This window comes from Odontesthes bonariensis, chromosome 7, assembly GCF_027942865.1.
Source record: "Odontesthes bonariensis isolate fOdoBon6 chromosome 7, fOdoBon6.hap1, whole genome shotgun sequence".
Classification (NCBI taxonomy): Eukaryota; Metazoa; Chordata; class Actinopteri; order Atheriniformes; family Atherinopsidae; genus Odontesthes; species Odontesthes bonariensis.
The window spans coordinates 9,710,315-9,956,275 of NC_134512.1; the positions used below are offsets into that span (position 1 = coordinate 9,710,315).

General features: G+C 39.5%; 12 protein-coding genes and 1 pseudogene across 18 annotated transcripts; 5 read left to right on the forward strand and 8 right to left on the reverse strand.

Annotated features, from left to right (window-relative positions):
* The first annotated feature begins 3,581 nt into the window (after positions 1-3,581).
* Positions 3,582-10,632, forward strand: slc25a18 (solute carrier family 25 member 18). Its single transcript, XM_075469377.1, has 10 exons — positions 3,582-3,696; positions 4,709-5,088; positions 5,312-5,434; positions 6,924-6,979; positions 7,187-7,277; positions 7,603-7,718; positions 8,015-8,204; positions 8,616-8,788; positions 9,044-9,119; positions 9,233-10,632. Exons 2-10 carry the CDS (start codon positions 5,069-5,071, stop codon positions 9,372-9,374), a joined length of 987 nt encoding a protein of 328 aa, XP_075325492.1. The 5' UTR covers positions 3,582-3,696; positions 4,709-5,068; the 3' UTR covers positions 9,375-10,632.
* Positions 10,633-10,685: 53 nt separating this feature from the next.
* atp6v1e1a (ATPase H+ transporting V1 subunit E1a) lies at positions 10,686-14,215 on the reverse strand. The gene is made up of 9 exons (XM_075469378.1): positions 13,861-14,215; positions 13,447-13,512; positions 13,247-13,356; positions 12,672-12,738; positions 12,323-12,412; positions 12,173-12,241; positions 11,949-12,043; positions 11,724-11,811; positions 10,686-11,212 (listed from the first exon to the last, which is right to left on the reverse strand). Exons 1-9 carry the CDS (start codon positions 13,960-13,962, stop codon positions 11,150-11,152), a joined length of 750 nt encoding a protein of 249 aa, XP_075325493.1. The 5' UTR covers positions 13,963-14,215; the 3' UTR covers positions 10,686-11,149.
* Positions 14,216-14,535: 320 nt separating this feature from the next.
* On the forward strand, positions 14,536-30,377 carry bcl2l13 (BCL2 like 13). The gene is made up of 7 exons (XM_075469379.1): positions 14,536-14,680; positions 15,622-15,826; positions 17,604-17,693; positions 18,308-18,464; positions 20,631-20,703; positions 20,866-20,994; positions 27,408-30,377. Exons 2-7 carry the CDS (start codon positions 15,685-15,687, stop codon positions 28,524-28,526), a joined length of 1,710 nt encoding a protein of 569 aa, XP_075325494.1. The 5' UTR covers positions 14,536-14,680; positions 15,622-15,684; the 3' UTR covers positions 28,527-30,377.
* Positions 30,378-30,389: 12 nt separating this feature from the next.
* On the reverse strand, positions 30,390-33,389 carry bida (BH3 interacting domain death agonist). Of its 2 annotated transcripts, none has more exons than XM_075469381.1 (4): positions 33,285-33,389; positions 32,688-32,915; positions 32,027-32,160; positions 30,390-31,003 (listed from the first exon to the last, which is right to left on the reverse strand). In XM_075469381.1, exons 2-4 carry the CDS (start codon positions 32,902-32,904, stop codon positions 30,806-30,808), a joined length of 549 nt encoding a protein of 182 aa, XP_075325496.1. In that variant the 5' UTR covers positions 32,905-32,915; positions 33,285-33,389; the 3' UTR covers positions 30,390-30,805. The 2 variants fall into 2 exon arrangements, with proteins under 2 accessions (XP_075325496.1, XP_075325495.1); XM_075469380.1 differs by having other exon boundaries at positions 32,688-32,992.
* A 968-nt stretch (positions 33,390-34,357) lies between these two features.
* On the reverse strand, positions 34,358-38,261 carry wee2 (WEE2 oocyte meiosis inhibiting kinase). Its single transcript, XM_075470910.1, has 11 exons — positions 37,992-38,261; positions 37,696-37,904; positions 37,345-37,402; positions 36,761-36,930; positions 36,539-36,660; positions 36,296-36,442; positions 36,093-36,185; positions 35,933-36,018; positions 35,678-35,848; positions 35,377-35,525; positions 34,358-34,715 (listed from the first exon to the last, which is right to left on the reverse strand). Exons 1-11 carry the CDS (start codon positions 38,259-38,261, stop codon positions 34,550-34,552), a joined length of 1,641 nt encoding a protein of 546 aa, XP_075327025.1. The 3' UTR covers positions 34,358-34,549.
* Positions 38,262-39,917: 1,656 nt separating this feature from the next.
* On the forward strand, positions 39,918-46,960 carry dennd11 (DENN domain containing 11). The gene is made up of 9 exons (XM_075469382.1): positions 39,918-40,536; positions 41,120-41,219; positions 41,309-41,467; positions 43,279-43,432; positions 43,535-43,673; positions 43,792-43,923; positions 44,022-44,172; positions 44,619-44,687; positions 44,853-46,960. Exons 1-9 carry the CDS (start codon positions 40,110-40,112, stop codon positions 45,046-45,048), a joined length of 1,527 nt encoding a protein of 508 aa, XP_075325497.1. The 5' UTR covers positions 39,918-40,109; the 3' UTR covers positions 45,049-46,960.
* A 2,077-nt stretch (positions 46,961-49,037) lies between these two features.
* Positions 49,038-52,682, reverse strand: agk (acylglycerol kinase). Its single transcript, XM_075470911.1, has 14 exons — positions 52,445-52,682; positions 52,319-52,358; positions 52,157-52,236; positions 51,992-52,067; positions 51,779-51,904; positions 51,578-51,672; positions 51,421-51,490; positions 51,071-51,150; positions 50,670-50,727; positions 50,411-50,558; positions 50,220-50,317; positions 50,002-50,072; positions 49,816-49,900; positions 49,038-49,735 (listed from the first exon to the last, which is right to left on the reverse strand). Exons 1-14 carry the CDS (start codon positions 52,552-52,554, stop codon positions 49,601-49,603), a joined length of 1,272 nt encoding a protein of 423 aa, XP_075327026.1. The 5' UTR covers positions 52,555-52,682; the 3' UTR covers positions 49,038-49,600.
* A 423-nt stretch (positions 52,683-53,105) lies between these two features.
* nup205 (nucleoporin 205) lies at positions 53,106-70,296 on the forward strand. Its single transcript, XM_075469383.1, has 42 exons — positions 53,106-53,163; positions 54,710-54,852; positions 55,029-55,200; positions 55,430-55,574; positions 55,714-55,873; positions 56,041-56,269; positions 56,428-56,592; positions 56,706-56,881; positions 56,981-57,097; positions 57,323-57,460; positions 57,574-57,724; positions 58,043-58,248; positions 58,378-58,560; positions 59,207-59,257; positions 59,625-59,834; positions 59,953-60,190; positions 60,289-60,478; positions 60,569-60,689; positions 60,811-60,892; positions 61,062-61,226; positions 61,337-61,461; positions 63,176-63,290; positions 63,495-63,644; positions 63,871-63,945; positions 64,107-64,264; positions 64,378-64,458; positions 64,812-65,003; positions 65,177-65,378; positions 65,472-65,570; positions 65,795-65,943; positions 66,101-66,292; positions 66,420-66,541; positions 66,865-66,997; positions 67,231-67,357; positions 67,510-67,583; positions 67,720-67,848; positions 68,068-68,194; positions 68,421-68,593; positions 68,861-68,990; positions 69,219-69,347; positions 69,485-69,561; positions 69,744-70,296. The coding sequence occupies exons 1-42, from the start codon at positions 53,136-53,138 to the stop codon at positions 69,894-69,896; spliced, it is 5,982 nt and encodes a 1,993-aa protein (XP_075325498.1). The 5' UTR covers positions 53,106-53,135; the 3' UTR covers positions 69,897-70,296.
* Positions 70,297-70,676: 380 nt separating this feature from the next.
* On the reverse strand, positions 70,677-130,804 carry fgd4a (FYVE, RhoGEF and PH domain containing 4a). 4 transcript variants are annotated; one of them, XM_075469385.1, is made up of 18 exons: positions 130,475-130,804; positions 91,986-92,069; positions 83,882-84,034; positions 83,205-83,394; positions 80,366-80,774; positions 77,239-77,328; positions 76,981-77,126; positions 76,507-76,663; positions 76,154-76,292; positions 75,979-76,037; positions 75,746-75,892; positions 75,199-75,371; positions 74,943-74,973; positions 74,762-74,842; positions 74,548-74,673; positions 73,466-73,603; positions 73,109-73,249; positions 70,677-73,020 (listed from the first exon to the last, which is right to left on the reverse strand). In XM_075469385.1, exons 1-18 carry the CDS (start codon positions 130,575-130,577, stop codon positions 72,766-72,768), a joined length of 2,622 nt encoding a protein of 873 aa, XP_075325500.1. In that variant the 5' UTR covers positions 130,578-130,804; the 3' UTR covers positions 70,677-72,765. The 4 variants fall into 4 exon arrangements, with proteins under 4 accessions (XP_075325500.1, XP_075325499.1, XP_075325501.1 ...); XM_075469384.1 differs by lacking the exon at positions 130,475-130,804 and adding an exon at positions 122,331-122,797; XM_075469386.1 differs by lacking the exon at positions 130,475-130,804 and adding an exon at positions 96,568-96,758.
* Positions 130,805-131,286: 482 nt separating this feature from the next.
* bicd1a (bicaudal D homolog 1a) lies at positions 131,287-164,436 on the reverse strand. Of its 3 annotated transcripts, none has more exons than XM_075469388.1 (10): positions 164,010-164,436; positions 145,534-145,746; positions 141,890-142,042; positions 140,750-141,241; positions 138,891-139,259; positions 138,016-138,774; positions 137,763-137,914; positions 137,378-137,588; positions 135,760-135,845; positions 131,287-133,360 (listed from the first exon to the last, which is right to left on the reverse strand). In XM_075469388.1, exons 1-10 carry the CDS (start codon positions 164,223-164,225, stop codon positions 133,240-133,242), a joined length of 2,772 nt encoding a protein of 923 aa, XP_075325503.1. In that variant the 5' UTR covers positions 164,226-164,436; the 3' UTR covers positions 131,287-133,239. The 3 variants fall into 3 exon arrangements, with proteins under 3 accessions (XP_075325503.1, XP_075325506.1, XP_075325505.1); XM_075469390.1 differs by having other exon boundaries at positions 133,278-133,360; positions 135,760-135,835; XM_075469391.1 differs by lacking the exon at positions 135,760-135,845 and having other exon boundaries at positions 133,273-133,360; positions 164,010-164,435.
* Positions 159,184-159,335, reverse strand: LOC142384951 (U2 spliceosomal RNA; annotated as a pseudogene).
* Positions 164,437-173,509: 9,073 nt separating the features above from the next.
* Positions 173,510-180,606, forward strand: slc23a4 (solute carrier family 23 member 4). Its single transcript, XM_075470912.1, has 12 exons — positions 173,510-173,557; positions 174,261-174,395; positions 174,757-174,914; positions 176,250-176,409; positions 177,180-177,361; positions 177,649-177,769; positions 177,873-178,029; positions 178,446-178,699; positions 179,614-179,778; positions 179,879-179,987; positions 180,098-180,193; positions 180,371-180,606. Exons 1-12 carry the CDS (start codon positions 173,510-173,512, stop codon positions 180,604-180,606), a joined length of 1,821 nt encoding a protein of 606 aa, XP_075327027.1.
* Positions 180,607-181,998: 1,392 nt separating this feature from the next.
* Positions 181,999-184,752, reverse strand: LOC142384619 (protein FAM180A-like). Its single transcript, XM_075470913.1, has 3 exons — positions 184,674-184,752; positions 182,424-182,521; positions 181,999-182,325 (listed from the first exon to the last, which is right to left on the reverse strand). The coding sequence occupies exons 1-3, from the start codon at positions 184,750-184,752 to the stop codon at positions 181,999-182,001; spliced, it is 504 nt and encodes a 167-aa protein (XP_075327028.1).
* Positions 184,753-245,961: the final 61,209 nt, after the last annotated feature.

Genomic DNA, 245,961 nt, shown 5'->3' on the forward strand with positions numbered 1-245,961 from the left:
TTCGTTATAGTATTAAAGACAAGTGGTGAACCGTACCCCACCATCTTGATAATGCGCCGAGCGTTTAAAGGGAATGTTTGTGAGTACTCTATAAAAAGTTTCACCAGGTATGACATAGGTGACTTATTTTACGTTCCATTAATATTTTCCGTATGTGCGGAGTTACGACTTTATATATTAGTATTTAGCATATTTTTGCCGAGTAATTTCCTCATTGTCAACGTCATATCATTACACATTAATTGTTTACTTATTTCCAACTACTTTTCAAGGACTACCAAGGGGTGCTCAGCATTTCAGTATAACATAGGGCACAAAAACTCCAGTTAGAGGCGAATTTAAGCAAACTGCAGTGGAAGTTCTCCATACACTGCGCAGGCGCTCCCCCTATCGCAATATTGGAAAAGTCCATGCTTTGAGACCGATAGTGTCCAGTGACAGTAAAATTGGCTCCTATTCTCAGTGGAACCAGCGCACACATATCACATACCTAAATTTATCAATATGATTCTATCGATTTTGCTAGTGAGTGAACAAACAATGCCAACTTTTAGCAAGTGCTTTTATCTTACCTGATAGTTGTGCAAATGTTTGTGCAATGTTTGCCCTAAAGGTGGCACTAGAGGAAAGGTCATGGGCTCTGCAAAATGAAGGCTTTCTCGTTTTTGGAAGAATGATTGGGAAGGTTGTCCTGTGGCCAAGCTGAAATGCATCTATCTATGAGTATCTATATCATACAGTATATGCTTATCAAATTTAGTAGCAAACATTTCTTTTTAACACATAAAGCATTCTGAATGTGTATTCTGATCTACTGTGAGCCTTGATGGCTCACCCGTCCGGTCTACCAAAGCTCCTTCTCTATGCTTAAAAAAAAGCACCATAAAACGTTGCAATGCATTGAAACACAATACAAATCAAACACAGCTGCATACATTTTCTTTCTGACAGTGTTTCGTCGAAAAGAACAAATGAATTAACTTTAATTGTTGAACTTTTTGTCGAAACATATTTTGTGGAGTGATAAATTCCTCTAGCCTATATCTTTACTTTTGAAACACTTTCCAGGATGCACTTTTTGAATCTAACAAAGTTACCAACATGTCGTACGTTAAACTAAATTATTAGAGATTAGAGACTGAAAAGAATAACATGACTTACTTTTAATATTTGCATGTTTGTATTTGTATTATTTTCAATCAAATACAGGGCTTAAATGCTTTGAAAATCGTTGCTTTCTCTCATGGTTGTTTTGTGTCTTGCAAAAAAGTTTAAAACCTTCACAAGATAAAGTCAGTTTTTTTGTTGTTATTTACGCTGGTACAGCCTACATGTGAGGGACCAAAAGAAAAAGAAAAGAAGTTAAAAACACATCAAATGCACAATCATGATAAGAAGTCACACCAAGATATCTGACATTTTGAAATACTTGCAGCAGCAAAGTAGAAATGCTCAAAAGTGTCTACGCTGATTAAGAATTGGCTACAACAGCTCAATGCGACCTCAAATAATTTATCATTCCTTTCTATCTACTTCAATGTATGTTAGTTACCAAAGCAAAAAAAAAATTGTAGATTTTGTAGACTCAGGCTGCTTTGGAGACTTTCACACAATTTGCAATTCTTGATCCAAGGTACCATAAGGTGGCAGCAGTTGCCAGTTGGACAATCCATGGTGGTCAGCCAATATTCTGCTGTCAAAGCAATGAAATCGGAAGCATTGCAAAACTAAAAAGAACTGTAAAGTTAAAATACTACAAAGAAGAGTGGCAAATTGAGTATGTATAAGGTCACTATGCCAGACATTCACCACTATAGTTAAACTGATGGTAATGTGCTAACGTCCAGCACATCTGACCTGCACTGCCTGACACTGGAGTGTGAGAGGAATCCAGAGGTACTACAGACAACATTCTCATACAAAATGTTCCGCAATCATATAAACTTTTTTTTTTTTCTTGTAGTTTTGTAGCTCTGGCTCCAGAGAAGTATACCAGTGGTGACCAGTTTCTCAGGCACCTCAAGCAGATATATTTAGTTTTTCTCTAGTTTTTTTTTTACCAGTCTCTTATGAAATAAATTCACGAAGGGTGTCAGCGAGTTATGCTGTCCTGTCCTAATAGGTACAACAAAAGCAACAGAACAGGTGGGGAAACGTGTCAGCATGTACATGTTCGAAGTCCAGAAAGCTGGTGTAAAAGGCAATAGAAGGTGAAATGAATATATGGATGGACTCTCATTATAATTGGCTCCCCCTTAAACAGCTAAAACATGTATTATTTTCTAATCCTAAAATAATTTGTACGTCCTCATCTACTTTCTTCTTTTCGCCCAGTAAAGTAAATGCATAATTTGTCAGGAACATTGTTAATCCTTATAATAAAACACAGGTGTAGGCTGCAAACAAAAAACAACGGATACACAATGCCGTATTTACTTAAGTTTTAAATGACGGTGCGGAAGCGAAGTCGTCTTATACTGTGAAATGCCTGTCACCTCAATTCCTTTATCCGCATGTCTCGTGTTCACCTCCTCTGCAAGTGGCAGGGATGACAACGAGATGAGAAGAGTCGTGGACGTACGAACTGAAAAAGAGGGGAGAGGACGGAATGATAGACTATTTTTTTCAGAGCAGACTGTTTGATTGGCACAGATAGGAAAGCACATGAGTAAATTAACTATGGCTTGTTTCCATTGATTGTCCTAATAAATGCAGTGAGCCAGCAAGCGAGATGACTTTCTCTAAGTGGATTGCAGTCATTAATATAGCGGGGATTTCTCTAAAGTGACAGGTCTGCTGTGAAAAACATCCATTGTAAATAACATATTTGTGAACCAATAAGTGTGAAAAATGCCCTTTGCATGGGTCATGTCTTTTATTATATTTTACTCCTGGCCCATATTATGACTTGTAAACATTTTTATACCTTGCTAAGAATAATTGGGTGTGCTCAGGAAATGTATTATTCTAGAATAAAATAACCAGATTTAAAGCCTTTCTCTGCTGATGAGAAAATTAAATATTTATTAAAAGTAATAGTTTTTCCATTGAGAGGGATCAATTCATCAATCGATGCTTATGAAAAACTAGTTTAAGGACAAAAAACAGTTGGTCTGATGCTCACGTGTTCTTGTTAATATTCTTACATATATATAGTCTTTTGACAACCTTTTCTTTTTGGCATTTTCCCCAGTGTTAAAATACCCCAAACAATGCGAATGACACTGGATATTACTATTAGTAGTAATTGGAAGTCTGTGAACATTTGGGACATTCAGGTTGCCTAGAGGTCTTATGTAATCCCAGGACTGCTGAACAGAGAGCTCATTACTGATGGGCAACTTTTTGTACTTCTGTTTTTGTTGTGTATATATAGATAGAAATACGCAATTAATTCTAATTATCGATATTTGTCACTGCTGTCTGTTGTGTGGAGGTACTGAGCTGGCAGCTCCGCAGGCATGAGTTCATGTCGAGTTGTGTTAGTGTGGAGCCGAGTTGCTGGGGCTGTCACACTGAGAGTCACCACGAGAGGGAGGGACTTAGGCAGCAGGACAATGCTGGTGTTTGTGCAACGGCCCCTGAGTGGCGGCTGGTTCTCTCAGATCGCTCTCGCTTGACTACCACTGCTGCAAGCACTGTTGAAGTGAAAGAAAGTGGACCGCTTGATCCTGCGTGTGGAATGCCTCGACAGAGGTAAGATCCTACTTCCCAACTACTGAGTCTCTGTGATGGATGGAAATTAAGTTTTTGTAAGCGGTCTCATGGGGCTTGTGCCGCGTGACCGGGGAGCTCCAGAGCAGTTTCAGGGGGAAACTGGAGGTTGGCTTGGGGTGAGGCACCCTTGTCTGTGTTTTGGCAGGGTCACTGCTGTGAGTGAATGGAACTGAAAGAAAGTTTCACAGAAAGAGGCTCAGTGAAAGGCATGTGTAGAATGTGACTAGGCTTCAGAGGAAGAGACAGAGCACAGAAGTATAAAAAAAAAAAAAAAAGACAAAAACGCCTTTAAGATGAAATTGGTGAGTTGTTGGGAGACGACCCCGAATGATACAAAGCGCAAAAACCGAGACAGACAGTAGATAAAAAATCTACTGTTTGTAGAATATCCTTGCCCATCTTCTCCACTTAGAGTAATGGAAGCAGTATGATTGAAGGTTTACAAAGGTAAAAATAGAGACAGCATGGAGGTGGCGAGATTAAGAGAGAGATTAATTACAGAGCTGCGAAAAGAGGTAGGTCAGAATGGGAAAAAGCTGAAAAAGCGTGGACAAAAATGACAACATGGTAAAAGAAAGCAAGTGATTAGGTTTCCACTGCATTTGTATGGTCTGTCAAAAACATATTTCTCAAGCAAGACCACATATTATTGAACTTTATGAAAGTAAAATTAAGTCTAAAAAAAACTGTTAGACAATCTTTAAATCTTTCTTCAAATGTCATTTTCAATTTATAGTAAAAACTATTTCAAATGCAGTACAAAGAGAACTGCAGGCCCCTCATTTTTAGTCCCCCCCCTCCCTGTTAGATCAAATCCCTTTTAGCTGACAGATTACAGAGACTCAAGATGTTCTTTCTCTGTGTGGTAGTTCTAGGATATACTGCCATTCAGATTTCTGAATGACTCGCTCTAGGTTTTTTTTCTTTCAAATCTGATATTACAACCATTTGATCCTTATTAACTGCATGTGTTTTGTGTGTGTCCATACAGTGGGCGCGAGATCCGGTTTTGACGTGTACAGTACAAGTACATCAAAGCAGAAAGGCTGGCTGAAGGAAACATATCAAGTGCCTCTTCTTTTTGGCCACAACAGAAAAGAGGGCGTCCACCCATGCAGTACCAGAGAGAAGTAGGAGGCGGTCCTGTTTTACCACATTAAAATAGACCGAGAGCAGCATTTGTGGCGTGGGTGGGCAGGTGAAGGGCTGAGCTGTGGTTACATCTTTGGGCTGTGTGCTGAACTGAGGTACAGAGGGGGGAAAAGGAAGAGGACAAAGACGGGAAGAGTAGGTGAAGAGAACGAAGGTGTGGAGGGAGCCCAAAGCCCAATACAGCCCAAATACAGGCAGGATGGGAGAGAAGAAAGTTAGGTAAGTAGCTATATACTGTAGTTGTTTAGCTCAACCAAGATGCTTCTCTCTTAATGTTGGACTTTTTGATGCTGTGGTGTGTGGCTCCAATCCTGAATGTGTCCAGTTTATCTGCATCTTTGCCCATGAACAATTTTTACATTTTCACAGTTGGTCTTGGTGACTTTGCATAAAAAGGTTTGTTTTTGCTGTATGCGTGTCTCTAATGTTGATCCCTTCCCAGTCTCCCTGCTAAGCTGATTAATGGGGGCGTGGCAGGCCTGGTTGGTGTGACATGTGTATTTCCTATTGACCTGGCAAAGACCCGCCTACAGAACCAGCAAGGCGTCCAAGTCTACAATGGAATGTGAGTGGGGGTTCCCCGGTTCGAGATAATCTGCTCCTGTAATTGATATGTCAAATTTAAAGATAGAGGGTTTAACATAATGCTATTTGTTTTTGCTCTGGTTTCCTCAATTCTATTCACAAACATTTTGTCCTACAACCAAAAACCAATATCAAAGCTTCATCTTCTTAAAGTATCAATATCCTCCTGGAAGTGAATGGTTTTGCATGAGGTTTCTGGTTAAAGCTGCGGTCGGCAACTTTTTTTTTGTCATATTAGCTTGAACTGTCATGGGATTCTGGAAGTAGAATATTAAATAGGCTGTTTAGGAAAAATAACGAAATCTGTAGTTCCCTCTGAAGCCTGTAATCATGCTTGCAAAAATCGAGCGCTCCCGGCTGTTTTTAACCAATCAAGTTAGGGTGGAGGAATCCTACCTGTCAATCACAGCTTGTGCACACGCTGCTGAGCGTGAGTCTGCCCCAGCTTGTGTGCGCTCACACTGGTGTGAACTCACGTGCACAACCTCGTCCACAGAAGGGGAGGGGTTTGGGGGGCGATTCGGAGCTTGTTAGAGGTTGGGGGAGGGACCTGAAAGTTGTATCAGTTCGAATTTTCCGACTTTAGACTCGCAATTTTGAAAACCTGCCGACTGCAGCTTTAACAAAACTCACTAATTTGAGTTACACACACACACACACACACACACACACACACACACACACACACACACACACACACACACACACACACACACACAAAACAGTATAATTTAAATCACATCTCTATGCTATTCCATGGCATGTCCACGGTGGAGCAGTCAAGCAAGATACACTTTTTCTCATATTTCGTTTTCGTTTTACGCAAGTTCATACAAAACTCACTCGTTGTTGTGCGTTTTGATTGGCTGCCATGGTAACGTTAAAGCATTTAATTTAGTTGTTAAACCTATTTAAAACCCTATCAATTTTCAAATAATTGCTTTAATCATATAATCTGAGACAAAATCATGTGATGTTGAGAAGAAGACATACAGACTCTGTGTCCTTAAAAGACCCTGAAATATAAACGGCACACATCTGGTGAGCATCAGTACTGCTGGCTGGTCGGGCGTGGCCATTCTGTTTGTGTTCAGCAGCCTGTGGTTTTCCACTGTGAATCAGACATGGAAAATAGCCTTGATCATTTATTCCTTTCAAGGCACTGTTAAAAAGCTAGTAACGTTTTTATTTTCTCTGAATAAAAATATCTAAATCAACATAACTGATACCACTGTTCTCTTTCTGGTTTGCTATGAAAACAGAAGAGGTACTTATGGGAGATTTGGGTACAAGTCCAGGCATATACTTTGGGAGGATTTGACCTAAATGTCTGTCTGTTAATGGTGGTAATCTGTCTGTTAAAGTTAATGGGGAAAGATATGGATACTTTTAAAATTAACCTTATAAATTCACTATTTTATATGAACAACAATAAAGCATAAGTCATTTTGTTTTTCTTGTATTTAAAGGTTTGACTGTCTGGCTAAGACTGTACGCTCTGAGGGCTACTTTGGATGCTACAGAGGTATTATTTGGATTTCTAACTCATGTGACAAACAGCACTTGTGATTTATAAGTAATCTTACCAGTAATGCAGTTGTTTTTCCTGCAGGATCTAAATCTTTTTATCAAAATAACCGGCAGTTACTGCAATTAGTTTCCGGTCCTAAGCTGTTGTTTAGGTCTGTTCTATTTGTGAACCTTAGTGGAAACTGTTGTTTGTCTCCTCCAGGTGCAGCAGTGAACCTCACACTAGTTACACCAGAAAAAGCAATAAAACTAGCTGCCAACGATGTCTTCAGACAGAAACTATCAAAGGATGGGTAATTTATTTCCCCTTCACTTATAATATAATATGATGCATCCATATTAAACAAGATTGGACAATAGATTTGTCTCAAACAAAGCCTCTAATGTGCTAAACGGGCAACCTCGTAGTACAACATAAATCTAGGATTTTCAAAGGCCTTGGCAAAATAAACCCATTCCTGCATTAACTTAATGGGACAAAACAACCACGACTACTTACACAAAATGCTACATATCTCAAGTTTGTGTGTTTGCTCAAACAAATTTTGGAAGGATTGCATCTTCTTTGTTGGAATGTTTCATTGTATATCCGCTACTGATAATGCTCTGTCTCCAAAGGCATTTGCCCCTGTGGGGGGAGGTACTAGCAGGGTGTGGGGCCGGGACCTGTCAGGTGGTGGTAACCACTCCCATGGAGATGCTCAAAATCCAGCTCCAAGATGCAGGAAGGCTTGGTGAGTTGTATGTGGGATTCAACACTAACGTCGTAGAGCTAATTGAGCTGATACGTATTTTCTTTTTGTCAATTATTATTATATTTACAGTTTGATCGATTTTGCACAAGTTCATATAATGTTTCCAAATAAACAAGTTCCAGTATGGTTGTTCACATTTCGTTCACAGATGTTATTGATTATTCCAAATTAAGACAGCCAAAAACAGAAACAGAAGGCATCTGCGGTGACTGCTGCAGGACTGGATTAACCTCTGTGAGTTTTCTAACCTGAGATGGTTTCTGTTTATCCATTAGCTGCACAAAGGACGGTGCCAACTCCAGCTCAGGCAGCTGCTCCCGGTCCGGCTCCATCATTGGTCGCCCCCCCACCGCAAGCCCAATCAATTCCCCCACACAGGCCCTCAGCCACTGGCATCACTGTGGAGCTCCTGAAGACTCAAGGCCTGGCTGGTCTCTACAGGGGGGCAGGAGCTACGTTGATGAGGTTGACATACAAAGAAAGACACTCACTCTCACCCTCTCCCAGTTATATTACTTTTTTAAAAATTGATCATATAGGCTACTGTAAGTCTGACGTTTACATACACTCGCTGTGGCCATACCCATTAATGCCAGGTCAGAACTTTCTTTCAACCTTCCCTTTTTTTTTTTTGGTAGACTCAGATTTCACCTCACATAAGTCTGGCTGAGTTGATTATATTTCCCAACAGATTTGCCAATCAACATTGATCAATCGTGTCCCGCAGCTATGTCTGGTTGTTATGCCAGAGTTGAACTGGTTCATGTCTTTTGTCCCTTCCCTGACCCCATTCTCTTACAGCTGTGTTTTTTTTTTTTAATTTTCTGATTATCTTCTGCCAACCTAATCCAACCGCTTTTAAATCAATATTTTCAGGGACGTTCCCTTCTCAATGATTTACTTCCCACTCTTTGCCAACCTTAATGCGTTGGGCCGAGAGAGAGGCGACGCCCAGGGTAATCTGCAGGCCAAGGCACCATTCTGGCAGTCCTTTGTGGCAGGCTGCTCCGCTGGCTCAGTGGCAGCTGTGGCTGTTACACCGCTGGATGGTGAGTGGAAGACAGACAGAGACAGCAAAGGCAGGGTGGCAGTCACAAATTGGAGCATTTCCTCTCTACTGTAGGGGAATATTATTTGAAGGAGCAGTGATTTTTAAATATGTCTGATAATCAGGAACTGAATTCAGACAAAGTCATTAGGGTGTAAGTGTAAGTGATCTTACAGCTACCATTAAGCTGAAAATAATACAAAACTATAACTCAAAGCCCCTTTGTCACACATTCTTGTTTTAAATATGCACACAGTGATAAAGACCCGTCTGCAGACCTTGCAAAAGGGTGAGGGAGAAGACACATATAGAGGTATTCTTGACTGCACAAGGTAAGACCTCATCCAAAATATTAGTTTTTTTTTTAGTATTCATTAGTGCTAAGAACCTTGCCGCATATTCTGTCCTTGTCTTTCTAGCATTGTCCAATTTGTGCATTTTGCAGACGCATCATGAGGCGAGAGGGTCCGGCGACCTTCCTGAAGGGTGCGACATGCCGTGCTTTAGTCATCGCTCCTCTTTTTGGCATTGCGCAGGGTGTCTACTTTCTTGGAGTGGGGGAGATGATTCTGGATTTTTTGGGATAAGTGTTGAGCATTTGTGGTGGCAGTTGTGATGTTTCTTAAGGATTAACACGCAGCTTACATCTGCACAGAATGAATGAGAAAACTGAATGAAGAGAGAATACACAGAGAAATACAATTACATTCTGCTAACCAAAGGAAGAGAGATAAATAAGAGATTGTACTCACTAAAAAGTGGACTAGAGGGCTTTGACTAATTACATTTCTTTAAGATTTTACATGTTGTCAACAGGGTTGTGTTGGTTAAACAAGGTCCTGAATGTGTGTGTTGGGTGAGACAAATCTGAGGGTTCAGTCTGTAAACCATGTCTTGGTAACCCTGGGGTGCTGCTTGGTGCAATATAACTGGGGCTGATCCTGTTCCTTTCACCCAAGGGAAATAATCTGTCTGGTTGTTATGAAAGCCCAGCTGCATAATATTTGAGGCTGCTAACTAAAATGCCTACCAATCCGACCATTTTCTTTGGTCTGTGCATCGCTATACATTACTGACTAATTCCACTGTATTTGAATCTAATGTTAAATAATGTCTAATTTCAGAGTGTGAGCTGGGCATTGGCTTGACTTCCAAAGCCAGGCATTTCATTCTTCAGTGTGATGTCTAAAACAGGAGTTCAACATCCTCCTGTCTACTCTGTTATGCATTCCTCCCACTCCATCCTGTAGGTCGGGTTGTAATCTTGGATTTTATCCCTGGACTGGAAGGTACAACCTGTCAGTCTCTAAGTCAGCTGTTAATCTAGTGATAATGCTTTAATCCCTGTATTAGCATACAATATACCTTAACAAACAGCTCACTTCCTGCTCAAAAGCCCACAGGTTAAACGTCTGAATCTCTAGGACCTCCTCCTCACCACAGATTGCAAGAGTTTTAATATAACCCAGGGCGGTTAATTTGCCTGCTTAGTTCTGGTTAAAAATTAGTTGCTTTGAATGATGTGTGCAAAATAACTGCAGAAAATGCAATCGCCTTATCACTGCTATTAGTTTCTAAAGAATCAACACTGTAAGTCTTAAATGAATTAAATGTGACTGGTGGTGTTGAAACATTGTTTTGCTACTTTGGTCCACTTTAGCAAGGACAATTCTAATTGTTAGACCCATTGAGGCAGCGTGGCACCTTGTCTTGCCAACTGCCACTACTCAATCCCAATGAGTGTCACTAAAAGCTGGTTTTTTTTGTACATTTTCAATGAAAGACACATTTTGATGTGGTTAGTGTAACTAGGCTACTACATTCTCTCATTGTAGAGTGAACATAGCCCGAGTTAACTGTTTGTTTACAATTTGTAAATAAAGATAATTCATACATAATGATTTCACTGTCACAAATTTATTTCTTTCGAATTCTGCATTGCGCCACGGCAATGCTAAGCATCTCTTTCCAGACACATACACACACACATACAAAAGCAATCTCTTATCTGTAGTTAACACAAAATGTAGATAAATTAAGTGAAAGTGTCTTTGGTTTGTAGCTTGGTTATTCCATCTGAAACAGCTACAGGCAAAGACTTGCAATGCCATTGCAAAATGAAGTAGTAACATAGTCATCTCCCAGAGAGGTAAGTGCATGTAAAAAGCATTTATGTATGATCATTCAGTTCATTAGGATATTCAAAAAGAAAAAAAAAATACATGAACACACCAATTGCATCACATTAAAGGTTTTCTTTAACCCTGATAATTTGGCAAGTTGTTTGACAAGCTCTTCTACATGGTCAGTGGTCACCTTAAAGATTCCACCTGAGTCCACACGGCTTCCTCCCAATCCACCGTTAATCCATGAATTTACGGTTGGGGTTGGCACCAAACAGGCTCACTCTGATTTCAGGCATCATCTGTGAAGAAGGAGGTCGGCATACAGTTAAGAGAGCATAAGGAAAGACCTGAAAAAAACTAATAAAGCACTTAAGAGGAAAAAGAAAGCATGAATAAATGTAAATTTTTTTCTTTAATTGACAATGAAGCGATAATATGTTTGTTTAATTCTTCTAATGTGGAGGAGGCAGGATACATTTGGTCTTAACATGAATAAACTTTATCACTTCAAAAAGCAACACAATAATGACAAAATTAATTTTTACATCTCACCTTAAAATAGTTTCCCCATTACCTACATGATTACTCAAAGCATTGTCCCATTTTAACACAGTTAATAATAATGTAGCGTAACAGTTTGACTGAATCATCAAATTAATTTTATACTCTCAGCTCTTCAAACTTCAGTCAAATAGGTTCACCGGAAAACACGAAGCGCTGCGTTGCCCTCCATAGACGAACGACAGAAACTGCATTTGCCGCTCATAAATAATGATCTGGATTCACAGCACATAATCAAAGTTACTCAACCTGTTGTGCTATAAGTTCAAGCCTGCACTCCAAAGTGTTGGAAACCTTGATCTTCCCGTTGTCATTGTACACTTCAACTCCCCCACAGCTGTTAAAACAGAGGAAACATTTACTGCACAAGAGAACCATCTCAAGTGTGACTAAAAGCAGAGAAAAATGTAATCAGACAATACATTTAAAATCAAGGGCTTGAAGCTTGGGTTAGCAAATATGAGACAATCTTACATGTCAGGTGGAAGAAAACGATTCTCGTCGATTTTGACAGCGATATTGCTCTTGACTGCTTCTTTGTAAATAGGGATGTTCTTATTAACTGCTGCCTGTCAGGTAACAAAAGAGATAACATCACTTCCATGGTCTATAATGCATGTTAAGTCTGTGCTTTCCTAGATAAATTGTAATAATAATAACAATCACAACATACTAGATGACAGTCAGATCAACCCCACCTGAACCAATTCTACATCCTGCTTTCGGCAGCGAATGGTAACTTTTGGTTCCAGCAGCTGGTAAAATCCCTACAAAAAAAGGACAACAAAGAGAACTAATAGACCTGTTGGTTTAAGAGTGTTTTCCTCAACCTCTGCACTATACTGTACCTGAAGCACCAGGCCCTCCAACAGCTTGGAGTACCTATAAGGGTCCTTGGCAATCTCTGCAAGTCCTCGACGGGCCTGATTTAGCATGTCCTGAGACATGAACGCAGACAGAATTTAGAAAAGTCTTATATTTTGCAAATACATTTGAAATCATCATCAATCATGCTCAAATACAAGGACAAACAAAAGCACACCTGCATGCTACTGTCATCTATAAATCTATTAAAAAAGGTTTTGCAGTTAAGATGATGTATGTATTTCAAAAGCTAAATGCACTCTGGTAAATTTGTGCCAAAAAACTGACAACGGATAAATAAATTTGAGAAAGATGCGAGCTGTGATCTCTCACCGTGATCAGGTCATCTCGGACCTTCAGCACCTTTAGCCTCGCTTGGTTCATCAGATTGGACATCTGGCTGAGGAGAGAGGATTACTGTGATTGATCTTAGCTCCTTTATGCAGCAGAGCTATCCGTGCATGTTTTGGCCCAATGAGCCGTCAAACCTGGCAAATTCCCTAAATATATGCAAGATTAAAAAAAAAAAAACTTAAATCTGTAGGTATTTGGGTGAATTGTGAGATGAACAAGCCCAAAAACTGCCTTGCAGAAACAGACAGAGTAAGTATCACACATGAGCTAAAACAAGGAAAATATGGTTTGCATTTATATGGCAACCTCTTTTGTAAAGGATAACAAAGTGCTTTTCGTCAAGCATTTGCATTTCAATGCAAATACCACCAGGTTTGAAGTGTTTAACCCATTGATGCTTTGATATGTGGAGGAACCAGGGTTCAGCTTTCAAGTTTCTGTATTATGTGCAACTCTTTTTCAGATCATGCTCATGTGTATTGAGTGTAAAGAGGTACATTTTCCTTTGACTGGTTTCATTTGTCCAATCTGCCAACAAATAACCCGAAACTCACATTTTCTTGTGTTGTTCAATCTGCTTTTCCTTCTTTTCATAGTATTCCATGATTTTCACCCGCTGAGTCTGCACCAGACGACCTTTCTCAATGTTGAACTCCTCCTCTGCCTGCAAACAAATATGTGTTCATTATCGGTTCATGTTGGCGTGGGGGGGGGGAAAGGACAATCACAAGACTGACAAACAGGCTTCAATTACCTTAGCATCGATTTCCTCGACTTTCTCACTGGCCTCTTGCTCGATGAAAGCCATCATGTGCTTGATCTGCCACAAGAGATAAAATAGCTCGTTCAAATGCTGATGTCTGAATACGTACAACCTATTTTTTGACTGTCTGGTGGAGACCAAACATGTTTAAATGAGCCTTGTGTGTGCAAAGAGAACTTTTTTTTAATGATTGACAAGAAATGTGAAGTTGTTGACATCACTTTCAATATGCGTGTATGCAACGCGCTTTAATGCAAAAGAGCTATGACAAAAAGAGTGAAATACTAAAACTATCGGTTAAATAAACGCAAAGCAGTTGTTAAACAGCTTCACGTCCACATTTTGCGTCCGTTAGCTGTGTGTTGACAGTTTGTAGTGTTTTGTCGACGCGATGAACCATCTTACCTGTTTCTGAACATCAGCATCGGTGAGCGCCATGTCTATTTTAATGCGTTTTGCTATATGAAGTCTGAAAAAATAATCCAACAACTTCGGAACCACTTTCATAGACAACAGAAACGGGAACGGTCGACGGGACGGACTTTTCTTCTAAGTTTCTAGTCGAGGTTGCTAAACGTGACGGAACTAAACTGATACAAACTTTCAAAATAAAAAGGAAGGTCGAGTACTCAGAACCTCTCGTTTCACATGTCTTATAGTTTATATAGCTAACAGATTTTTTTCTTGTAATCGTACACCTTTAACTATTAGTGGAATAACACAAAACTTTTCTTATTTTGGTCACTGACCATGACTGCAGTGACTCCAGGTAAAGAAAATGCTGAGAGGGCGTCACCTGATGATACTGTCTATTATCTGATTTTATTAAACTTCTCTACTTCCTGTAGAGGAGACGAGCATCATTTAAACGCTTCACGTTGAACCCAACTCGTGCACTCACGGTTGCTAGGATACGCTTGATTAATGCTTCTTTCGCCCTACAAAACTACAGAGGGAAGATTTACGTTACTTTTATCGTTTATATTAGAGCGACCAGTGTTTGTCGGCTAATTTGAGTGTTATTTTGAAGGGTGTCACAGGAACACGGAAGCTTTATTTTCGCTCGCTTATTTTCCATCCAGAGCACATTGTGTACTGTGCTTCTGTGCTATTGCTGCCAACCAGCGGTGATCTGTCGCCTCCAGCTCCTGCTGCAAGAGATTGTGTTGTAAAATTCCCCTCAGATTGTCGTTTGTAAGCACCTGGTTGCCTTCGGACAAGGACGGTAAGAATTAGATAACCGCTGAGCCTGAAATAAGTTGAAATTAAGTTTGGGCATTTCATAATTGTCCTTAAAACGTGTTATGCAAAGCTAGCTAACATGGGATGCATGTGTGCATGGGTGTTCCAGCAACTACTTTTCTGAAAAACGGTGCTTTGAATTGAAGCAGACGCTTGAGCAAATTACCAATTTTGTTAATGAATAAAGACATAGCTATGGCTAATAATTTAGAATAAGCTATATCGTAGTTCATTGAAGCCATGCTTAGATTAAATGAAAATAAGGTTACTGCATTTACTTATATTCTATAAACTGATATGACAACGTATATTAATGATGGATGATTTTGATAACACTGTTTTATTACACCTTATATGATCAACGGCTTTTATTTTGACATATATTACCGGAAGTCTTGTAATAGTATCTGGCTTGACATTTATTAACTTGTGACCCACATGGTGTAACTTCTTCTCAGGAAGGCAATGTGATATGATAAACTATGACATTACAGTGTACCACAGCGAATTTTGAATTTATATTGGACATCTGTGAAGTCAAGATGCTTATAAGAGGGTTATTTTAAAACTTTATACCCACCATGTGTTGTCAGGAAAAAGGAGCAAACTGTACCGTACATCTCTGCCATTTTTCTTCTCTTCTCATTCACCTCCTATGTGGTCCAAAAATTACTTTTATTCAATAAGATTTTAGCTGATTGCCCTTTAAGACATGGGCAGAGTGAAGCTGTCCCCTTGAACAGAGTATGTAGGACACTGAAACTGAGAAGGACATGTGTTTAATGTCATGTACGTAACAGCTGTTCAAGAGTTGAATAACAAATTTCATCGTAAGAAGTCAATCTAGATAAGGATTTGAGTTTAAAAGCCTTGCAACTTGGTATCCGAAACAACTTTTTGTTCTTTTTCTGACTTTTTCCACAGGGAAGACGTCCAGCTTTCACTGTAAGAATTAATGTGCCTGAGAGTCTGACACAAGTCTGTTCAATGGCTGCCTCGGGCTCCACCTCTCGTGCCTCCATCACTGCCACTGTGCCTGAGGGTTTCCATTATGAAACCAAATACATTGTGCTAAACTACCTGGGAATGCTGCCTGTTGATAGATCGCATGCACCGTCTTCAGATCAAGGTGAGAGGAAAGGTATTTGGTCTTTGCATGCACAGAGCACACAAATACATTTGTGTGCACTTGCACACGTGTCTTCAGCATACAGTATTCAGAGTGCGTAAGTGCAAGGCCACCTGTTTACCAGCTCAATTTAGCTCTCTCTGACTTTGGCATGGAAGTGCATTTAGAAGACAAGCGAGCTCACTTTAATGTAGCTGGTGCTTGTGAACAAATTAAAGTCATGTGAGCACCACATAAGCCCAACTACAGTCAATCCAGCGTTCCAATATGGTGTCCATATTGTTTTTCTTTTAAGACGTTTTTGTGGAATCCCTATGATATGACCTCAGGCTTGCATGATTTATTTTTTCATCCTGTCTCCTTTGTGCTTGGGATAGAGAAAATCCAAAGTCTGTGAGTTTGTGAACAGTTCTTGACCTCATGTCTACACAAATGGCCCCTGTCTAACTCTTTCCTTCTGCAAATATACGTCTGCTGTGCAGTGGTTCAGAAATGAAGTGTTCAAGTAAACTGCACCTGCAGGTCATTGTGTTTTCTTTGTGCAAGAAAGATGTGGCTGCACAGTGTTGGTTACGAAATGACTCGCATTAACAAAACACCTAAATTATGATTAAAAATGGGAGAAGCAGTCCTTTTGTTGTAAATGGCAGTTGTGCAGGATGGGAGTTTTAGGCCATGTGTGTCTCTTTCTGAATCATAGTGTATGAATTGAGAAATTTGGAGAAAATGCTCAGGTATTTCGAAAAGGGAAAAGAAGAGACAGGGAAATGTCCTGTCCATTTGTATTCTTGTGTGAGTGATTGAAATGGCCGGAAAGGGGCATTTGAGTGGCTGATCCCTGTTTTCCGCTCGACCCGGTCCACTTTCTGACAGCCTGTCATGTGTAATCACTGTAGGATTACTCGCACACCAATGGACCGAAGCAAAATAGTGGGCTGGCTAGTTGTCTGGTTGAATGCTGAGACAGCACCAAGCTCGGGAAAGAACAACACCGATCCTCAGGGTGTTCATGCACAAGCCGCCGAAACGGGGACAGCAGAGGAAAGGCGAGCACAGAATGTCCTTCTGTTTTTTATTTTTATTTGGGGGAAAAAAATAGTTTCCAGTCATGAAAATGTTACATTGATAAGGGAGGCCTTACCCTCCCTTATCAAAGAACTGCTGAATCTCTCCAAGCTGAATGGCTACTCTGAGTGTGTTTTGTGTGACTTCAAACTTACCTGTGCAGTCTTTGTGGGTTTTTTTTTGTGTTTTTTTTTCACCCCTTGTCACCCCCAGCATTGTAGACTCAATCTTGTTAATAATTTACCTCCACATAAGTTGTTTTGTTGTTGCCTCGTATGCACACAATGATGAAGAATCACAAACAGAGAAGAGTGGGTAATTAAGTGTAATGCGTTTGTTTTAGCTTCAGCTAAACCCGAAAGGTTTGTTCTGCCCTGCAGAAAAATCAGTGTTTACACATGCACAATGCCCTGTTGTCTGTGTTTTTAGTTTTATGTAAAGCATGCAGGCATCGATGACTTGGCGTTATGCAGGAGCCTACAAATGGCCAAGTTTACCCTTTTGATCCTTTAGCAAAAACGATCAAAAGGACACTCAGAAAAATGCAACCAGACATAAACTTCACAAGCAGACAGTCATCACACACTCGCGTACCGACGATACGCACACAATATCCGCTGAAGAAATAAAAACTAGTTATCACTTGGCTGTATTTTATATGGAATCTGAAAAGTAAAGCATCTTCATTTGACGTGTTTTTAATCTCTTTCAGGAGATGCCAGGAATCAGAGAGAGAAGGCCATAATAATAAAGGAGCAGATAGAAGAAGAGCTGAGACAGCTGGAAGATGACATTTCTGCCTGTAAGTTGTTACAAGCGCAGACGCACACAAAACCACGTTCTCTCCCAGTAACAGTAACTGGTGTTGAACAAAATATTCAACCTAGTTCTCTTGTCATTAGTTTTTAGTTAACTATCAAGAAGTCAGTTTTCCTGTATGGTGCAGTTAACATGATTTGCTTGAATAGTCCAAAGCTGTTGGATAGTGTAATACTCATAAGTAACACATAACATAAAGTCCGTTTTAACATTTTTTTTAAGTGTTAATGCTCCCAGATTTTTCATTCAGTTTGTTTGTCTGGACAAAGGAATTCTGAAGTCAATTATTTGTCAGTGCATAAATATGAAACGTATGCTCCAGCAGAGGACTTTGGTTTCTGGACATAAGCACAGCTCTCTGTAGCATGAGTGCTTGTACAGACCACCTCCTTGCTCACTCTGGGTGAGCAAGGAGGTGCTCACTCTGGGTGAGCTTAATGAATGACATCTCTCACTACTCGCAACCAAAAATGTACAAACAATTAAAACTTCCATCTCTCCTATAAATATCAAGGAGCTACTGGTTCATTGCGGCATGTAAATAATTCCTATAAATGATTAGACCTCCCTCTGTCCTGTGCTCTGTGCTGGTTTCAGCCTTTTCTATCACAGGTTTTGACCGCCACACATCGCCTGTGTTCAGTCCAGCCAACCCAGAGAGCTCAATTGAAGACTGCCTTGCTGTGATTGGAGACAAAGTGGCTCAAGATCTTGACACATACCTACCAGAAGCCGTGCAAACACTCCTCACAGGGTGAGTTTGCAGAGCTGTGACTATAGGCCCTCTCAGACGGGCGCTGCTCTCGATTAATCAGAGCTGAACGTGTTGCTGGCTTGTTCGAATGAGCTCTGTGGTGCTCGTCTATAATTCAATTCATTTTTATTTATATAGCGCCAAATACAACAAATGTCATCTCAAGGCACTTAAATAATAAAGTCCAATTCAAGCCAATTGGAATTCAATTAATTGTAATTATAATTATTTATAAAATAATCCAATTTGTTCATATAGAGCCAATTCAAAAACAATTTCCTAGCTAAGGAAACCAACAGATTCCACTGAAAACTTTTTGTTTTTCGGTCCAATCTCCCGGCCTGAGCGTGCCTGAGGCGACTGTGGAGAGAAACGACTCCCTTTTAACAGGAAGAAACCTCTGGCAGAACCAGACTCAGGAAGGGTGGCCATCCGCCTCGACCAGCTGGAGTTTGAAAAGACAGAAAGGGGGGGGACCACTGTAACACCATTCAAAGGATATCTGTTGGAACAGGGAAACACGAGTTAATGACCACAATAAAGTCACATGTACATAAAGAGAGTAAAGTGAGGAAAGGTGTGACAGATGAGGCCCCCCAGCAGTCTGGGCCTATAGCAGCTTAACTATGGGATGTTTCAGGATCACCTGAGCCATCCCGAACTATAAGCTTTATCAAAAAGGAAAGCTTTAAGCCTGGTCTTAAGGTGGAAAGGGTGTCTGCTTCCCGGACATTTACTGGCAGCTTATTCCACAATAGAGGGGCCTGATAACTGAAGGCTCTGCCTCCCATTCTACTTTTAGAAACTCTGGGAACCTCAAGTAAACCTGCAGTTTGGGAACGAAGTGTTCTGTTAGGAAAATATCTTACAATGAGATCTGTAAGATACGATGGAGCTCAGTCATTAAGAGCTTTATATGTAAGGAGAAGAATCTTAGAATCAATTTGCAACCGTAGTGTAAGTCTGAACTCCAACGCTCATATTAACTCACAGGCACACAAAGCAGAGGTGGGTTAATTAATCTGACATTTAACCATGTGTTCACAATCAGCTGTATTTTTTTTTTGTGTTAAGGTTTCGTGCTGTAGGCACACAGACAACTGACTACTCAAAAAAAACAAATCCAGTAAATCGCTGCATAAATCTTAAGAATGTTAGTTATTCCAGTTATATATACCTTTATTCCCCTGGAATGTAAGACTTCACACAGATTTCTTTTTAAAGTGCAGCCATATTATTTTGGATTTAGATGAAACAAAAGTACTTAGAATCTAACCGATTGATCAATGAACAACACCAAACAGTGCGATGAGACTTATCGGATGCCTTCTCACATCATGTGTGACCCGGAAAGTTCTCCCACACCACTCCCCTTCTCCGCTCTCTACACCGGCTCCCTGTGGCTGCTCGCATCCAGTTTAAGACTCTGGTGCTAGCCTACAGGGCAGTGGAAGGAACAGCTCCTTCATACCTCCAGGCTATGGTCAAGCCCTACACCCCTGCCCGACACCTTCGCTCTGCGGCCACCAGGCGCCTGGCTGCCCCCTCACTCAGGGGTCCCTGCGCACGATCGACACGGTCACGGCTTTTCTCTGTTCTGGCACCCCGATGGTGGAACGATCTCCCGACTGATATCAGGACAGCTGAGTCGCCGCCCATCTTTCGCCGCAGGCTGAAAACCCACCTCTTCAGGAAACACTACCCTGATCCGCCCTCTTAGGACATCACCTGCTTCGTCCTAGTTCCTTACGCACTTATTTGTTTCCTGAATTGTCTTTGTTTTCTAAATTGTCTTCCCATCTGTCTAGGTACCTAACTTATAGCACTAGTTTTGCTCTTAGCTGTTTGGTTTTGGAAGGAAATGCACTTATGATTTCTTGTGACCTGAAGTTCTTTTGCCTACCGATGTTGACACGCACTTATTGTAAGTCGCTTTGGATAAAAGCGTCTGCAAAATGACCGTAATGTAAAGAACAAGAACTGGCCAACTCAGTCGTAAGAAATGTAGTTCTTAACCAGAGTGGATGCCATTAAGAGTCTACCATGTTTTACATGGATAAGATTTGCATATTGCGACTGAAATCTTTCTGAGATTTCAGCTGAACTGTTGTTTGAGCGGTGCAAGGATTTGATAATGAGTGTTCAATGATTTCTTTTGTGTTTCAGACATCTGGACTACAATAAATTTAGAAGCACAACATTGGATCTTTCAGCACACACACAGGAAGGCTGGAGCAAGGTGAGTCAGCCATGACTTGTATCGATAGTGCTGTGATTTAAAAAAACAAAACAAAGCCAAGATGTTTCAAATTTGTAATTTGTTTTATTTTTTTGTATGATTTTTGTTTGAGACACCACTGTCTCTCTAATGTATTTTCTTGTCCCTCACGACCATTACCAGGTGCTAGTGCCTCTGGTGCTGCTCCAGGCTCTACAGAGCGAAGGCCAGCCTTTGACAACTCTGTTGCATCTGGGGCTTCGCTGCCTGGAGGAAGACGAGGCTGACAACATCATCCAGCAAGGAGGATGGGTACGTTTTTTAACTGTGTGACAGACAGAAGGCATAGCCAAAGAAATAAGGGGAAAACACTGTACTACACCAATGTACTTTTTGGCTGTAGTCTTATGTAAATCTAAAGTTATATACATGTTTTCATTGCACATCATTTTACATCCCACTCACATTTATGTCCTTGTCGCTGCTTCTCATTAAAGAGACTGTTCGAGTTCATTACAGCATCTAAATTGTAAAAAAAAAGAGTGTGCCCATATTCCCATCATTACAGTAATGAATAAGCACAAGCCCTACCTTGCTTCTGTTTGATGCTGGAACAGATATCTTGAGGTTGCTGATTTTTCACTGGGCGTTGTCATGAAACATAGTTGCTCACTGGGTCAAAAAATGCACATTGTTGTTACTCATTACCTCATTATGACCTGACACGCATAGGTGTGCTTTTACCTCAGAGGCCTGCAGCAGTGCACATGTTGCAACAAGACACAAAAACTGTCAGAACTTTAACAAATATATCAATAAACATTACATTTACATTACTAGTTTCTTCAAAGGCTGTGAAATATATATATATACATTTTTTGTTTTTTTGTTAGTTTTGAATTATCGAGAAAACCTTTAGGGTTTAAGAAGGGCTTTTAAAACAAGCCCTCGGGTCATAATGAGTTGACAGGGAGAGGCAGATGTTACGTTTCAAATGTGTGATAAAGGGAGGGATTAAATAGTAAAAGACGACATTACTGTTTTCCTTACTGTAGAACTACAAAATGAATACACAAATGGGTCTCTAAATAAACTAGGGCTTGGGTGGCATTCTAAAGTATTAACATTGTGTTGGAAACACTAAAATTTGAAGTGTTGTAAAATTGTTTTACCAGATATGTTTTGTTGTTTATTTATTTTTTGCATTTACAATTGTTTTACTACCTTTTTGGCAGCTGTGATAGCAGTGGTAAAAGTACTATTTTAGTATAATGCATATCTTAAATTGCTCAGTGCTCCCGCCAGGTCCATGATGGATTGTTGTGCAAAGACAACAAAGTGAAAAGTGTTTTCCACATTTAGAACGATATGCAGTGTTCTACAATGGCCACTTGGGGGCAGCAGTGAGCTTCAACAACCACGTTAACTATATATTTAGCTTGTTTTCTTTTTTGTTGTTCTTTTGCAACACCAAAATATGATTTTTAAATATCAGCGGCACCTGACAAGCTTCCAGGTGATAGGTTTGGTTTTTCATAAGAAAATCTGTTACTTGCATGTTAAATGATGATAACACAGTTATGTTTTTTGTTATTTATTTTTCTATTCTATTTCTATGTAGATATTATTCGACAGGAAATCTGCTCAGATGAACTACGTGGGGAACTGATCACACATTCCTTAGTTTGTGTGTATCTACCTTAATTGAAACTTGATTTTTGCAAGAAATTAGCTGTACGGTGTTGTAATAAGTAGAGCGCTGCCTGAAGTGTCTCCCTATGAATGAGGTCAAACTGGTGAGTCACGTGACTTTCAATGTTAGCCGTTGCTCCCCTTGCCATTACCTTGCAGTGTTCTGCGTGGTACCATGCAATGTAATGTGGACATAGTGCACTGGCTCTAAACAAAGCCACATTCTTGTGCAGGGTTATGTCACAGGGGATGAACAGATGATGTGTTCGGACAGGATCAGCAATGGAGGGATGAAGAGAAAGGAGGAGGGAGAGAATGTCCATGAGGAGCCTGATGGGGAAGGGAGGGAATCCAAACGAGGGGAGGGGTGAGAGATGAGAGGGCGTTAAAGGACGTGTGCGATATCTAGTGAGAGCAAAGTGAAATCTCTTTTAATTTAACAGCTGCCTGCATGTTACCTTTCCTCAAACTGGCTTCCTACCTCTACTCCATCTCGACGGCTTGCCTGTCTTTTGTGGCTCCCTTTAGTTTTGTGCATTCAAGTGTAAACCACGGACTTCGAGACTTTGCATTGAGGTAGGATGTTTTACTTTGGAACTGCTTGAACAGTGACCTCATTAGTCTTGATGTGTGCATGATTTCTGTGGAACAGTAACTATGTAGAAGTGACAAATTCTCATATGCTGAGTAGGTGTTTCCATAATTGCAATATGGCCACCTCTTGTTTTTTTTTTTTTTTTCTGCAGTTGCACAGCGATGTAGCCTATTAATGTTGCATTAGTTTTTTACTGCACAGACATCAGTCAAATCAAGGCAAAATGCTCATTGGTACTGAATAAGGAACATAATATTTCATTTTTCAATTGTTTTCTGCCTTTTTTTATAATCTATTTAGAATAGTTTTGGTCAATAAATGTAGAAAAATAAAAGTATCACTAATCCGGCTAGGTTTTTTTTAATGTTAAACGTTTTTTCAGGACATTGATGTGACACGCCATGTTGTGTCTGGATGGCTCTTAACAATGCCTGTCAGTTACAGCAGAAATGAGGAAGGATTATTATGACCTTAATGTGGCTTACACTTCATTTGGCTGGAACAAAACCACTCAGACAGTACACAGCCGGAGCTGGGTAGGAGGACCGTGTGATTTGGGAGGGGCAGAAAAAATGGCCTTCATGGTGGAAGAGCACGTCTGGCTACAGTATATTGTGATCTCATTGGCCTGTCATCCTGAAGGGTCACACAGCTGTCCTTCTGACTGAGAAAACTGCTGACCTGAGTGTTAACATCAGTCATTTCATACTGCAGCTCTTGTAAGTTTGATGTAATATGAAGCCTAAAATTTGAAGGTGACACGCTGCCATCTGCACCTGACCTTTGGAGAGGAGAGAGGGAGATAACGAACATGCACATTATTCTTACTGCAGCTTACTTGATAGTTATTTGAAAGTCAAAGCAGCATATCTTCAATGGCAGTCAAATATTTTTTTTATTATCTCTTGTTATGGCATAGAAGCAGGGCTGCTGCAGTGATGATATTTTAAGAACAAGGTTGCTCCAGCCTGGACCCTGTCAGAGCACATCACATTGCATTTTGTACAGTGCAACACTGGTCCCCGCGTTATGCAAGCGCTCGCTCGCCAGCTCCAGGGGGAAAGATGCACATCACTGCGCTACTGAATCAGCATCAAGAGTGGACAAGAGAGGAGGGCATGTGTAAGCTTATGGAGCTCCCAAAATAACTATAATAATCTTCCAAAAACATCATCACCAGGGCCTTCACTGACCCACTTGTAGCTTGCACTAAAACATTGACTGACTGCTGATGTTTAAGAGAGGCAGGCCTCCTTATCTGTGATTCTAGCTGCCACCACAACCCTGTTAATGATCCCTGGCCCAAAAAAATTTGATTTATTACTCTGGTTTTGTCACTGCACGCAACAGCCGATTTTGAGTCAGTGGAAGGAGGGGGGAGAAAAGTTGAGTGCTTAGTGCTTCCTCAAAGTTATCTGTTTCTTTGAATACACTGAAATCTAAAGTTGTCAGAACACCATTCTGGTGTAACCGTTTTGTTGTTGCCTCTGGTTTACACTGTAGTGCTACTAAAAGTCAGGCAGGAGTTTTATGATTGTGAATAATAAGGGAAAGCTCGCAAAACACCACAAAAGAAGCTGCTGATATTCAGAAATGTGAAAAATGGAAATTCCATATATCAAACGTAAACTTTGTTGTGCATGTATTTGTGAATGTGAAAGAAGCCTGGGTTGCCATTTTGTGTGATAATGACTTGATATTTGAAAAAATCCAACTGATATTCCAAGTTATCAAACTGAACATTAATGGCCTTTAATGGTACAGTGGTAAAGTCTCTCGGACTCTCTCAGCACCGTGTTTTAGTCATTTCAGTCAGTTGTTTGATGACCTTTTGAAATCCCTGACCATTAGGAACCGTGATTACATAATCCTCATGAATGTTTAGTGCATATGAGCCAGTGAAACTTACATAGATAAAATAATCCCCCCATTGGAATGTCAGTATATAGAATATTTTGGCATTTTAATGATCACAGTCAAGTGCTGATATAATATAGCAAGTATTTTTAAAATGTCATAGATTTGACTTTTGTTGTCTAATCCTCAAAGACCTTTGTAGTGGAGTAGCAGAGTTTGCCTTTAATATCTGACCAGTGTGATGTTTTAAAGAAGCATCGTCCCAGCTCAGTGAGAGGGAAAAGGCAAAGCAAAGTTAGGTAGGCTGTAAACCTTTGACTCTACAACAAGATGGTGCGCTGCTTTTATGTGAATTGCATCAGCCCTGGGGCGAGGGCGGAGAACAGAACCTGGCGGCTTGACAGAACCTGGCGTTAGTGTGTTTCCCAGCTTTAGCACTGCTGAGGGACAGCACTGAACGTTAAAGAAGGCGAGCTTCAGGGGTAATTATTTGTATTTATATCACTTCTTGCATTTAAGTTATTTGCTTGAGTTGTTGCTTATTATCTTAACTGTAAAATGTAACTGCATGCATGGTCTGATAATTGGTTTGTTCTCTAGAATTCACACTTCCAGCGGTTTTTATATAGCCACAACCTTTAAGATGCATACAAATTCATAAATGGTCCATAGAATGATGCTATAAATGTTAAGAAACCTAGTTTGTGTAGCTCAATGTCACACTCAGTCTGTCTCCTATGAGGCTAAATGTTAGTGTGGATTTTAGATTAGAAAAGACTTCATAGCAGTATACAATCGAAACGGTGGAAGACCACAATTGTAAATCCATGCTATGACTTTTATGACATGGCAACCCTGTCCTGTTGTGTCAAGCTAATGGAGAAGCTGTGTCCTGAGGGTGGATGATTTTGTGAAATACTCCTGCTCCTCCGCATGCAAATCAGCTTATGGAGAATACGAATGTTGGATAACGGTGGAACACTCTGAGATTTAATCTCTTTCCTGCTTCCAGGATACAGCTGCCATGTACCGCACCGAGTGTCCTTGAAAGCTTAAAGGTTATTAAAGAAATAATGTTGATCTAGATCAATACTAGTTCACATACTCGGGTGTGAGATACGATGTGAAGAGCATAATGATTTTAAATGAGTGTGTTGCAGTGGTAGCTGATCTCTGCTGTCAGAATCTGTTTGGCAGTCACTAAAACTTCCTGTTAGACAAACACCTCTGTGCATTGTGTCTGTTTGAATCTCGTCTGTTCAGGTCACACCTATGTGACATTAAGCGTAACAGACAGCAAATCTGCGACTACAGCTGTGCGACAGTGTTTTCTATGTGTGGCATTGTTGCTCTGGTCAATCAAACCTCGCTCTAGGATCTGAAATGTCTCAGCTTGTTGACATTCATGAGTCCTCTGGGGGCTTCAGGGATCTCTATAGTTCCCTTGTGATCACCTTAATGTTGGCGCGTCTTTGTGTTAAATCTCACATCAAACGCTTACTGGAATACAATCTCATTTGTTACACACATCTATGGTCCCCTCAGAATGAACTGTATTGTGTTAGCATGGCAATGTGGAATAATAGACATTTGACAGCTGTTCGATCTGAATTTTTGTGTGTTCTGCCGTGCATCTCACTGCAAGAGACGATCTGGATAGTGCTGAGGAGAAATGCTAATGTGCAACAAGTCCAAAGTTTTTATTGGCTGTGAACCCAGGGCTGTTGCCAGGTTCAATTCTGTTTTGAAACAGAAATTTGGACTGTCATAATATCGGATGTTTATTAGACTATTGCCGTGGCCAAAAACTTTCATGATATCACCATCGCAATAACGACATTTTGGATTCTGCATCACATCACTGCTTGTTCAATAAAATGGAACTATATAGCTGTTAGGAATACTCAGTCATGTTAAATATGTTCTGAGTTCAAATGTGCATCCGGCAGTCCTTGTCATTCTATAAATTTACTTGTACATATTTTGCCCCAGCTGCTCTCTTCTGTCTTATTCCCGTCCACATGATTCTATGACATACCTGTTATATCTTAAGAGATCACTCATTGGCCGAGAAGGCTGACTTAAAACGGTGCAGCTTATATTTTTAGACTGTTGTTCTGCAGAGATTTCAACTTAAAAGTTAAATCTCACTCAGTGTTTGCAACATTAACAAATAAGAAAGATTCTTTTGGTATCTCGTGGTCAATTTATTTTATTACATTGTTACCCTGCCTAATGACAATAAATCTGTCCTGATGACATGACATTTTCTTATCTTTCTACATGTCAGCACGCACTTTGCAGTTCTGTATGTGATCGTACTCTGCCATTTAAAGCTTATTTCTTACTGTTGTGCTCAGTGTTGTGGGTTTCTTACTGTAGTGAAGCGTCACTAATAAGTCACTTTGGATAAAAGTGTCTGCTAAAGGACTAATCGTAAATGTCTTCCATTTAATGAGCAAGTGTATGATAAAATACAGCTGCTGTGACTTTAATTTGATGTCACCTCTGCATTGTTAATTCTCCTGTAATGGCATCCGCACTTATGTACATCATCTTTGTTCCTGTCTGTGTACCACAGGGTGAAATATACAGCTTTGTGTCAGAGGAAGAGCGTGGCGTAACCATTGCCGAAGACAGCAACGACATTTACATCCTCTCAGGGGAGCAGCATCGTGACCAGCTTAGCCCTCCCTCGTTGCTGCTCTGCACAGGAAACGACAGCAGTGAACAGAGCTCCTGGCAGACAGAAAGCTTACCTGTGTCTCTGGCTGGCCACGAGTCTTGGGCACAGGTTAGTGCAATGGACCCCGAAGATGTCAAGAGCCTGGACAGCAATGAGGGCGTGGCTCTGGCTGAGGAGCGCAGTGAGAACAACTCCTCAAACTCAGACATTGTCCACGTTGAGCGCGAGGAGGCTGAGCTGCTGGAGGAGGGCAGTGAAGTTGGACTGATAGAAGACAGCATGATGAGTGTTTTAGGCACAGAGAGTGACCTGGCTGCACTCAGGGCGGAATTTGGCGACCAGACTACAATTGTTCCAGTGTCAGCCAGGGCAGACTCCACCCCACCTGCATCTCTGATTTCATTAGAGGAGCCAGTTGTGATAGAGACCCCTGCAAGCTTGTCTGCAGAGCCTTCCTTCATCTCCTCAGAACCAGAGCTGCTTCCTCCTGTACCAGAACCTGCTGCTCCCCCTGAACCCGCTGCACCTTCGCCTGTTCCTGCAGTAAAACGAGAGCATGAGCCAGAACCAGCTGTTGCCACTTCCCGAGTGCCTGCAGAGGTGGCAACCCCATCTCTTGCCAAGGAAATCACTACAGCACCGGCAGAGCCTGAAGCTACATCAGAACCAGTCTCTGCACCTGAGCCTGTCACAGTGCCTCACCAGCCAGAACCAGAGGCTGCAGCACAGCCAGAAACCACAGCGACTGCACCTCCAGCCGAAGAACCTTCAGTGGCCCGTGTGGAAGCCCCAGTTGCGGAGGCTGCAGTGATCCCTATTGAAGCCCCAGCTGTGGAGGCACCTGTGGAATCCCCAGTTGAAGAGGTACCAGTGGCCCCTGTGAAAACCCCCACAGAGGAGGCCCCAGTGCAGCCTGAGCCAGCGGCAGAGCTGTCGATGCTGCTTTATGGAGGTGCTGTGCTGGTGCTCCTTGCTGCTGTGGCATACGGTATCATACGCTTCAAGAGGAGATAGAAAAGGAAAATGTTGCACTGAAGGGAGGAGCATGCAGCATGAAAAGATACTTAGATAGAAATAAATGTATTAATATGCACATGATGGGACTCTCCTTTCTGATTGTACCAGATTTGTTTTTGTAATTTTGAAGGCTTAAACTTTGAAAGTGCCCCTCAGCCAACCAAAATTTCATCTCATCTACAACATTACTGCTGGAAGTCATGGCTGCTTAATTCCACGCAGTGCAAATGCAGACAGGAACTCAGTACACTCAGTATCTACTTTACTTATAATTCTAGTTTTTCTGTCTGGGTTCAGTTAGAGGTTTGTCTCTGAATTCTTTTTAACTCCAACCTTATATTACTTGTAGGAATTTGTGTATGTGTGTGTTCATCTTCTGCCAGTTCTGTTTTTCTTATGTAAGATTTGCAGACTGTCTCATAGATAAAGTAAACCTCAAGGTCACTTAACGTTGCTCTGACTTAGTTTTTGTTTTTTTTAGCTACTCCCTCTTTCTATGCAACAAAGTGGAATTTAGATTTTCCTTATAAACTGTGAAGAGTAATTCTTAAATCAAGTGTATGGTGTGGAAATGTAATGAATCATTTTGTGTAATTGTGAAATCACTTCAGACACAGTCCAGGTCTGTTGGACTAATCTTTCCACGTTACACAAGGGACTTTTTTTTGTGAATGAATACATTAAAGGTTTTGCTCAAGGATGGATTTAAACATTTATGTGTTCAAAGGTATGCTGCTATGGCGACATTCATTAGAAATGATTCATCAAACATTGTGTTATACCTCCAAGATGCTGAGTCATTCTTCTGACATCATTAGTATGTACAACTTAAAGTACTCTTAAGATTACTTTTAAATTTAATAGAGTAGGTAAGTAACTTATTGCTGAACAGTTTCCCCTGTTTCCATCATGCTTACAGTACTTTATATTTCTTAAAAATATCTGGTCTTTTTAAACAGCTCTACCTTATGTTTGCTATTCAAGAGTATCTCAACTTTATCCATCATTTCTGAATATTAGAGCAGTAATTAGTCTGGAAAAGGAAAACAGCAGGAACATGACTACATGAATTCAGTCTTATCTTTTGAAGAATAAGTATTTTATAGTCTGAATTATTGGCTGAGCAACTCGTTTCTCAATCGAGCACCATCTGTTTAGTCCTCCTGGTAGCTTAGTTCTGCTAAGTACATGTACATGCTATCTATACCAGCGACAGTATATTGTAGCCATACCTTACCGTAGGAAATTAGTCTTCAGGCAACTGTGCAGCCTTGAGAGCCAACATGGATTCTTTAGTTGACTAATAAAACAGCATCCATCAGTTGATGTGATTCCACATATTCTATTAGAATGTCAATATTTGGTTTCAAAGTAAATTGTTAGAAAAGACTGAAACTTTAACTCTTTTGGGTTATACTTAAGTTAGTTTTTGATTATCACAAAGCTATCAAAATGTCAGTTAATGTTTAAGAAATAGTTTCTAAATGTATGTGAACCTGTCTGAAGTTTGTTTCCCACTCAGACAAAACCAAAAAAATAAGGTCACATTTCATCTGCACTTGATAATTTCAGTAGTTGTCTTTTAGGTTTGGGGGATATTTTGGTTCCATCAGTCAGTAGAAAACAATAAATCAGCCTTTGCTTCTTTAACATGTTCCATTTTGACTTTATTTGATTCAGAAATGATGTTTTCATGTCTGTCTTAGAATTACTGATTAATGTTGATCAGCTCAAACTATGCTGCTGTCAAAGGGAAACTTAAAGTGTAGAGGATTTGTGTTAAAAAGGCTCCCAAACATGGCACTTTGTACCTTGAGTTTCCAAGAATAAAAAGACCAAACAACCCAAGAGTCCTTACGTGCACTTTATTATTTACATTCATTAATATAAAATATAAACGCAAAGTATTTTAGGATGGAAATCAAACAAACTTAAAGTTACACAATGTAATAAATTTACATGTACTGTTCATACCAAAACAATACAAAAAGGACTATAACGAAAGTGAACTAAATACACATAGGTAAGCAGTTTCAAATGATGTAAAGTAATGAAAACAATTCAAGTATCAAACTTTCAATTCCCCATTTTCAAAAGAGGGATGTAAACCTTAGTAATTCCCCAATTTCCCCTCAGTAAAGTGTTTTCTATCGTTGTTGTATCAACACAGCTCATTTTACAGTTGGCTAGTTCTGTGGAGGAGATGCTCGTTTGAAATTTGACTATCCTCCAGCACACATGTGGTGGTTACTTCCTCTGAGCCGGCAACTCAAAAGTCACCTGGCCCTTGCATGGCAGATGAAGCACAGTGCTGTCTCAAAGAGGCTGCTCAGCAGCTGCGGAGCCTGCTTGCACACTCTTTCCACCAGGGTGAGAGTGAGGGCCACCATGACTCGCTCCTGGGGCAGATTCTCAAATCCCACTCCTTGCTTCATCGCCTTCTCCACCTCATATGCAAGGTGATACTCCCATTGCTGGAGAGCAGAGACAGAAACAGGGTCACCCAATAAACATCTAATTATTAAAACTGTAAAGTCACATCTGTTAGTTTTCTTCCCCCACTTAAACTGCTGCTTAAAGGGATAGTTTGCCTCTTGACATGAAGCTGTATGACATCCCATATTAGCAACATCATTTATGAACATTGACTTACCCCCCGCTGCGTCGTGTGAGCCGAGTTTTGGCGAGGTCAGACCTCACAATCGCTTGGCGCTACTTCTCTCTTCCTTCATATCACTACGGGCTGTGTAAACTGTGCAGACCGAAGTGCAGACCGAGCAGTAAACACCGTAACAGGTGCGGCTATCGCACTGAGTATTACTCTTTTGAACGCATATTGTTTTGAGAAGCAAGACGCTTTATTTTCGGGACCCTAGCAAACTAGCCGGACTACCTTCATCAACGCCAAAACTCGGCTGGAACTCGGCTCACAGGACGCAGCAGGGGGTAAGTCAATGTTCATAAATGATATTGCTAATATGGGATGTCATACAGCTTCATGTTAAATGAGGCGAACTATCCCTAAGGTGGGGTCTGAGATCTTGGAAAAACGGTTCCTGCAAGCTATATTTTTGAAATACACAACCTTGCCTCTCCCTTCAGCCCACCCCTCGAAACCACGCCTTCAAAACACATGAACGAGTCACGAGTCTGTGAACGCGCAGGGGGGAGGGGTGAGGGGGGCTGATGGTTGATTGGCGTGTCAGAATCCAATAGACGTAACTCTCATCATTACTTCTATTGGTCAGACATTTCCTCTTGCTACACCCTCTACAATGGACTAAAAGATTTCGGTTTTTTTCCAAACATTCTATTTTAGTGGGTGCAATGGGGTCGTGAGGAGGTTTTGAGACAATATGATAAAAAATGCTCCAGAAAACATCACAGACCCCACCTTTAAGTCGTAAAATTAGTTTGCGAAGCATGTAATAATCTAATTCTAAATATAAACATTTTGAGATCACTAACAATCAAACAATCCTTCAAAGCAGACTTACTTCAGATTGACAGGTTCTTATGTTCCTGCTCAGGTTTTGGGTAGCTCGAACCACAACATTGTGTTCAATCTGGGCTGCAATCTCCCTCAGCTCTTCTGCAACCGCATGGAGGGCTCCTGCGTCTCCATGGCCTCCTACAGGAAAATACGATTGCCAAAAATTCTGTTCAGTTAAGCCCAGGCAGTGTGTTTACAGACTGTTTAAGACTAGTGTCCTTCCTTTACGTAAAGGAAAGACACTAAAAGTACATAACTTTAGAAGTAAGCCTTCATCAAATCTATCTCGAATTGGCAGACTTTGAAATAGCACATTTCAACTCAAAAAGTGAGAGAAAGAGTTTCAACAGAAAAGACGCCCTGCCTACGTCATAGATTTGAGAGGATTACTTCCTGTTGAGTTAAAAGATGGATTGTTCATGTAGTGTATTTAGTGTTTTTTGGACAGTGACACAGTGGGATGGCACCATACTGCCGTGGGTAAACAGACGGGTTAAACTACGAAATAACTCCACCTTGTAACTTCACAAATGTTACGTTGTTCATACATTTGATTAAAAAAAAAAAAAAAAAAAAAAAAAACACGGCCATGGTGATTAAAGTGAAACAGTACATCTCGAGTGTCAATTTAACTGTAGTGTACTGGTACCAATTGAGTTACTCACTGGGCCACTGAAGTTCTGCTTGGGGTCGATTGCTGCTTTGTAGGTTACCATCAGTTTCGATGTCCCCATCGAGCCCGCTCTCCCGGGGAAGATTTAAATTCTTGCCCAGAGAACGAAGCTCATTTTCGTAATATGGGTCTCTACAGTCTGCTTGAAGGAAGGCGAAAATGACAACAGCGGCTCTTCGTTCACTTGCCAGGTATCCCGAGTTGTCCATGGATGATCACTCTGGGTTTGTTTATTTTAAACACCAACAATTAGAAGTTAGTCCCAAAAGCTTGTCGTGAGTCAACAATTTGAGACGCCTGTTGAAAACAAACACCGCCAAACAGGTAGAAACACTATTTTACCAAGTTATAACAATATATTGATTTAACAGCGACATCTAAAAGCCAGGGGAGGTAAGACAACTTAACAAAGCGCGAATAATCATTTATTTCTCACGTTCGGCTGTCAAATGGGGCAAAACAAAGCTAAGCTAAAGCTAATTGTAATCAACTTCACTTGTTAGCTTTCGATAGTCAAAACTGAACACAATATTCAAGACTCACTAAAGCTACCATGAAATTTCCTTCAACAAAACAACTATTTACTCACGGAGGTCTCACGCGTTTTCTTCATTAACTTTTGAGTTCGTATAAACTCAGGTAACGGTGGTCCATGGAGCGCGAGCCGCTGTGGCACAAACAACTACTGCTCTTTAACAGGGTGCTGAGAGATGCCTTTACGAGCGTCGGAATTTCCTGAAATAAAACGCAACACTAGAACCATGGTGTCTTCAAGGTAGCTGTAAACCAGCATGTCCAATTCCAGGAATCCACACTGTTCAACATCTATACTAAAACGAACAAGGTAATGTAAAATGACTTTACTTGAAGTAAAGGCATTGTATGACAAAACAAAAAAAAAAAAGTATTCAAAGGAACATATAAAGTAAAAAGTTCAGTTACATAAGAAAATAATAATAATAATAAAAAAAAAAAAAATACTGTTGTGGCCCTGCTCCAGCAGGATTAACTAGTTCAATGAGAGTTGTTGTATGATAAATGGAAGTGTGAATTAAAACAAAAATGCACCATTTTTCAGTTTTAGCAGTGAAGTAGTTAACACATGACAACACAGCTCTCTTTCCAAAATAACAGGAATAACTGTAAAGGTTGGAAACTACCGATGTGATCTTTAAGTGTGGTTAAATTGTCCATTGAGTAAATTCTTTATCTACAATGCAACTACATCTAGTATAAGTGTAGAAATGAAATAGCATGTTTGATTTATCACATAGTTTTAGTCAGTCACTTTTGGACTGTGTGATCTGCTGTGAAACTTTTAAAACTATTGCCCGGGCAAACAAGCACCATGTTGATAAGGATTGCAGTATAGCATATGACCTGCAAGGAAAAAAACAAAAAAAAAAACAAAAAAAAAAAAAAAAACAATACTTCCTTCAAAATGCATTCAGATCACTGCAGCTATAGATAAGAGCAACACTTTTCGTGGAAAGTCCCTGTACTTTTTTCTTTTTCAACCAACCAACTGGAAAAATTACAAGCACACAACTTCCAAAGAAGATATGTATGCACACAAACACATCTGATAAAAACGTTTATTTACAGTTTAAAAAAAAATAAAACAACATATTGGACTAATGCAGTTACAAGATCACTTGAAATGTTTGCCTGAGTTAATTCGTCCATTAAAATCAGCTCCGTCCAAAGATGGTCAGTCTTTCATTTACACCAGGTCACTCAGAAGACAACATTTTGCAGTCCTTGTGTCAAGAGTCGTGTCATAAAGCCTTGTGGTATGCTTTAAACCACAGACCTGCTCCAGAGCTAGTTGCTCATTTCACAGGAAATCCCCCATTAGACACCGTAACCCGGGCAGCCAAAGCTCATGGATCGTCCGTTCTTCCTACCAACAAGCCTCCTCCCAGTTTTGGGTAGAGACCCCATTTTAGCAGTAGGTTTCAGTCCTGGAGAGAGATTCCGCTTTGGTGACAAAGCTGCCTGTCGGGCCTCAAGGAGCTCTCTGTGAAGAAAAAAAGAAAAGAAAGAGGAATTGGAATGCCTTTTAACTGTCATTTATAGATGCATAAGTCTGAAGTACCAGAGGTCATGACGTTGGTCTGTTTTCAATAACATGAAAACAGCACCACCTGCTGGCCCTATTCATACAGTACCGTGCATTCAGGAAAGTCATGGAAAATTCAAATTCACGTGCAGCTCTACAATGTACACAGTGGGAGAAGGTCTGCAAACTCTGGTGAGATCATCATTACACAGCTATATTTGCATAGAATCCAAGATTTAAACTATTAATTTCCCCTTTAAAAATCAATTGACAACTTGTGAAACAGGTCTTTTAAAATGCCACATGTGCAGAAAAGAATCCAGAGGATATATCCCTGTGGGTCACAACCCCCATCGGGCATCATCTCTCCTCTAAATTGGTGTGCTATAATGATCTATATGAAACAAGCAGTACAATGACAGATGCCATGTGGCACAAAATGGAAAAATGAGAAGAGCCGAAAAATGTCCCTTACACGTGACTTTTTAGTTTCAATAACTCATGTTTTAGAGGTGGAGGTACTTCATAATAGAAGTATTTCAGAACTATGGAAAATGCTTAAAAGCTTGTTTAAGGAGCCAAGCTGCCATCATGACGAACTTTTAACACCCACTCTTACTTTTCAAGCATAGCTGTCCTGAACTTCTCTACATTGAGCTCTCTACGTAGCTGAGCAGCCAGCCTCTCAGTCCTCTTTTCCCTCAAGACTGGGTGTTTGCAAAGCTCCCTGGCAGATGGCCGCCTCGTCGGTTCTGGATCCAGCAATGACTGAAGGAAAAAGATAAATCTTGATAAATTATGCCAAAGAAACAAAACATAAAAAGTGTCATTTAGAAAAGGTGGCAGCTCAAACTCCAATTTCCTTAATTAGGAGAAATTCTACATCTAAACTGAACACATCAACGCAGAAACAGGAATACCTGAAGTAAGCCACTGAAAGGAGGCGAGAGATCCTGTGGCAGCTCTGGGAGTTGCCCCTCTCTAAGACTGTGCCACTGATCTCCATTTTGTGGCAGAGGAGGGGCACCAGCTGCCAGCAGCACAGTAAGGCCAAGAGCAAATATGTCAGCTTTGGGGAGGTGGCTGTAATCCTGGAGAGCAGAGAGACGTCTGAGATGAGAAATGACTTCTAGAAAACAAAAGAAAAAACAGTGAGGTGTTCACAACATTTTTACCTCATGCAGAACCTCACTAGCCAGAAAGCGGCTGTCCCCTTCCTCGACTTGAGGACTACTGGTTGAAGTCACATGGCCTAAATCCCCTGCAGAAAAAAGACAATTTTTCATGACACACACAAAAAAAAGACAGTGATTTGTCCAAAATCATATTCAATACCAATTTTGTAGATGACTCCGGCTGAAGGGCCATCATCATCTTCCTCCTCACTTGCTGCATATGTGCTGGTATTCTGGCAAATGAATATATTGCCTTGAAAGAGTAGGAACAACATTTTTAAAACTTTTTTTATTTCCTAAATGTTACATGTTAATAGTTCAATGAATGCATTTTCGAAACAAGAGGTGGTCACAGAGACGTACTTGGTTTGATATCCAGGTGGACAAGGCCTGAGCTGTGGATGTATTTTAGACCCATCGACACTTGTAAAAGCAGATCTCTCAGTTCAGCCTCTTTAAGCTGTCCACCCTGTGCTTCCTTCTTCACAATGACATCACTGAGGCTTCCACCTTGACATGTAAAGTGACATACTTCAGTGTCTTACATCCCAATATCAATATCTAGTCAAGAATTGATGCGTCTCTTGATGTTATGATGAAACCCACCGTCACAGTATTCATTCTGAATAATCATATGATCATCCTCTGCCCATGCCGAATAATAACGAACAACGTGTGGGTGGTGCCCAAGAACAGCATGTGCATACACTTCCTTGAGGGCTAGCTGCCTGAGGGGACAAAGCAACATCACCAATAAATCTTATCAAGATAAAAAAAAAAAAGTGGATTGATCCGCCTTTGGCAGACAGCTTTATAATGCTGACTCACTCATTGGCAGAGCCTGCCAAGGGTCGCCGAGAGCGTTTTATGGCATACAGGCAGCCGTCCAGCCTCTTCACACACTTATAAACTGCCCCAAACTCGCCCACACCAATGCATTCAAGCTCCAGGAACTCACTCTCATAGCGTGACAGCATGAAGGCTTGGACAGCTCGTCTCTGCCAAATAAACAGACGGAGGGCATAATGGTAAAACCAAAAATATTTGTAAAGAAGGAGCTGACGTCACACAGCTCGGTCTAAGAGTTCGACTGCAGTGACGACAACCAGGTTTTTTTCCCTCCCGTTCTTCGATTCATCACCAGATATGGTAAGACTTCCTGAAGGAAAGTGTTCTGTGAAGATTCTGACAGCAGTGAGGCTTTTTTTTTTTTTTTTTTTAGCTGGAGATTCCTTAGAGAAATCCCGGAAGCAGAATTGGCAGCATGTAATTTTGGACAAAATAAGAAGCAAGTAGGCAGCTGAAGATGACAAGGCCTGATGATGAAATTATATCAACAGAATCTGTGAGGGAGGATTATATTCACTGTGGGCATTGCTAAAAATAAATAAATAAATAAGAAATTGTAGCACCTTTGGTGGGAGAAAGGCCTCATCGTCCTCTTCAGATGATGTGAGGCTGTGTTTCAACCTGAAAGAGTGAAACAGTATTTAGACCTTTTTCTACTTTGAAAAGATCAGCAAAAGCCACGACTATATGCAAGGGTACAATCAAGGGAATACTGCAGAACTACTCTCATTGCATTTTAAATCAACCCCATAATACAACCAACATGGAATCATTTCTCTGTAATCTGAGATGCACTAAATTACAAATTCTACAAACATCAGTGCCTCACCTTTGAATAAAAACCCTTAAAGGCCAAACTGTTGCCACTCATAACCTTCCAGGTCTACTTTATGAAAAACAAAAGGTGTAGTTACCTGTGCCCATAATCATCATCGTCATCACTCCTACAACTGTCCTTCCACTGCCGCTCGCTGTTCCTGCGTACTGTTTCCGGGGTAAAAGGATTCACATTTACAGAAGGTGCCTGAATAAGGTTCTTAGCAACCGAGGCAAAACGCAGGCTCCTCTGATGGCGACTTATCTTAATGCCAGAGGGAGGGTGGGACGACTTAGACAACAAACTCTACGAGTGGAAAAAGAAAAGACAAAATTCATCCAACAGAGCCACAAAGGGGCTCACAAAAGACATTCAATTCTAGTCATGCTCCACCTTGGGTGTGCTGGGAGAGTCACACAGCCTCAGCTTCCTCCAGGAAGCATAAGGTATGGGGCTAGTGCACTGTAAAGGGGAAGAGAAGGCGTTGCATCTGCCGTGCTGGCGTTGCACTCTGGGTGTTCTGCAAGCCAAGCTGGGACTGCGAAACCTGGGGCTGTGGAGCCGAGAGACGCTATCATCCGAAGTGTTGTCACTGCTGCCTCCCTCCTCTCCGCAGCTGGAAAAGTCCAGCTGCTGGTTGATCCCATCAAATAACGTCGCCATGCCTGGGGCCTGAGTTGTGGGAAAGGTTTCCTTTATAATGCTAGATCCTAAACCTGACAGCACAAATTCTGTAGTGTTTTAATGTGAGCATTGATGCTATATTGGATTATGAGGCCTGTATTAAAAGCTGTTTGGGAAGATTATGGATGCAACAGGTCTCCCAACATCTCAGCTAGTGGGTCTACATGTGTACACTGTGAGAAACCAGAACTTATTCTTCCCATAGGCTTCCAAAAACCAGAATGTGAAACTAGTTATTAGTCAATATATATTTTTTTTTAATCAATTTATGTTCTGATATTTAAGTACATTATTGCAGCAGCAGACAGTGCAGATAAAAAGTAACAAACCAGCCCAGTTGTGCCATTTTCAGACGCAGCTGGATGCTCAAAATTGGTTTTACACAAAGTACTGTTCAAAAGTCTTGAGCCACCACTCATTCATTAATGTTTACACTGTCCAGTAAACAAAGAATGAATGAGCTTGAAATTCAGTATTTCATATAACCAACTTTTGAACCTTCTCAAACAAGCTTTTTTCTCGTAATTTCATTAAGTGGTCTTCAGGAATAGTTCTTTGGGCTTCTTGAAGGACATTTTAAAGCTCGTCTTTGGATGTTGGCTGGATTCACCCCTGCATAAGACCTGTTGGCACTGATTGTCAGTCCAGTCCTTGTGTCATTTGGCATACCTCAGCATTTTCTCCCCGTTTCCCTTCCTTAATAATGGCTTCTTGACAGCCACCTTTCTATGGAGACCTTATAAGGCTTCGGCCAACAGTAGTTGGATCAACTGAAGGGATAGTTTTGGTGCAAAAATACAAGTTTATGGGTGTCAGACTGTTACCTTTGGCGTTTTTTCATAGATTCAACTAAATGTATGGGAACAAAACTGTCTCTAAAAACAGGCTGCTTGTAGTGTCTGGAAAAACTATTTTCAAAAGGTTACACGCAAAGTTGTCTCTGTGGACACAAGACTGGGGGTCGTCATCCCTTACAGTAGATGCCTTAAACAAAAGAAACTGGGCTGAAAATAAGAGTAAAAGCAGCCATGTCACATGAAAATATATTGAATGACCTTCAGAAAGCCTGGACAAATATTACCCAAGACCACTTTAAAAGACATCAAAAAAAGTGTGGCTCCTTTGAAGAAAATATAAAGAAAGATTGGCACAAAACGTTTACAGTGTACTGTAAATTTAATCTACACGTTTACTCACGAACAGGTCTCCGTACGCATCACCACCACTAACACGCTTGAATTTCGCGCCATATATGTAAAAGACTTCCTGTTTAAATAAATGACACCACCGGGTCAGGAAGTCTCGGCCTCTGATTGGTCGACTTGCTCCGTAAAGTCGTTTCCAATTGGATAAAACAGCTTGTACCGGGCTTCAGCATAGAGACACGGACTATAAAATATGTATGAAAAGTGATGGATTCGTACAAAAGAGGTGCAAATTAACATTTAAAGTGGTTTTGAAGAACATTGAAGCAATGTCAAAGTACTACATTAGAGTCACATTTGAGACAAACATGGAGTGTAAACTCAGTTATACGTGATCTTAAAATGCAAAATAAACTGCCCCTGACGAAATTAGGTCACTATATAAAATAGTAATATAGACACGTGGGCGGAAGTCAGCTACGTCATCACAACAGTGAGACAGGAGGAGGAAAAGGAGTCCGTCAGTGGATGTGACACGCTTACAAATACGTAGAAAACAACCCCGCCAGCAGCAGGAAAGCATGATCCGGCTCCAGCGGCGTGTTTAGCTCGCTCAAAACTATTGCACACCGGAGCTTCGTGTCATTTATCTCCCCTCTGTGTCGTCGGAGGCTGCAGCACCATGGTGGAGCAATCGGATCGAGCTCCGCTTTTGGACTGGGAGGAGATCCCACCGCCCGATCCGAACCAAGCGGCCCAGACACCGCCTCGAGATGAAGGCACCGTGGTGGAGAAAAGTTCGCAGTCGGCTGGGAAGCGTCCACAGACAGACACTGCGGCTGGTACTGGGTGGAGCAGCAGCACCGTCGCCACCAACATCCCCACCGCTATCACCTGCAGCCCGACTCGGAGCGTAACAGCTGTCGTTGCAAGCGGGGACAGAAGCCCAAGCCGCCCGCGAACGGAGTTCTCAGGGCACGGGTGTGATCGCCCGGAGCCTCTCGGTTCAGATCGTATCGTTCCCTTCCCCGGCATCACAGGGAGGGATCAATGGGAAGAAAAAGATCAGATCGTAGCTGTGTTTGTGGTTACTTTTGATACAAGATCAGGTGAGGAAGCTGACTGCAGCGATGATCTTATCTTCCTTTTCTCTCATGTTCACATTCCTCTGCATGAACTAGTAATGATTAACATGTGATGTCTTCTAACTTCTATGCGCTATAATCCATTATATTGAGCAGACTTATCATGCTTGAACTAGTAATGATTAACATGTGATGTCTTCTAACTTCTATGCGCTATAATCCATTCTATTGAGCAGATTTATCATAGATTTCCAATATTAAAACCGAAGTGGAATGATAATCTGCACTCATTAATGACTGTTTGCCAAAAGAAAGAAAAAAAACAACAACATTTGAACTATCCAAGATTTTCCTAACTAAACCCTGGTTGCCTTAAGGTGAATTCATCCTATTAAAGGTCATTTAAGATTCAGCTGAAATGTCTATAGTTTTAAAACAAACCAGATATAAAGATCAAGGGGTAGTTACAGAGGCTGAGTCAGTCCCTGACCTCTTGCTAGTACATGAGTAACATCCAGAATTTGAGGAAGTAGCTAGGATGAAAGTAGTGTAAGTATGGGGGAAGTGACTTCCTGGTTTATTTTGTGTGTATTTGTCTGAATTGTAGGGAACATGGTAGAGTGGTGCCTACCTCATGACATCAACCTAGACGGAGTTGAATTCAAGTCAATGGCCAGCGGTTCCCATCGGATCACTAATGACTTCATGTACGTACTCCTGTGAGTCTACTCTCTGTCCCCGTCAGAAATCCAGTGTCTCTGTATTTATTCTTGGTGTTTGCTTTGCCTCTGGATAGCTATTTCCGTAAAGGCAGTTACTTCGGGCTGGCCTGTTTTGCTAACATGCCTGTGGAGAGTGAGCTGGAGCGAGGAGCGAGGATGAAGTCTGTTGGAATTCTGTCTCCTTCCTACACTCTGCTTTACCGTTACATGCACTTTCTGGAGAATCAAGTCAGGTAAGGCAAGCTGCGTGTGTTGTTGCATTTTATTTTGAGCCTCGAGATTTCCATTTATACACCAGCCTGTTTGAATTTGCTGTTTGTGTCTCACCCACCTCTCTTTGCACGTTTCTTTGTTATGTGCCTACTTCCTATCCTTGCTTCTTTGTCTAAATTGTTCTCATCCATTAAACATGAACTCAGAGTCCCAGTTAGTTGCAGTTTTTGTCACAAGAACCCACTGACATGCAGATTTTTTTTTTTTTATGGAGTCCAAACAAAGAGCTTGAAGAAATCTTGAGTCTCTCTTCTATAGGCTTGTTCCTCTGCTTCAGTCATTTCATAACAACCTTTAACTCTCACTGACTAGATATCGATATGACAAAGCTCTAGTTGCAAGTTACAAAAACAACTAAAGAATGCCTCAATCTTAGTAGTTTACAGTCTAGTTTACAGTTTGAGAGCTGTTCGGATCAGTGGCAAACGGACACCTAAAAAGTGGGAGGAATCGGTTGGGTCAGTGTTGAATGATTGAGTTCAAACAGAAAATGATTATTTCTGTGATACATCAGACCTCAAACTCCAGGATGCATTTTAAGGACAAGTGAGAGTTACTAGCCAAGAACAATCTGAAATTAATTTAATAATGATTGATGATGCTGAATACACAATGAAAACTCCACGCAGGCCCACTGCCAGACAAATGAACAGGCTTACAGAGTAAAGGCACAGGGGCCACAAAGATAAAGTATTTCCCAGAAAGAGACATAAAACAGCCAAATCAAGATGCAAAAAAAATGTAAATGAAGAATTGTAAAATGATGAGGGACAAATGACAGACGATATAGAATTATCATAATTTTACATGCAATGGCCTAAAGGAGATGCAGAAAGGCTACAAGAAAAATAGAAAATAACCAGAAATGTGTGACAAAACGTGAACTTAAAATGCAAAATAATCAGAAAAAGACATGAAATGGCTACAAAAAATACAAATGTACTTAAATGAGACATAGAACTAGCATAAACTGATTCAGAGAGACACACATGAGCCACAAAATGGCACAAAACAAGCAGACTCAACTACTAAAATTGGGCTACAAATGAAAGCAATCTTTAAATCATATGAAAAAGAAACAACCACAAAAACATGCAACGTAACCTCAAAGAGACAGACATACGATAGTGGTTACAAAAGATGCCAAATGGATATGAATAGATGTTAAGGGGCCAATATGTGAGTCAAACTGAGCTAAATGAAAAGAAATGGCCACAAATACACGCACTGAGTCAACAAAAGAAGGAAAATGACAAAAATGAAGTATAAACAAAAAGATGCGACACAAAGTGAGCAGAGATGCAAAACAACCATGAGGAGATGTGAAATATGCAGAATGGAACAAATTACCATTAACGTATGCAAAATATCTACCAAATGCACAGATACACAGTACAAGTGACATCTGCATGATTTCTAGTTGAATTGCTTTCCTTTTGGTCTGAGTGTCTCAGTCCACAGTAGGATAAGTGGAGGGCTTTTCTTACATCTGTGATCAAAGGTCTGTTGTTTTACTACCCATCCATGTGTATAATATAGAGTGTTTCAGTTAATAATTTGAGATGCAAGCTACAGCAGTTTACCTTTGAAAAAACACTTAGCAGGATGTGCCTTCATCGGTGAGCAATATGGAGAGATGTTGAATCTGTAGAAAGCTCAAAACTGAATTAGACATATTTTATAAAAGCAAGATTAGTCTGTTCAGTAATGCAAAGGTACAAGACTTGAACGACTCACAACTGCTTGTGTTGTTTATTTCCTTGTCTTGTAGGCACCAGCTGCAGTGTCCTGGCCAGTATTCTCCACTAGAAGCTTTTTACGAGGATAAGAAGGCTGTTCTCCCCCCAACGGGAAACGGTCTGGTCACCGCTTGTCCGACTTGGAGTGTCACCAATATAAACCGCTGCATGCACCCAGAAATGAAGGTCAGAAAGCACCAGAGCCCAGTCATATCACTGACAGTTGTGAGTGCTGTGAAACAACGCTAACAACAAAAGACCACATTTGTCACCGCTTCATCCCTGCAGATCACACACCCGGCTGGCTGCATGTCTCAGTTCATCCAGTTTTTCGGGGAGCAGATTATGGTGCTGTGGAAGTTTGCGTTGCTTCGGAAACGTCTCCTCATCTTCTCCCCTCCGCCTGTTGGTGTGGTCTGCTACAGGGGTGAGCAGCTTCAGCTTGTATACTCCAGCTTCCACCCTTTTCATTGATATTAGTGTGCAGGACGTAGCAGTCTACTCCATGCAGACATTTTATTCAATATTTTCCTCTGTTCCCTCAGTGTACTGCTGTTGCTGCCTGGCTAATGTTTCTATACCTGGTATTGGGGTTTCTGTGCCTGAACTACGGCCTTTCTTCTACGTCAACATAGCGGACATCAGTGCCCTGGAAACAGAGCTGTCATACGTTGCTTGTGAGTGACGCTTCACTGGACCATGAATGGTTCATTTACTTTTATTTAACAATAGAAATGATATAAGTATATATGAACATGCTCTCATGTTTTTTAAGGTACCACAGAGAAGATTTTTGAGGAGAAGAAGAAGCTGTATGACGTCTACATTGATAATCAGAACGTGAAGACTCACAGAAGCCATTTGCAGCCTTTGCTCAGACTCAATGCAGCAGATAAGGAGAAGTACAGAAAACTGAGTGAACAGAGGTACATTAACGGTCCGAATTCCATTCTCAACACCACACAGTCAATTTGTGTATTAAGTGAATAAACGGTGGAATATATCCTTTCAAAATTTCAATTCCCCACTCGTGTTTTCAGTTTCAATTCAGTTAAGTTTCATTCATACAGTGGCAAAAGTCATCTCACGGCACTGTAAAGTTACTGTTCAATTCAATAATGTTATATATATACATGGAGAGAAAAGAGAGCAGAGTGAGAAAAGATAATCAAGATTCCTCTTCACTGTAAAATAAACAGAGCCTGATTTTAGAATTGGGATGCCTTAGCGATTGCATTGACTTACGAATCAGAAATGAAAAGAATGAAACCTTTTTTTGTGTGTGTACTGAGCTGGAAATGACTCTAGGAATTACATTTAATCAGCTAATAGTTTTTATTTAGATGAAATAATGACTTTTTTTTCCTCCCAGGCAAATGCTTCTGTACTCTCAGGAGGTGGATGAAGACTGCACGTCAAATGAAGAGGATCTCTTCATTCTGTGAGTCCTTGACTAACTGGAAATTTACTTTGAGTCATCCTCACACATTACAGTGTGTTAAAGAAGAACAATACTATTGTCAGTTCTGCTTGATTTTATTCTTCATGATGATTTCAGCAGTTATTTTAATGTATACTGCTGCTTTTGTCTTGAATGTTGTCCTAGGTTCTTCATGGAGCTTAATAATCGCATCTTTCAGACCCTGTCTGAGGTGGCAGGTAGCACTGATCCCATCCTCACCGCTGAGCATGTGAGGGCCATGGGGCTGGATCCCCAGGGTGACCGCTCCTTTCTTCTCGACCTGCTGGAGGTGTATGGCATCGATGTCACAATCGTCATTGACAATCTTTGCTGTCCCTGAGCTCTCGTGCTCTGGGGAAACGTGGAAGACACAGGATTATTTGTGCTACAAGGCCCACACACAAAGACACTGAAGACACTGCCTCCATCATGGATCCTCATCGATGTCCGCTGTCCCCCCTTGGGTGTCCCTTTCCCCTTTGTGTGTCTCCTTTACTTGTGGAGACACCCCACAGCGCACTGGGTCCCAGTGGCTGATAAACAGCTGGTTATCAGACAGTGCTGCGGAGCATCAGTGAGTTCTTACAGACATTCACATTTTCACCCACTGAGTACTGTTTTTGTCAGAAATATTGTGTTTGACTTTACCTCTGGCTAATGTTGTCAGGGCTGCAGCACTAGATAAAAATATAAAAAGTCTTCGCAATAGGATGATTGATTGACTGACACTTTCACACTCAAGCAGCTTTAGTGTTGTGAGAATAATAGCTATATTTGGAAAGGCTCTACCACAGGAAACAAATGTGTGTGCTCCAATGACCTTTTACTGGAAAATCAGACGCACTCAAAACTTCTGCCGTAACCCCGTACTTGTATGTTTTTCCTTGCTCTGGTAAATCTACTCCTAAGAAATGGTAAAATGAAAGCTTTTTGACCACTTAATTTGCCTTTAAAAAAAAAAAAAAGGAAGCAATATGAGGGATGTGTTGAAGGTATCATTTTTATCTTATAAGAGTATGTTCAGCCTCACACAGTTCAGTTTGTACTGTTTCTTTTATAAAGTTAAGCAAGAGTTGAGGTAAAACTAAATGCTGGGTGGGTCACCTTTTTCTTATATTATTATTAATATAAACTAATATGAAACTGAACAAGAGGGGGAAGCCTGTTTTAAACGCTAAGCTTTATGCACTTTCAACATAAGCTAGATCTCATCTTTTTTCTCTGCATTTCTCAAAATATGGGCAATGGGGGCATTCTTATATGTTCTGGCTTTTCATTTGGTGAAGGACATATTTTAGTGAATGTGATTCTGTAACACTTATCATGAATGCTGCACCCTGTCCGCCACAGAACTATTTTCCGATGCACACAGTCATGCTTTACTGTAACTTTTTACATGCTGTGTTTATGATTTACTGTGAGCCAAGTGGTATTTACGGTGCGGAGACAGGCTGTCGGTGTTTACGGAGCCTAATCCTTTTTAATGAAGAGTCCTCGATGGAGCTGTTTGTAGCTGATCAACAAGGAGGCTACAAAAAGATCCGCTTTGCTTGTCTGTGTGGACAAAGACCTTTTTGTTTTATTTATTCCTTTTTTTTTTTATGAGATCTGTTGATGTCCTTACAAGAGCTGAAGCAGAAGCTCTAACTCCTCCTCTAAGGGCAGGTTGAGTGAAAAGACCCCATCTGTTCCAGCTGAAGGTTTCCCTCAGGCCTTTCATCACAGTCTCATTGAGTAAATCCTGCTTTAGAAATGGGCCAACAGTGTCTGATGAATGCTGCTGGCAGAGTGCTTTTAGTTCATCCATCATGTTGCCAATCACATTGATAATTCCATGCTGGAACACATGAGGCTGATTTTCCTTCTTTCTTTCTTTCTTTCTTTTTTTTGCCTGGCCTTCAGTAAATTTGAAGAAGTTTTTCTCAGCTTTAACATGCCCCACTCCTTACAAAACAAGCTCAAAGTATTTTTCTAAACATGCTTTCTCAATTCAATCGTCAATATTTAGTATCCATAACGATGTTTTTTTACATTGTCGTATTCCAAAAACAGTGATGTGGGGCAAATCCCCAGGTTGAAAACTACTGATTTAGGGACTGTTATACAATGTGTACAGATGTACAATATGCACAGATCAAGCTGTTTATAGCTTGATCTGTGTTTGGATGTGACCCTCCATGACACTTTCTTGGTTTGTTAAAAGGAAAAAACAAATGTATGAATAAAATGCACTAAGTGTTATACATATATATATATATATATATATATATGAAAAAAAGGGGCAGTTAAGCTTTATTCTTACAATGGGGCCTTAAAAAATGGGACTTTCTCAAACTTACAGCAAAGAAACATGTATCCTTTCTGTTTTTAGGTCAGCTTTATCTGCTAAAAGATTAATGATGTTGTCCTTCACACTTCTGTATGATCTTAATGTTTGTGTGGACCTTCTCAGTTAACTTGTCCACGGATGTAATCTCTTTCCTCTAACAGCGTTTGCTTTACAGGTGTTTGTTAAATGTGAAAGGGAATGTACACACGCCACTGTATAAAATGCCTTCTTTGTGGAAACCTTCACAAATGTGTACCAGCATTCGCTAAACTAATTGTTTGTACAGCGTCACTCTACTGAATGTCAAAGACAGCTAAAGTATTGCACACGTGCCGCAACTCTTCTAAGTGGTGTTAGTTTTCTTCTTGATTGTATTGTAAATCAGGAGTATACACAAAATAGCAGACAAGTCTTCACCTCTACCAATGTGAAACACTGTAAGTGATGTCAGTTATGTACACAACCCAATTGCATGAGCAACTGTCAGTTTCACTGTACTGCCATTGTAAAACAATAAAATGTTTATCCTGTTTAAGTGTTACCTAATCCCCTGCTGCTCTCTGAACACTTTTTTTTTTTTTTTTTTTTTTAAACTGCGAAACAGCTTTCAGGACCATCTGGATGCAGCAGAATTGCCATGCACATCTGGCACCTTTAAGTATTCATGAAATAAAATTCTATATATACATATATATATATTTTCTTTTTTTTCTTTTCTTTTTTTGCAATCACGCCGTGCACTTTAGGTCATCTTAATGTCAAATCCAACGAAACAATTTAAAAAATGTTGATGACTCATCTTGTAGCCAGTGGTGCACGTTAACTCTGCGTGCAATGAGTTGAGAATTTCTTGATCTTCAAATCCCAGCAAAGCCGATGTGGACTGCTTACAAAAATGTAAGAGCCTGCATGGTCGTGACATCAAAAGACAATATTTAAAACCACCTCCTGTATGATAAGAATGCTCTAATGTAAAGTCACATACTGTCTATTATGTTAGAGCCGAAACTTGATGTGTAAGTGGCATTTAACTGATATAGCTGGTATGTTTGTTTGAACTTTTTTACAAGGGTGACTGACTTTGAAGGCTTAGATCCCTAATCAAGACCAATAGAACTCTGCCTGTGAACAGCTGTATTGATTAAATCAGTGGCTTGATTTAATCCTAACCCTAACCCTTTTTTAAAGTCCGTAAAATGAACCCTAATGATTATCAGGGCTTAAGTATGATGTTCCAAATTCAAGAGTGTTTGAGGAAAGTTAATACTCAGGGAGGAACGTAGGGAAGTTAAGATACCTCCCAGCTGCTTTGTGGGAACTTCTCTGAGTCCTCCCGCATTATAGAAATAAATGACTAATTCACATCTCTTTAACACAGCACAATCACAGATAATGGGAATAGAGTGGGTTTTAGAATGATGGGCAGATATTATCAATATTGCCCCATAACAAGTTCTGGTCATACCAGTTGACAAGTGCCGGCGTTTCGGTGTGTTCTGGAGTTTATCTTGTGCCCGTGAGGGTTTTCTCTTCCACCCAAAGTCCAAACACATGGATGTTCTGGTAAATTTTCAATTATAACTGGCCTCGAACATAAGATGGTTGTCTTTCTATCAAGTTTAGAGAACAACACAAGTGGAGTTTAAGAATATACAGACAAATATACGACAAATCATATGCTGTAACTGCTAAACTCAGCTGTTGAATAAATATAACTTTAAACTCACATTCCACCCCTGAAATGAACTCTGTTGATATTTCCAGCATACATTTTCCACCAAATGATCAAACAAAATCAGCACCTTGAGCATCCATTAGTGCTTTCCGAAGCAGCCAAATATGATAAGGGGCCTGCAGCATTGCCACCAGCTTAATCCTTCAGATTTGCTGTCCACACCATCTGTCAGATCAGACGCAGCCTTGCCAAGCAGTGAGCCAAAAATCCTGATCCAAGCTGCTGGAACACGTTCAGATTGCATCCTTTTTATTTTACTTTTAATTAATTGATCAACATACACCTAAACCTTAAACACTCATGTCTCCTTTAATGCCCCTTCTGTCAGTGAGCACAACTTCTAATCATTTTTGAATAAGTTTAAAAAAGGCTTCATCTTTTACTGTCATTTCTCTTTTACTCATCATCTAAACTAGCCATCTGTTTAATGCTTTCATAAATGCCACACTAGTTCAATGAGGGTTGCATTCAACTGGACAGACATTACCTTTATTGACCAAGTTCAAATGTGATGACAATAAGTAAACCGTTCAGTAAACTTAACACCCGTCTGTAAGACATCCTGCAAATGGGTTACATTCTTAGAAAAGCATCCTTGGTCCTCTAATATACAAGAATATTTAATGTAATTCTCTTTGCACTTGATTAAAATAACTCCAACTTAATATTACATGTTTACACATAGTAAAAAAACCTGCTTAAACCAACTGCTGGGGAAGTAAAATCCCCTCTTAAGATGAATTCTGGGCTTGATTGCTTCAGATGTTTTTCTCAAAATCAGTTTTTGCCCTGTTGCTCTTGTCTTCTTTCTGGCTTTTCGTTTATCCATCACTGTGGCTCTGAGAGGAGCTGCTCTCTGCGCTCTGCACTGATGAAGAAGCGTAGTTTCCTTGGCAACAGCCTTATCTCTACAGGCATGGCCTCAAACTCCTCATTGTCGATGTTGTAGAAGCCAGAGGTACCCTGCAGGAAAAAGTCAAGACAAAACTGATCTGCTGCCATTCAGAGAATTTAAATCAAAAATCATTAAAAGGACTTCTTACCTCTGGCAGCTTTAATTGACACGCACTAGCTTCAAGTTTTGTGGAGTTTTTAGTGAACAATGCTGGGTCCTCTTCTTTTTTACTCCTAAGATGAAGAACGTTTATAATAATTACTTCAATTCATGTAAATTTCAAATAATTTATCATTCTTTGTAAAAAAGTCTAACAAAAGCTGCAAATACAAACCCAACAGTGATGAACTCGCTCACAGTGAAGTCGTCAGGCTCTGCACAGATCATCAGCGAGTCATTCAAGCGCTGAAAAAATTAAATGAAAAGAGGGCAAAAATCAGAAAATAAGATGCATGAACCCCAAATGGAGAGCGTCATGAATTTATAAGAACAGTGACAGAGTTTTACAATATAAAAATAAGGTTACAAATATCCAATAACTCCTGAACTGACCCTCTCCACTGGGTTTTTGTTGTGCGTTTGAATGTAGAGCTCTAATGATGTCAGCTGCTGCTCCACCCATTTCTCTGGCTCCTCCACTTTTGGAGGCTCTAAGCAAACACACACCCAAAATAGGATTAAAAACAATACTGTGTGTTGTTATTCTCCAAACTTCAAGCACCAATACAGTTACATTCACTCACCTTCAACTGGTGGATTCCAGTGGTTCTTGAGTCTGCGGATGATGCGGTAGAGCAGGTTTGGCCTGGGGGGCTTCTGAGGGGGCAGGTCAGGTGGCCGAAGGCTGGGAGCCAAGTATGATACTGAGATGTCCCGGACCAGAGGCCACTCCTAGAAAAATATGCACAACAGTACATTTAAGTACATTAGCATCAAATAATATACAGCCTAAAGATACGTTGCTATGTCACCATCGTGTTTAAGGAAGACGACAAACCTTACCCTCAGAGTGCTAAACCAATGTGCTGCATTCGTCTTCAGTGGTCCAAGGTACCAAAATCTGTGTGGAAATTGTATGGTTAACTCTTATCGTTTACTATTAGAGCTGCACAATATCAGCCTGTGATATCATAGTTGATTATTTTGATATACTTCTATGTAAACAAACACTTCAGGATATGATGATAATCTCACTTGTTGCACCTCAACTTGTTGGTTAGTTGTATAACATGAACAAAAGCAGAACTTCTTCTAAGGGGAATGCAGCCCACATTACAGTACCTGTGCAGTATTTCGAGTCATAATTTCTTGACAATATTGTCCTTACAATGAATGTTCTATATTTTGTGCAGCCCTATTTACTGCTAATCCTGTAGTTATTATTACAGTGTGAGTAATCTTACTTGCTGATGGTTGCTGCCACATCTCTAAAAGCACCCCAACGCAGTCCCATCAGAGCAAAGACCGGCTGCTCCGTTTCTCCCTACAAGAACCAAACCCACAGATACACTTCAAGTTAAATTGATTTCCAAGACTTAAAACCCAAATGATCAGCTTGATGTAAAAGCATAGCAATAATCTTCAAGGAGAGTTTATTTTACCGTTCATTTTGATGAGGAAAGTAGTAAGCGTAAATTTAGTGAAAGCAAACAGTGAAAGAAGAAGCTAACTGTAAATATGACCGATAAATCAGAGACAGTCATGCTGTTGATGTCTATCGGGCTATGTGGAGCAAACCAAACCAGTTTCTCACTTTGATTTGTAGCACATCCAGAGGGACAGTCTCTCCTTTCAGAATGGAGAGTGTGGCAGATGTAATGTCTCTGAAAAATACATTTACCATATTAAACAGTGCTGCTTATCGTGGGATTCTCTGTGAGGTTCAGGTATGATATTCACAAGTAACTTACTTGACCTTGTTGTCACTGTTGAGGTGAAGACTTGGACTCAAGGAATTATGAGAACCAAGCGGAATGAATCCAATCGGAGTATTACTGAAGGTGCCCTGTTATCAGAAAACTTACTTGTACTCTCATCTTACACTTACTGATAAACTAAATACCAGCAATGTCAATCAATGAATGAAAAAAACACTCCTGTATTAAACCTACTTGATCTGGCCTTCGAAGTAAACCTGTGATGACTTCCTGCAACGTGCCATCTCCTCCAGCCACGATCAACATGTCTGTTTGTTCCATAAACTCCATAAATTTTTTTGCCTGGCCTTCATATTCTGTCTGTGGAGGAACACATGAACCTGTCATGTTTTATGAACCCCCTCAGAGAAACTAAGAAAACGAATACAATAAATTTGTTAACAATACCTTAACAACTGTAATCTCCACACCAGCCAGATGTAAAATAGGAGCAGCATTCTTTTCAAATAAGTTGTTGGCTTTCCTATGGAAACGTGAAACGGAAAAGTGTGTTCATTAGTTTTTGAGAAAGATATGTTATATGTTCCAGTAACAGCTTTGACTTCTTCTTACCCACTGCAAGCTGCAGGGTTCAATATCACGGTTGCTTTCTTCAGCAACTCCTGTGGTGCAATCTGATGACGTCCAAATTCCTAACAGAGTAATGATGGTTAGGACGACATTCCATTAAAAACGTGTTCGTCTTTGGTTGACAATGTGTGAAGAAAATCTTACCCTGGCCAACTCGCAAGCCTCCCTGCGCAGAATATTGTCACTAATGAAGTACAAGAAACAAAATCTAAGACATACGAACAGACCTTCATTCTTCCAATGGTCATTTCTAACAGCTGAGAAACCTACCAGTGTTTCCCGTACAGCCAGTATCCTCCGTAGGACAGGACGCACACTGCAAATGTGGACTTCTTCCAGTGATTCCGAAGAGTCCGAAACACTTTCACAACCCGAGCCATGACTATAACACCCCCAGCCCCTCTATTTTAGTGCTGTGTCACATTTACAGCCATAAAGGCAATTTAAAGTCATGAATGACAGATTTATATCACAGCGGTCACAGAATCACCACTGCATGTTTTGTGGTGTAACATTAAATCAGTACGGACCAAAACAAGACTGAACCGATGTTAGTACCGCCTCCGTTGGACTGACACATTTTAAAGCTACATGAATATTGATCATAACTCAATTGACAAATAAAACAAACAAACAACAAACAGAGAATTTATCAAATTTTTTCAAATTCTATCAAATACTAAATTTCTTAAACTAATCTCGTAGACTGATAAACTACAATTCGCATCAGGTTCCCATCATGCAAGGGCTCGTGTACAGTCTGAGGACCTCGCCTGAAAACATTTTTACAAATATATATATGAATGTTTAAGATATCAGTCTGATTTATCAGCTAAGTATTAATTTCGTATTTTCAGTAACTTTTTAGTTGAAAAATGACCAAAGCCTTAGGGTATATCACATTTCAAATTTCAGACCGGCACACATCCGAAACCTGCTGTCCAAATTTTCTGAGTGTATCATGGCGGCGCAGATGGCGGTAAATTCGGGTAACAACGCTTTTTCTCACGTTGCAACTTAGTTTATTCTGTTTCCTTGAGTAGATTATTATCAATGTTACCTCCTTAATCACAGACGTTGCGTGTTTATTGGTAGTTTGTCTGTTATCGCATGTTTTGAGCATATGGGTTTGGCTTGAAGGGGGACGGGCTGTTGGGCTACTTTAGCCTAGCTTTGCCGGTGGCAAACAAACGTTAGATTAGCATGTGTTGGTCGGCAAACTCATTTCCTACCCAGCTCATTTCCACAATAAAACATAGTTTTAAATTAGTCCTTTTTGATGTGCTGAATTCTCCTTCTACAGTGCAGCACCTGACAGATGCCCCAGTTGACGTGCTGACTTATTTGGAAGTAAAACTGAAACTACCCAGAAGTAGCTTTGTATTTCTATTATGGTGCTACTTTTCAGTGAGAGGTTCCTATAGCAGTAAAGTCCCAGGCTCAAACTAGTCTCAATCTTGTTATCCTCCCGTTCCTGTGCAACAAATTGATGCAATTGTTTTCTTGTAATCAGCTTTGGCTCCTGAAGCCTTTCGTAGACGCTAATGCGATTGCAAGTAAATACATGTAAATGGGCAAACTTAAACTTAACTTACACAGAGACTCAGTTCAGACTGTGTGTAATTCTACATTAAGTATATAAGTACTCTGTTGTCTACTACAAAATCCACATGGTCGTCTGTCATCCGTTTATATGTATATGTCTCTATATCCCAAGTAGTAGTTATATTTTAACTGTCCAGGCCAAGACAGTTGGATAATACTGGATTATTTATCACATCAAGGATTAAATGTAGTGTATTGCCAAAACTCCACTGACTTGTGCAACAGCGTAATCTAGGTAAACATGCAAATAGGATTCAGCAATCACAACTTTAGCCCTTGGTCAGATTGCATGTCAGTATTCGTCCATGGTATACCCGAATGGGATTTTAGACAGCCTGGAAGGCCAGAGAAACACGTGGAATGTGCTTTGTACAAAACCTATCCAGTCCGAACACATTTGAGGTGGTTGATAATGCGATTTTAATCAGATGTCTACAGATGTGTTTGAATCTGGATGCTCGGTGGCTCAGACTGGATTTTAAGATGTATTTTGTGACACAACCAGCACATAATGCTAGTCAATAAATGTAGGACAATGGAAGCGCTGAGCAGATTTCATGCTGTTACCTGTTATCTGTAGAGTGCTGTGGGAGAGCACAGGAAAATCACTTAATCAGTGTTGACACATTGTTCATGACATCTGTCATTCCCACAGCCGCCTTTGCGAATAGATTAAAAATGTTCAGACACAAATCTGATCTGATTTGTAGGTAAATACAAGACAAACAATCTGTTTTGAAAAGTAGATTAAAAAGGCAAATGATTTCCCTGCTGTCTGAACAACACCTTCCTTACACTTGTACTTGTTGGTATTGGTAATGTAATGAAATGATTGCACAGAACACATGAAGGAAGTCAGAAAAGAGATCTTATGAAAGCCTTTTTTTTTTTTTTTTTTTTTTTTTTTTTTTTTTTTTTAAACTACCTCAGGAGCCAGTCTGTGGGGGCCACTGAAAGAGCTATGGGAGACAGTAGATGGAGCTGTGTTGAGGAGACAGCCGGAGAGTGTTCACCTAGTGGACCTGCAACTGAAGAAACACAAACCACACTTTCTCTCACTCTTCAAGAACCCGGTGAGATAACTTGCTACGAACTTTTCTGTTGTAAACACTGTTTTATATATGAATGATCGAGGCATTTCGTCCTACATTGTGTTACCTATATTTCCCAGTGTCTGCAGACAGATGCATTGTTACGTAGGTTGTCTTCTGAGGCTCTCTCAAATGTATGATCTTCTCCTAACTTGTAGCCAAAGAGTGCAGAGCAGAGAGAGAAAGTACGCAGAGCCAGCACAGAAGGCATCGCCATCCAAGGTCAGCAGGGTTCACGGCTCCTTCCAGAACAGCTTCTGACAGAGGCCTTCATCCTCAGTGATCTATTTGACATCGGGGAGTTGGCAGCGCTGGAACTCCTTTTGGCAGGTAGAGTAGAGATATTAAAAAAAAAAAAAAAAAGACTTGACCTGAGAGCAAATTTATAAAGAAAGGTTTATGCATTATATTATATACAGCTGCCCGATTTTAATGATGGATGTTTTGTTTTTCTTGATCAAATTCACGATTTGGAGGCAAAGCCTTGTGGGACATTCAGCAGCACAGTCATTTACATATAACACAATGAACAACACTGAATGCGCCTGTTTTTCCCCAGGTGAACAACAGCAGCCCCATTTTCCAGGCCTGACACGAGGTCTGGTGGCTATATTACTCTACTGGGATGGAAAGCTTTGTGTAGCTAACTCTCTGCGCACACTCATCCAGTCGCGCCATGGCAAGACCTTCACCTTGGATTTAAGGTAATGATTCTAGTAGTTAATTGGACAATGACAAGTGCTTTGGAAGGCTGCCATGATGAGGTTGTTATTGTCAAGAGGAAATATCTCATATATGGAGAAATATTTTGATTAAAATTCATTGTCTCGTTCTCTCTGTCAGTGGAGAGCTGGTGGCTCTGACAACACGTTTTACAGATGAGTTGATGAGCCAAGGACTGACCAAACGCATCCTGACCTTGGTGTCAGAAATAAGTGTGACACGAGAGTTCGAACGGCTGCAGAAGGAGCGTGGTCTGGGAAATGAAAAGCACAGGAAAGAGGTGGGAGCAAATCTCTTGTATTGATTGGAAACAAAATAGTTATCAGCAGAATACATTTGTTTTCACTGTTCCATTAAGTTTCAGCTTGCAGATGAAGTAAAACTATTGATTGAAGAGATAGACCGAGGGGAATTTAGGCCTGATTTTCTTTCCACCTCTGTCGCCAGGTCTCTGACCTCATCAAAGAATGCAGACAGGCACTGGCAGACAGCCTGTTTTCATGGACCTGCCAATCACCGTTGACTAAAGATGACACCCTGGCTCTCATTGGCCATCTGGAGACAGTGACAGCTCAAGCTGATGGCTCATTGGATAGTGTGAATCTTGCTCTGGTTATGGCGCTGCTCTACTGCTTGGACGTCAGCTTCATAGAGCAGGGAACTGAAGATAGAGAAGGTTAATGGATGGTTAATGGATGTTTATTAGTTTTTCATTTGTTTAAGTTGCTTTTTATGTCCTTTAAAAACAAACTACTTATGGCTCTTAGTTTGATAGTTGCCGCTCTTTTGTTTTTACAGATATAAAGTAATTGTTTTTATGTTGTTTTCTTGCAGATCTTCTCCAAGCACTGCCGTTGCTGACGGAAAGGCAGTATGTGTCTGCAGTACACAACCGTCTAATGGACGGCCAACCATGGAAGCTTCCAGGGTTGCAGGCTGTGTGTCGCCTGGCGTGGGCTCTGTCCCTGAGAGTGCTTTCCCAGCTACCGCAGGGCTCAGGTAACTTGTATTTGTTGGATGTGCATTAAAAATGCCTTGCTGCTGTTTAAAGGTCAGTCCACAAAGATCGTAACCATTTAATTTAGATTTATGTGTTTGTGTGTGTTGTGCAGCCCTTGTTGAGTTCACTGAAGCAGATGAGGCCCTGGCTGACCAGGCGCTTCTGGGAGATGTCTTCCTGTTCATGAAGGAGGGAATATTGGGATGTGAGAGTTTTCCCCAGGAGGAATTTTTCATCCGGCGCCTCCATTCGCTCATCACAGACTTCCTTGCACTCATGCCAATGAAGGTTCGTGTTCACTTTTAATTGATTAAAGAGTTGACTCGTGAATATACTGTGGTGTCGACTTATAGAAATCAGGCAAAGTTAAAACATGTTTTTCTACAGGTGAAGCAGCTCCGTAACCGCGCTGACGAGGATGCCCGGCTGGTGCACATGTCTCTACAGATGGACAGCGAGCTTCCATCGTCTTTGAGGAAGGACTTGGATCATCTCATGGTCCTTGTAAGTCTTTTTAACATATTTGTTAAAATCCTCATCAGTGACCATCATCCTTTAAGGCTATAAATACTAAAAGTTACACACAAAGCCAGCTGCTGATTGCAGGACTGAAATAGGTTTTAGTTCTTCAATGAACAGCATTAAAGCAAAGGGTAGCAAAAGTACTGAAGCAAAATGCCGCAGTGGCCTCTCATTTTAACATTGTCACACCATTGATTTGTGTTTTAGATTGGGGAGTTTTACAGTAAGGACCCATTTGGGCTGGAGCTGGGTCTGGAGTTCTGGTGTCCAACAGAATCTCTCCAACACACCTCACTGCAGGGATCCTACCTGGGAATGAACCTGCAGAGGCCTCCTCACAAACAGGTTCCGTCCCTATTTTTCTGGAGCCACGTTTCCGACGAGCAATTTGATTGTGCCGACGTCAAGAATTTGAGAAAGATGCTGTGAATGTTTTTTTTGCTTGTTCTGTGATGCAGGTGGTTCTGTCAAAGTTTGTGCGTCAGATGGGAGACCTTCTGCCCTCCACCCTTTACATTCCTTATCTCCGCATGCTAAAAGGCCTCGCCAATGGTCCACAGTGTGCTCACTACTGCTTCAGTCTGCTTAAAACAAATGGAGCTACACACAGTAAGATCATACCATTACCCTCACATGAACAATTTCATAAATACATTTTCTAACATAGAGAAAAAAACTATTTTTCACATTCATGAAAGAAATTATTATTCAATTATTTGATGCTGAAATTGCACTTTTGGCATAAAGAAATTGATTATGTTGTGGGGCAAATTCATACAATTACATTGTCAAGTATTTTGTTGAATTATTTTTCAAATGGAGTGTTATAATAAAAAGAGATTAAGTAACAACAATATAAAGTGAAAAAGCTTGTGGTGAAATACGTATCTAAATGAATAACGGATAACTTCTTGTACACGTGTGCAGGTGACAGCATCCAGGGAGTCTCAGGCAGTCCTGTGTCATGGGAACATTTTTTTCACTCCCTCATGCTCTACCATGAGAACCTGCGACGAGACCTCCCCAATCCAGACGCAGCTCACTACCGCCACCCACCACTTAGGGGCATCACCCAAAGAGAGCTGGATGGGCTAACTTCATTTTTGCAGTTACTCACCACCATCATTACATGGGTATGGCACAACATGCAGCAAGGATAATGGCCACATTTAATTTTGTGCTTATATTACCGTAGTCTTGGTGTATAAGAACAATACAGAGTTATCAGTTTATTTATACATTTCTTTTCTTTTTCCTTTTAGAGTGAGAATGCTCGGCTGGCACTGTGCGAGCATCCTCAGTGGACCCCAGTTGTAGTGATGTTGGGGTTGCTGCAGTGCAGCATTCCACCCATCCTGAAGGCTGAGTTCCTGCACTGCCTGGCAGCCTTTGGGAAATCACCAGAGATCGCTGCTTCCCTCTGGCAGTCGCTTGAGTACACACAGGTAGGACTAAACGGTGTTGGTTGATTTTTATTCAGGGTGAAAAATGTGCCCTTTTTGATCAGTTGACCTGAAATACTTGAATATGGAAAACTTGCGTTGAGTGTGCAAGCGAGACCAACATAAATGACTTTTTTTTACTGATTATAAGACGTACTCTTCTTGTGAGAATTCCTTTGTGAGGATATAAAACACTTAAAAGAGTTGTTTTGGGGAAAAAACACACGTAGATCCCATTAATCTAAAAAGGATGACTTCATTTTCTTAATGCACTTCTTCTATTTTGTCCTTTTTCTTTTAACTTAAAACAGCACATTAGTCTTTGCCAGTAAATGCTAATCCATGTATGGAGTGATTTGAAGTAACTGATTGAAAGACATTCTCGATGTTTTTGCTTTTGTTTATGATTTGATTGGTGTTAATGAATTTCATGCTTCTTAATTAGACTGAAAATAAATGAGAAACTTAATTAGATTAAACTAATGATGAAACATTAAACATGTTTAGTGTAGATTCAGACTTGAAAACCCTCCCCCTCAAAGATGCCTTTATACTAGTTCTAAAATACTTGAATGTTTTATGCTTGACGGTCCTGTCGGGTATTTCGTGTCCAAATGACGTCTTTGTAACTCCTTTTCCTGAACCACAGGTCCTTCAGACAGTTCGTGTCCCTGGACAGAGGCAATCTGCTGGAATTGAAGTGAGTCTTTCTTCTGAAAGTGATGCTAGATTGTCAATATCCAACCGAGTTGAAAGTTCTAATTTTTCAGTCTCTCAGTGTTTCCTCTCACCCAACCTTTTTATGACTTTTTCCAGTTGCCTCAATCATTGTTTGTTCATTATGACTAAAACAGAATTATTGTGGATCCAAATGAGAGTGATGTTTAAGTGGGCATTAAGTGCTATTTTGTGGGAAAGTGAGTGCTTAGCATAATTCACTTTTTTTTTTAAGGATTGCATAAATGAAAGAAACTGACTTCCGGCTGTGATAATCATCTTGTTGAGGCGCATGACCTGCAAGGAGGAGAACATTTGACAAACTTTGATTTGTTTTTCTTGGTTTTCAGGTCGAGCTGAATGAGATTGAGTCAAGCAGTGAGGAATACCCACTGACACGAGGCTTCTGTCACCTCATCAGCACGTTGGTTGAGAGCAGCCAGCCCGTTAATTTGGGGGCAGGGCTTCGCGTGCCGGGCTTTCAGCCCTACCTGAACTTCTTGCGCGACTCTGTATTCCTCTCTTTCCCCACCAGAGCATATCGTCGTGCAGCTGAGAAGGTAAACCTCTGTTCTTTTTTCAAAGTGTCAGCATGTAGCTTAAACATGCATATATTCGCTTTTACCTTCATGAATACCTGTTCATTTACGTCCCCTTGATTTGTTTGCCATCTCTCAGTGGGAGGTTGCTGATTCCGTGCTTGAAGTGTTCCACAAGCTGCTGCGGGACTACGAGCCCCAGCCATCAGACTTCATTCAGGAGATGTTGGAGCTGCAGGGTGAGCAGATCCCGGCGCACAAACCCCCCGGGCACAGCATCATGTTCCACCTGCTTAATGACTCGCCCATGCTGGCACTCTGCCTGAGCCTACTGGAGGAGGGTGTACGCCAGCTGGATGCTTATGCATCCTTCCCTGGTGAGAGAACATATTCTGCTGCTGTCAGAGTAATACAGAAGGTTAAATATGTGTGTGCAGTTTTTCTGACAGCGCAGTCCATCACTCTTCCCCTACAGGTAAAAAGCACTTGGAGTCAGCAGTGTTACACTGCCTGTGTCTTCTGGACTTGGCTCTGCAGAAGGAAGTTGTGTTCATGGACCTCCTCAGGGAGAGCCAGGCCTCCATGCTGGTGTCTCCCCTGGAGCAGCTCCTCCAGGGGGTCAGCCCTCAAACCAGAAGAGCCGATCACATCGTTAATATTGCCAGGTATGAGCATCCCATATAAGGAGGAATTAGGGTACATATTTTTGTTGAGTCAGTCCTGTCTTAATGGTGAACCTGATTTGTCTCTGGCAGGTATCTTTACCACAGTAGCTCAAATCCAGAGGCTGCTTTTCAGAGTGCCAAGATTCTGCGTCGCATTGCCAAATACCCCAACATTCAGATCAGGCTGGTGGGAGATTTCACACACGACCAGGTATGTGAACTTCTACCGAGTTTCAAAGCTACCGGTATGAGTTGGTAGCAGATTTCAGGCATTTTGAAGGTATGTTGTACAGTCTGTAAGAAGCAGAAATCCATTTTTGTTCGTCCTTCAGGCTGTGAGTGACAAGCTTATGGCTGGCTTTGTGGAGTGTCTGGATAATGAAGAGGCAGAGGAAGGAACAGAGAAAGGAGATGGTGAGACAGTTATTCCTCATTTATTGCTTGTTATAATATCTTAAGCCCTACCATCTACTGCATTTGACCTAATTTGATTCCTGCCATTTTAATTCTGTAAAGTTTTGTATCTAAACTGTGACACTCAAACTCACCTTCCTCATTTTGAACAATCTTGTTCAAACTTTAGACTTAGATCAGCAAAAGAAAGTGTCAAGAATCCGACATGAGACCCAGATCCACATCTTGAACCTACTCATCACCTCCTTGGAGCTGAAGACTCCCAATCTGGCCCTTTACCTTTTGGGGTATGAAGTCAAGAAGCCTGTGTCTTCAACTAACCTCCAGGACCCGGGTGAGGGTTTCATTTTTATGTTGTTTCCAATGGTTGTTGGGTTAACTGAATAAGGAAACAAATCGTGAGAACATTGTGTCTTAGGTAACACTGTGTCCTGTCTGTTCCAGGTGTGTTGGGATGTCCGCGTAGCTGCCTGCATGCCATCCTTAGTCTGCTTCAGAGAGGCACTGAGAAGCGATCAGGGCCTGTACTCACACAGCAGGCTCCACACCTGGCTGAGCTCTGCTACCAGGTAATAATGGAATAAGGTGCTTTGATGTGGAAATCACTATATTTACACATGAAGCATAGTAGCAGTTTTTTTTTTTTTAAATCTATAGAATTATTGGGCCTCATGCAAGAACATTTTCGTATTTTTATTCTAAATTTCTCTTATTTTTTTCGTATGAAGGTCTCATACGAACGCGCCACATCAGATTAAACAAACGCTCTTAAAGGTAGGGTAGGAGATCCTGGATTTTGAGTCCAGCGAAGCTGCATTTTGAAAATACACAGGTAAAAAGTCCCAACCCTTTTCTTCACTTTCCCCCCGAAGGCACGCCTCTAGAGTACATAAACGTGCACGAGCGCTGTTCTGACAGCAAGCATCGATCGTTGCCGTATTTAGTATTTAGTATATGATAACTTTATGTTTACCGGTATAATGCTAGGTGCTAGCCAAGCTGGCTCTAGTTTAGCTTCCTGCCAAGCTTCTGGACGCGTAATTCGTTTACGGAGTAGGGTACGCGCACAGGGGGAAGGAGGGGGAGGGAGGAAAAGATTGCAGTTTGATAGACGGCATCAGAATCCTATCATTGTGAACGGTCCGTTCACAATGATTGGATACTGTTTTTCCTAGATTGTACGTTCTAGAGGCCACTAAAACTTTTCATATTTGTGTCAAAACTTTTAATTAATTGGTTGCAATGGGGGTGTGAAGAGTATTTCAAGCAATATGTAAAAAAATGTTCCAGAAAAAGATCCCCTACCCCGCCTTTAACTTTGGAAAAAGTGTGTAAACGACCTGCGTAAATGATGAATCCCACCCGTGCGTATTTAAGGGGCACGTGCACGAGGGTGGTAAATTTGCATACTCCACGCCCAAAATAATACCATATAAGGCTGTGCTTCCTCGCTCCTGTGCCAGGAAGTGTTGAGTGTTGAGTCATGAGAATGACATCAAGGCGCAAAAAGAACAACTTTACGGGCTCTGAGACTGAAGTTCTGCTTTCAGAGATCCAAAAAGGAAAATCTGTCATTTTTACCAGTGTCAGCAGTGGAATTATGGGACCTGCTAAGGCGAAGAAATGGGAAGCAATTACGAGTGCTGTTAATTCGTTGTCACCTGTAGTTCGTAATGTCACCGAAATAAATTAAAAAAAAGAAATGGTGTAATATGAAAATAGCTTTAAAAAAAAAAAAACATGTCGCCATGGGCAGGCGGTCAATGACTGCAACTAAAGCCGTGCAATCAGTTGTTGCCTCATCATGATGGCACTTTGATGGGACGGTCCATGAGGGGGGTCTGCTGCCACCACACCTTCTGGTCTGCCTGGGCTGGTTCAGGTTGTAGGAGACCCTCATTCTTGGCAATATTGTGCAAATCTGGCATGCCTTCTCTGGGCTATAGAGCAGAATAATGTCAGCATCATTATGGGGTATAATTTATATATTTATTTATGTTTGCTTCAAAGTAATTAAATATACAATCCATTAGTCAAGCAAACTTGATTGGAATAACAGCGGACTATTTTACGAATCGACAGGTCTGGATCACTTGTAAATTCTGTTCGTACCTGAAAGAAAACGTAAAATACGAAAAGATTGGTGAATGCTCAAATTCTCTTAAATCACTCGTACGTAGGATTTAAGAACAAATCTGTGCGTACGAACGGTTCTTGCATGAGGCCCAATGTGTTTATAGTTCAGTGTGTGGACTTTATCTGACACTTTTCCTCCCCTATCAGGTGATCTACCAGCTGTGTGCTTGCCCAGACACATCTGGACCCACCATGCGCTATTTGAGGACCAGCCAGGACTTCCTGTTCTCTCACTTGCAGCACTTACCCTTCATCCTACCAAGTGAGTGCAAAATCCGTGCTGAAATAATACAAACATTTCAGCAACAGTGAATGAAAAGGTTAAAACAAAAGAGGCCAAAAAAAGCACCTTTTGATGCTATTCTTGGTGAGAGTATATGATTAGTGGGGGGAGAATGCATCCTAAACTCCGAAGTGACAGTAATTGTCCTGTCATTACGTTCTGTATGCTCTATTATCTCCTCAGGTAACCAGATTGCTGCCCTATCCCAGATGTCTTGGCTCATGAAAACGGCTGCAATCGAGCTGAGGGTGACTTCTCTAAACCGGCAGCGTTCACATACACAACGCCTCGTCAACCTCCTGCTGGATGACCAGCCACACACTCAGCATGCGGGTACGGTATTGTCAAAGTTAGGTTTATCAGAACTCCAACGATAAATGATGAACATTTTTTTTTTATTTTTTTATTATGAAATTAAGTTTGGACTTGATTTAATGCTCAAAGGAAACCTAAGTTTGAAATGTGCCAAAACGCCTGACATTTGCATCCAAAATCACTATCACTACGCAGCAAAAGTGTGTGAATGTGTGGACCTAAAGAGCTTCATTTTTTTGTCTAGCTGATGGAGAATCGGGCATGGAAGAAGAGACCAGATCAGTCAGTGGTTTCCTGCATTTTGACACAGTCTCTAAAGGTTTGTAGCACTTTAGTCCACATTGATTTCAAACAGGACAGTACAGTTAACACTGAGCACCTCTTTGGACACCCGATAACTTTCTCATTCGTGTAAGCTGTCATTTAAAGGTGTGTTATTTTAAGAATTTGACCATGTTGTCTTTGACTTCACACCATCAGTGCGCAGGAAGTTGCTGAGTGTGCTTGATGCAATTGAGTTCAGTCAGGATATGCCTGAGCTGCTGCAGCTGGATTTCTTTGAGCGCACTCAAATAGAGCAGGTGATTTCCAACTGCGAGCACGTCAATGAACAAGGACACACCGTGTGCAACGTTAAGGTGGGTTTCTGGACAGAAAGTGTCAATTTCCTTTCTCTGCCACGTTGTTTCAAAAACTGTTTTTGAGTTTTTTATCTTCTGCTGATTCCTTTTTCTTCTAATTTTCCCCCCAGTTGCTTCACAGAGTGTTGGTCGCTGAGGTCAATGCTCTGCAAGGAATGGCAGCAATTGGACAGAGGCCCCTGTTAATGGAAGTGAGTGAGCTATAGCTAATGGGATGTTTTGTAGTTTAATGGGCTAAGATTTTAAGATCTTAAATTGGATCCATAGGCTTAAACTCAACTCTTATTTACTTCCGGTCAGTAAACGCATTGGGCTGCACAATGTTAGGAAAACATGCAGTATGGTTGGTTAGCTGTGAAACATGCACAAAAGCAAAGCTTGCTCTAAATGAAATGCCCTCATTAATACACTTGTGCTTGTCCTATCTCGAGTGAAATATCTTTGCGATGTTGATATTGCCGATCGTGATATTGCGCATGTTTATGTTACGATAACAAAATGTTTTTTCTATTAGCAATTTTCATCCTTTGGTATATTCTTGTAGGAGGTGAACTCGATCCTGCAACAGGTGGTTGAACGTAACCGCGTCCGTCGGAGTCTCAGTGCAAAGCGACATGCGCTGCAGTCCTGGAGGAGCCTCGTGGAGACGCTGCTGACCGCCTGCCCAGCTGATCTTATACCTGCTGATGATAGGCAGCTCATTATCAGAGACTTACTTCTGGATCTGCACGATAAGGTTGGTGATGATTTTTGAACCAGGAATGTACCCGAGTGTAGCAATAATAACCAAATAGACATTCTATTGTTTTTTTCAGATAATGACAATAAAAAGAAACTGTTTTGTATTAGCTGTTATTTTGTGCTTTTTATATATATATATTGAACCAGTGAAATTGTAACCAACTCTAGGTATTATCGGAGGAAGCAGCAGGAGAGTTGATGCCCATTGTTGCTGGTGCAGTCTTCACCCTGACAGCCCACCTCAGCCAATCAGTGCTGTCTGAGCAGCAGCAGGGGATGGGGTCAGAAACATCTTCAGGCTTCGCCTCCATTGCCAACTCAGCCCTTCACCTGATCCTCCGCAAGCTGCTGGACTTTATCCTTTGCACTGGTTGGTGATTACTTAAAGTCCCTTTGACTCATGAATCCATGTTTTCTTATCCGACATATTGAAAGGAAATATTATGTCTTTAACACCCATTAGGAGGTGGATACCAGCGTCTGCGTGCTCACCTGTACGGCTCTCTGCTGTACTACCTGCAAATCGCTCAGAAACCTGAAGAACCAGACACTCTGCAGATGGGTAAAACACACAAAGACACATATCTCTTATTCTAAAGTTTATGTTATCAACTTTGTATCCATAGTGTGGACTTCTTGTTATAGTACAATTTGAATATTGCTGGTATTTTCTGACAAACATTGACGGAATAATATTCTTCCTGCAAGATTCCTTGGAAATTCCAAAAAAAAGTGTACAGATTTTTTTTTTTTTCTGGTTGGGTTAAATGAGTGAATCTCTTGCAGCAGGAAAAGCTATGTGGGAGCGTCTCACAGCCCCTGAAGATGGATTCTCCAAACTGCAGAGAGAAAACCTTGCGATTATTGAAAGTTATGGCAAGGCTCTCATGGAGGTTGTGTGTAGGGATGCCTGTGATGGCCATGAAATAAGCAGGGTAAGATCCAAATGCTTCCTGAAAGAAGGCGTGTTTATTCTGCTTCTTTCAGTCCCATACTAATATTTTTATAATGTTTTTTTTTTTTTTCCTGGAATATTGTTTATATCACATAATCCTGACTCTTTCCTTTATTCCTTGTCTTTATGTCTGTCAGATGCTGGCTCTGGCCGTGCTGGACCGTATCCTGTCAATAGATCGCCAGAGTCAGTGGCTGGTTTATGTATGCAACAGCGGCTACCTGCGCTCGTTGGTGGAGAGTCTGAGACAGGATGATGCTGCCCTGCAGAGCTTGCTGACACCTCAGGCGCCACTCCTCAAACCACTTTACATCTATGAGAGCAAGATGGTGAGGAATTCATGAAATAGACACAGTTATGCGTATATTTTTTCCAGAAGCTCCAAAGGACCAGTAATGTCTGTCTTCTTCTTCAGTTCCGTATTATAGAGACACTAACTTTCCATTGTGTCTTCAGGCTCTTCTGACTCGTGTGGCTAAGACTGGTCAGGGAGCTGTAGAGCTGCTGCGCTGTGGGCTGGTGGCACAGCTGATTGAGTGTCAGGTGTTTGACATGGTACCCGATAGCGATTCACACAGGTAAGGATGAGAAACATTTTAGTGTTTTTGTGGAATTGGTCATTTAGAGAAAGGAAAGACATTTCCAACAAGTTCACCCTCAGGCCTGAATTCTGAATTCACATTTTTCACAAACAGAGAGGTTTTTTGCTGTGTTTTGTGATTTATAATTCTGCTCTAAAGCAACTAAATTAAAAGAAATGAAATCTTAATTGTGGACTGTAAATTCAGCCAACCGCCTTTTCCTCAATATTTAAATTTTTTTTTAATTTAATTGATTCCTCTCTTCCACGTGTACATTTCTGTGAAACTTTTCCTTGTGTGTCGTCCCATGTGGACTGCAGGGTGATGAGGGACCCATCAGGCTTCATCCCTACTCCTATGGACCGCTACCGGCAAATTCTTTTACCAACCTTGAGGCTCCTTCAGGTGATACTGACGTCCACCTCCATGAATCACCAGCAGGGGGCAGCACAGGTAAGCAAAAGATCTGTAAGATGCCTATCTTTTTGGGATTATTAGTTTTCCTGTGCATAGTTTAAATGTTAAGATGCTTTAGAGATTTTGTTTTGTGAGAAAGTGCTTTCTGTAACTGTAAAAGCCTTACTGATCCATGCCACATTTAATGGCTCATCGTCTGTTATGTGTTGGCTCACAAAAGCATATTAGGAATGAATGTGACTGTAGTTTACAAGTGTGCATCTGTGTAGGTTCTCCAGTGGCTGATAGTCCATGCAGACACCATTCAGTCCCTGCTGCGCTGTCAGGAGCTCAGTATGGGAGCTTTGCAGGAGCTCTCATTGTTGACTGGAATCATCAGTAAGACGGCTCTGCCAGGTATGGAGATAACGAATCGCATCACACTGAAAGCAACTCGCTTTTTAAAAAAATTCTCTTTGCTATAATCTTTAATTTTCAAGTCACCGAACCACATATTCCACAATTCAGTGACTCGGTTAGTGGTGTTCATTTTCTGCTCTGTCTCGTAGGTGTTCTTGAGATGGGTGGAGATATCAACAGTGGCGCTCTGATGGAGTTTCAGGGCCACATTACCAGATTCCAGGTCAGACAGTGCTCCCTGTTTGTATTTGAGGATCTTTCATTTTGTCCAACACCCAATCCTACATCTAATTTGCTACTAATATGTCCACTTTATAGTGTGGAAACTTCTCAGTTGATGAAAATCTCTTCTTTTGTAGCGTCTGTGTCTGTCCCTTCTTGGCCGTCTGGCGGGAAGTGAACGGGAGAGGTTGTTAAAGCAAGCTGAGATCTCTGCTCCCGGAGACTCAGCAGAACAGCGAGAAGAGATGGAAGTGGCCATGCAACAGGTTTGAAAAAAAATAGACTTATACTTATAAGATGTACTTATCACACATGCTGCCTGGTCTCTCTTTAAACACAAGGAGGTTACCAAGTAGTCAGCAGTGAAATGAATAGTGGCTAATAAAGGGAAAAACAAATTCAAAAAGATTTGTACCTTTTTAATCCTGATCAATCAACAGTTTTGAGCCAGTATTGTCCTTACTCATGATCTTCTCTGTCCCTAGGTGTGTGCTAACATCATGGAGTACTGCCACACCCTCCTGCTGCAGAGCTCAGCCCAGGCTCAGTTCAGCATCTGCCTCTTCAGCCCGTCAGGCAGCGAGCCAGCAGGCAGAGACGGAGGACGCGCCGGTCAGACATATTCTGTCTATATTTACATAAAAATGACATGACTCTTGTCCTCTTTCTTCGAAACAAGTCCTGCTTTCTACCTTTTAGGGATACTGTCCTCTTTTTGTTTTTCTTACTTTTAATTGCAGTGTTTACAAAATAGATCAGTTTAGAAATCGATAATCTTTTGTCACCCTTGTTTCTTTCTGTTTTAATCCACTCCTACTTGTTTTTTTGTTCTTTAAAGATCTCTCATCCACTCTGCCATCAATGGCTTACTCTCGGGTCCCTAGCCTGGGTTTAGTTCTGTATCTGCTGAAGAACAGTGCTGCAGATTTCTTCCGGTTCCACCAAAGTCACAGACAGAGCTTGGGCAAGCTTCAGAGCCTTGATCAGCTTCCTCCAGAGGAGCTCAAGGAGGTAACGATGGACTCTAATACTCAAATTATCACCACTCTTACAGTCATTACACAGAACTAGAAATTGAGTGCCTTCCACACATTCAAAGATACTCTAAACGTCTTTACCACCTCATATTCTTTACATGCATTGTCTACACTGAACCTCAAACCATTTGTAGGAAAAAGAAGAAAAGCATTTTTGACTTGAGAGTACATTAAACATTCTTGAGTTATGCACCTCACTGTTCTTTGTCTTCGGTTCCAAACACGTATTTTTTCTGTGTAGTTGTGCCAAGGCCTAGTGTCGGGCCCAGGAGGGGTGGAAAAAATCTCATCAGTCCAGAGGAGCTTGCTGGCCAAGAGACGATTGGTCCAACTTATCAACAACAGAGCCAAGCTCCTGGCCTTGAGCTCCTGTATCCTTTGGCCCTTCCAGGCTTAACTGTTTTCACAGGGCTAAAGGCATTAAATGTTTTAGTGACTTTTCATCTACCATAAGTTAGAAATCCACTTCCTTGCTCTTTTTCCATTGTTTGCCTCCAGTCTGCACTTTGTTAGCTGTATATTGTATGACTGTATGAGGGGCATACAGAGCTGCCATATCACAAGGTGCAGTGAGACCCCTTAACCCGCCTCTTCCTCAGATGTTATTGAGACCTGCTTATTTGTGTTGTGGCGCCACCTGGAGTACTACCTGTTGCACTGTACCCCCACTGACCCTAAGGATTCCCTATTGGCTGGAGCCAGTTTATTCAGATCCCGTCACACAGATGGTAAGAAAACATTTATCAAATGCAGACATGAGCCAGGAACGGGATCAATTTGCTGATAAAAGCAGACCTGACATAGCGAGCAGTTTGTAGACCTGGTGAAGACTGTCATGCCAACATTAACAATTTATTTTCCTCAGAGTCATTTGGCGGATTGCAGGGTAGTGGAAGTCGAGGACTTGGTCTGTCCCGAATCAGTCAACAAGACCTGGACCTGGTAAGCAATGGCTGGAAATGGCTTTAGCTAAATGTGCATCTTGCATACTTGGTGTGATACTTTTTTACGAAACGATTGCAACCTCAGATAAGTAAATCGTATTTTGTCAGTAACTGTTGCACCTCTACACCTACATTATTTCTGATCCATCGGTCTTGTGTTCTGGTTTTTTTTATGTTCAGCTGAAGAGCGACATGGCTGCAGGATTTGGGGAGGCTCTGCAGAGGAAGCTGGTGGACGTGGAGGGATTGTACAGCCAGGTCCGCTCTCGCTACACCTTTATCCAGGCCCTAGTTCGCAGGATCCGTGGCTTGCTCCGGCAGAACAAAAGCTGAAACAGACGCACGAATGCAAAGACTGGCCAAGACCCACATTTTCTAATTCTGAATGAATTGAAGCCTCTGCCATGTTCAAAACCAGAAAACAGAAGCTGAGTTCCATGTCTTCCGGCAACATCACTGGTTTTGTACCGACCGGCTCACTTCTTGACACATTTTGTGTTACCAATTCTAATTATGTCTACTAAATCTGTGGAAGCGGAGTTCTTTAAAGAAGTGAGAACATGCAGACTTGCTTGACACGTGTGATATTTTTACTTGCCAAGAAGAATTTGATATTCTTTAGTTTGGTCTGATGTCTTTTTCTTTTTTCTTTTTGTGAAAATAAATATTTTCTAAATCTCTGAAATTGTGTAGTTTAAGCATTTGGCACAATAAATAAAATACCCAAACAACACTGTTACTTAGCTGTGTTGTTCATAATGGAAGTCCCGGTCTGCTGACATTGACCTAGTGGAGGTTAGATTCTATCCATGTAGATTTAAATTTTTCTGGGTTTCCTTTTCACGTACTTTCTCAGTAATGTTGACCTTTTCTTACAAATAGCAAATGCGGACTTAACTTTACTGGCACGTCCTCTGGGCTGACTCATTGTGAAATTGTTTTCTTATCAGCAGAAGCAAAACAAGGAACCAAAACAAGACACCATTTGTGAAAGTAGCACCACGGTGTCTAAAAGTAGTGACCAGAGATACGAGTGGTTTGACATGCTGTTAAATACATTTTAGACAAAGTCTTTCTTGCACCAAACAAACCGCCTTCACAAATAATACTGAATCTCATTTCATTTTTTTATTTTTCGAAGGTACACTTTTTAGACTGTAAAGTGCGTATATTCTCAAACCTTTGGGGCGGGGATGAGAGGAGACATAAAAATCTGGATTTACATTCAGATCTAACAAGTTTTGTGCTCTCTTTTTAATTTATTTGAATACTGAGAAGAGGAAAGTTCAGGGAGATGAGGCTGAAGTGAGCAGAGGGATGAAGACGCTCACTGTGGAAAATATAGGCACATTTCTCCTCAGTCTATCCAGCACTGTTGGTAATCGCTGTTACAAAGGAAAGAAAAATAGGATGCACTTCTTAGTTAACAGGGAATGAGCAAATTTGTGCTATGCTCAACAATTCATGCTTGCCTTACTATATAAATTACTTTAAATAAAATTAGTTACAGCATTAAAAACATTTACATTTGTTGCACCAGCTTGCTATGTTTGATTGTGTTGCATTTGCATCTGAAGAAGAAAAAGTCCATCACATGAAGATAATGATGATCTTCGCTCATCTCTGTTCACGTGAGGTTTGACTGTCCTCGAGCAAACATCATCAGTTATGTCACATTTTAGAATACGTGATTGCCATTTCAATGCAAACAGCACTATACCAGGCAAATGGATTGGATAAAGAACAAAACAATAAATAAACACTTTGGATTTTGCAATATTGTTAACTACACCTTTAACCTTTCAGCATCACTTTGAGAGAGAGTAAAAAAAAAAGTGCCATTAAAAGGTGTATGAATATTATTTCCCAGATTCTAAAGTTAAATATTTTAATAAACTTAGACATTGATCATATCTACCAAATATTAATTCATTTTCAGGATTATTATCCCTTTTGAAGAGAAATTCAACCTATCTAAAAAATTGTTCTTATGCGTATTGCTCACCCTAATCAATTGTATCATGTTTTCTGTCTTTGTGGTGAGTTTCTTAATGTCTAAGAAACAAAAGGGTCATCGTGACGCACTAATCTATTATAGTAAAATGGGTAATGGACTTGATGATGGCGGGATAAAACTTGTAAGGAAACTGCAATATCTTAATTGTTGAGAGTCGCTGTCACATTTGGAAACGGACACATTTGCCTGCTGTTGTGGGTAAAGTTAAAAATCAAGGAGCCAAACTGATGTGCAATCACATTTGTCAGATTAACGTAAGAAAACTGATCAGATATGCGATTTACTACATGAGCCAACAACACATTCATATTTGGTTGTATGTTAAACTCGCACAGCATATTGCCACTAAGGCAATTTTAGCCTCCACGCACTTTCAGACAGACAATCTTTTTCTTCAGAAAAGACCTTTTATCTTTATGTGCCAAAGCTGGTTTGATGGAAAAATAGTTCCTTTAGCTTACAAGAACACTCAATTTAACAGATTTTGCCAATATGCATCCCCAGCCTGTTTCTACTGTAGATTATAGAGGAGAGATAAGACCATCATTATAAAAGCATGTGATCGTTACTACAGCTTTGGAACCATCAGTTTAACCAAATAAAATGAAGAATACTGTAAATGCTTTACATCATACTTAGATTTTTTTGCTTTTTATAAAAACAAAGCACATGACTAATTTCTGTACATAAAACACAGAGGCTCCTTTAAAAAAAAAAGAAAGAAGTATACTGTACAAATACACAGAATTACAGCACCAGCAGACTTAGCTTGGGTTGCTTTTGTGTTTCGATTCACATCCTCAACAGGGCACTGCGTAAATCTGTGGTATTCCATGGGCACGAGCTCCATAAAGACTTCAGTTTGGGCTGTCTTTTTAGTGCCTGTTTAAGGGTAGGTGATGTATCCTGAGGAACCTCTGCTCTAGTGTTGATTGTACCAGAAATGTCTGTTAGAAATCCAGCACAGCTCTAGCAGAAGAAATTCAGGAAACAGCTAAGATAAAAGAGGGGGGCTTATCCAGCACTAATTGTTCCAATTGTCTTTAAGACTCAAGGGCAGAATGGAAAGTATGTTTGTATTTTGTGCATGCAGCACACATCTGCACATCCAATTTATCTTGAACAATCGAACAGCAGTTTGGATGCTGAAAAGTCTCACAGCAGTTTGTGTGTAGAAAACACTGCTTATGTGCTGTCAGAATTGGCTTCTTGTGTGTTGTTGTTGTCCAACATGTGGCTGCCATCAATCTGAGGCTGTTCTGGCATTTCTCCCTTCACGGCCAGTCGAATCACTTGAAGCCAGCGCTGCTTAAGCTCCTCATTGTCAGCAGTGAAGTTGTGGACAGACTTGGACTGGGAGAGGCGGAAGCTGGAACCCTGAAGGTCTGTGTCATCCACAGAATAACCCAGTAGGGGGATGGTACACAGGGCCTTCACATCCTGAGAGAAAGGGTGGAGAAGATAATGTCAAGACTGAAAAAATCATTTTACAGAAGCATATTTGGCATATACATTTCTGTTGCTTTACCTGTGGGGCTCCGTAGAGATAGAGCACCAGACATTCCTTCTCAGGGATGACACACCAAACCTTCTGCGAAAGTTTGCTTTTCTCAGAGTGCTGCAGGAAGCCACACACGATGCTGCTGTCTGTGAACTGACCTGCTTCGATCTGCAGAGAGAAAGACAGACACAAATCAGAGAAAAGGGTGTTATTCTGTTATATTTCTGATCATTTTCTCTTTTTCCACATCGAAAAAACCCAAAGTACGCTTAGCTAAAACTTATGCAGACTAACACAACATTCCTGCCTTCATGTGATGTTCAGCTTACATTTAAACTGTTTTACACTGAGACACTACATATACGTTACGTATCTAAGCATCACCTCAAGAATGCCTTTCTTCTTGCCCTCAGCGACCCCTTCTCCTGTCAGGAGGGAGAAACAGTCTCTGCAGACTTTGTTCACCTTGTTTCCATCATATTCAAGTGGCACCTTGTTGTCTGAGCATTTCCAGCACACCACCTGTAAGATTAAGTAAAGATTTCAATCAGTCACCCAGATATTATTTAGCAGGGCTGAGGGAGGTATTCATATTTTTTAGCTAAGTGAAAATACAACACCACCCTAATCTATTTTCAAATGGAACGCCACAGGAACGCCACAGAAGTCATTCCTGCCTTTGGCCATCAAACTGTACAATTCCAGTGTCTGACATTACTTCACCATGTGCAATAACCCGGTCATGTGCAATAACAATAATAATTAGCTACTGAGTAGCATTGTAAATACTGTTTATTGTATTTTTGTACATATCGATATTTTTATTTTTATTTTTTCCCCATCTTATTCTTATTAATCTTTTCTTTTTCCTGTAATGAGAGCACTGCAACAAAAGAATTTCCCGCAAGGGATTAATAAAGTTATTCTGATTCTGATTCTGATCTCAGTACACTAATATTGCTAATCTGTCATTGTTTTTTTTTTCCATAGCATTTTATTGTATTTGTGTCTCTTCGATTTTTCATCATTTTAATTGATGAATTAACTAAGCCATCTCAATGTGAACAGTAGAGGTTACAAAAAAGTGAAATCAGGAGGACGTTTATTTTTCTATCAAATATCAAAAACATTCCCCCACCCAAAAATTATGTGGATTAGAGAAACTTCCTTGTATTGTGCAGTCTTGAACAGTAAAATTGAAACGGTTTCTGCTAACACTGCAGTTTGTGTTAAAAAAAAAAAAAAAAAAAAAAAAAAAAGGGAGTCACACTTTCTTCAATGGAAGCAACCATAACAGTCAAAATTATCATTCAATCTCGTGGATGCGAAGATAAAACTCAGAAAGTAAAAGGAAATATGCATTAAACATACACATTTTCTTTGTGTATATTTGTACTCATGAGCCTAAACCTCCCTGTCACCCTCTGCTGATACACAAGGCATCACTCAGCCTCAGGATGACTTACATAGCCGCAGGCTCTGCAGTGGTGTCTCCGCCGTGTCAGCGCATTGAAAGGCTCCTGACACTTCATGCACATCGTCACTTCATTGTCGCGGATCCAACGAGGGGCCCGTTTCCCCAGCTCAGCTTTCTGCATCGAAGTAAATACACCCTTAATATGACAATGCACACGTGTGCTGACAGTATTTAACTGTGTAGAGTTTTGATGTGACACCGACCGACACTTCCTCCACGTCCTTCTGAGCATTCTTGAATGACTCATTCTTTTGCTGGAAGATCTCTATGGTCTCCCGGAAAGCCTAAGAAAGAATAAGAACAGCATCAAAAGTGAGTGTCTTTGACTTAGCTTCAAACACAAAAAAATAAACAAGGGATATTACAGGATTGTACGGCGAGTACCTTGATCCAGCCTGCCTTGTCTTGCTCTGAGCTGAAGATGAAGAAAAGACAGAAAAAGCTTTAAAAACAGCGAAAAAAGCAGAATAACATTCACTGTTCCTTTGCAAACAATAAGAGAAACCAAGGCAGCACAGCTCCCAGCACCTATTTAAAGATTTACATGATTTCAAAACACATTAATGTGGAATAAGATGAGATGTTTTGCAATTAAACCTCGTGAAATTTCACGATATCTGTCAAACCTATAATAGAATACCTGGCCTGGAGTTCCAATGTCCTCTCCTTGCCTGACACTTGGAAAGTGTGAGGGTAGTCATCATTGGTCGTTTCCAGGACCTTCATGCCGTCGATCCCTATTCGCCTCCTCACTGTATACTTAGGTCCGCCCAGGCTGAATTTTGGGACGCAGTATAACAGCATGTTGTTGAACTGGCAGAAACAGAAACATGCAAAACTAAGTGAGATGAATGGATCAGCATAATTGTAGTCCAATCTCCGACATTTCTTCCTCCCAAAGGCTGCATTAAACTCTGCAGGTAACATCAATTACACAGATGGGAAACATTCTGCGTGCAGCTAATAAAGAACAACCCAAACATAATCACATCATGAGGCAATGTCAGTAATTGAGAGACTCCTGCATGTGACCCACTTGCATCCTCACACAGAGGTGTTCCCAGCCTGAAATAATTCACTTGTTTCCACTGACTGGTGCACACAAAGTCTCTCCCTCCTCACCACATTTCCCTGCAGTGCCCTTCATTAAATGGGGGGATGTTTGCAAGCTTGACAGTTTTTCTCACCAGGAAAAGGTATCTCTCCATCGCCGAGGTGTTCCTGGCAGCCAGCTTCAGAATGTGGCCCTCTTTGATGAACTCATTAGAGGGATTAACAATGTCCTCCTCTTCGCCCAGCATCTCGTATATCTCCATCAATTTCTTGAGATTCTCCTAGATGAGTTAGGGAGATTTTTTTCTTAGATAGATGTGAGAATGTTGTAGAGATTCTGTAACAGGGAATTAGCATCTCTACTTACAGATTTTCTTATGGCACTGTTGGAGTGAGTAGCTGCTGTAGCAATAATTTCTAATGATTCTGTAAAAAAGAAAGATTTTTACAGTTAAATAAAACAAAAAAAAAACAGACAGTACCCATTAAAACATAACTTAAGGGGAATAAAAATTCCACCTCACGGTATTATTTTCACTTACTTTCTGCATCTCTTCGGTCAGAGTCGTCCTGAGGCAGCTTCTTCAGGTAGTCTTTGAGCAGCATCTCGTATCGAGGGACTCTCTGCACCGGCTCCAACATGTGATGCTGAAGCGTCAGAGAGCCACAGACCTCTTGACTCTGGCAGGATATAAACAGAAAGCTTAACTTTTTCCTTTAACACTAAAGCTGTTCATACCATATCATATCATATGTCTTTGAATCCTATTTCTAATCTTAAGCTCAGAGAGACATGCTCATGTCCACTCTCCATCCAACAAGATAGCTTACAAACAACAGCAGTGCTTATAGTACAAGGCCTTTTCTAGGCCAGATTCTACTTCACAGTTTGTACCTGTATCTCCTGGATTAACGCCTTGAACTGAGGAGAACGGTCTGTCCACTGTTTGAGCAGCTCCATGGCCTTGTCGAAATTCTTCACATACTCAGCGTACATTTTGAGGAAAGGTGTGAGTTTCTGCAGGATGTCACCGATGCGAGGTGTGGACGCCCTGTAGGAAAGAAAAGATTATGACCGATTATTGATGGATCAAGTGACAAGGAAACCTTAATATAATCACTTATACATGTGAGTATAGCCTCTGTTTTCAGGCAAAAAAAGCTTTTAATGTTTACACTTGATGTACAGTTTATTTTTATTGTACTTAAACATGCACATTTGTGTCTGTGCTTTTGTTCTTGCAGGTCCAAAATTGATCATTTGAACCTAATTAATCAGCAACAGTTACAGCAGCCTTGGCAGCATACGTCTGAGCGGGGTAAGTTTGTTGAAGAATCCTACAACATTTATGTTTCAGCTGAAGCTCACCATTCCCCCATTCGTTTCTCCAGATCTGGAAGCAGAAACTGGCTGTGAAAGGCGTTGATGGATGAGATGTTGGAGAAGATGTTCTTCACCACATCAACAGGGAAAGTTCCTTTATTGGCCTCCTCCATTAGTTTAGCACAGAATACCTGGAAAGCCGTGTGCATTTTTGGTGAATTTAGGTTTTCTTACCGTGAGGTGTAAAATGCACATTGATTAGTCAGAAAACAGAAGTGAGATAAATTTTACTTAGTTCCTCACCTGGTCCAGCAGGTTAAGTCGAGTTACATAGGCCTTCTCTGTGTGCAAGAGCTCACTGGCGATTTTAAACAGCTTCTGCTCATTTGTCTCCTGAAAAGAGAGGTGACAGTAATGGGAATATTTACATGGGTTTTGGGGCAAAAACTTTAGTAACCTCTCAATAACGCAGTAAGGTCTTGACCCTATGTGAATAAAAAAAATAAATGAAAATCAACTGAATCATTTCTGATAACTGCATTAGTGAAGTGTGATAGTGATCTTATTCTGCTACACAAAACAATCAGATACAGCTGCACAGTTTGTAGGCAGCTTTATGATGGTTTCAGTCTGATACTCCTCTTTAAATGGTATTGTTTTATCTGGGTTAAAGGGGCCTCATTATGCATTTAATGGAGAAGTGAGGAAATGTTGAGCACCATTGCCGTACAACTCTATTTTCACATCTTTGTCATTGGAAAATGCAACTTCCAAGTTCCTGTTTGACTGAAATCTAACTACAAAACATTTTCTTGCAAAGACTTGCTGCATTGATGTTAGTTCAACTCCTCAGTGACTCATCAGCTGTTTGAGGTCAGTCTTGTGTTAAATGTAGCTATGCACAACATCGTGTCGTGTAACCCTGGAGTGTGTTATTTACACTAGACTGAGAGTGGGTTGGGCTGCGGTGAAGTGGGGGCGGGAGCTCTCAGAACAGGAAATGAAAATATGGAAGAAGGGAAATTACACCAAGATCTACAAAGACACAGCCCTGTAAAAGCAAGCTTCAGGTGAAAAGCCATTTATGTTGCATGTGTGTGTTGCATACTGTGACATTTTACAAGCACGTGACCATTAAAGTGCAGTATTTCCTGCTTTGCATGGGCACAATGAAGCGTTATCGTCCTCTTAAGTACTAGTCTGAGTGACCTGAGAGCAATCAGCCTATAACTTCCTCATAATTCATTCGTCAATACAATCAGAATGTTGATAATCCTCTGGTGAGTTGAACATGACTTTTCACATGCTAGCCTCCACATTTTGTATGTTAGAAGAACTTTAAGAAAACAACAAGACTGCAACTAAATTTGTTTTGAAATGAGCACTGTTGAACAGAGAACGTCTTGGATTAACAGCAATGGAAAGAAGTACATTTACTCAAGTTTTGCTTAAGCAGTCATCTGGGGTAGTTTGCATGAGTATTTCAGTTTTAAGGTACATACATCTTTGAGGTACATATTACATTTCAGTACTTTTCTTTAGTTCTCTTAGTTCTTACTTTTTACTTTTCAGATTAGGATTTTACACACAAAAATATCCATATGCTTATTAAATACAGTGTGCTACTTAAATACTTTAAGCAGTATTTACAAACCTTTCTGATTTGTGTTTATTTGTGACTTGACACGATTATAAAGATCTTTTAGGATCAAGCAGTATTATGGTATATATTTCACCTATAATAATAACAATAATTGTATATATAATTGTATGTAATTTTATATAATATTGTACATATTGTTGTCAGAATATTGTTCTTTTTTCTTTCCAAATCCCTGAAATGTGACATGAACGCTCACATTTCAGCTGTGACCCAATGAACAAGAGGTGACCTCATGACTGGGTCACACAGGACTAAAATACTCTCTAAAATAAAAATAGCCTCTTTGTCACAGTCACTTTTCTACACATTTCTACCCAAAAGAAAGAGACTGGTGCACGGCTCCAAAAATATATTTTTTTAACCACTGATACCAGTGGCTATGGCAGTGCCTGCCACATGAAATTCCCCTCAGATTCATTAGTAAGATGCTCAACTACACGCAGCAGCATTCTCCTGAAGTAGTTTAAACCAGCTCCATCTCAAACAGACTTTACAGTAAAATGCTGCTTACATAACTTATCAATGCATGAATATTAATCGTCATGTTGTATATAATCTGACAATTCTTGGAGACCATTTGCTCGAAGAGCACATTTTATTCTTTAAAGTGGAGACACTTTGGCCTGTCACACTATGAAAAGTGCATGAAGAATTAATAATAACAGTCTTATTAAGTATCTCAGTGAGCCCTGAAGGTAAAGCAGCATCAGCAATAGCTGAACCTGATTGTCATCATTGATATGTTAGAACAGTCTATTTTTGCAGACTTCTGTAGCTATGTTAGCAGCTTCTATTAAAACTGACCAAGAGATAGTTTCATCTGAAAGTAGAACGCTGTGTTGTTACTGGTGGTTGTGTAATGCACTTGTATACTTTTCGTTGTTATGTTTTATTGGTGTTGTGGTTTTCTTGGTGCTTTTATCTAAATGATTCAAGCTTTACAAAGGGAGACATGGTGTACTTAAGAAGTTGTTTGTACCACGATACAGAAAAGAGGAGCTGCATTGTATTGAATGTTAGCTTAAGGTCATTTTAAACCTACAAACGTGATCTGCTTATAAATCCAGGTAGTTGAAAGAGAGCCACTCAAAGTTAATCATTATGAATCAATGAAATACCTTACTAGATGATGCTTCTAGATTCTACAAAAGGAAATGTAATATCTCTAAGCCCAAAGAAGAATAGCTCATCACCAAAGTTATTTTCAGACATAACGTGGTCTTCAAAAATACAACCCTAAAAATGCTATGTATTCACTGTGGGGCTTGAAAAGGTACATTTTTGGAGCACTACAATCTCTGGCTTTACTTTAGGCTTTTCCTCTTTCATACCATTGACTGCAGAGTTGCTGCAGAGTTTTTTTTCGTCCCTGACAAAACAGAGACGGATCTCAACCTGAAATATTTTTAATCTGTAGACAACAGCCGGCACCATGGTTTCTCATGGGGGTTTGTTGCTAGGGCACAAACTCAGCTGCTCAAATGTTCGACATCTGTTCAGGCTTAACACAAAATAACCCGTGTGAGACACACACAAACTTCTTCTGTGTCACTCGATCCTAACAATGTAAGTTTGAGTATTTAATTGTACTGAAAGCTGAGAAAAATCAATAAACACATGTTGTTAGTCTAACAGAAACCAAAGAGTCAGAGCCAAAACCAGCTCTATTTGCTCTGATTATGTCAAATGTGAGGAAAAAAATACATTGCAAGTGGGTGCAGGGAAACAATATGAATGTGAAAAATCAATCAGTAGTGATGTCCATACCTTATTGTCTGTGCTCCCTTCTTCACTCCTTTGCTCGCTTTCTGTTTTAGTCCCACTGTCCTCATTCTCAATGTTGCTCTCTGAATCAGTTCTGTCTGCATTTGAAGGTGAATGATCATCATTCTGTTCTGCACTTCCCATATCTCCATTCACCAGGTCGCCAGTCTCTTTCCTCGTACTGTCAAGAGATTTCTTCTCACTCTCCTCCTTCTCTTTGCTCTGCTCCATCTGCACTAGCACCCCGTTAGCTGCTGGTTTCTGGGCATCCTGTGTTGGGGCAGCTACAGAGGAGTGGTTCTCCTGAGTTCTGCTGACCTCCATTTTCTGGAAGGCACGCTGAACCGGGCTGCAGTTGGGAGCCTTGTTGATATGTCTGAGCGGCGAGTTGTCTCTCTTGTTCTCTGAGTTGCTGGAGGAAGAGAGGAAAAGGCAAAGGAGGAAGTCTGTCAGCTCAGCAAGAGCACAGAAAGAGCTAACTAAGACCGTTCCCCTTAAACAAAACTTAAAAGAAAAAGAGTAGAAGAAACAAAGATTACAGGAGGCTGTTCTCTAGCTACTCAAGATGGCATGTTGTCAGAGAGCGTGGGGCACAGCGGTGAGCAGAGCAGAGGATTTTTCCATGCAAGTGTGAGAGTTAAAAATAAAGCAGAGGAGATGCACAAACTTCTTGTCATCCTGTGACGCTGCTGTAACAGAAGGTGTGAGCAAAGAATGGAGGAAAAGTGATGAAGAGGACAGGAGGAAAATTAGTACTCCCAAGAGGTACATGCTGTCCTACTTTAACACACAGAGAGCTTGCTTTATATAGGCCGCATTGTAGGTTCTCTTTCTCTTTGCTGTGACATGAATGAAATACTTAAACAGTTTGCATGAAACAATTTAAAACACAGCCAAAGAATAGAAGCCAGATAAACACAAAAACAAGCACATTAGCACGCACAATATCACAATTCAGCTGCCCTACATCCTGTACCAGCATTCGGTGTAGCTGTTTCCCCCTGTGAGTGACTCTCCGGACCTCCTGTATTAGTAACAAGCAGCAACTGAAGCCACTGTATGTCATTTCAGTTTAGCTGAAATCCGCTCTGTTGAAAAACTGGCAGCAAATACAATCGACTGCACTTATATTCGAAGTGCATGTCTAGCTACTTCTTTATCTGTTTTCAAACCTTTACTGATACAAGAGACGTTCTCTGTTGCAATGAGCTCAACTGCCCAGAAGAAACAGGAAGTGTATATAAATAGAGGAACAACAGTCTGGTGAAGCTCTCTGCTGATGAATCAGTTCTGGGCTGTTAGCCACCTGAATTGTATATTATAGTTTGAATGAATTGTATAATATAACAATATATTTTCACCTCTCAGCGGAAGACCGACTGATACTGTTATTAGCCAATGAGAGACACAAATCTATAATCAGAAAAGCACACACTTTGCAGGAGCACAAACTCGTTCCTCTTTGCACACAAGTAGGTGTTCCAGTGCATGACCGCATTCAAAAACAAGCTGAACTAGATAAGAATATGGAGCAGCTTCCCTTCTATCACGGCTATGTAGGTGCCTTAAAGGCAGCCAAGTGCCATGTGAATCAGATTAGTATATTAGTAGGCTAATTCTTCTCTCAGAAGCTGTGGGTCTTTCCCTTCGTTCTGTTCCAGCGCCACTAGAGTTGTAATTCCCACAGCCCAGCAGAGTCTGAATGAGAAAGATGCATCAGATTGCAGAGATTAACCTCATTTCACACTTGAAAATTACATGAAAGGTGTGGAGAAAGCTTGGAATTTTTCTTAGATTTTGCAATTCTGTTTTCAGACATCCAATGCAGAGAGGAGCTGGAAATGCGACGGCCACAGAATTAAGACAACATGTGAAATATTAGTGGACTGCTGCTTTTGCAGTTTGAGCAACTGTACGAGTAGTTGGGACAAGGGCACCATTGTTGTGCCTCTCAACACTTTTAATGTGGGCCTCTTTAAAAGAGACTTGGCTCCAGCTATAATCTAAACTTCCATAAGTTGTGACAAAACACAATGCCCAAGTAAGGAGGATATACTCAGGTTAGCTTAGGTAAGCTGTGCATAATCGTCATTTTATGCCACATAAGAAGTAGAAAAGCTGCCATTCACTTTAAAAACCAACAGAAAACTTGAGCCACCATGTAACACTGAGGGAACAATATCAAAGCCAGAAAATTTCATTTGTGAAGTGACTCAGAGAGATCCTACCTCACTCTCCTGGGTTTCATCTCCCACCAGTGAGTCCTGTCCCACAACTGAATGAGGAACTGTGTTTCCCCTCGCCTGTACAAATCTTCTTTCATCCCCTTGCTGACGCTTGGCTTGTCAGGCACTGACTAATCTCCACCGGCTCTCTTTCAAGCTCTCACGAATAAGGTACAATCAACAAGTCAGGGCTGAGGACTTTAATCGAGATACTTCTGCTTTTCATCGAAGATATAGCCAGTACACAATGTTAGGAAAGCAGATCTTTTCCGTCACTTTGATTACAACAGCCTCATTGAGGATGTTTTATGACAAAAGCCCTGAAGTGATGGAAGATGGAATTATTCAACCACAACCGCTTAGTCATGAGAGAAATTACTGTGTCAGCCACAGACTGTGATAAAATTTTCAATCAGCTGAATATCCAAAAATGATTGCAAAAAAAAAAAAAAAACCTTGCTAATTCCTGCAGAAATCATTCAGTCACATCATAACTCAGAACTAATTATTTCTTAACACCATATACTTTCCATTCATTTTCATTATTTCTTTGGACACAAGAGAAGAAAAAAAAAAAGCACACCACCAGAGATAATTCCATAGCCTAAAGCCAGTACCTGTTCTCCTCAAAGCGGCTGATCAGGTCTGACACTTTGGAGTTTTTTTCCCTGTTTCTCTCTCGGGTCACAGCCCCCATTTTTCCTCCTCTGTCCTCCATGCCGGGTCTGAGTGGTGATTTCTGGATGAGGCCCAGTGGGGATGAGATTGGTGTCACTGGACTGTGGAGGTGCACTGGCTTTGGAGGCACTGAAGAGAAGACAGATGGAGAGCAAATATCTTTGAATTCCGATGAAAGCCTTGTTGAGTTTCATATGGAGATATATGTCACCGCAGCTTCAATTTGGAGCTGAAGGGGGCAGCATAAGCTATCTCAAGTGACACCACTGTTAAGAACCTTTAACATCCAATATGCAAAAAACAACAAGCCAAACTCAGTATGGAGTAACTGAGATGTTTACTTCTTTTTCCACATATCACAAGTTAGTGATTGAATTTCCTGTTTGACTTAGAGCAGCAGAGAGAATGGGGCACTGTGATCATTCTTATCTGTGTACAATGATTAACTCAGCTGAAATAAAAGAGGTTCACTGATCTTCCGGTTTACTGATTCCAAGACAGCTTACATGAACACAGAAATATAGGGGACTATAAATCCTTAGGCACTGCTCACCTATTTAGCATATAATCTTTTTCGAAAGGTTTAGGCTGTATCCCAGGACCTGTTATTACGTACCTTGAGGTTTACTTTGCAGCCAAGACCTGCCGCCAGGTACTCTTCCATTGACCCCTCCCCTGCTCTTGTCAGCTGTCCCTCCGACTGCCCGAGTCAGACACTCCTGCACAGTGGGTGTGTTGCTGTGTTTGCCCGCTGGGCTGCTGCCTAGAGCTGAAGGACACAGAGAGAAAGCGGAAAAGTATGCCTATTAGTACGAGATCCATAAAAAAATCTAAATCTATTAATTTTTCTCACACATAGATTTGAGAGTGAAGAAACAGATGGTTACAGATTACACACTGTCAACATTATATAGGTATTTTAGCATTATTGTTACCAATGACCTTCACAGTAGCACATAATACGATACATTATGAATATCTTTGCAGTGGCTGCTCAGAGACAATGAGACATGGGTGAAGCTTTTATCTTTTATCAAAAAATGAGAGATTGTTCTGATTCCTGACAGTTCAATCTTTTTACCACATTGTGGCATATTGAACATGGCGACTGTTCTGCTTGTAGTGTTACAAAGCAATTGATTTCTGGTCATTTTTTTTGCACAACTCATGCATTTGCACCTCACCGAAGGACTACTATCATAAGTACTGCTAAAAGTAAATGTTCAGAAGAGTATAGTGCAAGTGCACATCTGAAGCCCATACAAATAATCTACAGTTTTTTCACACAGATTATTTTAGAACATTCCAATCCATGCTATTGTGCAGCCATGTTGAAATGTGCTGACCAACGATAATTGGGTTTATTACATTGTAAATTCATAATGCAAATTAAAGAATGTTTACACAAGTTGAAGATGTTAAATTAGCAAATTCATTCTATTCAAGATTATATAGTCTTTTTTTTTTTAAGGTTACACACTAGGCTGGCACAGTAGTGAGGTGGTTTGCACCGAAACCTCACAGCAAGAAGGTTCATGGTTCTGAACATTTCTATGCTGGAAGTTGCATGTTCTCATTGTATCAGTTTCTTTTTTTTCACAACCCTACAATATACTGGCAACTTATCCAAGGTGTGCCCTGCTTCTCACAAAATGTCAGCAAATGGCTTCAGCCCCAACGATCCACAACAGGCTAAAACAGGTAAATGAAACAAATACATTACACATTTTTCAAAAACCATTATGCCTCTTCTTTTACATTACTAAAAATTTCAGCAAGTCACTATTTTTTGTAAAGAAAAACCTGAGTGTGTCCCATGCAGCGGGCAATTATTTCTGCCACGTGGCCATGGCTGTGAATAAGATTATGATAAACAGCTGAAGACTAAATATCAGCCAGTGTAAGACACTTCGGTTGATTATCCTGCTAATGATCCAATTGATGACGAGCACCAGTGAGACTTTTTCCCACCCAGCTGGTCACAGATGGCACAGCATAAGTGTTTAGATTGAGCATGCAGACAGATTTAATGGAGCAACTGACACAGTGTTTACAGTAGCCTAAATCCACCTCTCTCTGACCTCATAGCACATGCAAACACACACACAGACACACACACACCCACAAGCCTGTATGGAGCAGCCTAGTAAGGCTAATGCCCTTATATGGATTTACTTTGCCAAAGTGTGTGTATGCGCTGTTGTTATCCAACCAAGTATTAGTAAGTGGACTGGTTTCAATTTAAGGTGTGTGTTATACAACAAAAGGCACTGATCAATAGGCTGGATGCAGAAATCAATGCACTTGGCTAATATTTATGAATAAAAAAGTAGGCAGTGGAAGAGTGCAATCTAAACCTGAAGTTGTCTGGAACATAAAGTATAAAGGCTTACACTTTTATATAAAAATATTTTATGTCCATTCTGTTTTCAGTCATTAAGGCTGTGTGGTGAAGAGAGTTTAATATGGTCTTCATCTGTTTGGCACTCAGTAAAAACATTTTTTTCCATCCTTGTATCATAAATTACTGAGAAGAGATCTTAACTTCTTGGTGTCTCTTCTTCTTCTTCTGTCTAAAAATAGATCAACCATCTGAACTTTCAGAACATCATGCACACTAACCACACTATTTCGGATAAATAATATTAAGAGAACAAATCTGCAACTAATTTGACAAGTAATGATTTATCAAAGTAATTTTTTAAGCTATAGAACATTAATGAACATTGATGATTTGGACAGCTGAATGACTATCTGAAGATTTCTGCTAACAAGATGCATTTATACTGTTTTCTTGCAATTTTGGTAATTGTTAGTAATAAACAAAAATATATGATAAGAATAAAATAATGGTTACTTGCGACCCACGACTGGCATTAGAGAAAAAAATGTATGCATGAGACATGTACAGCGTGCCCCACAAGACGCATTTTGTTTACGAAAAATTGTTACTATGTGCCAAAATGGTGCTTGGAACCCCATGTTTATTTTTCCCAAAGAGATCTTTATCTCACCAGTCCTGAAACAAAAAGAGAAAGAAACGACCACAGAATCATACAGTCACGGTTTCTATTTTTACAGACTGACCGTAATTAAAGACAACAGCTCGAGCAACTGTCTGCCTGGATATGGTCCCACGCTATGTTTTGGAGAGCCAACTTTCTAGACATGGCCTCAAAATAACCAATTAATTATGAAGGCTACCTCAGGAATTACTCTTGATTAGGTGGTTGTCTTCCCTTTGCAGCCACATTAAGGGGTTATAAGAAAACAACCAGCAATAAGTTGTGTATTACATTATACATATATGGCCCAAAATAAAGTCTTTGCATGTAAATTGCACATTACATGTAGTATTTATCCTGGAAGATTGTAGGAGCTCTGCTCTCCTCAGCCTGGCTCTGTCTCCTACGGTTGTGAGAAACTGTGCCCAAGCTGTAAATCAGCTCTACGCTGTGGGTTTTTCAATTGAAGTGACTTATCTGTACAGGTATGCTAATTAATGCCGTTCAAGATAAGAGAGATGTAAACAGAGATGCAAGTGTATCTCTGCAAGCTTCTAATTCCTCTGACGATTGTTAGAAAAAGATCTTAAGATCAGATCAATAATCTTAAAGCTGCTATCTGAATCATTAGGGCAATGAAGCGCAGCTAAAGCTGTTACAGTAAAAATAGGATGAACTTTAAAAAAAAAAGTTTTATCATTAAAACTGTTGAAATAAGTGGGAGACCGCTGCATACAGTAAATTAGAGGCAGGCAGCCACTGTGCTGAAGAAACACTTTGATTCTCCATCTCCATCTGTGTGACAGAAAGGGAGCCCTGCTCTCTGAAGCTGATACATGCACATTGCAGAAGAAAGCAGCAGAGGGGCCTCTAAAGGAGAACTTTAAGGGAAAAAAAACTGAGAAACTTTCAGTGTGATCTAGGAAGTGAGAAACTGCGACTTGATTTTTGTTTCAGTATGATGAGACTTGGAAACACAGCAACTGCCCCCTCTTTTTATTTGAAGCTTAATTTGATTTCACTACAAGCTCCACTGAGTTCGAAGGCACCTGCATCTATCTTAGAAAATTCAAAGTTGCACAGCTGGCCTGAGACATGTGAGATGCTTTTGTAAAGGTCAAGTATCAGAAGCAGTGCGGTTGGGAAGCAGTGACTGCAACAGCTGATAAGCAACCAGCAACCCTCTGCTTTCACAGAAACAATCCAAATTTATCGACAACATGAGACACTTTTTCTTAGTGGGTGAGCTACAGAGCTATAATCATATGAGTGCAGCATATGTATGTATGTATGTATGTATGTATGTATGTATGTATGTATGTATGTATGTGTGTCTGTGGACAGTGTATGGTACAATAGCATTCAAGTCGGCACCCCAACCCCTTTCCAAAAAACAAAAGTCCTAATTCTCAGACAACAACAGTGCATCAAAGTTTACTGCATGCCTGTAAGGCAAGCTAAAGGAATGCACCAGTCCAGCACAAATATCTTTCTCTGCAACAATAAAACAAGCAATGTCCGAAAATAGTGAATATTACAAACTTGAGCCTAAAATAGCCTGGTTTGGTTCCAAGCACAGTAACTTGTCCCAGTTTGTTCTTCAGATACTTCAGTAAGTTTTAAATTTGACTGCCATAAAATTTTGCGCAATCCTGGTGAATCTTAATGACTTTCTGAAATCATTTTAATGTGATTTTGAGGTTTTTTTTGAGTGGTTTAAGAAATGTGAGGCATCAAATTACTTCTTTGTGTACATAAATGATAACAAATTGACCTCCTTAAAATCAAACAGACTGCAGTGAGGCTTCTGGCTCTGTGGGGATGTACCACACACTTCTGAGCCATATGTTCAGCATGCACAATGTTTGACTGACTCGGAGGACTTCTTCTTCTTTATAGAGAGCACAATTTCACTCGCATGAGTTTATTTTTAAATGAATTAATTCTGGCAACAAATGTAGTGAAAACAAGCAGACCAAAATGGTTTTAATACTTGTGCCAACCTATATCCACCTTCCATCTCCACCCTCTTCTATGTGTGCAAGGGATTGTGGATGTTTTGAGAGCATCGAGGATACACTGATAGGTCATTCAAAGGTTCCATCATAGCAGTACTTTGGCAAGATTTTATGATGTGGAATCATAACAACATGTCCTTTCTCATGAGCAACACAAATTATGTGAATGTCTTTGCTTTTGCAGGTTACACGCTAAAATACTAGACAAATTAGAATATTGATAAGAAAATGGCACAGGGTGAAAAAACAACTGATAACCAAAGTTCTTAGATCCTAATCAATAATAGGTACATGTAAGTCTGTGAAAACTTTTATGGAAAAATTCATCCAATGAACGACAGGACGCTTAACTAAAAAAACCCATAAATTGTCACCTTTGCCGTAACTGTCTTTTATGAGTCTGACTTTTGCTGCCCCGCCTCCCTTCCTTATTTGGCAAAATGTGCTCTGATACTTTCGCATGGAAGTGCCAGGTGAAAAAACAAAAGGCACACCTGTCTGAGTGGTGCAGTGTGTCCCCACCCTGCCAGCAGCTCAGCCCCAGGCAGAGGAGTATCGGCTTGAAACGACTCTGCCTTCTCGCCTTGTGGCCCCACAGACTAGCGGGCGAGACTCTCAGATCACAAGGAATGTCTGAGAGGACTCTTTACAAATTCTCCTTCTTCATAATAAATGCAGACATATCGAAGAATGTGTGGGTGGCACTTTCACAGTCACAGCATGTGGGATTATGAGCCAGTGGATAGCTAAAGTGAGCCACTGGCCACATTAAAATGTATCAAATACAGGCTCAAAGATTTTTGAAAGTTAAACAGTGAAACACTGACCAACAGATAAAGAGAAGGCCGACACAAGACCATGTGAGATTGTTCTATCCTTTCTCAAAGCACGATCAGGTGGTGTGTTTTGGATGATTTATAAATAAAAAAAACAAGTAGATACAATGAAAGCGAGATACAGCATCCTAACGAAAAACAATGGTGGTTTTAAACATTGAGCTAATTCAGGAAGGAACTCACCCGGTGTTTGAGACAGACAGGAACACAGATGTATAGCCAGTCTCCACCGAAGGACAGTGCTGGGATTTTAAGAGTGAGTGGCTCCCAGAAGAGAACTAAGTTTAGGTTTCATGCAGTCTTCCCAGGGAGTGCTGCTGTGAGAGAATCAGCTCAGCAAGGAGATTTACAGAACAGCAGGACTCCTCCCTCACTCTCACTCCCCCTTTTTTAAGTGGCTTTTAAAAAGTAAAGAGCCCCACTACATTATACTACTCTGCAACTCTGACCTGAGAAGACCTGCGGATTTCTAATTTAAAAAGCAACAAATCTACAATCAGCACATGTGAGAGAGCAAAGTGTCACTCCTGGAAGAACAATATTTCTCTGTTACATGTTTAAATTAACAGTAATAAAACAGCAAATGTGAAGATGTGATTTATACCACAATAAATTCAACTGTATGTGCCCGTCGCTTGCAAGTACAAAATGAATAAAGTGTTCTCAGGCCTCCTCTCATTCATAATCTCATTTGTTTTAATACGACCATAAATTAAGCAACAAACACAGCAGAAGTTTGGTGTGAAACATGGCCACAAGTAGAGAACTGCACTTCTTATTCTGTCTGTCCCTTTTATCAGTCAGCCAGATAAATGATCAGCACAGTAAAGCTGCCCGAGGCACGTCACAGCAGTTCTTTTTCTACAAAATAAAAGTCTAAATGAAGCTCGACAGGATCTTATCTACTTTTCATCTAATTATCTTCCTGTTATATTTGTGAAAATATCTAAAGCAACCAAAAAGAAAAGCCAGAAAAACAATAACAAAAAAATAAACAATAAATGAATGCAATAATGCAAAATGGTTGTTCTGTAAAAACCCGAAACATCAAGCAAAAAAAAAGCAAAATCAAGCTACATGAAAACGAAAGAATGAAGTTAGTTCTGATCATTAACAAGATGTACCTTTAGCAGAAGTCAGCATAGGGAACTGCAACTCTTGCCTCTGCATGGTGCCTGTGATAGTCATGTCCTATGGTGCCCACCTTTTGAGTAACTGCCGACCTACACTGATATATAGCAACTTTGAGCTATCACTTGGTTAAAAAAATAAAAATAAGAACCCACACTGACAGGAAACCTTAATTCTGACTGTGATATGTCAAAAAGAGCTATGCAAACCTCATTGGTCTGAGTGAAAAAAATGGAAGGCGTGTGCTGATCTTACACATAGTCATTCACACGCACAAGCGCACAGTTAACAGATTGTTTGTCACCTTCAAGTTCAGCGTCATATGTTATGCCCTAGCGGAATAGGGTTTGAAGGAATGACAAGCGCTATCTTGCTCCTCGAGTAAACCAGTTGGACCAGCATGAATTCCATTCCCTAATTTAACCTCCAAAATTGCCTTTACTGACAGGCAAGTGCTGTGAGGGATATTTGACCTCAGTGGGATCTACAGTTGAATTCAGAATTCTGGATTCTTTAGCAAACACAATCAGGCTGCTGCAGAAGGACAACCTGGTTACTTAAAAGATGTACTTTCTTGTTTATTTGATAGTTTACATTTTCAAAGATAATAAGTATTTTTCTTAATATAGGTCAAAGTTAATATGCAGAGACTAAGTGCTACTTTTTCCCCACTCAGTCTGCATGCAAACACACATTTACAAATTGTAGCTGCAGTCCATGTCTGGCTTTACTCTGGTATACGAGGCATACATTGCGCCGATCTTGCACTATGGGTGAGGCAGTTTGAATGTCACCGGCACGCATTGTGGATTAGCCATTTCCGTTCAACTGCCCAGACTTTCTTCAGATTAACCCTGCCTCATTCTCTAATCCAAGGTCCCAGTGTGAGATTAGAACCCCAGTCTGCTTTGGATCTGAGAGCACGGCTGACCGGACAACGTGATAAAAGGGAAACAAAAGTGACATAACTATAGATGATGAGATGATGGCAAAAGAAGGAGACCAAAAAAGAATTAAACCAGCAGGAAAAATTAACCAAAATGACGAGCAGCTGGACTAAGAGAAGAAATACAGGTAAAAAGCCAGATGGATGAGTGAGATGGTATACGGCTTACAGGAGAGAATTCAATGACAGAGAAAAGAAAGTGGGAAAAATTCAAGAGACAAGGAACCAGAGGAAACCATCCATTTATCAAATACAAGCAGAGCTCCAGCCACACAGATCTACACACGTTTGTTATAAAAATAGAACAGAAACCAGAAGTTTTTTTTAACACCTCTCCATAGGAGAAGCCACAGGGAAGATTTTTATTTTGTACTTTTCAGAGCATCATCCTGCATATTTTCTGTCCATATCAACTTTGCCCTACAAGCTTACTTTAGGGTGAAAGATTTCCTAAGTAACTTGAGCATTTTGCAATATTTGCTCATATCTAGAAAATACTAAAATACTTTGGTATAATTCAACATGATTGTGATTTTAAATGCTAATTTGTGTAATCCTCCTGCTGTGAATCAGAAGGTGACTGACTGGTAATAAAGCTTTGCATCTTATTAGACTCAGATGGCTGCGTTATACCACACCTCACAAGAGATAAAGATCAAAAGAAAATCACTAGAATGACAACCAAAAACTACAAAACAATGAACAACCTTATCAGAACACGCGAGTATGATATGAACACAAAAACAAGGGAAACAGTTAGGCGAGTAGAGGTCAGCCTTCATACCTTTCGACTGTTCGATTTTCACCGCCACACAGGCCTCGTCATCAGCACTTTTGGTCTGGCAACAGACAGTTTTGACTCTCCTCTCTGCAAAAACAAAAGACAACAATTGAAGAAAACTGGAGAAATTGAGAATACTCCAATAGTCAACCTACATATGAGGCAGGAGCTCTGAGCACTTTATGTATGAGGAGCACCAACAGAGGAGTTCAAATGAGGATGAAGGGATGAGAGAGAAACACAAGTGCGCTGCATTTATCATGAGCTAGAGTAGACTTTGTGTTTGTTTAAGAAAATGAGAAGAAATATACCTCCCCTTGGAGACAGAAACTCTAATTAGCCTGTCTGTGAAATGTAGGGCATCATCTGTGGGGAGAGCCAACACTCTTTCAACACAGCCATTTAATATGCACATAAAAGATTAAAGAGAAAATAGTAACGATTACAAAAACAATGACGGGCTCATGAGTATTACACAGCCCCCAAACACACACACACACACACACACACACACACACACACACACACACACACACACACACACACACACACACACACACACACACACATATAACTTGATAATATCACAAGCATTACAGCACACAGACAGTCTGATCAAATGTACGGGTTGAATAAGTGCACGTCTAAGTCTAACAATATAACAGCTGTCCAACAGTTAGCACGTTTCTAGCTTGACTTGTGACCTGCGTAAACTGTGTCGCTCAAACCTAAATCCACTCAGTAGAGATTAAAACTGATCTGACCTCATTTTTTCCCCAAGTGTTGGCAATGTGGTGACAGTGACAGACACCAATCTCCCAAGCCTGATGACAAGAAGACAAGAAGCTGTAAACTGCCAATTGTACAGTCTATTTACAGTCTATATGACTGATGAATGTTATCTCTAAAATACTGGCATCAGCTTCCAGCGTAGGAAAAGAAAAAGAAATCTCATAGAAAACTACAAAACTCACTGTTTAGAGCTTGTCAAAATTCAAGTTGTTCAAAAATTCAACAAGAATGTTGATTTGTGGATCAGTAATTGTAGTTCTTAAACAATTCTAATGTCATGTTCTTCATTTTATGTTTTTGTCACATGTTCTGTGTTTCTGTCTCGACTTCAGTTTTGCCATGTCCTCACCTTTTTCCTCAGTTCCCTCTGCTCTGCCATCAGCTTCACTCCCTTCACCTGTGTTCATTATCATCAGCTGAACCATGTCACCAATCACTCTCCCCACAGTATTTAGTCTCCCGGTTGTTCATAGTCATTTGTCAGATTCTTTCTGTCAAGTCAGGTTTGTCACCGGCACGTTGCTGATCATAGTCTACTAAAGTCATTGTTGTTCATGTCAAGTCAGGTTTGTTTGTTCCTTGTTTTTCTAAAAATGTATTTTAAGTGGTAGGTTTTTATTGGACCCAACTCTAAGCAGTAATTTATTATAAAATTTTGCTTGAGATGCTAATTTTCACTTAGCATCTAGTGCTCTGAACTGCAAGAGTGGGTGCTGCCCCAAAATAATTTCAGAAGCATACGTTTACTGCTCTCTTCGGGTCGGGAATGAGATCCTTCCCCAAGTGGAGGAGTTCAAGTATCTCGGGGTCTTGTTCACGAGTGAGGGACGAATGAAACAGGAGATTGACAGACGGATCGGTGCGGCGTCTGCAGTGATGTGGGCTCTGCACCGGCCCGTCGTGGTGAAGAAGGAGCTGAGCCAGAAGGCGAAGCTCTCGATTTACCGGTCAATCTATGTTCCTACCCTCACCTATGGTCACGAGCTGTGGGTAGTGACCGAAAGAACGAGATCGCGAATACAAGCGGCCGAAATGAGTTTCCTCCGCAGGGTGTCTGGGCTCTCCCTTAGAGATAGGGTGAGAAGCTCGGTCATCCGGGAGGGGCTCGGAGTAGAACCGCTGCTCCTCCGCATCGAGAGGAGTCAGATGAGGTGGCTCGGGCATCTGGTGAGAATGCCTCCTGGACGCCTCCCCGGTGAGGTGTTCCGGGCCCGTCCCACTGGGAAGAGGCCCCGGGGAAGAACCAGGACACGTTGGAGAGACTATGTTTCTCAGCTGGCCTGGGAACGCCTCGGGGTCCCCCCAGAAGAGCTGGAGGAAGTGGCCGGGGACAGGGACGTCTGGGTCTCTCTGCTCAAGCTGCTGCCCCCGCGACCCGACCCCCGGACCAGCGGAAGATAATAGATGGATGGATGGATGGATGGATGGATGGATGGATGGACGTTTACTGATGGAAATGTATCACACAATGGCCCTAACTGACGAGCACAACTTTTTTTTTTTTTTTTCAATAAAAAAAAAAAAAAAAGCTCTGACTCTGGACTGGCTGTTTAGGGTTGACATTTACAGTCACATTTAATTTCAAATGGTCAAACAGAACTAGTAAATGTTAAAATTACTTCCAATAAGTCGCCTGAAATACTAGAAGATGGACTGTCATAAAATTTCATGAAGACATTTCTGAATTTGACTTTCATGACCTTTATGACAATTTTTTTTTCTTGTCTTCTTTACTTTAAATATTGGAATTGAAATCGAAGGCAAATATCAATCATTCCCACAAGAACGTTTTACGCATTACTTGCCTTTTGAACCAACAACACAATAGTGCTGAAATGAGACGACATAATGGATCGTGGATAATGACACTTAAAGGAAAAGTGGACTCTCTCAGAGGGAGGCCGTGCAACTGTCAGGAGGAAGTACAGATGACGTTGTGATCGTGTGTGTGTGTGAAGGGGGAATAATATTCTGGCTAAGGGATTAAAGGAGGGCTTTCTCCACCCACCATCTGGACTCCTCATGACAGGCCTGCCTGCTGTTCACACATGCACAGTGCACACACAATCCACGCACACACACCAATTTATGGGACAATACATAATTTGAAGCTAAAGTTAAAAATATAAAACACTTAAGCAGCTTATCAGTGGGATTATGTTCACATCAGACACTTCACTACAGAGACAGCCTGCCAGCTTCGCTCCTCCTGCTGACTTTCATGTGATGTCACACACCTATTGTTTCCAAAGTGGGGGATGTGTCACTACTGAAAACACACACACAAAGCAGAGAATGCCACACACTATGCAAGGACCTTTCTACATGGGACAAAAAGGTGTGATAAGCAAGTTTCCAAGTGAGGGGTTTGGGAGAAACAACTGAGGAGAGTCTGCTGGCCTGACCCTAAGACTTTCTGTTCCTGTCTGTTAACTTCCTGTTTTTTTATTATATAATCTTCATGTCTGCAGAAAAAGAAATTTCCCAGAAATAACATGCACATATATGCACATGCAGAGTGAACACTGGGTATTGGTAAGCTAGATGTTGAGAAGTAAAGGGTGATGGTAGGTTTGAACAGCTTCTAAGAATGAAACAGAAACCATTTTTTCCTATTGACATTTCAATGACAAGTTTGTGGAAGCACCAATAAGATACTGCAGAGAAAAAAAACAATTCTTGTAATTTAGGGTAACAAGAAAAACATCTTTTCGAAGTACTGAATGAGGAACTGAAAAAGCTAAGAGGATCTTCTTTAATTCACTGCAAGAACGGGTGAATATGAACCGTCCAGGTGAGGAACGTGCATGATTCATAAGACACAACCTGTGAACTGGTTAAAAGAAATCATTTTAAGAATATCTTGTGTGTCTTTGATGATCTGTCTGCTTCATAACAAATTAAACACCCATCAAAGTAGGTGAGGGAAAAGCAAATTCGTCACAGTCAAGGAAGAGAAAAGATGTGTTCTTGTCACCTGAAAACATTTTCAACCTCTGTGGCAATCAATAGCTTGTTATGAAAAAAGACACATCTGTGATCCCAGCAGTGGCTTGTATTTGAATCAGGGAGGATCAAAAGCATGTCGGTCTGCTTCCCTTACATTTTTCAAATTGCACTTTTCAAGGGGTGGTTCAGAACTGATGCACAGATCTCATTTTGACAGCTAAAAAAATGATTCCTGACTAAAAGAGCTTTGCGAACCAGAAATGTGTGTATGTGTCCAAACCATCTCATGATCAAAACGTTGTGTAAACTGACCCTTAATCTTTAAAAACAATCTCCTCGCAGTTGCGATTTACATTTACCTGAGGTTATAGATTTATTTTCACTGGAAATGCTGTCTCGAACAAAGCCCACGATGTAAAAACAAATCTATGCATTATCACACATTACACTAAAACGCACAAACTATCTAAACACTAACATTCATTTAAAGACAAAGCCTGCGATATTTAGTTTTTTCCTTCTATTAAACTGAGTCAGTGAGAAGAACAGATCAACCAATTGCCAGTTCTGCCAGTTACCTTGTACTAAAAAAAACTAGGAATAAACAGACAAGCCTCATGTTTAGAATATTTTAAAGGTGACTACACTCATACTGCTCTCATCTGGCAACACCTGTGTGTGGGTTTCTGTTAAAAATGCTTCTCCAAGAGTACTTTTTTTTTTTTCCCCCTTTCTCAGTGGTTCACCAACATTTGTCACCTCTACATCCTTTTACTCAAACCAAAACAACCATTTTCTCATGATGTCTGTCAGGTTACAAAAATTGTAAACATTTCTGCAGTACCTGTGAGCACTCCTCTCGAGAACAGCTGGGTTTTCTCCTTCCTGTCAGTCAAACAGTGTTTGTCCATTTCATGACCCCTTTTTAACTCCATAATTCAAGCATCTAAAAGGAAATCACAATCTTTCTACAGGCATGAGTTTCCCTGTTGGCTGGTTTGTTCACGTCTGTCTTTCCCCCTCAGACACTCAGTGTACCTGCCCATGTTACTGCACGAACCGGTTCCTTGGAAACCGAAGTCACCAGGTGAGGGAGAGAATAGCAGGAAGGGAGGAGGGACAACTTCGTCCTTCACGATGTTGATTCACAGTCACATTTAAACACTGCCCTAATAATGATTGGAGGGTTAGCCAGCATTCAAGGACACAGTTACTCTGAAGCGGGAGGAGAGAACAGAAAGAAGAATGAAAAGAAAGGAGGGGGTGAAAGCGTGGTAATTCAATGGTGAGGAGTGAGGGGGAAGGTGCAGTGGGAAGCAGAAGTGAAAAAGATTCGAATTAACAATCCGTTGCAGTTAATAGTTTTTAAAAAAACGTTTTTGCTTCTTGGAATATTAACCAATTACTCTTCACGTGTCTAATATGATGCACCGAGTTCTCTATGTGGCCAGTTTTCTGCCTCTGTGTCAATACAACCTAAGTGTATTTTCTCATAACTACATTACTAAAATCTGACAGCACAAATCCCTTTGAGGCCCAATTTGAATCTAGTCTCAACCCTGATATACTGCATCTGAAATGCAGACTCTAAAATTCAAGAAACAAAATTACAGAGGAGACTGTGCACGCAACTACCCATAATGATGAGAAATAGATGTAATTACATATCAAAATAACGACTGCATCTGACCATAAGGACATAAAAATGCTAAGTGACCTCAGTTTCATTTGCATGACGGTCCTAGATTGAGATAACTACTATTCAAATGGAACTCATAAATAATGGAGAGGAGAGAATATATTAACATGCTAAGTCACACCCCTTTAATCATACTGATGTTCATGCTGCTGATAATATGTGTGATGCCGTGCGTGTGTGTGAGCGCATGTCATGCCTGACACATAATTTTGGCTACTCAAAGAGGCCAGATGTATCTGTCTCCTTTCACTCCAGTCCTTTCATATTACCAAAGAGCAATGGCTTTCTGTCACAAACATAATAGAGTGAAAATTAAAAGGCCTTGTAAAGACCTTATGTGGTCTGGACAGCCAGATGAGACCCCCTTTCTTCTGCTAGCGATGCAAACAAAAAATATGATATAGTATACTCCTCATATAACTATTCAGTACTCTAGTTCAAATAAAAGGCTAATTAGAAAATAATTTACAGCCAGGCCCATCAAAAGGGGTAAAACAAAATGAGAACAATGGAGCAAACAACACCACTGGGTTGACTATTAAAGCAATCTGATGAACAACAACAACAACAAAAAAATAGATGCAGGGATCACATTCTCTCATTCGTAGTGCTAAACGATGGACATCTCTAAGGCCAGACTTCACACCATTTTCTTATTTTCTTTACAGTAACTATAGATTCATGTTAGGCTAAATCATACATTTTAACAATGTTTTTGCTGTTTCTGACTAAGCTAATTGATTTACTCTTAGCTATAGACTACTAGCTATCAAATAGCCCTCGTTGACAATGGCAAGATATCATCAAACTGATGCTAACTCATACAAAACAATAGTATACTCTCCTCTTTCAAAATCCATTTTGGGCCTTGGTACAGCAGGATTTCAAGGAGAGTGCTTGGCATCACTCATTGGGTCTACATGGTGAGATTAATTTGATTATAGCTATAGTTGGGCTATGCTCCTTATTTAAGCAAGGGTAATTATCCTTGGATATATAACGTTGAATGATTCGAATCATTGGCACAAAGCATGTCATACCCCGGTACGATAGGTGGCGCTGTACCCATTTCAACTATTGCTAATAGTTGACTTACGGTTGACCGCTTCACCACCAACATGACCCCGGGAAAAAATCTCGAGCATGCGCAGAAAGCAAAGTCCAACTCACCACGTGCTTCACCGTCTACAAGCACGTTTAGTGTGACTTTCAACCGAGTTATCTCGGGGTCTTAATCCGATCGCAAGTAACCCGATCCGATTCAATTTCTTGTCAGATTAAGGCGTCTACATGAACTTAATATCAGTCTTATTGTAATTTAGCCCTTAATCCGATTTTTACAGTGCCATGTAACCCCACTGACTGTTTACAGAACATTATCCCTCAGAAGTGTGAACATTCACTGTGTTATTGTTACAGGAACTGTTGTGGTGTGGATGACCCTAAACTCAAACAAAAGAAACATCCTCATTCCCGCTTGTGATGCATTAAGTCTCCATTTGTCTTTCGAGTGCATGCACTGCTGTCTGAACTGTACTTCAGTCCCCCTCCTCAGATTGACCTGCAGCTCAGACGTAGGTGAGAGAAGAAAATAGCTGTTTTTTCACATGTCAGTGAAATAATTTGTCTTGTCTTTGTGGAACTTCAGTGGAGATTCAGGCAACCACAAACCCTCTTGTTTCCTTGAAAAAAATTCTCAATGGTTAAAAGCATTTTAGGCAGATATTATTGGCTGCAACTGAAAATGAATAGTCGAATGTAGTAAAATTAAGCTGTTCCTTCACAAATGCCAACAAGATTACACAAGAAATATTTGCAGCCAGCTACAAAATTACACTTCCTTCCTCTTTACTCCCTCCTCACATTCCACTTACTTTTGTGCCTCATAAATTATGTACATAATGTGCCAATGCCATGCATTTCCCCTATGTTTCCCAGTATGCTCCTTTCACATCCCCAGCATGAGAAAATAAGCTCTTAGCATGATCTGAACATGTTCTCTGGCCCATGTCTAATGATGGCAAGCCAACCGGGTGACTGTGGTGAATGGGTGTGCTGTGATCCTGAACGTGCTCAGGTTCAGGACCACACTTTGTCTTGAGACCTCAGGGAACATACTGTATAATGACAGAAAGACATGGAAACCATGTTTCTCCGTTATCACTGCAGAAATGATCATCCCCCAAAGAGAGATGACCATAACTGAATATCTTAACATGCTATAGTATAGTTGCATAGAGAAAGAGGGTTGCAATCAAACATCTGTGTAGACTTGTAGCCTATTATCACTCTGCACTGAGAAAAAAGACTGACTGATAACAGCGATACGCCACTGACCCAACCCCCTTACTATGTATCTTTTCTTTCAACCACCGGCCCCTTGTCTCTTCCTCTATCACCATCTTTTCCGTCCCCTCCACCCCCTATGACCTGCTCATTCACCTAGGAAAACAGATCGCAGCTGCTGGATGGGAGCTCCCATATGTGTCAATCAATATCCTGTCTGCCCAATTACCACATGTGACTGAGTCCCAGCAGACCGGTGTGTTCATAAATGAACAACAATGCTTACTTGCGGCAGGCTTTTTTTTATGTTAACTGCAAATCAAGTATCCCTAAAAGGCCTTACAGATTGAGAGCAGATATGTGAAAGTGACCTATCTTCAGCACAATGAAATCAAATATAGAGAGAGAGGCCATCAAAGAGGCATAACGTGAACTGCAGCACACCAGCTGCAGTCACATACAACGATTGTGTTAATTCAATGAATTTGTGCTTTGTTGAGGCATCCATAAAGGATATGTCTTCCTATATTGAAGCTGTTTTAAGTTAGTGTCCTTGCACAACGTTCATTTCATTTTCCATCAGCTCAGCAAAAGTAAAGTACTTCCTGACTCAGAAAAATAGCTTCAGCTCCATAAATAACCCCATGTGAAATTCCCACAAACTAATAGTGGAGAATGAATTGTTATTACTCATCTGAGACTTGCTACATATTCATGATGATCAAAACATTGAGTTGCACATAGTGATATTGTAATGCACAGAGTAAAAGCCAGCACACAACTGAATTCTGCACACAAAAAGTGACAGAACATGACATTTCCGAAAGGTCGTGGATGACAGAGGTTTTTTCTTAGTTGCTGTATTCTGACAGCGCAATGACAGGCTGAGGAAGCTTGTGGCTGTAAAAAGATGGTTGTTGCGGTGTGAGGAGCAGATCTATATAGGGAGTATAGGGAATTACTCACTGAGTCTGGTCCTTTATTTTATTATTTATTTTTTCGTTAGCACAAGTTTCTTGTGTTTACCTTGAATAGGGATGGCTCAGGTAATCCTGAAACATCCCATAGTTAAGCTGCTATAGGCCTAGACTGCTGGGGGGCCTCATCTGTCACACCTTTCCTCACTTTACTCTCTTTATGTATATGTGATATTATTGTGGTCATTAACTCGTGTTTCCCTGTTCCAACAGATATCCTTTGAATGGTGTTACAGTGCCGCCGCCGCCGCTGCGGCCCTCCCCCCTCCCCCCTTTCTGTCTTCTCAAACCCCAGCTGGTCAAGGCGGATGGCCACCCTTCCTGAGTCTGGTTCTGCCAGAGGTTTCTTCCTGTTAAAAGGGAGTCGTTTCTCTCCACAGTCGCCTCAGGCACGCTCAGGCCGGGAGATTGGACCGAAAAACAAAAAGTTTTCAGTGCAATCTGTTGGTTTTCTTAGCTAGGAAATTGGTTTGAATTGGCTCTATATGAACGAATTGGATTATTTTATGAATTATGATTATTATTAATTAATTGAATTCCAATTGGCTTGAATTGGACTTACTATCTAAGTGCCTTGAGATTACATTTGTTGTATTTGGCGCTATATAAATAAAAATGAATTGAATTGAATTGAATGAATAGAATAACTTTTCAACCCTTTCCAAAACTAAAGTTATACAGGAAACAGAAAAGCTAAAGAAACTGAGCAATCAGGATATTTATCATTATAAGCTGCAAATATCCTGCTAGCTTCATATATGAACATATGTGCTGAAGCTGGAGACAAAGTTTTTTTTCCCCCCTTGTGTGGTTAAAGGAAACACGAAAATACGCTAATTTCATGTTGGCACATCCATGTAGTATTTCTCCATTGTTTGGTTAGGTGCAGGCTAATATTAGGAACTTCAGCAATACCACCATTGACCTTTGTTTTTGGAGAACATCATCTGCTCCTTAAGTTACTGTTACATTTGACAAAAACAATGGCAAACTGCCATCACCCTAAAAGCCTTGGTTACTGTTGAAATTCAAACATGTTATGAAAACAAAAAAATCTGCTAACCCAGTGAGCTAAATTCATCTTCAGCTTGGAAATTCCTCCAACAAAGTTTACTTGCCATCGAAAAAACAAGTGGCTTATTGTCTGATGTCAGTATTTTCACATGCACAGTTGAGCCAAGCTACGGTTTCACCTGGCCATTTAATTGTATCTCTGTCCTTATTCCACAATGTAAAGAAAGTTTGTCTTTAATTTACAGATTTGACCTTTATTCTTTAAATCTGTAAAATATAAATTAAATATCTTGTGACTTTACATTTCTATAGTATGAATAACCAGTTTCCAATTTTCCAAGACAAACTTGAGTTTTACTTGACATAAAGTGACATTAAAATACATTTGCAGTGGTGGGTACTTTGACTTAAGTCGGTTTCATGTTGGTTAGTCTAAAGACTGATGAGAGGGTTAAATTCAAGTCCAAAAAGTTAATCTGTCAGGGAAGTGTGACTCAGCTTAGTTGCAATTGAATTTTGTTGTGGTTTTCAATGTTTGAATGGCTGAGAACAGTGTTACATTTAACAAAGAAATGCTCATCAAATTCTATGAGAAACAATAGAATTCTGTCAGTGTGTGTTTGTTTCTGTAAACTACATCTGAGTAAGTAGAGCTTACTTGGCGATTAGTGGTATGCAAAAATGATGTAGTGTGAGTTCGTCAGTTAAAATCCACTTATTACAAGCCTGATTACTTCAATTGTACCAGTATTATAAGCAATTTAGCTGTCATTGGATGCTTAAATGTCCTTCATTGAACATTAAAAAATATACACAAGATCTCATGAAAAATTAAAGTTAAAAACTGTATTTAGAAAATTAATGAATTATTTAATTGCCTTAATTATCTTCTGGTATTTTTTCCAGCAGCTGGGATGCCAGAAAAATATAATTATCTTACAGGGTTCTTTTATTACAGTGCAGAATACGCGCACAGGAGGGGAATCAAGTTAATCAACTCAAGGAGGCAATATGCCCTCTTTCAGCTGGTTAGGACCAGGCCTCTTCTAGTTGACCATTGTAATGGACCAAAACAACTGAAACTATTTACCTGGTGGCAAATTTTTACCAAGTGGAGCTGTGAATTGGACATCATTAAAGCTACACACATTTCATAAGTGCTCTTTACGGTTTTTACAAAAAGATGCATGTCCTTATTGTTATTTTTTTTATATTATTCTGACTGTGTGTTATTTCCAGAACAAGGTCCAGGCTTGGATCTGTCTAGCATGCACAGAATGTCTAGGCTAATATGAGTTTGTTTGAGTGAATATACATGCAGAAGTAATTTAACCCCATACTGCATTATCTGGGTGTTAATCAGGCTTTGCAAGCTTCAAAACATTACATTTAAACTTAAAACCCTCCTAATATATAATCTAATTTCAATCTATGTTACATGTCTCTTTGTCTGTCCTGTTGATTTGACTAAATAGCGAAAAAAAGAGAGATTCATTAATGCAGCACAAATCTGAATCAGTGCATTATGGACAAAATAAAAAGATACTGAATATAATGCCAATCAAACAGCATGGGCGAGGACTTGTTTCTCAAACAGCATCTTTGTGCTCAGCATGAATGAGCCTCTCTGACTGGAAGAACTGGAGCCCATATTCTCTGCACAGAGCTGGAATGCACAGAAAACCCCTGCAATCCTAAAAGCATGCATGCTGATAGGTCTGTAGCCAAGACTGGAGTACCAATGAGGCAGAAAGAGAAAGACAGAAAGCAACAATTAACATTTAGCATGACACATGTTTCTTCTACAGCTAAAAATATTTGCTTGAACCTACATCGTATATGCAGTCATTTCTGTTTTCTGCACCCAATCTTACATTGAGGAATAAAGTGACAAACAGCATTAGGATTTCTGGTCGCTGTCATGGGAAAGTCAGCAGAGCATAGAGGACAAAATGACAAGCTGCCAAAACCTGGAGCAGCTATGTCTTTGCAGGACAATGATGCAGCATTTTTGCTGTAGACAAGAACTGATGGAGTCAAATGACGCAACCAAGGCGAGGAGGATGAAACCCATGAGGATCAAGCTGCAGCTGATGGCAAATCATATCACTGGATTTGTAAACAGAGAGGGATAAATGTACCATGAATAAATTAAGCCTCCACAGTTTCTTGGAACAAGTTGCAGTGTTTTTCTTTCTGTCTTGTATGCATATCAGTTTTGTGGTGACAAGGCTGTGTGCATAGCTTCCTCCTTTTAACTTCTCTTTAAATAATTACAAGCTATTAGCTTTTTGGTCCTGTTACTGGTCACATTACGTTTCTGGTCCCTGCAATCTTTTTAGCAGGATGGCTTAACCCAAAGTAAAAATGACTAAAATCTCCATTTTTTATGATATCATGTGGAGGAGGGTAATAGATCAAGAAAAGCTAAGGTGATTAACAAGTTGTGTTGTCATCAGACCTACAAATCAGCTTTTTTTATATCTGCTGCATCACCAGAACATTCACCAATCTTTTAAACGTTTACTTTTCTTCAAGAACAACTGCAATTCTGGCACACTGCAAATAGTTATACCTTCGGATGAAGACTATTACTGTGACATATGACAGATCAATCAAGAGCAATGAGATAATTTGTCTTGGGGTTGCAGACCCAAACACTTCACTGTAAAATGTTTCCGCCTACAACTTTACAAGTAATTCACTTAAAACAGTTACTGGCTTGTACTGTATGGGAGCCACAAAGTCCTCTCTTCTTGTAAATAGGAAGCTCCCTTTGTTTTCACACAACTGCTTGTTGCTAGGACTTTTTTGAGCTTGGAGGAAACCCTTTATGTGTTATAGCAAAATCAGTTAAGAGCCTTGTTAGCCTACATTTAGCTCAATGGTTGCCCATATTGCAACAAAAGCAGCAGCACCAGATATTTTCCCTGCCACTGCCTGACTGTATAAGAAGCCAGGCTTTCAGAGGAAAAGATAAATGATACAGCAGCTAAATTAAGTTAATGTTTATCTGTAGTGATAGACATCCAAATGAGTGCATAAAGCAAAGAGTTGAAAAAGTGAGGCTGACCCCAAAGAGGAAAAAGCTATTTGGTTTTTATATGTTTTATGTTGGAGAATAGAAAGAAATCCTTGCAACAATTTTATTTCATTATAAAAATATTTACTGAGCCATTTTCTATAAGTAAGAATCAGAAGACATGTAGTGAGAAAATGAATCATTATGAAGACATATTGCAGTTGTGATGGCAAGATTACTTCAAAATCGTAGTTTAGTTTGTACAAGGTTCAACATGAGCAAGCCACAGCCTATATACACATGCACAGCCACATGCAAGCAGTCACACATACCTCTCAGACACAACCTTACATATTTTCCAACAGCTCAGGCCAGCTGAGGCTGATTACACCAATCATGGCAAACAGAGGTAAATAAAATCAACAACTTCTATGTGCACAGACGTGTGGGCATGTGTGGGTTGCAACATATCTTTAGACCGGCTGCAGCTGAGAGGCTCAGTCAACATTGCCTCAAAGAAAATTAATAGCCCCCTCCAGTCAATACAGATTCAACTGCTTAGAGTAGCCACGAAGCAGCCACACATACGCACACACAACCAACATTGCCACACTCAGCTGCAAAACCTGCAAGAAGGAACATCCTGTGGTAAAAACTACAATTTTTTCTTTGTGAACCATCATCCCCAGGAGGCGATGCATTTCTGTGTTGTTTTTACCGTCTCTATGGCCATTAACCACACACATTCTGACTACCAAGGCTGCATTGTGCACTCGTTGAAAGCAGCGTACCAGTGCTTATTGCTAAACCAGTTAAAAAAACCAGACAGAGGCACTGACCTGAGTGGAGGTTGTGTCCAGTGAGTGTAGGGATGAGAAACTGAAATCCACTGTTTGACTGAAGGGAAGAGACCTCTCCCTCCTCTCCCTCAGCGCTCTGCCGCTTACACCGGCAGGTTCAGGCTCATGTTAAACTGCTGCCTCACTGCATTGGTTGCATCCTCCCTTCCCTTCCCTCCCCTCTCCCCCACCTCTCTCGCTCTCTCTCCCTCTCTCTCTCTCTCTCTCTCCCACACACACACACACACACACAGACTTTAACACTCAGTGACAGAGTGACTCGCCCGTAAGCACAGCTTCTCGATGCCTTCCTTCTTTTTCTACCTTGTCCTCATTGCTGCCTTCCTCTCTATCGCGAGTGAAAATAATCACATTCCAGTGGAGACTGGGCATATGGCGACGAAGCGACACTCAACCCCAGAGTAAAGCGTCCTCTGTGTGCGAGTGTGGGTGCTCATATGCCTGTGTGTGTGTGTCGCATGGACAAGTAGACCCATTGTGTCGGACGAGGGGAGGGCCAGTGAGAGGGGAAGAGGCTAATGGCCAGACTCATCTGCTGTCCCTGCTGCTTCTGCTGCATGCTATAGCAAATATGGGTGCTGAGTGTGACACAAAACAACCACCCCCATTTGAGGAAGAAAGATGGGGAGGGGAACACAAGAAAGAGAAGGCCTCTGGGCAGATATAATGTTAGAGAGTATAGGCTGCTTATCATTTGTCTTTTTCAGCTGTTCTCAGAGGCGAGGGATGTCTTCTGAACTCTTCATAAAAGGAAAAACAAAATGTAGGTTTTAGGTAGTTGAGGTAAAGGCCACCTACTTCTCTCATGTGACAACCAAATCATTGGCTGTGCACTCTAAAGAGGAGGCCCGCTGAGAGGTTTTAACAAAAAAATTTGAAACGTTTTATATAATTTTGTTACAAAGTCATAAATAGCATTTAGACAAGAAAAAACCCACACAAAAATGCCAAAAAGACAGCTTGAATCCAGAGTTGTCAATAGAAGGCTTTTAGGACCAGTCATTCCAGATAAATCTGAGTTAAGTCTCAAATCTTATTATTTAAACTCAAGTCACAAGTTCTTCAGAATAAGTTCTAATTGCATTGCCAACATATAATATTCAGAGGAATGTATTGGCAGAAATACAATGTTATATTGGTCTCATAACAGTAAATCACGTGAAAAAAAGTTATCTTTTAGTTTCCTTGAAATGAGACATTTATATCTGCAGACAACATGAGTCCTCTTCCCATAACATGCCATGTTGCACTGCCCCATTTTTAAAAGCCAAACCAGCGATGACGGCAGTGCTGGCCTTTCACGCTTTTCACTTTCTTTTGGCTTGCACCACTGTCTCTCAAACATGCTTGAAGGGGGAGTGTGAGGTGAAGAAATTTACTTTCATGATCCCACAACTCTTCTTTTAGTGTTATCATAATGTTGACATTTGAATCTGTCAGTCAAATTTCATTCCCATGGGCCTCAGCTGCACTTATTGGTCAGTGCTAAGTTGCAACTGTTGGACTGGTACCATGCTAAGCTAACATGACTAAGTAGGAAAACATTGTCCTGAAGAAAGAAAGTCCAAATAATGTCACTAAGTGTGATTCATGCACAGATTTTGTTCCACATATTAATATCGTTTGTGGAAAGGATTTACGTTTACTGTTGACTGAGTTCTATAAAAAAAACAAAAAACGTACAAATACAGCAAAAATCAAGACACAAAACCTGCATGCTGCAACAATTACTCCTCTACAGTCAACGCCCTGTTTTTCAATATTAAATGTGTGAACATAATGGCTACCGTTCTTAATCCTTCACCAGGTTTAATAAAAATTAATTTTTTTTGTTTTGCTTGCATAATCTTTCTCAGAAAAATAAAATGTATTTATCACATGTTACGTCATCTTCTTCTACAACAGTTTCATGGCCAGTAAATCTGCACTAGCAGCTAATTGCAATACAACAATTAAATAACTGTAGTGGTGTAATACCACATTTGTGAATTTTTTTTTTATACTGCAGATTAAGATCGAGCATGTTGTCGTGTCAGTATTAGCACTAAAGTCAAGGTAATGTTACAACGTTAATATGTAGAAAACCTGGAATAGTGGAAAGGATGAGCAAAACATCTCAAAGGTTGGCTATAGACTCAGTCTTATTGGTGGTCTAGAACTTAACCAGGTCCTTCAATTAGGTCAAAGCTAATTTTAATTCAAGCCTCAAACTTGCCCTCAGACGAAAAAGACCCTAACCCTAACACTTCTTGTTTTTTCTTCTTGTTTTTAATAACTAACAATGTTTTTATGAGTTCTGAGGTGATTGTCCGATGTTGCCATGAAACCACACAGATCCATCACAATACTGTCTGAAATAAGAATAACATCTTCATGTAAAAACCATTGCAGAGGTGCAAATGTCCTCTCGTAAATAAACGTGCTGTTATTTGTGTTGTTTTTTTTTTCACTCAAGGCAACAGTTACTTACAACAGTGCTCAACAGACAAAACTACAAAGCAGAGACAGTGCTGTTGCGGTTGACTTGGCGTTGACATCGTGAGACAGAGCACGCAGTGGTTCACAAATTGTCAAACTGATGAGTGTTACAGTGTCACAAAAAGGGAAGGGCTGCTTTCACAAGTCTTGTGAGGAAATATAGTGTTGACTACTGACTGTAATGAACACACAAATGTACAAGAATGCACACAATTGGCTCCAGGCTAAAAAGAAAATGCCTTTAAGTCAAGGAGCTTTGTTTTCTAAGTTCGATTGGTGGCCACCACAATCCTGAACTCCTTTCTACTCTTCCTTCTTCATGCATACACATCTCCTCATACTACCTCCTTCTTCTTTGGCAGTTCTTCCTTGCTGATATTTTATCTCCCTTTTCTTTCCTGTTCTTAATCATTAATCTTGTACTACAGCAGGAAATTCAACACAAAACCAGTGATACCTTCTATAAACATTCAAAACCCTTCCTTTGTTAAGCCATTTAAGTCGAATATTTCGCAGGAGCTCCATAAAGGATTGGCTAACCCTCTACATCTTACTCCCACCTTAAAACATGATGTTAGTCCAGCCAGACCTTAATACACCGAACAGTAATTAGTGAGTGGTTTAGAGAACAATAACTATGTCCAGATCTCAGCACTGCAGCACTGGTGCAGCACTTCTTGCATATGATGGGCTCTCTATGTGCATGTGTGTGTGTGCATGTGTGAGTCACATGCAGGAAATCATGATGCCTAAAAATAAATATATGCTTTGCAACAAATCTTCTACCAAAAATGGAAGTGTAAATTCAGAAAAAAAACTTAACAGTTGCTGCAATTACACATTTAATTTCAGAAAACATGTATCTGTTTGGCTTTCCAGAGAGCAGGGACATAAAATACAATATTTGTAACTTTGCTGGTCCGTATTTGGCTAGCTTTACAAATAATTTGTTGATTAAATCTATTATTTCTTTATTGTTAAAGTCTTTTTTTGGCACCGGTGGTCTTTATTTGACATTGGGTAGACAGGAAAGGGAGCAGGGAGACTGGGGGAAGACATGCAGCAAAGGGCTGCGAGCCAGGACACGAACTACACGGCACCTCATTTAATCTATTACTCAAGCTCAAAGGCAAACACAGCCCAAAGTCAGTAGGCCTTTCCTGACTTTTCCTGTCTAATGTTGGTTTAGTGGCACAATGATTTGACTTAGACTGTTAAGGGATGCTTAAATACCATTATGAAATAAAATGAATTAAAGATATTTGAGTATTTCATTTATGCTAAACGTTTATAATAATAAATAAATACTGTTTAGTAATCTATCTTTAATTATCTATTCTAGCAATGTTAAGAAAATTTAGAACCACATGTTCCAATTAGAAAGTTCACCAAGCACTCCATTTGATGTATGTTGGCAAGAAAGCCTTAGATGCCCAGTTTAAGATACCGTTTATGTAATAACACTGGAACAGTGTTCAGCATAGATCTACAAAATAATGTCTCTGAAAATATCTACACCGCTGATCTTATTTTCAGCAACATAATCGTAGTGTTTCTATTACTAAAGTAAGCTGAAACACAATGAGATGCATGTGAACTCAAACTGGATCAAAACAAAAACCAAAATTACATGCATAAACTCTTTGTGGCTACAGACGTTACAATAGTGCTCTCAAAGAAAACTCAAAGTGCTACAGCTCTCATGAGTATTATAATCTACAATAAAATACAATTAATATTAATATTATTAATAATATGGGAACAATTTATGTATTCTAATTCTATCAATTGTAAACCTGCATATCAATGGTTGTCGAGGAAGAAAGAATAAGAATCCAAAACTGAAAGAAGTCAAATGTGGTCATTTTTTGCCTCCAAGGCTGACAGAGTGATTTAAAACTGCAGTTAATGTCCTAACCCAAAGTGACAGGTGAGGTTTATTAAAAGAGACCCTCATTGAAAGAAACAACACATTGCAACAATTTGCAGTTTGCACCTTCTGGAGTCATTTTTGATGAATATGCTACACGCAGGATTTGTATAAATATGTTAGTAAGACCCAATGTGACCTCAATGTTACACCTTTTTGGAAAAATAAAGAAAATATGATCTGAAATAATGCTGAGATATAGATAAAACTTTACGCAACTCATCAGTGTCACATCTATGGTTTTGTCATTAGCAGTGAAGAGCTGAGCACTATTTTCAAAATGAATCATCTATCAGAAATACGCCAGGCATCCTGGAAGGGGAGAACATTTGAAAATAAGGGAAGCAAATCAAATGTCTTATGAGCAAACACATTTGTTGATTATCATCTGAGGGATGGCCTCTTGTTTCCGTGGTGACACCCACCCCCCACCCCAGACAGTGAGTAATGGATCCGTTTTGGTATTCACTGTACAAGCTGCTGGGTGATGTGAGTGCACAGGCACATATGCAGGGATCACTGTCATGCAGGTGCATGCATCCATTGATCTTATTTACACTTGCTGAGTTCGAATCGTTCACTCATTTGCTTACGATATAGCGTTCACTATAGAGACGACACAATAGTGGGTGGGCTAGACAGCTGCTGATGTATTTTGGACTCTACTTGAATTCAGTGGTGCTTCATAATTATGCGCTGTTCATTCAAAGTTGCAGGGTGTGTAAACAAATGCCAATGTGTTACGTACACGACAGGTCTGCAATAAAGGACAGTACCATGTGCTGTTTTTTGATGAGAACATATTCTAATCAACATATTTCTACATAACAATCCCATAAAGGCTAATCTGTTTCCTGTGTTTGCTTCAAAACCGTTTTGTTATCTGTTAACTACTGAGCTACTATTTTTCCTGGCATCCACACCTGGTTGTTATCAGTCATTACTTACTCTGCACATACATACTCCCAAGTTCCTGTTCTCTGCCACTTTGTTTAAGTTCCTTGTGACTAGCATTCTAGCACCTATTTCTCATGTTATTCTTGATAGGTGTCTGACACCAGCTTGTTCCCAGTTTCTGTTTCTTGTCTCGCCCATGTTAGTTTAAGTTGTCTCTGTTGTTTTGACTCATGTTAGGTTTTTAGATGATCTTTTAACAAGTCACAAAGTCCCCCCACTCTCCACACATTGATTTCATTTTGTCACTTTATGCATCTTGGATGGCTTACCTGTCCTCACCAGAAAACCTTTTCTTTGCTCCTACTGCCAGATTCACAATGGTTGCATATAAAAAAAAAAAAATCTGATATTTTGAACTGCCTTTCCTCTGTCCATTTTATGCTGATATCCTAATTGCCTGTTATTAAGATGAATGTGTTGACATAATCAGTTACAAGAAATGCAGAATCTTTCATTCAAACAGTACACCTTATATGGTGTGTTGGTTATTTATGAAGCGACAAAACAGAGCCCTCTCCTCTTCTTCCTATTGTGAAAAATATGACTGGCTTCACCAATTGGGCTTGATAGAAATCACTAACCAAACCATATCTATGCTGTGTATGCAGCAAATGATCATGAATAATGAAGTCAGAGCACACTTGCCTGGGCACTGGTCTTAATAATGCCTTCGTGAGGGACTTTCTCCTCCTGTCTGGATCTACAGAATAAAGAATTTTGTAAATCCAATAAGTAAAATGTGCTAAGATCCTTTTAGTTTATGACACTGTTGTTAAAAAAGGAAAATCAATAATAATTAAAATAATTTTAAAGGACACATATTTGGTTGATTTTATTGGCCTTTAACTTCAAATATGGATTGAATTTTTCTTTTTATGTTCATAATCTTACTTTCAGGCATGGAACAGCTGAATGTTGCATATCTCATTTTATGTTTTACTGTCTTGACACCTCGCTATCTTCCGCCCACTCATCTTTCACAGAAGCACACAGGCTACCTCACACTTTTCTCTACCTTCTTACAGCTGCAGCTCCCCCATTTACCATCTAGCTGGCCTTTTTCTTTCCTCTCATCATCTCCCCCATCTATCACATCCACCTACTGTACCTCTCTGTTACAGCAGTCTACCCCTCCTCCATCATTCACCTCTTTCTTCTTTCTGTGGCCTGAGGAGAGGAGACTAGAGGAGAGCAGCTTGGCTCCAGCCTGTTAACCATCACATCTTTAACTGCACATCCCTCCCACACACACACACACACACACCATTAATTAAATCCACATCACTTAAAATGCATGCACATGTACACGTTTGCCAGCTCGCACATTCACATTTTGGCATGCACACACTGCACTAGAGCCCTTGCTGTTTTCATTGACTATCTCCTCCTCATGCCACACCACACACATAAAGAAGGTCAAAAATGAATGATGGTCATTGTTTGCAGACACATACATGTTAAAGCTGCGGTCGGCAACTTTTTTTTAGTCATATTAGCTTGAACTGTCATGGGATTCTGGAAGTAGAATATTAAATAGGCTGTTTAGGAAAAATAACGAAATCTGTAGCTCCCTCTGAAGCCTGTAATCATGTTTGCAAAAACCGAGCGCTCCCGGCTGTTTTTAACCAATCAAGTTAGGGTGGAGGAATCCTACCTGTCAATCACAGCTTGTGCACACGCTGCTGAGCGTGAGTCTGCCCCAGCTTGTGTGCGCTCACACTGGTGTGAACTCACGTGCACAACCTCGTCCACAGAGGGGGAGGGGTTTGGGGGGCGATTCGGAGCTTGTTAGAGGTTGGGGGAGGGACCTGAAAGTTGTATCAGTTCGAATTTTCCGACTTTAGACTCGGAAGTTTGAAAACCTGCCGACTGCAGCTTTAATGAATGGGCACATGGAAGATCATAAGCTAAAAGAGCACAACAAACAAGGTACAGAGTCTAGGTACAATGTGAACCTCAGTCTCTACAGAACATTTGTCATCAAAACACAACAGGCTTTTATGACAAAGGGTCAGCATCTCTCCCAGAGACACAGCAACTATGCAAAGTGAATTGGTTCACATAATTAGCCTGGTACACACACCATCCCTGCTACTGAAGTGCCCAACAACCTGCTAAAATCAATGTTCAGTGTGAAGTGATGCTATTGAAAAGCACTTCATGAGGGAAAACAAAAGGAGTGGATCTAGACAGCAATTTGATTAAACAACCAGTTTAGAGGGGTGAGAAAACCACCCCAGTGCAGGAAACTCTTTGATGCTTTCATTACCCTCCTCATCTTCCTTATCTTACCTCAGAGTGAACAAAGAGAATAAATCCCCCTATAATCCAGCCTGAATTAACTATATGAGGTTATGCGGATCACAGAGGCTGATAAGTAGTTAATTATTTTCATGTTTGTGAGAACAGCAGTAACAGTACGTGTGTGTGTGAATGTGTAAATAATTCACAAAAATATTTGTCAGTCTTATAAAAGTCCAGTTCACTAAGTAAACTGCTACTTTGATTGTGTATTATTGATTCACCAATCTTTAGAAGAAAAAAGGAAAAAAGACCCACATGTAAAACAAAGAAAGTAATGTGTGAAAATACCACATATAGCTCCTGTAGAATGCACCCACTGACTTCTTCTGCCTGCGTGAATCACTATTCTGTCAATGCTTCGAAATCAATGTCCTGGCTAACAGGGCTGACTGCATTCCCTCTTACATCGTTTAACACTCGAAAAGGGCAACCGTTTTTAAATGAACAGGCGTCCAGCTTCAACAGATGACAGTTAATGTGCTCTGTGAACCATTCAAAGCTGGTTTTTGTCACAAAAGTTATAGATGTAGTAAAGTGCAAAATAGTTGAACCGCCCTTCATTACTTTATATTTTGCCACCCAGACTTTCTTGTAATATCTTGAAGTAAGTGCTTTCTGAGTCCCTGTACCTTAGTATTTTCAGTGGAAATCTTGTTTTTTATTGTTGTTGTTTGTTTGTTCTCTTTTATCTTGGGGCACTTTACGTAGCAGCCTGTCACAAAGACACATAAGAAAAGAAAAAATAAAATAAAATCCAGCAAAGACCTAGGACAGGACCTGAAAGATGTATCTGACCCTTCAATTGAACCATTAGCTGTTCGCTGAAGCCTCATCACAGTCAAGAATCGGAAAGGAAATGGAAAAAAGGCTGACGCATGCCAAATATCTCTTGAACTGGACTTGAAATCAGTGGCAGCAGGTCTTATAAAGTGATGAATACCCCAGAGCCCAGACCTAAACATTATTGGAGCACTGTGCAATCATCTTGACAAAATAGAACAAAAAGCAGCTAAAATTCAAGGAGGAGCTTTGGAATGTCCTTCAAGAAGCCCAGAGGATTTTTCTTGAAGTCTACTTGAAGACATTGCAAGGAAGCTCTTTGCGAGAGGTTCAAGCCGTGTTGAAGAATTAAATTGAATATACCAAATATTGACTTTCAAGGTCATTTGAATTGTGCAAACTCATGTTTTCCCTTATCTACTGTATTTCCATTAATGTTTGTACATGTTTTAATCAATCTCTATACCCATTTATTGTTATCCTGTCAATAAACAAAGAAATAAGGGATGGTTTGAGACTTCAGATAAGTTTCAGTTAGCTTCTTCATTTTCACAATTCTGGTGTTGTGCATTCTGGCTAACTGTCACACTTTTATGGTAAACAAGGCCACTTGAATCAAACAATACTAATATCACTGGTCTGCCTTATCTGCAATGAATCTTGCACATAGGCTCATTTAGAATGAAAAAACTTTATTGATCCTGGAGGAAATCTCTCTTTAAAGGCAGGTCAGTTTCTAAACTGCACACAACCCACTCTGTCAGGCTTGTTTAGGAGCGAGACACGAGAAGGACATTTAAGTAAATCAATTTTTTTTTTTTTTATTAGACTTCAAGAAAAAACTTTTATTTTGTTTGCAAGTACTGTGTGAGCAAGTTTCAGTGAAAAACAGTTTCTTGAAACACTATATTCAGCTCCAACTCACTAAAGAAATATCAAGCTGACAGCAACCCTCACTGATCATTAGGGTTGGAGGAAGTGGGTATGCTCTGGTGACTTGTCTCTGTCACGCTCAAGCAAAGGTCATCAGAAAAACAGCAACTGTCATACTTGAGGATTTTATGTTTGTATGGGTGCACATAGGAGGGTTTTTCTTGTAGAAAAATCTATTTATGTATGATTTCTGAACCCTATGTATTTCATAAAAAATTCTTTCATTTTTCACCAATATATGTCTCAGGTTAATCTTTTGTTGTTTAATCACAGATCTCCTATAACATGGCACATAACAACCTGAGTGTGATGCGCAGCGAGAACTTTGGCATGCCAGGGGGAATGGTGATCAGTGGGTAGAGACAAAGTGGTAGATGGATGGAAAAAAAAAGAAGCCTGTGGGAAGATGGTTTAAATAGCCACAGAAGAAGAAAAAACAAAATTATGACAGACAATATGAAGAAAAAAGCGGAAAAAACATGTCAGCACATAAGTTAGATCTTGACATTATAACCGTACTATGGTTATGCGACAAGACCTGAAAACCCAACCCTATCCAGTTAAAACAAACAGACAGATCAATAAAGTGTTTATCTATCTATCGATCTAGATCTACAAATGTTAAGCTTGGAATACCTTAGTGAAGCAAAAAAGGGGGAAATAATAGCAATGAATGGTTGACCATCCTAACAATAGACAGTAAAGCCTACAAATCCTACAGCATTCATTACATGATACAATCCTAAAATGGTGGATGGAAGCATGTGCGGTCTTACAAGAAAATTACTTTAAAAGATAGCCACCTTAAGGTCCCCATGGCGGATACTATGGGATATAAATTTCACCTTCTGCAGCAGCTGAAGGCCGTGGACCCTCGTGGGATTTTGTGATCGTGTGAGCTGTGCTTTTTGCAAGCATGCTGATGACTCCTGTGCTTGGATCAACCTCCAATTCCAAAAATGTTGCCGCAAACGCACCAGAAAAATAACATGATGAGTTAAAGAAGTAGAACAGCATGGACGCTTGTTTTGAGGAGAGACTGTGCGAGGAGATCCACTGTCATCAACTTATCAGTATGCAGTGGAAAGCTGTGGGGTGATTAATGCACATGAACACTTGGACACTCCTTACAAAAAAAACCCAATATGAAAAAAACCTGGTCTGATGAGGAGAGACGGCATCCATCCCACTTTGGAAGGAGCAGCTCTCATTTCTAGAAATATGGAAGAATTTATTTGCCACCCTAAAACATGACAACCCAGGGCTCAGACCAGGATGCAGAGTTGTAGTCTTACACACTTCTCTGCAGCTTCCCACCTGCTGCTACCCACCCAATCGATTAACACAAAAGGAGCAAATCCTCTTGTGCAAAAAGAAATTATTAAAACTAAAACTTTAACTGAACAAAAACATCAAACTATTAAATGTGGTTTGCTGAATATCAGATCTCTCCTTTCGAAGTCTCTGTTAGTGAATGAGTTGATTTGTGATCATCATATTGATATATTTTGTCTTACAGAAACCTGGCTGCAGCAGGAGGATCATGTTAGCATTAATGAAGCAACTCCCTCTGACTGTTTAAATGTTCACGTTCCTCGAACCACAGGCAGAGGAGGAGGAGTGGCAGCTATTTTCAGATCAGGGTTACTAATCAGTCCCAGACCCAAGATTAGTTTGAGCTCTTTTGAATCTCTGATTCTCAGTTTTTCCCACGCAAAGTGGAAATCCCAGAAACCTCTTGTGTTTGTTGTTGTGTATCGTCCACCTGGCCCTTATTCTGAGTTTCTGTCTGAATTCTCAGAGTTTTTATCCCAGTTAGTGCTGAGTACAGATAAAGTCATTGTAGTGGGTGACTTTAATATTCATGTAGATGTTGAAAATGATAGCCTGAATATGAACTTTAATTCTATATTGGACTCTATTGGATTTTCTCAGAGTGTTCACAGAGCGACTCACTGCCTTAATCACACCCTTGATCTTGTGCTGACTTATGGCATTGAGAGTGAACAGTTAACAGTGTTCCCTCATAACCCTGTCTTATCTGACCATTTTCTGATAACCTTTGAGTTTACATTACTTGACTATACAGTTTCTGAGAAGAAATTTACGTATAGAAGGTGTCTATCAGAGGATGCTGTAACCAGATTTAAAGAATTAATTCCATCATCCTTTTCTTCACTGCCATGTGCAGATATGACAGAGGACAACTACCTAAACTTTACTCCAGCAGCACTTGACTCTCTTGTTGACAGCACTATAGTTTCAATGCGTACAGCACTGGACAATGTTGCCCCTCTGAAAAGGAAGGTAATCAGTCAGAAGAGGTTGGCTCCTTGGTACAATTCACAGCTGCGTGCTTTAAAGCAGACTGCAAGAAAGCTGGAGAGACAGTGGCGTTCCTCTAATTTAGAAGAGTCTCAGTTAGTCTGGAAAGATAGTTTAACAATGTATAAGAAAGCCCTTCGTAAAGCTAGAACTGCTTATTATTCATCATTGATAGAAGAGAATAAGAATAATCCCAGGTTTCTTTTCAGCACTGTAGCCAGTCTGACTAAGAGTCCGAGCTCTGCTGAGCCAGTTATTCCTTTAACTCTCAGCAGTGATGATTTCATGAGCTTCTTTATTAATAAAATTGTTTCTATCAGAGAGAAGATTGATGGAGTCCTTCCCACTATTATCAGTGATGTATCATCAAGTACAGCAGCTTTAGAAGTATCTTTAGAACCTGATTTGTATTTAGACGGCTTCTGTCCAGTTGATCTCTCTGAACTAACAACAGCAATAGTCTCTTCTAAACCATCAACTTGTGTTTTAGACCCAATCCCAACCAGACTGTTCAAGGAGGTTTTCCCATTAATTGACACTCCCATATTGGATTTGATCAATCTGTCTTTGTTGACAGGATATGTACCTCAGACTTGTAAGGTTGCTGTAATTAAACCTTTACTTAAAAAACCTACTCTTGATTCAGAAGTGTTGGCTCATTATAGACCTATATCCAATCTCCCTTTTATGTCTAAAGTTCTTGAAAAAATAGTTGCAGCTCAGCTTTGTGATCACTTACACAGAAATAATCTGTTTGAAGAGTTTCAGTCAGGATTCAGAGTGCATCATAGCACAGAAACTGCACTGCTGAAAGTTACCAATGATCTCCTCTTAGCCTCTGATAGCGGACTTGTGTCTGTGCTTGTTCTGTTGGATCTCAGTGCTGCATTTGATACGGTCGATCACAGTATCTTATTACAGAGACTTGAACATGTTATTGGGATTAAAGGAACTGCATTAGGCTGGTTTAAGTCATATTTATCTGATAGATTTCAGTTTGTTCTTGTAAATGAAGAATCTTCCTCACACACCAGAGTAAGTCATGGAGTTCCTCAGGGTTCTGTGCTTGGACCGATTCTTTTCACTTTATACATGCTTCCATTAGGTAACATTATTAGACAGCATGGCATAAATTTCCATTGCTATGCTGATGATACTCAGCTGTACTTATCTATAAAACCAGATGAACCCAATAGGTTGGTCAGACTACAAGCATGTCTTAAAGACATAAAGACCTGGATGACTCAGAACTGTCTGCTTCTAAATTCAGACAAAACTGAAGTCGTTATCTTTGGACCTGAGCGCTTCAGGGAGAAATTGTCTAGCTATATAGTTACTCTAGATGGTATTTCCTTGGCTTCTAGTTCTACAGTGAGGAATCTTGGAGTTATTTTTGACCAGAACTTATCATTTGACTCGCATATAAAACAGGTTTCTAGGACTGCCTTCTTTCATCTTCGTAATATTGTTAAAATCAGGAACATCTTGTCTCAGAGTGATGCAGAAAAACTAATTCATGCATTTGTTACTTCAAGATTGGACTACTGTAATTCTTTATTATTGGGCTGTCCCACATATTCTCTGAAAAGCCTTCAGTTGATCCAAAATGCTGCAGCCAGAGTTTTGATGAGAACTAACAGGAGAGATCATATTTCTCCAGTTTTAGCTTCTCTTCATTGGCTCCATGTTAAATTCAGAATAGAATTTAAGATTCTTCTCCTTACATATAAAGCTCTTAATGACCGAGCTCCATCATATCTTAAAGATCTCATTGTAAGATATTTTCCTAACAGAGCACTTCGTTCCCAAACTGCAGGTTTACTTGAGGTTCCCAGAGTTTCTAAAAGTAGAATGGGAGGCAGAGCCTTCAGTTATCAGGCCCCTCTATTGTGGAATAAGCTGCCAGTAAATGTCCGGGAAGCAGACACCCTTTCCACTTTTAAGACCAGGCTTAAAACTTTCCTTTTTTATAAAGCTTATAGTTAGGTCTGTTGAATCTGATAGTGTGTCTGCTAGTGTGTCTTGTCCTGCCTCCACCTCTGGCACCCTCTATACTTTCATTACCCCCTACCCGAACTAGGGTTTGAATCCCATTCCCGCTTATCTTACCTATTTTATTTCTCCCCCTACCCGAACCAGGGTTTGCATCCCCACCCCGCTGTGACTGGTGTGCAGTTGGTGAGAGTGAGTTGTATGGCTTTGTTTTTGCTGGTATTTTTAGTGATTATAGGACTGTTTAGGTGAGTTTGTCTGCTGAATCTGCTAGTGTGTCTTGTTCTGCCTCCACCTCTGGCACCCTCTATACTTTCATTACCCCCTACCCGAACCAGGGTTTGAATCCCATTCCCGCTTATCTTACCTCTTTTATTTCTCCCCCTACCCGAACCAGGGTTTGCATCCCCACCCTGCTGTGACTGGTGTGCAGTTGGTGAGAGGCTGAGGTAGCTTGTGGCTGTAAAAAGATGGTTGTTGCGGTGTGAGGAGCAGATCTATATAGGGAGTATAGGGAATTACTCACTGAGTCTGGTCCTTTATTTTATTATTTATTTTTTCGTTAGCACAAGTTTCTTGTGTTTACCTTGAATAGGGATGGCTCAGGTAATCCTGACACATCCCATAGTTAAGCTGCTATAGGCCTAGACTGCTGGGGGGCCTCATCTCTCACACCTTTCCTCACTTTACTCTCTTTATGTATATGTGATATTATTGTGGTCATTAACTCGTGTTTCCCTGTTCCAACAGATATCCTTTGAATGCAATCTGTTGGTTTTCTTAGCGAGGAAATTGTTTTTGAATTGGCTCTATATGAACGAATTGGATTATTTTATGAATTATGATTATTATTAATTAATTGAATTCCAATTGGCTTGAATTGGACTTACTATCTAAGTGCCTTGAGATGACATTTGTTGTATTTGGCGCTATATAAATAAAAATGAATTGAATTGAATTGAATTGAATGGAACTTTCACAAGTAAAAAAAACATGAAGATCAGCTCTTTGGTCATGGCCACCTTTGTGGTTTGAAACCACTGCTGACGAGCCGAGGGTGAATTCGACTAAGCGCTATGCGTGTCTCTGCATGAGTTAGTGACGTATCAATCACAAAGTAGCCAGGCTCTAAAGCATAACCTTTTATTCTAAAAGGGACTCTTTACAAATCATGCTGGATTTTAGAAGAATTGAAAGTAGTAACAGAGACTATAAACTCACAAGGAAAAATCTTACTGATGTAACAAATCAAGTGAATAAAAGGTCATTTTCTTAGAAACCTATATCCTATCAAGCTTCTTTTTGCAACCAGAGGAGCCACTCCCAGCTGGCCATTGGAAAGAGAGCAGGTTTATGGTATTTCTTCACGAGATTTACTCTTTAGTTTGACACTCAGCGTCCATCCTCAATACACAAAATGTACCTAAGACAAGTGCTAGCTTCAATTTAATACATAGATCCACTTCAGAGTATGAAGATAGACAATGAGAAATATTTCATAAACAGTTTGTGTTAATTTCAGCCAAAATGCATAAATCTCATGAAATATCCAATTGGAAAGAGTTTATCTCCTTTCACGCACCGATTATTTGTTGGTGAATAATAGGTCTAAACAAATTAGGCAAAGTAGTAATTTGAAACACTTACAATGCCTTAACTATTTTAAGAACATGCATATCCCCGAAAAAAATAACAGGCAATCATTTGTGTCTGTCTGTACAAAAAGACGAAGGTCCTAAAGATTAACTGACCGGCACAGTCATCTTTAGGTTGGCTGTCATTCTGCTGAGGGCACATTCTTCATTGAATTGGTAGATATTCAGCTGCTGGATAGTCATCAACACATGGCCATCAGTAAAAGAACTCAGCAGGCAGAACAAAGAACCCCCAAAAACCGGTGTTACTATCATCCATTTATGGATGAAAGATTTTAATTAATTGTAATAAACGTACGAGTAAACTCTTGTACCAGAATTAAAAAAGTTCTGTATTACATGTATGTTCTGTATACATTTCTGTACTAATACATTCTCACACTTATATTAATCACAGTTCTATAATTAGATAAATGTTGACATGATTAGTTTTATTATCATAATATTATTGTAATAATAAAATGAAGGACCTAAAATGACATCTGTACCCACATTACCAATGACAAAATCTCTCAGATAAGCTAAGAGATCCATCTTAAGGGAAATCAGAGCTATCTACAGGGGCTCCGGTATAGATACAAAATGAATCTGAGTAAACTGAATAAACTGATACTAAAGACCTTTCTGCCTCTGACACCTTCTCTCACATTGAAACAATGAGCGTGGTGAAAGGACCTAGGCATGCTGGTGTTCCCAGCCTATTTCCTTCCTGTCTATGAGAACGAAGCAGAAAGCCTCGCAGTGTTTCCTCTACTCAACTATTAAACAAGGGCGACTCAACCCTGTTCACCAACAATACACAGCGACTTGAGAGAGGTGTACAGATGAGGGGTTACAATACAACAACAATAATTTCCAGTGCACTAGGACATGAACACAGTTGAGTAATGGGCCATCAGGGACAGTGCCAAAAGGCCAAAGTGGTTGGAAGAGGGTCTTAAGAGGGGGAAATGGTTCCCAGGCCTCTGAGAACAAAACAGTCTTTTTTTTCCTGCATGGTGAATTTAAATGCCTCCTCTCATGCTGCTACACAGCAGCAGGCTGGTTCACATGGAGACGAACACAGCAACTTGGTAAATCAACACTCAAAAGTACACTCAGTGTACATGAAAAATGACACTCCGTGTGCATCTACCAAACATGCATGTTAAACCAGTAACTAAACACAGTGTCTATCTAAAATGGCTAAACTGGAGATGATAACATCAGAATCCTGATAATGCTCACTAGCAGAAAACAGAGAAAAGCTAAATGCTCATGATGAGGATGACAGAGCAGCTGGGAAAGAAACCAGGGAAATCCTACGGTGATGAGTTTTGTGAAAGTGTGGGCACAAAAAATAAAAACTCAGCTAAACATTTTTTAAAATCCAAATGAAGAGTTTTCAAATCTTACCATAACAGCAGAGCAGACACATCTTTGAGTTTTTACCTTTGCGGCTCCAAAACCAGTACTTGCGGCGTCGTTTCATTATCAGTCCAATCAAGATCTCTTTGTAACATATATTATCAACTAACGAGAGCATTCATCCTCATCGTCTTGTCCTCGCCTGTAAGGATGACCTACCAGAAGCAACTTGTCTTAGATGGGACTTCCAATAACCACAGGATAACTAGTCCATGCTGTGTCCATGTAGAAAGGCAAATTCAAGTGCATGAAAACGTTATGTCAAAGTGTTACCAAAAGAAACAAAATGTTCATATCCTCTGTGGAAATGAAGTCCTAAAATACACTTCTGTTTGATACTTTCTTGCCTTCCTTCCTCTACCTCAGAGCACAATGAAGTAGAGGAGACTCACATATAAGGTCTATGCTCTACAATACTCTGCAACTCAAGTGAGGAAAGACAGTACAGTAGTTAAAGATGAACCGTCTTTTAAATGTCCTAAATTTCGCAAAGGTGAGTGATGAAAAAGCAAAAAAAAAAAAAAAAAAAAAAAAAGGATTACACAATTTGTTAAAATCTTCCACTCTGTGAAAACAGTTCCTTAAAGTCTGATTTGATTCCTCAGTGTCCAGCAGGCTGATATGGCAACTCTGAATTCTCAATAAGTTTTTAGCTCAAACTGAGCTCAGAAGGCAACAAAGTACAGTAGCACTCTGGAAAAAGCCTCTCTGGCTAACAATGCCAGTCAGGAGGAGGAAACAACACACATCACAGTCAGGAAGCTCTGGCTGGTCCATGGAAAGAAAAACATGGTCTCTTGGCTGAAACATGGCAGAAAATTCAATTTCTATTGACTGCACCTATCAGGATTCAGGATGAAAAACACTAACAGCATTTCATATTTCTTCTTGACTTAGTGTAATAATATGTTTTAATCATTAAATAAGAATAAAGACTGAAATTAATTGGACACTCCATTAAAGACCACACAGGCCTTAAATGCTATTGGTTATATCTCTATAGCTAATTGTTTTTACTGCACCTGTCTCATCAGAAGCTATGAAAAGTTGTGCCATTGAGTGTGTTTGTTAAGGCCACTTGATGACTTTATGTATTATTAGAGATTGAAAATTAAAATGTGAAAAAAACAACTGCATCACAATCTTCTTATAAAAAGGGCCTCTTGATTTTCTATGTAAAAATGAAAGCAACAGGATTTCCAACAGTACCTTGATTGTTTTGGAAGCAGCTGCACAGTGTCACACCTGGCTGTAATGTAATTTAAGACAGTAAAATTTCTCTGCAAAGGGTCTACATCACATGGTGAACACCAATCAACCATTTCCCAACTAATAGCGGATGTGAAAGACATTTCTGAGCATTTATCTCCACCTACTGGAACATCTGCAAACTGCAGCACTGCAAACATGACAATATGTGTGGGGGCAACTGTTGAGTTTGACTGTATGACACAAGCACACGTATTAGTCATTTCCTGCAATGTGCAGCTCACGCCCACTGCGATTGTCAACTGAACACATAAACTACCTCCTCCTAAAATCTCCCACTGTAGGACAGAAGTACCCTTGTATTCCTTCATGCCATAAAGAGTTATGCATAAACACGGATCAATAATTAATCAAGCTGGTGATTTCTTTTACAGACTTTACTGGTTTATGTATGTCGAGATAAATAACACTTTGAGAACTAGTAAAAAGATATAAAGAAAATGTATATATACATTTTTATAATTATGCAGAGGACATCAGCTAACAATAACACTCAATACTGGTTATAGATCTTGAGGATTTCCTTCTCACAGAACAGGTAGAGAGCAAAGTGGATATTGAAGGAGACCATAGGTAACGAGATCTATGGAAAACACGTAATGAAAGCACAGCCTTTGAAAATGCCATTACTTATCATGAGAGCAATTTTAGTTTGAATTGGTCTGCCTGACAGACAAACTCAAATCGAATGTGTCTCGTCCTTTTGCTCCTTCACTCGCAAACCAAAGCCAAGAACACTGAGTATATGTGATAATTAGTTATACTGCGGCTCAATAATGAAGCACTATCTCTTTTGCTTCTGGCTACACAAATTGACTCTGAGAGCTCAGCCTCAATCAGACTGCTAATTGTAAAACGCTAAGGGATTTTAAAACAATAGCTTCTATTCAATTTTGAGATACTGTAGACTGATTAAGTCTTTTTTTCATTTAAATTCAATATCTGAATGTATTTTAACTTACAAATTTACAGAACAACATGGTGGAAGAACAATTCTTGCAAGCTGTAGTCATTTTGTTGTGGGTCCATTCTTCTGTCTACTTCCAGGGTCTGTTTTAATTCTCATAAACTTTTCATGTAATTGTCTTTTAACTTTTACTTAGGTGCTAAAGGCTCCTCTACACAGTATGGTCCTGCTATAGTGAGTTAGGTTTTCCAATGTACATGCATGTGACTTTTTGACAGAACATTGTTGTCTCATAATGAGGCATAGTGAGAGTTGGAAGACATTTATGCTATTGGCTGTAAAACCAGTACTGGTTCTAAACCCTACAGTACTAAACCCTTAAAATTAGCTGCCATCAAGCCACTCCTAAAAAAGACAACATTGGATGCTTCCATTTTAACCAACTACAGACCCATCTCAAATCTTCCTTTTATAGCCAAGATTGTTGAGAAAGTGGTTTTTAATCAACTCAGTAACTTCTTGAACTCCAGTGGACTCCTTGACAAATTTCAGTCAGGCTTCCGACCTCACCACAGTACAGAAACGGCTCTTATTAAAGTGTTAAATGACATAAGGTTGAACACTGACTCAGGCAAGGTGTCAGTTCTGGTCCTGTTGGATCTTAGTGCTGCATTTGACACTGTGTATCACAGTATACTGCTGAACAGGTTGGAAACCTGGGCAGGACTCAGCGGGACAGTCCTAGAATGGTTCAGGTCCTACTTGGAGGAGCGGAGTTATTTTGTGACCATTGGAAGTAATCAATCTGATCGAGTGGCTATGACATGTGGAGTTCCTCAGGGGTCAGTTCTTGGACCCCTTCTGTTCACCCTATACATGCTGCCTCTGGGTCAAATTCTGAAGAACTCTAAAGTCAACTACCACAGCTATGCAGATGACACACAGATATATCTCGCACTGTCTCCAGATGACTGCAGTCCTATAGAGTCATTGTGCGACTGCTGAGAGCAAGTCAAAAAGTGGATGAACCAAAATTTCCTTCAGTTAAATCAAGAAAAAACTGAGGTCATTGTGTTTGGCAACAAAGAGAAGAGGTTTGCTGTCAGTAAACATCTTGAGTCACTGTCTCTAGAAACTAAAGACCAATTCCGGAACCTCAGCGTGCTGATAGACTCAGACCTGACCTTCAACAACCATATCAAATCAGTCACCAAATCAGCCTTTTATCAACTTAAGAACATATCCAGAATTAAGGGTTTCATGTCCCAAACAGATCAGGAGAAGCTGATTCATGCTTTCATCTCCAGCAGACTTGACTACTGTAACGGTCTTCTGACTGGACTCCCCCAAAAGAGTCTCAAACAGCTGCAGCTCATTCAGAACGCTGCAGCCCGAGTTTTAACCAGAACAAAGAGATCACATCACATCACCCCAGTTCTCAAGTCTTTACATTGGCTCCCGGTCAGATCCAGAATAGATTTTAAAGTTCTGCTGCTCGTCTACAAATCACGGAATGGTTTAGGTCCAGAATACATGAATGACATGCTAGCAGAGTATAAACCCAGCAGAGCTCTGAGATCTACTGACTCAGGTCAGATAGTGGAGCCCAGAGTTCAAACTAGACATGGTGAAGCAGCTTTTAGCTGTTATGCTGCACACAACTGGAACAAACTACCAGCAGAACTGAAATCAGCCCCAACTGTAAGCACTTTTAAATCCAGGTTAAAAACATTTCTCTTTCGGTGTGCTTATGGTTGAGTTTATATTTTTCTTTTTCCCCTCTTCTTTGATTGCTTTAATTTTTATTCTATTTTTTATTTTTTTCTTTAAATTGCTTGTTTTTATGCTGCTTTATGCTGTTCTTTTAAATGCCTTGTCTTTATATAAAGCACATTGAGTTGCCTGTGGTATGAAATGCGCTGTATAAATAAAGATGCCTTGCCTTGCCTTACTGGTTAGTGCTGGTGTGATGACAATATAATTTATTTTATAAATCATTTCAGTTACTATCTTGTGTTTTCTATAATAATGACTTTTGTTGTGTAAATTCTTCATCCTCTCAACATGATTTCCATTCAAACAGGTTACAATAATCCATTTAAGGGCGTAACTGCTTTATAATTTTCAAACTTTTTCCAAAAAGATTGGCAAAAAATTTTCACAAGTTCAAAAGGGCATAAAAAACCTAATCAAAAAGGGCAAAAATGTTATACATGGATATTGATCGAAGATGACGTATCTGTGAGGGGCAGAAGTATGTGAGCTTCAAAGATTAGCACTGAATTTGAAGTGAAAACAGTCTAACAGTGCAGCGGTCCCAAAGGACTCAGGAGCAACTTCTAAGCAACACAACGGTATTATAGAAGTTTATAGGAAATGAATACAGGAGGAACATAAAAGAAAAATGTGTCTCTCTTCCGTTCAGTTTTCAAAGGAAAAACTGCATATGATAGATATGAAAGATATGACACAAGATGGCAAAAAAAAGGACATAAGCTCTATCAGTCAGTCACTTCTATCAAATGGTGAATATCAATATGAAAACAACACATTTCTCTCAGTTTCCCTCAGTTATTGTCATAGAGGTGAGCAAAGGCGATTATGATGATTATACAGACATGATAACAATTATCTCAAATAACTGTATTTAGGAGATCCCTAGTCATCAATTATGTAAATAACAACCATTCTCCCAAAGAATGATTAAACAAAGATTAAAGATTAAACAAAATTTTCAACCTTTTCGACTTGCTAACTCAAAGTCCTGAACGTTATCCAATACAAAAACTGTGGAAAGACCTGCAGTGAACAGCACATGTAAGGAAACCCAGCAGCATCCCAGAATTGAGGACGTTCTATACAGAGAAACGGCCTAAAATTCCGCAGCTGTGCAGGTTTAATAACATTGCCACTCATATATGTTTAACAGTGGATCATTTTCCTCAATAAAAAACAACTAAAGAATATATTTTGTCTCCTTGTGGGACCTGTGTAAAATTGTGGTGATGCTTTACATCATATACATGCACACAAATTCCAAGCATCACTTCACAAGACTGCATATTTGGTGTAGCCATGGAGAAAGGTTAAAGGGAAATCTAGTTGCAAATATTTCCAAAAAACATGCATATCCACACGATGAGTTCAAGCCGCTAAACAGAATTATGTGTATCATTGACAGAAAAATAAAGTCTGATGCACCCAGGAAAAATTACATAATTATAATCAAGTTCAGTGAGCAGAAAATTATGTTTAAAATGTCACTGTGATGTGGTGATTCAATTCAGTATGCTTGGGAGCATGCAAACACTGTATTATTTCATTTATACTTATTTCCGTCAGCCATGGCAATTTGTGGTTAGGTGACAGTTTAAGATTTCATTTTTGTGGTTCCTTTTTATGGTCAGGGCCTAAAAAATTTAAAGGATTTGTAAATTGATGGTCAAAAAGATTTAAACACAGATGTTTATAAGATATAAAAACAGATGTAAACACACTTTTGGACTGAGTACTGTTAAAAATATCACAAAATCCTAATTGTTTCTGTTGTAGCTCAGTGAAGCAGAACATGAGGCCTTTTTATTTAACAGAGGTCAAACACAAGAGTGGTGCATTTCTAAACTCCGAGTACACTCGAACTGACCAATAAGAAATACTAAATTCCATTTATACATAAAGTTGTGCCTCTTTCTATCCAAAGCTCAAACTGATGTGGAGCTTCTATTGGTGTGGTACAGCAAACCATGTTGTACAAAAAACAATCAGAGAACCAATAGTAAAGTGAGTTACAGCCAATATTGGACAGTAAAAGGGTTCAGATCAGAATGAATGACCATCAGTTCAGGAAAAACAATGCCAGCAACAGCAGGCGAGCAGGCAACACTGATTCTGATTCATACAGTCCCACTGCTTCTTTCTGAGCAGACAAAAAAAACAAACAGCTCCATTGTTGGAGACTGGTACAGCTCTTTTCACAGAAACATCAATATAAAACTACAAGTTCCAAAGCTATCTGAACCCAGTATTAAACACATATCACCATACATGTACTGTAGATATTTGTGCACAGGGACCAAGGACACTGCAATCATAATTAAAGACAGCAGACTACTTAATGCAAACCTTACTATACACAGAGGGAAAAAGATAAATTTACACTTCCTTTGAGGTGAATGATGGTTTCCAAAAAGAACAAAGCTTTGTGATGTTGTCAGCTCTGGTATGCCAGCAAGACAAGGTAAGAGTTGATAAGATAACAAAGCTATTTACATTCAAATGCAAAGCCACTGTAAGAGAACAACAAACTTGCAGCCATAATGGCTCAATGCCAAATCATTAGTCTGGGAAGAAGGACAGAAGACAGACATAAATAATGACAAACCATTTTCCCAGCATAAAATAATAGCCTAAAAACCAATTTAATAAAACTCCAGTGAACGTTTTAAATCTGTCCCAAGTGTATGCGGGCAGAGCATAGAAATATAGTTCATTAAAAGTAGAAAACCCAGTCTCTTGGAATTCAGACAACTGAGTGTTTATGTCTGTGGTCTAAGGAAAGAAGGATCAGCCAGGCATGATAAAAATCATATTGCACCAGGTCAAATGGAAGAAATATTTCAACTACAGCAGAAGTAGTGGCAATTAGTTTCAGTCAGTACTTTAACTTTCGAAAATCCTACACAGCTCATGTACAGGTTTGTTTATATATTTACAGAAGCAACACCGATGCTTTGGTTACAGTAACTTGTAGTTAACATATAGGGGGGGGGGGGGGGGGGGGGGGGGCATGGTGAACTGACCAAGAAACATGTCTTTTTGAGCAGTAATAATGACAAAAACTGTTCATTGTTGATTGAAGCCAAAATTATAATGAATAATTTACTAGTTTAAAAATGTACAGTTTACAAAAATCCACACGACGCTCCCAGAGTTTCAGAGAGGCCTTAGCTCTCTGATTTAGTACTGCATACGTCTTGGCCAAATAGGATAAATATTCAGGTATGTGTGAAATACAAAACTCTCAGCTTACTCCGGTAACATGGGCAATACAGGAGTCAGTTATATGATGATACATACAACCTATATGAAGCGGACTCTTGCACTGCTCTCACAGGATGATTCAATGGCAAATCTATGGGTATTCTACTACTATTAACCACGGCACAAAATTCACATTGAACTGCAAGTACAGAGAAGTATCCTCAGCTGCATGCTTATACAAGTAGGAGTTGCAAGATAAGATTAAATCAGGCCAGCTCCTCCTGCCTCAGTGGGTCATGTCCAGACAGAGTGTACAGATCAAAAACTGATAAGTGTTTGGAACCTTCAACCTTGTTTTGTGAGAGTTAAAGTCAGCCAATTTGGACCAAAGCTTGGACACACTTTCAGTTAGAGCTGCTAGTCTGAAGATCTGTAAAAACCCATCTCCAAGTCTGCATGGAGAAAGTTTTTACAACACATTTGAAAACTAAAACTGAAATATAACAGAACGGATAGTTCATTCCATGCTCATAGGACAGGCATTTTTGGCAGACAAAGTTGTAGGACCTATAATGAGGTGGTGTTCTTCAGGATTTAAGAAAATGTGCCCTCCAGCCTGCAGATACAGCAGGTTTAAACTTGCCTTTGAAAATCCTCATACCAGCCAAATGTGGTGTGTACACAAGGCCTGTAGGTGTGTTAATGTATTACACTAAAGCTATTCCATGCTTTCCCAATCAGACTGACTTAAACACATGATGGCTGACAGGTCGTATAATCCCTATTAAGTCATAAAAAATGAGTCAAAGCACACAAAACTGCACATTGGAGTTCACACGGTACTTTTCTGAAGACTTATAAATATGCAGCAGGTTATAAAAACAGCAAAAAAGTAGGGTAAAACAAAATGAAAAAATAAGACCGGTTGAGAAATGAATTTACTCAAACATCTCGCCAATATTCCATTTATACTCACCGACTGCTTGTCGCTCCGCAGTATCCAGACTTCGCCGTTTCTTCCGAAAAGCGACTCTGTTAAAGCTGTCCATATTTTTTTGAGACACCGACCTCTCGACCATTAAGATTGGATAGGCTACCAATAAGACAGATGTTCAAAGTCTAATAGGTCGGAGGAAAAAAGCACGTCGTTTAAGAAACGCACTTGTTCTTTTCGCAAGTCAGATCCAGCTGCGCAGCGGCAGCCCATATACGCGCCTGTGAGTAATCTGAAGTCTGTCCGAGTCAATAACCATGGAAGACGCAACAGACTGAGTTAAGTTCCGTAAACAGCTGTATTGAGTGGGCAACTGAATCAATCTTTCTCCAATGACACCTTGTTGGGGGTGTTTCCCCGAGCTCCGCCTGCCTTTCTTCGCAGTGTGTTGTGGTGGTGCAGACTATTATCCTCAATATGGGCCCAATCAGAAGAAAAACCTTTTAGTCATAGATTAGAGTATTTTAACCAATCAGCTGATTATAAAGAAATGTACACTCTTATTTTCATATGAATGCTCGTACTATGACTTGCAAAAGTGTGAAATACTGTTAAAAGAGAAGGACCTTCTATCAGATGCTGTGATATAGAGTATTATTTCTCTCCAACCTTATGTCTCTCTTGGGATAGTGGCTCAAACCACCATCCTTGTGTTGTGCAACATTTATGATTTATGCCTTTAATTTAAGTGGAGTTAAAGCAAAAAAGAAGATTGTTGTCAAATGTTTTTGAACACATACCTGCTGTCCTGCACACAGATGTATTGTCTCTGTAGTTCATTAAACAGAAAAAGGGACAAAGGACTTCTTTTTTTATTTGCTTGTGAAACCAATTCATCACTGTAAAACCAACTGAAGTACAGCATACAGCTAGCATTCTTTTTCAAACTTTTTTCTTTTAGTCTCTCTCCATCCACAGCTATGTTGTGCAAATAAACCAAGAGCGTTAATGAGCCTGCATGAATTCAGAGGCTACTTTTGGACCACAAATGTTTTCATCATTCTGTAGTTGCAATGGACACTGTTATCATAGACAGATGCGCACACACAGAGAACAAGAAGTCACCTCCTGATTGTCAAAGAAATGCTATCATGATAAGACTAATACTGGCTTTGTAGTTTAAGGTTTAATATCTTTGTGGTAAAAGAATCAGTGCAGTGAGGTGAAATTTATCTTTAGAGATACAAGTGTTTAAGAAAAAAATGGGACGATGAGACTTAAATTATCCCACAAATGTCTTTACTTATGTCCATCTCAGTGCTTCAAAAAGAAACAATATCTAGATTTTGTCAAATGACATCGACAGCAGCGCTATGACTGTGTCCCTCTTTTATCTGTAACGTTTCGGGCACACCTGCGGTCTTATCTTTCGTGACAGCCTGCTGGTTAGATCATGATGACAGAAATCGTTAAAAGATTAGTGTGACTGTCATGCTGATCAGTCGATGACCAGTGCTAGTGTATTGCTCTAATGCTTAGTGCATAATTGTGCTTGTACTGTGCTACATTCTGTTTGGAAGAAGCACACGGAGACAGCTAAACAAGAAGATGTGATAACAGATAAGTGTAGCTCGGGATACAGAAAATGTCAGCTTGAATGACTTTATATGTTCACGGCATGATAAGGGAAACTAATTGTGATAATGAATTTTTTTCTGGGAAGCGATGGCAAATCCTGTTTGTAAACTACTGTTAAAAAGGGATGTCAATTCACTCTGTGGTTACTTAAACATGTGCAATTCAAAAGAAAGAAAACTAAACAAAACAAAACACAAAAACCCTAGGCCAATAGCCCAATCCTGGTCTCAAACACTCATCTCATATATCCCAATCTTTGATGATATCTGAACTACATAACAGATACAAACACATCACCAGTCCAGTCTGCTATAAAAAAATATACAAACAAAAAGAGGTATAAAACAGTCTTTATGAAATGACTTTGCACAAAAAAATCTGTGTAAAAAAAGCATCCTAAGAAAGACTAATGAAAGAAAGGCAGTTGAAAAGCCATCCATCACCATCACCACGAAAAAAAAGAAGAAAAGAAAACGTTGTCTTTAATTAAATGCTTACCTTCGTCAGTCAGCCGGCAATGCCAAACTCAATGTACTCTAACACTCCTATGTAAAAATTGGCATATATATTTTATTTTTGGATTTTTATACTGACAAAATCTATTATTTTTAATGCTGTGTAGGATGGCTATGTAAGATTTAAAAATAACACTGTAAATAGAGACGTTCTTCTTTTGATCACTTTTTTCGTGAAATAAAACATGTTGTGAATGTGATAAACAGTGAGTGATCACTTAAGTCTTCACCACAGCAGGAAAACAAGTCTTGATTTCAATCTTGCAGAATGACCGAAGACAAACAAAAACATACAAATAATAAGAAATCTCATAAATAAATAATAAACAGAGTAAATAAATTATTAATTGGTAACAGTTTAAATCAGGGGAAAGTCTCCAGTGCTTGAGCACTGGCATTTCCGCCTCAGTTCAATCGTCTGTTTTCTGTTTCCATGGCAGGAAGACACATCCAAAGAAGGTGAGAGCGTCCTGCTCCTCTTCTATGACCCAGGTAACCAGGAGGCCTGCCAGAGCCTGGCCATGTTGTCCTTGGGGAGGTGACAGAGTCCAGTGAGCACTGGGTTGGACAGCTGGGTTGAGGGGAGAGGAAACACCCATTCAGGGTGTCTGCCTCTGCCAGACCGAGGCCAGGGTCCGGGCTGGAACAGCGAACTTAGGTGCCGGGAGGGTGGGGTTGGTGGGCCAAACAGCTACTAGGGTCGCAAGGGGAGAGAGCGTTTCGGCTACTGGACAGGACTGCTTGATGTTCCAGGAGGTCTGCCGCAAATTTATGACTGGTAAAAAGGCAGAAACAAAGAATAAAGGAATAAATGGGAGTTTGTGTAAACAGGTCATTTATGGTTTAAAGAGAGAAAATATTGCTGGAAGAATAGGGTTATGCCAAATATACAAACAAAAATGCAACACGTGACAAAGCAGAAAGTCTGATGAGGCAAACCCTTTCAATTTCTGAGCTGCTCCACAGAGAATAAGAGTTGCATATGTTTATAAATCTGATGAAAACCTACTGTTGGTTAGATTTGCTTACCCAGAGCCTGGAAACAGGAAAAAGCTAATCTAGCTCTCTATAAGTGTAACTATTTGGCTTTTTAGAAGCAAAATAAACAAACAAAACTCAAACTGTTGAGAAGTGAGCTTTTGAGGTGCCTGGAAGTTGTTTGGATTTTGATGCAGCCATGCAAGCTGTCTGCTTCCTGTTTCCAATCTGTGCCAAGCTAACAGACAAATGGCAGCTTCATATTCAGTGTTTTCACACATGAGAGTAGTGTCAACCCTTAAAAATACATTTTGAAAACCAAAAGAAAAAGTGTAATTCAAAATGTCAAACTATACCTTTAAACAATGTCAAAAGACAAGGGAAAAGCTTCTTATAAATCAGGACAAAGTATCTCGTGATAACATGGATGGATCAAAACAGGATTGAAAAGAAAGCCAGGTTGCACAACAACAGAGCCAAAAAACCCATCAGATTTGTCAGCAGTTGCCTTGGATTACACCATAAGTGAAGAGGGACATCTTTATTAGTTAACTCTCCACTGGCCTATAGCTACACTGACTATACAGTAAAACCAAACTTACAGTGAACATTGTTTCTTGTCAAGCACAAGAGTTAATCATGATTCATGTTGCATATATTGCCGTACAGTTGGATCAGAAAGATGAGCATATGCAAAGTCACAGGGTTCAGCTGTTGTAAATAGCTAAGTGAGCATAAAATGACTGGATTTCCAGAAGTCACACAATTAAAATTGACAAATGTATTTACAAATTTATATCAGTTCTGGTTGGGGGATGTTTAGCTGGTTCCTCTTTCCTCTTTTCTACAGATTTTTAGCATGTTGTATATGCAATGCTTTATTGCTGCCTATCCAAAGATTTGGACTTTTGCGTTGGGATAATGTGAGAGCTAAGAAAAAAAAGAAATTCAGTTTGTGCCTTTTTAAGATTATATTATTACATAAATCAACTGTGGATTTTGAGGTGAATTATAGATTGTGATCCTGTTGTATAAGCCATCCTCTTATTTATCTTCAGCTGTTTTACAGATGGTCTGGCATTGGCTTTCAGAATTTGCTGGTATCTAATTCAATCCTTTTTTTTTTTCCATCAGTGAAACATTCTTGGTGCCACTGGCTGCAACACAAGTCCAAAACATGATTGATGCAGCCATGTGTGTACCAGTTTGAGAGTTGTGGTTTTCATGAACTTCTCTATATATTTTTTTCTCCAAACATGCCTTGATTATTGTGGCAAAAGTAGTTTTATTTTAAATTCATCAGTCAACAGAACTTGTTTCCATTAAGAATCTGTTAAGTCTTGTTAATCTTTTGCAGTGAAACAGGGATTAGCCGTGCAATAAATCCTATGAACAATTCTCTAAGGAATTTTGAGGATTTTTCAGATCTTAACTTGTTTATTCGCCTTTCTAATTAACTGTTGTTTAGTTACATGAGTTAGCATGGAATTAGTTACATTTAGTATCATGAATTTGCCCAAACGTTTGCTGCAATCATTTTCTTTGACACTTGTTCTTTTCCTACTTGTTTGTCTTGAAAGAAGCCAGAGAGGCAAATCATAGCAGCAGCATTCTTATAGGTGCCCCTTCTTTTTGTGAGTGTTACACGAAACATAACATCTGTTTTGATTTGAAATACCTTCTGTGCATGCAAATTATTTTGTTTGATTTAAATACATAACAGACGGACACAGAAATTAAACATGCTTTCTGGGTTAAAAACATTCATTTAACCACCTACTTGTCTCAAAATGGAGACACTCCTGTCTGGCATAGATTTATCATATTTTTTTTAATATATGAAAATCATGGAACATTTGTGTCGTCTGATATTATATTATCATTTTTATAATTAAAAGTCCATGTTGATAAATGTGGTAATTACATTAAATATAGAAGGTTCTATAGAAAACTGCCATGCAAAACTTTACATGCCAGGTGAAAATAATACCTTCACTCTTTCATCCAGTAAGAAGTGGTGATTATTTCTGCAATATATCACTATGCAATGTTCCACTATTCAATCATTACATGACATAAATGTGAATTCTGAGAACATGCAGGACCAATAATTTAGATAAAGGAGTGCTACTTTAAGAAATGTGAAAAAAAAAAATAGCTCTTTACATACTAGCAGGTTTTACGGGTTATGGTTACCTGCGAGCTAGGGAGGCTCTCCCTCGCCTTAGTTGTGGGGAGAGTAACGGTACTGAGGCAGCAGGCTGCTGACAATCTACAAGAAACTGATAAATTAGACAAATATACACAGTGGTGACACTCGAGGTTAGACAACAGAATAGAGAAAACAGGGTGGACAAGACAGGGGAAGGCCTTGTCCAAGGCAAAGAGACTGAACAAGGCAGGAATGGTTATTTCATACAGAAGCACAGAACTGATCCTGGTCCATTTATGTTCATGACAATGCTTGCACATGGCTGGTGATGCTCATCATGTGCACTGGTCTTATCTGACCACATTCACTGGATCAGTCACTGCACAGCTAAACAATTAGCACTAGAGGTAGACACAGACATGGACACATTTAGACACATACATGACAATCCAATAATGAATTAATTTCCAAAATCAGACAAATAAAGGGACAAAAGAAAAAGAGGACATCCTCCGCACTTTAGTCCTGCTAAACTGAAAAAACAAAACAACAACTCATCAGTCTTTTGTCAATAATTAACTTACTAAGTTAATACACGACCGCTGGGATAAGCTCCAGCCCCCCCGCGACCCGACCAACGGATTAAGCGGGTATAGAAAATGGATGGATGGATGGAAGTTAATACAAAATCATTTAGATTATGCAAAGCCAAAAAAGCAGCCTGACTGAGAAGTGAAGATGCAAAAATGTAATCAAACTTTGCCATCTAGTGGTAAGAACTGGTGACACTGCAATAGATTTTTCTACTGGAACTTTAAAGTGCATTCTTAACCCATGTGGGAGTGGACGGGTTTGTCATTAATAATAAGAGAAAGTCAAAGAGAGGTTTGAGTGGCTTACATACTGCTCTGAACCGATTAGCCTTGTTATACACTTTAATCCTTTCAATTGCTTTTTGGTTGAATGCTTTTACAACAAAATAGGGAATGTATTTATGATATCAAAATTAAATAAATCTAAGATGTAATTCTACTTACTCTTCCACATGGAGGTGCTGTAGGTCACTAAAAGTGGTGCAGAGACAGCATCCATTTTTACTCTGATATCACTTTTAAGAACTTCTTGCACTCAGAGAGGAAAATATGTCACACATTAGTGTTGCAGCAATTTAAATGGGGAAAAATTTGCCTGATGTCATTTATTGTAAAAAATCTCATTCGCCGAACTTCTTGTGAAGATCGATGTTCAATGCTGTTGTGTGGATGCTTTCAGGATAGAGAGTTGTGTCAGCAGCTCCTCCTTCCTGAGTGATGCTGCATGTTCAAGCCAAAGACACATGAAACCATTTTTTTCTGTCTCCCCCTTATCTCATTTCACACAATGTACATCCTCTCCTTGAATCCACTCTTCATAATGTCACCCCGCCCCATCAGAGATGAAAGATTAGGAATTTGGAACAGGGTAAATCAGACCAGATACGAATGACCCAGGTTTTATTGGTTTCTCCAGATTGTTTCAGGAACTGGATCTAATATCCTCCAAAAGTGGAAAGAAAATATTTTGCTTATGCTACTGATGTTCAGGGAGTTGCTGAAGGTGTGGGTGGTGACAATGGAGCCTCACAAGGCTTGAGAGAGCTGTGAAGGTACCTCTGTGACTTACTTTAGGTGGACTGCTTTTTATCTTGGGCACTTTAGCACCTCGGCCACGGTAAGTCTGCTCGTGGTCAAACTCCAGATCCTCTAGGCGTTGGGTCAAGGCTAGTTTCTGCTGGATAGCCATTCGGAGGAGGGAATTCAGTGTCTTCTTCTCATCCTCCGCTGCCGCAAGCTGCCTCTGCATCTCATCCAGCTGAGTGACATACTCATCACATCTAAAGAGAGACAAAAGATTTAGCAGGATATTTATTTAGCCACAATTTAATACTCACGTTACCATAACCAACGTCTATGCTTTTCAAAAACGATTTTTATTTAATTTTTTACTAAAGGAAAAGCACTTTTACTTTAACATCTTAGTGGTTTTACTTTTCCAGATTTTTCCTCACCTTGTGGCAAACATGGCCCTGAGTGAGGAGAAGGTGGCGGCGTCTTCTTTCAGAGCTTTCAGCTCGTTTCTCAACTTCATCATGGTCTCTGTCACCATTGTCTTTTCATTCTCATACTTACTCTTCAGGTTAGCCAGGGCATTTTCTGCTGTCTGCAAATTTGGATGTTTAAACAGTTTTAATAAGTTTTCATGAAATTATATCAAATGGCTTTTTTTTGTGAGAAAACACACAGAAAAAAATCACTTTTCACCTGCTTATTAGCCTTGAGCACCAGCCTGAGTGTGGCTATCTGTTCCCTCTTGGTACTAAGCAGGGACTTGAGTTTGAGTAACTCCTCCATGCATGACTCCTTATCTTTGTCAAGCATAGGTGCCAGCTCTCTGGCTGCAGCTCTCTGTCTGGAGAGTTGCAATGAACGGTCAACAGCCCTCTGGAGGTGTTTGATCTGGTCTCTGATGATGGCATTCAGGTTATAGATATTCATTGGCTCCTTCCGCAGATCCCCGCCTGCATCTGAGGGCACTGGAGATGGACATGGGGAGATGCTAATGACAGGGGAGCCAGTGTGGTTGCGTTTGGGGCTGCCATGGCATGATTGAGAGTCTGCTGAGTTTGATGTTGTCTCACTATGGTGGATGTCTTTGCATGGGGAGTCCATGGGACTACGTGGGGAATCAGAGGAGCAGGCTGCAGATGCTGCAGCAAGGCGTCGTGCCAAGCGAGGAGAGAGCAAAGCCCGAGGATCGTCGGAGCCTTTGAGGCTGCCGCTGCGTGTGGTTCGGCTCTGGCGATAATAGTCCAGCATGACGCGGTTTGGTGTCTCATTATTGCAGAGACAGACATGGTGGTAGAGCTGTGCCAATTCCTCACTGAAAGTTACTAGCTCGTCCTGTGCTGCATTCAGCATTCCCTGGCTCTCTGTTGCAGTGTTTGAGGCTGCCCGGAGCTCTGCCTCCAGGCTTGCCACTCTTTCCCGGCTGTCCCGGCAGCTCCGCTCCAAATGGGATATCTGATCAGAAGAAATCATTCAGTTCAATTTCAATATTGTCCAATAGGAAAGAAATATTGTTGCCAAACTGAGCTGAGTAAGCAATGAAAAACATCAATATGCTGCATATAACAAACCTGTTCACTCAGTGCCTGGACTGAATGACTGTCATCATTGTGGCTGTCTCCCTGCCCTTCTACTGCCTGGTTGTACTTTTTTTTCAGGGCCTTGAGCTCTGCCTTTAGGTCGATAACTTCAGTCACAGCCACCTTATATTTACACTCCAGAATCTCAAACCCATGGATGTCTGGATCATGGTGGCTGTTGGCTGAGGGGGATAAAGGGCCTCCGTCAGGTTTCTCAGTCTCTTGCGGGTCGTCAAGCTCCTTGTCTTCATTGAGATGTTTCATAGCATTGACGTGCTCGGTCAGGGCACTCTGTGTATGCTGTAACTGGGTCTGAGACTCCTGCAGGTTCATGAGTAACGCGGCCTTCTCACATTCCACCTGCAAGATGAAAACACAAAACAAGATGTCATTTCTATTTATTTTACATTTCACTTTCTGTCTGCAAAGTTAAGTCATATAATCAGATCAAAACCTATGGCCTTCAAGTTCTGAGAACAAACTATAAGAGGTCTGATTACATCTACTGATGCACTTAGTTACACAAATTTACAATCACTATGACCTGCCAGAACTTCACAACATTAAGAAGCTAATAAAGATAAGGAACAATTACTACGTAATAAGGACTAACAATGTGCCATTGTCAACTGACAATGGCACATCCTGACTAAACAAAGATATGTTATGACACATGATTCAGCTTCATTTTCTCAAAACCTGTTGGAAAAGAACATTGTTATGGTGTTGCTTTCTGATCAGTCATCTCTTCAGGGGACTGAGCAGTCTGTGCTAAAAGAGAGAAACTGTATTGATCCAACTATGAGGCACACCAGAAATAAACAGGAGAATGACGTAAACGATCCAAGATGGACAAACTAATCGATACAAATTTGGAATAATTCGTCACATAAAACATTCCTTACAAACAAACTCCTCACAGACAAATTCAAAATTGATTTATTTTTATATTCCACAAGCAGCTAAAAGGCTAATGCTGCTGATGTTGACATCCTCCCAAGGCTTATCAACTCAAAAGAGAAAATTGATAAGGGGGTAATTGTGTTAACAGAGAATGGAACACTGCTAATATGGAAAGCACTAATCTAATTTAGTATTTTCCACTGGACCTCAGTGGAGAGGAAAAGTACAGTAATAACTTTATTTGATTTTAGCACAACTCTGATCTATGGCTGTGATGGTGTCATGCATTTTATTTATATATCTTTATATAGATATATATATAGAAATATATCTTTATATACACTTGAATAAAATACATGTCCATAAGCATGACCTGTCCAGGGTGTACCCTGCCTTTCGCACGATGGCAGCTGGGATAGGTTCCAGCCCCGTCACAACTCTAAATTGGATTAAGCAGATATAGAAAATGAATGGATGGACATCAATAAGCATGATGTATCAAATATACAGATACAAACATTTCTCTTATATCTGAACTGGTAGGCTGCGTTGATTCCAAAAAACTATCATCATTGTGGATTTCAGTAGACTTAGACTATATGCTTTCATAATCCCTATTAAAGCCTAAACTCTTTTGGTTTTCTTCTGTTGTCAGCAATTTGTAATTTTCTTGTCCTAACTCAAACAGTGCGGAAAATGTTCACAGTACTGCTGTCGGACCCCCTCGGCCTTTACATTAAGATTTGAAATATGATGTGGGAGCATGGATCAATAAAACAGTCAAATGTGCTGGGCATGGCTGTTTCATCCCACTTAGCGGTATAAATTTCTGTGGCAGCTGCTTTAAACACTGTGACATTCTTGAGTCTGAACAAAGAAAGTTATTGTGATATTTTGATTTACTCTGGGATTTAGTCATCCTGCTATAAGGCATTTTTATGACCCACCTGCAGCAGCTGCTGTTTGAGCTTCTGCATCTCAGACAGATTAAGCTCACTGAAGAGGTCCGGCACAAGGCTTTCTCCTTTTCGACTTGCTCGGTAGTCCCCGGTCATCTTAGCTAACCCAGTGCTGGTGTGGAGGTGACCATTGCAATGGTTGCTGTCCTCAATGTTGCCATTAGCAGCAGGCATGACACCGTTGTTGGTGCCGTTTGTTCCGTTGGTATCCTCTGGGAACTTGAGACCCTCAACACCAGTGACAGTGAGTGCCAGATGGGCCCCTGCTCCATAGACGCTGTCACTCAGGCTAATGTGGTGGGCTAGTTCCTTCCTTAGATTGTTCTTCTGCTCACGTTCACTCTTGAGAGCATCCAGGGCTTCTTCTAACTGACCCTCAGAGATATCTTTTAAGCGCAATGCATCTTCAAGCTGGCTGTTAAGAAGGACAGTCTCCTCTTCCAGCACCTTGATTTCATGTTTCAATCCCTCATACTCCACCTGGTGGGAGGCAGAAAGGACATGGGAAATGAAAAGTTTAATCAAAAAAAGAGAAAAGATTAATTACTTATCTGCATTAGCTGTTTAATAAGGACGAGGTGGCCCGATTCCAGGTCAAAAAAGAAAACAGGATTTCTCCTTTAAAATAAACTTTTTTTCATACTTGTGTTAAATGGTCATGTGAAGTTAATTAGGGGTAGATGATAATTTTTATAGCCAAGCAGGTTGATTAACTCTTTTTTAATTAATGTTAAATTTAAAATGATTAAAAGACAGAGTGTAAGCCCGATTAAAATAACTATATCTTAGTGCATTACAATGACTTCATACTGATAGCTGAACCAGCATTACTTCATCTCTGCTCAGATACTAAATAGTGTGTCTATGATTAACACTGTATGACCTCAGTATATTGGACAGGGAACAGTGTATGTCTTTGTGGCAAATAAAAGTGTGATGATAAAAGCAATGAAGGACATGCTTCCTGGAACTGATGCTTCAAATAAAGGAGCCCACAGTTAAAAGTGTGATTCATTAAACTTAATTAAGACGAAGCAATGACAAATCTATACAGGAGGAGACTTTTCTTGTGAGTGGTAAAGTAAGAATTACATTAAACTCAAAAGCTGTTAGGCTCTTTGTACCAACCTGGCTTTGTTTGAGTGTAGACACCAGCTTCTGCAGTGTGATGTTCTCTTCTTCGAGCTCTGTGTAGTCTTGAAGCAACCTGGTCTCTCTAAACTTGTACTCCTTGATCTCTTCTCTCATCCTGCTCCGCTGTTGCTCCAGGATCTCGTTATTCTGTAGTAGGGGTAGAAACAGACCAGCAGGGGGAGAGATGGGTATTAAGAGAAGAGAGAGGGTAAAGAAAAAAAAGAGTCAAACTGCGTACATCTTGTAAATTTAATTTCAAGACAATATCTAATACTATCATAATGCTCCATGTAGGCAAACTGACATGGGTTTGCATACTGACAAAGCGTTTTCTTCTACACTTCTCCATGTTCAGATAACTATACTGTTCATACCTCTGCTCTCTAATAGCATCAAGATGAGAGAGTTTATAGACTGTTGAAATCATCTTAAACAGAATGACTCAGCATCCTCATGCACACAAAACATCACTAGTTCAGCTAACCTGCTTTACAGAGATAGCATGTGCATATTCTTGAGGAGATAAATAGTCGATGCAATAAAGAAGAATAGGAAGATGTTCATTTTGCTTATATATACTTTCTGCAATCATCTTCAAACAATAAACAATTACTACTTACTTGTTACTTATAAGGGTGCTTACCTTTTGATGGCAGCAATATGAGAGAGGTAATTTATATGCTCTTAGTTTGTCGAACTACCTTGGTTTATTTTTACACTTGTTAGCAGACAACTAGATCACAAATGAAAAGCAGGATGGGGATGATGCACCTATTTCTGTGTGAATATATGACAAAAAATGTACACAAGTATTGGGCAGAGGGCTTATAAGAAGGAAGAGAGAAACAACAAAATAAGGAAATATTTACAGTATATATACGCATGTGTGTGTGCTATTCTTGCTGCAGAGCTGCCTGCAGCTCCCTGCAGCTCTCTGTACATACCATATGGCAGAAATGCTGACCCAGAGACTGTGTCAGGAATGGGTGCGTACGCACACTGGGAGGGAGAAACTTATAGAGCCGAGACGCATATTAAACCCCCCAAACCCCTGTGTAGACTGAGAGTACAGAATCTTCTGAGTTGTTCAGTGGCTGACAGCAGCTTCAATAATCTTGAAGCTAATAAAGCAAAATGCAGTGACCATATAGGCACAGCAGACCATTTGGCAAATTATGACAACGATGCTTTGAACTGTTGAGCAACTGAAATCAAGCAAGAATGGGAAATCAACAGAGCGACAACAACTTAAAAGGCTTATGGAAATACGATTTTTCAAAAACCTGAGGCTGGCATCCTATGCAAATAGAGTATATATTAAAAAAATAAAAACATAATTTAATAGTTTTAATATTCCAGATATTCTATTGGTGCTTGAATTCAAATCTTTTTTATTTACTCACAGTACAGCACCTCAATTATATATATTATATATATAATATTTGAAATTAGAATATAGATTGCTATACACTTCCCGTGCTATGTGTTGTTGATTACGTTTTTACAACAACACAGGAATTTACACTGAAATTTCACAGCGTATGAAGTACACAGGATTAGTGGCCAATTATCCATCACTGACAGTCTATAGAGGGATATCCAATCAGGGGTTACCACAGCCGGGGTCAGGGACAGTGTGGCACACAGCATTGGCACTGAGCCTGCAGAGCTGGCTGGGCTGGTCAACCGAACCTCTGACCTGGCGTTCCCAGCACAGTGTGACTCTGAAAGCTTTCATAGATTTGGGATACAACATAAGCAACAGTGCTATCTTGTTTTAATTCATCACAGATATCCCTGAAGCCGTAGTAAAGGGGACTAGGGTTAGCCTAACCCTGCACCGAAGTCTTTTAAAAATGTTTTATTTATCCATTTTTCCTGAGCTTATGCATCGTTTGTGGCAAACATTCAAATATACAGTGTTATAGAATACTGAAAAACAGACCAGCCTTTATAAGCTGAGATCATCCTCACTCTAAGGCCAACAATAAACCTTTAAAGAGCTACACAGAAAGAGCTGGGGTTCTGTGAATTAACATATTTTGGCAACTATTTGAAATTTGTACGTCGTGATTTTTTGAAAGCATTACTAGTTCTAATGCGTCGACTTACAAATGCTGACAAATGATTTTTTTTCCAGCTCAACTTATCCCATTTGTACTTTAAAATCTGTCTATGTTAATTGTGTTTATAAATGCTGCATGAAATATCCAAAAACTTTTTCATTCAAATGTGAATTTTTCATTCAAATGAAGCCTAATGTGGGGCTGCAACATGTGCTGCCCATGATAAAAACGGTTATTTATCCTCATTAATGGGCATCATATGTGTGAAGGAGGATTTCAAAGAGAAGCAGAAGGTACCTCATAAACATGTCATCAAAGGTAAGGTTCAAACAGGTAACAGATGGGCCTCATACATTGACAACCAGCTAATTAGATTCTTAATTAAGAAATTGAATTTGTTCAAAGGGCTCCAACATGTGAAATATTTTGATTTATGGACCTATTGTGAACTCATTACTTTGCATGCTTCCACATCAGACCAAAATTACAGTGTTAAAATTCAAACACAACACTCCCTGTTAAATTTAGTGAATGAGAGTGTGTGTCCCATGGTGGATGTGTGATGAGAGCAACTAGGCTCACACTGTCTCTGCACATGTGCCGAGCTCAGGGCATTTCACTTATTCCACAGCTTAGCACCGGATTTGCCCCCCACAATGGGCCGTAGTGTCTGACCCCAGCGCGAACTCCTGCGCTTCCTGACACAGTGGCTGCAGACATGTGTGCTTGTATGAATATGCAATTTGCACGTATGCACAGCCATACAGTTTGTATGAAGTTTGACCCCTCCATCAGTCACAGTAAGCTCTTGGCCTTTATTAGAAACAAAAATGTCATGTAAGTTTTTACAAGCAGGTGGGAAAAAGTCTCCTTTACAATTAAGATATCAAAATGAATTACTTTTCAAGAAATGTTTTCACAGGTTATTTTATCTTTTTATACTCCTGAGAGGGTTGCATGGTGGTTAGCACTGTTGCCTAACAGCAAGTGGGTTCTCCCTATGTGTGCATAGGTTCTCTCCGGGTACTCCCACCATCCAAAAATATGTTTGTCAGGTTAATTGTTGACTCTAAATTGCCGCTACCAGTGAGTGTGAACGTGTATGGTTGTTGGTCTCTATGTGACCCTGTGATGGACTTGTGACCTGCCTACAGTGTACTCCGCCTCTCACCCAATGGCAGCTAAGATAGGCTCCAGCCACCCTGCCACCCTGAATTGGATTAAGTGGGTATGGAAAATTGATGGATGGATTATGTTCTAGATGTTTTTCTGTGGATTTTTTTTTTTTTTTTTTCAGAAGACAGAATGCAGGTTTTGATACAAGAACCACCTGGATGAAACAAATTCTGAGGCTAAAATAACGACAGTTGAATAATTGTACACTTCTAATAATTTACCTCCAAATTTACAGTTTTATTTACATGACAACATCTTAACAAATGACAGTGCAAATTAAATGCTGTTGTTTTAAATCAAAATCAATTTATGTCCAAATACATGAATCTTCCTTTGTTTACCTTGTGTAGCAAGCTATAAGTCATCTTTCCACACTATGAGTGTTGACAAACTCACCTCCCGTAGCTCCTGAGCAAGTGCGTTGAGCCTCTCATTCTCTGACTGAGCATTGGATGCCACAGAACGGCTAAGCGTCACATCTGTCTGCAGCTCCAACAGACGACCCACGTAGTAGGCCTCCTTAGAGGCTGACTCCTGCAGCAACGTCTCCTCATTGCTCTCCCCATCCTCAGCCACCTTACGCTGGTTGGTGTAGGCTTGGCCAAATGCCTGGGGAGGTTTGCAAAGAAAGGAGTTATAGTCAGAAGGAGCGGGAACCATTGCTACTGTAAAATTAAAGTGACACTTTTAACATCAACATCCTAAGCAATGTGAGGGATTTGAAGCAAGTGCCATGAAAATGAAACACATCTGTCATACTTGAGGCTGCAAGGCATGCTTCTGCTGCACTTTTGACCACTGACAGCGCAAACTGCTCACTTGCAGGGCTTGTCCCTCACTTCGTATATACCTGCTGTCTGTTCATGTGGGGTGATGTTTCACTGTGATCAATAGACACAGTGTTCCCATTTTCCTGACACAGGTTTTCACAGCACTGAGAGCTGACTTGTCATGATAAAGGCGCTGAGGCTTGATTGAGAAAATCAAAGCAGGCATAAACAGAATAAACAAGCTAATCACAATGGAGCTACTGTATCAAACGAGTGCTGCGATAAATGCACAAAAGCCCTGTGATTCTGTTGTATGACGCAACGGTTCTGACACATTTTCCTGAGGTTTTCTAAACGTGAACAGAATTTTACACACACTCCATGACATCCATGCTGCTGCCACTGAAGTGGTTCGATAAATACATCTTTCACTTTCTTGGCACATCAGCAGGAAAGAAGGATATGGAGCCTGCAGTGGCCTCTGTAAGAGACATTGGATCAATACAGGATTGTCTGGAAAATATTTTATGGTTTACAACTGCCACATGAAACTGTAAACAATGCACTAGGCAATAGTTACCAGCTTTCAGGATGCAGCTCCAGCTACTCGAGAAAACAGACCATACAGCCGGGTAAATATATTTTAATTCACACACAGGCTTCAAATTCCAAACTCAAAGTAAAGACAAACCGTTTTCTCTTTTTGTTATGAATCATTTACGAGGTACAAACATCCATTATGTTCCAGAAGTCATGAGCCCAGTGTGCAGCTGTTTTTACCTCCCACCAAAGAAGTCATTTTATTTAATTCTGATGAATGAGCTGACCAGTAAAAGAGGCAGTAATAGATTTATTAAGTCTTTCAAGAATTTTTTACAGACCAGAGCTTGTTTTGTGCACCTCTATTTTGATGATAAGTTGTGAGCCCACACCAATGTTTTACATCTAATTCCAATTGTGTGTTTAGTTACATGAAAGTGAATCAAAGGAGCTGATTTATCTCTAGAGAGATGTGAATGCCATCAAATTAACTTTATTGATCACCTGCCTCAGTCACGTTTGACCTGCTGGATTACTAATCATCAGGGAACCAACGGATTAACAACAATGATTGGTTAAACAAAAGACCCAGTCAACACTGTCCTGTCATATTGCTTGCAGTTAATGGTTAAATTAATAAACCTGATAGATGCTAATTTCCATTCTGTCAATACAAACTCATATATCTTCTGCATGCTGTCCATAGACATTATTCAGATTCAATAGAACCTCTTGTTACTTTTAATTACAAAGTAACAGTTACAGTTAAATAGGAATAAATGCAAGAAATAGTTAGTCAAGTAAAACGCTTATAAATACACTGAACATTTAGCCAGTCAAGCAAAAACACTGTCCTCAGGGGCTTGCTTTGTAATGACTAAAAACACTCACACTAAAGAAAATAAATAAATAACAGACTGTATCATACTTTCTGATTTATTTTTCACTCTCTTTCAACCTCCCTTGTTTGGCCTCCATGGAGCCCTTTTTACTCTCCAGGGAGGCACAGTTTTATTGTGGTGAATGATAAAGAGGAACTGCCTCTGGAACAAAACAGCTGATTAATTCTGGGCACAGTGTGACTGAATGAGCTTACATTCTTGTTTCAGATGAGAAACCGTTGATGTCCGGGTAAGCCTCACGAGGAAACAGCTGAGGCGTGCAGGAGGGAAAATGAAAATCTGGCCTTCAAAAAGTGAGGGGAGAAACTGACAATTTGAAGTGCTATCTGGTTTCCTGGCTCTAAGTCTGTTGTCACTGTGAGATTGCCAGGCAACCAATGAAGACCTCACAAGGAGATGTAATAAGTTAATCACTGAAGTAAATGGGATGCCTTCAGACAAAGCTAGGTATTTTTCCCCCTACTGTTTTACTTGAAAGGAAACAGACGGAAATTTAATTTGACAGAAGTATATGTAAAAGGCTGATAAGCACTCATTCACTCACCTATATTTTTTTTAACTTTACTGGACAGATTTTGTTTTTCACTCAACCATATTGATAAGCAGGCTGTAAAGGCAGGACCACACATCAAAACATAAACAGAGAGATAGATTCTGTCCCAATTGCAGGCAATGAGTCAGCAGCTACTCATCCACAGAGAAGCTGAGCTTCCTGGATGCATAATGAGAGGCAGATGGTTTTATAACAGCCCTCCTCCATGGGATGAATGAACCACACTCCTCCAAGTACTCTCTCTCCATCTGTGCGCTACTCCTCTTCTTAGAGGAAACCACAGAGAATAACACTGATGACCATGGCTCAATGTTCACACATATCAGAGCGCAGTCTGATCTAGCCATTCTGTTGCACTTTTTAGCTTTTAGTGGCTAAAAGAAACGTATTGTACTGTATTTTTCTTTTAAATTACACGAGCAGCACTGGCAGTACCGAATGCTGTATAGTGATAGACCTACAAAGCCATTGTGTATGTGTCCTGTTTGGCAGCCTAGAACAGTGGAAAAGATTAAAGTTTAATACCATTTCCTTGGGACGACATTAATATTCAGTGACTCATTGACAGCCTGTTTGGATCCATGCGCCGAAAACCAAATAATGTATTCAGTCTTGAGGCTACTTTGCCCATGTCTTATGTGCCTCAGTGGGTAAAGTCCAGACAATGGAGCCCCTTTCTATAGATATTCATCCCTGGGGCCATGGCAGGAGCAGCAACACCAGAGGAGGAGGAGTTTGTGCAACCCCAAAATCCTTCCCCGTTTGTTGCAGTCCATAATGAAGCATCAGGGGATGGCTTCTGGTTGTGTGACCATGTATTTGTTAGTGTGTACATATACCAGGAGTATATGTTGACATCCTGTAGGGAGAGGGGTTAACTATTTATGGAACAGCAATTAATCTCCATATAACTTTCATTTTTAAGAGGTGACCTAATTTGAAATACAGACTAAAAAGAAGTCAATTTATAGACAGTATTGTAAAGCTGGCAAGGGACATAGAGCAGACTTGATTACACTTTCAAAGTCAGAGGAAGTCATGCACAAGCTGTGTAAAAAAAGAGTATTAAAAAAAAGTGTACATGGTAAACAACCATGCATCAAATTTTATGATTTATTTACATCCTTGTCTGTTCAAGTTGTAATTAATGTGGATTCTAATTGGATGATCTAATAATTAAATGATCATCCTTGAGAGGAGAGAATACATCACACATTAAATTGTGAAAAGATATATGCAGAAAAGAGATGAATTATAATCAGTCTTGTGTGTTATCTTATTCATCTTTTTATTACTGGCAAGATGAAAAATGTCTCTGTTTCACTGCCCAGTTTGAGACATGAAAGCAAAGAATGTTGAGGTTACAAGATTATTGAAATATTGGCAAAAGCACAGCTTGCCAAGCTCTAATCTGTGCTGCAGAGCAGATATGATCAGTTATGTTGAGGCAGAAATCAGGGTATTACTCGACTCATAAGAAGCAAAATTCTTATGAATAACATACACACAAACAGACGTACACACAGAAAGACACACTGTGTTGTGTCCTGTCCAGATGGTCATCCCAGTCAGCCACATCAGGGATTTCAGTACCATGGAGAGAGACAAGCAGAATGGCTGCTAAGAAGTTACAAAGCTGTCAACATGTGTGTGCGTGTGCATGCGTGTGCATGAGAGAGCAACCTAACGCCATGAGACTGACACAGTAGTCAGACGAGAGAGGAAATAAAAAGACAGCCTATTTTCAGCATGATCACCTGAATGTCAGAGCTTTGATGTATGGGTTGTTTTTACATGCTGATTTCCAGGTTATTCACTGTTTTGTTGCATAATGGTCAGTTGCAGATTAAGGCATGTTGCTGTCAGATATGCTCAAGGCCAAGCTGAACAATTGAAAATTATGTACTTTCAGCAGTACATACTCACAGCTCAGAATCTCATAAATAATGACAAAAGCAATGTGAACACAAATGGCTGTAAAACACACAAGTCAGAAGCTTCATGTGAAGCTTCGAAAACACTTCTCACACAAACAATTTTTAATAACCACACTGTTTGCAGTTCAAAACAGCAAATTAAACTTTTACTTTACAAATATAATGTTTTTATCTAACATTTTTTCATGATTTGGCTTGTTTGCAAGCTAACAGTTCAGACAGTACTATCTAGTATTCAAGAACTTCACTTCTATAGGTGGTTTGTAGAAGACAGCTCTAAAGCTATATATCTTTAAACAGCACATCACTTATTGCATGTCCATAAAGATGGGAGACTAAGAAATCTATCAAATAATTACTGGAAAAGGTAATTGTTATAACAAGTTGTTTTTCACGTTCTATTCACATTTCTATTGTAATGATCCACTTTTTAGTTTTTAAATAAAATGTTTCATGTTATAACTTCATCTTTCTCAATAAAGGCATCAACAGCTTACAATGAACACAACAGATTGTGACTAGACAAGGTTTGCAAAGTTCTGTCTGTCCGTATAAAATATATTGTAGCAAAATCTTGGCTAAAACAATCAGATTTTGATGCAGATCCACTATCTATGCTATTCCTCAATCACAGATAGCTAACTGGTGAACAAGACATGCTATATGTAAGCTAGCTAGCACCATTTCATTAAAGAGGCTATCTTATTATGGTACTAGTTACCGCAAATGTGATGCTGGTTCTTCCGCCTCCTGCAAGTTTTCTGTAACCATACAACGTTTTACACATTCCATTTCTTCAGCTAACTATCTATATATCTGTGCATTGCATTGCATTAGTGTTTCCAACACAATTTTATCACCCCATTCAACAGAAAAATTCCATGTATGCCATCTGATGTGTGGAGGAATAGTTCCAACATACCTTAAACTAAAATTCCCATGGAAAGTTTCTGGAATGTTCCAGTCCTTTGCAACCCTACTCTAGACTGTAAGAAATGTATACATATTGAGATATTTTTTTTTTTTTTTTTTTTTTTTTTTTTTTTTTTCCTTCAAACTTTATTTAAAAGTTCCAATCACAATCAGAACATTGACTGTGGACAATACAAAACAGTCAGGCATCAAGGATTTAAATAAACAAATACAATATGAGACATAAAGTGGATAAGGTGCATAAGTCATTACATAGGTACCCTAAATATAATAAAATAAATGAAATTAAATAAAAGGAAGAAAGAAAATGGCAGGACATATTATATTTCTCCAAATATTCCTTCAATTATGTTAACAGTGTGTATACATTTTTTATTATCAATTCTTTTAATACATTCGAGGTAGTTCTTGAAATCAATTTCAAAAACAGGAAAGAAAGGTCGACCTTTAGAAAATTTGGTTTTATGTATGTGGAATTTTGCAATTAGAATAATCAGATTAATTAAGTGTTGCATTTTCCTATCTTTATTATTATAGTATAACAGTATATCTTTGGCATTCAAATTAATTGGTATGTTGGAATGTGATGTGATGTAAGCTTCAATTTTTTTCCAAAAAATCTGGGAAAAATTACATTCAAAGAAAAGGTGCCTAATCGTTTCCACTTCGGCATTACAAAATACACAATTGGCATCAATATTGACAAATTTTGACACAAATTTGTTAGTGGGGTAGATGTTATGTATAATTTTATATTGAACTTCTTTGATTTTATTGGAGATAACAAATTTATGTGGAAGGAGCCATGTTGTTTTCCAATTAATGTCAGAGAAAGAGGAAGACCATACAAATTTCCCTCGAGGTGTAATTTTCCTTTTCCTGAAAAAATGATTCCTTATATGTTTATTGTTACAATGGTGACTCATAATGTTTATACCATTAATAAAGAGGGTAAAGTCAACTTTCTCTGCCTCTTGCCTTTCAAAATGACCTTTTATCAATTGGAGAATGCCACTGGGAATAGCTTTTATCACTGTTTGAAATTCTTTATAGGTAACAGGGAAGATTTTAGATCTAAGAAATTCTTCATAACTAAAAATTTCACCTACATCATTTTGTAAATCCTTAAGATATATTATTCCTTTTTCAATCCAATGTATACATATTGAGATATATTTGTATCCATACTCTGGTTGTGACATGGCAATATTATGTTGTTATTAAGAACATTAGATGATGATGTGATGTTGAGCGTAAATGAGTTTATTTTGGTTTAACTGGCACAGCGGGATGACTTTAGTCATCAATCATGTCATGTTGCAACACAAGCATGAAGGATTACAATCAGATGACTTCATGCATATAAGCCCCTTTTCTCAACTTATTTACTCTCCTCACAAAGTTTCTTTATCTAAACAAATTCCACACAATCAAAATATCAGCTGGTATCCCATTACAGTTTAAAAGATTTCATATTATAACAAATTTACCTTCATGATGTGGGGCTTACAATGAAACATTATTTGCAGAAAAGAAACAATAGAAGTGATGGAGATAATTTTATGTTCACCATGTAATACAGTTCAAATGCCAAAAAACAACAACAAAACTGAATGTCAAAGGCATCTTTCATTAAACCCTTCCCGCTATTATTCACACACGTATTTCTTACCCCATAACTCTATTGACATAATAATGACATAATCAGTTTTAGTTTTTATTCTTTTATTAAAACAACTGGTTATGAGAAAGAATTTACATGATAAGTAAGCTGAAATGTATGTAGTTTATAGAACAGTTCTCTTAATATGCCCAACATATATGCTCAGAAGCTGTGTCCATGATGACACTGAGCAGTGTTTTAAGGGAAACATCACCCTGACATAATTTGCCCTTTAACAAGGACACTGAAACGTCCCCATGCGCTTTTCAACCAGAGGGAAAAGTGCAACGTCAAGAGATCTGTCATCTATAAAAATACATGAGCATGTTGCCACAAGTAAGGCAAAGCTTGGTCATAATCATAGCACAGTAACAAAAGAGGTCAGCCACACCGAAAAAACATGCATAAATAAAACTGAATTTTGTTTTTGCATAATTGAAAATCAATTAAAAAATTCAGCACAGACATCGATCAATGCAATATACTGTACATAGGAAAAGGATTCCACAGAACAAGCTCTGATTATGTATTCATATGCTCTGGGCCATTAGAGGTCCTCTATTATTTATAGTTATTATAATGTGGAGTTCTTAATTTTCCCAGCTGCTTTGGAGCCTTTATGCATTACTGTCTGAACAGTGAGCTGGCATAAATATTTTACAGATAATAAGGACAGTGACCTGCTTACAGAGCTTCTTTACTGAAATGCTATTTAGTACAGTGAAGCCTATTACTCCTATGATGACAATATGCTCTTATGCTGACACTTATGAAAACAGAAATCCATAATACAGGATAATAGCTGAAAAATGCCTTAATGGGCTTCACAGTGGAAAATCCTTTGCCATTTACAAGAAGTTAACAATAATGTAACATCTGCTGCTTGCTCACCAATACAACATGCACAATACATGCTGTGTGAAGCTTAGAAGTCTGCCAGGGGGCAGGCTGTGTTTGGCTAAAAAGATGTGTTCAAGTGATTTAATTTGGCTCAAGTCTGCTAGATATTAGAAAGATTTTTGGATTTTCTCCCATAATCACTTATGTGTCTTCAGCCTGTATCTGAGTAAAAGGACGCTGAATTGGTAGAGAGGCAGGTGCATAAGAGATTGCTTTGCCAAATCCCAAATAAGTCTTTATTTGCTATCCTTTCTTCTTAGAACCCTATTTATTTCCTCTGCTCCTTGTTCTTATCTGTAATTTTGAGCTCTGTAGACCAACCAGTATCAAATTAAGCAGTAGAATATCAACTGTTGCCACTGCCGCCTAGACAAACTATTATATCCCTAAGGAATTCATGCTTTGCCTGAAGATAGAAAGCTGTGACCAGTGTGAGTCAAACAACCAAACAGAGAACTAGCAAACTACACAGACGGTGCCGGCTGAATCTGGCTCATTCTCTTTACTTGGTAATGTGCCTTCCAGGATATCATGAGCTAGTCAACCAAAAAACACACACACAAACACCTCTGAGCAATTCCACCAGACAAATCCGTGCTCAAAAATCCACATGGCCGCAAGCACACATCAACATGCTCTTCACTGGCATTCACTCATGACTTCTGCCATTCATTTGAAGAGAGAATAAAAGCCGTGAGCTGGTATTGAAGAAGAGCAGGCTTTGATAGAGAGCGTTTGATAATGAATACAGACAGATGGAAGAAATGAAGGAAGGAAGAAAAGGAGTAAAAAGAAGGAGGAAGAAAGTAAAGCTGACAACTGAATGAAGAAACTCAACATGTAAACATCGTACTTCAGAAACTTTGGAACAAATCTTTCTTGACATAAGAAACAAATTAAAAAATAACAATGACTATTCCCAGATATGTAATTACTCAACATCATTAGGGATTAGGGCAACTGATGCTTACATTTAATAGAAATTAACTAATTAGCTAATTTACTGGTCACAGCTCTCTATCATAATTCTTACTTTAAGTAAACTGATTCACTGATGGTATTAAGTCTTTATCAGATTTTAAAACTCACTGACCAACTTATTGTTTAAGCTCTATAGCAAATCCTCTGAATTATTCATCGGGCTCCTTTGCGAAATCAGTAACTGCAATAATTGATGGAGTAAAGAAGTTACATGGGGTCATCAGCAAAATTAAACATAGACTACATAGTAGTTTAATAATGCACACACACAAATTGGCAATTAACTATAATTGTAAAATGTAATATCTGAGTGTATGTCTGCCTTTTAAATATTATTAAAAAAAATGGAAAGGTAGATTAATAATAAACTGGAAATGTTTTTTTCTTTTATTTTTAAGATGATTAAAAATAGCTCCAACTTATTTGGCTCTCGTTTAGTATATTGTTAAAGCTCAAGTGATCCCACACCTGTGCTGTGGTTTTTGGCTCTGTAACTCCAGGTGCATTTCAGACAAAAGCATCTGTATATATTTCAAAAGGGCAAAAAAATTATTTCAGCTCGAGGTATTATGTAATTCCACTGAGATCTAAGAAATAGGCTGGATTAGATAAATAATTCTATGAAAATGCAAAACGTCTCTACGGAAAGCAATACATCCAGACTATAAAAGTGTTTTTCAGCTGCAATAATGAAAACATGGTAATATCATACATTACTGAGTTGTGGAAGTCAACTGGCGCCTCAAAATGGCTGTTTAATAGCTGCTGATTAAAGTCACTGCTATTTTGCCTCTTCCTCAGTGGTCAGCTCAAATAATAGTAATAGGGAAATTAGGTTGTTGAAGTACACATGGCAAAAAAGGAGTCGTTTCTCTCCACAGTCGCCTCAGGCACGCTCAGGCCGGGAGATTGGACCGAAAAACAAAAAGTTTTCAGTGCAATCTGTTGGTTTTCTTAGCTAGGAAATTGTTTTTGAATTGGCTCTATATGAACGAATTGGATTATTTTATGAATTATGATTATTATTAATTAATTGAATTCCAATTGGCTTGAATTGGACTTACTATCTAAGTGCCTTGAGATGACATTTGTTGTATTTGGCGCTATATAAATAAAAATGAATTGAATTGAATTGAAAACAAATCGTAGGTATTTTTACATAAGGTTTGATTATCATCAAAAACAACCTCACATCTGATTTACCTGTATCCGCCTATGTATCCTCTTAAGAAGAGGAAGAAATACCCAGGGCATTTCTGGCAGCCACAAATGTCCTAATTTCTGTCTGCCAGAGCATATTTCCTTCTCCCAGTTAATTAAAGGATTAGATAACGAGGTAAAACTTTTGAAGTGTAGATGAGAATATAATCAGCGCTGTTGGTCAGATGAGTTATCTGTTGTACCAACAGACCTCAGAGTTATGTGATCACCTTAAGGTAAAGAAGTGTCCCAAAATAATTTTATAATTTTTCAGCTCCTAATATTTTCCACAGGAATAAAAAAATGGCATCCAGTAAGATTCAGAATTCTGCAAGTACAGTAGTTTCTTCCTGCAACATAATGAACTAAATCTTCCTAAATGACAAGACATCATTTTCATGTCCAAATATGTTTGAACCCCAGCGCAGTCTGTCAGCCCAATTTTGAGAAGCTTTATTATGTACAATTTCTATCAGACTAACATGTTTTCGTGCATTCTAAAGTTCCAGTTTTGGTTGAACTAACAATGTATTGTTGTTTTTTTCCCAGTGTTATTAGAATATGCTTCCTGTGATGGACCTAGTCTGTCTTTTCCCTGCTACACATCGCCTCCCTTCCTCCATACTTCTTAATGTGGTTCGTGTGTTTTTGGCCAGGGATATGAGAGAAACAAAAAGCAAACACAACACCAAAGAAAAAAAAAACTGAAGACAGAAAGTGGGTTTGAGTGAATGTGGGGAAAAATCTAAGGACGAAATGAAGCTCACAGATTGACTCTGTATTAGTGACCGGGAACACACTCAGACAGGCAGCCAGAGGCACAAGAGGGAGAGACAGAACGGACTCCACTGATAAAACTGTCCCTCTCTGCAGAGGGTCTTTCCTGATAAAGAGAACTCAACCTAGAAAAAAAACACAGATTACAATGGAGGAGGCTGGCCTGCACACAGTGACTCTCTTGGTATTGACAGATGGGGCCTCTGGGTGACTCTGTGCTTTTGTGCACCCACAGAAGAGCCATCAAGCCTGCAGTCCTGCTTGAATCTCTATATACAGCGGCTGAAACAGGCAGCTAATATGGTTACATCAATGGTACAGCATATGCCTAATCAGACTCACTTTTCTTGTTTTCATATCATATTTAAATACCATTTTTTTTGTTCTTTATATGTTCTACGCTTTTCTAAAATTCTGGATCATGTCCAAATGACCTATTTCACTCATTTATTAGGGGGATTTTGTGGAATAAGAGGCTGAAAATACTGTTTCTCTACATGAAAAATACAACTTGCACTTTGGTAACTTTAATTTCAATCCCAGCCATTTACATTTTTCTAGATAAAAAAAAAGTATAGATGCCAAAACATGTAATTAACTGCATATATGGCACTTTCTTTGCTTGTTCAGTTTCACAGTCTAACTGGAATTCAGCCTCCTTATGATGGAGGATAAGGTTAATTAAATAGGTTAATAAGGGGATGATTTAGCATCTGTCTAACTCTATACATCCCATAACAGGGTAGAAGAGACAAAGACAGATCACTGACCCTATTCTATGTCACACAACCATTAGAAGTGCATGTTTGTGTATGCATGTGCTCACGCATGTCAGCGTGCATGGGAATAGTGATGAAGTAAAGGACTGGCAGGACCATGTTCATTTCCAGGCATCCTTTGCTGCACATAATCTAGATAGGAGGGTATTTTTCTCCGGCATGCAGAGATGATAAGGAAGAAATAAGAATGAACAGTAGTTCAAACTAAATTGCCTTGTCTAGACAGAACCAAGGCAGAGTAAGCGCAATCAGCAAAATTTTCAATTCTGATTTGAGTAAACAAGAATTGGATTTGAATTATGTGAACAACACACTTAGACAGCAGGTGGCATAAGCATGGCTGCTAAAATCACAGAAGGAAGATCTTTGAGTTGTGAACACAGAAGTTTTCCCAGCGGAAAGACAGGCTGATTTTTTGCTGTGCTTTCAGAGTTTGCAGCACACACAGCTAAAGTAGACGACTAATCAATACAGCAGCCCGTGGGCAGGGAGCCCTGCTCCTACTGTATTTCACTGCAGCAAAAGGTAGCTTTCTGAAAAACATATTCCATGCAGGGCTGGGCAGATAACAAGAGTCTGCAGGTTGATTTAGCCCTTTCTCTTTCATGTGAGGATCATGAGTTTTTCAAACAAAAAGAATCAGCAGAAAAGAATAAGGGTCAGACTGAAAAAACTGAGTAAATGTGGTTTCCTTTGTTCTACTGAAACATTCTATATCCTTCTTTATACAACATACTTATTGTGTGGATGGCTTATTGTCTGCCTGAAAAAGCAAAGAGAGATGACTAATGAGTAAGAGTCTCTCACCACCACCTACACTTTATTCTGCCGCCTCCTCCCTCTATGGTCTCAATCACAACATCTGCACTCAAAACCTCTTTTGTTACACCTACAGGCACACAAATACACACACACACATAGTGGCCATCAGCACAAGCAGGAAAAAAAGGGTCCTGATGTGTGACTCAAATACAAAGAGAAATGACCTTCCCTTCAGCTCCTGGCAAAACACGTCGATTGTCATTCCGCCTAAAGGAGCAGAAACTAAATGCAAGAGCAAACAGGTAGTTATTTACATAATGAACATCATCCTTGGGCCTGTTGCTGGGATCACAGGTCATCCTCATCAAAACTGCTCGTGTTTTTTTTGTAAACCAGTCTCCCTCCCTAAAATACAACTGTTGCAGTCACAACAACAAGGAAGACAATCCCATAACCGTAATAGTACCGGCCCTGTTGAGTGGACTGTGCTAAACATGAGTTGAAACACAAAGTTTTATCTTTAAGCCTGACTTGGCTTGGTGTCTGTGGCTGTTGACAATACAACAGACTTTAAAAGGTACCAGAATGATGATGCTAATTCAACAACTGTTTGGTCTGGTTTGACGATGAAGATTTGATTCTGTCGAATGTGATTTTACGAGCTTGCACTGATTTCTGCAATTCATGTCTCACAACACACAATACAGTGCAGCTTAGCTTAGCTCTGACATGATACATTTTCACCATGAGGAGAAGAAATCGATGCATAATTACCACTTCACTCCAGAGGGGAACATAGGGGAGGAAAGGAGGGTAGCAGAATATGGGGAGGGGCAGAGTGAAAAGCAAAGAACACCATCTCAAGAGGCATTGATTTCACTCCCCCCCATCCTTGTTTACGGCCCTCTAATGATACCCTTGCTATAAAAGAGGAGCACAAAGGAAAGGGAGCAGAAGAGAAAAACCCAGTAATGCATCCTTTCTCCGTGGTGACAGCAGAATGATTTACAATATTTTGCTAACTCACCAGGGTGTACTGAGCAACATGTAAGATTTAGATCTCTTAAAGGGACACTAAGTAATAAATTAAGTAATTTATTAGCTCAAATCAACATATTCATTCATAAATTAGTCCTCATTGGTGTAAAATGATCTCTGTCAAAAATCTTAATTATCCTCCTGAGTGAAGAATAACTTGTCTGTATCTACATAGAGCGGGCAAGCTCTATGGAGGCTGCCATGTCCTTCCGGTCTATGAAAAACGACGAAGTGCTGAGAGGGACATAAAGCACTTCAAATTGTGTTTTCCCCAACGCCAGGCCTTTTTTTTTTTTTTTTTTTTTTTTTTTTTTTAGTGCACCTTTCCTGGAGATATGCAATACCAGGTCGATGTGCGGAGTGGACGGAGCAAGCCCCTATTTCATCTCCCTGTTCCAAAAATCAATTTAATATATGGTCCCCGGGTAGGGGACGTATCCCCAACGCCAGGCCTGGAAGCGGAAATGACGTCATTTTGACGTCACGTCCGCTACCGGCTTTATCTCGGAAATTATCTCACTAATAATGCATTGATTTTTACCAAACTTCTGCCGTAGTACACATAGGCTCTTAACTCACAAAACGAGGCATTAGAAAGTTTGTAAGTTTACCGGGAGTTTATTTAAAAGAACATCCAGATAGCAACTACACACTGCGGCTAACGCTACCGCTGCGTCAACGTCACTTCCGGTAAGTCCCGGAATATGATTTACACACCAAAGGCTATGTCAACTTATGTTATCTGACATGTTATCTGTCATCTGTATTTATAGTGTTGTTGTATGTGTGTTATGTAATCCTTTGTACTGTGTGTCTTGATGTATTTTTGTTTGTATGGACCTTGAGTCTGAAGCTATAGCTTCTTGAATCTTGACACATACCGCCTGCCGTAGTTCAAGAAGTTGCAACGCACATTTAAAAACGCGAGGCACTAGAGAGCAAATTCATTCGACTTTGCAAAATAAAATTGCACCACTAGATGGGGGAAGAAATTACATAATGTCCCTTTAAGAAATGTTAATAAGTCCTCTCATTTTCTCATCTTTTTTTTTAACGCTTTTCAAGGAGTGAATAAAAAACGCTAGATCTGAACAGCCGGGTGACAAATTCAACCACATTCTGCAGCTCAGGAGTCTTGTCTGCAGCATTTTGCTTTCAGCAGCGGAGGGAATGTAAAGTCAAAATGCAAGTCTTTATCAGTTGTATATTCACTGTGATGTTACTCAATGCCTACAAGACAGAAGGTCTGACAGTCTCCAGCAGGTCCTCCACCATGCATCATTACGCATTCTTCAGGAGGTTAAGCAACAGTTTCACATCCAGTGGACCAAATCCCACAAGGAAATGATGTACGGATAATCAAACATCTACAATGTAATCTGAGTGCATTTCTATTCATTCTGGCCTGAAAGTTAACTATTTAGAACAATGCCAAAACTATAATAGGTCTTCACAATCAGAAAAAAGTTGGCAGTTGACAAAAAGAAAAGAGAAAAGTCCACAGCTGCACTCAAACGGGAGACATTGCAGTTGGCAATGCCACCTTTTGGTATATTTCAGATTATTTCCTAAAATAACACACTTCAACAGAAAGACAGACACATTAAGCACAATACCTCTCAGAGGAATTATTTCCTGTCAGGCATATATCTGTTTCTGTCGAATATTTGTAACACCTAAAGGGGAAATGAGAAGGAGATGGGTAGACTATGCTGCAGGATTATTCAGATAACGCAACACAGTCATACAAATTATGTATACCAAATGGTGCCTTACTAGACAATCTGTTGACATTATGAGACCAACTTTCGATAAGAAAGGAATTTCGTTCTGGCCTGGCGAATGACAGCTCATTCAAACTGTCCATGTGATGGATTTGATGCAGATGTCAGTTGACATTTTTCAAAGCCTGCAGCATTGAGAACAAAGCTGACCTGCAAACTGTCTGTTCCCAACTTATCAAATATGTCAATTCTTGCACAGGTTTCAAATCTGAGAGAACTAAAAGAGGAGTTAGGGCATTTTTTTCTCATATCTTGTAATATTTTCCTTTGAAAACTCAGTAAGTTCAGTAAGTAACTGATTTCTATACTAAAGAGAACAGGGTGATTTCTCGAGATTGATTTAATTAAACAAATGAAATGATCCAAGCATAACTTGTTTAAAATTCCTAAGACTGCTTATGTGTTCAGCACTTCAAAAAGTATCACTTATAAGCCATATAAACAGACCATTTAGCTTTTTCTGCTGTGCAGTGATGGCATCTCCCTTTATCCACCTCATACTATCCTTTCCAAGTTTGATCTGCCTAGAGACAGAACTAAGAAGCTCGAGCCAAGGGGCTGTGGTGTCTCCGTCACTACTTAGGCAGCTATCCAGAGACATGCAGCAGCAATAAGAGAGTGATTGGGCCATGGGGCAGAAGATGGGGAGGGAGTGAAAGAGCTAGGAAAAAGGGAAAGTATCGCTGGGCAGGAGAGGACACCAAACGACAAGAAAGCAACACACCATTGGCTTCCTATTTTCGCTTGGGCCCTGCAGGCAACAAAGTGATGCAAGAAACAAAAACAAAAACAAGAAGAGAAACATCGGAATGATGATATTTGTGGGAACACCAGATATTTCTTCTTGATTTCCTAAAGAATGTAGGTCTGTTATAATTTCATTGTAGCCCATTTCAAATAGAAACAGGCACTAATGGCAGCCAGTCTTGAGATTTGCACCAAATGTTTGCTTTATTACAGCAGCTGTAGCTGATTGTTTCTTGCACATATTTTTGTTTAGATAGTGAGGTGTGAGGAAGCTTGTAGCACAAGCATGGCTCTCATCAGTTGATTTCCACCAGCTGGGAGCTACATCGGGACCAAGGACTGTGTTCTTGTGTGACTACAGAACACAGAAGCAACATGCATGAAAAAGTGGGTCGCTTGCAGATGAACACATATCTCATTATACTTGAAAACAATTCAAGATTTTAGAAAATAACACCAACGGTGTTCCCAAATAAAAGAAGACAGAGAGTGGTTCTCTCACATGAAAGGTCAACAGTTATAAGTTATTTCATTCATCTCAGTCCCAGAAGCAATTCCAGTTTTCATCTGCAGTTTCCTGCTTTTTATACGGCACCTCTCCTGAGGATGGGGAAAGCAGACATGATGTTATTGTAGTGGCAGGTTTTCACTCTGGCATTCGCTTTCATATTCATAGAAGTGCTTGACACTGAGATAGGACAAGAGAAGAAGGTGTTTTTCCGTGGACGCAGTATTACGCTGTAAAAATGTTCCCTGTCAGTCAAGAGCACAGGCTGACAAACGCGCACAAGGACAGGCAGGTGGAAAAACAAAGCATAGATATGTAAACAAATGACAGATCAGAACAAAAAACCCCTCTGCTTATAGATCTGAGTGATGAAAATCTAAGTTTTACTGCATACACTGATATGAAGAGATGATGAATGACGACTTACAAATATAATTATACCTGCAGTAGTGAAAACAGTCATCACGGCTTTAGGGGATGCTTTTATTCATCAGCATTAGTACCTTTCACTGTCACTAACTCAACTACCCCTTTTCTGCACTGCCAACATCTTTATGTTTCAGCTGCTCTATACACTCTGTCTTATCATATTCTCCATCATCGTCTACCACATTAAACAGCAATCCAAAAGTTGACAGATCAGCCAGGCAGTGTTGTGCTGAAGGCTGTGTCAGTATGTCTCTTCAGCTTAACTTACCGCTGTAATCATGCACTAAGTTTATTCTGACTGAGAATTAACTAAACAAAAACCAACCAGAGGAAGTAAAAGGCACCGGAATAAATATATAATCGCGCATGCATGATGTAACATGCTAAGTGCTGCCTGATGCAATGTTTTCATAATTTTTTTATTCGGTCAAATTTATTGAGAATTATAGTGTTGGATAAATATAGTTTTTTTTAATGATCCTGTGGTCCATTCCATATAATCAGGGTCAATACAGGTCTTAGATGAAGGATTAAACAAGCTCAAGACCAGTCAAAAGGCTTTATGAAGACAATTACTTAGGCAAGTTATAGGTATATGATACTACATGTGAATTTAAGAGATTTTCTTGCAGTCAGGCAACTTTTACCAAACATCCAAGCATCTTCGACCAAATGGACTGTACATTTTATATACTGAATAATGACAAGGCTTGCCCATTTGAAGTTTGTCTTCACACACACACAAATACACACAAAACAGCAACCACCCTACAGCTCCTCTTTCTTGTGGCCTTTTAGCTTAAGCATCACCATAACCTTGAGCTAAGAAGCTCTGTCAGCATCAGCATATTTTGACTATATACAGATCTATGTGTGCATTAATTAAAAAATGCACAAGTATGTCCAACATTCAATATTCAGGCTCAGTTCCACAGCACTTTACTGCATACAGATATTGCATGCTACTTTGGCACACAGAACTTGCATCTTTATCATTGTTCTGATCTATGCTCATTCTTTACGAAAATCCTTGTTTTGCCATTTAGATGAAATAGACAAAAAGTGGATAACAAAGCCATCACGGCAAATGTAATGAAAGACTCTAAAGAGGGTCAAATTACAGATGGATTCTCGAAAAGAGCCTGTCTTGAGTATCTGCTTATCAGCAGAGTTGCCTGAAAGTAACGCCTTTTCCTCCCAAGGAAGGGTTCTTGAAACAATGAAATGCAGCAGTGTGGGAGGTGCAGAGCTCCTGAGTTTGCAATAGTGACTGTACTGTCAAGTGCTGCTTGCCATATTCATTGCACCAATAGCATCTTACATGTTGATTCAGTGTTCAGATATAATACATTCCAGCTGAATGTTCTTTAACAAGATTTAATTCAAGTGACTAAACATTTAACATGAATCATATTTACTTTGTAAAATATCTATTTTTTTCTCACTTTTCCCCCAAAAAAATCTTATTGCCATTGCCCTCTTGCCAGTTGTCTATAGTCTCTCTGGATGGATGGCACACAGGTTTACAGGTACCCGCTGAGAGCACATTAACAAACAAGACATGCCCTATTAAGCACAGGCGAGGTCGACGCGTCTGATCCAACACACCTGACCGCACTGCGTTTCCCTCCCCACAGCGCCAAAACACACGGGAATCCCAGCCACTTACCTCCTGCAGTTGTTCCAACTCCTTCCTGAGAGTCTCTTGCTCGGTCTCCAGCTCTGTATACTTCTGCTTCAGCGCCTGGTTCTCCTCCAGGACGGCCAGACCGCACTCCGCAGCCCTGATTTTCTCCCGATTCGCCTCGGCCAGTTCCTGCGTGAGCCTCTCCACTTCGGCCCGGTACTGATCCACCGATTCCCCACATCCTCCACCGGCGGCCATCGCCCGTCTTTCGCAGTGTCTCTTAATGCCCCCCTGTTATTCTGCGGACCACCTCTGTCTCCTCACAGTTTCGGACAGAGGCAGAGCACAGAGAGGCGGGCGGAGGCTGAGAGATGCTGAGTATCCGCCCCCCTCTCCTGGGAGTCAGAGGCAGCCGAGGAAAGAAAACACAAAGCAGAAATCATAACATAGATCCATATAGTATTGTTAACGCCCCTAAAATGCAGGGTTAGTACGTCAATGAAGAGATAAAACCTCCTGATTTGAAAATCAGCTCAGAGTTGTCGTTTTTTTTTCCCACACTCAGCAAAAATGAGCATCATTTCTGCTTATTCATGGACCCAAGGGCGCCACCTGCTGTTTATTGTGGGACATAGCGACCTCCATCTCAGTACAGCAAAGCATCCAAATTTGTAAGTGAGCATAATAGAAGAACAGACATTACAGCAATAACACAACATAATAGGAGTTACTCAGGTAGAGTTGTTAAGTGTAGTGTAATTTTAGTGCATTGTGCAGCTGAATTGAATTTATTGTCATTGAATTAGTGTCAAAGCAGTGCGGGAGAAACTAACAAACTTTATTTACTCAGGTTCTGTATTTAGGTTTTCAGATATTTACACAAGTCTATCATTTTATGCCATATTGTACTTCTGTTGTTTCTTGTCTGTATCTTAAAGGGATATGTTGTACTTTTAATTTTTAATTATGACAGCTGCCTGACAAAAAGCCAATCAATAGGTTAGTGAGCTCTTTTACAAACAGTTTTCAAAGAAGTAATGGCTTTACATTTCTATCTGACTCTCATTCAACTAATTTATTAAATGTTTATTGGATTAGTCATCGAAAAAAATCTGAAAATGATCAGAAGTTAGAAACAAAATTGTTCAAAATTCCCAAATGAGACAATTTGCAATGTTTTGTGATAATACCTATTTTACTTCAGTGACATTTTTAATACTCAGCTTGCCAGGGAGTATTTTTACAGCTGAGTTTAGCGTCTTCACTAACCATGCAATTATTCCTTATATACATATATATATTTAATGCTATTAGATTATATGAGGGATTTGTTACTTTCTGACTAATATACTATGTATAAAATTTTAGTACCCACGTAAAAAAATTAAGAACATATTGATCATATCTAATGCAAAACATTTGCAAACACAACAACCTTCAGAATGTAACATCCTGAGCACTTTGCTCAGTTAAGTGTCATGAACACTTAACACTTAACACACTCTACAACATAAGATAGTCCATACTTGCAACAGCAAAGCCCACATTATGATAACATCATTGTTATACAAGTGTGGTCAAGGTTTTGTGTTGCTCTCCGCCAACTATTTTTGTCCTCTTTAACTTCACTTATGGACAACAATAAAGATCTATCACACAAGCAATAAAAGAAGATATAGCTGGGGTGAAAAGTTCAACAGTTCTCAAAGTTCTGTAATCAGTTATGGTACAGTTAGATCACTTACTGAATTGATGTTGAAGGTAGGGTTATATTATCTTTCTTAGAATTGGTAATTATTCAGAAAATGTGTTTATGTAACACTTCTCCGAAAAAGGAGATGTGAGATGTTCATGTCACTGTCAAAAGAAGCAGATTGCTTTGGGAATAAAACTGAAACGTGTTAAAGAAAAAGTTGACAGAAGAAATTTGCTTTTGTAAGGAAACTCAAACGTATCTGACTTTCAGCAGCCACATCAAAGCTGTCACCAAGGCAGCTTTTTACCACCTCAGAAATATCAACAGAATTAAAGGTTTCCTCTCCCAAAAAGACCAGGAGAAACTCATCCATGCATTCATCTCCAGTAGACTCGATTACTGTAACGCTCTTTTAACTGGACTTCCCAAAAAGAGCATTAAACATCTGCAGCTCATCCAGAACGCTGCTGCTAGAGTTTTAACCCGGACTAAGAGATCTGAACACATCACACCAGTTTTAAAATCTTTACACTGGCTTCCAGTCAGTCACAGAATAGATTTTAAAAGCCTGCTGATGGTTTACAAATCCCAGAATGGTTTAGGCCCAAAATACATCTGTGATATGTTCAGAGAATATAAACCTAGCAGAGCTCTTAGATCCAAGGACTCAGATCAGCTGGTCCAGTCCAGAGTCCAGACTAAACATGGAGAAGCAGCATTTAGCTGTTATGCTGCAAATAAATGGAACAAACTGCCAGTGGAGATTAAACTTTCACCAAATGTGGACATTTTAAATCCAGGTTAAAAACATTTCTTTTCTCATGTGTCTATGCATGAAATATCTTTTAACTTATCTAGACTGTTGCCTGATTTTAAATTCATTTAAATGATTTTATTTGTTTCTCTTTATATTCTTTTATGTATTTTTAATGCTTCTTGCACTCCCTGCTGCAATGCTTTTATTTTATGTAAAGCACTTTGAACTGTTTGTACATGAAATGTGCTATACAAATAAATTTGATTTGATTTGATATTAAAACATTAACAGGCATACTGCTTTTGGTTCTGTAGATTTAAGCCACAATAATTCACAAATCTCCACACCTCCAATACTCAGTAATAGCATTAGCCAATATTTCCCCTGTGAACTGGCATGTCAAGTCCAACAAATCACCCAGCTGACCTGAAAATAACCTCAATTTACAAGCTCAAATTAAGATAAGGAAAGGTTGTCAGAAAGTCAAACAGATGAAGAGTTCATGGCAGCACTGTATCTTATCGCTGACAAGGAAGTGTGGTGTCATGAAAAAATCTAAACGCTCTCCAGCACAATATCATGACACAGGTGTCTACAAAGAGGCATGTTGCAGTACAGAATGCTCTCAAATCTCAATCCGTACAAAGACATCAGTACAGACTTATCATTAGGATATTTATGTGAAAGAAAAACACTTTTTTTAAAAAAATGTCAAGTTTATTGGTAAATGAAAAAGAAAACAAGATCCTCAGAATCTGATATACAGCTTTATCTCAATTTGCCCAAAGGACACACAATGTAACATATCCGGGAAATTAAATTAACAGCTAAAACTACAGTCTGCTTCAACACTGAACACCCTCAGAAACTTATAAACTTATAATCACATTTGAATACATTTGATAAAAGAATTCTGTCAACATTTTAAGATAATGAGGTCGCTATTGTTCCGTCCTGTGAATTTGGGAATGTGTGTTGGTCAGCACAGCTTGAGCTAGTGTGGATCTGAAGAACAGCCTTGACTGAAGAGGTTTAAGTAAGCCACAAGGCTGCCAGCCCACTGCCTGTGGCAAGGGCTCCTGTGAGAGCAGAGAAAGTGCAGAGACCACATTTCATATGTTAACTTCTGATTTTTTCATGAAATGTGAAAAACCTTTGAACTTAACCCTATTAAGTATGTTATATTACCTCATAATAACGCAGGTGATGACTGGTTGAATGTAACCGCCGTCTGGTCATCAGCTTTATTTCCTTCAGGGTTTCAGCCTTCCTCCATTTGGCTCTGCGGTTCTGGAACCAAATCTAAAGTGCAGCAAAACAGATAATGAAATAAGATGGACAGAAAAAGATAAGCTGCAAAACACTGAAAAGAAGCTGTAGATTTTAACGGTTCAGAACCATATTTTAGTTTGTGTAAATAAACCAGCAGTTAACATGATATTACACTAAGGCTACATCAAATATTGTTCATTTTTACACAGCAATCTTCACATCAATAAACAATCAATGTCTTTTTTGACTTGTCTTGCCTAATATTATCATTAATCATTTGAGAGGTAACGTAAAGATCATTAGCATTGCTCTGTCGATGACTATTTATCACAAGAGGACCAAGATTTTGGAGATGCACATCACCCCAGGTCAATTCACTGACTCTGGTTGCAAATTAAAGAAAATTTGATCATTTCATAAATTGCAGAATCATTTTTATTTGACCAAATATCATAAGATAAAATGGTGCATTAGGGTCATGATGACAACTGAACAGCCAGTGTCCTACCTGTATCCGACCTTCAGTGAGCTGCAGGCGTGAAGCTAACTCTTCTCTGGTGTTGACGTCTGGGTAGTGAGTCTGGTGGAAAACTGCCTCCAGCTCTTGCACTTGGAATGTTGTGAAAGTGACCCTGGTTTGCCTCTTCTTCCTCTGACCTGTAAACAAATGACTATCAGTGTCATTTCCCACATAAGCATAATTTGTACATACACTTCAAGGTGCAGTTCAGTAACATTTTGAATAAATTTAAAATCTTGAACAATCCTTATCTGAATACATGTAATACTCACAGTGTGTTGTAGATTTTGGAGACTCTTCAAGAAGTCTAATCTGTGGCATTTCTATTGGCAGAGAGAGCAATTTAACATGAACAGGAATACACGCTATATTGTTATGTTTCAAATCTAATATTTAAAATGGTAGTAAAAAAACGTACCTGTACATGAGTGCTGTTGGGGTACTTGGTGGTTCTCTTTTATAACAGACCAGTTTCGATGAACACTACCCTCTTTTCTGACACATGTCGGCCTTCTGAGAATTTCTTCGATCGAATGAGATATTTTTTTGTGTGGCTGAGTTTCCCTTTGTTGATCCTTGCAGGACTTCTTTTCTGTGTCTCCTCCTGTCCAAATTTCCAGCAATTTATCCCCCGCCATCAGCACATCTGTCATTATACGTCTCTTTCGAGTAGAGATAATTAACAGTACTCAGAAGTTCAAAAGATCCTAAATATCTCTTGTGTTCTGCCAAGTTTGAGAAAAGTCTCTGATGAAATCTTTGCTCTATAAGGTGAAGACATGAGTGTCCTCCCTCTCCTGCTAGCCTGTGTTTGACCTGTATCACATGGTCATGATGGAGGAGGAGGAGCAACTGATAGTGCGCAACAGTTTTCTTCTAGGAAAAAATGTCAAGTTCCTCTTTCAGTATATCAACATAACTGGTATTTATGATGTGCTTCCTCTAAATGTGTAATCTGATCTTACTATCTACACCTATAAGTCATCACTTTAACAAGAACTCTTATAAATTTACTCTGAGATTTTGCCCTTGTATTGTGGGACCAGCCTCAGACTGGATCTATATGGTTCTCTGGGTTGTTTAACACATAGATAATATTCAACTGTAAAGCCTGATTGAGTTGTTACTTCTCTCTCTTATCAACCCGATTTACTGCACAGCTAATTTTCTTTATCACCTTGACCTTAGTATGCCCTCTCACACGTCAGGTCACCTCTTCCATCACAGTTGATAAGTCCTTGAGACGTGAGTGAGGAAAACATGGCTTTGTCTCCATCTAGTGGTTTTGGGTTCTCAGTAGAAGGAAGAGTGGCTTTCCGAAGATACAAGTGACACAAGCAGTCTTTTTCTGTATCATATCAAAGATGAGATTAAGTCATTGCCGGGGAAACAAATAACTCCATTTAGAAGAAGGTGACATATGCAAGTTTAGCTCTGTGACTTGTTATGAAATGATCAGTATGGAAGGAATCAACGGCGGAGATTTTCTCATTGTTTTTCTGGTGCTTTAAAATCTAAACTGTCTAGTTTTAAAGCAATCCTATGTAACATTTCTACCTTAAAATAACAGCTTGAAAAAAATTGTGCGGCTAGAATGAGTTTTAATATTACGATTGGCCTGTCTCCTATGCCCTTCGGGGGTCTGAGTTGGAAAAACTGCGCTATGTAACTTTGCTGGAGCGGCCCGGGAGCTGAGTGGAAGTACTTCGACTTGCTTTCTGGCACACCTACCGCAAAAACAAATAGACCCCTCTCACACTCCCAGGTACATTTGATTACTCTTACAGCTTGCACCTTCTGACTCCTCGCCGGTTCGTCAACAAACGTGAAACGTGAAAGCGATTCTATACGACAGTGTAACCGTACATTACCTCCAAGCCTGTAGGGGGAGCTCCATAGTGGGCTTTTTGAGAAGTTACATTGTATTGCTTTAAGCTTCAAGATAATAGTTTTAAAAAGTAGTTTTTATCATAATGAGTAAACAAGTCTTCATGTGAAAAATGACCATTTTAGAATTTTTTCGCAAAGCTCACTATAAACCTTTGGTATCTATTCAGAAACAATTATGTATACTTTTAAACATTTGTTCATGTACGTATATATGAAATGCATCCTATTATTCATGTATGTCTTCAAATAGTTATTTATTACCTGCATTATGAACTCTGTTGGGGACACAATGTTTCTGAGTCAGAGGAAACTTTGGTATTTTCAGAATGTGACTCACGTGTCTCTTGTGGTCTTTAACATACACAGAGCTGAGACATGAGTAAAGATGATGGCAATGTAATAACTAATTAAAAGCAACACGCGTGTACTTAAAAAAACAACACAGTTAAGAGCAGAGTAAGTATAGACATGAAAGAGTGAGTGTAGACATAAAAATGAAATGCTTATTTTAAGAGCTTATTTATCGAAACACAACCTGAGTTTACAATGTTTGTATGATCCAGTGTTTCCCAACGCTGGTCCTCAAGGCCCACAGTCCTGCATGTTTTCCATGTTTCCCTGATTCAAATGAATGGGTCTTCATCAGCCTTCTGTGGAGCTTAAAGAGCAGAAGAGCTGACCCATTTATTTGAATCACGCGTTGGAGCAAGGACACATGGAAAACATGCCGAGTTGTGTGCCTTGACTACCAGTGTTGGGAAACACTGGCATAATCATCCGGGACACTAGATAAAGCGAAAATCTGCAAACTGTATTTTTATTTCTTTTCAAACAGACGTGTGTGTCTGATCTACCTTCCTGCACTATGAGCACAATTCCATACGATAGAGGAATGAAACTTAAAGTACGTGATTGTATCTGTTTATATATGTGCTGTGTGGTTGTGTGGTGCAATCTTTTCCGTTGTTTTGCTGTCTCAGTGTTACATTATCATGTCTAGAAATTTCCATTATCTTGGTAAACCCGATTAGCTTCCCTCCTATAGATAGTCTGGGGCATGCATGTGCAGCCCGTCAAGCTTTCTAAAACTAATCAATGAGAAATTGATCCCAACTGTTAAAGTTTTACTTGTAAGTCAAATGGATTCTTTACAGCATTCATCACAAGATGTTTAAAACAATGCTTTTCATTTGGCTGGGAAATAGCAGAATGGGATACAATGGCAGTGATATAGTAGAATATACAAGTCTTTAGAGTCAATAGAAAAATATGGATTATTATCTGATGTTCCAAATATTATGTCAGTGAACAGAGTAAGACCCTTTTGAAGTCTTCTCAAATGATACCAAAACTCATTTTAAGGTGGAATAAATGTTTTTCCATTTTTCATTTCCATTTTTGCAAAAAACATTTGAAGTAAAAAACAATCTTTTTTTTCTTATCTGTACTTCAACATTTGCAACACATTACTCTGTACAACACTTCCAGCTCTTTCAGTGGCTGATCACAGGTTGCCGTTAACCCAATGTGATAATGGAAAAGTCACAGATATGCATTTAGAATGCAACACAGCCCCTGTGACTTTGTGTGATCATGAGCCTGTGTGTCACAGTTGGATGAAAAAACTGATTATGAAGAGGTTGGAGTTTGACTGAGAAAACAAGACAGATATGAAACAAGAAAGAGGTGTTTCATATTTCTTCCCAATTTGGCTTTGCTTGGCAGTGAGCCATAAATATTATGGTTTCTATCCCATATGCACATGGAGAACAGCTAAATGATTCTGGGTCTCTACAGCTATCATTTAGTGTATTGAAGGGATACTGGCTTTTGCTACCTGATATGTGATGGTGTCCTTATACACTACACAGAGTCACATGCATACAGAGCAGACCTTATGATATCTCAGGGCTGCTACAGTCTTACATGTGAGCTCAATTTCCTTGAACTATTTTGTTTGGTGCACCCCCCCCATAGTACATAGGTTGGTTTGTCTGTGATTTTGGTCCACACTGCTTTATAAAAGGCTGACGTGAAATTTGGCACATTAAAGGTCCCCAGACAGTAGAGCCTTTTTACCTTGATAATGCCTCTGAGTAAGCAAGAGCTGCACATTTATGGTTTAGAATGAGAGGTCTTGACAACGTTTTAATGGCCAACTATGAAGCATATTGTAGACATTATAACCCTTTAGGGGATACATGGCATTTTACAGCTTCATTTAGGTGATTTTTCTCAGAGAACCATAATCTGGTATTGGTTTTCTACATTTAGCTGGTCTTGAAATTAAATAGAATATAGAATTTTAGAATACAATTTTGTAAAAAGAGGCCTATTCAAATGCCAGAAAATCAAAAATTGCACCGAGATAAGGATGCCAACAGTGTGAATGTGAGTTTCTTCTGCTACACTATGAACTCCTTCTTGACCATGTTAATTCAGAAGATGTGGGCTGCTATAAAACCTTTCCTTTTGACTAATAATGTAATTTAAACTAATGTCATTTGGGGAAAACAGAGCTGTACGATAAATTGGGAAATGACGTTAAGATTTGCTGAACTTTAACCGGCAGACTATCAATAACAGCTTTGTACTTCGTGCTAGTTTGCCAACATGTGGTAGTCATGGAGGTTTGTGCCCTAAAAACAAATATTTGTTGTTAAAATTAGAAGGAAAACAGACTGGAAAGTGGGAAGACTTTTCATCCCACTAACCAAATGTCAAGTAACAGTTACGGAAACAACAAACCACAACTGTAAAGGATCTCCTTAATTATATTCATGCTGTCTCAGTCTCCCCTTTAAAGTTGAAAAAACAAGTGAATCCTTCAACCTTACATAATAATCAATGAAGTAAAAAAAAAAACACTGGACATTTTGTGAAATAAACATCAGCATGAAAGCACTATCAAACTCTTTGATTGTCTTCCCCATGGCCTTTTTCTCATAAATCATATTCATTCATTATATTCATTATTTAACTCCACATTTCTCCTTCGAGCTCATCTCTCAGTTTGTGAACCACAGGCCTGAATGATCTTGTTATAAGATTAAAATGTAGCAAAGAGACTGTGTTTAAGAGGGAAACAGAGAGAGTGTATCTGACCTGCTAAATGCTGGTTGGTCAGCTGCTGTTGCTGTTGTAATTCGGTTCACATGAGCAGCTGGTTGGACCTATTTCAATCAACAAGAGCTGCAGTCCCATGTCTGAAATCTGCTTTTTCATACCACGCTGTTCACCCCACCCGCACTTCCACCTCCCAGCTCTGTCAGATGCTCCAGTCTAGTCTTCTGTCTGTGTACCTCCCCTTCACTAATGTTTTTTTTCCTGTTTTTTTTCATTTTTTGTATTCTGTTTTGTTACAAAACTCAGTATACGTTAATCCGAGCCAATAGGCTGAAGCTGATATGACTCCAGAAAAAGAAAGTAATGGACTTGACAACTATGCCTTTGCAGTGAGTAACTTTTACTTAATTTCTATGAGCTAATGTTTTAAACATCTAACTCCGAAGCTGAAAGTAGGTTATTTGAACAAGTTGACTGACAATCACACTGAAACATTCCTACCTGTGAATCTGGATAATGATTTGTTTTAACCTTGAAATAAGACACTGAAAATATCTTGAGTATAAGTGAATTATTTTACTTTTTCTGTTTCTTCATGAAACTTAGTTAATATCACTGTATCATCTAGATGTTATGTGTAGTCTAGATGTTACTGCAAAGAAGAGCACATACAGTAGTGTGATGCACATACATGAATGTTCTTGTTTGCCTTCTTGCTCATCCATGCTTTAAATCACATTATTGAAAAGACAAGCGTCATGCTGTTTGGTGAGACAAACAGAAGCAGAAGTAGCTTTTTTTCTCAGGGTGAAACTGATTATATTTGCCTAGAAGATTTCACCAAAAAAGCAGCTTTACTTTTACAAATGTTGCCTTTTTCAAAGCTTTTACTTCCTTACTGCTCTGTAATCTTAGATTTGAATAAATTAGATTAATTTAATTGGTTGCTTGGATTTGATAGGAAAGCTTGTGGCACTAAGGGGTTGTTGCTGTAATGTTCGGAGTTTCTATCTAAACATCAGATCTGCAGATCCACTACACTTGTATGTCTTTTAATGACCTCTTCCTGCCTCTCTGCCTCATATATCAAAGCTGGAGGGACGCTTCTGTGATCTAACTGACACAGGGGAAGATCTGGACTCTTCTGTTGATGAGGACTGTAATAAACTTGCATATTGTGTAACAGATGTACCTCCCTGGTACCTCTGCATCCTTCTGGGTACTCAGGTATGCCAGCCAAACAGTTATCAGGCCATGTTTGACATAGTCTTAAAGTATTTCTTCATTAGGAACTTATGTATCATGTTTTATTATGTAACATAAAAATGTAAACAGTGACAGTGTCACATGGAAGCTTCAGTTTCACATTTCCTTCATGATTGGTGAGATCTGATCATATTTACTGAGTCAAGACTATGAATCTTATTTCAGAAACAGTCAACACACTTTAATTTCAGATCATCTGCATCTTCAACCAAAGATTAGTTTATAATTAGATGATGCTACCTTGTATCTGAGCATGTAAAAGGCATGCGTACATCAAATTTAGATTAAATTAATTTAATATTTTCTCATCTTTGCTCCTTAGCACTGTTTGACGGCTTTTGGGGGTATCATTGCCATCCCTCTGATCCTGTCCCAAGGGTTGTGTCTGCAACATGACGGCCTCACACAAAGCCACCTCATCAGCACAATTTTCTTTGTTTCTGGTGTCTGCACTCTGTTGCAAGTTACCTTTGGCATTAGGTAAGGAAGAAAGGGAAAATCTAGTTAATGAATAAGTAGTAGTTTGTTGCTAAATGTTGTATTGTTGGATGCTACATTGGTAAGATAAGAGATGGTATATCTCTTTCTAATGGCAAGATGATGGGAGAGTCTCTGACACACTCTGACAAGTAATCCAGCAGTGCAGCAGTGTGCATTCAAGTGGAATTAAACATGCAGCCCTCTCTTATTAAACAAGTAGAGCAGATCATCCCAACAGCTTTCTGTCTTAACCATTTGAAAACTGTGATGTCTGCTAAAATGGAGTATATATGGTGAACAGTTGAATGTTTTACTGGATTCATGCACAGCTTCTGTTATTACTGGGGAGAAGTTCCATTAAGCAGCTTTAGTTTTTGCATTAAGATGCTTTAATGTTTTTGTTGTGCACTCTGCCTTGATGCAGTCAAGATAATTTGTGATCAGTGGTGTTCACTCAATACAGGAAAAAAAGAAAAAGAAAAAGTATCCCACTTTCACAACAAAAAGCTAAATTAAAGCCTACACAAATGTCATCAGTGAGTGGTGACACGTGGACATAATAATTCATCTGATGTAATGGGTGATTTTGTTTTGGGACGCTACAAACTTAAACTGTCTTTTCCAGCACTGAACTGTGCAAGTTCACTGACTGAATATCAGTGTCGCAGTTGGATTAGCTGAGGAATTTCCATCTTATTATGTTTGGAATCTTGCTCACTCTAAATCCACATTCTATTGGCTTAGCACCACTGTTGCTTTCTTGTCTTTTTCCAAATACCTGGGAATCGGCTGGCAGAAAAAAAACAAATACATTTGGCAACATTATGTTCCAGTCAAACCAAAACTAAACCTTCATTTTTTTTCTGTTACATTGTAATCTTTCAAAAAACATTTACTGCTTACATGCCTATATTTTTCCCATGAGCTTTTCTTAAACATACTTGTTTTAAGCTACTTCAGTAACTTACTCCGAGATACTGATTTGCATGCTTCACTGGGAAGTTTAACTTCAGTCTAATCTGAATTGTTGATAGCAAGTGAGCAACATAAAGACTCTCATTAGCAGTTTATTACTTTAACTAATTTAACTTCTAGCCTGCATGTCTAATAAGAGAGCCACTCTCTATCTTCACATGATTTTAATGAGTCAGTTTCTCATGGAAAAGAAATAGAGACTCTTTACAACTCTTTCTTACCTACTTATCTTCACAATGAAATATCCTAAATATATATTTATAATATCTGATATCATCACATCGAGATCTCTCTACTAAGAGCCCTAACAGCGGTCTTGCTTTACTTGTCTCCTGATTTTTCTGCAATTTATTTTTCTAGGTTGCCCATTCTCCAAGGAGGTACATTCACATTGTTGGCTCCCTCCATGGCAATGTTATCCATGCCGGAGTGGACATGTCCCGCTTGGACTCAAAACGCCAGCTCTGTAAACACCTCCTCCCCAGAGTTCATTGAAGTTTGGCAGAGTCGAATGAGAGCTGTAAGTAAACTGTGACCATTTAGCTTTTTGAAACACTGATTATTTACAACTGGGAAAGGATGTCAGTCACAAGACTCCATGGGCTTGCCCTTTCAACCTCTAAGTTTAACACTCACAGACACTAAAGAGTTTCAGGACTGAACATAGAAATTACATTAACATCTCTATCAATCCTGGCACCTGTGCTGTGGCAAGGGCATCATTCCAACTCAAGCACAAATGCAGCCATTGTTTGATCTCAGTTTAGTGAAAATATTACGTGCTCGGTTGATCACGTCATGCTCCAGCATATTAAAAAATCAGAGATGTTGTTGTGGTATCCAAGGTTTACGAAAGGGTGTACAAGAGTTAAATCCATATATATACTAAATGCAAGATGAATCCTTAGTACTGTGGTAAATCTCTGTAAATAAATAAAGTGACAAAGTGAGTGTATGATACAAATCTGGAAAGTGCAAACTTATTGATTTGTGAATAAAATGTTTTTTTAAAAGGATTCCTACACCATTTGATTGTTTTGATTGTTGCTGGTGGAACTATGTATTGGTTTATTGAGAAATGAATCCAACATGTCTTCCTCTGAAGACCCACAAACACATGCAGTAAAGCTAGAGAATTTAAGGAAATGTAGGTTTAATTAAGAAACCGTTTAAGTCCGATGTCACTGTGTCCAAAAGAGTCATTTCTTTTCTTTAGTATTTGAAATGTAATTTTTTTTTTGTTAAATCTTTGTAAAAGTCAAATTCTTATGTTCATGTGTCTATCTTTAGCTGCAGGGCTCCATTATCGTGGGCTCACTGTTCCAGGTGTTTGTTGGTTTCTCGGGCCTCATCGGCCTCTTTATGCGCTTCATTGGACCTCTCACTATTGCTCCCACTATTGCTCTCATTGGACTGTCGCTGTTTGACTCAGCTGGTAGTAGTGCTGGCAACCACTGGGGCATCTCTTCAATGTAGGTACAAAAGAGTCAAGTACAAGAGTTTTTGATTGGGTTTTGGCAAAAAAAGAAAGGGGTTCATGGATTTTAAAACATTTGTTTAATTTATTGTGAATCTGTATCCTGTATTACATTCAAGTTTCTTGGAAAATATCAATAGCCTGGTCTGTGTTATAAAATCAGTCTTTAGTCTTAATCTCCAGGAGAGGAAAGCCCATTACAGATTTTCTGCTTAAGAACCTGCATACTTGCTCTACTTCCTATTTAACAATATGAATTTTTGACTGATCTTTCCCACTCAGGACCACAGTGCTGATCATCCTGTTCTCACAGTATCTCCGTCACGTCGCTGTGCCCTTTCCCACATACAGCAAGGATAGAAAGCTCCACACCTCTCAAGTCTACATCTTTCAGATTCTCCCTGTATGTAGTAAATGTGTTGGTCCTATTTTAAATGTTACGCTGAGTCTAAAGACCAATGGAAAAGACAAAAAATGTGATTTTATCTACCTGTATGTATCCTTAGGTCCTACTAGGCATCACGTTATCGTGGCTTATCTGTTACATTTTGACGGCCTACGATGTTCTTCCTGCTGAACCAGACCAGTATGGTTACCTTGCACGCACCGATCTAAAGGGACACGTTATAAGCCAAGCTCCCTGGTTAACTTTCCCCTACCCAGGTAAGATTCAATGCTACCATCTTGAAACTAAATGTGATTTTCTTTTATAACATTGACAATAATTCCCATGAAATCATGAGAAGCGGCAATGTTTTTATGTATTAAATAAAGCATGACGTCAACCTTTCAAGAGTTTCTATTCTACAGATCTCATTATCTTTATAACAAAGGAGCATGTCACTCAGTGCGATGATTTGTTTTTTTTGGATATTCTTAAAGAACTTTTGACAAATAAGCTTGATAAGTCCTTTGATACATGGCCTGTGCTTGTTAGTAGCACTGGTTCATTGTTTGATTTTCTCTTGGAATTGAATACAGAAAATTCCAGGTTACCATTTGGGGACTCTGTAATAGCATGCTGCTACTTATACATATGGCACAATTGTCTCTTTCCTTTTGTTTATAACCAAAATTAGGACAATGGGGATTGCCGACTGTGAGCCTGGCAGGAGTGGTTGGCATCTTGGCTGGTGTGATTTCCTCTATGATAGAATCTGTTGGAGATTATCATGCTTGTGCAAGGTTATCTGGAGCTCCACCCCCACCTAAACATGCCATCAACAGAGGTATTGGCATTGAGGGACTAGGCTGTCTGCTGGCTGGAGCCTGGGGTACAGGAAATGGAACCACTTCATACAGCGAGAATGTTGGAGCCCTTGGTATTACAAAGGTGAGTTGACCCTTCAAATTTAGGCCAAAGGTTGTTGACACTATTTCAAAAGGGTGTTTATGTGATACTAAGCGCACTCATGAGAAAAAAAGTTGATAATGGGCTCCAAAATGGTGCCAGCGCAGTTAAGATAATTCTTTTGTAGATGTGCAAAAATCTTTAAGGTTTTTTGGTATATTTATGCATATTTATCATGGAGAATTTGTGCTGCTGGCTCCACCTCCAAGTTCTCACAGAAAAGAAAGCTAATATAAAACAAGTCCACAACTCTGTCTTGGTGGCGACATGAAGTTCTTTGTTAGGGTAGATACAAAAATAAGCCTATTATGGCAGACACACTGAATCCCTAATCCAATTAAAAAAGAAATAAGTAGATAAATAATTTTAAAAAACCTGCAATATTTCATGTTTGGGTGGGAGGGATTGAGGTGGAATAGATTAAATGTAACATTTTTAACCACAAAACCAGCTTAAGTGGAAAACTTTGTTCCATTCCAGACTAATTTATTTAATTTAGTTATTTGTTACTTTTCTTTTTCTTTCCTCTGTTTATGGCAAGATTTAGTTGTTTAGGTACAGACTCAGAAAACACTTGGTTAGAGTTAGGAAAATATCCGATGCAAAAATATTCAGCCACAATACATATAATCTAGAAATTTTCCAGCCAAAAAATCCTGGTATCACTTCATCCTCCAAGTGCAGCTTTTTGAGCAAGGAGCAGCATTTTGAAAGTTTGCATATTATACCAAACTGTGATCTTTTCCTAACCCCTAGCCAAGTACTTTTAACTTTTTATTTTAGACCAAAAGTAGTAGATATATGAGATTTTTTTTACACATGGTTATATTCACTTATTGAAGATGATTAACTTCTTTTCAAACAACTTGGAAGAGAATATGTATAATCTTTTGCAGGTTGGCAGTCGCATGGTGATTGTGGCAAGTGGAGTGTTTATGGTTGCGATGGGTATACTTGGTAAAGTGGGTGCCATATTTACCACCATACCTTCCCCTGTGATGGGAGGCATGTTCATGGTTATGTTTGGTGTCATATGTGCAGCAGGAGTGTCTAATCTGCAGGTACACGCACTCTTAAATCTCAAGCATTTTGACACAATTGCATTTTCTTTTTCTAAAAAAACTATATGCAGTGTTCTTTTCTTTATGGTCACATTTTCAGTACACCGATATGAATTCATCCCGAAACATCTTCATTTTTGGATTCTCCATGTTCTCTGGTCTTGTCATACCCAACTGGATACTGAAGAACCCCAAAGCTATTGCTACAGGTGCATGAATAAAATGACTATCTAACCTTTATTTTTCAAGATGAAAACTATCATCTTATCAATCAGTGATTTAAACAGAGATTAAACTGTTTACATTACACTGTGTCCAGGCGTAGTAGAAGTTGACCAGATGCTGCAGGTACTACTGACAACCAGTATGTTTGTAGGAGGTTTCTTTGGCTTCATACTGGACAACACTATTCCAGGTAGTTTTACATGTTATTAAATAAGTTTCAGAGAATTTAGAACAGAAGTCACATTGTTTCCACTCATTTAAACTCAGTTGCACCCTACAGACACACAAGTGTAAGACTTTATAATGTAAAGCATTATGTACGAGAGTGATTTGTTTTCTCTTTAAAAAAAAAAAAAAATGTACACAGGAACCAAGCAGGAGCGAGGCATCTTGGCCTGGAACAAAGCTCACGAGGATGACTCCAGTAACACACTGGAGAGTGGAGAAGTCTACAGCCTTCCATTTGGAATCAGCTCTTACTTATCCTCCTCCTGGGTCCAGTACATACCTTTCTGCCCTCCTGGTATGACCAACTCCCTGGAGCCTAAACAGCCTCTGGGAAATCCAGAGCCTTCACAGATCATTATTGGAGTTGGTCTGTGAGTGATGTTTTCACTCCAGTATGCCATCTTGTTGATTTTTCAAAAACAATACCATCAAAGGCAGCTCAGTTATGTAATATCTCAAAGGCATTGTACTGTAACAACATGGTGCAAATTATCTTAAATAATTGTCGGGAGGAAAATTTGCAAATAACATCTTGCAGCAATAAGTTAGCTTCCACTTTCCATCTTTTGTGCTAATAAATTGATGTTACACTGTTGCTATAATCTAGAGTTGCTGTCAAATAGTGGGGGAAAAAAAACTATAATAAAAATAACATGCTGTGCCTTTTCTAAACAATTTTTTTTAACCTCACAAGAAGAGGTCATGTTGTTAAGAAAGATGTATGTAGTGCACCTAACACCAAGTTTCAATTATGAAATCATAGTTGATATGGCTTCACTAAACTACAGCTTTCTAAACATGGACCCACTGAAACATGTCTTACAACACAATAGAATGGGTTCTAATTCATGTTGTTTCATGTAGGCTATGGATATGGATAGTGTTAGAATATTTACTTTCAGCAAAGGTTGAAGCTGAAAGAAAAAAAAACACAGATGATAGGACACAGAATTCAGATATCCAAACATTGTTGCCTCATGGAGATCAGTTGCTAATGCCAGCCCATCAATAACAATAATTGGACAATTTGGGCAATATGGGCATATTAAACAGGATCTACAAATTTAATACTGTAAATAACATTCTTACATGTTGAATTAAAACCGTCCTCTGGCAAAAAAAAAAGTCTCATATCTCTATTTATTTATTCATTGATTTATCTATATAATTTATTTCCGTCAATAATCAAATACATTGGTTTGTTTGTCCTAATATCACTTCTGATGGGTAGCATGTTATCTCATTTTGTAAAGGTTGATGTATCCCGTGCTACATAACACAAAAGAATGAAATGAAGAACTGTCACATTCATTTCACTCTTTGACAAAACTTTTTAACCAAAACCACTTTTCAGCCACTATGTATGTTTTCACTGGTTTAAAATTAGATGTTTTCTTGCTTTTTTGAGCTCATTGGGCTTAGAATTGACCACATTCTGGCAAACAGTGCAGAAAAGAAACACATTGCAAGGAAATACATTATGTTCAATGTCATATTTAACTTATGTATCCAATGTACATTTTATGTATATACAGGATGTCACAGTTGAGTTAACGTTTGTTGTTACATTCTAGATTGCAGTGATTTCTCCAATTTCTAATCATGTGCACTTTTTCTGAAGATAGTTTGTTTATTTTTTCTCAAGAAGCATAATTTCTTCATTCTACAAATCAGGATTACTGGCTCATATAAATGGATATTAAAGGGGAAAAAAAAAAAACAACAAAAAAAGTATTAAACTCCAAATAAAGCAAGACCAATGTTGACTCAGTCTGTTAGTGTTAGATCATTTTTGATGGCTTTGTATAATCCAACAAAGGTTTGTGCCCACGCTTCTCTTTGTTCAGTAGTCGAATTGGCCATCTGCTGGGTAGTGTATACCAAAGTCAACAGTGTACGCTCAAAATCATCCTGATGCAGGTGACCATTATAATTTGAAAGATCAGTTATGAGCCTAAATATGTTTGTTAGCTTCTTGGGAATAATCTCCTCACAGATCACGTCCAGATTTCTTGTCTTTGGGAGTGAAGACAGTTCAGGGTCTTCAACTGAAAATTCTCCGTTGGGCTCGAAATGTATGCCTGTCATCAGGATCTATTTGAAGAACAAAAGGCAACAGAAGAAATCTAAGAATCCATTCTCAGTGAACATTTGCATTTGTCCGTGAACAACACTTTTTTTCCCCGTTTTACCTCAAATAACAGATGGGCATCACTGAAGGAGTTGTGGAAAGTTGGATTCAGCTCAGTTGTCAATCCTCTTCTTACTCTGCTTGCAGCTGGAAAGAGTGCTTTTGAGTAAAGAAAGCAAGACATTAAGAATTAGGGGTAGTAGGAAAGCAAAAGTAGTTTAATTACCTAAACTTTCCTTTTTAAGTTTCTTTACATGTGTTTGTGTTTGGATTTGCTGTGGACCCAAAGGGCACATTCAACCTGTTAAGCTGTAAATCAATCTATGTGAAAAATAAAAAAAACACACTTTGTTGAGTACACTGCAGGTTGTCTGTTCTTTTTTTGGCAGATGTGAGATATCAGCTGATCGTGCTGACAGTAAGACATTCTGCACTTATTCTATGATATGCTTATTCTTTGCATTTCAAACTTTGTGATCTCTGACCTGACAGACAAATCTTACCTGCTGACAATAAACCTCAAAGGCTGAAGGAGAATCAAAGGCGGAGTAACATATGGAACATGAAACAGGCTCCAGATGATCTCAGAATGATTCACAAAGCCTTAGAATTTCATCTGAACTTTAACAGTATTCCTGAAATTCATTACTTTGAAACAGGATATAACAACAACAAATGTGCAGTCACATTATGCTCTCTGGCAACAACCTTTCCTCAGACTTTTTTATGATTTGAACAAAAACGGAACGGTGGCTTCGCCTTGCATATGAGTAATCTTGCTCAGTTAAGTATTGCATGAATGCTAATGAACCACACATGACAAGTACAGCTCAGGCTGATGGACATTTGAAGTATTTGGCTGTGAACCATCACCAGCTTCAGGAGCAACATTAAAAAAAAAAAACATATTGTGAAAAAACTTATTAACTTGATCCAAAATCTCTGCCATTATGACATTTCACAGAAAATACACAATAGAGTATGGTTACACGGTAGAACATGCAAAGTCGTAGGATCTGTCAAGCACAATCAATATGAGCTTTATCCTGTTTACATTCTAAAGGGGTGAGATCTCTGCCAGCAGGCACCGGATGAAAAGTGGGGTACACAAGTCACCAGTCAATCCAAATGCTAGTTCAAGGATTACCAGAAAATGAAAGTCAAATGTTCCGTGTTAGAGAGAGAAATCCATCCAACATTTGTTGAAATGTTTTAGTCGGACCGCCATGCTGCTAGGCGCACAGTTAAGTTACAGATAAAAGACCTTAGGGAGAGACAAAGGAAATTCAGAAGGAGATTTAGACTTCTGGTTTCACTGTGTCTCATAACTCAAATATTTTTAAACAAGTTGTTTCACAAATATGCGTACAGAATTATTTCACGTTTTGCATGGATTGATGGACAAGTTATGGTATTACTTGACTGATTCAAAGCAGAACAGTTAAAATGGAAAAAAATTATGCCGGATAAAAACCGTCTGATTAGGTAACAAAGTTTTCTTATCCCACGCTAAACATCTGAATATCGGCAACAGTTTTATAGTTCATAAGCTATGGCACAATGAAGGTCATAAGCTTTCATGGTACCATTACATCGTAGCTGGACTGCTTTAAATGTTTGGCAGATGCAGCTAGCAGTGAAAAGTTCTTATTTAGAAAACATAGCTGAAGTTAGAAATAATGCAACATCTCATCATTAAACTGCACACAGAACTCATATGCTTACCTACTGACCACACAAGAAAGAATGTCACACTCATCATTCAAGCTTTTCATTAAGATTAATTGTTCTTCACGTCTTGAATTTCATTCTTGAATTTTTACCTGCTTTCAGTGAAGTTTCCACAATCAAAACCAGATATTTTAGCTGTCCCACTGCACTCATCTCAGATTTTACATGATTTCTTTGCATCTCATTTATATTCTTTAAAAAAAGCGTTTAAATGAAAAACACTTCATATCATATGAAATTTCACACAATTAAGTAAAAGAAAATATCTGTAACAAGCTGGTCTGAACATCTTATCAGGATCTTTTTCTTTTTACTTTGAAAAAGTTCCCTCAAAGACTGGTTAAATCCTCAGCCTGTTTTGTCCTATCAGGAGAAGATGACACCCAAACCCTTATGTATGTATATATATGAGAATAAAACTGACATGTGCTGGAAGATATTCAACCTACAAATGAACAATTGTTTTATTGCTAAGCTGAAGAACAAGATTCAATGGACTACTTGTCCATGAAAAGAAAGGATGTGTATAATGTATTATGTGTTTCTGCATTAAATTGCTGAGCTGAACTGTAAGTCATACCTTTAGTTTGGCATCGTAAAACACTGGTCTTGACGCAAAAGAAGAAAAGTCCAGCTATCACCATCCTCCAAGAAAGCATTGTGGCCCAGTCACTTAAAATGTTGGCTGTCTGTAACTTAGGCTGGACAGAGGTCCAAAGTCTGTCTACTGTGTTGTATTAGCTCTCAGCGTGCTCTGGTTGTCTTTGTCTCCTACCTTTATAGAGCATCTGCAGGCTCACTTTACACCATACTTTCTTCATCACTGGTGTTCTCTGTTTCTCTCTCCCTGCCGTCTGCATCTGATTTCTCACATGCTCTGTCTTCCTGCCACTCCAGCAGTGTTTTAATGTGTTCATCTGGTTGTCATCAGGCTCAGACACTCATTTTTACACCAATCTTATGCCCTCACCCTTCACAAGTATATTGAAATCACATTATGGTCTGTTGTTTATTTAGAAATATCTTCATCATTGAAGGAGTAGGTTATTTTGGCCTTGTACCATTTATTTAATGCTGCTCTTCAGTTCCACTTATTCCTTATTTCACTTGAGTTTAGTTGCAAGTGACAAAACGTAAAATATTTCACAATACATAGTAATTATGGGAACTGTATTTATTTACTTAAATAGGCACGAGTTAGCTGTTTTTCTAGAAACATCAATGTCCCTCTGGTTGTAGCATATGTGATTGTGTCATGATCAGTCATATCGTGAGTGTCTATCAAAAGAGAAGATGTGGAAAGTTTACACTCAATGAACATGGATCTGTAAGTGGTTATGTCTAACGATACAATGTATGTAACCTAAGCTCCGGATTAAAAACATATGCCAATACCACAAAGAAAGACTTTGTTCAATGTCTACTACTTAACAGAGGTAAAACCACATACAATAACTTTTTTTGTTTTAAACTATTTCAGTGTGAATTCATTCCATGTGGACATTAAAACTGATGCCAATGTGTGAGTCCATCACGCAGTTCTATTTTCTCAAGGTAAATCTCATCAGATGTGTTGCAGTGGCAGAATAATGCTGTACTAGAATGCAGACTGCGCTGAAACTGGCAAGAGAGCTGTGGCCTGTGAAACCACCAAGAATTACAGCTCAAGAACTTTAAATAACATTCTTTTAATAAGTAAATTAAACAAAAATATTATTCTTGGCTGTTCTTTTACCCCAAATCATTTCCTTTCTTATATTGGTGCTCTAAGTGAGTGACTCAAAGGTGGATAAAGGTGAGCATTCTGTGTTTACAGAAACAGTAAAATCCTACTTAAATTCTTCCTATCAAATAGCAAGTCGGTAGTTGTTAAGAAAATGAAAATGAAGTCAAAAGTCCAGGACATGCCTGTGGACACTGCAGAGAGAAGGAACTTGTCCAATAGCTCTGACTGACATTTGTTTTTTTCTTTTCTCATTTGTTCGATTCATCACCCACGGACATGGTGATGCACGATGCTGCTTGCCCATATTATATTTCAAATTATCCTAGAAATATTTATCTGAAGAGAACAAAATCTGGCTGCACTTTCCTAAGTGCAGCTTTGACAATCATAGACAAGTGTGGGAATGCCACACTCTATATTCTGAAACAATGATGATTACATTTCAGAAAAATGAGCTTTATTTATTGCTGTCTCCTGAATCCACTTTACTCCGAGAATATACTGTACTTTCTGACTCTTCATGACTATTATCATGTCTACATTTAGTTAATAGAATATCATGATTGAACTTAACGTTCTGACTATTGCATGCAAGGTGGAACTAATGTTAATTACCTACCTTGTATGCAGGATTCAAGTAAACTGTAAAATGCTGCTTGCATTTGATGACTCAGGATTGTAAATTCAACATTTTCAATAGCTTTTCCAGTATAGCATGACTACATTGTGTTTGTTCTGAAGTGCTGAATGGTTTTGCAGAATTATCATTTTTACAATGTCTCATTACAAAAGTAAAACATTTAAAGGTATCTTATGATACATAAAAGGTCTGAGTGAGTCCTTTTTCAAGGCAGATAATTTACTTATTAGTTACACCTGTGTATCCCAAACACAGGTGTAACTAATCATGGCTGCATTCCATTTCATGTGCAAGTCCACGCTGGCCCCTGTATTGTATATGTTGGCTTACATACATTAAAAGGGAATAACACCATCAGTCAATGTTATTAGTGACATCTGTGCTGGAACAATGTTTGTTATGAGAAAGAGAAAAATGACCACAGAGATCACATTTGTCCCACAGTACAAGACAAAATAAACAGCAAAAAGACACATGTGTTTTTACTTTAGATGTTTACCAACATAGATAACAAAAGATAAAAACATACAATTTGTATGGACTTAGTCGACTTGCAAGCTTATAATTTAGCAGAATTTTAGGTTGAGTCAAAATTTCTTTAATATTGTAGAAATGACTCAAAAGCTGCTTCATGGACAGACATGGGCCATTCATTGGTTATTTCCTCATTAATTAAAAGGGCAAAATTTCTGGATTCCAAGCGTGGTAGTGAACCCACGTGTGGTCAAAGAAGCTTTCAATGCAAGTGAAACAAATCATACTTAAGTTGCATCAGAGAGCAGAATCATTGGCTGTGATAATATCAAATGTTTGAATCATTCTGGGAAGAACATTGGTGAGCTTAGCAGCATAACGTCCAAGGGTGACAAATGATCAAAGACAACCAAAGGGGTATCCATAGTCAAGATAAACCTCCTCAATACAACTAGCTAAGGGTGAAGTGCTCTTCTGTTGGTAGGCATATCATTGTCTACTGTAAGTCTGCCATAAAGAGAATGTTTCATGACAGGAAATGCAGAGGGTTCACCACAAGGTGAATACCATTCATAAACCTCAAGAAAAGGAAAGGCCAAAGATCGTCTTTGAAACTCAGATCAACTGAAGTCAGAATGTATGTAAGAAAAATGGAAAAAAGAAATGGAAAAGTCTTGAACTGTTTCATGAGCCAAACCATTCAACACTGTTTATAAAACAGATGGAGTGAGTATGACAGCATTGGAACGCTTGACGAAAAAAAGCACTGGACCAGAGATATCTATAAAATATGTGAAAACATATCAATTTGAAATTGTATATATTGAATAAAGTATATATTGTCTGCTCAGTCTGAGACAAATTCAGCAAAGTTTATTGAATGGAGCTTCACAATACAGATGGACCCACACACTCAAAACCGAGATTTTGAAGATAGATATTCTATCATAGCTAATCGAGGTACCAAATTCTAATCTGATTGAGCTGCACTTAACTTGATGGAAATGATGAAAAATTGAGACAAAATGAAACACAAGCATCTGAAGACAGTAAGAGCATATGGGGTAGACTCTGGGCAGGTCGCCAGACAATCACAGGGCCACACAGTCAAACAATCATGCACATCACACACACTCTAGAAAGAATTTCTGTTCACAAATGAACCTAACATGCATGTTTTTGGACAGCAGGAGGAGGCAGAGTACCCAGAAAGAAACCAAGGGGAGAAGATGCAAAATCCACACAGAAAGGCAAATGAAATAATGAATACATGAATGAATGGAAAAACAGGATATATCAATTTTTGCATTTCAGGACTGCTACACATTGCAACATACGTTGGGGCAATTTAGGGCTGGTACAGAGACGAAATTTTTTTAATTTCAGATATGTGATACTAACATCTGATTGCAATCATAATTTACAAAAAGCAGCAGCCTTTGAGTGGCGGAGGATCACTAGCTGGTCAACTCGTGTATGAGAAAAACATTTAACTGTTTGAAACAATGTTCCCCAAAGAAAGATTGGACAGGATTTGAATATTTATCTGACTAGAGTGCATAATATTAAACTATTGAAACAGTGTGGAGAGATTTCATCAAGGGCAAGGGAGTAACCCTATAGGATAACCATGATCCCCCAGGCTGAAGCGTATCAAATATGGTCATTAATCAGGAGCTGGCAACGGACTATTGTGGGAAGCCCTTGTCAACCAGTGCAATACAGTCATATTCACAACTACCACTTAAAACTTTACAGGGCTAAAATAAACACTTATGATAATCTCGTCCAGAGGTGGTGTCGCTTATCTGGGATGGACCATCATGTAGTGGAAACATGTGTTGTGGTCAGACCAATCAATATTCCAGATCTTCTTTTCTTTTTTTGGAAGAAATGGAAGCCATGTGCTATGGTCCAAAGATGAAAAGGGCTATCAGATTGTTATCAGCCAGGCTTTGTGATGGCATGGGGTTGTATAAGTGCTCTTCACAAAATTTGTTCATATGGCCGTGACGACAAAAAGAATGTAGAAAAATTCATTGAGATTTTACTGCTTTGCAGCTGTGATAGAAGAGGGTACCTGTTCCCGATGGAGAATATCTGGAGAATTTTAGGATGTAAAATGCACCGACGACCCTGACCTTGTACACCTTCATAGGTGTTTGAAGGAGGAATGAGACAAAATACCAATAACTTGGCATCATCAATGCCAGAACAATGCCAGAAAACAGATTTGACTAAAACGAGTTATTCCACATGTGAAATAAAAGAATAAACGTTAACAGTGTCATGACAGCCCATAAAAAATGTTAGCTGTAATAACCAAATTATTCCACTAGGTGTTAGCATTTATACATACAGAAACTAGTGTTTGCTACCCCACTTTGACACCCAAGTAGAATATTTAGCTGAGTTTCTCCATGCAGTAGGACAAAATGTCCGACTTTTGTTTCTTAATTGATTATTTGAATTAGAAAATGTGGCTGCAAGCTACTTTGTGATTTCCCTTTTGAGTCAGGAAAGCTTTGAGTTTTGAGCATATCTCTGAATCTGAAGCTTTTGCACTGGTGAACTATTGTAAGAATTACACCTTAACCCATCAGCATTTTCTCAGCCTTTGATGATACTGCAGACATGATCCAAATACCCCGGGAAGTCACCACTTCACAGCCTGGTACTGCATTCACTCCAGCTTTTTCACAGACCATCTGTCATTGGTACACTTGTACTGTATGCTGCATGCTGCTGTCTTCAGGCCAAACCGATTTTATGATCCATTCAGCCTCTCTTCTGTTTTTAACGTGATAGCCTGCCTCATCATTTTTGACTTTTAGAACATTCTCCCTGACCAGAACTTTTGCTGGGCTAGCTACTCATCACCCCTCATTCAAACTAAATATCTGTCTGTTCTTAACTGACACATAGCAGAGTCACGACCGTAATTAGCAGCATGGAAAAGTAAAAAATCTCTGCAAAATGCAGTAGAAACAAAACTTTCTGAGACAGTCTACATCCAAATTGCAACCAAAAATAGCATTGTGGTAACTGAAGAGATGTGGATTCCGGAGTGGAAACAATGACCATATTTTGACAAATGTGCTGTGTTCTTGCATTTTGGATTTGAAACAAATATCCACCCACATAAAGACATGAGCCAGCAGCTGCATAGTCTCAAAGTGATAGAAATAAATCTTGTATTTACCATAGCATTTTTCTTTGGGTTTTAAGGACAAAGGTCAAGTATAAACCTTGGCAAAAAATAATCTAAGCATTTCTTTGCTTGGAAAATTACCTATGATTGAAACTTTGTACTTTGAATAATGTGCACATATCAAACTAACAAAAAATATGAAAATCATTCATTGCATTTAGATTTCAGCTTGTCTTTTGAATACATGCTTGTCTATATGCCATGATTCCAAAATAAGAGTTAAAAGTCAGGAACAGATTATAAAATAGATAAATTCAAATATCCAAATAAGTTAGAAATGTACACTGGACCATTGTGCGTCAATTAGAATAATTCTGATTCACTGTTTGCCGTTTTATTTACAAACGTTTTTGCTGTATTAAACTTCTGATTTTCCTCACATGAATCCAATAAAACATCTTTTTATGTACTGTGTACTGTACAAAACGATTATTAAATTACCCAAATGTGGGCAATTTGATGTTGATAGCTTTAACCTTCAAAAAGTGTAAAGAAAATGACTAAGTAAATCCTCAAAAAAAACAACTTTTGTATCTAGTTTCTAATTTCTTTCTAAACCTTTCATTGAAAGATTTATGAATGCTCAGCTTACTAAAGCTGCTTCGGCGTCTGAACCATAGAGCCATCCTTTCTGAATCCTTCTCTTATCTTTGATGACAAAAAATGAGCTGTATGAAGTGGAAGGGCCTTGCACACCCCCCTTACTGCTCACATTCAATTCTTTTCTTTTGGATTTACGTGGTATATGTCTGTACTTTTATTAGGATATACTTGTCCTGGCAAACCTAAGTAGATAGCTTAAATTTTATTTATGTAAATCCCATTTATGTAAAGCATCTCCTTTTTTTGTCTCCATCTTGACATTGGAGATCTACAGCTAAAATCCCCTCTATAAGATCTGAAAAATATCGTAGAGATGCATCAACATCTCTGAAACAGTCATGTAAAATCACATAGAACATGCTTAATCTATATTTTTTAGTTTTTAAGTTTACAACTTTCCTCCCTTTGAATGAAGTCTGGTTTCACCCTTCTACTAGTTAAGCTGTAGAAATGGCTCAATAATCTAAGCAATTGACCGTTTGGCTCTGCCTCTGGCCGTACACTCTTGGAGTTCAAGGCCATTGCCTCAGTTGTAACTGCAGGTCCATGCTGAGAGCTGGGAACTGGATCTGGATCTGAATCTACTGGGAAGCTGAAAATGATTATTTTAATGTTTCCTTTAATCTTTTAGTGCCCATTAAAAAAAGAAGAAAAAGGAGGAAAAACATGAGCAATAGATATAGCGGAAAGTAAATATTGAAGTAAGTAGGTCTCCTCTGGTCTGCCACTTTCTGTTTCTCTTGGTATTTGTACAGCAATGTGTTGTCTCATCTCTCCAGAAGCTTTATTCAAATCATTTAAATAATCTCTCTTTTACTACCACCTGTGGGTTGACATTGTTGGCTTTCGATAGGAAACTGTAAGAAACAGCTTGGTCTCATTACATGGCATATATTTAACATGCCATGTCATGTTGTGCGTCATTAACCTAACCAAATCCAACTGGCAAGTCATTTGAGCTTAGAATACACACAAAATGATACACAAAAGACTTTTTTTTCCCCATGCAATGACAGCAAGTGTCAACAAACATCTAATATAGTTATTTCACTTCATACATTAATGGTTCAAAGATGATGTATCTCAATAATTTAGAGGATCTTATAACTTGTCATGTTGTATCATCATGAGACTGGTAAGAACACTCGACAGATAAACATTGCTATGGGCATTGTCTTACTTAAGAACTATTCTTTGTGTTTCATGGTAATTACTGAATGTCAGCACAGAGTTAACTTATTTGCAGACAACTGCAGAAACTGTGGGAACCGAAATGATGTGTAACTCAGTTTTAAAAATGTTATCTCAAAACCACTTACTGTCATCCGACTGTAATTTGTGTGTTTAAGTTGATTTCCATTAAATGGTAAATGGAAGTAATCCTCTGTGCAAATATCTATTATTCGGTCATCTGCTGGCTGTGCTAGCTTCGCTTTGTCTTATTTTACTATTTTACGATGAGGAAGTCCAACTGACCTTAGGGTTTAGTCTGACTTTGGGCTGTCAAAAAATAAGGCTTATTTTGCTGATGTGGTGTCTTTTTCCTTAATTCTTACAACAATAAATACATTTAATTTAAACCTGTTGAAAAAAGATGAAAAAAAACCCCAGTGAGATGTTCGAATTGAGAAATTCTACCTTGGTGCAGATACTCTGTTGGAGTTAGTGCTGTGCAGAAGACAAGATGAGCTAAAAATGGGATTAAAAGGGACTGTGTAGTTAGAATGAAATGAGCGGTGTGAGCTGTGCAGGGGAGATGAGATGAAAGTTAATAAGAGGTGATTGATGGTGTTGCCTGCTGTTATCATTGAATAATTGACCTTAAGTAATCTAGGTTGTTATTATTGAATTAGAGATCTGTAATGATCTGTAATGAAATCATAGTCTCAAGGAGTCCTAAATGGAGGGATCCAGCTCTGATACAGCTAGAGTGATGAGGATCTGCATGGATATCCCAGTTAGGCACTGTATGGGAAACACGAGGATGGGTAATAATTCAGTAAATCCATTCATTTTTTATACCTGCTTTATCCAATTTAGGATCGCAGGGGGGGCTGGAGCCTATCCCAGCTATCATTGGTAGAGAGGCAGGGTATGCCTTGGACAGGTCACCAGTCCATCACAGGACCACACAGAGAAGCACAACCATACATACTCACACTCACTCCTATGGACAATTTAGAGTCACCAATCAGGACAATCAGTACACAGAGAGATCCCACGCAGCCACACGGTTGTTTAACTTTAAGTGTATGTATCTTGAATATTCTTGAGAATTTTGTATGACAATGGATTCACACAATAGAGAATAGAATAGAAATAGAAAAATACTTTATTCATCCCCCAATGGGGGAAATAAAAAAAAATAGAGCAGGAGATATTAAACCTATTATGCTCCAAACTTATGCAGCATTGGCATTTTACACTAGGAGATCTCAATTATCAAACTAAATGTCATTAGGGCAGAAATCTTTGACTTAAATAGGGTCAAAAACTAGTTGAAAGCTTATAAGCTAACACATGTAGGCAACATCTGAATATACTGCACAAATGTTTATGGCCAAACTGTGTTTTGGAAAAATATTGTATATTAACTGCCTATTATTTCTATAAAGTCTATCCGTGCATCACATAATCAAACTTTAAGCACTCACAATGCTTTTCAATGTAGATGACTAATGATGAAAATTCTGCAGTTCGGTGACTACACAGCCCTCATGGCGGGAAGCATTGTTTTACTGGAATCAGATTTGTACTCTTTCAAAAATAATTCCCCCATCACATGCAATACAGTTTTAATCAAAACAACCACTCTGTGTACGGGAATACATGGTGGGTGGCTCACTCTCTTTGTGGTCTGGCTGCTAACTTGGTCACACACACCAAAAAAGTTTGGGCCACTTAGTAATCAGGCATTTAGTTTTTTGGTCTGCTTACTGAAAAGGACCATCTTGAGTAATCCTCTCAATTTCATAGTAATACTCATTCACCCTTTATTTTCAACCTCTCCTCTCAGCTAAATGTTGTGTAATGCATCTGTTTTGTATGCACATTTTATGAATTAACTCATAATTGTAGGTTGGCAAAGTAATTTACAAATAACAGAGCTCAAACAGATTTAGCGAATCGGCAATATCACACTTTCAACAATACCAGATGTAATCCTTGGACAGTGAATCTCCTCGTGGATGGTCAACAGTGTGATTAATGATGTGTCAAGGGTACAAACAAGCATATGAGCAATACTCTGGTCATAAAAACAGAATCTCTGACCTCTGGTTAAACCATCTTTACTGTCTTGGAGTGCCTGCCAGAACACAGATCAATGCTGACTCAATGGGAACAATATTCACAGCAATTTATCACTGAGAAAATAAATATTTTGTGAAGACTGGGAATTGACTTGACATGGGGGATTTGAGATGCAGATATGAGATTTTCTGACTGTTTTCCGATGATACAAATCTTTAAGATGCAGAAGAGGTGCAGTTATCTGATAACTACAAGTAATAATACACAAGGGAAAACTGAATAAATGAAAACAAAAAACCCACTAAAGCAATAGTTTCATTCTGTGAAGTATCTCATTTGTCAGGTTGTTAGTTACTGTTTTGAGTGGGTGTAACTTAAAGTTTGGGTAATACTTGGGATAATCGGTTCAGAATAGAAAACTGTGTCAAAACTGTTTAGGCTGCTGTAATCAGAGGATTATGTTGTTAGACTCCTTAGCAGTGTCTGTCAGTTCATGAACAGAATTCAGCACTCTTTGTTTCTTTTGGCTCTTAGTTGATTTTTTTAAAACTTTTCCATCACTATGGTTTTGCATTATAAAGGGTTTTTACATTTCCTAATAAAGTCTTTGAAGAATTCTTGTGTGTCGCTCAGGCTCTTGTGGTATTTGTTTCATAATCCCAATTAACATTCTGTGGGGAACCGTGACATTTCCTCTCTAACTGTATTTACATGGACATTTGCGGGCCCAGAGAGCTTCTCTTTCAGTGTGGTAGTGAAAGGTGAAATATGAGAGCAGCTGTTTGGTCTCCACAGCCCGCCTAGACTGCTTCCCAGCAGCTGATGAGTATCTGTGTGTGTAAATATGTGGATATGTGTTACTGAGACACATAATAACATTAAATCAGCCGCTCAGCTGAGGGGTCTGCCTGTGTTACCTTACCTCACCTGAATAATGAATTTTTGTTGCTTCACTTTTTTTATGACATGTGTCTTATGCTGTTTGATTAAAGAGGGACTTTCTGAGTGTGTCTTTTTGCATGTAAATAATACAAATTGAATGATGGAGCAGACATATTCACTATTTAGGAAGATGGTAGTATGTCTCCTGTTTGAATTGACACACAACATATCTTTTCCTAAATTACTGTCAAATGTATCTCTATAGGGTCTGAAGGAAGTGCCTATGCTGGTTTCACTGTCTGTCTGTTTACACAGAGACTGCAATAAAAATCCAGACCTTGCACTGTTTAAATCTAATTGTGACAACCAGACTTCTCACAGAGTATAAACCAGACCCCTGCAACCTTAAAATGGACTAAGTGGGTAAGAAAATTGTTAAATAAAGGAATTCCGTTTTTGCCAAAATTCTAAACCAACATTGGTTTTTCTTTTGTCTGTGTGATAAAACCTCAACACACTTGAGAGGATGCTGGGAAGAGAAGCACCACAGGAAAAATAAATCTGTAAGCAAGTAAATGAAAAGTGTTGGACTACTCCACGTATGTCCTTTCAGGGTATCATTAGCGCAAGCTTACCTTGTGAGGAAGCTGGAAGCTTTCCAGATTCACAAGATCCCAATCATGAGATAGTTAATCTTGCCAGACTTCAAGCTATATATAGCCAAGGTACTAAACTGACTTAATTTTTTTATTTTTCTCCAGAGAAATCTTTTGGGAAAGGACTGTAGGTGATTGGATTAAACATCTCTCTATCATCATCATGAGCCAGCTTCAACCAGTTGGATTAAATAAGCATTTCAAACTGGCTTTGCAAGCAAAGAAGAACTTATTGTCTTCACAGCTAAAAATGTCTGTTGCTGCTAGAATAGGATGTTGGCTAGTCTAAACTTATGTGTTTTGGGCACAAATGGATTGCGTTGATTCTTCTATGATTGTGATCATTCTGAGGCGGTTTGCATGAATCACAATGCAAGTATGACAACAGTTAACAAATTTAAAAAAATTTCTAAAAAAGGTTTGCAGAAGTCAGTAAAGCGTCAGTTAGATTAAACCAGAGACACTGAGAGGTTTTCTGGACTGGAAATGTCTTTGCTCTGCTCTTGAGTCTCTTCAGCAGGAGTTTGGCTCTGTACGCTAATGCTGACTCAGATATAATGATTTTTTTGATATGATTGGAGGTCAGCACCTGTCAGATATTGTATTTTACCTTCTAAAAACTTCTCATTGGACCTTTCACAACTGAAATGTGTGTAATCTGGTATGCCATGGTCTAAAGTCTATTCCCAACAGTCTAATGACAACAATAGTTCACAGCTCTGGTGTAGCCAGAATATATCTAAATAATTAATATAAAACAAGGGGGCCTGGAGCCTATCCCCGCTGTCATTGGGAGAGAGGCAGGGTACATCCTGGAAAGTCGTTATGTCATTATAAAAAATGCCATATGTTTAAAAATGATGTAGCCTCATCCTGAGCCGTGTGGATTTTATCTGCTACCAGCAAGCTTGTAGCTGTAAGGGATTTTTGAAAAAAGTTTAATTCATCATGTTTTAAGTACATACTTTGACATAAATTTGTGCTTTTGAAACTCCAGTTTTGATTACACTCCAGTATAACTGGTTGATCTTGGCTAAACATGGTGATCTCTGCAGGTATCTTTTTTAGGCCACATCCAATCATTCTTCATCTGTTATGAAACTGCTGTAATGTCCCCCTGCTGTGCTGAACTCACTGCACCATTTCCCCTGAAATTTGATGAGCACATTAGTCTTAATTAAACCAAAGTCTTTTCTCACATCTTTCTGCATCCTCCCTCCCTGCGTCATTCCCCTCCTTTTTTCCTTCACTCATCTAGACCCCAATTCTTCTGTCCCTTCTTTGTTTTTCCTCTTTATCCTTCCAGCAAAACTTCATCATTTTTAATGTCCCAGTGTCTAGTCTCATGGGATGTGTAGCAGTTTACTTTTATTTATTCACAACTTTAGGCATTAAAAACACATTTTTGATGAACAAACCAATGGGATGCTCCCAAGGCATTTAGCCTTGTAAATCACTGATTGCGCATGTGAACTCCAGTGTAGATCTCCATGCTTGACACTGAAGAGTTTCATAAGTGAATACAACAAACATTCAGGACTGTTTTGCACTGACTGTTGATAAATAAATAAACCTCAGTCTGCTGAGGTTTATTTATTTTCCATTTGTTGACATTCTTCTATATCAAAAAGATTTACAACCTGATTCTTGAGGATGAAACCGTCAGTGTTTCAGTTCCCGAGTTTGTTTATTTTAATCAGATAAAACCGATTCAATAAAGTTCAGTTTGCTCCCTTTGTCACCTTTGTTACCTCTGCAATATTGTTCAAAAACAGAATTAAAAGGCGATCAGATTTCTAAACAGTTAAGGAAGCACTGCATAAAACAAAAGACAGATTTTTTTGTTCATTTAGTCATAGACCTATAAAACATTGCCTAAGTTAAAACATTGCCTGTATTCTGGCCACATTAAACGCAGAAGTGGCTGAGCGACCTCTTTACTTTGAAATACATGAAATACTGTTGAATTCTTGCTTATTTGCTTAAAACAGATGTAAAACCTGAATATGCACATTGATTTATATACAGTAGTTCACATATCATTTATCGCTTTCAGTTCTGAGGAAAATGATAAATCTCATGGTCTGTAGCTTGTTTAAAAGCACAACAAACCTTTGTTTCAGTTTGGCGCTGTGTCCTCAAGCTTCCTTCCTGTCCCTGACCTCTCAGGTCATATGAACTCGCTCTCCTGTTTCTTTTTCTCCCTTGTGCTGTCCTGTCACTATGCCTCTTGCAAAATATCACAGCCTCAACCCCGTTCCGCTTATGTTGCTTCAACATGACCCAGTGAATGTGAGTGTTTCCACTTGTACGAAAGGGGACAAAGCAGCTATGACACTGACTTATGGTGAAGGGAAAACAGGAGGGGCTGCAGAAATATCACTGATTATGATCAACGAAAACACACACCTCAGCATTTAGCCAAAGCTCTGCTGCAAAACAGTAATATATCAATGTGTCACATGCAAATGCACAGTACTTTGCGACAGAATAATATTTGTTGTCTTCTCCATTAGCTGTCAGCCAATTTATTACCACTCCCATAAGATAAGAAAAATTGTATATCTAGTCTTAGAGGAATTTCGGTTGTATAAAAGACTAGAAAATCTTTGGACAGCTCGGTTGGTTGATCATATCAAAGTTGTTTAGATAGAAAAGTTACTTTTTAATGCCTCAAAGTGGACAGTAAAATGGACTTGATCAATAAAGCCTTGATCAGTTTAGGCTGTCAGTCACTTCTCTGTGTTATTTTCTACAGCATCATGTTTGATTCAACACAGAATCTGTTTGATACAGAGCTGCAAATGCAGAGAGGAGAAGCTTATGCTCTGACTTAAAGAAAATTTGAAAAGGAGAGAAGACACAGACCACTGAAAAAGTCACACAATTGCACACAATCGGAGGGTTTAATTTGATTTCAGAGTACATATTCTGATCTGCCTTTACTATTCTTATTTTACAGCCAAACAAGAGTCATGAGTGTATTTATAATTAGAATCAAAAACTGATTTGGTTGGTTTGTGAAATTTTATATTTACAAACCCAATTCCAAAGAGGTTGGGATGCTGTGCAAAAAGTAAGTAAAAACAAAAAATAGATTATTTGCAAATCTTACAAATACATTTCGTATTCACTCCAGGATGTAAAAAACATAATGTTGATAAATGTTAAGTGATAAATTTTATTGTTTCATGGAAAACATGGGCTCATCTTGAATTTTATGGTTCATCTCAAAAGGTTTGCGACAGGGACAACAAAAGACTGGAAAGGTGAATAGTACTGATAAGAAACAGCTGGTGGTTCAATAGGCAAATAATCAGGTTAATAGGTAAGTAACAGGTAAGTAACATAATTGTGGAGCAATTTCAGAACAATGTACCTCAATGCAAGATTATGAAGATTTGGAATATTCCATCATCGACCGAACATAACATCATCAAAAGATTCAGAGAATATGGAGACATCTCTGTCACGAGGGACATGGCTGAAAATCAATAGTAGATGCCCATGATCTGCAGGCCCTCAGGCAGCACTGCATTATAAACAAGCATGATTCTGTCATGGGGATCACTGCACAGACCCAGAAACACTTCCAGAAATCTCTGTCTGTGTTTGTTATAAACACTTACTTCAAAAGCCCTCATATCTGGGGCAGTCTTTGGCGTAGTAGGTACAGCAGATGCCCCATGTACAGAGGCTATAGTCCTCGCTGTAGCTGGTCCCGGTTTGAATCCCGCATCGGACGGCCCTTTGCTGCGTGTTATTCCCCCTCTCTCTGCCCCCTGCTTCCTGTATCTCTCCACTGTTCTATACAATAAAGGCATAAAAAGCCCCCCCCCCCCAAAAAAAAGCCCTCATATCTGATAGTATATATTGGTTTTTGAGCAACATATGCTCCCATCTAGTAATTTTTCAGGCCTTGCACATTTCAGGAAGGCAATGTTGAGCTGCATACTGCATTTATTGCAACAGCATTTCTTTACAGTAGAAAAGTCTGTGTGCTGGACCGGCCTGCCTGAATTCCAGACCTTTCACCATCTGAAAGCATTTGGTGCATCATGAAACACACAATATTACAAAGAAGACCAAGGATTGTAGAGCAGCCATAAATATATATCAGACAAGAATGGGACAACATTCCTCTCTAAAAGGGGGTGTTATCATTATTTCCTTATTATTCACTCTTTCTTTATTCTTAAAAGCTCTAATATATGTTCTTCAGTCTATATACATTATATATTTATTACTTAGACAAATGGAACATCTTTCCGTTGTTTCACATTTGAAGGAAACAAAAATCAATGTTTATTTTTCTGGACAGTTGATGCCCTGTAAACATTGCAGGGAGTTTGTTTGGTTGTGCTGTAAACACATAGCAGTGAGCATGTGTTTACTCAGTGCTCAGCACAATGCAATGAGCGAGCTACTCCATGAGTTGACATTCACATTAAAAGGGTGGCATGCATAACCTGAACTCTTATTGCATACAACTTAGAACATTACATGCCATTTAAATCACCACTGTGCATTTTGAATAAGATGAAGCCCAAAGTGAGATTGATCGATGGTTTCTATAGCAATGCATGTCTGGAATGCCTGTGTGCAAGAAGCACTCGCCGTCCCACTGCTCTGTGGCTCGCGGTAGCAGAGAAACCTCTCAGTTTCTCAGTGACCCTGCAGAGTTGTTTTTGCCCACAGCACAGTTTATTCTTTGCCCAAGTCTTTTTTTGGCAAAATATGAAACTGCTTGCTGTGGCTGCGCAACTCGTCACAGGCTGCCAACGTAGGCTGTGGCCTAGTTGAGGAGGGCAGTAGTCTGCTGGTGAAGGTATACAGTAGCTGCACTGTGAAAATCATCAGAAAAACTGTTGTTTCCCTTCAAGGCTGTGGGAGAGGAGGTGTAGAAGCCTTTGTTGGTCTGTGTGAATAGCACAGCAGTCGTAGTGAAAGAGGCACAACACATGCTGATATGTGAAGAGAAATAGTACTGCTGCTGAAGAATTGGGGATTATTTTAGAGCAGGTGTTCAGAAGAAAACACAACTTTGTTGTATTTTTCAAAATAAAGGAGACTATTGTTCTTTCTTTTACCCTTCTTAGTGGAGGGACTAGGAAAAGTGTAATCAAAAGCAGATCTCAGAACAAGAGCTGTTCTCCCACACACCCTCATCTTAAACCGATCAAATGCCACTTCAAGTTTTTTGTCTGCACTTTGTATCTCTTCATTCACCTCAGCTGGATCAAGATGGAAGTCTGGCACCAGATATCCTAATAATGAGGCGAAAATGAGAGGAGAGGAAGCTATGAAAGGAAATATCCCTTCAAATATGCCCTCTTCTTCCCTCCTTGAACCCCACTCCTCCCACTCTGTCCCCACTCAAACTTCTCAACTTCTATTCCCAGGCTACCAAGTTGGGCCTCAATGGAAATCAGGAAGCTGGACTGGGAGCCTGCTGTCTCCAAGCCAAAGCAAGTGGGTATGAGATTTCTGCCCAGGAGAAGGTGGCCACTTTCCCAACAATGGACCAGAGTCAAACTGACAGCCATGTTCAAGAGACTCAGAGGAAATTACAGAGTCTGAAAACCCTCAGTGCAAGCAGCCACAACGTGAAAACCAGTACCCAATGGATGAGCATAACAACACGCATTGAGCTTGTGGTCTCTTCACATGGGAAATAATTAAACAAGTCTCTATCTGGCACAAAGAGAATCTGGGAAAGAATTGTTGGGCTTGTGAGCCTTTTGGGAGTATTGGTAAACCACAATCCAGAACTCAAAGAATCCAAGCTTCGTCAAACTTTGTCCTTCGATTACAGATGGAGATTATTATGCATTGTTACCTCCCATATGGATGATGATGAAATAACTTGTGAGACTTTAATTAATTCTTTGGTATTAACACAAGAAGTCATTTACAACTAAGATCTGTGCTCTGTGGAATCACAGACATAATTCACTGTTATCCACAATGCTGTGCAGTAATTCTGTAGCGAAGATTTTATATTTGTTACTAAGGCCTTTGCCTTTCTTGGATCCCGCAAAAATGTACATTTTGTCAAAAGAGGGATCCTAATTTTGGATGAAAATCCAGTAATCCACGTGCAGCCTGATCTGAAAATTAAAAACTTGTGATCAGTCTTTCTGGCTGTCTGATCAGCAGTGGAGTGGACAAAGACTGTGTTTCATTGAAAAAGAGCGTTTTACTCAGCAACCTATTGGTTGGGCTGGTTTCAGATAATTGAAAACACACTGCTAGCTTGCATTCTTGTGGCTGGGAAGAGGCTTGTTTTAAAGATGTTAACCTCTTCATTTTTATGGTGGAGATGATCTTCCACTCTGTTCTCACCCTGAAAGTCCTGTGAAGATGTTTTTAACCACAATGCCACTGCAAAATTTCCCAGAGATTAGTTTGATGTGCAGAAGTTGGTTTTAAAATACTGAGGAGAGACAGTTTTTTGTGTTTGGTCCAAGGAGTTTCATAAAACATGCTTTGGATTTAAAATTTACTGTAATTATAAGCCCTGTGGGACAGTTGGGATGATTTAGAAATAGCCATCAGATGTTTTTTTTTTTTGTGCCATGTGCACTTGATTTAAAAACATTAAAATAAGATGCCCTCCATCTTTGCTCCAAGTTACCCATAATGTTTTAACCAACTATGTAACCACATACTATGTCTCGTTGTATGAAGTCATGCAGATAGATTGGCTGAAGGAGATTTAAATTTTCTGTGGCGCTGATTGCTGAAACTTATGCCACTAAATGGAATTCTACGTGTAGTAAGCAAATCTACAAAATTAAAAAAAATCTGTGTTGCTCATGGCTATTAACTGGAATGTCAGTGGACTATCAGTTTGGTCCAAGTTGCCATGTAATCAGATGGATTATATTGTACAATTTTAATTAAATTCATGGTCCCGAAAGGATGAAGCCTAATTATCAGTGATACTCTAACTTTTATTTTATTTATCAAATGACGTTACATCTGTCAGCAGAGTAAAATTAAGACAGACTCAGATGATAATTTCCTCTAAGAATGGATTTAAATTTGTACATTCACAATAACTACCTATATATTACATACTGAATCCAAAGACAATCCCAACAGTGATGGCTAAATTAAAACAGCATTATACTTGCATCATGTCAGCATTGTCACTGTGAGCATATCACCAGGACCATTTAGGCAGTAAACCTCAACGCTCGGCCATGTCTTGTTTAGCCTCAAAGAATGGCTTGCACAGCTGGACAGAATATTGGGTAAAGGTAAATTTCCTATTTTCTCAATTTTGGGTCATAACTTTCCATGTATTGCAGACTTCATTATGAAGTAAAAACATTTTTTTTAAAGTCAAACACTTTATTCCTTTTTTGAAAAAACATATCCAATTTAAAGCTGCAGTCTGCAACTCTTTTTCAAGCATAATGCCTGGAACTGTCCGGGGATTCTGAAAGTAGTACATTAAATACCCCAATACAAAAAAAATGAGTTCTCTAGGTCCCTCCAAAGCCAGCAGGTTTGTTTACAAAATTGCAGACCGGACCGGTAAAAGGTAACCAATCAGGTTACGAGTTGGGCTCTGCTGCCTGTCAATCACCGATTGTGCACGCGCGATACAAGGTAGGCTCGTCCCCACGCTTATTTATCTAGACTATTGAACTTCATTACGGGCTAGTCTACTTACTGTGTCTTCCATGATCGCAAATGACAGGTGAGTTGATGAATGAGGAGTCGTGTACGCGCATCTGGCGTGCACGTAGACGTGCACGAGTTCTCATGTGTTTTGATGGGGCGGGACAGGAAGTTGAATAACTTTTTATTTTTCGGTTAAAAAATAAGCATTTCTTGCATTTTGCGACTACGGAGGTCACCGTTTTCAACTTCAAGCGTTCTGATAGATCATGTAAACTCTTAAAATGCCAAAAATTAGGACTTTACATATGACAACAACAAATCCTGCAGACTGCAGCTTTAAGTAAGAGATGGCAGTTTTTTTTACAGAATATATTATTAAAATAAATGTATGCCAGTTTGAACAAGGGTATGTGTGGCTAAATGGCATTAGTTATCAAATGTTAACTTCAGCCTATTGTGTCCACCTACTCCTCCATCTCTGGCTTTGAAATATTGTGTCTTACTTACATTCTTTTTTTTTTACTGGCTAACTGCTACAAAAAGAGATGGATTGACTCAGTGTCCTGTTCGAAACAACAGCAGCTCCCTTGTCCCCTTTATGGCCTTACTAACCATAGAACTATAATCAGTTTTGACTGGATGGTGTCCCAGAGAAATTCAAGCTGAGGGTAAGGTGTCCTAGCTATGTTATGACAGACAAAGATATTAAAGGAATCCATCTTTGTCTTTATCTACTCCAGGAGTAATCACCAGCACTGTGTGCTTTTCTTGTTGAAAATTTATTCTGGAAGGATGAAAAATGTAAGAGTCTTGACACAGACTCATAAAGCAAAGAAAGGAGAGAATCTGTCGTCTTTTTTTTGGTGTGAAATATTACAGCAATTCCAGAACAGATCTAAAGTTCATGTAATATGCACAGACGTAAACTCTTGAATACCAAGATTGTTGAAGCAACAAAAACTTCCCTAAGATGGGTTTTCTTTCTTCCTGTTTTTCGTACTTTCTTTCTTTCACAGTGGAGTCAGAGTTTGATGTGACTGACGACGTGGTACAATTGGGGTTTCTCTTCACATTTTTGGAATATATCAACAACTACACAATAAATCTCTCAATGCTAAGACGCCTGCAGTTTGACTTCCAATGGATCAATGACTTTCAATTGCTTTGTGTTCGAATTGTACAAATAAACTTGCCTTGCCTTGCCTTGTTCAAGAAATAAGCAGATCTATCATTTAGGGCATTCTGGCCTTGTCTGTAAGGACCAGCAACAACTCAACAACTCTATTTCTGTCATATAATGAATAATTGAATACCTCTCTTATCTGCAGGACAAGAAGAAAACATTGTTTAAAGAGGAAAACTCATTTTTTTATACGAAGTGGGTACTCATGAAAAAGTGATGTGAGAGTGAAACTGGGAGACAGGAGGGTAAGAAGAACCAGATTATAGCATTATAAATCATTACAGAATGATGGATTGGTGCGAGTGGAAACTGGGATTTAGCCTTTCGATGTGGCCTGTCAGACTGGAGTCTTCCGCTTCTGCGACTGTCTGACTGTTCCAAATATTTCAAAGCTCCTTACTCAGTGAGCATGACATCCATGGATGAGCTCAAGCATCATGAGGACTTCAGACAAGCTTACCACATTAGGCATCGTGTATCAGGGATTTTACTTGAGCATGTGCGCTTGTCAGAGTTAGGCAAAACTGTAAAACGGAACTTTTAATCTTTAAACCTTTAAAAACATGAAGTTGGTGGAAACATCCACAACATTGCCCTGAACATCATCACTGTCTACTGGTTTTAGTGGTAAACAGATGGTTTGTTTGCTCCACACCTCCACACTTTAAGGCCCTATAACCTCCATGTGTGTAAATATTTACTGGCAGTGCTCCTCTTTCACAGACGCAAAGCACTGCTTGAGCAATAAGCTATAAAATCTTGTTAGTGCTGCTAATATCTCTGGGGGAGACCCCAAAGTAACTATCAGGATAAATTAGGTTGCTTTTAGTATTTGACATTTACAGCGTTATGAAAGTGGGACAGATTTCACTATCATGTAAGGGGTCCTAGAGGAGTAGGGGTAAGAGTCTTTTAAAAGAGACTTGCTAATTTTCCTGGGAATTTCACAGGTTATTTAGTCACAAGTTGTCTTAGCTTTATCAATGTTAAAGGTTGGTGAGTTATTTGACAAGCTGTTCACTGACCACAGCTTGCAAAAGTCCTTTGCAAGCAGAAAACAATCCATTATTTTGTTTTACTTTATTACGTTCATCGTACAAAACCAGGAACATCTGTTAAGGATATTTGTAGTGCTTGCACTTCAAGAATTTCCACTATTATCTTCACTGCTCCTCTGCCGCTGGAACCAAAAGTTAAATCATGGTAAATTACTTGACCATTTTATATGACTACAACAGAGGAGGCACCCTTTTAAACTTCCCCAAACACTGCACGGGGACATTGTCATTGGTGAAAAAAGGGCAATTTTTTAGGAAGGCTAAAGGTTGATCCTTTACTAAAGCTGGAATAACGAAAGATTTGATGAGGGATATACAGTATAGAATTCTTTATTTTTTTTCAAAGACTGTTATTACTAAAGAAGGGTATCTAATTAATTTAATGCTTTACAGTCCAACAGTTCTATAACATAGCCCCCAGTTTAAGTAAACCCACAGGCGAGTCTTCAGGGGGGGTCTGTGCTCCAAATCATGCTGCATACTACACACAGACACACACTTACTGTATACACACAAACACACACACTTACACGAATATTTATGTGCAGACACATTTTCATTTGGCAGGGTAATGGCTGCCACATACATGCTTTGTTTTGATGTTATGTTCTGCTTTACATGTGCAATGTCAGGAATAATGGGGACTTCACAGAGTCTGGGAGGTTCAGCTTTTAACAATTTATAGGTAAAACCAGATGAAGGTTGTGGTAGCAATGAGTAGGTTTCTTAGAGGTCATAAATCTAAAGAAAAACTTCCTGTGGAACACATATTTTTTTTCTTGTTTAATTTGACATGGCTGTTTTAAATAATTTATTACAAAGGTGAAGTTCTTTGCATGATCAGGTTGTAAAACTGTTTTTTTGGAAGCAAGTAAACTTTAAGGTTAAATGCTTGGACAATGTCACTTTTATATTGGTTCATTTGATAACGGTTCCCTCTCTTGTCTTCCTCTAAAACAAATATACTGCAGATGTATATATAAGTATTCTAACCTGATAGATTACAAAAAGCTATACTTTCTACTGTAAATGAATAGGTGAGCATCTATACTCAGATAGGAATATGTCACTCTAAGCATGAGCATATTTCATTTACAGATATAGTGCAACCTACAGTACAGTATGTGCTCCATTTAGAATAACATGTTTTAAAAAATCCAGTTGATTCTCTGGGGTTTTCCTGAATTACTCCATCTCCTTGGCTGCAGTCTTACCTGCTACTGTTCATCTTATGTAAATGTGACATAAGGCACTCAAATATATGTGAACTTGCTGAGTGGGCACCTTCAACTGCAGAGAATAGCTGTCAGAAAGGTGCAATTATACTCTGGTGGATAGCTTCAGAGCCTTGAGTTTTCTCAGTCCTTCCAATGTGTGATGAGATGTAAAACAAGTTCCATGAAAGAATTTGTGAATGTGAATATCATTTGACTTCTCTTCTTTGGCCATTAAAAAGAGAGGGGACATAATGAGGGAGACATGACTATACCAGCGGTTCAGTTAATTTATTTCCACCTGGCCATCTTGGTCTGCGTCCTGAAATCATTACTATTCTTCTCTTCTTCCTAACTTTCAACACATGTTGACAATTTCTGTAGTTCCAGTCATGAATATTGCCCATCTATTTGCTTAATTTCACTGCTGTTGCTGATTTTATCTTTTTTTTTGTAGCGCTTTGCCAGCATCACCAGTAAACTCTTGCTGCATTGTGGGTCTATGATCCTCTCCTGGCATTGAATTTACTTTGAAAATGGGTTTGATGCATGTCAGATAAGTTTGAAATTTCAACATGGTCTTGTAAATTCAGATGTCTTGGGGTTGGAATAGTAAAAGTTATAAATGAATTAGAGGCAAATTCACAGACATTGAAACAAGCCTTCACAGTCAAACAGGGGCTTGGATAAAAATACTGCAGTGAGGCATTCATGGTAATGTTTATGCTGTATTTGAAAATCTAATACTGTACTCACACACATTCTGGAATAGTCCCCTGAGGCTCAGATATGTCAAGAAGCTCATTAATCAACAACCTGCAATCATTGCATTTTGCATGATCGATTACAGCATGAAAACAGCATACAAATAACAAGGAAAAGTCTCTGTGTCAGCCTGCTATGGTACCAGTGTGTATCTGCCAACCTGGGTTTGTCTTTGGAGAATTACCATTTTTGATCATTATAAATGACCTGACAGCCGAGTTTGCAGTGTGACATAGATGACATGACATATCACGAAGGGCACTCCTCAAGACAGACGGTGACTCTGTTAACATCTGCGTCAGGCTGCCCCTGCTGTAAAATAAATTTCCTTTCTAGGCCTGCAGACACGACGGTGTTCAGGAGCGTTAACATGTCATGTAATCACACTGCGCCTGTAAATGCCATTAGTTTTCCTTTGAAATATGTAAGGCTGGAGGAAGCCGTTCCTACCCTTTAAAAACAGGTGTGTGCTCATTTGGCCTCTCATATGAAAAAGCTCAACATCGTTCTGGCTTTTACAAGAGACTGCCATGTTCCCCTTCTCTTTGTAAATCACATAAAATCAATCATAGAACGATGCCAGGTTGTAGGTACAGCACACCATTTCTCATTCAGGAATCCTGCTGAGGTCTTAATCAAACAGAATATTTACTGCAATACACTGAAGCAGCCATGTGCTTTGCAGAATATGATACAAACTGGGATTGTACACTAATGAGACTTAGAAAAGAGTATTCCACAAAAGATTAACTTTAATTTGTCATACTAATGTTTAATTCTACAGAAAAGGCCCTGCAAGGACTGACCTTGCAGCCATCAGCTCCTTCTTTTCCTTTGGTTTCGTTTGCTCTCATTTCTTTTCTATCTCTTTCCACTCAGGTTTGACTGCTTAAGTATTCCACAAACGACTCAAACTTTCCTTCTCACACTGGACCAGGCCGCTCTGTTGGCTTGAAATTTATGATGCTTAGGTGCAGCTGGGGTGTAGCTCCCCTAGTTCTACAGGAAAAATGGTGGAAAGGGCTCTCTTGCAAGCTATCCTCTGACACACCACCCACACAGTCCTAAGCGGGGTGGTATCCTCCGCAATAAATCACACATGGGTCATTAAATCACACCCCAAACAATATTCTGCCCTTTCTCATCACAGTGGTTTCTCTTTATTCAGTTAGGGAGATTAATTGCCCTGGACACAGCAGCCAGGTTGACATTCGGTTATGGGGGACATGACAGAAATGTCACTATTTGAAACGATGTGCAGGGGACCCTGCTTTACCTCAGACATGGTGACAAGCCACACTACCTGGATGTGGGTTTATAAAGAGACCAAAAAAAAAATGAATGTGCAAATCTTATTTGAATAGACCATAAAAGAAAGCCATATAAAATACTTGTTACAGTAAGGAAGATCCATTTTTGTCTGTCAAATTACAAGTAGACTAAAGCTTTCTCACAGCATCAGAGACTGAAATCATCCTCTCATTGTGCATCACTCAGTATGAGCAATGCAGAGGGACATGAAGACATGAATGAGTCTGTACCAAAACCTGCAGTCTTTCCCTACAATAGAAAAAGGGAATGAAGTGGGGAATGACCAGTGCTTCATCTGTCAAACAGTGGACCACATCTGAATAGAACCCCAGGCAAAGCCTTTGAAGACTTCTTATTAGTCTTTCACTGGGAACTGCCACTGAAATGTAAATTAGATGGTCCAAGAAACCCTGTTAGGGCAGAAATATGAAAATGTGAAAACCAAAGGCATGAAGTGAAAGAAGCATTCTTTCCTTGATGTATTCTTCTCTTACTAAGGAGAGTAGAACATCTGGCCACTGCTTCATCATGGTAATACCTAAATATAGATTTAAAGGGCATTTTCTTATACATTGCTTGGTCTTAATGTGATGGTCAGATTTATATAACAACCCATTGAGTTTAAAGTTTTTAATGGTAACGAGAGAAAAAAAAAAAAGCTCCCATCAAGTGAAATTTATATCCAGGCTTGTCATTGTACAGTGTCTGGCATCTAAATGATACACTGGAGGACACATTACAGTGGAGAAAATTAGATTACTTTTGTGGATGAATGAATATGTGCTTTGTTACATGAGATCAGCCTCTGTTTTTTATCCATGCTAATGACAGGGATCCTTATGGTAAGTCACCTTGTTCTTTGGTCGGTCAGTCTGACCCCCAGGCATTCATGGCCCACTGAGAATTGAATCCATCCCACTTTGGTGATTCATTTATGCTACACTATGAAGTTAGTATTTATGTTTGTTTTTTTCAGTCAACTATTGCATAAAAAGTCAATATTTTCAGTAAAAATATCCACATCCTCCTTCGGACGACATGGACTGCCTCAACTGTACTTTTTTCACAGTGCGAATTACAAAATGTTGCAATGTCAGTGCACACTAGGCAGAGACACTGAGCATTGTAAGGATAAAACTGCTAAACTTCATCATGTTTGCATTGATGAAATAGTTGATTTACTGTCGCACTCGTGGAGCTGTTACTGGAACTAAATGTGTTTTTAAAATGTGTTTTAATGATTTATTTCATCATATGAACAAATGGTAATTGAATGCTTTGCTTAATTCGTGCATTTAAAAAAAAAATCTACATTTTATAGGTAATAAGATATATTCATTCTGAACTACATTTGCTTCCAAAAATGATAATTAATTAGTAGTGAATACAAATTAAAAAAAGTGTGTAATAACATAAACTAATGATCCAAATCGTATTTACAATACATGTTATTTTTATCTGTCAGTATCTTTCTTAGTCATCTAAAAATAACTTGTTATCATCAATGCATTATTTTTATTCATCACTTTGAGCGGAAAAAGGAAAAAAAAACACATGCTGTATAACATCTATTCTGTTGCTCTGGCAAAAAGCTTTGTAATAATTGATGTAGGAGTGATGATTCAGTTGAATCCAGATCCTTAAACCTTTTCCATCTGTGGAACATTAGCCACATAATCTACATTTCAGTTACAACATTAATTGTCTGTGTGAATGTTATGCTTTCCACTTCCAATACACACATATTAAAAGTCATTGTGTGAGGAAACGCGAACAACCTGTATGTCAGCAAGGATCTCTGAAATGTTCTCTGTGCTGTCATAATGGCTTATCAAAATATTACAGTTATTATGATTTGAGCACGATTGTTTTGATTTAATTAACTATGCTTTCAACATGCGCAAACAATGTACACAATGATTAACTATGAGAAATGAGCATTCTAAATCAAGCAGACATTTGAAATATGCATCTACTGAGTATTAAATGTTTGGAGCAAACAAACCATCTGTTTAAGTGTTGAAAATGTTTTTGGCATTTGTTCTCTGCAATGTTCTAAAAAACTGTATCAAAGAACAACCTGACTGTTTCGAGTCTTGCGTCAGATAGTTTGGAGGCAATAGGGGGGAAAGTGGGGAGGCACAGTTGTAAGGTTATTCTTTTCTCTTTATAATCTGGAGTTGACTCAAGCTGCTGTTGGTTGGTTGTTCTCTGTTGTCATCTGACAGGTGACTGACAAGAGCAAACAGACAGCCAGCTATGGTATTGTTCACTGAAGGAAAATCTCCTGGGAACCCCTTGGCATACATCCCCCAACAAGTCCTTGCAAACACAGACTGAATTGTCCACTATTAGTTAGTATTCATTTCTTCAGCTGAGTGATTGTTTGGTCGAGGGAAGCCATTGTTCAGTTTGTGTAGTGTGGTTTTAGATGTTGTGTAATGTGACAGTTATTGTACGCGAAGCAGACTGGAACCTAGCAATAAGCTTGCAAAAGAAGAGAAGAAATTACCATTGTGTATGAGACTGCAATACAATGGTAAGGCCTTTCGTACAAAATGCAAACACGGCGAGAGATAGATCTGTCAGTTTAAATTCACGACCATTTAATTCAGCTTTCCGTCTGCAGGTGACACATGCTGTGTGCATTGCTTATATAATTAACCTTTACTCATCCACACGAGCCAAAGCTCAGTGGAGCAAAACAATCACACAAATGTCTTCATGCCCACAAATTAAGTTTGCACAAATATCTTGGCATGGAAATGAATATAATTATGCAGAAACTCAAAGGTGCAACGTTTCCAATTACTGTTGTTCTCAGTTTAATCAAAGCATAACCACCCCAGAGCGTCATGATCTACATGTTTATAATTATCATTTAGATGGTTGGCTGTATGGTGTGTTGTTGTTTTAACACTGGGTGGTACACTGTTAAAGATGCTTGAATAATAATTCCCTGACACAGTTGTACTTGCATCGAAATCACTCATTACTTGTTGATTCTAATCTGTTTTAACATGCAAAACAAAAAGAACTGTTTAGTTTAGGTGTCTTATAAATGTACTGATTTCCTTGGTCTACTTAGTCGGTGTGAATAACAGTTTGGCACTAGCTGTGTATGTCAAGCTGTGACTGGTTTGGCCATCAAACATTTCAGATGATTCCAGAGCCAAGATGGCAAAGAACAAAGGCAACTGACTGAAGCTTATGGTAATGAACTGAAAAAAATGCTGCACTCTACTAACATTGCAGAAAGTGACTTCCTCAGTCCTCTACTGATGTAGTATTTCACTCCTCTTGTCTGACAGTGTGAATGCAAGTTTTATTTTACCTGATCAAAAATTGGTACCTGCATTAGGCATACCCATAATGGAACTCAGCCAGTTGTGTTGGCGTGCTATACAAGCCTATTATTGTTCCCAATTAATCTTATTCCTTGGCTTTTTCTGGACCGATTGGCATCAGTCTCCAATGCGCTGGGTGTCCTTTAGCTTGAGCATATTTCAAAAGAAAGTGAAGCTAAGTTTAAAAAAAAAGAAAACAATAAAAAAAAGCAAAAGTAAGCATCATACAAGAGTTGGACCGAAGCATAAAATTCCTGTGACATATTTCCCTTCCACCCATCCTTCCTCCTTAGGGAGACTTTCTCAATTTTTTTTTACAAGGCTTCCAGAATTAAATATCATATGGTATAAAAGCCAAAGGACACTTTGTGTGTATCTCAGAGATGCTACTTGCTTTGACAAAACATCAATATTTGAAATCTAATAGTTGATTAGGCTATTATTATTAATGGACTTCATAGACTGTATATAAAAGATAGATATAGCCGCTTAGTTAGAAGATTGAAATCAATGTTGAAGTCTAGAAGCCAGCAAAGGTCAACCATTCATTCATTTTCTATTCCCGCTTAATCCAGTTCAGGGTCGCGGGGGTGCTGGAGCCCATCCCAGCTGCCACTGGGAGGGAGACAGGGCACACCCCAGACGGGCTGCTATCATTTACATGCTACTTTTTGCAGTTCTCGGTTCTATTCACTAGCCTGGGTGCCAGCCGAACTTAGCCCCGCCCATAAAAGTTTTGGTCGGGAAGTTTGGTCTTGCTCTGCTCAGTTGTGAAATCATTATGCCCGACCAAGAATCGGTCGACCCAATCAGATTGCCAGGGCGGGCTTTATACGATGATGGACAGATGATCAACAGGGACATTATCGACTACGTCACTAAAGAGCGCTTGGTTTGACTTTGTTTGAAACAAACATGGCTGCCGCTGGAGAGCTAGGGTGTGTAGATTCTGCCATCGAGTCTGTTCCACAGGATCTCCACATTGCATTCATTTTGAAAGACGAACAGAGGAACGCGATAAAGGCTTTTATCGATAGAAAATATGTTTTTGCCGTCCTTCCTACAACAAGTGTGTGTTGCTTAATCTACGTCACATTATACGTTGCTCTGATTGGTTGTAGGTCTATCCAATTGAGCGAAGAGGCATTTTTTCTCCTGGTTCGGTAGCCTGGGAATTCCCATGCTGCTTTGCGCTCGATTTCATTCTCACTGCAAAGTCAGCCTGGAAACCACCGCCCTTATTTTTGCTAGAGTTTGGGAACCAATCACAGAACGGGGGGGGGGGGCAGCAAGACGATGACGACGTCTATGCGCTACACCGAAGCTTGTAGAGCGTTAATCCAACATGACAGCGGACACAACGTTACCGTTCAATGCAGCCTTAGAAAGTGTTTCGGAGTAGATTCACCCTAGGGTCATTTGAACCGTGACATCCAGCCAAGTAGCCCACCCGAAGTTTTTCCGATATTGGCTGAACATCAGCTGAGTTACCGAGTTATCCCGAATAGCTTAGTACAAGCGCTAACGGACCCTGGTCCGTATCTCCAAAATTACCACACTAAAATCACATGTCATGACACCAAACTTCTACAGTTGTACAAATATGGTCTGTACTCACCAAACGATGCATTTGGAAGTTTGTACATAGTCCAGGAGTTTATTATTATCATCAACACAAGCCTGATAGCTTTTCTGCTGCTAAAGCTTCGTTAACGTCACTTCTGGGAGCCGGGAGCTTCAAAGTAAGATGAGGGTTGATCTACTACTGTAGACAACAAAGCAAGGCTGCTCAATTTCTCCATTATTAAAATAAATTCACAACTCTACAACATAAAAATTCATGTAGAATATAGCATATAGGCCTACTTTGTTGTCAATTTAAGTAGCTTAGAGCGCAAGTTTACTTTTATTTTCCATTTTTTTCTTCTTCCTCGTCGAATTTCTGTCGTCATCTGGTATAAGTGATACAATTGGCTATGAATCGCGCGCAAAGCAGCATGGGAAGAACCTGACGTCATTTGATAGACATTCGTAGCGCCCAATAAACGGCTCTAGGCATTCGTAAACCACGCCTCAAATACGAGAAAATGCACACCTAGTTCCCAGACCACCATCTCATCGAGATTGTGGACGCGTCAGCCAGGCTACTGGTTCGGTTGAAACACGCCCCATACTCAAATCTCTATTGAGCGGTATCAGACTCACATTCTGACTAGAATCGTGAGTATGACGTAGTCAGGCTACATATTCACCACTTGCTGCTAACACTGAATATCATCATCAAAATTAAATTAAAATCAAATTTATTTATATAGCACATTTCATGTACAAACAATTCAAAGTGCTTTACATAAAACAAAAGAATTGCAGCAGGAAGTCTAAGAAGCATTAAAAATACATAAAAGAATATAAAGAGAAACAAATAAAATCATTTAAAAACATGCAACAGTCAAGATAAGTTCAAAGATAGCTTGCAGATTTCATGCATAGACACATGAGAAAATTAATGTTTTTAACCTGGATTTAAAAATGCCTACATTTGGTGAAAGTTTAATCTCCACTGGCAGTTTGTTCCACTTGTTTGCAGCATAACAGCTAAATAATGTCATGACTTTCTTGTGGTGGTTAATAGACTTAGTCCAGACTTAAAAGTCTGGATAAAAAAATAAATGGATCTACATTCGGAGTTTGTCACATCAAACAATTGTTCAAACAATCATTTAGTAAACGGAATTAGATCTCAAAATCACAGAAAAATGAGTGGTGCTCTCCGCTGTTAGAATTTAGGGTATGCCTGCACCACACTCTGATTGACAGATTGAGCTGAGCAGCTAAAATTAAACACATGGGGAAAGCTGAGCAGGGTTTATTTTAACATGTAAGTTGTGGAATCCCAAATGCACATTGCAGATATTAAATATCTTGTTCACCTTCAAACTAAATGACAAACACTGTTAAATAGTCCAAATCACATGCTCATGGTGGCTATGTCCTAACTCCTGAGGATTCAGCAGACAGACATCAGTACAGTGTGAACATGCCTGTGAGGGAGGGAGCCACAGCTGTATCTCATGTCTATGATAATACTATCTCTAGTAAATGTTTTTAAATGTATCAGGTGAATAATGTGGTATGTGTTGGCTGTGATTTTCTCTATCACTGAACAACAACTATCCACTGAGCCTCAACTGTAGCTACTTGTGAAACTTCGGTTTTCTCAGTAGGTGTGTTGCTGTAGTGTTGCCAAATCTGCAGCGGTACTGCATTCCAGCTTCCGTCTTCACAAAATGTTTCTAGTTTTTCTTATTCTCATTATTGTTCCTCTGTCTATTCTAAATAGACAGCCTAAAATGAGCAAATTGTGGCAATCAGGGAAGACACTTTTCCATGATAAAGACAGAGCAGCTAGCTAGTTGCTAGTTGTAACTGTAGGCCTATTTATAGCTTCCAAGTGTTACACCTCATCCTGACTGAATGCGAGCGATTGATAAAAAGTGATTAGAATGCATACTTTTCAATCAGCCTGTCTTGACATGCCGCAAGCGATGTCGCTCCATCCAGCGATGACGCCGACCCCTTATAAAATCTCCCGCGCTGTCTCTATTTGGACGACATTTCGCGGGCGGCGTCCCGTTCTTATAGGTTGAAATAAACAGGCTGCTTCCTGTTGACAAGCTAGTTAGCAACAGGTCAGCATCACTCAGGGAATAATGGACGAGGAGAAGCTGATCTTTACCGTGGAACAGCTACCAATGGTTTATGACCCCAAACACCCGTACCACAAAGATCTGAACCGAAGGCAGCAGAACTCAGTGTTTCATGTGAGTACTTTCTGAACCAATAGAATCACTCCCGACAGAATCGTCACGCTGCATATCAGGACACCCTCGCGAAATTTCAGCGTCGCATCGCGTCAGTTTCACTCGCTCTCTTTCAGTCAGGATGAGGTGTGAGGGCTTAGGTCAGCTTTTGCTTGCTTTTGAAAAAGAGTCCAGTCCAGCTCAACAATTCAGTTAAACACAGTTCACTGTCTGTTTTACATGTTTTAAGCAACTACTGAAGAACACAAAACTTGTTTCATACTTCATTATGGGCAAAAATATGCTCTCATCTGGGCAGTGGATCTCTCACTGTGCCATTCTTAAACAGGATTGATACTTAGTAGAAGGGAATACAAACAAGTAGCTTGGCAACATCATTAGCATAATTGCATCATTAATTGTGAATCCCTTTCACTCTGAGAAATAGTAGCTGGTAGCGGGTGTAGCTTCAAGTCAAGAGAAAAGCTCCACACACAGTAGTTTGTAACGAGCCAAATAAATGCCTGCTGCCTCATTAGTGCTAGATTCCTGCAGGCCTCTTTCACTGAATACAGGGGGGTCTGACGACTGTGAATGACAAACCCAGGGTGTCTGGTAGAGTGGAGGCATTCAGGTGAAAGTCATTACACTTTTCTTCCCACACTCAGTCGCATAACTCAGCTTTAGTGTTTCCCCCATAGGGACACTCCAGGGCCGATTGTATCTCTCCAAGAAAAGCAGCTTCCAAACTGGTGTTAGAAGAAGTATTCCCAAACTGATTTCTCTGCAATACCGAAGACAGTCTCCCAGCATTCCTGGCTACTTGTGCTGTGAAAGAGAATTGAAGAAAGACTGTGTGAAGAGGATGAATGAGTGACTAATTAGGAGTATAAGACTGCTCTTGAATTAGCAAAGGAATGAGAGCCAACTCCCTATTTTAACACAGAGCGAAGCTTAGTGAGTGGGCAGAACATGATTCACAGAAGGCTGTGTGGACAACATTCAAGAAACAAAGGAGTATTTGGAAAAACTCTAAGATCATACAATTGACTAATAATAAATATGTTGTTCACTGCACTGAAAATTAAAAACTGCACTGTTTCCTTGTTTCCATTCTTTCCCTGTTTCTGATCACTTTTAATAGCAGACAGATGTTTAACATATCTTGGCATTATGATTGTAAAGAGAAGTCAAAAGTGGTGTTTCCATCAAAGCTAAAAGATACACATTTTGAAAAGGCTGATAGACGTGGGCATGTGGCTGAGTGAAAAAAAATCCCTCCCTCCAGTTTCATAAATAAAAAAAGGTTTAACATACATTTAAATACGTTTTTTTTTCTTCCTTTTTATTAAAACAATAAAAACACAACTGTTTGGGATCATGGAAATCTTGTTAATCACATGAATGATCACATGAATGATCAGTTGTTTCTGCCTCCAGAAAATTAAGGGTGGCAAATAATCACTAACAATAGAGACTAATAATTCATATCTGGAAGTATTAGAAACAAATACTGGAAGGCATCACTCTATTTTTCGATCGAAATTGGCCCAAGCTCCCATATTTTGTATTTTTCCTCTAGGAAATGCTCAAACTGAGTACTTCTTCAACACTGCATGACATGGTGGTGACATAATGTGTTAAATTATGTGCACCACATAAGCGTTAATAGACAGTCGATGAGCTACTTTATTGTAGTGGACATAGTTTGGGCTTTAGAAAGTAGTTTTTACATTCACTTTTAGTCTGTGATAAGGTGTAGGCAGAAAAACAAAAAAACTATATGGTTTGAGCAGTCTGGTGTTCAGTTAAAAACGTAACACATTAAAAACATGCATATAAAGTTATAGATCTTGTGTGATTTCCACCTGGACCCATACTCACCATCAGGACACTGCATGATGCCATTGTGCATATTCCTTTTTTTTTTTATTATTATTATTTCTAACCAGGTGGAAAATACTGACTGCACATTTTCTCACCCTTCATATTTTATTTAGAATTTAACCAAAGGCTATACATTTTATTAAGAGTTATATTCTGTTGTATAAATGGACATTGCTGTAGACACAGGGACGTACAGTGACGGGCCATCAGGGCGAGTGACACCCTCTCTGCTGGACTAGAGATCTGAAAATCAAACTTGTATAATTTACATATATTTTTATTTGTGTATTTCACAAAGTTCATTTCACTGAGTTATGGTAGGTTGGTATTTCATTAATGCTCTCCCAGTAGTGCAAATGCTTCCAGCACAGCAAAAATAAATTTGAGGTTTTATTGAATCAGATTATTTATCTGTGCTGTGTCCAGTGCAAAAATCTTCCCTAAGGCCTTCAGAATCCCCCGTTCTATTGAAACAAATGGAGTTTTTAAATGTCTTATGCTTTAACAAATCAGATTTCAAGTTTGTTTTATTAGGAATAATTCTTTGACAATTGCTACCTTTTAGCTAGCCTTGGTAAGTTTCATGGATTTTGATGTGCTTTTTCCTGGCCATGCTTAGCGCTATATGGGTCTTAAGTGCGCTCAGTATTTAATTAGTTTTAGCCCAGTCTGTTTTGAGCATTACATATCTATTGAAAATGGCACTTATCTTTAAACTGTTGTTTAATATGTTGTTGTTTATTGTGTGGCATTCAGGCTTTATCTTGGTGCTGGGTGTATTTAGTGGGTATTTACCACCATTATCGCTTGGTTTGTATTGTTGCTAGAACTGTAAAGGATATTGAGATTCAGTTGCCTGGTTGTGGCCGTGAGTGGAATGTGGGTTTAAGCCCAACAGGCAATCCAGAGTCTGTAGGAAGCGTGTTGCTTGCATGTTAAAGTTTTTTGATAACTATCGGTCGGAGTAAATAAACTGTATGTTGAGATCAGGTGTAAACTGTTTGTCAGGTGGGGGGGGGTGGCAGGACACGGATGCGGACTTCAGAGGAGTTAAAGCAAACTTGGTTTATTTGCAAAAAAATAACAAAAGTCAAAACAAGGCGCAGCTGACGAAACTAGACTGTGGAACAAAACCTGAAGATGACTGTGACAAGAAAATTAATTACTTGACATGACATGAAAAAACGCTTAGCTTAGCTTAGCTTAGCTTAGCTTAGCTTAGCGTGGCGTGAATGGATCTCACAATGAATGTGAAAAACCAGAGAGACTAAAAACTGAGGGAACTGATGAATGACTGGATGCAGCTGAAGACAATGAACAGGTGACGTGAGTGAACTAATGACCAGAACATGGGGACTGAGGAAAAAACAATGGAAAAACTAAAACATGGCAAAACTAAACTAAACAAGAATTTAAGACGTGACATAAACTAACACATTATAAAACTCAAATGAACTGAAGACATGGGGAAAACCCCATGGACATGACACTGTTTGTGTCACAGCTAGAAATAGAATCCTTTACGCTTTTAAGTCATGTATTTGAGCCACACCAGTTAGTTACCATAACTCTTAAAGGTGTTGAAATCACTCAGCCCCACTCGATAAAAAGTTACTGACAATGTAAAGATGAGGCATACATTAAATGACAACAGCAAGTAGCCCCAGTGTCAAAGTTAGGTTATTCACGGTCATCTTAATTATGAGAGGGTAGCATTAAAGGCCCAGGTGTAAACAGCAAGCCATTGCATGAATATAAACAATCTTTGAATGTAAGGGATCAGTTATACACTTACCATCCACTGAAGGTGAAACCGTGGCAAATACCACTGTGTTGAAAAAGAGAAATCTATCACATCAGCATATAGGTTACAGTATGGCCACTGTCTCCACTGTCATACCATGACATGATGAATAGCATCTTCCATGCAATGAAAATAAGTTCTTCTGTTTCATGTTCTTAACAAATGGAGCATCCTTTCCCCTGGGAGCCTTTTAAATGATAAGCTGCATTTATTTCCCAAATGCTATTCTTTCGTGGACATCTGTTAAAGATGATTACCAAAGCAGAACTTTTTCATACGTTCCTGTTTTTCCACCATCTTGACCTCTGGGATTGTTTTTTTTTTTAAATTACGAGCAGTGAAAGCAGCTATCTAGGGAGAGGATGCTTATGATAAAACACAGATGGTGAGGCGGCAAATTCTTCATGATGTCAGTTAGAAGAGTGCAGACAAGGGTGTTTGGTACATGAGCCGTGCGCTGACTGGAAACTAATATATTTGATTAATGTTAGGGGATTCATGCACGGATTCATGCTGTAAACTTTAATCTAGGTGCAACTGTAACTCATGCTTGATTTTTTTGTCAGACCTGGGGGTTAAACCACAATATTTTATACTCACATTGCTGGAAAGACATATTTTTTGCCAAATGTCGGGTATGTAAAAAACATGCAGTCTCCTAAAGAAAAAACAGATTATTTCAAATATTCTTTAACCAATTGTCTGCCTTTAAACACCACATGGCTCTTGGTCACTGTAAAAGAGAATATTCCTAAAACCACTGTGCAATACACACAATCCAAGCTCACATCTCTTGTATATAAACACACTAAATGATTTAGATTTTGAAAAAGTCATTATGATTACCTTAACTTCAAATATAAAGTCTATCTTGGAACTACAAGAGATGATTACATGGTGAGCATCTGTAATGCTCTCAGATAAGGTCTGCTCACGGGCTGTGATTCACTTTGACTCAGGACTAAACATTAAAACAAACGTATTTTTCTTAATCCAAATAGCTCCCCTGATCTCTATCTTGGAGGTTCCCCTAGGCATATATCATTCCGTTGTTGGGTTATCTTGCTGTGCATTTGTCCTGTATTAAACACAGAGAGGCAGCTGGCATTGTTTCATCTCCATCCAAGTATCAAACAAACCTTTTCTTTTTTTTTTTTTTTTGAATCTTGTTTTCTAAAGAAAATCATTATTTTACTCTACTATAGGCCAGTGCAAAAAGGCCGGTTTGAGTCTACTGTTACTCTCACATAGTATTTGAACCCTACCTGAACACAAAAAGTTACTTTTTTATCTCTTAACTGTAAATAATGTCTTAATGCCTTTATGTTCTATGTAAAGCACTTGATATCACCTAGTTCATGATTAGTTCTATGTAAATACATTTGCCTGGCTTGTTGAAAAGCACCTTTATTTAGTAAAGTACACAATCATTCATGAACAGTAATAAATCATTGTGCTTTAATAATGAGGCAGTAATACTGGTCAGATTAATTTGCAGATTCACAAAGTTTTCATTCTTATTCTTTTTTTTGTCAGCTTTCCTTCCTACATTGGCTGCAGCAGCATTGATGGTTTCCACCCATCCATCTATGCATTTTCTATATCAACTACTATAAATATACAGTATAATTGTGATTGGTCATCTGAGGCCACCTCATCTGACATCTAGTTAGCATAGCTATGTTACCAACAATGAGTGCAGAGTCGGTTGAAGGACAGCTGGATCATTTTAACTTGAAAATTTTTAATGTAATGGAAGCTGTTGCACCGATAAGAATCAAGAGCACCTTGATCAAACAGAAAACCCCATGGAGAAACACCACTACGGTCAAAAACCTGAAAAGAGAATGCAGGAAAGCTGAACGTAAATGGAGGAAAACAAAGCTTCAGATTTACTATGAGCTGTACAAACAAAGCCTGCGTAGTTATAACAATGAGCTGTGCAAGGCCAGACAGCTGCATTTATCTGAAATGATTAATAAGAATGTCAACAATTCTCAAACTCTGTTTGCTATGGTTGAAAAACTCACAAATCCTCCTAAACAGTCAAACCCAGACCTCCTTTCCACTGAGAAATGCAACGAATTTGCCAACTTTTTTAGCCAAAAAATCAAAACAATTAGACAAAACATTCACGCAACACAGAAAAACAAGAAAACTAATCTGTGTCTAAAACCTAGAAATAACTCTGACGTTATGTCACAATTTAATATTGTTAATTTAAAAATCCTAGTGGAAACAGTTCGGCATCTGAAATCAACAACTTGTTCTCTGGACATAATACCATCCGACTTTTTAAAAACTGTTTTTACCTCAGTAGAAAGTGATCTCCTACAAATAGTTAACAGCTCACTGGCATCAGGCATTTTTCCCAAGTCACTAAAGACAGCTGCCATTAAGCCACTCCTAAAGAAGAGAACTCTAGACGCCTCTATGATGAACAACTACAGACCTGTCTCTAATCTCTCTTTTATATCTAAGATTATTGAGAAAGTTGTATTTAACCAGCTCAACGACTTTCTGAATGAAAGTGGAAGTCTTGATAACTTTCAATCAGGCTTCAGACGTCATCACAGCACTGAAACAGCTCTGGTCAAAGTGTTAAACAACATCAGGTTGAATACTGATTCTGGTAATGTTTCAGTCCTGGTCCTGTTGGACCTCAGCGCTGCGTTTGATACTGTAGATCACAGAATCCTGTTGCACAGGCTGGAAAACTGGGTTGGACTTTCTGGAGCGGTCCTTAACTGGTTCAGGTCCTACTTAGAAGGCCGGAGTTATTTTGTTACAATTGGCAGCTATGAATCTGAGCGAGTGGCCATGACTTGTGGAGTCCCCCAGGGGTCAATTCTTGGACCTCTTCTGTTTAACTTGTATATGCTCCCTTTGGGTCAGATATTGCAGAACTTTAACATCAATTATCACAGTTATGCAGACGATACACAACTTTATGTGTCTCTGTCACCGGACGACTGCAGCCCAGCAGACGTACTGTGTCAGTGTCTGGAGGAAGTAAACACCTGGATGAGAGAGAATTTTCTACAATTAAATGAAGACAAAACTGAGATCATTCTGTTTGGTAGCAAAGAGAAGAGGGTCAGCGTTGGTAAATATCTTGAGACTCGGAACCTTACAATCACTGACCAGGTTCGTAACCTCGGAGTGTTGATAGACTCAGATCTGACTTTCAGCAGCCACATCAAAGCTGTCACCAAGGCAGCTTTTTACCACCTCAGAAACATCAACAGAATTAAAGGTTTCCTCTCCCAAAAAGACCAGGAGAAACTCATCCATGCATTCATCTCCAGTAGACTCGATTACTGTAATGCTCTTTTAACTGGACTTCCCAAAAAGAGCATTAAACATCTGCAGCTCATCCAGAACGCTGCTGCTAGAGTTTTAACCCGGACTAAGAGATCTGAACACATCACACCAGTTTTAATATCTTTACACTGGCTTCCAGTCAGTTACAGAATAGATTTTAAAAGCCTGCTGATGGTTTACAAATCCCAGAACGGTTTAGGCCCAAAATACATCTGTGATATGTTCAGAGAATATAAACCTAGCAGAGCTCTTAGATCCAAGGACTCAGGTCAGCTGGTCCAGTCCAGAGTCCAGACTAAACATGGAGAAGCAGCATTTAGCTGTTATGCTGCTAACAAGTGGAACAAACTGCCAGTGGAGATTAAACTTTCACCAAATGTAGACATTTTTAAATCCAGGTTAAAGACATTTCTGTTCTCATGTGTCTATGCATGAAATATCTTTTAACTTATCTAGACTGTTGCCTGTTTTTAAATTCATTTAAATGATTTTATTTGTTTCTTTTTATATTCTTTTATGTATTTTTAATGCTTCTAGAGTCCGGGAACCTGGACTAAATTAACGGAGCTGATATCTTGCTTTGGAAGCAGATTTGTGATTCTGGAAATTAAGAGATGAACTTTGCTAAGCCACTCTCTAATTTGTGTTTGGGTAAAGCTACCTTGGATATTTTGAACTAGCTTCATAGTATAAGCCTTCCAGTTTGAGCCTAAAGCAGAGTATTTATTCCTAACTGCACACCCATAGATTTTTAAATGTGTCATATTAGCAGTCTTCAGACCCAGACATGTTGACCTATGGTTTTGTTTGTGTTATTCTGAGATTCTCTGTTCCGTCACTTTTCTTCTTGTCTTCAAACTGGTGTCATCCCTGCAGAGTTCTGTTGGTTTTGCTTTTAGTGCTTACCTCTACAGCTGCTGTGAGTTCTGTTGATTACTTCACTTCTCTGCTCGAGCACCCACACCTGTTTGCTATAACCTAGCGCCTACTCAGTATACACGCTCCCTGCTTCTTTGCTGTAATTTGCCAGAACTTCATTGTTGTGTTTTCACTGTCGGTCCAGTCATGTTTTCTGCCTTGCCCTGCTTGGTGGTTTTCGAATATCTGTTTTAGAAACTTTTGCAAACTTTGCTTTTGTTTGGTGAAAGTCTGTCCTTTCCACTCTCTGTTGGTCTCTGGGTCCCCCACTACACTCAACCGTGACATGTCCTGTCTTACAGAAATACATGAAAATATCTCTCTGAACACATTACATAATACTTCATTTTAAAACATTCTGTGAAGAAACCATAGTGAAGAAACCAACAACCTTTTGCTTCATTGTTGTGGGTGCAGTGGTGATTAGTCAGGCTCCAGGTGCTGACAACAAAACAAAATTTTGTTACAAAATTTACATACATGCACATAAAACTCAAGAACATGTTTTTTCTTTTTTTTCTGACTTCTGTCCAAAGCATAACTTTACCAAGTATTCTCTGCCAAACCAAATGTTTTGTGCCCTGACCAGACCAAACGGTATGTGAAAATGGCAATAGCCTGAAGTGCTGAAATTGGCATTGGATTACTGATGCTTAACACCAGTAACATGTTTAAGGACCTTGCAACACTGCCCCTCCTGCCTCTGACTTTTGTTTTTATTTATATTAACTCAATACACCAAGGAAATTTATCTGTCCACCAAAACCTTTGTCTTCACCACAACAAATCTGATAATTAAAATTTTACTGCCATTTTGTCCACAGTTTCAGCTCATATCATGCCAACTGAGGCATAACACATTTTTTTAAGAGGTTATGGTGGTTTTATAAAATCATGTTTGTACAAGTAGATAGCCTACATTCCACATTGCTATCATACAGTATTTTTAGAATGCAGAGTTAGGGTCCTCTTGTTGCTACATATATCTGATTTAGCATTATTGCAATTGACCTCATCTCTGTTTTTCCCGGCACACTGCAACACAATTCACCTGAAAGCTATTACAAGCTGTCATCGCTGCAGTTCAATATAATTTCATAAAGTTAATCTCATCACTCTTAATTTCTCCACCCTGCGTATATTCCCTCTGGTAGAATTGTCACCGTCTCTTGCTTATGCCTGTTGCAAAGAGTTTGATGTATGCTGACAGGAAATGGCAGGGTTAGAGCCAAATATCAGACACCAATTATTAACTTTTTGCATGATCTGACTGACTGAACTGTGAGGTTATGTATGTTGGAATGTGGCCAAAAAGTCACAGCATTTACTTTTTGCAACTAACAAGGAAAAGGGCAGCGAAAACAAAACCTTTATAACCGCACTGGAGCCGACTCCCACTGTGGCAAAGAAAAGGGTTTTATGTTGTTTTTTCATCTCACCTGTCTCTTTTTGTTTAGGCAGTTGTGAATCACTATCACCTCTCCCATGTGGTATTCAGCAATAGGAGCTAATAAGAAAGTCCACCCAGTATGGCTCACAGATGTTGATTTGAAGGGTCATTTGCTCTTGATGTTGTAACGCAAGTGTTTTTGTTGCATGTCCCAGCAGTGATTTATGATCTCTTGGGAATTCCAGGAAATTGTGGTGAACGCGTAATTGCAAGGAAACATTTTTAGTGCCTTGCAGGTCACTGGACATCACTGTCAGGTCAGAGGTCTGGAAACCAAAATGGATTTACATCAAAAAGGACTGTTAGTTGCTCTGACATCATATGTCTGATTTCCTATTTATTCTTTTTGATTAATCATAGTGACCACTGTGGTTGCGCATAATGTTTGAATGCTGCCCACTAACTCATTATGTCCAAACCATGAAACAAGCAATAAATCATACAGAGAGAAAAAAAAGGAGGTCTTGAATGCAGACCAGTCATGCCTGCTTGACTATTTCCTCCAGGTATCCATCACAAAGACCTGTTCTGAGTCAAAACATACCTGAGATTGCACAATGAAACTCTTTGTCCAGGTGGTGGATATTTTGGTGCATTCATAAGAAAATGAAGAAGTTATCATTCTTGAATTCGCTGCTTGTAACTTCAGCAGGGTGTATTTTCCATTGGTAAAATTCTATGCAATAGAAGTACATACAGTAGCATTAGTTTTCTTCTCTTTCTGATTAACGGTCATCTTAAATGTGACAGCTCAATCCAGAAGTATCACAACATCTTTTATAGGTTCCACCACAACTTGAAACACCAGTAGCAGCACAGTAGGGCCAAAGACACTACAGTTTAATATCAAAGATTTTGTGGTGTGTGTGTGTGTGTGTGTGTACAGCACTGTATGATTTAAGAGCATGGTCTGAGTATAAAGAGAGCTTTTAAAGAAACATCTTCGATGCAGATTGCTGATATTAAAACATTATGCTTCTCTGCTCAGAGCGGGATATTGGAGTAGTCAGATGAAGTGGATCCTGCTGATATGAAAACAAGAGTTACTGTGTGTTCACAAATAACAGAAAACTCTGGGTCTGGTGGAATACATTTCTAATGCATTTCTAATTTACAGGTGCCAGATTTACTTTTTCAAAACATCCTGTTTAAAAAAAATCCTAATAAAACATGATTAAACTCTAAGAACCTAGGAGGTTTAAAACGCAGAGCAGAACTTACAACCCTGCTATTCATCAATATGTTATTGCAGAAGGGAGAATTGTACTTGTCTTACATTATTATTTTTGTTAACAAATGTATTTTTACCCAAACCATCATGTCTTCTTAAATCCAAATCAGTGTTTTTGTTGCTCAAACATAATGAAACCACAGCTCAAATTGAAACACATCCAATTAAATTGTAACAATAACGGTCACACTGGGGATTTGGTTTCACACAGAACACATTCCAGAGTCTTCGGATTTAAAGTCCTGCTTCTATTCCTCCATGACTCCTTCAACCTCGAAATGTGGTATTTACCGGTGGTTGAAAAATAATGGGTCCAGCAGTATTTTCGGGTGTGAAGCCAAGGGGTCCTGAGTGTTAGTGCTAGTAGGAACGAGAATGTGCTACAAGGTTAACCAGCCCTGACTCTTAAAACAGAAGGCAAGAAAGGAAGTCAGTAAGCTACCTCATGTTTGACCTACAATGAAACGGGCAATTTCTCTGTTTACTTTGCAAATAGAGGAAATCCACTTTCATGTGTGCGATCAGTGATTATTTGGCCTTGCAAACCCAGAGGAAGACTGAATTAGTCTAAATCTCTCTAATTGATTCCCTAAACATTTCTGACCCACACACTCTCATTTTCTTGGACAAATAATCACAAGTCTGCTCAAAGTTGGTTTAGGAAAGATATAACACGCACAGAAATGAGGAACCCTTTTCTGCAATTAGATACTCTACATTCATGATGTCACAAGTCTGTTACATTCATTACATCCAGTCATTAAGAAATGGGTCAGTGTTTCTCACACTTTCATTAAGACATATACCTGTGACAGTGACAGCAAGAGGCACAATACATCTGCTATATCGGCCATTGATATAACACTGGGCAGTACAAGTATGGTGTTATACCTTATTCCTTACAGTCAGTTTTCTTCCAACAGCATGCCATAACAATTCATATTAGCATGCCTTGCTTAGTACGGTAGTTGAATAAAATAAACCAGCAGTGAATGACAAGAAAAATTGGATTTCACCTCACCTTAGGAAACTGTCTAATCTCTTAGCTGCTACTGTGTGTGAAAGGAGAAGCTGCAGCTTGACTATGTATGCTGCTACAGTGATCAGCTGGTTTTTAACATTCATTTGAGTTCTTTTTTTTCTTCTTAACATTAATTTGAGTTTGAATTGGAGGTGCTAGAACAAGTCATGAAAAACTTAAATTAAAGTTAAGACTCAGCACTACTACATGCATTAATGCAAAAATGAATTGAATTGAATTGAATTGAATTGAATGTGACTGTAGTTCATACTGCTTATGATGTGTAATTGTTACTAAGTCTGATCTAGTGAGATTGCGTTCCTAGTTGTTATGGAAAAGCTCTGTGGCGCCTACTCAGATGTGATGTCAACACGGACTCTATGTCTAATTATAAGGGCTGGCATGAACATTCTTAGGGTCAGTGATTAAAAAAGCCACTGTGCTTACTATGTCATTTAGCATAAAGTCAGTAAACTATTTGTGTTACACAGGGAGTCCTTTCAACGAATGTGTAATTTGCTTGGTGTTGAGTCTTAGCACTTGGAGATTTCAGAGAAAGGATGTATAACTCAAAAATGAAGGAAAACTCAAATATGCAAAGGTAAATATCACATCTACAAGAAATGTTGACTGACAGCCTGATCATTGCAGTAGTATGCAGTCAACCACCAGTTGCCTCAGTTCCAGTTTATACGCAACATTAAGAGAATCTAATTTAGCCAAATACACAAAAATCCCCTGGCTGCTTACATAACTCTCTTTTAGCTCTTCCCACTAAAGTAAAACAATACTCTAAATCAACTCATGTGACAACTGACATGATTACAGAAATATAGCTTCTGTTTGTAGTCTTCATTCTCATGACAGAAAAGAATGAAGTTACTTTGAAGAATATAAAATATGTTTGCCTGAGACATTGCCCCCATTGGAACAGTAGAATCTGATACTCTTCTGTTAACTACCGCAGTAGCAACTGTTGATACAATTCCAGTTCACCCCATATTTTTGTATTTACTAGGCCTTGCTTCATCAGCCATGAACTCTTCCCATAAATAATCATCCCGTGCAACATTTGCTTTTTGCATATAGTATCAGTGGGGACCTCCTCGGTTTTCTCCTGCGTTGAAACATAAAAGTAGCAGTAGTGTGTGCAGTTTTTGGGATTTCTCTCCCACATGACAAAGGTCTGTGGCTTGAGCTAGTCAAAAAGCTGTGGATGGCAACTTGACACAGTCAAAGGCACTATTACGATCAGGCATGCAATGGGGCTTTCAGCATCATTTGAAAAAGAGTTAATATAAAATGATATTTTGGCTAAGGAGAAAAAAGGGATTTTTGACCAAAGAAACATTTGTGAGAGTAGAGAGACTCCACCGACGTGAGGCTGAATTCATGCTGCTCTAACAGATGTAAATCGCAGACACCTCTTTGCAAAAAATACATTGAAATGAGGTTGTGCATGTCCATTGTTTTAACAGCACTGAATGGATTTGAGCAGAATAAACACTCCATCATTGAAGCACACCGAATTCTGGCCTGCTTTTTTGAGTCAGTTTTGGTGCGCATGGGTTTGTGTTATATGGTTTGTGCATGCTCACACATTTTATGAGCCTAATCAAGAGTCTGATATACAGTGTTGGTCAAGTTACTTTTAAAAAGTAATTAGTTATAGTTACTAGTTACTGCTCCCAAAAAATAATTGAGTTAGTAACTCAGTTACCACATTGTAAAAGTAATTAGTTACTCAGCAAAGTAACTGTGGCGTTATTTTTTTGTTCTATAACGCTGTTATGTTCTATAACATCTTTAACATCAAATATGTTTATATTAACTGATTGAATTCATTCAAGGTAAACACAAGAAACTTGTGCTAAAGGAAAAAAAAATAAATAAAAAATGGACCAGACTCAGTGAATATTTCCCTATACTCCCTATATAGAAGATATAAAAACACTAAATACAGTAATTTAGAATGTTCGGTATTTATTTGAACTCAATAGATTGCAGCCTGCCATATGATGCATAGAAATAAATTAATAAATAAATTCTGACCCGAAAAATCGAGTGTTGTTTGTCTTCGAGTGGCTCCGTCTCCTTCGCTGGGGCTCACGCTAGCTGCCTTTGGGCTTGGGGTTGGGTTAGCTAGCTGCATTTGGGCTTGGGGTTGGGTTAGCTAGCTGCATTTGGGCTTGGGGTTGGGTTAGCTAGCTGCATTTGGGCTTGGGGTTGGGTTAGCTAGCTGCATTTGGGCTTGGGGTTGGGTTAGCAGTAGAGCTGTAACACAGATTCTATAATAGTACAGATACGCCACTCACGGTGCATTTCCGGTTTCCAACGAGGCGATTTTGGTTGCAGTTCCACCCTTTTTCCACGTGGGGCGCTCAATTTTGGAGACCAGAATGAATGGAGTCCTATGGAGCTATACGCCCTTTCGTGCCCTTATCTCAAGATATAATTTTTTCTCTAGTAATTCGAATGTTGTTTTCAAAAGAGGATGTTTAGAAAATACCCATGGCTGAGTTTTAGATTTTTAGAGCCACTCATTTGCTTAAAAAAAGGATTTGAAGTGTATATGACGTCATACATAGCTTACGACCGGAGATGCCGCTTTACGGCAACAATCCTGCTTGTTGTTGGTCTCAAAGGCAGAAGCGTTTTCAAGGAAGAGCTGTAGTAAGAGAGAATGTGTGGTAACATCACAGATTCTTGGGCTGTGGTAACATAAGCGGAAAAAGTCCATCTTAATTCTGTTGTCGCTTGGTATGGAGCCAGCCGTCAAGCGGTGCCTCTGGTCGTAATTCTGGTCGAGCGCTGTCATTAGCACAATGCTAGCGGGTGGTGGACAACAAGAAGCCAACCTGTAAGAAATCAAAGGGATATATGTACTCGTTCAGTAGATTTTTGACTTGAAACCCATGTTGAGCTCTCAGAAACTACATTCAAATCTGAACGCTCTTGAGGAGACTTAGGTGAAACTGACCATTTGTAGCATCTAGCTCCATTGGGCCCCATTCATTCTGGTCTCCACCGACGCCCCCAGTGGAATTCTGGTGGAACTGCAGCCAAAAAGCCGGTACAATGGGGCTTAATAGAGAGTGGCAAGGCTGTTCGTTAGCAGCTGCATTTGGGCTTGGGGTTGGGTTAGCTAGCTGCATTTGAGCCTGGGGTTGGGTTAGCAGCTGCCTTTGGGCTTGGGGTTACTCTGCAGAAGCAACAAGTGCTTCATATTCGCATGGATTGATGTGAGGTGCTTCATTAGATTTGAGTGACTTGAGGCAGACGTGGATAAAGTTTTTTTCCCTGGGCATAACGTGCATGTTACATACACATTCTTGTCTTTTATCTCCACGGGTGAGAAGTAGTGCCGGTACTTCCAGTTAGAGAACGCTACCTGTGAACTTCCCTGGCTCGTCGCCGCAGTCTTGTGTGTGTTTAGCGCGTGCAGTGAGACAGCGTGAGCAGGGCATCCGTACATCCGCACACACAGCCAATCATCATCGCATTTGCAACGGTGTCATCATCCCCACCCCTGCTCTCTCCAGGCAGCATGCAGCTAATGTGTAGCCGAAAGCCTACAACCAAATTGTAGTAACGGGCCACTTTATATTCTCAGTAACGATAACAGCGTTGTAACAATGGGGAAAGTAATTAATTAGATTACTCCGTTACTGGAAAAATAACGCCGTTATAAACGCCGTTATACTTAAATGCCGTTACTCCCAACACTGCTGATATATGCAGATTCCAAAAGAAGAAAAGGTTGATGGTGAAAACAAATGCAAAAGAGACAGATTCCCAGTTAAGTTTTTAAATCACAATTTGAAATAGATGAGTTGTATTTCCTCAGGTACCTTCATAATGTTTAATGTCAAAGCTGGTGGTCAATTTCATTGATCTCCAATTTTTTTGTTGTAATAGAGTCATAACTATCAGCACAACACAGCTGCATGTCTAGATGGTATCAACAAGAGGGAACATGTTGTTTGCATCAGAATTCACGGCCCCCAGGATTCTCCTGGATCTCAGCCAGACCAACTGGTAGATGTCCAAACCTCAGCTTTGAGAAGTTTTCCATTGGAATTCATATCAGACCTGTCAAGGGGCCTCCTGGCTGGAACCCTGGTGCTTAGCGTACTGAAGCCTATTTCCAAATGACCTCCTTTACCAGTCGAGTGTAGAATGACACAGAGGCTTGCCTTCTGTCTAACGCCAGTCTCCCCAGGTCAGCTACTGCAGAGAGAAGAGGTATGGGGTGGGACCAGGGAGCGTGTCAAACTTCGCTAACCAAACCCTGCTGAAACGAGACCTGTTGCTCCCTCTGCACTCCCCCACCGGTATCACATTTCACTTATTATGGAAGTTTTTTAAGGGAGGTGTCCAGACCTGTTAGTGACAGATCTTTTTACTGGTTTTTGACTACAGAGTATAGTAAAGCAGATCATGGCAGACTTGAGGGTGTTATTCGTGTTCTAGATTTGCATGATGGATGGTGGCAGTGGCTGAGTGGGACAGGTTGTTTGCTCTAATGGGTCTCAGAAGAACTTAATCAGCCATTCTCACTGAGCTACGGATAAATAACAAGCTGGACAACTCTGCTTTAGGGGCACTTTACATGGAAACGAAAACGGGTTAAAAACGCAAAACCTTTTTGCGGATGCACTATATCGTTTAGATGGTAACTGTCACGCCATGGGACTTTGTTTAAGTTTTATGTTTTAGTTTCATGTTTTAGGTCCAGGTTTTGATTTTCATGTTTAGTTTTTCAGTCTTGCCATTGGTTTTCCCCTTCACTCTGTTAATTAATTAATTCCCCTCACCTGTCTGTCATTGTCTCCAATCACTCCCAGCCCTCTATTTAGTCTCCTGTCTCCCCTGTCTTGTCGCCGGATCTTTGTTTGTCATTCATGCCATTCATACCTGACCTGCCTGACCTGATTCCCGTTATTCTCATGTTCCACGTCATTTTCACTAAAGTTAAGTATTTATTTATCTATGCCATGCCAAGATTTTTGTTTGTTTTGTCCACAGTTAAGTTTTTGAAATCCGGCTCAGCCGCGCCTTTCTTTATTTGTTACTTTGTTTTGTACAATAAACCCAGCTTTTGTTTTTTAAGTCCGCATCCGTGTCCTTCCCTAAACCCCACTCTGACAGTAACGGCGTTTTGGGGGCATGAAAACGCAAAAAAGTGAAACCGCCCTCCAGAGTGGAATTCCACTGTCGCGCCACCCTGTAAAGGATGAAAAACGCAAAACTGCGTTTCTCGTCACATAGAAATGACGTGACAAGCATAATAAAGCGCCAGAAAACCGTGGGAAACACATCAGTAGGCTATAAACATGTCCGCCCCTGCGGACTTTCAACTCGCCTTAGGCGCGGTAATTGATGTTCAAGAGTCATTTCATCAGATGACAGCAATGATGAGCGAGAGTAGTAAAGAACAGACCAAAAATATGAACTACGTTCTCAAAATTCTTGAAGTTCATAGAGAGAGCAGGCGACCTAGACAGCTGTGGGTGTTTACTGCATCGATAAATATGAAATGTCACACACTTTTGTGTTTCCGTATGCGTGCAGATTTTCACCCTAAAACGCTCGTCTAAATGCAGATTTAAAAGTGAAAACGAAACGCCACTTTTGCGTTTTGGTTTCAGATCGTTTCCGTGTAAAGGTAGCCTTAGTGGGGGTCCAGCCACAAAAGAGCGGACGAGTGGCTCTTTTCCAGAAAATACTTAGAATTCTATGGCAGTGTTTTGATGAAAAAAATTTTAGTGAACACAAATCACATTTTGAGTGCAGTCTGCAGGTTGACATTTGAGAGCTCACATGCATAGATTTTTAAATGCATTTTGGATTTGTGTGTGAAGGAGGACAGAATCATCAGCTTCATGCTATGAAGCATCTTAGAATAAATTGATTCAACTGTCAATAATATTCATATGAATTTTTTTCTCCCAATAGATGTTTGGGAAAAAAAATCAAATAGAAAACTTTTGCAGTAAGACCTGAAAACTGAGACACAATACAACTCAAATGATGTTTTTCAAGATTTGTGGCAGCTTGTGTGCATATGATGCCAATGAACAGCTTGGTAGTTACAGAGCCTCCTGTTATCTTTAGTTATAGTTTATTGTGTATCACTTGCCCGTATGTTCGGATTTGTTTTTTCAGCAGAAAACATGTAGAACTGATGAGACAACTGTGTGATAAATCCAACATCTGAAGTGAGTACAACTTTTACATAGCGCTGTTTGAATAAAACTAAACAGTGAAGAGATGTAAACATGTCAAACTCAAGCTCTGTTTAAGAAATCACAGAAGCCTCCAGAGGTAACCTGCGAATTACAACCCCACCATATACAGTCATTATTGTAAATACAAACATTTCATCAGATGACTTTTTTTCTGTTTTGAGAATAACAATTTCTGCTCAAGACAATAACTCAGACATAGCCAAACAGACGGAATGTAAATAGATTTCAGTACAAGTCACCTGATAGTCCGTCTTGTCTTACACTAGTACACTGACATCATTTACAATGGTGACACTGGGGACATGCCTCTTATCAAACTTATCAAAATGCTCAGAAAATGGCTGCATCAAAAACTCAGATGCTGTGATAGGTAGTTTTCTCCCTTTTTTTTTCTTTGACTTTTTTTTATCAGCTTTTATTGCTGAGGCATTCACTACTTGTTATTTCTTACTACAAAAACAAAAAAAATGTTGCCCACCCTCAGGTCCTGTTATGAAGTAGACAAATAACTTGGAGGCTTGTCACAAGATTTCTTTGGACTGCATGAGAGTGAGAGAGACTGAAAGCAGGTGTCTCAAGAAATGTGAGAGTTCAAAACTCTGTAAATACAAAGTAAAAAGCATTTCTGAGGACAATCCACCATAAACACTTTTCGTGGAAGCATGAACACCTGGTCACCCTAACCTAATTTAACATGAACAGTCATGTTGCTTTAGTATAACTAATGTTAACATTTTTCCTTAAGTTGTCTCTCTTTTACCATATTTTATGTCAGTGCTATGTTGTCACAGACATGTACTGGTGCATTCTATAGATGTTGTATTAGTATTTTTGTCACACTGGTTGGCACGATATCAGTCACAGATGTGATGAATCTAATGATTACATTGAATGTTACCTTTGCAGCCAATGTTATTGAGCATTTTATACTGAGTTATTCTTGCTTTTTGTGTGTAGTTGCTTAACCAATAACTATTTTTATGCACAGTTATGCAGACGTTTGTTGTTACACTTATCTGACCTCATATCTACTTTACCAATACATTTGAACTCTCAAATATAGATTTGAGATTTTTTTCATCTTAGTAAAAATATCTCTAGCACTTTTCTTAACAAAGCTATCCCCTTGCACTCTCTTCCTGTTGCACTGAAATTCCAAACAGCAGTGCTACAATGTCGTAATACTCCCTATAGATTTATCATTTATCCCAATATACAATCTTTAAATTCTCACAAATGATTTTTACAGTTCTTCTCAAGTAATCTCTTTACCAGCCAAGGCTCCAACTGACTGGACACATTAGGTTACCCTGACTAAACTTAGATGAATGGAGATATCAGACTGACTATGTAACATTGATAAACTCTTCTTTAACAGTCAACCATAAAAAGCTTCACGGTGTCTCTTCATAACAGCCTTTTCTGTATAAAAAATGTATGTTTAGGTGTTTAGGCAATGGCCTTTGTTTAGTCTTGGAACCAGTGCATTCAAAACCAGATGTGTGCGTGTGATAGGAATGGCATCAGTATCTAGCAGAGAACTATTGTCACGAGAGTGCATTTCTGCTACGCAAACAGTATCCTTGAGCAGACAAGAATGTTGGTCATGAAGGATTTTTGCTCAGCATGCAGAAACAGTCTTGTGAGCATGCGGTTGCTAAAGCCAAATGCTCACAATTTTATGACTTACAGTAGAAAGCAGGGACAATAGTGGGCTGCTCTGTGTGCTGACACCAAAGAGGCTTTCTTGCAAAAAAAGTTTTGTGTACACGCAATACGGTTCAGTTTTATGAGACTAAACATGATTCAATAAGAAGAGCGCAAAAGAAGAAACAGCATTCATTGATGTGCAAGAGTCAGGTTTGTTTAGCGAATAGACTTAAATGCGTCATCATGTCTCATGGCAGACACCTCTGATGAGTCTCCCTTGATATCAGGATGAAATGGGTTAACTATGAGGCTGAAGCAACAAAGCTATATGAAATGAAAAAAAACACCAGAGAATGAGCACAGACGTAATGGAACAGATCCTCCTTATTAAACATCCTGGGAAGACTACCCGCTGCAGCAGCACAACAAGCAAATATGAAAACACAACAAATCAATCAGAACGTTTTTTAGAAGAAATCTCCGAGTCATCTGTGCAACAGATGTAAGCACCATTAGACAAAAAGAGCAAAGCCAAAAGCAAAGTGCTTCACTTTAGCTCTTCACTTCAGATCTTAAACCGGCATCCAAATTACTCACTGCAATGCAATGCGATGGCTGGGGTGGACTGTCTGGCAGTTATACAGCATATTGAAACATGTCTCTGTCTTGTTGCAAAAAACTTTGGTTCCTCAATATCTACAGTGAATATTGTGAACATTTTCAGGGACTCGGGGGAAATCCATGAACACCAAGACTGTAAAGCACTGCTGGTTGCGAATTCCCTCAAGCCTTCAGTCAGCACTGCACGATAAACCATCATGCCACCATGATCAATGGTCAAATGGGCTTAAGAATACCCTGGAAAATCATTTTCACTCAACACAGTCTGCTGCTACATCCATAAATGTAAGTTGAATCCATATTACACAGGAGGAAACCATATATCAACTCTGCACATAAACTCATGTCCACAGAAAGACTGTAATCAGATGAGTTTATGATACAGCTTGCTTTTGGGAAAAAAACTTAGGTCAGATTCTGTGTACCAGCAATGAGAGAGACCAACCCAACTTTCATCAGTGAAAAGTCAAAGGGCTAGCATCTGTGATAGTACGTGTGCAACAATGCCCATGGCATGGCTGACTTGTATATTTATGAATTACAATTGATTTAGAAAGGTATATTGGGTGATGTAACACAATGATAAAAATGCCTCTATCCCAGATTTTTTGACTGCATTGCTGGCATCAAAGAAAATTAGGTTGGTCAGAGAGGACATTGGAAATAGTTTCCATTGTAGTTGTGTTTGTTAATCAAAGATAAAAATCAAAAAAAATCAAACATAGATTAAAATTTTTATTGCATTTTCAAAAACTGGAAATGGGGTTTGAAATGATAAAATCTGATATTATCTGCAAGAGGGATACCAAAGCATGCTAAAGACTGGTGATAAAACCAAGTTGCAAATGACATGCAATCTCCCCGTCAATAACACTTGTGCTCAAAGAGCTTGAGGACCTCCACTATAGCTGTCAGTATATGTTAAATCACTTGGAATCACCTCTCTGAAGGTCACCTGAGTAGCTCCATTTTATTGTTCGGTTGCATGACATTGATCTTCTTGAGGCAACAGGTACAGTCCAAATGAGTTCAGAGCCCACACTGGCTCTCACATAACTCACCTTCCGAAAAATTGTCCCATGAAATCTTTTCCCCCTGAGCATGCAAGCGGTACATGTGAAGGTCTGAATGGAAGACCAGCTGTCTGGAGAAGAGCCTATTTTGATATTGCACTGCTGAATCTTCACATCTTGTCTATGTCTCTGGAACAAATCAATCATAGTTTCTTGATACACACACACTGCACCTGCTTCCTCTGGCTTCTACACACAAGTCTGACATATGCACTCTCATGTATAGGCCACATATATTTTGACACACACACACACACACTGCACTGTTCCAGCTTAGATGTTTACTGCTTCTACACATCACTGAGAGAAAGAAGACAAAGTACATGCTGTCAGTGTAGACATAAAAAAATGGTGCCATTTCCTGAGATGTGTGGTATGTTCAGAAGACCTCGGGGGGTTGGCCGTTAACAGTGCTCTGTAAATCCTCAGGGCCGTATTAGAGAGATGGGGATCTGGGTCGTGTCTCTAACTGTTCTTTTATGCTGACATTTGACACCTGTTTAAGCACACACGGCCAGCCATGACAGAACGCACACGAGCATGGATGTGTGTTAATTGCAGTAGCTGGTACATGTGGGGATTAAGTTCAAACATCGAAATAGAAGCTTGTAGAACATCACCAAAACCAGTGTGAGCCCATAACAGATTTTATTTCTGTAATACGGCACTGGAACTCTAAATCTTAAGAGTTTTGGACATATAGTAGGAAGTTAAAATTCTGACTTTTCACTGGATGTCTTTCAAACACACATTATACTTGTCAGCATGCTGGTATGGAAGCTAGAACTCAAATATAGACTGTGGCAGTTTTAAAGATAATACTTATTGAGTGCAGGACAGAGAGTACAATGAAATGTTTTAATTTCCCGAAGTATGCCAGAGTACTCGCCACACGTGTTCATTTTAAAGATTGTATCAAAATTTTATTCCAGTTGGCTGTTAAAACTCTGTTCAGACCACAATCTGGTTCTCCTCAACTCCACCTCTACACACATTGTTCAGCTGCAACATGTGATCAATAAAGATGGAGGTTATGTTCTGAGGAAGCTGAAGAAACTCTGAATGGGTGCTTTGACATTACAGACTGGAAAGCACTTTGTGAGCCACACAGAGATGACAATAATGCCATGACAGTGTAACAGGCTATATCATCTTCTATGTGAAGACTATCATCAACACAAATGATGTGCTTTCTCAACGATAAGCCCAGGACCAACAACACTTTGCCTGCCCTTCACCTGCCTCCCATCACACATATCTCATATCCCCTCTGGACCCACAGACCCCTTGTCACACCTTTATGGTATCATCTTGCACCTCAGACATGGATCTTAACACAGCCTCAGCAACATCCACCCATACATTCGGATATACTAAGGCTACGTGCCCACGACAACGCTCTGAAGCATAAACGCAGATGTCCGTTTTTTCCTCCACAATTTATCTGCGTTGTCACGAGCGTCTTGGGGGTGGATATCTGTCTATCCATGGGAACAGGGAAAACGTATAAAACTCATAAAACTCGCAGTTTGCCGATGTAGTATGCACGCCCCGGACGTAGGTGGCAGTAGCAACAATACCAAAAACGTGTGCAAAAAATGCACTTCTGCGTTTTGAACTGTTCCTACGGCGACGAGAGGTTGGAAAGTTTTCAAGATCTCCACTCTGGGGGGCGTTTGTGTTTTCTCCATTTTGAACTCCTAAAAACGCCGTCGCCGTGTGCAAGATAGGCATATCTGTCGAAATGTTCTACGTTTATCTGTCGTTACCGTTGTCATGGGCACGTAGCCTAAGGCTACGGCTACACAAAAACGTTTTTCACTGTAAACGATACTTTTGCTTATCGTTTGGCTGTCGCGGCCACACGGAGCCGGCGTTCCCACTACCCCAAAACGATAGTTTTGGAAAACGGGTTCCAGAGTGGGAAGATCTGAGAACGGCGTCGTTTCGTTTCCATTGTTACAGCCAAAACGGATTCGTTTACATCTGCGTCACAGCCACATGGCCAACGCTAGTGACGTATACACATACGTCAGTGACCAGAACAAAAAGCGGCTTCCATTCAAAATCCGGAAGAAGCAGACAACACAACAAGGACAGACAGCGATCATCATGGACCCCACAACATTGATAGCAGCACTGCTGCAGACACTGCTAACTACAGCGGCGTTGTTGAAGGAACAACGTGAGCTTCGCGCTGGTAGAAGTAGGGGCGTACACGCATGCGCATTGCTTCTTCTATTGTTCTGGTGTAACCGGTGGGGGTGGCTTACAGCGCACCTAGAGGTGTTTCGTGTGTACTGCATCGTTTTCAGCAAGCGTCGCGTTTCCATGTGGACACAGAAGCTTCCCTGTGTGGTCGCAATCATTTTCGTACCCGTTTTCAAAAAAAACCCTTGTTTCGTTTTCGTGTAGCCGTAGCCTAAGACCTCCTCTGCCTCCCCCTTTTGTCTGGCTGATGTAGTCAGGTAAAGAGGCAGCAGGAGAGGCTGAAGTGAAGCAAAATGACAAGTCCAGATGCTGTCAGCTCCAGGGCCCTGAAGGCCTGTGCACAACAGTTATGTGGGATTCTACAGCACCTCTTCAACATTATCCTGACTCAGGAGAAGGTTCCGGTGCTGTGAAAGACGTCCTATCTTGTTCTGGCATGTAAAGAAAAATTTCATGCATCTGCCCTCAGACTACAGACCTGTTATTGTAACATACCACACTATTAAAGTCAGGGAAAATTATTGGCTCACCTTAATAAGTGAATATCTTTCAAGACTCACTACAGTTTACTTATCATCCTGGAGCTTGTGTTGAAGATGCCATCATTTACCTGTGTAGGCAAACCCACTGTCATCTGAACAAAGCAGGCAGCACAGTGAGGATCATGTTGTTTTTACATGTCAGCCTGTACTGTTATGTGAGAAGCTCTGAAAATAGAGGTAGATGCCTCCAAAACAGCTGTATTATTAACTAGCTCACTGAGAGACCATCATTTTTCAGACTGAAGGGTTGTGTGTCTGAGAAGGTAGTCAGCAGCACAGGAGAATCACAGGGGACTGTACAGTCTCAGCTTCTCTTCACACTGTACAACTCAGAGTCCTGTAATTTTTAGAAATACTCAGATGACCCTGCAGTTGTTGGGTATATCAGTGATGGATAAGAGGTTGAATGGAGGCAACTGATTGACCACTTTGTGACATGGTGTGGGGACTGTTACCTAATCTCAAATGTAAACAAGACAAAAGGGATGACTGTGGATTTTAGGAGGATCAGGAATAAGCCAAACACTATTTGTATTCTGAGAGAAGTGATGATAGCAGTAGCAGACTACAGGATGTTCACCTGGACAACAGACTGAACTGGCAATGCATCACTGAGGCTGTCCAGCCTCACCTTATACATGACATAGTGATAAAAAAAAGTCCAATTCCACAGCATTTACTCTACAAAATTACTTTTATACAACGACTAACGACTATTAACTAATAAGTGTTTTGATTATACAACTCCCCAGAACGTAAAACTCTGCGTAAATGGAGACCCGTTATGTTCGTTATGTTCAGGTACTGCAACTCTAAGGCATATTTTGTCAGGTTGTAAGGTTAGTCTGTCACAAGGCTGGTATACATGGCGACATGACCAAGTATTAAGAAGCTTAGCTGCAGGTATTGAAGATTAACGAAGGCAGGTAAACTTAGGAGGGTCTAAGGTGAAGAGAGTTGCAATTCAGTTTGTTCAAGAGGGGGAGAAAGTTAAAAAGACGTTAAAGCTGCCGTCGGCAACTTTTTTTTAGTAATATTAGCTTGAACTGTCATGGGATTCTGGAAATAGAATATTAAATAGGCTGTTTAGGAAAAATCCCGAATTCTGTAGCTCCCTCTGAAGCCTGTAATCGTGCTTGCAAAAATCGAGCGCTCCCGGCTGTTTTTAACCAATCACGTTAGGTTTATTCGTCTTCCGTGCTTAGCGTGAGTCTGCCCCAGCTTGTGTGCGCGCACACTGGTGTGAACTCACGTGCACAACCTCGTCCACAGAGGGGGAGGGACCTGAAAGCACGAAGTGCCAGCAAGTGTCAGAACCTCTGTTTCAAGTACTCCCCTTTTTTGAATATCCCCCAGAAAAAGTGCCAATCCGTTTTTGTGAAAAAGTGATGTCACTTTTTCAGCAATCGCCCCCCCCCACACCCAAATCCACAGCCACCCTGTTTCAGACACGCGCCTTCGGCGAGAAACAGAAACTGGTGTGCCTTCCAAGGCTGTGAAAGCGGACCACGATCCCGGAAAGCAATGTTCGCGATCAATGGCTTTTATTTATTTTTAACAGCATCCCCAGTACATACAACCGCCGACTTTTCCTTTGCGCTGCGCATTTCATGGAGTACAGTTTTACAAACCTTGCACGATTCCGAGCAGGCTTCAGTCGGAATTTTGCTCAGTAGATGGTCAGTTCCGACAGGGACAGACACAGACTGCAGCGAGCTGTGCGCTCTGCTGAGAAGGTGATCGGCTGCACGTCTCCAGGACTATGGGGTGAGCAGGTCGGATCACAGCTGACCCTTCTCTATTTGCACCACTCCCCTCGGGCAGGAGGCTTCGGTCCATTCGGACCAGAACCTCCCGTCAAAAAAACAGTTTTTTCCCCCTTGCAGTTGGACTTATGAACACTTCATAATCACCTCATAACCTGCCCCAGTCACTTTACCATCATTAAAATTGCACTAATGAAGCTGCACTGTAGTTGCTCTGTATATTGGATACTGTGTATTGTTGTACACACCTTGTACATTTTATATTCATATATTTTTATTCTTTATTTTTTATTATTATATCCTATGTTACATGTTTGCACCTTACGCCGCAGCAAATTCCTAGTTAGTGAACACTGTTCACTAACAATGGCAACAAAACGAATTCTGATTCTGATGAACTTTCTTTTCAGTCAGTGTATTACTCTATAGCTCTGTTTTCAGTGAGAGCAAGGACAGCCAATCAAGCAACGGCAACCGAATAGCGCCAACACCTACCTGCATTTCATAATGAGGTTGCCAGATAAGCTCTGAAACGACGCCAATAAGGGCAAACGACGCATTCTAAACCCAGCATAGTAACAGCTGTTTCAGAGAGCCTTTTAGGGAGGTTCTGAGCCATTACAGACCCAACCAATTTTTTTTGGGCTACATATCACATCACAGAAAAAGGATTAATGCCCCATTCAACCATTCTCTATCACCTTTAAGGAGGCACGGCAGCTTGGAGGATGCTTGTGATTGGGAGATGCAAGTAGAATTAGGAAATAAGCTTGTTGTTCCGGAGGAAATAGCCTCTACAAATCTAAGGCCTGATATAGTCTTGTGGTCTAGGAGTAGAATGAGAGTCTATTTCATAGAGCTGACTGTTCCTTGGGAGGAATTAGTAGCAGAAGCATATGAAAGGAAAAAGCTTAGATATGTGGAGTTGGGGGCAGAAGCAGAGCAGCGAGGATGGAAAGTTAGAATCTGTCCACTGGAAATAGGATGTAGAGGATTTGTTGCAAAATCTGTTGTCTCATTGTTGAGGGAGCTGGGGTTAAGTGGATAGAGTGTGAGGAAAATAGTGCAGGAAGTGTCAGATGCGGCAGTAAAATCCAGTCAGTGGATTTGGATTACAAGATGCAATAGCAGCTGGGGACCCAGCAGGGGCAGCACTTAGGGTAAACAGACTTTTGGAAAAAGCAAAGAAGAGATTCAGGATATTTAAGTGGAGGGTTTGGCCCATGTGATCCTTTTGAAAACAGGCGGCCATTTTGGGTGAGTTGGCTTTGAGTTAGTGATGGGAAGTTCGGCTCTTTTCCGAGAGCCGGCTCTTTCGACTCCCGAACGGCTCTTTATTTAGGATCTTTTGTAGCCTATATTTTACCTTAACTTTGCAAAAAAAAAAATCATGGTTTATTTGTTGAAAACCTTTTTGCTTTCAGTGTTTTTATGAGAGACCTTATAATTGCCTAATTCTTTGCATTTATTCTGTGACAAAACCACTTTTACATTTGTTTATTTCAATTGAACTTTTTTATTGCACAAATTAACAATAAACTTCAAACAAATCCACAGAACAGAACCAAACTCAAGCTAACATTAAGAAAGTCCTCAATTAAACTTTTTTTTTGGACAAATGAACCAAAAAATTTCAAACAAATCCACAGAACAGAACCAAAACCAGAACCAAACTCCTTAATTCTCACGTGAATACCGCATGCTGGTCCCATGCTGGCCAATCATAACAAAGCTCTGTTGTAACCAGAGCTGGAACTGAGCACTGAAAGTGAAACCTAAGCAGCAAATGGAAAAAAACTTGGAGTCGTCTCTTACTTGATGCGAGCCGGCTCTTCTGATTCACTACAAAGAGCCGATGCTTGTGCGCATGACCCATCACTACTTTGAGTGAGGTGTATGGCTTTGTTTCTGCTGGCATTTTTTGTGATTATAGGACTGTTTAGATGAATTTGGGAATCTGCTAGTGTGTCTTCTCCTGCCTCCACCTCTGGCACCCTCTAAATTTTCATTACCCCCTACCCGAACCAGGGTTTGAATCCCATTCCTACTAATCTATACCTCTTTTATTTCTCACCCTACCCAAACCAGGGTTTGCATCCCCACCCCGCTGTGACTGGTGTGCAGTTGGTGAGAGGCTGAGGTAGCTTGTGGCTGTGGAAAAAAAAAAAAGATGGTTGTTGTGGTGTGAGGAGCAGTGATGGCTGGCATTAGGGGGGTGACTCTGGGACGCCAGTGGTCATTGTCTAGCCTCCTGGAGGTGTCGTGGGCCCAACTAGACGAAACACTGATGAAAGGGGGTTCCCACCTGATGACCCCATTGATATGTTGGTCAGCACTGCTCACTGGTCTATATAGGGAGTATAGGGAATTATTCACTGAGGCTCTGTTTACATTAATTCATTTCACCATTTCTTCGTGTCGGCGTCTTGCAAACTATTTACATTTACACACAAAGTTGCTGTCCTCTCAATAAAAGCCTAACTGTTTACTCTGAAACGGGGATCGGCTGATTCGCTAGTCACATGACTAATCAGCCATCACATCACATGATCGCCCTTGCATCTGGAGCATGTGCAACTTCTTAGAAAACACGACCTAGAGGAAGAATCCCACTACCTACATTGTGTTGCTACCTGTAGCACGTCATGAGCGTCAAGAGGAATGGCAAACATTAGTTCTTCCAGTGTAAAATGTGTTCTCGTGGACAGATGACGAGGTGCAACTTCTTTTAAACACAACCATGGACTATAAAACTTCCATGATTTCCATATTCTTCTCGATGACACGAATAGAAAGGAAGTGTGTAACTAAAGTGAAGCACGCCTGTTTGTTTTTAGTTTCCCAGCACTCAAATCACATGACCAACGATACCAGCCTAGCGAATCAGGGAGGAGTACGTCATAGTGATGTTGTCCAACCAGGACGAGTAGCTAGAGCTCAGCACTGCGGATCCTCGTTTCTCACCGTTTACAACTGCTAAAATCAGCATCGTATGCGAATGCTTACGTGGGCTCCGGCGTCTTTGAATCCTTCCACCTATGAAGTCGTATTCCAGTATTTTAATGTAAATGGACAGTGCATCCGCGATAGAAACGATATAGAAACAGATTAGTATAAATGGCACCTGAGTCTGGTCCATAGTTTTTGTTTTTTTTCCCTTTAGCACAAGTTTCTTGTGTTTACCTTGAATGAATGCTAAATTTTTTTTTTACTAATTTTGGGATGAGGTATTCATTTCAGGTAAATTCAACTCAGTTTAGTTCAGTTCAATTCAAATGTAGAGCTTTCAGTAAACTGAAGACTTGAAACGAGACAGATTTAAAACACCTTCTTCTGAACTTTGGCATGTTTTAATTACCTCATTGCATTTAGAAGCAGCAGCTTAGGGTACAAAGAGCTACTGTAGAGTATATTTCACTGTAACGTAATGCCAAAGAAACACAATTTCCTTTTTGGACATCAGAACACTTCAATAATAAGAGGCAGACTCCACATCTCATGGAGGAGATTCATCTTAATGCTTCTTCTATCAAACAATAACAGTGGGTATTTGGGTCCAGAGGGAAGGACTTCTCAGCATCACGCACAGCCAACCACTCTAAAGAAGCTGGCCGGGTGCTTTGAGTGCCTGGCTCAGGCACTTGAGATTAAAATACTGATAGTTCATCGGCACATACCACAAAATATTTGCTTGATAACAGCAGATTTTCCAGATCATGGCGTAATAAAACAAATTATTTTCTCTCAGTTTGAAGTGTCAAAGAGAACAAGAGTTCAAAAAGCAATGAGGTATAGGGAAGTCATAAGGCTGCAAGACAGAGTGTGGGACTCAGGTAATACAGGTTGGATCTATTGCCATGAAAGTCAGGAAGTAAGGAAAATAATGTTAGAAAGGTATAAAAGTTGAGTTCAAAATTTCTTCAGGCAGGTAATGTTTTGCAGGTAAACTTTTGAAATATGGTGTCATGCCAAAATGTGCGAGAGACTTGATAAACATGGCAAGCCTTTGCCTGATCTCACATGGACCACGATTAAGATGATCAATGTTTACATTGCTTTTTCTCCAAAATGGTCTCTAATGTAACTCAAACCATGAAAATTTCCCAAACCTGACAAAGTATTTTATTTCTAAACAAATCGAACAGCAACATTTACCTGCATTTTGTAGCAGCAGCTTTGAGATAATCATAACATAGCAAATTGTAAAAACAAAAGTTTAAAAAAAAAAATTGCACCCACACTGAATTTGAATCAGTTACAGGACTCAGACTTCATCTTACGGGGTACAGGCTCTGTGTTTTCGTCCTTCACACATACACTAATTTTCTTGTGGTGGACAAGAAAGTCTATTACAAACTTTGC

Bases quoted from the DNA above. Each gene is read 5' to 3' on its own strand.
- slc25a18 (XM_075469377.1), top strand. From the start codon at position 5,069: ATGGGAGAGAAGAAAGTTAG. The intron at 5,089-5,311 runs GTAAGTAGCTAT...ATCCCTTCCCAG, and splicing joins ATGGGAGAGAAGAAAGTTAG to TCTCCCTGCTAAGCTGATTA. The intron at 7,278-7,602 runs GTAATTTATTTC...CTGTCTCCAAAG, and splicing joins CAGAAACTATCAAAGGATGG to GCATTTGCCCCTGTGGGGGG.
- atp6v1e1a (XM_075469378.1), bottom strand. From the start codon at position 13,962: ATGAAAGTGGTTCCGAAGTTGTTGGATTATTTTTTCAGACTTCATATA. The intron at 13,513-13,860 runs GTAAGATGGTTC...CTCTTGTGGCAG, and splicing joins ATGCTGATGTTCAGAAACAG to ATCAAGCACATGATGGCTTT. The intron at 12,242-12,322 runs GTACAGTATAGT...CTTTTTTTGTAG, and splicing joins TGGAGGGCCTGGTGCTTCAG to GGATTTTACCAGCTGCTGGA.
- bcl2l13 (XM_075469379.1), top strand. From the start codon at position 15,685: ATGGCTGCCTCGGGCTCCACCTCTCGTGCCTCCATCACTGCCACTGTG. The intron at 15,827-17,603 runs GTGAGAGGAAAG...AATCTCTTTCAG, and splicing joins TGCACCGTCTTCAGATCAAG to GAGATGCCAGGAATCAGAGA. The intron at 17,694-18,307 runs GTAAGTTGTTAC...TGCTGGTTTCAG, and splicing joins GGAAGATGACATTTCTGCCT to CCTTTTCTATCACAGGTTTT.
- bida (XM_075469381.1), bottom strand. From the start codon at position 32,904: ATGGACAACTCGGGATACCTGGCAAGTGAACGAAGAGCCGCTGTTGTC. The intron at 32,161-32,687 runs GTGAGTAACTCA...ATTTTCCTGTAG, and splicing joins AGCAGAACTTCAGTGGCCCA to GAGGCCATGGAGACGCAGGA. The intron at 31,004-32,026 runs GTAAGTCTGCTT...TCTGCTCTCCAG, and splicing joins TAAGAACCTGTCAATCTGAA to CAATGGGAGTATCACCTTGC.
- wee2 (XM_075470910.1), bottom strand. From the start codon at position 38,261: ATGGCGACGTTATTTGATGGGATCAACCAGCAGCTGGACTTTTCCAGC. The intron at 37,403-37,695 runs GTAACTACACCT...TCACTCTTTCAG, and splicing joins GATGATGATTATGGGCACAG to GTTGAAACACAGCCTCACAT. The intron at 36,443-36,538 runs GTGGGTTTCATC...TTACATGTCAAG, and splicing joins TCAGAATGAATACTGTGACG to GTGGAAGCCTCAGTGATGTC.
- dennd11 (XM_075469382.1), top strand. From the start codon at position 40,110: ATGGTGGAGCAATCGGATCGAGCTCCGCTTTTGGACTGGGAGGAGATC. The intron at 41,220-41,308 runs GTACGTACTCCT...GCCTCTGGATAG, and splicing joins CGGATCACTAATGACTTCAT to CTATTTCCGTAAAGGCAGTT. The intron at 41,468-43,278 runs GTAAGGCAAGCT...CTTGTCTTGTAG, and splicing joins TTTCTGGAGAATCAAGTCAG to GCACCAGCTGCAGTGTCCTG.
- agk (XM_075470911.1), bottom strand. From the start codon at position 52,554: ATGGCTCGGGTTGTGAAAGTGTTTCGGACTCTTCGGAATCACTGGAAG. The intron at 51,491-51,577 runs GTAAGTTACTTG...TGTATTTTTCAG, and splicing joins AACAGTGACAACAAGGTCAA to AGACATTACATCTGCCACAC. The intron at 50,559-50,669 runs GTAAGGTTTGTC...ATATTTTTCTAG, and splicing joins ATTGGTTTAGCACTCTGAGG to GAGTGGCCTCTGGTCCGGGA.
- nup205 (XM_075469383.1), top strand. From the start codon at position 53,136: ATGGCGGCGCAGATGGCGGTAAATTCGG. The intron at 54,853-55,028 runs GTGAGATAACTT...CCTAACTTGTAG, and splicing joins TCTCACTCTTCAAGAACCCG to CCAAAGAGTGCAGAGCAGAG. The intron at 60,893-61,061 runs GTGAGACAGTTA...TTCAAACTTTAG, and splicing joins AGGAACAGAGAAAGGAGATG to ACTTAGATCAGCAAAAGAAA.
- fgd4a (XM_075469384.1), bottom strand. From the start codon at position 122,460: ATGCTCTCGTTAGTTGATAATATATGTTACAAAGAGATCTTGATTGGA. The intron at 75,372-75,745 runs GTGAGAAAAACT...TGTTTCTGCCAG, and splicing joins TGGAGAGATACCTTTTCCTG to TTCAACAACATGCTGTTATA. The intron at 73,604-74,547 runs GTAAGTCATCCT...TTAATCTTACAG, and splicing joins ACTGCAGAGCCTGCGGCTAT to GTGGTGTGCTGGAAATGCTC.
- bicd1a (XM_075469388.1), bottom strand. From the start codon at position 164,225: ATGGCCGCCGGTGGAGGATGTGGGGAATCGGTGGATCAGTACCGGGCC. The intron at 139,260-140,749 runs GTGGGTCATAAA...TTCATCTTGCAG, and splicing joins TCAAACAGCAGCTGCTGCAG to GTGGAATGTGAGAAGGCCGC. The intron at 138,775-138,890 runs GTTTGTTATATG...TCTTCTGATCAG, and splicing joins TCCAGGCACTGAGTGAACAG to ATATCCCATTTGGAGCGGAG.
- slc23a4 (XM_075470912.1), top strand. From the start codon at position 173,510: ATGACTCCAGAAAAAGAAAGTAATGGACTTGACAACTATGCCTTTGCA. The intron at 177,362-177,648 runs GTAGGTACAAAA...TTTCCCACTCAG, and splicing joins CACTGGGGCATCTCTTCAAT to GACCACAGTGCTGATCATCC. The intron at 179,779-179,878 runs GTACACGCACTC...TCACATTTTCAG, and splicing joins CAGGAGTGTCTAATCTGCAG to TACACCGATATGAATTCATC.
- LOC142384619 (XM_075470913.1), bottom strand. From the start codon at position 184,752: ATGCTTTCTTGGAGGATGGTGATAGCTGGACTTTTCTTCTTTTGCGTC. The intron at 182,522-184,673 runs GTATGACTTACA...TTTACTCAAAAG, and splicing joins TTTACGATGCCAAACTAAAG to CACTCTTTCCAGCTGCAAGC. The intron at 182,326-182,423 runs GTAAAACGGGGA...TTCTTCAAATAG, and splicing joins ATGCCCATCTGTTATTTGAG to ATCCTGATGACAGGCATACA.